The sequence below is a fragment of the Balaenoptera borealis genome (genome assembly GCF_965194805.1).
Source record: "Balaenoptera borealis genome assembly, chromosome: 8".
Classification (NCBI taxonomy): domain Eukaryota; kingdom Metazoa; phylum Chordata; class Mammalia; order Artiodactyla; family Balaenopteridae; genus Balaenoptera; species Balaenoptera borealis.
Genome location: NC_138865.1, coordinates 26524758 through 26813115, shown reverse-complemented (window position 1 = coordinate 26813115; position 288358 = coordinate 26524758). Strand labels below are relative to the sequence as shown.

Here is a 288358-nt window from a genome sequence, read left to right as displayed (position 1 = left end):
AGCACCATAAGTGTATGCTGAAGAAAACCAGAGCAAAAGATATCTTTCCTTCTCTCTTTGTCTCAGGAGAGATTCATCTTCTCTTTCTGTCTCATTTAATGTTTGAAGTTCATCCTACAATCTTACAAATAACTTTTTAACCTGAATCCCTCTTCCTAGTCACAATAACCCTTTGATTTAACATTCTTACTGGGAACTATAATAGAAAACGTTTTTGCATTGGGATAGGTATATTAGTTTTCGTGTACTACCTCTTTATTACATTTTGTTTCTATTATTCAGAAGTCAACATGAGTAGACTGAGAAAGAAAGTTCTTGTCTACTATCCAAAAGTAGCTTAGAACTGAATTGTGTTCCATGTCTAGTTAACATCTCAATAACTCAATAATCTTATTAAGCCAATCTTTTGTGTTTTTTTTTTGTTTTGTTTTGTTTTTAAACATCTTTATTGGAGTATAATTGTTTTCATTGTTGTGTTAGTTGCTGTTGTATAACAAAATGAATCAGCTATACTTATACATATATCCCCATATATCTTCCCTCTTGTGTCTCCTTCCCACCCTTCCTATCCCACCCCTCTATGTGGTCACAAAGCACGGAGCTGATCTCCCTGTGCTATGCGGCTGCTTCCCACTAGCTATCTATTTTACGTTTCGTAGTATATATAAGTCCATGCCACTCTCTCACTTCGTCCCAGCTTACCCTTCCCACTCCCCGTGTCCTCAAGTCCATTCTCTACATCTGCGTCTTTATTCCTGTCCTGCTCCTAGGTTGTTCAGAACCATTTTTTTTAAAAAATTAGATTCCATATATATGTGTTAGCATACGGTATTTGTTTTTCTCCTTCTGACTTACTTCACTCTGTATGACAGACTCTAGGTCCATACACCTCACTATAAATAACTCAATTTCATTTCTTTTTATGGCTGAGTAATATTCCATTGTATATATGTGCCACATCTTCTTTATCCATTCATCTGTCGATGGACACTTAGGATGCTTCCATGTCTTGGCTATTGTAAATAGAGCTGCAATGAACAGTTTGGTACATGACTCTTTTTGAATTATGGTTTTCTCAGGGTATATGCCCAGCAGTGGGATTGCTGAGTCGTATGGTAGTTCTATTTTTAGTTTTGTTTTTTTTTAACATCTTTATCGGCGTATAATTGCTTTACAATGGTGTGTTAGTTTCTGCTTTATAACAAAGTGAATCAGTTATACATAAACATATGTTCCCATATCTCTTCCCTCTTGTGTCTCCCTCCCTCCCACCCTCCCTATCCCACCCCTCTAGATGGTCACAAACCACCTAGCTGATCTCCCTGTGCTCTGCGGCTACTTCCCAATAGCTATCTGTTTTACGTTTGGTAGTGTATAAATGTCCATGCCACTCTCTCACTTTGTCACAGCTTACCCTTCCCCCTCCCCATATCCTCATGTCCATGCTCTAGTAGGTCTGTGTCTTTATTCAAGACTTACCCCTAGGTTCTTCATGACCTTTTTTTTTTTTTTCTTAGATTCCATATATATATGTTAGCATACGGTATTTGTTTTTCTCTTTCTGACTTACTTCACTCTGTATGACAGAGTCTAGGTCCAACCACCTCACCACAAATAACTCAATTTTGTTTCTTTTTATGGCTGAGTAATATTCCATTGTGTATATGTGCCACATCTTCTTTGTCCATTCATCTGTTGATGGACACTTAGGTTGCTTCCATGTCCTGGCTATTGTAAATAGAGCTGCAATGAACATTTTGGTACATGATCCTTTTTGAATTGTGGTTTTCTCAGGGTATATGCCCAGTAGTGGGATTGCTGGGTCGTATGGTAGTTCTATTTGTAGTTTTTTAAGGAACCTCCATACTGTTCTCCATAGTGGCTGTATCAATTTATATTCCCACCAACAGTGCAATCTGTATATCTTCTTTGGAGAAATGTCTATTTCGGTCTTCTGCCCATTTTTGGATTGGGTTGTTTGTTTTTTTGTTATTGAGCTGCATGAGCTGCTTGTAAATTTTGGAGATGAATCCTTTGTCAGTTGCTTCATTTGCAAATATTTTCTCCCATTCTGAGGGTTGTCTTTTGGTCTTGTTTATGGTTTCCTTTGCTGTGCAAAAGCTTTTTAACTTTCATTAGGTCCCATTTAGTTATTTGTGTTTTTATTTCCATTTCTCTAGGGGCTGGGTCAAAAAGGATCTTGTGATTTATGTCATAGAGTGTTCTGCCTATGTTTTCCTCTAAGAGTTTGATAGTGTCTGGCCTTACATTTAGGTCTTTAATCCATTTTGAGTTTATTTTTGTGTATGCTGTTAGTGAGTGTTGGAATTTCATACTTTTACATGTAGCTGTCCAGTTTTCCCAGCACCACTTATTGAAGAGGCTGTCTTTTCTCCACTGTATATGCTTGCCTCCTTTATCAAAGATAAGGTGACCATATGTGCATGGGTTTATCTCTGGGCTTTCTATCCTGTTCCATTGATCTATGTTTCTGTTTTTGTGCCAGTACCATACTGTCTTGATTACTGTAGCTTTGTAGTATAGTCTGAAGTCAGGGAGCCTGATTCCTCCAGCTCCGTTTTTCATTCTCAAGATTGCTTTGGCTATTTGGGGTCTTTTGTGTTTCCATACAAATTGTGAAATTTTTCGTTCTAGTTCTGTGAAAAATGCCAGTGGTAGTTTGATAGGGATTGCATTGAATCTGTAGATTGCTTTGGGTAGTAGAGTCATTTTCACAATGTTGATTCTTCCAATCCAAGAACATGGTATATCTCTCCATCTATTTGTATCATCTTTAATTTCTTTCAGCAGTGTCTTATAATTTTCTGCATACAGGTCTTTTGTCTCCTTAGGTAGGTTTATTCCTAGATACTTTATTCTTTTTGTTGCAATGGTAAATGGGAGTGTTTTCTTAATTTCACTTTCAGATTTTTCATCACTAGTGTATAAGAATGCCAGAGATTTCTGTGTATTAATTTTGTATCCTGCTACTTTACCAAATTCATTGATTAGCTCTAGTAGTTTTCTGGTAGCATCTTTAGGATTCTCTCTGTATATTATCATGTCATCTGCAAACAGTGACAGCTTTACTTCTTCTTTTCTGATTTGGATTTCTTTTTCTTCTCTGATTGCTGTGGCTAAAACTTCCAAAGCTATGTTGAATAATAGTGGTGAGAGTGGGCAAACTTGTCTTGTTCCTGATCTTAGTGGAAATGGTTTCAGTTTTTCACCATTGAGGACGATGTTGGCTGTGGGTTTGTCATATATGGCCTTTATTATGTTGAGAAAAGTTCCCTCTATGGCTACTTTCTGCAGGGTTTTTATCATAAATAGGTGTTGAATTTTGTCAAAAGCTTTCTCTGCATCTACTGAGATGATCATATGGTTTTTCTCCTTCAATTTGTTAGTATGGTGTATCACGTCGATTGATTTGCGTATATTGAGGAATCCTTGCATTCCTGAAATAAACCCCACTTGATCATGGTGTATGATCCTTTTTTTTTTTTTTTTTAAAGGAATTCCTTTTTAATTTTTATTATTTATTTATTTATTTATTTATTTTTGGCTGTGTTGGGTCTTTGTTTCTGTGCAAGGGCTTTCTCTAGTTGTGGCAAGCAGGGGCCACTCTTCACCGCGGTGCGCGGGCCTGTCACTATCGCGGCCTCTCTTGTTGCGGAGCACAGGCTCCAGACGCGCACGCTCAGTAGTTGTGGCTCACGGGCCCAGCCGCTCCGCGGCATGTGGGATCCTCCCAGACCAGGGCTCGAACCCGTCTCCCCTGCATTGGCAGGCAGATTCTCAGCCACTGTGCCACCAGGGAAGCCCATGTATGATCCTTTTAATGTGCTGTTGGATTCTGTTTGCTAGTATTTTGCTGAGGATTTGCATCTATGTTCATCACTGATATTGGCCTGTAGTTTTCTTTCTTTGTGACATCTTTGTCTGGTTTTGGTATTAGGGTGATGGTGGCCTCGTAGAATGAGTTTGGGAGTGTTCCTCCCTATGCTATATTTTGGAAGAATTTGAGAAGGATAGGTGTGAACTCTTCTCTAAATGTTTGATATAATTTGCCTGTGAAGCCATCTGGTCCTGGGCTTTTGTTTGTTGGAAGATTTTTAATCACAGTTTCAATTTCAGTGCCTGTGATTGGTCTGTTCATATTTTCTACTTCTTCCTGGTTCAGTCTCGGCAGGTTGTGCATTTCTAAGAATCTGTCCATTTCTTCCAGGTTGTCCATTTTATTGGCATAGAGTTCCTTGTAGTAATCTCTCATGATCCTTTGTATTTCTGCAGTGTCAGTTGTTACTTCTCCTTTTTCATTTCTAATTCTATTGATTTGAGTCTTCTCCCTTTTTCTCTTGATGCGTCTGGCTAATGGTTTATCAATTTTGTTTATCTTCTCAAAGAACCAGCTTTTTGTTTTATTGATCTTTGCTATCGTTTCCTTCATTTCTTTTTCATTTATTTCTGATCTGATCTTTATGATTTCTTTCCTTCTGCTAACTTGGGGGTTTTTTTTTGTTCTTCTTTCTCTACTTGCTTTAGGTGCAAGGTTAGGTTGTTCATTTGAGATGTTTCCTGTTTCTTAAGGTAGGATTGTATTGCTGTAAACTTCCCATTAGAACTGCTTTTGCTGCATCCCATAGGTTTTGGGTCGTCGTGTCTCCATTGTCATTTGTTTCTAGGTATTTTTTGATTTCCTCTTTGATTTCTTCAGTGATCACTTCGTTATTAAAGTAGTGTATTGTTTATCCTCCATTTGTTTGTATTTTTTTCCAGATCTTTTCCTGTAATTGATATCTAGTCTCATAGCGTTGTGGTCAGAAAAGATACTTGATACGATTTCAATTTTCTTAAATTTACCAAGGCTTGATTTGTGACCCAAGATATGATCCCTCCTGGAGAATGTTCCATGAGCACTTGTGAAAAATGTGTATTTTGTTGTTTTTGGATGGAATGTCCTATAAATATCAATTAAGTCCATCTTGTTTAATGTATGATTTAAAGCTTGTGTTTCCTTATTTATTTTCATTTTGGATGACCTTTCCATTGGTGAAAGTGAGGTGTTAAAGTCCCCTACTATGATTTTGTTACTGTCGATTTCCCCTTTTATGGCTGTTAGTATTTGCCTTATGTATTGAGGTGCTCCTATGTTGGGCGCATAAATATTTACAATTATTATATCTTCTTCTTGGATCAATCCCTTGATCATTATGTAGTGTCCTTCTTTGTCTCTAGTAATAATCTTTATTTTAAAGTCTATTTTGTTTGATATGAGAATTGCTACTCCAGCTTTCTTCTGATTTCCATCTGCATGGGATATCTTTTTCCATCCCCTCACTTTCCGTCTCTATGTGTCCCTAGGTCTGAAGTGGGTCTCTTGTAGACAGCATATATACGGGTTTTGTTTTTGTATCCATTCAGCCAGTCTGTGCCTTTTGGTGGGAGCATTTAATCCATTTACATTTAAGGTAATTATCGATACTTATGTTCCTATTCCCATTTTCTTAATTGTTTTGGGTTTGTTATTGTAGGTGTTTTCCTTCTCTTGTGTTTCTTGCCTAGAGAAGTTCCTTTAGCATTTGTTGGAAAGCTGGTTTGGTGGTGCTGAACTCTCTCAGCTTTTGCTTGTCTGTAAAGGTTTTAATTTCTCCATCAAATCTGAAGGAGATACTTGCTGGGTAATCTTGGTTGTAGGTTTTTCTCCTTCATCACTTTACATATGTCCTGCCACTCCCTTCCGACTTGCAGAGTTTCTGCTGAAAAATCAGCTGTTAACCTTATGGGGATTCCCTTGTGTGTTATTTGTTGTTTTTCCCTTGCTGCTTTTAATATGTTTTCTTTGTATTTAATTCTTGATAGTTTGATTAATATGTGTCTTGGCGTGTTTCTCCTTGGATTTATCCTGTTTGGGACTCTCTGTGCTTCATGGACGTGATTAACTATTTCCTTTCCCATATTAGGGAAGTTTTCAAATATAATCTCTTCAAATATTTTCTCAGTGCCTTTCTTTTTCTCTTCTTCTTCTGGGACCCCTATAATTCGAATGTTGGTGCGTTTAATGTTGTCCCAGAGGTCTCTGAGACTGTCCTCAGTTCTTTTCATTCTTTTTTCTTTATTCTGCTCTGCAGTAGTTATTTCCACTATTTTATCTTCCAGGTCACTTATTTGTTCTTCTGCCTCAGCTATTCTGCTATTGATCCCTTCTAGAGTATTTTTAATTTCATTTATTGTGTTGTTCATCATTGCTTGTTTCCTCTTTAGTCCTTCTAGGTCCTTGTTAAATGTTTCTTACATTTTCTGTATTCCATTTCCAAGATTTTGGATCATCTTTACTATCATTATTCTGAATTCTTTTTCAGGTAGCCTGCCTATGTCCTCTTCATTTGTTAGGTCTGGTGTGTTTTTACCTTGCTCCTTCATCTGCTGTGTGTTTTTCTGTCTTTTCATTTTGCTGATCTTACTGTGTTTGGGGTCTCCTTTTCACAGGTTGCAGGTTCGTAGTTCCTGTTGTTTTTGGTGTCTGTCCCCAGTGGCTAAGGTTGGTTCAGTGGGTTGTGTAGGTTTCCTGGTGGAGGGGAGTGCCTGTGTTCTGGTGGATGAGGCTGGATCTTGTCTTTCTGGTGGGCAGGTCCACATCTGGTGGTGTTTTGGGGTGTCTGTGGCCTTATTATGGTTTTAGACAGCCTCTCTGCTAATGGATGGGGCTGTGTTCCTGTCTTGCTAGTTGTTTGGCATAGGGTGTCCAGCACTGTAGCTTGCTGGTCGTTGAGTGAAGCTGAGTCTTGGTGTTGAGATGGAGATCTCTGGGAGATTTTCGTCGTTTGTTATTACATGGAGCTGGAAGGTCTCTTGTGGATCAGTGTCCTGAAGTTGGCTTTCCCACCTCAGTGGCACAGCCCTGACGCCTGGCTGGAGCACCAAGAGCCTGTCCTCCACACGGCTCAGAATAAAAGGGAGAAAAAATAGAAAGAAAGAAAGAAAGAGGGTAAAATAAAATAAAGTTATTAAAATAAAAAAATATTATTAAAAAAATTTTTAAAAGTAAAAAAAAAAAAAACCAAAAAAAAAAAAAAAACGGATGGACAGAACCCTAGGACAAATGGTTAAAGCAAAGCTATACAGACAAAATCTAACACGGAAGCATACAAATACACACTCACAAAAAGAGGAAAAGGGGAGAAAATAATCTATCTTGCTCCCAAAGTCCACCACCTCAATTTGGGATGATTCGTTGTCTATTCAGGTATTCCACAGATGCAGGGTACATCAAGTTGACTGTGGAGATTTCATCCGCTTCTCCTGAGGCTGCTGGGAGAAATTTCCCTTTCTCTTCTTTGTTCGCACAGCTCCTGGGATTCAGCTTTGGATTTGGACCCACCTCTGTGTGTAGGTCGCCTGAGGACGTCTGTTCTTCGCTCAGACCGGACAAGGTTAAAGGAGCAGCTGATTTGGTGGCTCTGGCTCACTCAGACCCGGGGGGAGGGAGGGGTACAGATGCGGGCGAACCTGCGGCGGCAGACGCCAGCGTGACGTTGCTCCAGCCTGAGGCACGCCGTGCGTTCTCCCGGGGAAGTTGTCGCTGGATCACGGGACCCTGGCAGTGGTGGGCTGCACAGGCTCCCAGGAGGGGAGGTGGGGATAGTGACCTGTGCTCACACACAGGCTTCTTGGTGGCAGCAGCAGCAGCCTTGGCGTCTCATGCCCGTCTCTGGGGTCCGCGCTGATAGCCCCGACTCGCGCCAATCTCTGGAGCTCCTTGAAGCAGCGCTCTTAATCCCCTCTCCTCGTGCACCAGGAAACAAAGGGGCAAGAAAAAGTCTCTTGTCTCTTTGGCAGCTCCAGACTTTTCCCGGACTCCCTCCCGGCTAGCTGTGGTGCGCTAACCCCTTCAGGCTGTGTTCACGCTGCCAACCCCAGTCCTCTCACTGGGATCCGACCGAAGCCCGAGCCTCAGCTCCCAGCCCCCGCCCGCCCCGGCGGGTGAGCAGACAAGCCTCTCCTCCAGGAGAGTGCTGGTCGGCACGGAATCTCTGTGCGGGAATCTCCCCGCTTTGCCCTCTGCACCCCTGTGGCTGCGCTCTCCTCCGTGGCTCTGAAGCTTCCCACTCCGCCACCCGCAGTCTCTGCCCGCGAAGGGGCTTCTAGTGTGTGGAAACCTTTCCTCCTTCACAGCTCCCTCCCACTGGTGCAGGTCCTGTCCCTATTCTTTTGTCTCTGTTTTTTCTTTTTTTCTTTTGCCCTACCCAGGTACGTAGGGAGTTTCTTGCCTTTGGGAAGGTCTGAGGTCTTCTGCCAGCGTTCAGTGGGTGTTCTATAGGAGCAGTTCCACGTGTAGATGTATTTCTGATATATCTGTGGGGAGGAAGGTGATCTCCGCATCTTACTCTTCCGCCATCTTCTCAAAAATCTCCAATCTTTTGTTGATGGGCACTTGAGTTGCTTCTATGTCTTGGTTATTGTAAATAGTGCTGCTATGAACATTGGGGTGCATGTGTCTTTTTGAATTAGAATTTTCATTTTTTCTGGATATATACCTAGGAGTTGAATTGCTGGATCGTTTGTAGTTCTATTTTTAGTTTTTAAGGAAACTCCATACTCTTTTCTATAGTGGCTGCACCAATTTACATTCCCATCTACAGTGTACAATTCCCTTTTCTCCCCACCCTCTCTAGCATTTATTATTTATAGACTTTTTGATGATATCCATTATCTTTGGCCACTTCTTAAAAAGGCATCAGGTAATATATCCTTATGCTTCTTGGAGTAATGAGATTTCTCAGCCAATTTCCTGCACATAGGTGGTTGGGGCACAAGGATTGTTTTATGTCTCAAAATAAATGCTTTTTTTAGCACAGGTTGATGACCTCTTTTAATAATATGACTCTGACAAAAATCTTACTCAATTTAACTTTCTTTCCAACTTGATTCCAGTCAGCTCCATGTGTCAACAGACATGCCCATGGTAACGAGAAATAAATTTCCTCCCATACACTTACCTTTCTCTCATCTTATGTCATTCAGAATATAATCAGGAGACAAAACCACACCATTAATTTAAACATATATATATATGTTGTTATGTAAGAAAAAGAGAGTTAAATACTGAAAGGGTAAAAGAGTGCTAGAGCAAGGAGTGTGGTGCACAAAAATAGGACTGTGCTGTAGTGATCAGATGGTGTCCTCCCCAGAGCATCTTACTTTCAATGAACTTATTCAGACAAATAATTGGTTATGGTTGCAGTGCTTTCTTTTTGTGTTGGCTGAGGTAAACTGGCCAGATCATGCCCACACAAGTTACATTTAAAGGATGGAAATTAATTGGAATTCCGTAGAGAAGACTAATTATTCCAGGAAGTAAAAAGCACTGTATTTGGGTATTTAAACATATTCACTCTTGATAGTTTTTTGTTCTGTTTATTGGAAAGAAATATTGGTGATATTTCTAGAATAATGGCATGAGGAGCTTATCAAATCCTCTTCCTGAAAAGCAATGATAAAACTGGACAAAATTATCAAAAGCAACAATTCCAGGACTCTAAAAACTGACTATGGTATCAGTTAATTGAGAAGTGCTTATTGAAGTAAAAACAAAAATAACAAAAAAAACCCCTACTAAACCTTGAGCAATAACAGTGGGAGTCTGTGGCATTATTGCCTGTGTCAGTTCTTACCACCACCCCCTTCCCTGGTTCCATGAGCAACAGTAGTTCTGCCAGGGTGGGGCAAGCTGTGAAAATCAGAAGTTTACTGCTGAAGAGGTCTGACTTGATTTGGAACAGAACTCTAGATACCCAATACCTTTGGTCATTGTCAGAAAGCAATTTTGGTGGAAACCAATGAGGAATGGCAACATTGCAGGTAGTATGAAGTCATGATGTTAGTTGAGGTTAACAGCAGACTGGCAGACTAACCAAAAATTTAACAGAAAAATCCCCAAAATGAGACCACTAGAGTGGGCCATAATAAACTCCCACATGTCCTTGGTGGTCTGGATGTGTGAACACATGTGTAAGGCTGCATACATGCTGGGAAAAAATTGGAGACAACCTTAGCTATCTACACATTCCTGGCTGAATGTAAGCTTATGTGCAGGCATGGGGGAGACAGGGTGGTGTCCAATAGAAAATAAAAGCTAGAAAGACTAGCAAAAGCTAGCAAACTTGAATTCTGAATACCTTCTCCAACCCACATACAGATACACTGGGAAAGGGTGGAAACCTTACTGATGGAAAGTGTTTTAGTGTAAACATTTTCAATTGACTACTAAGCTATGCTGACACAGGGTTAACCCCTAAAAAGATAAGGTTACATAAAAATAAGAATTTTAAAAACTAAAAATCTGAACAGAGACATCAGCAGGGAGACAGATATCATATAATTAATTTAGGTATATTTTTGAAAAGAAGAAACAGCCACAAATCTGAGAGGTAGGAGGGGGCATATCAGAATACAGAATTGCTGTAATATTTTTTCTAAAATGCTTAATTTTCAACAAAAAACATTAAGAGACAAGAAATTGAAACCCATAAAATAGAAACTGCATGGGCTCTAGATATTGGATTTAGTAGACTAAAACTTGAAAACATCTATTATAAATATGTCTAAAAAAAAAGAGAAGGGAACCATGTTTAAAGAATTTAAGAAAAGTATGATGGTAATGACCCACTGAATAGAAAATATTAATAAAAGGATAGCAATTATTTTAAAAAAGAACCAAGTAGAAAGTCTGTAGTTGAAGGTTTCAAAAATGAAAATTTTTAAATTCACTAATTTCAACAGAAGATTCAAGATGACAGAAGGAAGAATAAATGAACTTGAAGATAGATTAATAGGAATTATCCAATCTGAAAAATAGAAAGAGAAATAAATGAAGAAAAATGAACAGACTCTCAGAGAGTCATCAGACATATTAATATATGCATAATGGGAATCCCAGAAGGAAAGCAGAGGAAGAAATGGGTAAAAAAAATTTTAAGAAACAATAGCCAAAATTTTTTCAAATTTGATGAAAAATAATAATATAACAAAACCACAATGAGGCATCACCTCACACTGGTCAGAATGGCCATCATCAAAAAATCTACAAACAATAAATGCTGGAGAGGGTGTGGAGAAAAGGGAACCCTCTTGCACTGTTGGTGGGAATGTAAATTGATACAGCCACTATGGAGAACAGTATGGAGATTCCTTAAAAAACTAAAAATAGAAACTACCACATGACCCAGCAATCCCACTACTGGGCACATACCCTAAGAAAACTGTAATTCAAAAAGAGACATGTACCACAATGTTCATTGTAGCACTATTTACAATAGCCAGGACATGGAAGCAACCTAATTGTCCATCGACAGGTGAATGCATAAAGAAGATGTGGCACATATACACAATGGAATATTACTCAGCTATAAAAAAGAAATGAAATTGAGTTATTTCTGAGAGGTGAATGGACTTAGAGTCTGTCATACAGAGTGAAGTAAGTCAGAAAGAGAAAAACAAACATTGTATGCTAACACATATATATGGAATCCAAAAAAAAAAAATGGTTCTGATGAACTTACGAGCAGGACAGGAATAATGACACAGACATAGAGAATGGACTTGAGGACACGGGGTGGGAAGGGTACGCTGGGATGAAGTGAGAGAGTAGCACGGACATATATACACTACCAAATGTAAAATAGATAGCTAGTGGGAAGCAGCTGCATAGCACAGGGAGATCAGCTAGGTGCTTTGTGACCACCTAGAGGGGTGAGATAGGGAGAGTGAGAAGGAGGCACAAGAGGGAGGGGATATGGGGATATATGTATACATATAGCTGATTCAGTTTTTTATATAGCAGAAACTAACAAAACATTGTAAAGCAATTATACTCCAATAAAGATGTTAAAAAATTTAATCTAAAATTCAAGAGACCCAACATACACCAAGTAGGATCAAAGAAATCTGTATCTGGACATATCAAATCAAAGATAAAGACCAAGAGAGAATCTTGAAAGCAGCAGGAGAAAAAAGACTTATCTTACATAAAGGAACAACATTCCAATTAATAACTGGCTTCTCATTAGAAAAAAAAAAAATGGAGGACAGTGAGATAAAATACTCAAAGTGCTAAAAGGAAAAATCTGTCAACCAAGAATTCCATACCCAGTCAAACTATCCTTCAAAATGAAGTTGAAATAAGGGTATTTTCAGATTAACAAAGACTGAGATAATTCATTGCTGGCAATCTTGCCTTATAAGAAATACTAAAGAAAGTCTTTCCATATGAAATAAAAGGATATAAGATGTTAAATCAAATTTACAGGAGGAAATAAAGAGCAAGAAAATGGTAAATATAAGGGTAACTGTAAAAGACTGCATAAATATATTTCCCTATCCTCTACTAACTGAATTAAAAAGGTTAAAAAATGTATAAAGTTTAAATTAAAATATTGTATTGATGATATATCATAGAGATGTAATAAAAATGACAATAACAGCACAAAGGAGGGAAAGTTAATGGAACTATATTGGATGAGTTTCTCTATTACCAAACTTAATAATCTATAGTAGATTCGGGTAAATTAAGATGCACAGTGTAATGATTATAGCAACTATGATGGTTAATCTTTGTGTCAATTTTACTGCACTACAGGGTGCCCAGATTAAACATTATTTCTGGGTGTGTCTGTGAGGGTGTTTCTGGATGAAATCAGCATTTGAATCGGTGGACTCAGTAGACTGCCCTCCCTAGGGTGGGTGAGCATCATCCAACCTGTTGAGGGCCTGAATGGAACAAAAGGCAGAAGAAGGAAGAATTTGCCTTTTTTTCTTTCTTATTTGCCTGGTTGAGTTGGGACATTGGTCTTCTTCTGCCCCTAGACTGGGATATACACCATTGCCTCCCCTGGTTCTTAGACCTTCAGACTCAGGCTGAAATTATACCACCGGTTTTCCTGGGTCTCCAGCTTGCAGATGGCAGATCATGGGACTTCTCAGTCTCCATAATCATGTGAGTCAACCCCTCATAATAAAAATCAATCTCTCTCTCTCCCTCTTCTCTCCCTCTCTCCTGATTCCTATTGGTTCGGTTTCTCTGGAGAACCCCAAGTAATACAGCAACCACTATGTAAGTAACTAAAAATACAGCTACAAAATCAACAAAGGAATTAGTAGGGCACAATAAAAAAATGTATATAGTGGAAAAGAAAGAAGTAGAGAAGTGAAAGTGTTACTGACCAGGGTTCTTGCCCTCCTTAATCAATAGAAAATGATAAGAGGCCAGACAAGAAATTCAAGCAAGGCTTTATTGGAGCCCCTGCTGCAGCAAGGGGGGAGCCAGAACAAACAACAGTTTCCCTTGTTAACCTGCTCCCTGAGGGGGGGGCGAGCTGGTTCCTTATATGGGGGTGAGGGTAAGGTTGTGTCCAGGGGTTGGGCCAGAGGGGTGGCTTAGGTGGTTTGCCCACCCCTTTGTGATGTTGTGTGCAGGGGGCATGCACAGTACCCTGTTTTTGCTCCCAACCCCCTGTTTTTTCTCCTGGCTCTTCAGAAGTGGCATTTGGGCTTTTTGGTCTTTGTGTATTTTTTGTCCATAATTTGTCCCAACTGAGCATGCACGCAGTTATTTTTAGTCCCTTATAGTTTCTTTGTATTTTTTGGCTTGAGGAAATGTTTGTCCAGATGCAAGCATTGCAGCACTGCTGCAAAGGGTCCCAGGTCCCAGCCTGTCTCATTTCCCCCTGAGAGACTCTACACCCTTATTCTTAAGGGGTGAGGGGCCAAAGGTCTCTTCTTTTGAAACGTCTTCCTGCTGGACAGGGTCTGCAGACCCTAGCCTACCCTAGAGGTATAGAAATCCTTTGCTGACTGTTCCAACGACCTGTAGGGAGCTGGGCCACTCTCCACTGGAATGGGCTGAATTCCTTGAGCCCTCATGAGTCTTACTTCAAACTGTTAGAGCCTAGAAGACACAAACTTAACCAAAAAGTTAAACAAACAAGGGCTAGAAAGAACAACAATAGCCACTAAAGGGTCTGGAAAGGGCAGGAACCAGGTTAACTTTGGGAGGGCTTCTTTTCTTCTTCTTCTTCTTTTTTAACTGTTGACCAGACAGTGGAGGCAATATCGCCCCTGTTGAAATTGTGAAGCCACTCTGCCTGGGTGTATATTTCCTTAATATTAACTGTTACCTGTCCTGTCACATTGATCCATGTGTAGCAGGAAGTATTAGTTAACCAAGTGCAGCAGGAAGTATTAGTTATGGCACAAGCTGCATCTTGTTCTGCAAGACAAAAGCCAGACAATTGTCAAGAACCGCATCAGCCAAGGAAAAAAGAGAGGTTCCAAGTCTTGTTAAGGCTTCAAATAGGAGTCCAACCCACTACATCATTTTACTTACCTGTCGATGGTGCCTATCTTTTGAATAGGTATCTCAGATTTTCCACTGACTCAGAGGTGTATTGTTCTTCGGTTGTGACCTGTGGGGTTTCTGGAGGTAAAACTTTAGTCTGGACAAATATACGCAACTAGATATATATCCCTTGAAGTTTGACAGCAGTAGGGGTGGCTAAAATTACTTTATAAGGGCCCTTTCATCTTGGCAATTGTTGGTCTTTGGGGCACCCCCCTTTCCATGTTGTAAGAAGAACTTAGTCCCCAGGGTTTATTTGTGAAGGAACTGCTCCTTCCTCTGTATCTTTAGTGGGAGCTGACAGTGCCTTGTGAGCATAATCCTGGATTGCCTTCTGAACTTGTTCTAGATTAATAATATATCTCAGGGTCTGGTTCACTTCCTCATCTGATAGAACATCAGTAGTAAGAAAAGGCCTCCCATAGGTCATTTCAAATGGGCTAAGCCTCAGACCACTCCTGGGGGCTACACAGACCCTGAAGAGTACAATAGGAAGCAAGTTGGTCCAGGGTTCATGAGTTTCTTGGCAGACCTTTGCTAAGGTTTTCTTTATTTTTTAAAAAATATTTATTTATTTACTTATTTGTTTCTTTATTTATTTGGCTGTGCTGGGTCTTAGTTGCTGCCTATGGGATCTTTGCTGTGGCATGCAGGATCTTTAGTTTTGTGGCATGCGGGAATCTCTTAGATGTGGCATGCGGGATCTAGTTCCCCAACCAGGGATTGAACCCAGGCCTGCTGCATTGGGAGCAAGGAGTCTCAACCACTGGACCACCAGGGAAATGCCATTAAAGTTTTCTTTAAAGTATTGTTCGGGCTTCCCTGGTGGTGCAGTGGTTGAGAGTCTGCCTGCCAATGCAGGGGACACGGGTTCGAGCCCTGGTCTGGGAAGATCCCACATGCCACGGAGCAACTAGGCCCGTGAGCCACAATTACTGAGCCTGCGCGTCCGGAGCCTGTGCTCCACAACAAGAGAGGCCGCGATAGTGAGAGGCCCGCGCACCGCGATGAAGAGTGGCCCCCGTTGCCGCAACTAGAGAAAGCCCTCGCATGGAAACGAAGACCCAACACAGCCATAAATAAATAAAAATAAATAAAGTATTGTTCATTTTCTCTACCTTCCCTGAAGACTGAGGGTGCCAAGAAGTGGCTTGTAGTCTATCCCTAGGGCCGTTGTGAGCCCCTGTGTGATTTTGGCTATAAAAGAGGGCCCGTTATCACTCTGGAGGGACTTTGGAAATCCAAACTGAGGAATTATTTCTTCTAAAAGGGACTTACACACTTCCATGGCCTTTTCAGATCGGGTGGGGAGGGCTTCAACCCATCCTGTGAAAGTATCAACAGACACCAGAAGATATTTATATCCTGATCGTGAGGGCATTTGAGTGAAATCTAACTGCCAGTCTTCCCTCAGGCATGTCCCCCGGCATTGAATTGGCCTGAGTAACGAAGTGGGGAGTAGATAGGTCTGTGGGTTATTAGGGGCACATAAATTCCAGGCAAGCCTTACTTGTTTCATTGTTCTTTTAAGCTCCTTCCCTGAAAAAGCCTTTTGCATCAAGTCCCATAGTGCACCCCTCCCATAGTGGGTGGCGTCATGTAAGCTCTTAGTGAGTTTCCATTGTTGGGCCTCAGGGATTAGCACCCTATCCTCCTTTCTATACCAGCCTGTGCTTCCTTGCTCATAGCTCCATTTCTCAGAATTTTCTTGTTCCTGTGGGGAATAGTGGGGGAGCTAGGGAGTTCAGGGGGCCAATCACTAGGGCCATAACTTGTTCAGGATCCTGCAATCGAGCTGTCTGTTTTGCAATTTGATCAGCTTTGCTGTTCCCTTGGCTAACAAAAGGCCCCTCCCTGTGGTGGCCCCTACAGTGGACTACTGCTACCTAGGTCGGGAGCTGCGCTGTTTCTAAAAGAGTCAAAATCAAATCTTTATGTTTTAGGGGGGAACTTCTAGCGATTAACATTCCTCTTTCTTTCCAAATGGCGGCATAAGCATGGAACACATGGAACCCATACTTAAAGTCAGTAAAAATATTTAATTTCTTATCCTTCCCTAATTGCAAACTCTCGTTAAGGCAATTAGTTCAGCCTTTTGGGCTGATGTCTGGGGTGGCAGGGCCTTGGCTTCTATGACTTCGTCTAGGCTAACTATGGCATACACCACCTTTCAGTTTACCATTTCTACAAAACTGCTCCCATCAGTAAACCATTCGACCTCAGGGCTGTCTAGAGGCTCATCTAGAAGATCAGACCTACTGGAGTAAGTTTGTTCTATGGTCTCTATACACTGATGCAGTAAGTCTCCACTCTTGACCACTGGAAGCAGAGTTTATGGGTTTGGGGTTTGACACACCTTTAAGGTAATGTTGGGGGCGTCCATTAGGAGGGCCTGTTATTTTGTTAACCTTCCTCCAGTCAATCAATGTCCTTTGACTTCCAGCACAGATTGTACCTGATGAGAGGTTAACACATCTAAATGTTGTCCCAGGGTGAGCTTGGAAGACCCATTAACTAACAGGGCTGTGGCTGCTACTGCCCGCAGGCAGCTTGGCCATCCCAGGGCCACTGAGTCCAGTTGTTTTGAAAAGTAAGCCCCCTGTTCTCTGATCTGGTCCCAGCTTTTGGGTCAGAACTCCTAGTGCTATCCCTGACTTCTCGTGAATGTATAGGGTAAAGGGTTGGTCCAAATTTGGAAGCTCCAGTGCTGGTGCTCTACTTAATTCAGTCCTTAGAGTCTCAAAGGCCCACTAGTGGTCCTTATTCCATTGAAGGGGTTCTCTTTCTTCTCCCTTTAGAGCCTCATAGAGGGGTTTTGCTATAAGGCCATAATTTGGAATCCAGACACAACAGAACACGGCCATCCTGAGAAAGCCTCGAAGTTGCCTCTTTGCGGTTGGAGATGGTAATGCACTAATTGCTGTTTTTTGATCTACGGCCAGGGCTTGTGCCCCTGGGGTCAAAACAAATCCTAAATATTGAACCCACTGCTGTGAGATCTGAGCCTTTGTTGGAGAGACTTTATATCGCCTTTCTGCCAGAAAATTTAGGACCCTAATGGTATTTTGATCTGAATCTTGTTCGGTCTCACTACTTATCAATAAATCATCAACATATTGCAGCAGAGTTCCTTCTCAAGGCTCAGTTCCCTCAGTTCCCTTGCTAACGTGTTTCCAAAAGATGGGGCCTGTCCCAAATCGCTGAGGAAGCACTGTTCACGTATATTGGGTAGCCTCCAGGGTGTCAGGGTCCCTCCATTCAAAGGCAAAAAGGTATTGAGACTCAGGATGTAGAGGAATACAGAAAAGTGCATCTTTGAGGTCCAAAACAGAGAAATACTGGGTGCTCCCTGGCACTTGGGTGAGGAAGGTGTATGTGTTTGGCACCAATGGGTGAATAGGGATGAGTGCCTCATTCACTGCTTGTAAGTCTTGCACAAACCAAAACTCCCCATTAGGCTTCTGAATGGGGAGGATCGGGGTGTTGCAAGGGGATTGGCAGGGCCTAATGAGTCTGTGTTTTAGGAACTTGCTGAGCAGCAGTTGGATTCCCCTCAGGGCCTCAGGCTTTAAAAGATCTTTTCCAGGGGTATTTTTCCCCAGGCTTTAACTTTATGTTTATTGGGGGAACAGGTTTTGCCCTTCCTGGCACTGAGGTATCCCAAACTGCAGGATCTACTTGTTCCCTAATTTCTTGGGGAATGTCTTGGGGAATATTTTGATGACCAGCAGGTGGGTCATCTGGGGCTACTAACAGATGCATTCTCTGCTTGAATTCTCTACCTCCTAAGAATATACTAGCTCTTAACTTATTTAGCAAATCTCTTCTGAGGAGGAGGACAGGGCATTCTGGCATATACAAAAAGGAGTGAATAATAATAATGGGCCTGACTCTGTGGGCAAGGGGAGATGTAAATCACCTTACCTTTGGCTGTCTATCAACTCCTGTCACAGTACAGTCTCTGTTGGAGAGGGGGGCAGCTGGCCAAGTCAGAACAGAGCAGGTGGCTCCAGTGTCTACAAGAAATTCAGTTCTCCTACCTGCCACATCGAGGTTGACCCGAGACTCTGCTGGAGTGATGAGGATGGATCGAGTGGGATCTGGAGCTGGGAAGGCACTCAGGCTCCATCAGTTGGTGTGCAGGAATCTCTCATTGGAGAGAATTGTAAGGACCTGGGGCCAGTCAAGGTTGCCCCTTGGGTGTCTCACAGGAAAGTGCTCAGGACATTCCCCCTTCCAGTGCCCCGCCTTCCAACAAAAGGCATACTTGTTCGAGCCCAGGCAGCTTCTTGGCAGTCTGTCCAGGCTTCTTGGCCCTCCAGCGTCCCTTCGAGATGGTGGGTGGGTCAGAGCAGCCAAAAGTTGTGTTTTCTTTTTTAGCCTCTTATCCTTATTGGACTCCTCCATTAAGTCGCGGTTGTTATAGACCTTGAAAGCCTCCTCTACCAAGGTTGACAGTGGGGTTTGGGGCCCACACTCAAGCTTTTGTAATTTTCTCCTGATAATCAGGAGTAGCCTGGGTGATAAAATTCATGGCCAATAGTGTCCTCCCTTCTGCGGACTCACGGTCTGTACTGGTGTACTTCCTGAATGCCTCTGTCACTCGGCTCAGGAAGACTGTTGGGTTTTCATCTTTGTCCTTTGCAACTTCTCGGACCTTATCATAATTTACAGGCTTCACCATACACCTTTTCAGTCCTTCTGATAGACAAGTCATATAATGCCTCATCCTAGCCTGGCCTACCTGATCTTCATAGTCCCAGTGTGGGTCATGTTCTGGGACTGGATCCCCACCCACCTGAAAAATTTGGCGGTGTGGATTGGTGGCCAATAGGCCATCTGAGTGTTACCTGGCCTTTCTCAGTATACGCTCCCTTTCATCTGGGGTGCAACAGTAGGCCAGAATAACCATGATGTCCTGCCAGGTGAGAGAGAATGTCAACCCCAGCCTGATAAATTCGTCCCTAAACTTGTCAGGGTTCTCTGAGAACCTGTCAAAATTCTCCTTACAAATTCCTAAGTCTCTCATTGAGAAGGGGACATGCACTCCAGTAGTGCTTCAGTTTCCATCAGCTGATTCCTGAAGGGGTAAAGGCCTTGTGGGGCAGAGGTGGGGGCTAACTTTGAACCTGATCCTGGGCGACAGGAAGTTCCACTACGAGTTACCCTGGAGGGACTAGTCTCTCCCTCCTGGGGCGACGGAGGATATAAAGGGACATAAGGAGGCAGAGATTGGGATTGGTCAGAGGGACCCGGAGGAGTAGGTGGCTCTGGAGGAGTAGGTGGCTCCGGGGAAGCAGGTGAAGCTTGGTTTCCCCCCTGAGAGTCGGAGAAAGCTAGAAGGGGATCATTTAAAATGTCGGGAGTGTTTCTGATTCCCCAGGCTTTTGATTACAGGAGACCCATAGAGCGGGGTTTTGGTAAAGGACCATGAAGGTTTATTTTGGGGGGTGGGGGCAGCCCCATGTGGTTTGTGGGATTTTAGTTCCCCGACCAGGGATCGAACACATGCCCTCAGCAGTGACAGCTCAGAATTCTAACCACTGGACCGTCAGGGAATTCCCAGGACCATGAAGGCTTGAACATAGGGAGCCTCAGTCCATTTTCCTGTCCTGCAACAGCAGAGATCCAATTGCAACACGGTATTATAGAGACCCATTTTCAGACCATTTTTCTCCATTCCCCGACTTATACAAGGGCCAGGCAATGTTACAATAGAGTTTAAATGTTTCCCTTTTCAGCCCGTCTATTTTGAAAGTTTCCAATTTTTAAGGATACTCTCCAGAGGTGTTTCTTCTGGCTTAGAAGAGGATCATCCCATGTTGAATAACATGCAACCGAGAAAAAGTGCTCCTAGAAATGAAGTCCAGTGTCCCAGAGACATTTACCAGGAGGCTTTTGTCCTATAACGTTTCCCTATGCTGCGGGTATTCCTCGAGTTTGAGCATCTATAAAACCTAGGATGTGGGCTGCTTGGAAGTGGCCACCCAATAGGTGATCTGTAACAAGGTATGGGCTGCCAAGGCCTTGAGTGAAAGGGGTCCTAGAGGTGCAAAAAAGGAACTCCTGGAGGAATTGGAGTTGGGTGCAATGGAAAATGCCATTGGGGTCAGGACCTAAGGGCCTACGTTGGGAGTATTCCCACAGGGGATTTTTTTTTGGACATAGAATGAGGTGAGAGACTAGACAGCAGAAAAACCTAAAACCCTTTCCCCTCTCTGTTTGACAGCTATGATAAAACTGGGGAGAGCCTGATGATTCCATCTGACACAGGCAACAATGAGTTTAGACAATGTTTCCCATTGGTGTGTAATTTAACACACCAAATGAACCCAATTAGTTTAGGATCTCTCTTTGGGAGGCTCCAGGGGCCCCATGAAGCATCCCAAAGTTAACTGGAAGTCAAAAGAATTTCAATTAGAATTTGATATTTGGGAAATCTGTCAAAAATTTCCAAAAGTTTTAAAACATCCAGTCAAATAGAATCATAGGCTGCTGTGAAACAATTATTCCTTGAGCTAAGGTGAAAAAAAAAAGGATTCCAAAAGTAAATGCAGATCACTTAAAGGCACAGAAACTCACACAATCTGTTATCAAAAGGAGCATTCGAGGAAATCTTTGTTCTCTTATGAGAGAAAGAAACCAAATCCAGTCTTATATCAGCCTACTCTTGATAAAATCCGGTTACCTAATTAAATTTAATCCAACCTTAGAAAATTCTAACCACATAAAACATTGTCTTCTCAGTGCTCCTTTTCTGCAAATCTTCTGTAACTTTGTGTAGCCATATTTTGTCCCTTCTTTTTTCCATTCAGAAATAACCAGCTGTAGGACAAAATCACATTTTTCCATTTAACGAAATACATTTCCATTCCACATACCTTCTTTTCTGAAAGCACACATCTTACCTTCCTTACGTCACAATGAAATGTCTTTTACATTAGCATTCCCTGATTGGAATATCCCATAAACTCTTGGGAAGATCCCATGTATCTTCCCAAAGCACAATTTCTTTCCTTAATGTGATGTAAGATATGTGTCTAATAAACCCAAACATCCTTACTTTCCCTCTCACAAGAAAACAAAAGTAGGTAAATTTAGACCTGTTTAGCAATTGATGTTCCAATATTTCATCTTATTTGAAACGGCCTGGATACTCAATGGATTCCCATCATTTAACTTAATTTAGTTTCAAGTTACCAAAATTTGGAGGGACTGTTCTAGATGGACATTTTGAAAACATGATTATTCCCATTGAGTTTACTAAAAAGCTCTTATCCAGTTATATTTACTTAAAAGTTTAATCATATCAGGTTATTTTCCTTGCTAACAGATTTTATCACAGAAACAATATGCACTTATTGACTTCCAGTAACCCTAGGTAGGATAGAAGTATTATACTTAATGTTGATAATACAGACAGGTCTGTATTAATTAAACCCACAAGCTTAAGCCACACAAGTTAATTTTTACAAAATCAGAGATCTCTTAGTTTTCCTGCTTGAATATAAAAAGGTCTCTTTTTTTCCCTCACTCTGGGGGACTACAGATGGATCAGGGAGTCCCTGAGAGTCCAGGCAGAATAGTTACATTGCAAAGGCAGAGGAGAGAGGTGCAAGCCCCTCTCTTCTTTTTTTGTTCTTTAAAATCCCACTAAGTAACCCAAGGCTGGAGTCGAGTCTCAGACAATGTGGGATCCGTTTGTATTTCAGGGTTTAAGAGCTTCACCATGCCCACAATGTTAGCAGAGACTTGTAGGAGCAGTTGGACAGACAAAACTCATAAAACAAAGATACCAATGACAAAAACTTAGACACAAACAAGAAGTTTTCAGGATAAAGGGGATGGGAGTGCAGGTATAAGGACCAAGGGAGAGGTAAAGGGAGGAGGGACAGAAAAGACTGTAAAAGAGAAAGAGAAAGAGAGAGATTGCCATTTCAACCTGACCCTGCAGTTGTCTCTTCAGGCACCAACCTGCAAGCTTTCAGAAAGGGCCACTGAAGGAGGGTGCACCCTGTCCACTGCCCACCGGGGTGATCGAGCCTGGAAACCAGACAGTTGTATTTCATCTGTAGGAACCTAATCCACAGGTGGGACTCTCACCCATGCATACACCAGTTTATAGAAATCTGCTGTAGCACTGCAGCAAAGGGTCCCAGGTCCCAGCCTGTCTCAAAAGTGGGGGGAAAGATAAGAGACATACAGAAAACAAATACCAAAGTGGAAAATGTAATTCCAACCATATCAATAATCACATTGAATGTGAATAGATGAAACAAAGTTAAAGACAAAGATTGATAGACCATATTTGAAAAGCAAGGTCCTTAAAATATAGTCTCTAAGAAGTGGAGGAAAGAAAGGTGGGAAGGAAAGAAGGGAAAAAGAAAAAAAAGAAGGTAGGAGAGAAAGAAGAAATTAAAGGCACCCAACTTTAAATGGCAGAATTCGAACTTTTATTACAGAGGACATGATCCTATGTGTTAGAAAACACCAATGATCCCACCAAAACAAAATACAACAAAACAAAACAGACTAGAATGAATAAACAAGTTTAAGAAGGTCACAGGAAACATTTCTTATAAAAATAAATTTCATTTCTATATACTAAGTACAAAAATATGAAAAGGAAATTAACAAAATGATTTCATTCACAGTAGCATGGAAAAGAATAAAATACTTAGAAATAAATTTAAGAAAGAGCTGCAAGATCTGTACACTGAAAACTACAAAACATTGCTGAGAGAAATTAAGGATCTATATAAACAGAAACATTTCTTTTTCATAGATCAGGAGACTTCATATTATCAAGAAAGCAATTCTCGGACTTCCCTGGTGGTGCAGTGGTTAAGAATCCTCCTGCCAATGCAGGGGCCACAGGTTCGAGCTCTGGTCCAGGAAGATCCCACATGTCGCGGAGCAACTAAGCCCATGAGGCACAACTACAAGCCAGCGCTCTAAAGACGGTGAGCCACAGCTACGGAGCCGTGTGCCACAACTACTAAAGCCCACGTGCCTAGAGCCCATGCTCCACAACAAGAGAAGCCACCACAATGAGAAGCCTGCACGTTGCAACCAAGAGTAGCCCCCACTCACCACAACTAGAGAAAGCCCACACGCAGCAACGAAGACACAAAGCAACCAAAATTAGATAAATAAATAAATAAATAAATTTTTAAGTAAAAAAAAGAAAGCAATTCTCCTCAAATTGATCTATAAATTCAATGCAGTCCCTGTGAATATTCTAGCAGGCTCTTTTTGTGTAGAATTTGACAGCTGATCCTAAAATTCATATGGAAATGCAAAAGATGCAGAATAGCCTAAACAGTTTGGCAAAAGAATAAAGCTGGAGAACTTTCACCACCTGACGTCAAATTTTACTATAATACGTATTAATCTAGACAGTGGGTTTCAGGCACAAGGAAAGGAATACAGTTCAATGGCACAGAATTAAGAGTCCAGAAATAAAACAATTTTTATTATGAATTGATTTTCAACAGAGGTCCCAAGACAATTCAATACAAGAAAGACTAACCTTTCTTTTTTTAACCAAGGAAAGGTGCAGGGATAAATGGATATCCACAGGAAAAACCCAAAGCAAAGAAACAGAAACTTACATCACACTAGACAAAAATGAACTAAAACTTGATCACAGATCCACATGTAAGAAACAACCCCTAACATTTCTCAAAGAAAACATAGAAGAAACTCTTCATGATCTATTAGATATAACATCAAAAACATGATCCATACAAGAAAAGATTAGTAAATTAGACTTCATCAAAATTAAAAACTTTTGCTCTTTGAGCACCACTGTTGAAAGAATGAATAAACAAGCTACAGACTTGGAGAAAATCTTGCAAATCACATATCTGATAAAGAACGGGATCTTGCCGTTTGCAACAACATGGATGGACCATGAGGGTATTATGTTAAGTGAAGTACGTCAGACAAAGGCAAGTACTGTATGATTACACTTATATATGCAATCTAAAAAATAAAACAAATGAAGAAACCTAACAAAACAGAGACAGAGTTATAGATACAGAGAACAAACAGGTGCTTGCCAGACGGGAGAGTGTTGGGGGAAAGAAAGCAACAGGTGAGGGAGATGAAGAGGTACAAAATTTCAGTTGCAAAATAAATGAGCATGAAATGTACACTGTGGGGAATATAGTCAATAATTATGTGATATATTTGTATGGTGACATATCATAACTATACTTATCATTTTGAAATGTACAGAAATAACCAATCACTATGTTGTGTAACAGGAACTAACATAGCATTTCATTGTACATCAATTCTACTTCAAAAACAAACAAATTCATAGGAAAGGAGATCGGATTTGTGGTTACCAGAGGCCGGAGATTGGGGGAGGGAGAACTGGTTAGCTGCAGTCAAAGGTACAAACTCCCAGTTATGCGATAAATAAGTACTAGGGATGTAATGGACAACATGATAAATATAATTAACACTGCCGTATGTTATACATGACAGTTGATAGAGTAAATCCTAAGAGTTCTCATCACAAGGAAAAATTTTTTTTTCCATTTCTTTAATTTTGTATCTATGTGGGATGATGGATGTTCACTAAATTTATTCTGATGATCATTTCATGATGCATGGAAGTCAAATCATTATGCTATACACCTTAAGCTTAAAAAAATTTAAAAAAAGAAAGGATGGACCTCAGTTAATATTAATGTCTCAATATTGGCTCACTAGTTGTGACAAATGTGCCATAGTAATATAAGATCTTAATATTAGGGGAAAATGGGTGAGGGGGATCTTGGAACTCCTTGTACTGTCTTTGCAACTTTTTCATAAATCTAAAACAAAAAGTTTATTTAAATATAAATAAATTTTAAAAAATGTACAGAAAATCATTGAATTGTCCCTTGTATAATAATAAGTGAACTTCATGGTATATAAATTATATCTTAGTAGAGTTGTTTAAAAGGTTATGAAGAAGGTCAGGGTGGGCTGAGGGCTGGGCTGAGGCGGGGTCAGGGCAAGGTCAGGCAGGGCCAGGCTGGGGTCAGGCGGGAGTCAGCAACCCTGGCAATGGGCACGGAGGCGTGGATCGCCCAAGGCCGAGGCCAGCCTGTGGCCCTTCTCTGGCTGCTGCTGCTGCCCGTGGCCACCCGGGAGCTGCGAGGGTCCCCGGCCACGGCCACGGCCGCCCCCGGCTGGGCTCCAGGCGCGGGCGGAGCGGTGGAGGGCAGCGCTCCGACTCCGGAAGCGCAGCGGTTGGCCCCGGGAGCCACAGGTGCGTTGGGGCCTCTGTTGAGGGCTGAAACGGCCTAAACTGCAGGGCCTGAGGGGGCCGGCTGTGACCAGGGCCTGGGTGCCCTGAGTCACTGAATTTCATCTTTTCTCTGCCCTGGCCAACAACCAGGCAGCCCAGAGACCCCCTCAACACAGGTGGGTCACCGACTCCCCACTGTGGAGCCTCTGGGTGGGAAGTGCCTCTGTGGGACTGTGGGACCTCTGTGGGACTGTGGAAGTGGGGACACAGCAGGGTCTGACCCTGAGGCTGGGTGGCTGGGTGGAGGAAAGCACCAGGACTGATGAACGAGTGGCCCTGAGTCCAGGGCCGCGGGTCTCATTCCCCTCCGTGAGGCCCTGGGAGCGCAGGCCCTAGACCAAGATGCCCGCTCTCAGGGGGCCTGGGCACACCCCCTGCCCTCCCAGGTGTGAGTCCTAGAGCCAGGGCTGTCTTCATTAGCCCACTCCCTCTTCTTTTAGAAATGTAGAATCCTGAGTCAGAGAGGGGGAATGACTTTCCCCAGCTCACACAGCACCACAGACTGCAAATCTCCCTCCCTAAGACACCGGGGTGACATGGAGGAGGCACAGGCCCTTAGAAGCCATGATCTTGAGCAAGTAATGTGGGCAACTTCTGAGACCTTTAGCTCTTTGATCTACAAGAGTAGGCATTGAGGTGTGCTAGTTGAGGGAAATAAGGTCTGTGACGTGCCCAGCCCTTGGCAGCCTCACTCGGGGATGTCCTTCTCCCTGGAGATGCTGCTGTGAGCTGCTGTGGCTACCTTAGGTCCCCCCTTGCCCCATCCCACCAGACCTCTGGGTCCTCATCCCCACAGGGCTTGCTCTGTCCAATTCTCAGGGGCAGCCAGTGAAAGTAGAGTCCAGGTAGCGCTGTCATTTTGGCTAGGCCACTGGACGCTTGGCCTTGGTTTTCCCATCTATGAGGTGGACAGGGCCTTCCTGGTAGTGGCATTTGGGGTACTACTAGTGTCTCTATCGTAGGTGGCAGGGGAGTCTCCACAGTGTGCGGGAAGCCCAAGGTGATGGGGAAGATCTACGGTGGCCAGGACGTGGCGGCTGGCCAGTGGCCATGGCAGGCCAGCTTGCAGTACCAGGGCTCGCACGTCTGTGGAGCTGTCCTCATTAACTCTCACTGGGTCGTTTCCACTGCCCACTGCTTTCTGAAGTAAGTCCTCCTTCCAGGGTGCCAGCACAGGCACTGGCAGGCGGGGGGGACATGGGGGAAGAGGAGAAGAGGGGTGATGGACATCCCACGTCAGCTCCTCTGGGCTTTTCTCTGGGGCAGTCTGTGGCCTTCAGATGCATGTCATTCCTGCCTTTGGCCTGTGTACCCTCCACCTGGACTGGCCTCCTTGCTCACCTGCTCAGACCCGCCTCATGCTCTGCCATCAGCCCCTGTGCCTGTCCTTCAACACAGATGTGCCTCAGGAGAGTGGCAGTGTCCGTCCTGGCTGCCGTGTGGTGTGGACCCATCTCAGATCACAGCTTCCTCTGAACGTCCCCACATTTCCAGGTGTCAGATTCTAGGCGGGGACCTGGGACCGCGTGTCTGGCCAGCAGCTGGGCAATTCTTCTTATTCCTCCTGCACAGCTGTGTGCCCAGGAGGAGTCATGGCCGCCGGTGTGCGTTGTGGGGAGCCACGGTGCCAGGCTGCACAGGAGGGAATTGGGGCTCCCTGGGAGAGTGACATTGCTGCTCAAGGGTCTAATTCCCCTGGCCGTCCTGGGCCTGGCTCAGTGCCTGGGTCTGAACAGATGCGGAGGGGTCCCCAGGGAGTTGGGGCATCACAGCCCAGGTCTGGGAGCTGGAACTTTCGGAGCTTAGAGTCCTATTGGCGCCTACTCCATATGACGATCCATGCAAGCCCCTTTGTGACATCAGGGGTGGCAAGTCCCCACCTCACCCTGTCTCCATCCTGTCACAAGAGAAGGCCCAACATGGGTGAGAAGGGCAGATGCATGGGCTGGGGGTTCCGGACAAGGGCTATGCAGAGCGAGGGGCTTGCTGGAGGGGAAGGGTTTGGGCAAGGGGAGCATGAGGGGGTCTCCAGGTGGATGAGCCGTGCAAACAGTCAGGGAGGTGGGGAGTTTCAGCACCTGTGTTCAGGGAACAAGGCAAGGCTCTGTTTCCTGCACTCATTTGCTCATTTATTTAACAAATCTTTTGTGAGTCCTTATAACTAAGTGGAGAAGCAGCCCTTGGGCAGGAAGGTGTTTAAAGAAAGGAGAGGTCAGGAAGAGTGTGGGGCCAGAAGGTGGACTGTAGGGAGTCTTGGGAAGGGTAAAGTTAGAGCTGGGATTGAGCCAGAACTCCTCCGGTGTACAATCAAAGACCTTCATTTGATATGCCACCAAGGATCTTTCCAGCACAAGGATTCAATGCTCCTCTGATTCTAGTGTGTGATGGAGAAGCCGTGTGTCTGAGGTTGTAAGTAGAATAGCAATTAGCCCCAAGAAAGAAGGACTCCTGAACGCTAGAAATGGGGAGATAAAAGCTGTCTAGCATCATGTGGGGTAGAGGCCTGTGGGCAGTTAGATGAGGATGCAGGGAAAGAGCTAGCCCACACGCAGAGATGACGGTGACAATGTGCCCTCTTCCTCCAGAAAATCTCACGCCCCGGAGAACTACCGGGTTCTGTTAGGAAGCACCCAGCTGCACCAGCACACCCAGCACACCCGAGAGATGTCACTGAGCCAGATTATCATGCACCCAGACTTTGAGAAGTTACATCCCTTCGGGAGTGACATAGCCATGTTGCAGCTGCTCTTTCCTGTGAATTTCACCTCCTACATCATCCCCGCCTGCCTCCCAGTCCCTGGCATGCAGCTACCCAGTAACTCATCCTGCTGGATAACTGGCTGGGGGATGCTCAACAAGGAAAGTGAGAGCGTGTAGGAGAGTCGGGTTGGGGGCAGATGAGGGTGGGGAGGAGGAAGGGGAGAAGGACAAAGGAGGGAAGAAGGGAGGTGTGGCTCCTCCTGAGGGGCCCCCAAGCAAAGAGGCACTGGACCCTGGCCCACTAAGCGTCATTTCTAGAGGAGTGGACCATTCTAGTTCTAGTTCTGAAAGTGTGTGACTGTAAAGCTTCAGTGTTCCCTAAGTGCAAAGGTTTACACTGAAAGTCTGGGAATCTTTGACTTTTGGAATCAAGATTCTGGGTTCTTGAAGTCTTTCTGGTTCTGGATTCCAAGGTTTTAATCAACCATGGATCTGAGATGACTTGATTCAACTCAAAGGTCATGCTTGGGGCCTGGTCCATTGCAGGCCACTGACAAACAAACACCCTGATTTCCCATTGCCACAAGAGGAGCTTGGGAAAAGTGGAAGGAAAACACACGTACGACTTCTGACCTCTGAGCCTGCCTGATGAAGTTAGAATGATTATGACTTGAGAGTGTTTCACTCTCTGAACCTCACTTTGCTCTTCTCCCAACGCAGCTCAGCTATCTACTTCGGAAGCTTGTTAGGTGCACTGCATAACGCAGGAAAAAAATTATGTTTTTTAAGATTGAAAGAGGAGAAATGTAGGCAAAGACTAATGAGCCAGAGTCTTTATTAAAGAAAGGAGTATTTATGGTTGGGGGAAATGCTTATGGTGCAAAATTAAGGGGAAAAAGAATATATATTTTAATTATTTGTAGGGTCATAATTTGGTACCGTGTTTCTCAACAGAGGTGCTACAGGCATTTTGAACAGACCCTGTCTTCATTGCGTGGGATGTGCCAGCATCCCTGGCCCTTGCCTACTAGTATGTCATGAACACTCCCTAATCATAGGACAAACAACCAGGTTCCCAGCATTCTCACACCACATACACAACACATACACACCACACATACACCACATTTCTCACACACACACACACACACACACACACACACACACACAGACTGTTCCTCCTTGAGGACAGAAACCCTGTCTTTCTTGTTTTAATATCCCAGCCTGTGGCCCGGGCAGGGCCAGGCACCTTGTAGGTACCCCACTGCTGCCACCCTGGTCCTATAGACCATAATTGCTTGCCTGTACCTCCAGACTGGTCTCTGAGATCCCACCCTGTGTGCTATACTTTAGTCTCCACATAGCTGTCTGAGTGTTTTCTTTAAAGCAGGAGTCATGCCAGTTCCCTGCTCATTACCCTCAGTGCCTTCTCATTTATACCTAGAAAAAAGTCGTAACTCCCTGCCTTGGCTCTCAGGCCCTGTGTAATGTTGGCCCCAATTCCTCTCCGCTCATCTCCTACTACATCCCTCACCCACACCATCCCAGCCAGCAGGCCTCCTTCCTGCTTGAAAACGCCAAGGCCATCGCCACCTCAGGGCCTTCACCTTGGCTGCCTCCCTGGCCTCACTCGCTCTCCCTGCTAACCTTGGCATGACTCACTTCTTTACATGTACAACTCAGCTGCTCCTCTGAGGAGTTTTACTTGATCATATGAGCTAAAACAGGCAACCTCTAATAGCATATGTCCCTGTTTTATTTCCTTTACACCACTTATTAGATCTAAAACAATTCTACTTATTTACTTCATTTACCCTGTTGATACAAAAAGCTCAGCTTCCCTGTACACCAGTGCTAAATAGAATCTTGGAGACAGAGTTTTGGGTGAAGTAGAAAAGGATAGCTTTATTACTTTGCCAGGCAAACGGGGACACAGTGGGCTCCTGCCTCGAAAAACTGTGTCTCTACTTGGAGAAGATAGTGAGAAGTTTCATAGTAATGGTTCAAAGAGGGCATGATCAGCTCTTGGACGTTCTGCTGATGAGGTGGGGGTGAGGTAAGTAAGAGTCAGCATCATCAACCTTCAGGTTCCAACTGGTCTGGGGTCTACATGCTTGTGGGCAGCACACCATTGTTAATCATTAACTTCTCCCACCTGGAGGGGGTTTCAGTATCTGCAAAACAGCTCAAAGATATTGTTTTGTATATCCATTGTTGGGGAGCCAGGACCTTGCCCCAAGGCTGCACTGTGTTTCTCTTGACTGTTTCTCACTGGTCTCGCATCCCCTCCCTTCCCTGATTAACAACTGCTTGAATCTGCCCGTTGGAACTCAGAGAAGGTCATGGAGGCTGAATGAAGTCTATTTCCTGTAATCAAAGAAATGGGGGACACAGAAAGCCTTTGTGCCCAGGAGCCCCTCAGGGCCCTGCTCGGTATCCCTGTCTCCCCCAACTAAGAATGTTCCTGTGTATCATTAGTGTCTAAAAGATACTGAACACAAGGACAGAGGAATAAATGAGTGATTGGATGAGAGGGTGGATGGGTGAAGGGTAGGTGGGAGGATGAGTGGGTGGAAGGAAAGATGGATGGGTGGGTGAAAGGATGGTAGGCAGAGATAGTTGGAGTGAGTGGAGATGGATCAAAAGATGGGTAAATGGGCAAATGGATGGAAGCGTGAGTGGATGAATGGGACATGAGGAAAGAGGAAAGATAGGTAGATGGATAGAGGAATTGGTGGATGGATGGAAAGGTTAATGATAGACAAATGGAGAGCGGATGGGATGGTCTGTGAAAGGGTAGGTAGGTTGGTGAATGGTTGTTAAGCACCACTGAGTGGCATGTGTTGGTGGGATTTGCCTTTTTCCTTTGTAGAATAGGAGAGGTGTGGTCTATTGCTATGAGGGAGGTGGAGGGAATAGGATGAGTTTGGAAAAGTTTGAGAAAAGGGGGAGGGCTTACTAGGCATAGGTAGAAGACTGAAACAGTGCTGAAGGCTCAACTGTGCTGAGAAAAGTCCATGTTGAAGTGGTGAACAGTAAGGCAGAGTAGCCTGTAGCTAAGCCACAGCACCCTTCACTGATTTCCTCCTTATCCTCGCAGCGCCTCTGCTCGAACCCTTCCATCTCCAGGAGGGTAAGGTGGGCTTCACTGAGAACAAGTTTTGTAATATATTTTACGGACTTAGAAAAGGCAAGAACTTCTCCGTGCATGAGGACATGCTGTGTGCTGGGGCCTTCTCGACAGGAAAGGCCATCTGCCAAGTGAGTAAGGTCATTTCTGTTCTTCCCTTGCCTGTTCTCAGGGCCTCAGTTTCCCTAGGGGAGGGGCTGTGTTGCCTCTACTGTCTTTGTGGAGACCCCTGGGACTTCCCATTTCCTCCCTCCACATGTCTTCCTGGGCTCAATTCCTTGGCAGTGTCCCCCAGGATAGCCCCTTCCTAAGCCCCTTGCACATAAGGGCATCTACTGGCAGCACCCTCAAACAGCATCTTTTTGTGAGGCATACCTTAAAGTTTTTATTTAAGTATAACATACATACAAAAGAATCTATTCATGCTGTTTTCATAAGTTGGATGAACTTTCACATAGTTACGCAACAGATGACCAATACCCCAGAGGTCCCACTCACACCTCCTTCCTATCACCAACACCCAACAGAAACCGCCGTCTTCACTTTTGACAACTTAGATTAGATTCTGAATATTCCATAAATAGAATTTATTTCCAGTTGTCAATCTTTCGTGTCTTTATATTTGTGAGATTCATCCAAACTGTTAAATGTAGTTATAGTTTGTTGAGTCTTATTGCTCTACAGGACTCTATTGTGTGAATTGAATTCTATGATCAGTTCTACTCTTGATGGGTATTTTAGAGGTTTCCAAGTTTTTCATTTCATTTCACTTCCAAATATTTTATCTTCTATTTCACAGAAACCCTTGAGTAGAATTGTTGAATTAAAAGGTATGTGTATATTCAGCTTTGGCAGATATTTCCTAACAACATCTCCAAAGTGGTTGCACTTCATTCCAGCAGTGGATGCGAGTTTAATATTTATTTATTTTATTTATTTATTTTCCTTATTTTTTTTTTTGCTGTGTCGTGTCTTAGTTGCACCACAAGGGATCTTTGCTGAGGCATGCGAGATCTTTCGTTATGGTGCGCGGTCTCCTCCGGTTTCTCTCTGGTTGTGGTTCTCAGGCTTCTCTCTAGTTGTCGTGTGTGGGTTTTCTCTCTCTAGCTGTTGTGCGTGGGGCTCCGAAGTGCATGGGCTCTGTAGTTGTGGCATGCAGGTTCTCTTGAGGCGCATGAGCTCATTAGTTGCGGCACGCTGGCTTAGTTGCCCCCGCGGCATTTGGAATCTTAGTTCCTCAACCAGGGATTGAACCTGCGTCCCCTGCATTGGAAGACAGATTTTTTACCACTGGATCACTAGGGAAGTCCTGGATGAGAGTTTATATCCTCGCCAACACTTTGCACTTTCCATCTTTTCTCATTTTGATAGCTTATGGTGGTTTGCATGTCCCTGATGACAAGGTAAATGTACTTTCATATGTTTATTGTCATTGGATATCTTCTCTAAAGTTTCCCTTCAAGATTTTCCCCCCTCTCACTTTTCTGTTGGGTTGTCTTCTTTTCCTTTAGGGGCTCTTTGTGTACTTTTACATATTACAGGTATGAGTCCACTGTTGGATATTTGAATTGTAAACATTTCTTTCCTCTCTCTGTAATGCCCAATTTTAGAGGTGGGCAAACAGGTCCGGAGAGGGAAAGTAGCTACCCTAAAATAAGGCAGCACAACCTGGTCCCCCGTATTCTGACTCCAAGCCTAACCTGACCTCCACCATATCCGCCTCAGGGCCCAGCCTCCCAAGCTGGCATCATGTGCGGAGCTCTTGCATAGATGGCATTGTGGAGTGGAGGGGAGAGCATTAGGGTTCTGGAGTTAGAGACACTGCTCTGCCCTGAAGGTCTTTTCACTTTCTGAGCCCATGTCCTCATTTATACTGTAGGATTCTGAGGCCTCCTTCATGGGATTGTCGAAAGGATGGTGTAGTGGGTTGGATAGTGTCCCCTACATTTGTAACCATTTGGGATCTCAGAAAGTGACCTGATTTGGAAATAGGTCTTTGCAGGTGTGATTAGCTAAGAATCTCGAGATGAAACCATTTTGAATTTAGAGTGGGCTGAGGGATAGACAGAGAGGTACTTGATTTCAGACTTCTGGTTTCCAGAACTGTGAGAAGAGAAATTTCGGTTGTTTTTATAGTGACCCAGTTTGTGGTAATATGCTTTGGCACCCCAGGAAATGCACACAGGAGGGATGGGATGCGCCTGGTCCTTGAGAAGGCCTCATGGACAGCTGTTTTCACGGCAGCCCAGTGGAGCTGCTGAGCCAGAGGGAAGAAGCTCGGCCACCTGCCCTCCTGGTAGGAGGTAGACCCAGCTTTCTTGGTTCCCAGTGCACAACCCATGGCTGTCTGGCTTGGGCCGTTGTTCTCACAGAGTCAGCTGCACCTGCAGGTGAAATAAAGGGCTGAGTCCCCCGAGTCCCCATCTGGCTGTCACCGTAGACCTCCCTTCCAGCCTGCAGAGGTCATGGCCATGGAGTTCAGGGCCGGAGCCCTTTGTCTGCTTGCCTGCTGGACATCCATTCTGCCTCTTGACCCTACCCCCTCTCGTTTCTCCCCAGGCTGAGGACACCATTGAGCTGGACACCCAGGAGCCCCAGCACATGGCCCCTCCTGCCCCCCTTAGCCTTTCAGTCACCACAGCCTGTCTGAGAGGTTCCATCTAGATTCATCTTCTGTCACATGCCTGCTCTGGTCCCCAACCTCCAACCGGGGCTCTCTTCTCTCACTGAAGTGCCCTCCCCCAGCACAGGACACCCAGAAACAAGTCTGAGGAGAGACAGACCCCAGGAGCACTCAGTGCTCAGACTGTGGGGCAGGACAGACCTGGGTCCAGTCTTCAGTCTGTAATGTAGTGATTATGACCTTAGATAACCCATGAAATGGGGTTGCTAACGGCCTCCACTTAATAAGGTCCTTAGAGAAGATTCAGTACTGTGCCTGGCATTCAGTAGGTGCTTAACACCTGCTGGCTTTCAATCTCCTGGCCTGGTCTGCCTCCCGCTATCTGGATTGTACCTGTTCTTCTGGGCCTGTCTTAGACCTGTCCTCTCACCCAAGGTAGAATTCATTGCTCTGGCCCTGCCCAACACACACACACACACACACACACACACACACACACACACTGTTTGCTGCGTGTCTTCAGTAGTGCAAAGTGCAGCTCACTTTGCATGGGATACATTAGTGTTGGGCCTTCCTCTGCCTTCTGAGAACTCCCCAGGGGCTAGGAGGCTATTGGAGCCCTTCCCATCTCCCTCGGACTGGCCCAGAATCCATCATAATATAGACAACCACATGGCTCATCTGCACGAATCCCTGAGGCCTGGAGTGGACAGGGACCAGGCCTTCCCCTGGCCTTGAACAGCTTGGGGTGGGTACACTGTGGGGAAGGCCAAGGGCACCCCAGCTAGGGAGCACAGAGGGGAAGAGCCGAGGTGATGATGGCACATTCCCAATCTCCAAGAAGACCCCGTGTATGACTTTCTTGGGTCTGCGGTGACAAATCACCTCAAAGTGGGTGACTAAAACAACAGAACTTTATTCTCTTATATTTCTGGAGGTCAAAAGTCTAAAGTCAAGGTGTTGGCCGGGCTGGTTCCTTCTGGAGACTCTAGGGGAGAATGTTTTCTTGCTTTTGCTAGCTTTTTCGAGGCCGCCAGCATTCCTTGGCTCATGGCCCCTTCCTCTGACCCCAAAGCGCATTGCTCCTACCTCTGCTTCTGTCATCACATCTCCTCCTCTGACTCTGACCTCCTGCCTCCCTCTTTCCTCATGAGAATCTTTCTGATTACATTGGGTCCACCCAGATAATCCAGGATAGTCTTCCTATTTCAAGATGCTCAACTCCATCACAGCTGCAGAGTCCCTTTTGCCACGTAAGGTAACATAGCCAAAGGGTCCAGTGATGAGGATGGGCATCTTTGAGGGTTACTTTTGGCCAGCTACACCATGTACCCTTCTCTCTCCTTCAAGCCGCCACTTCCCCCACCCCCTCCTCAGCTGGAGATCTTCTCATTTCACTGAGAACGCCAAAGCAATCAATCAGCCTAGAGCCCATTCATCTTGCCAGCCCCACCCTAGCATCTTCCATCTCTCCTGAGCCTCATGGCCCATCCCAGCCAGTCTGTCCTGGAGCTCTGGGTGCCCAAAGGCTCTCCTGCTCCATGTCTTCTGTCTCCCTCTTTCCTGGCTCCTGTGTAAACGTGCAACAGCACTCTCCCGCCTGCAATTGCCCAGTTTCTCTGCCTTCCTTCCCCAAAAGACTCACAGCAGCACTGAATCTAACCCACTCCACCCAGGAGTGTCGCCAATGTGCCACCAGAGCCACATGACCAACATCCCCAAGAGCCTGTTCTTGCCAGAGCCACCTGTGGACCTGAGTCCTCCTCTCACTCAGCACTTCAGCAAGTCTCACTCCCATTTCCTGGGCACCAGGACTAGCCAGCTACTCTGCTGTGCACCTGGTCCCCTCCCCTCCCACCTCTAAATGCTGGAGACCCCAGGGCTCCGTGCTCAGCCTGCTGCTTCCCCTCTGCAGTTCCTCCCTGGTTGGTGAGAAAGGCTCAGATTTGAAAGGTCCTGTTGCCTCCTTCAACATATTGCCCCAAATCTGACTGTTTCTTACTGCCCTGGCCCCTCCCCATCAGTAATCTCTCACCTTCCCTCCTGTAGCTACCTCCCAACTGGTTCATTCTCCACACAGCACCAGAGTGATCCAGGTGCTAGACATAACCTAGACAGTTCTCCATGGGGGTCAATTCTAACACCCCACCATAAGGCCCTGTGACCCCATGTCCCATCTATCCCTCTTGCTCCACACACATCACTGCTCTTCCTCCCCCCCACCTGGCTCAACCCTCCTCTCCTCGTCTGCACTTACTGCTCCCCCTTCTCCTGCATCAGAAAGTTAGGTTGTTTCTTGCCTGGAGTCTCAGCACAGGAAAGCTTTGTGCCTCCACCCTATGAAGTGCCCTTCCCTTCCTGTCCTGTCCCTTCCATAGCTTGTTTCCACTTGTCACATCTGACAATGGCAGGCTAATTGGCTTATTTACAAAAGCACCGCAAAAGAGGAGGCTTGTCATTTCGCCGCTGTGCCCAAAGGCGGAGGCTGCCCTGGATGCTGGATGTGCGTGTTGGACCGGTGAGTGGAGGAGCAGCAGGCACGGCTACGGCCCCCGCTCCCCACCCCACCCCCACCCCCAAGGATGGGACCTTCGCTTTGGCTGATGAGTGAGGGGAATTCCAAGCAGATTGTCCTGCCCTGACAGCATTTTAGGACTCCAGCAGCTTTCTGGGGACCCCCATCTTCTCCCCGAGCAAAACAGGCTGCCTCCACCACGCCTGGGTATGGGCATTTTCTGAAAATGTTCAACCAAGAAGTTGAGAGAAAAATTAAAGGCCTAACTAAATGAATGAAAAAGGAGGAGGACCCACGTGGGCACATGCTGCTGCAGTTCAGGGTATTGCAAGAGCTGGGGACTGACGCAGCTTTAGCTGGCCAGGCTTTCCTCACAGAGCAGCTCTCTTGGGCCCTATGGTGCAGCTGCCCCTTCTCGGCCTTGGATAGTGCCCGTCCCGGACCACCAGGACCTCGCTGGGCACAGAGGCCCACATGTTGATAGGTTTAGATCAGTGATGGTCCCGAGGGTCAATCAGGAACGTCCTGTAGCGCGATTCCTCTGCCTGCCCGCATGGCCTAACAGGGCTGCTCGGCAGTGGGACGCTGGTGTTGGGACTTTCACAGAGGTGCACCTGAGTGAGCCTGGATGGCAGAGACTCATAAGCCCACCTTGCTACCTGGTCTTCTCAGACCTGGCTCAGTCACCCACATGAACTCCCATCTCTTTCCTAGGGCGATTCCGGGGGGCCCCTCGTCTGTGACTTCGCCAGTGCCTGGGTTCTGATGGGGCTGTCCAGCTGGGGCTTTGACTGCCGTCATCCCATTTACCCCAGCATCTTCACCAACGTCACCTACTTCACCGACTGGATCGTCGAGATCCAGAGACTCACACCTCTCCCTGAGCCCACGTCCGCTCCCCCTCAGGCCCTGTTTCCATACCAGACTCTGCAGGCTGCGGGCTCGCCTGGGCCTGGCACAGCCTTTGTGCCTCCACAGAGCTGGCCCCTGCTGTTGTTCATGCTTGGGGCCGTGTGGAAAGCCCTGCAGTGATCCCCCAAGCCCCTCTGCTCTTGCTCTCTGCCTCAGGGCCCAGTCTCCTCGCTGAAACCTTCTGCCTCTCCCCTCCCACAGCCCCATCACCTTTCAGTGGTCCCTTCTTCGCTTTCCTGTCCAACTGCTGCCACCCCACAAACCAAGCATGAAAAAAACAAATACAAACTAATGAAAGAGTCATCTTGCTCCTGTCTTGGGGCCCTATTGCCCGCCGTGATCCTCAGCACTCACCCTTTCCCTTGAGGTCTGTTGTCTGACTCCGTGGACAAGGAAACAGGACCGGGCAGGGAGACTATCCCAGGAGGAAAGCAGGAGTGAGGACACTGAAGGAGTCCAGCTGGGGAGAGAGAAAGGTGTCTTCACTTGCAGACACCACTCCTGCCATGGGGGTGCACAGGCCTTCAGAGGAAGGATATGTCAGCTCCAGCTGCCATAACAAATACCACAGGCAATGTGGCTTAAACAACAGGAATTTATCACCTCACAGTTCTGGAGCCCAGAAGTCTAAGGTCTCTCTCCTTGGCTGATAGATGGCCATCTTCTCCCTGTGTCCTCACATTGTCTTCCCTCTGTGTGTTTCTGTGTCCAAATTCTCCCTTCCTATAACGGCACCAATCATATTGGATTAGGGGCTACCCTAACGACCTCATGTTAACTCAATTATCTCTTTAAAAGCTCTACTCCAAATAAAGTCACATTCTGGGGACTTCTCTGGAGATCCGGGGTTTAAGACTCCACGTTTCTATTGCATTGGGCACGGGTTCCATCCCTGGTAGGGGAACTAAGATCCCACATGCTGCATGGTGCAACCAAAAAAAAAAAAATGTCACATTCTGAGGTACTGGGGTTAGGACTTCAACATATGTATTTGGGGGGGGGGCATAATTCAGCCTTTAATAGGAAGTAAGACATTTTGCCAGGTGTCTGTAGTACAAGGGAGTAAGGATCTTTCCCAAAGTAAAGAACCGTCACTCGTGGGATATGGAGGAACAAGGACCAGCTCCCCACGGAGGTAGAGGGAAGTTCCCAGAGTGCGGGACAATTGAGTTGGACTGGAGTACATGACCCAGGCCTTGAGGATGGGGCTTCCAGCCTGCAGCATAGAGGGCTGTTGAATGTGGCAGGTCTAGCAGAGTGAGTGGGAAAGAGAGAGAGGAGGCCCGAAGCCAGGCTGTGAGCTGAGGTGCAGGCTGGCAGTCCTCAGACCTCTGCTCCTAGAGTCGACTTCCAGCACCCTCCTCACCCACCCCCATGCTCCCACTCTCCACAGTCTGAAGGGGCCCAACTCACTGCCCCCCAAACCCACATGACACTGCTCTCTTCTGTGTAGGAGCCCAGGCCAGCCTGGCCCAAGATGTCCACAGACCTCCAGCAGTTGGAGCCTGGTGTCTCCTTTCTGCTTAGCTGACTCAGGACTTAGTGGCCTGGCAATAAGCCTTGAAGCAATGCTCTAGTCATCCTTCCTACCAATATGCCTGACACAGAGTCCTTGTGCAGCCATCGGGATCCCAGGAGGCCTCGCAATGCACCCGCCCCAGCCTTCCTAACCCATGGTAATGTGGTAAATTTCCCATTTAGCTCATATCCAATATGGACTAGATGGCATTCAAAGGGTTCAGTGCAAGTTCTTTCCAATCCTGGCATTGCCCAGATATCCTGAACCCTCACTGGCAGGTGAGCACAGATGGACTCGTATGCACATGAACACTGGGATGCCACTGGCTGGAGCCAGGACCCTGCACAGGAACTCCCTTCCCAAGATGATCTTGGGAGGCCTCAAGAAAGTGTCTTCCCAGCGTCCACACCTGTCTAGGCATTGCCGCACTCCCTGCCTCTGGCCATCCCTCTGGCTGGAGCTCTACCACTGAGATACCACCACACCTAGCAGGAGAGCCTTTGGGCACCCAGAGCTCCAGGACAGACTGGCTGGGATGGGCCATGAGGCTCAGGAGAGATGGAAGATGCTAGGGTGGGGCTGGCAAGATGAATGGGCTCTAGGCTGATTGATTGCTTTGGCGTTCTCAGTGAAATGAGAAGATCTCCAGCTGAGGAGGGGGTGGGGGAAGTGGCGGCTTGAAGGAGAGAGAAGGGTACATGGTGTAGCTGGCCAAAAGTAACCCTCAAAGATGCCCATCCTCATCACTGGACCCTTTGGCTATGTTACCTTACGTGGCAAAAGGGACTCTGCAGCTGTGATGGAGTTGAGCATCTTGAAATAGGAAGACTATCCTGGATTATCTGGGTGGACCCAATGTAATCAGAAAGATTCTCATGAGGAAAGAGGGAGGCAGGAGGTCAGAGTCAGAGGAGGAGATGTGATGACAGAAGCAGAGGTAGGAGCAATGCGCTTTGGGGTCAGAGGAAGGGGCCATGAGCCAAGGAATGCTGGCGGCCTCGAAAAAGCTAGCAAAAGCAAGAAAACATTCTCCCCTAGAGTCTCCAGAAGGAACCAGCCCGGCCAACACCTTGACTTTAGACTTTTGACCTCCAGAAATATAAGAGAATAAAGTTCTGTTGTTTTAGTCACCCACTTTGAGGTGATTTGTCACCGCAGACCCAAGAAAGTCATACACGGGGTCTTCTTGGAGATTGGGAATGTGCCATCATCACCTCGGCTCTTCCCCTCTGTGCTCCCTAGCTGGGGTGCCCTTGGCCTTCCCCACAGTGTACCCACCCCAAGCTGTTCAAGGCCAGGGGAAGGCCTGGTCCCTGTCCACTCCAGGCCTCAGGGATTCGTGCAGATGAGCCATGTGGTTGTCTATATTATGATGGATTCTGGGCCAGTCCGAGGGAGATGGGAAGGGCTCCAATAGCCTCCTAGCCCCTGGGGAGTTCTCAGAAGGCAGAGGAAGGCCCAACACTAATGTATCCCATGCAAAGTGAGCTGCACTTTGCACTACTGAAGACACGCAGCAAACAGTGTGTGTGTGTGTGTGTGTGTGTGTGTGTGTGTGTGTTGGGCAGGGCCAGAGCAATGAATTCTACCTTGGGTGAGAGGACAGGTCTAAGACAGGCCCAGAAGAACAGGTACAATCCAGATAGCGGGAGGCAGACCAGGCCAGGAGATTGAAAGCCAGCAGGTGTTAAGCACCTACTGAATGCCAGGCACAGTACTGAATCTTCTCTAAGGACCTTATTAAGTGGAGGCCGTTAGCAACCCCATTTCATGGGTTATCTAAGGTCATAATCACTACATTACAGACTGAAGACTGGACCCAGGTCTGTCCTGCCCCACAGTCTGAGCACTGAGTGCTCCTGGGGTCTGTCTCTCCTCAGACTTGTTTCTGGGTGTCCTGTGCTGGGGGAGGGCACTTCAGTGAGAGAAGAGAGCCCCGGTTGGAGGTTGGGGACCAGAGCAGGCATGTGACAGAAGATGAATCTAGATGGAACCTCTCAGACAGGCTGTGGTGACTGAAAGGCTAAGGGGGGCAGGAGGGGCCATGTGCTGGGGCTCCTGGGTGTCCAGCTCAATGGTGTCCTCAGCCTGGGGAGAAACGAGAGGGGGTAGGGTCAAGAGGCAGAATGGATGTCCAGCAGGCAAGCAGACAAAGGGCTCCGGCCCTGAACTCCATGGCCATGACCTCTGCAGGCTGGAAGGGAGGTCTACGGTGACAGCCAGATGGGGACTCGGGGGACTCAGCCCTTTATTTCACCTGCAGGTGCAGCTGACTCTGTGAGAACAACGGCCCAAGCCAGACAGCCATGGGTTGTGCACTGGGAACCAAGAAAGCTGGGTCTACCTCCTACCAGGAGGGCAGGTGGCCGAGCTTCTTCCCTCTGGCTCAGCAGCTCCACTGGGCTGCCGTGAAAACAGCTGTCCATGAGGCCTTCTCAAGGACCAGGCGCATCCCATCCCTCCTGTGTGCATTTCCTGGGGTGCCAAAGCATATTACCACAAACTGGGTCACTATAAAAACAACCGAAATTTCTCTTCTCACAGTTCTGGAAACCAGAAGTCTGAAATCAAGTACCTCTCTGTCTATCCCTCAGCCCACTCTAAATTCAAAATGGTTTCATCTCGAGATTCTTAGCTAATCACACCTGCAAAGACCTATTTCCAAATCAGGTCACTTTCTGAGATCCCAAATGGTTACAAATGTAGGGGACACTATCCAACCCACTACACCATCCTTTCGACAATCCCATGAAGGAGGCCTCAGAATCCTACAGTATAAATGAGGACATGGGCTCAGAAAGTGAAAAGACCTTCAGGGCAGAGCAGTGTCTCTAACTCCAGAACCCTAATGCTCTCCCCTCCACTCCACAATGCCATCTATGCAAGAGCTCCGCACATGATGCCAGCTTGGGAGGCTGGGCCCTGAGGCGGATATGGTGGAGGTCAGGTTAGGCTTGGAGTCAGAATACGGGGGACCAGGTTGTGCTGCCTTATTTTAGGGTAGCTACTTTCCCTCTCCGGACCTGTTTGCCCACCTCTAAAATTGGGCATTACAGAGAGAGGAAAGAAATGTTTACAATTCAAATATCCAACAGTGGACTCATACCTGTAATATGTAAAAGTACACAAAGAGCCCCTAAAGGAAAAGAAGACAACCCAACAGAAAAGTGAGAGGGGGGAAAATCTTGAAGGGAAACTTTAGAGAAGATATCCAATGACAATAAACATATGAAAGTACATTTACCTTGTCATCAGGGACATGCAAACCACCATAAGCTATCAAAATGAGAAAAGATGGAAAGTGCAAAGTGTTGGCGAGGATATAAACTCTCATCCAGGACTTCCCTAGTGATCCAGTGGTAAAAAATCTGTCTTCCAATGCAGGGGACGCAGGTTCAATCCCTGGTTGAGGAACTAAGATTCCAAATGCCGCGGGGGCAACTAAGCCAGCGTGCCGCAACTAATGAGCTCATGCGCCTCAAGAGAACCTGCATGCCACAACTACAGAGCCCATGCACTTCGGAGCCCCACGCACAACAGCTAGAGAGAGAAAACCCACACACGACAACTAGAGAGAAGCCTGAGAACCACAACCAGAGAGAAACCGGAGGAGACCGCGCACCATAACGAAAGATCTCGCATGCCTCAGCAAAGATCCCTTGTGGTGCAACTAAGACACGACACAGCAAAAAAAAAAATAAGGAAAATAAATAAATAAAATAAATAAATATTAAACTCGCATCCACTGCTGGAATGAAGTGCAACCACTTTGGAGATGTTGTTAGGAAATATCTGCCAAAGCTGAATATACACATACCTTTTAATTCAACAATTCTACTCAAGGGTTTCTGTGAAATAGAAGATAAAATATTTGGAAGTGAAATGAAATGAAAAACTTGGAAACCTCTAAAATACCCATCAAGAGTAGAACTGATCATAGAATTCAATTCACACAATAGAGTCCTGTAGAGCAATAAGACTCAACAAACTATAACTACATTTAACAGTTTGGATGAATCTCACAAATATAAAGACACGAAAGATTGACAACTGGAAATAAATTCTATTTATGGAATATTCAGAATCTAATCTAAGTTGTCAAAAGTGAAGACGGCGGTTTCTGTTGGGTGTTGGTGATAGGAAGGAGGTGTGAGTGGGACCTCTGGGGTATTGGTCATCTGTTGCGTAACTATGTGAAAGTTCATCCAACTTATGAAAACAGCATGAATAGATTCTTTTGTATGTATGTTATACTTAAATAAAAACTTTAAGGTATGCCTCACAAAAAGATGCTGTTTGAGGGTGCTGCCAGTAGATGCCCTTATGTGCAAGGGGCTTAGGAAGGGGCTATCCTGGGGGACACTGCCAAGGAATTGAGCCCAGGAAGACATGTGGAGGGAGGAAATGGGAAGTCCCAGGGGTCTCCACAAAGACAGTAGAGGCAACACAGCCCCTCCCCTAGGGAAACTGAGGCCCTGAGAACAGGCAAGGGAAGAACAGAAATGACCTTACTCACTTGGCAGATGGCCTTTCCTGTCGAGAAGGCCCCAGCACACAGCATGTCCTCATGCACGGAGAAGTTCTTGCCTTTTCTAAGTCCGTAAAATATATTACAAAACTTGTTCTCAGTGAAGCCCACCTTACCCTCCTGGAGATGGAAGGGTTCGAGCAGAGGCGCTGCGAGGATAAGGAGGAAATCAGTGAAGGGTGCTGTGGCTTAGCTACAGGCTACTCTGCCTTACTGTTCACCACTTCAACATGGACTTTTCTCAGCACAGTTGAGCCTTCAGCACTGTTTCAGTCTTCTACCTATGCCTAGTAAGCCCTCCCCCTTTTCTCAAACTTTTCCAAACTCATCCTATTCCCTCCACCTCCCTCATAGCAATAGACCACACCTCTCCTATTCTACAAAGGAAAAAGGCAAATCCCACCAACACATGCCACTCAGTGGTGCTTAACAACCATTCACCAACCTACCTACCCTTTCACAGACCATCCCATCCGCTCTCCATTTGTCTATCATTAACCTTTCCATCCATCCACCAATTCCTCTATCCATCTACCTATCTTTCCTCTTTCCTCATGTCCCATTCATCCACTCACGCTTCCATCCATTTGCCCATTTACCCATCTTTTGATCCATCTCCACTCACTCCAACTATCTCTGCCTACCATCCTTTCACCCACCCATCCATCTTTCCTTCCACCCACTCATCCTCCCACCTACCCTTCACCCATCCACCCTCTCATCCAATCACTCATTTATTCCTCTGTCCTTGTGTTCAGTATCTTTTAGACACTAATGATACACAGGAACATTCTTAGTTGGGGGAGACAGGGATACCGAGCAGGGCCCTGAGGGGCTCCTGGGCACAAAGGCTTTCTGTGTCCCCCATTTCTTTGATTACAGGAAATAGACTTCATTCAGCCTCCATGACCTTCTCTGAGTTCCAACGGGCAGATTCAAGCAGTTGTTAATCAGGGAAGGGAGGGGATGCGAGACCAGTGAGAAACAGTCAAGAGAAACACAGTGCAGCCTTGGGGCAAGGTCCTGGCTCCCCAACAATGGATATACAAAACAATATCTTTGAGCTGTTTTGCAGATACTGAAACCCCCTCCAGGTGGGAGAAGTTAATGATTAACAATGGTGTGCTGCCCACAAGCATGTAGACCCCAGACCAGTTGGAACCTGAAGGTTGATGATGCTGACTCTTACTTACCTCACCCCCACCTCATCAGCAGAACGTCCAAGAGCTGATCATGCCCTCTTTGAACCATTACTATGAAACTTCTCACTATCTTCTCCAAGTAGAGACACAGTTTTTCGAGGCAGGAGCCCACTGTGTCCCCGTTTGCCTGGCAAAGTAATAAAGCTATCCTTTTCTACTTCACCCAAAACTCTGTCTCCAAGATTCTATTTAGCACTGGTGTACAGGGAAGCTGAGCTTTTTGTATCAACAGGGTAAATGAAGTAAATAAGTAGAATTGTTTTAGATCTAATAAGTGGTGTAAAGGAAATAAAACAGGGACATATGCTATTAGAGGTTGCCTGTTTTAGCTCATATGATCAAGTAAAACTCCTCAGAGGAGCAGCTGAGTTGTACATGTAAAGAAGTGAGTCATGCCAAGGTTAGCAGGGAGAGCGAGTGAGGCCAGGGAGGCAGCCAAGGTGAAGGCCCTGAGGTGGCGATGGCCTTGGCGTTTTCAAGCAGGAAGGAGGCCTGCTGGCTGGGATGGTGTGGGTGAGGGATGTAGTAGGAGATGAGCGGAGAGGAATTGGGGCCAACATTACACAGGGCCTGAGAGCCAAGGCAGGGAGTTACGACTTTTTTCTAGGTATAAATGAGAAGGCACTGAGGGTAATGAGCAGGGAACTGGCATGACTCCTGCTTTAAAGAAAACACTCAGACAGCTATGTGGAGACTAAAGTATAGCACACAGGGTGGGATCTCAGAGACCAGTCTGGAGGTACAGGCAAGCAATTATGGTCTATAGGACCAGGGTGGCAGCAGTGGGGTACCTACAAGGTGCCTGGCCCTGCCCGGGCCACAGGCTGGGATATTAAAACAAGAAAGACAGGGTTTCTGTCCTCAAGGAGGAACAGTCTGTGTGTGTGTGTGTGTGTGTGTGTGTGTGTGTGTGTGTGTGTGTGTGTGTGTGTGTGTGTGTGTGTGTGAGAAGTGTGGTGTATGTGTGGTGTGTATGTGTTGTGTATGTGGTGTGAGAATGCTGGGAACCTGGTTGTTTGTCCTATGATTAGGGAGTGTTCATGACATACTAGTAGGCAAGGGCCAGGGATGCTGGCACATCCCACGCAATGAAGACAGGGTCTGTTCAAAATGCCTGTAGCACCTCTGTTGAGAAACACGGTACCAAATTATGACCCTACAAATAATTAAAATATATATTCTTTTTCCCCTTAATTTTGCACCATAAGCATTTCCCCCAACCATAAATACTCCTTTCTTTAATAAAGACTCTGGCTCATAAGTCTTTGCCTACATTTCTCCTCTTTCAATCTTAAAAAACATAATTTTTTTCCTGCGTTATGCAGTGCACCTAACAAGCTTCCGAAGTAGATAGCTGAGCTGCGTTGGGAGAAGAGCAAAGTGAGGTTCAGAGAGTGAAACACTCTCAAGTCATAATCATTCTAACTTCATCAGGCAGGCTCAGAGGTCAGAAGTCGTACGTGTGTTTTCCTTCCACTTTTCCCAAGCTCCTCTTGTGGCAATGGGAAATCAGGGTGTTTGTTTGTCAGTGGCCTGCAATGGACCAGGCCCCAAGCATGACCTTTGAGTTGAATCAAGTCATCTCAGATCCATGGTTGATTAAAACCTTGGAATCCAGAACCAGAAAGACTTCAAGAACCCAGAATCTTGATTCCAAAAGTCAAAGATTCCCAGACTTTCAGTGTAAACCTTTGCACTTAGGGAACACTGAAGCTTTACAGTCACACACTTTCAGAACTAGAACTAGAATGGTCCACTCCTCTAGAAATGACGCTTAGTGGGCCAGGGTCCAGTGCCTCTTTGCTTGGGGGCCCCTCAGGAGGAGCCACACCTCCCTTCTTCCCTCCTTTGTCCTTCTCCCCTTCCTCCTCCCCACCCTCATCTGCCCCCAACCCGACTCTCCTACACGCTCTCACTTTCCTTGTTGAGCATCCCCCAGCCAGTTATCCAGCAGGATGAGTTACTGGGTAGCTGCATGCCAGGGACTGGGAGGCAGGCGGGGATGATGTAGGAGGTGAAATTCACAGGAAAGAGCAGCTGCAACATGGCTATGTCACTCCCGAAGGGATGTAACTTCTCAAAGTCTGGGTGCATGATAATCTGGCTCAGTGACATCTCTCGGGTGTGCTGGGTGTGCTGGTGCAGCTGGGTGCTTCCTAACAGAACCCGGTAGTTCTCCGGGGCGTGAGATTTTCTGGAGGAAGAGGGCACATTGTCACCGTCATCTCTGCGTGTGGGCTAGCTCTTTCCCTGCATCCTCATCTAACTGCCCACAGGCCTCTACCCCACATGATGCTAGACAGCTTTTATCTCCCCATTTCTAGCGTTCAGGAGTCCTTCTTTCTTGGGGCTAATTGCTATTCTACTTACAACCTCAGACACACGGCTTCTCCATCACACACTAGAATCAGAGGAGCATTGAATCCTTGTGCTGGAAAGATCCTTGGTGGCATATCAAATGAAGGTCTTTGATTGTACACCGGAGGAGTTCTGGCTCAATCCCAGCTCTAACTTTACCCTTCCCAAGACTCCCTACAGTCCACCTTCTGGCCCCACACTCTTCCTGACCTCTCCTTTCTTTAAACACCTTCCTGCCCAAGGGCTGCTTCTCCACTTAGTTATAAGGACTCACAAAAGATTTGTTAAATAAATGAGCAAATGAGTGCAGGAAACAGAACCTTGCCTTGTTCCCTGAACACAGGTGCTGAAACTTCCCACCTCCCTGACTGTTTGCACGGCTCATCCACCTGGAGACCCCCTCATGCTCCCCTTGCCCAAACCCTTCCCCTCCAGCAAGCCCCTCGCTCTGCATAGCCCTTCTCCGGAACCCCCAGCCCATGCATCTGCCCTTCTCACCCATGTTGGGCCTTCTCTTGTGACAGGATGGAGACAGGGTGAGGTGGGGACTTGCCACCCCTGATGTCACAAAGGGGCTTGCATGGATCGTCGTATGGAGTAGGCGCCAATAGGACTCTAAGCTCCGAAAGTTCCAGCTCCCAGACCTGGGCTGTGATGCCCCAACTCCCTGGGGACCCCTCCGCATCTGTTCAGACCCAGGCACTGAGCCAGGCCCAGGACGGCCAGGGGAATTAGACCCTTGAGCAGCAATGTCACTCTCCCAGGGAGCCCCAATTCCCTCCTATGCAGCCTGGCACCGTGGCTCCCCACAACGCACACCGGCGGCCATGACTCCTCCTGGGCACACAGTTGTGCGGGAGGAATAAGAAGAATTGCCCAGCTGCTGGCCAGACACGCGGCCCCAGGTCCCCGCCTAGAATCTGACACCTGGAAATGTGGGGACGTTCAGAGGAAGCTGTGATCTGAGATGGGTCCACACCACACGGCAGCCAGGACGGACACTGCCACTCTCCTGAGGCACATCTGTGTTGAAGGACAGGCACAGGGGCTGATGGCAGAGCATGAGGCGGGTCTGAGCAGGTGAGCAAGGAGGCCAGTCCAGGTGGAGGGTACACAGGCCAAAGGCAGGAATGACATGCATCTGAAGGCCACAGACTGCCCCAGAGAAAAGCCCAGAGGAGCTGACGTGGGATGTCCATCACCCCTCTTCTCCTCTTCCCCCATGTCCCCCCCGCCTGCCAGTGCCTGTGCTGGCACCCTGGAAGGAGGACTTACTTCAGAAAGCAGTGGGCAGTGGAAACGACCCAGTGAGAGTTAATGAGGACAGCTCCACAGACGTGCGAGCCCTGGTACTGCAAGCTGGCCTGCCATGGCCACTGGCCAGCCGCCACGTCCTGGCCACCGTAGATCTTCCCCATCACCTTGGGCTTCCCGCACACTGTGGAGACTCCCCTGCCACCTACGATAGAGACACTAGTAGTACCCCAAATGCCACTACCAGGAAGGCCCTGTCCACTTCATAGATGGGAAAACCAAGGCCAAGCGTCCAGTGGCCTAGCCAAAATGACAGCGCTACCTGGACTCTACTTTCACTGGCTGCCCCTGAGAATTGGACAGAGCAAGCCCTGTGGGGATGAGGACCCAGAGGTCTGGTGGGATGGGGCAAGGGGGGACCTAAGGTAGCCACAGCAGCTCACAGCAGCATCTCCAGGGAGAAGGACATCCCCGAGTGAGGCTGCCAAGGGCTGGGCACGTCACAGACCTTATTTCCCTCAACTAGCACACCTCAATGCCTACTCTTGTAGATCAAAGAGCTAAAGGTCTCAGAAGTTGCCCACATTACTTGCTCAAGATCATGGCTTCTAAGGGCCTGTGCCTCCTCCATGTCACCCCGGTGTCTTAGGGAGGGAGATTTGCAGTCTGTGGTGCTGTGTGAGCTGGGGAAAGTCATTCCCCCTCTCTGACTCAGGATTCTACATTTCTAAAAGAAGAGGGAGTGGGCTAATGAAGACAGCCCTGGCTCTAGGACTCACACCTGGGAGGGCAGGGGGTGTGCCCAGGCCCCCTGAGAGCGGGCATCTTGGTCTAGGGCCTGCGCTCCCAGGGCCTCACGGAGGGGAATGAGACCCGCGGCCCTGGACTCAGGGCCACTCGTTCATCAGTCCTGGTGCTTTCCTCCACCCAGCCACCCAGCCTCAGGGTCAGACCCTGCTATGTCCCCACTTCCACAGTCCCACAGAGGTCCCACAGTCCCACAGAGGCACTTCCCACCCAGAGGCTCCACAGTGGGGAGTCGGTGACCCACCTGTGTTGAGGGGGTCTCTGGGCTGCCTGGTTGTTGGCCAGGGCAGAGAAAAGATGAAATTCAGTGACTCAGGGCACCCAGGCCCTGGTCACAGCCGGCCCCCTCAGGCCCTGCAGTTTAGGCCGTTTCAGCCCTCAACAGAGGCCCCAACGCACCTGTGGCTCCCGGGGCCAACCGCTGCGCTTCCGGAGTCGGAGCGCTGCCCTCCACCGCTCCGCCCGCGCCTGGAGCCCAGCCGGGGGCGGCCGTGGCCGTGGCCGGGGACCCTCGCAGCTCCCGGGTGGCCACGGGCAGCAGCAGCAGCCAGAGAAGGGCCACAGGCTGGCCTCGGCCTTGGGCGATCCACGCCTCCGTGCCCATTGCCAGGGTTGCTGACTCCCGCCTGACCCCAGCCTGGCCCTGCCTGACCTTGCCCTGACCCCGCCTCAGCCCAGCCCTCAGCCCACCCTGACCTTCTTCATAACCTTTTAAACAACTCTACTAAGATATAATTTATATACCATGAAGTTCACTTATTATTATACAAGGGACAATTCAATGATTTTCTGTACATTTTTTAAAATTTATTTATATTTAAATAAACTTTTTGTTTTAGATTTATGAAAAAGTTGCAAAGACAGTACAAGGAGTTCCAAGATCCCCCTCACCCATTTTCCCCTAATATTAAGATCTTATATTACTATGGCACATTTGTCACAACTAGTGAGCCAATATTGAGACATTAATATTAACTGAGGTCCATCCTTTCTTTTTTTAAATTTTTTTAAGCTTAAGGTGTATAGCATAATGATTTGACTTCCATGCATCATGAAATGATCATCAGAATAAATTTAGTGAACATCCATCATCCCACATAGATACAAAATTAAAGAAATGGAAAAAAAAATTTTTCCTTGTGATGAGAACTCTTAGGATTTACTCTATCAACTGTCATGTATAACATACGGCAGTGTTAATTATATTTATCATGTTGTCCATTACATCCCTAGTACTTATTTATCGCATAACTGGGAGTTTGTACCTTTGACTGCAGCTAACCAGTTCTCCCTCCCCCAATCTCCGGCCTCTGGTAACCACAAATCCGATCTCCTTTCCTATGAATTTGTTTGTTTTTGAAGTAGAATTGATGTACAATGAAATGCTATGTTAGTTCCTGTTACACAACATAGTGATTGGTTATTTCTGTACATTTCAAAATGATAAGTATAGTTATGATATGTCACCATACAAATATATCACATAATTATTGACTATATTCCCCACAGTGTACATTTCATGCTCATTTATTTTGCAACTGAAATTTTGTACCTCTTCATCTCCCTCACCTGTTGCTTTCTTTCCCCCAACACTCTCCCGTCTGGCAAGCACCTGTTTGTTCTCTGTATCTATAACTCTGTCTCTGTTTTGTTAGGTTTCTTCATTTGTTTTATTTTTTAGATTGCATATATAAGTGTAATCATACAGTACTTGCCTTTGTCTGACGTACTTCACTTAACATAATACCCTCATGGTCCATCCATGTTGTTGCAAACGGCAAGATCCCGTTCTTTATCAGATATGTGATTTGCAAGATTTTCTCCAAGTCTGTAGCTTGTTTATTCATTCTTTCAACAGTGGTGCTCAAAGAGCAAAAGTTTTTAATTTTGATGAAGTCTAATTTACTAATCTTTTCTTGTATGGATCATGTTTTTGATGTTATATCTAATAGATCATGAAGAGTTTCTTCTATGTTTTCTTTGAGAAATGTTAGGGGTTGTTTCTTACATGTGGATCTGTGATCAAGTTTTAGTTCATTTTTGTCTAGTGTGATGTAAGTTTCTGTTTCTTTGCTTTGGGTTTTTCCTGTGGATATCCATTTATCCCTGCACCTTTCCTTGGTTAAAAAAAGAAAGGTTAGTCTTTCTTGTATTGAATTGTCTTGGGACCTCTGTTGAAAATCAATTCATAATAAAAATTGTTTTATTTCTGGACTCTTAATTCTGTGCCATTGAACTGTATTCCTTTCCTTGTGCCTGAAACCCACTGTCTAGATTAATACGTATTATAGTAAAATTTGACGTCAGGTGGTGAAAGTTCTCCAGCTTTATTCTTTTGCCAAACTGTTTAGGCTATTCTGCATCTTTTGCATTTCCATATGAATTTTAGGATCAGCTGTCAAATTCTACACAAAAAGAGCCTGCTAGAATATTCACAGGGACTGCATTGAATTTATAGATCAATTTGAGGAGAATTGCTTTCTTTTTTTTACTTAAAAATTTATTTATTTATTTATTTATCTAATTTTGGTTGCTTTGTGTCTTCGTTGCTGCGTGTGGGCTTTCTCTAGTTGTGGTGAGTGGGGGCTACTCTTGGTTGCAACGTGCAGGCTTCTCATTGTGGTGGCTTCTCTTGTTGTGGAGCATGGGCTCTAGGCACGTGGGCTTTAGTAGTTGTGGCACACGGCTCCGTAGCTGTGGCTCACCGTCTTTAGAGCGCTGGCTTGTAGTTGTGCCTCATGGGCTTAGTTGCTCCGCGACATGTGGGATCTTCCTGGACCAGAGCTCGAACCTGTGGCCCCTGCATTGGCAGGAGGATTCTTAACCACTGCACCACCAGGGAAGTCCGAGAATTGCTTTCTTGATAATATGAAGTCTCCTGATCTATGAAAAAGAAATGTTTCTGTTTATATAGATCCTTAATTTCTCTCAGCAATGTTTTGTAGTTTTCAGTGTACAGATCTTGCAGCTCTTTCTTAAATTTATTTCTAAGTATTTTATTCTTTTCCATGCTACTGTGAATGAAATCATTTTGTTAATTTCCTTTTCATATTTTTGTACTTAGTATATAGAAATGAAATTTATTTTTATAAGAAATGTTTCCTGTGACCTTCTTAAACTTGTTTATTCATTCTAGTCTGTTTTGTTTTGTTGTATTTTGTTTTGGTGGGATCATTGGTGTTTTCTAACACATAGGATCATGTCCTCTGTAATAAAAGTTCGAATTCTGCCATTTAAAGTTGGGTGCCTTTAATTTCTTCTTTCTCTCCTACCTTCTTTTTTTTCTTTTTCCCTTCTTTCCTTCCCACCTTTCTTTCCTCCACTTCTTAGAGACTATATTTTAAGGACCTTGCTTTTCAAATATGGTCTATCAATCTTTGTCTTTAACTTTGTTTCATCTATTCACATTCAATGTGATTATTGATATGGTTGGAATTACATTTTCCACTTTGGTATTTGTTTTCTGTATGTCTCTTATCTTTCCCCCCACTTTTGAGACAGGCTGGGACCTGGGACCCTTTGCTGCAGTGCTACAGCAGATTTCTATAAACTGGTGTATGCATGGGTGAGAGTCCCACCTGTGGATTAGGTTCCTACAGATGAAATACAACTGTCTGGTTTCCAGGCTCGATCACCCCGGTGGGCAGTGGACAGGGTGCACCCTCCTTCAGTGGCCCTTTCTGAAAGCTTGCAGGTTGGTGCCTGAAGAGACAACTGCAGGGTCAGGTTGAAATGGCAATCTCTCTCTTTCTCTTTCTCTTTTACAGTCTTTTCTGTCCCTCCTCCCTTTACCTCTCCCTTGGTCCTTATACCTGCACTCCCATCCCCTTTATCCTGAAAACTTCTTGTTTGTGTCTAAGTTTTTGTCATTGGTATCTTTGTTTTATGAGTTTTGTCTGTCCAACTGCTCCTACAAGTCTCTGCTAACATTGTGGGCATGGTGAAGCTCTTAAACCCTGAAATACAAACGGATCCCACATTGTCTGAGACTCGACTCCAGCCTTGGGTTACTTAGTGGGATTTTAAAGAACAAAAAAAGAAGAGAGGGGCTTGCACCTCTCTCCTCTGCCTTTGCAATGTAACTATTCTGCCTGGACTCTCAGGGACTCCCTGATCCATCTGTAGTCCCCCAGAGTGAGGGAAAAAAAGAGACCTTTTTATATTCAAGCAGGAAAACTAAGAGATCTCTGATTTTGTAAAAATTAACTTGTGTGGCTTAAGCTTGTGGGTTTAATTAATACAGACCTGTCTGTATTATCAACATTAAGTATAATACTTCTATCCTACCTAGGGTTACTGGAAGTCAATAAGTGCATATTGTTTCTGTGATAAAATCTGTTAGCAAGGAAAATAACCTGATATGATTAAACTTTTAAGTAAATATAACTGGATAAGAGCTTTTTAGTAAACTCAATGGGAATAATCATGTTTTCAAAATGTCCATCTAGAACAGTCCCTCCAAATTTTGGTAACTTGAAACTAAATTAAGTTAAATGATGGGAATCCATTGAGTATCCAGGCCGTTTCAAATAAGATGAAATATTGGAACATCAATTGCTAAACAGGTCTAAATTTACCTACTTTTGTTTTCTTGTGAGAGGGAAAGTAAGGATGTTTGGGTTTATTAGACACATATCTTACATCACATTAAGGAAAGAAATTGTGCTTTGGGAAGATACATGGGATCTTCCCAAGAGTTTATGGGATATTCCAATCAGGGAATGCTAATGTAAAAGACATTTCATTGTGACGTAAGGAAGGTAAGATGTGTGCTTTCAGAAAAGAAGGTATGTGGAATGGAAATGTATTTCGTTAAATGGAAAAATGTGATTTTGTCCTACAGCTGGTTATTTCTGAATGGAAAAAAGAAGGGACAAAATATGGCTACACAAAGTTACAGAAGATTTGCAGAAAAGGAGCACTGAGAAGACAATGTTTTATGTGGTTAGAATTTTCTAAGGTTGGATTAAATTTAATTAGGTAACCGGATTTTATCAAGAGTAGGCTGATATAAGACTGGATTTGGTTTCTTTCTCTCATAAGAGAACAAAGATTTCCTCGAATGCTCCTTTTGATAACAGATTGTGTGAGTTTCTGTGCCTTTAAGTGATCTGCATTTACTTTTGGAATCCTTTTTTTTTTCACCTTAGCTCAAGGAATAATTGTTTCACAGCAGCCTATGATTCTATTTGACTGGATGTTTTAAAACTTTTGGAAATTTTTGACAGATTTCCCAAATATCAAATTCTAATTGAAATTCTTTTGACTTCCAGTTAACTTTGGGATGCTTCATGGGGCCCCTGGAGCCTCCCAAAGAGAGATCCTAAACTAATTGGGTTCATTTGGTGTGTTAAATTACACACCAATGGGAAACATTGTCTAAACTCATTGTTGCCTGTGTCAGATGGAATCATCAGGCTCTCCCCAGTTTTATCATAGCTGTCAAACAGAGAGGGGAAAGGGTTTTAGGTTTTTCTGCTGTCTAGTCTCTCACCTCATTCTATGTCCAAAAAAAAATCCCCTGTGGGAATACTCCCAACGTAGGCCCTTAGGTCCTGACCCCAATGGCATTTTCCATTGCACCCAACTCCAATTCCTCCAGGAGTTCCTTTTTTGCACCTCTAGGACCCCTTTCACTCAAGGCCTTGGCAGCCCATACCTTGTTACAGATCACCTATTGGGTGGCCACTTCCAAGCAGCCCACATCCTAGGTTTTATAGATGCTCAAACTCGAGGAATACCCGCAGCATAGGGAAACGTTATAGGACAAAAGCCTCCTGGTAAATGTCTCTGGGACACTGGACTTCATTTCTAGGAGCACTTTTTCTCGGTTGCATGTTATTCAACATGGGATGATCCTCTTCTAAGCCAGAAGAAACACCTCTGGAGAGTATCCTTAAAAATTGGAAACTTTCAAAATAGACGGGCTGAAAAGGGAAACATTTAAACTCTATTGTAACATTGCCTGGCCCTTGTATAAGTCGGGGAATGGAGAAAAATGGTCTGAAAATGGGTCTCTATAATACCGTGTTGCAATTGGATCTCTGCTGTTGCAGGACAGGAAAATGGACTGAGGCTCCCTATGTTCAAGCCTTCATGGTCCTGGGAATTCCCTGACGGTCCAGTGGTTAGAATTCTGAGCTGTCACTGCTGAGGGCATGTGTTCGATCCCTGGTCGGGGAACTAAAATCCCACAAACCACATGGGGCTGCCCCCACCCCCCAAAATAAACCTTCATGGTCCTTTACCAAAACCCCGCTCTATGGGTCTCCTGTAATCAAAAGCCTGGGGAATCAGAAACACTCCCGACATTTTAAATGATCCCCTTCTAGCTTTCTCCGACTCTCAGGGGGGAAACCAAGCTTCACCTGCTTCCCCGGAGCCACCTACTCCTCCAGAGCCACCTACTCCTCCGGGTCCCTCTGACCAATCCCAATCTCTGCCTCCTTATGTCCCTTTATATCCTCCGTCGCCCCAGGAGGGAGAGACTAGTCCCTCCAGGGTAACTCGTAGTGGAACTTCCTGTCGCCCAGGATCAGGTTCAAAGTTAGCCCCCACCTCTGCCCCACAAGGCCTTTACCCCTTCAGGAATCAGCTGATGGAAACTGAAGCACTACTGGAGTGCATGTCCCCTTCTCAATGAGAGACTTAGGAATTTGTAAGGAGAATTTTGACAGGTTCTCAGAGAACCCTGACAAGTTTAGGGACGAATTTATCAGGCTGGGGTTGACATTCTCTCTCACCTGGCAGGACATCATGGTTATTCTGGCCTACTGTTGCACCCCAGATGAAAGGGAGCGTATACTGAGAAAGGCCAGGTAACACTCAGATGGCCTATTGGCCACCAATCCACACCGCCAAATTTTTCAGGTGGGTGGGGATCCAGTCCCAGAACATGACCCACACTGGGACTATGAAGATCAGGTAGGCCAGGCTAGGATGAGGCATTATATGACTTGTCTATCAGAAGGACTGAAAAGGTGTATGGTGAAGCCTGTAAATTATGATAAGGTCCGAGAAGTTGCAAAGGACAAAGATGAAAACCCAACAGTCTTCCTGAGCCGAGTGACAGAGGCATTCAGGAAGTACACCAGTACAGACCATGAGTCCGCAGAAGGGAGGACACTATTGGCCATGAATTTTATCACCCAGGCTACTCCTGATTATCAGGAGAAAATTACAAAAGCTTGAGTGTGGGCCCCAAACCCCACTGTCAACCTTGGTAGAGGAGGCTTTCAAGGTCTATAACAACCGCGACTTAATGGAGGAGTCCAATAAGGATAAGAGGCTAAAAAAGAAAACACAACTTTTGGCTGCTCTGACCCACCCACCATCTCGAAGGGACGCTGGAGGGCCAAGAAGCCTGGACAGACTGCCAAGAAGCTGCCTGGGCTCGAACAAGTATGCCTTTTGTTGGAAGGCGGGGCACTGGAAGGGGGAATGTCCTGAGCACTTTCCTGTGAGACACCCAAGGGGCAACCTTGACTGGCCCCAGGTCCTTACAATTCTCTCCAATGAGAGATTCCTGCACACCAACTGATGGAGCCTGAGTGCCTTCCCAGCTCCAGATCCCACTCGATCCATCCTCATCACTCCAGCAGAGTCTCGGGTCAACCTCGATGTGGCAGGTAGGAGAACTGAATTTCTTGTAGACACTGGAGCCACCTGCTCTGTTCTGACTTGGCCAGCTGCCCCCCTCTCCAACAGAGACTGTACTGTGACAGGAGTTGATAGACAGCCAAAGGTAAGGTGATTTACATCTCCCCTTGCCCACAGAGTCAGGCCCATTATTATTATTCACTCCTTTTTGTATATGCCAGAATGCCCTGTCCTCCTCCTCAGAAGAGATTTGCTAAATAAGTTAAGAGCTAGTATATTCTTAGGAGGTAGAGAATTCAAGCAGAGAATGCATCTGTTAGTAGCCCCAGATGACCCACCTGCTGGTCATCAAAATATTCCCCAAGACATTCCCCAAGAAATTAGGGAACAAGTAGATCCTGCAGTTTGGGATACCTCAGTGCCAGGAAGGGCAAAACCTGTTCCCCCAATAAACATAAAGTTAAAGCCTGGGGAAAAATACCCCTGGAAAAGATCTTTTAAAGCCTGAGGCCCTGAGGGGAATCCAACTGCTGCTCAGCAAGTTCCTAAAACACAGACTCATTAGGCCCTGCCAATCCCCTTGCAACACCCCGATCCTCCCCATTCAGAAGCCTAATGGGGAGTTTTGGTTTGTGCAAGACTTACAAGCAGTGAATGAGGCACTCATCCCTATTCACCCATTGGTGCCAAACACATACACCTTCCTCACCCAAGTGCCAGGGAGCACCCAGTATTTCTCTGTTTTGGACCTCAAAGATGCACTTTTCTGTATTCCTCTACATCCTGAGTCTCAATACCTTTTTGCCTTTGAATGGAGGGACCCTGACACCCTGGAGGCTACCCAATATACGTGAACAGTGCTTCCTCAGCGATTTGGGACAGGCCCCATCTTTTGGAAACACGTTAGCAAGGGAACTGAGGGAACTGAGCCTTGAGAAGGAACTCTGCTGCAATATGTTGATGATTTATTGATAAGTAGTGAGACCGAACAAGATTCAGATCAAAATACCATTAGGGTCCTAAATTTTCTGGCAGAAAGGCGATATAAAGTCTCTCCAACAAAGGCTCAGATCTCACAGCAGTGGGTTCAATATTTAGGATTTGTTTTGACCCCAGGGGCACAAGCCCTGGCCGTAGATCAAAAAACAGCAATTAGTGCATTACCATCTCCAACCGCAAAGAGGCAACTTCGAGGCTTTCTCAGGATGGCCGTGTTCTGTTGTGTCTGGATTCCAAATTATGGCCTTATAGCAAAACCCCTCTATGAGGCTCTAAAGGGAGAAGAAAGAGAACCCCTTCAATGGAATAAGGACCACTAGTGGGCCTTTGAGACTCTAAGGACTGAATTAAGTAGAGCACCAGCACTGGAGCTTCCAAATTTGGACCAACCCTTTACCCTATACATTCACGAGAAGTCAGGGATAGCACTAGGAGTTCTGACCCAAAAGCTGGGACCAGATCAGAGAACAGGGGGCTTACTTTTCAAAACAACTGGACTCAGTGGCCCTGGGATGGCCAAGCTGCCTGCGGGCAGTAGCAGCCACAGCCCTGTTAGTTAATGGGTCTTCCAAGCTCACCCTGGGACAACATTTAGATGTGTTAACCTCTCATCAGGTACAATCTGTGCTGGAAGTCAAAGGACATTGATTGACTGGAGGAAGGTTAACAAAATAACAGGCCCTCCTAATGGACGCCCCCAACATTACCTTAAAGGTGTGTCAAACCCCAAACCCATAAACTCTGCTTCCAGTGGTCAAGAGTGGAGACTTACTGCATCAGTGTATAGAGACCATAGAACAAACTTACTCCAGTAGGTCTGATCTTCTAGATGAGCCTCTAGACAGCCCTGAGGTCGAATGGTTTACTGATGGGAGCAGTTTTGTAGAAATGGTAAACTGAAAGGTGGTGTATGCCATAGTTAGCCTAGACGAAGTCATAGAAGCCAAGGCCCTGCCACCCCAGACATCAGCCCAAAAGGCTGAACTAATTGCCTTAACGAGAGTTTGCAATTAGGGAAGGATAAGAAATTAAATATTTTTACTGACTTTAAGTATGGGTTCCATGTGTTCCATGCTTATGCCGCCATTTGGAAAGAAAGAGGAATGTTAATCGCTAGAAGTTCCCCCCTAAAACATAAAGATTTGATTTTGACTCTTTTAGAAACAGCGCAGCTCCCGACCTAGGTAGCAGTAGTCCACTGTAGGGGCCACCACAGGGAGGGGCCTTTTGTTAGCCAAGGGAACAGCAAAGCTGATCAAATTGCAAAACAGACAGCTCGATTGCAGGATCCTGAACAAGTTATGGCCCTAGTGATTGGCCCCCTGAACTCCCTAGCTCCCCCACTATTCCCCACAGGAACAAGAAAATTCTGAGAAATGGAGCTATGAGCAAGGAAGCACAGGCTGGTATAGAAAGGAGGATAGGGTGCTAATCCCTGAGGCCCAACAATGGAAACTCACTAAGAGCTTACATGACGCCACCCACTATGGGAGGGGTGCACTATGGGACTTGATGCAAAAGGCTTTTTCAGGGAAGGAGCTTAAAAGAACAATGAAACAAGTAAGGCTTGCCTGGAATTTATGTGCCCCTAATAACCCACAGACCTATCTACTCCCCACTTCGTTACTCAGGCCAATTCAATGCCGGGGGACATGCCTGAGGGAAGACTGGCAGTTAGATTTCACGCAAATGCCCTCACGATCAGGATATAAATATCTTCTGGTGTCTGTTGATACTTTCACAGGATGGGTTGAAGCCCTCCCCACCCGATCTGAAAAGGCCATGGAAGTGTGTAAGTCCCTTTTAGAAGAAATAATTCCTCAGTTTGGATTTCCAAAGTCCCTCCAGAGTGATAACGGGCCCTCTTTTATAGCCAAAATCACACAGGGGCTCACAACGGCCCTAGGGATAGACTACAAGCCACTTCTTGGCACCCTCAGTCTTCAGGGAAGGTAGAGAAAATGAACAATACTTTATTTATTTTTATTTATTTATGGCTGTGTTGGGTCTTCGTTTCCATGCGAGGGCTTTCTCTAGTTGCGGCAACGGGGGCCACTCTTCATCGCGGTGCGCGGGCCTCTCACTATCGCGGCCTCTCTTGTTGTGGAGCACAGGCTCCGGACACGCAGGCTCAGTAATTGTGGCTCACGGGCCTAGTTGCTCCGTGGCATGTGGGATCTTCCCAGACCAGGGCTCGAACCCGTGTCCCCTGCATTGGCAGGCAGACTCTCAACCACTGCACCACCAGGGAAGCCCGAACAATACTTTAAAGAAAACTTTAATGGCATTTCCCTGGTGGTCCAGTGGTTGAGACTCCTTGCTCCCAATGCAGCAGGCCTGGGTTCAATCCCTGGTTGGGGAACTAGATCCCGCATGCCACATCTAAGAGATTCCCGCATGCCACAAAACTAAAGATCCTGCATGCCACAGCAAAGATCCCATAGGCAGCAACTAAGACCCAGCACAGCCAAATAAATAAAGAAACAAATAAGTAAATAAATAAATATTTTTTAAAAAATAAAGAAAACCTTAGCAAAGGTCTGCCAAGAAACTCATGAACCCTGGACCAACTTGCTTCCTATTGTACTCTTCAGGGTCTGTGTAGCCCCCAGGAGTGGTCTGAGGCTTAGCCCATTTGAAATGACCTATGGGAGGCCTTTTCTTACTACTGATGTTCTATCAGATGAGGAAGTGAACCAGACCCTGAGATATATTATTAATCTAGAACAAGTTCAGAAGGCAATCCAGGATTATGCTCACAAGGCACTGTCAGCTCCCACTAAAGATACAGAGGAAGGAGCAGTTCCTTCACAAATAAACCCTGGGGACTAAGTTCTTCTTACAACATGGAAAGGGGGGTGCCCCAAAGACCAACAATTGCCAAGATGAAAGGGCCCTTATAAAGTAATTTTAGCCACCCCTACTGCTGTCAAACTTCAAGGGATATATATCTAGTTGCGTATATTTGTCCACACTAAAGTTTTACCTCCAGAAACCCCACAGGTCACAACCGAAGAACAATACACCTCTGAGTCAGTGGAAAATCTGAGATACCTATTCAAAAGATAGGCACCATCGACAGGTAAGTAAAATGATGTAGTGGGTTGGACTCCTATTTGAAGCCTTAACAAGACTTGGAACCTCTCTTTTTTCCTTGGCTGATGCGGTTCTTGACAATTGTCTGGCTTTTGTCTTGCAGAACAAGATGCAGCTTGTGCCATAACTAATACTTCCTGCTGCACTTGGTTAACTAATACTTCCTGCTACACATGGATCAATGTGACAGGACAGGTAACAGTTAATATTAAGGAAATATACACCCAGGCAGAGTGGCTTCACAATTTCAACAGGGGCGATATTGCCTCCACTGTCTGGTCAACAGTTAAAAAAGAAGAAGAAGAAGAAAAGAAGCCCTCCCAAAGTTAACCTGGTTCCTGCCCTTTCCAGACCCTTTAGTGGCTATTGTTGTTCTTTCTAGCCCTTGTTTGTTTAACTTTTTGGTTAAGTTTGTGTCTTCTAGGCTCTAACAGTTTGAAGTAAGACTCATGAGGGCTCAAGGAATTCAGCCCATTCCAGTGGAGAGTGGCCCAGCTCCCTACAGGTCGTTGGAACAGTCAGCAAAGGATTTCTATACCTCTAGGGTAGGCTAGGGTCTGCAGACCCTGTCCAGCAGGAAGACGTTTCAAAAGAAGAGACCTTTGGCCCCTCACCCCTTAAGAATAAGGGTGTAGAGTCTCTCAGGGGGAAATGAGACAGGCTGGGACCTGGGACCCTTTGCAGCAGTGCTGCAATGCTTGCATCTGGACAAACATTTCCTCAAGCCAAAAAATACAAAGAAACTATAAGGGACTAAAAATAACTGCGTGCATGCTCAGTTGGGACAAATTATGGACAAAAAATACACAAAGACCAAAAAGCCCAAATGCCACTTCTGAAGAGCCAGGAGAAAAAACAGGGGGTTGGGAGCAAAAACAGGGTACTGTGCATGCCCCCTGCACACAACATCACAAAGGGGTGGGCAAACCACCTAAGCCACCCCTCTGGCCCAACCCCTGGACACAACCTTACCCTCACCCCCATATAAGGAACCAGCTCGCCCCCCCCTCAGGGAGCAGGTTAACAAGGGAAACTGTTGTTTGTTCTGGCTCCCCCCTTGCTGCAGCAGGGGCTCCAATAAAGCCTTGCTTGAATTTCTTGTCTGGCCTCTTATCATTTTCTATTGATTAAGGAGGGCAAGAACCCTGGTCAGTAACACTTTCACTTCTCTACTTCTTTCTTTTCCACTATATACATTTTTTTATTGTGCCCTACTAATTCCTTTGTTGATTTTGTAGCTGTATTTTTAGTTACTTACATAGTGGTTGCTGTATTACTTGGGGTTCTCCAGAGAAACCGAACCAATAGGAATCAGGAGAGAGGGAGAGAAGAGGGAGAGAGAGAGATTGATTTTTATTATGAGGGGTTGACTCACATGATTATGGAGACTGAGAAGTCCCATGATCTGCCATCTGCAAGCTGGAGACCCAGGAAAACCGGTGGTATAATTTCAGCCTGAGTCTGAAGGTCTAAGAACCAGGGGAGGCAATGGTGTATATCCCAGTCTAGGGGCAGAAGAAGACCAATGTCCCAACTCAACCAGGCAAATAAGAAAGAAAAAAAGGCAAATTCTTCCTTCTTCTGCCTTTTGTTCCATTCAGGCCCTCAACAGGTTGGATGATGCTCACCCACCCTAGGGAGGGCAGTCTACTGAGTCCACCGATTCAAATGCTGATTTCATCCAGAAACACCCTCACAGACACACCCAGAAATAATGTTTAATCTGGGCACCCTGTAGTGCAGTAAAATTGACACAAAGATTAACCATCATAGTTGCTATAATCATTACACTGTGCATCTTAATTTACCCGAATCTACTATAGATTATTAAGTTTGGTAATAGAGAAACTCATCCAATATAGTTCCATTAACTTTCCCTCCTTTGTGCTGTTATTGTCATTTTTATTACATCTCTATGATATATCATCAATACAATATTTTAATTTAAACTTTATACATTTTTTAACCTTTTTAATTCAGTTAGTAGAGGATAGGGAAATATATTTATGCAGTCTTTTACAGTTACCCTTATATTTACCATTTTCTTGCTCTTTATTTCCTCCTGTAAATTTGATTTAACATCTTATATCCTTTTATTTCATATGGAAAGACTTTCTTTAGTATTTCTTATAAGGCAAGATTGCCAGCAATGAATTATCTCAGTCTTTGTTAATCTGAAAATACCCTTATTTCAACTTCATTTTGAAGGATAGTTTGACTGGGTATGGAATTCTTGGTTGACAGATTTTTCCTTTTAGCACTTTGAGTATTTTATCTCACTGTCCTCCATTTTTTTTTTTTCTAATGAGAAGCCAGTTATTAATTGGAATGTTGTTCCTTTATGTAAGATAAGTCTTTTTTCTCCTGCTGCTTTCAAGATTCTCTCTTGGTCTTTATCTTTGATTTGATATGTCCAGATACAGATTTCTTTGATCCTACTTGGTGTATGTTGGGTCTCTTGAATTTTAGATTAAATTTTTTAACATCTTTATTGGAGTATAATTGCTTTACAATGTTTTGTTAGTTTCTGCTATATAAAAAACTGAATCAGCTATATGTATACATATATCCCCATATCCCCTCCCTCTTGTGCCTCCTTCTCACTCTCCCTATCTCACCCCTCTAGGTGGTCACAAAGCACCTAGCTGATCTCCCTGTGCTATGCAGCTGCTTCCCACTAGCTATCTATTTTACATTTGGTAGTGTATATATGTCCGTGCTACTCTCTCACTTCATCCCAGCGTACCCTTCCCACCCCGTGTCCTCAAGTCCATTCTCTATGTCTGTGTCATTATTCCTGTCCTGCTCGTAAGTTCATCAGAACCATTTTTTTTTTTTGGATTCCATATATATGTGTTAGCATACAATGTTTGTTTTTCTCTTTCTGACTTACTTCACTCTGTATGACAGACTCTAAGTCCATTCACCTCTCAGAAATAACTCAATTTCATTTCTTTTTTATAGCTGAGTAATATTCCATTGTGTATATGTGCCACATCTTCTTTATGCATTCACCTGTCGATGGACAATTAGGTTGCTTCCATGTCCTGGCTATTGTAAATAGTGCTACAATGAACATTGTGGTACATGTCTCTTTTTGAATTACAGTTTTCTTAGGGTATGTGCCCAGTAGTGGGATTGCTGGGTCATGTGGTAGTTTCTATTTTTAGTTTTTTAAGGAATCTCCATACTGTTCTCCATAGTGGCTGTATCAATTTACATTCCCACCAACAGTGCAAGAGGGTTCCCTTTTCTCCACACCCTCTCCAGCATTTATTGTTTGTAGATTTTTTGATGATGGCCATTCTGACCAGTGTGAGGTGATGCCTCATTGTGGTTTTGTTATATTATTATTTTTCATCAAATTTGAAAAAATTTTGGCTATTGTTTCTTAAAATTTTTTTTACCCATTTCTTCCTCTGCTTTCCTTCTGGGATTCCCATTATGCATATATTAATATGTCTGATGACTCTCTGAGAGTCTGTTCATTTTTCTTCATTTATTTCTCTTTCTATTTTTCAGATTGGATAATTCCTATTAATCTATCTTCAAGTTCATTTATTCTTCCTTCTGTCATCTTGAATCTTCTGTTGAAATTAGTGAATTTAAAAATTTTCATTTTTGAAACCTTCAACTACAGACTTTCTACTTGGTTCTTTTTTAAAATAATTGCTATCCTTTTATTAATATTTTCTATTCAGTGGGTCATTACCATCATACTTTTCTTAAATTCTTTAAACATGGTTCCCTTCTCTTTTTTTTTAGACATATTTATAATAGATGTTTTCAAGTTTTAGTCTACTAAATCCAATATCTAGAGCCCATGCAGTTTCTATTTTATGGGTTTCAATTTCTTGTCTCTTAATGTTTTTTGTTGAAAATTAAGCATTTTAGAAAAAATATTACAGCAATTCTGTATTCTGATATGCCCCCTCCTACCTCTCAGATTTGTGGCTGTTTCTTCTTTTCAAAAATATACCTAAATTAATTATATGATATCTGTCTCCCTGCTGATGTCTCTGTTCAGATTTTTAGTTTTTAAAATTCTTATTTTTATGTAACCTTATCTTTTTAGGGGTTAACCCTGTGTCAGCATAGCTTAGTAGTCAATTGAAAATGTTTACACTAAAACACTTTCCATCAGTAAGGTTTCCACCCTTTCCCAGTGTATCTGTATGTGGGTTGGAGAAGGTATTCAGAATTCAAGTTTGCTAGCTTTTGCTAGTCTTTCTAGCTTTTATTTTCTATTGGACACCACCCTGTCTCCCCCATGCCTGCACATAAGCTTACATTCAGCCAGGAATGTGTAGATAGCTAAGGTTGTCTCCAATTTTTTCCCAGCATGTATGCAGCCTTACACATGTGTTCACACATCCAGACCACCAAGGACATGTGGGAGTTTATTATGGCCCACTCTAGTGGTCTCATTTTGGGGATTTTTCTGTTAAATTTTTGGTTAGTCTGCCAGTCTGCTGTTAACCTCAACTAACATCATGACTTCATACTACCTGCAATGTTGCCATTCCTCATTGGTTTCCACCAAAATTGCTTTCTGACAATGACCAAAGGTATTGGGTATCTAGAGTTCTGTTCCAAATCAAGTCAGACCTCTTCAGCAGTAAACTTCTGATTTTCACAGCTTGCCCCACCCTGGCAGAACTACTGTTGCTCATGGAACCAGGGAAGGGGGTGGTGGTAAGAACTGACACAGGCAATAATGCCACAGACTCCCACTGTTATTGCTCAAGGTTTAGTAGGGGTTTTTTTTGTTATTTTTGTTTTTACTTCAATAAGCACTTCTCAATTAACTGATACCATAGTCAGTTTTTAGAGTCCTGGAATTGTTGCTTTTGATAATTTTGTCCAGTTTTATCATTGCTTTTCAGGAAGAGGATTTGATAAGCTCCTCATGCCATTATTCTAGAAATATCACCAATATTTCTTTCCAATAAACAGAACAAAAAACTATCAAGAGTGAATATGTTTAAATACCCAAATACAGTGCTTTTTACTTCCTGGAATAATTAGTCTTCTCTACGGAATTCCAATTAATTTCCATCCTTTAAATGTAACTTGTGTGGGCATGATCTGGCCAGTTTACCTCAGCCAACACAAAAAGAAAGCACTGCAACCATAACCAATTATTTGTCTGAATAAGTTCATTGAAAGTAAGATGCTCTGGGGAGGACACCATCTGATCACTACAGCACAGTCCTATTTTTGTGCACCACACTCCTTGCTCTAGCACTCTTTTACCCTTTCAGTATTTAACTCTCTTTTTCTTACATAACAACATATATATATATGTTTAAATTAATGGTGTGGTTTTGTCTCCTGATTATATTCTGAATGACATAAGATGAGAGAAAGGTAAGTGTATGGGAGGAAATTTATTTCTCGTTACCATGGGCATGTCTGTTGACACATGGAGCTGACTGGAATCAAGTTGGAAAGAAAGTTAAATTGAGTAAGATTTTTGTCAGAGTCATATTATTAAAAGAGGTCATCAACCTGTGCTAAAAAAAGCATTTATTTTGAGACATAAAACAATCCTTGTGCCCCAACCACCTATGTGCAGGAAATTGGCTGAGAAATCTCATTACTCCAAGAAGCATAAGGATATATTACCTGATGCCTTTTTAAGAAGTGGCCAAAGATAATGGATATCATCAAAAAGTCTATAAATAATAAATGCTAGAGAGGGTGGGGAGAAAAGGGAATTGTACACTGTAGATGGGAATGTAAATTGGTGCAGCCACTATAGAAAAGAGTATGGAGTTTCCTTAAAAACTAAAAATAGAACTACAAACGATCCAGCAATTCAACTCCTAGGTATATATCCAGAAAAAATGAAAATTCTAATTCAAAAAGACACATGCACCCCAATGTTCATAGCAGCACTATTTACAATAACCAAGACATAGAAGCAACTCAAGTGCCCATCAACAAAAGATTGGAGATTTTTGAGAAGATGGCGGAAGAGTAAGATGCGGAGATCACCTTCCTCCCCACAGATATATCAGAAATACATCTACACGTGGAACTGCTCCTATAGAACACCCACTGAACGCTGGCAGAAGACCTCAGACCTTCCCAAAGGCAAGAAACTCCCTACGTACCTGGGTAGGGCAAAAGAAAAAAAGAAAAAACAGAGACAAAAGAATAGGGACAGGACCTGCACCAGTGGGAGGGAGCTGTGAAGGAGGAAAGGTTTCCACACACTAGAAGCCCCTTCGCGGGCAGAGACTGCGGGTGGCGGAGTGGGAAGCTTCAGAGCCACGGAGGAGAGCGCAGCCACAGGGGTGCAGAGGGCAAAGCGGGGAGATTCCCGCACAGAGATTCCGTGCCGACCAGCACTCTCCTGGAGGAGAGGCTTGTCTGCTCACCCGCCGGGGCGGGCGGGGGCTGGGAGCTGAGGCTCGGGCTTCGGTCGGATCCCAGTGAGAGGACTGGGGTTGGCAGCGTGAACACAGCCTGAAGGGGTTAGCGCACCACAGCTAGCCGGGAGGGAGTCCGGGAAAAGTCTGGAGCTGCCAAAGAGACAAGAGACTTTTTCTTGCCCCTTTGTTTCCTGGTGCACGAGGAGAGGGGATTAAGAGCGCTGCTTCAAGGAGCTCCAGAGATTGGCGCGAGTCGGGGCTATCAGCGCGGACCCCAGAGACGGGCATGAGACGCCAAGGCTGCTGCTGCCGCCACCAAGAAGCCTGTGTGTGAGCACAGGTCACTATCCCCACCTCCCCTCCTGGGAGCCTGTGCAGCCCACCACTGCCAGGGTCCCGTGATCCAGCGACAACTTCCCCGGGAGAACGCACGGCGTGCCTCAGGCTGGAGCAACGTCACGCTGGCGTCTGCCGCCGCAGGTTCGCCCGCATCTGTACCCCTCCCTCCCCCCGGGTCTGAGTGAGCCAGAGCCACCAAATCAGCTGCTCCTTTAACCTTGTCCGGTCTGAGCGAAGAACAGACGTCCTCAGGCGACCTACACACAGAGGTGGGTCCAAATCCAAAGCTGAATCCCAGGAGCTGTGCGAACAAAGAAGAGAAAGGGAAATTTCTCCCAGCAGCCTCAGGAGAAGCGGATGAAATCTCCACAGTCAACTTGATGTACCCTGCATCTGTGGAATACCTGAATAGACAACGAATCATCCCAAATTGAGGTGGTGGACTTTGGGAGCAAGATAGATTATTTTCTCCCCTTTTCCTCTTTTTGTGAGTGTGTATTTGTATGCTTCCGTGTTAGATTTTGTCTGTATAGCTTTGCTTTAACCATTTGTCCTAGGGTTCTGTCCATCCGTTTTTTTTTTTTTTTTGGTTTTTTTTTTTTTTACTTTTAAAAATTTTTTTAATAATATTTTTTTATTTTAATAACTTTATTTTATTTTACCCTCTTTCTTTCTTTCTTTCTATTTTTTCTCCCTTTTATTCTGAGCCGTGTGGAGGACAGGCTCTTGGTGCTCCAGCCAGGCGTCAGGGCTGTGCCACTGAGGTGGGAAAGCCAACTTCAGGACACTGATCCACAAGAGACCTTCCAGCTCCATGTAATAACAAACGACGAAAATCTCCCAGAGATCTCCATCTCAACACCAAGACTCAGCTTCACTCAACGACCAGCAAGCTACAGTGCTGGACACCCTATGCCAAACAACTAGCAAGACAGGAACACAGCCCCATCCATTAGCAGAGAGGCTGTCTAAAACCATAATAAGGCCACAGACACCCCAAAACACCACCAGATGTGGACCTGCCCACCAGAAAGACAAGATCCAGCCTCATCCACCAGAACACAGGCACTCCCCTCCACCAGGAAACCTACACAACCCACTGAACCAACCTTAGCCACTGGGGACAGACACCAAAAACAACAGGAACTACGAACCTGCAACCTGTGAAAAGGAGACCCCAAACACAGTAAGATCAGCAAAATGAAAAGACAGAAAAACACACAGCAGATGAAGGAGCAAGGTAAAAACACACCAGACCTAACAAATGAAGAGGACATAGGCAGGCTACCTGAAAAAGAATTCAGAATAATGATAGTAAAGATGATCCAAAATCTTGGAAATGGAATACAGAAAATGTAAGAAACATTTAACAAGGACCTAGAAGGACTAAAGAGGAAACAAGCAATGATGAACAACACAATAAATGAAATTAAAAATACTCTAGAAGGGATCAATAGCAGAATAGCTGAGGCAGAAGAACAAATAAGTGACCTGGAAGATAAAATAGTGGAAATAACTACTGCAGAGCAGAATAAAGAAAAAAGAATGAAAAGAACTGAGGACAGTCTCAGAGACCTCTGGGACAACATTAAACGCACCAACATTCGAATTATAGGGGTCCCAGAAGAAGAAGAGAAAAAGAAAGGCACTGAGAAAATATTTGAAGAGATTATATTTGAAAACTTCCCTAATATGGGAAAGGAAATAGTTAATCACGTCCATGAAGCACAGAGAGTCCCAAACAGGATAAATCCAAGGAGAAACACGCCAAGACACATATTAATCAAACTATCAAGAATTAAATACAAAGAAAACATATTAAAAGCAGCAAGGGAAAAACAACAAATAACACACAAGGGAATCCCCATAAGGTTAACAGCTGATTTTTCAGCAGAAACTCTGCAAGTCGGAAGGGAGTGGCAGGACATATGTAAAGTGATGAAGGAGAAAAACCTACAACCAAGATTACCCAGCAAGTATCTCCTTCAGATTTGATGGAGAAATTAAAACCTTTACAGACAAGCAAAAGCTGAGAGAGTTCAGCACCACCAAACCAGCTTTCCAACAAATGCTAAAGGAACTTCTCTAGGCAAGAAACACAAGAGAAGGAAAACACCTACAATAACAAACCCAAAACAATTAAGAAAATGGGAATAGGAACATAAGTATCGATAATTACCTTAAATGTAAATGGATTAAATGCTCCCACCAAAAGGCACAGACTGGCTGAATGGATACAAAAACAAAACCCGTATATATGCTGTCTACAAGAGACCCACTTCAGACCTAGGGACACATAGAGACGGAAAGTGAGGGGATGGAAAAAGATATCCCATGCAGATGGAAATCAGAAGAAAGCTGGAGTAGCAATTCTCATATCAAACAAAATAGACTTTAAAATAAAGATTATTACTAGAGACAAAGAAGGACACTACATAATGATCAAGGGATTGATCCAAGAAGAAGATATAATAATTGTAAATATTTATGCGCCCAACATAGGAGCACCTCAATACATAAGGCAAATACTAACAGCCATAAAAGGGGAAATCGACAGTAACAAAATCATAGTAGGGGACTTTAACACCTCACTTTCACCAATGGAAAGGTCATCCAAAATGAAAATAAATAAGGAAACACAAGCTTTAAATCATACATTAAACAAGATGGACTTAATTGATATTTATAGGACATTCCATCCAAAAACAACAAAATACACATTTTTCACAAGTGCTCATGGAACATTCTCCAGGAGGGATCATATCTTGGGTCACAAATCAAGCCTTGGTAAATTTAAGAAAATTGAAATCGTATCAAGTATCTTTTCTGACCACAACGCTATGAGACTAGATATCAATTACAGGAAAAGATCTGGAAAAAAATACAAACAAATGGAGGATAAACAATACACTACTTTAATAACGAAGTGATCACTGAAGAAATCAAAGAGGAAATCAAAAAATACCTAGAAACAAATGACAATGGAGACACGACGACCCAAAACCTATGGGATGCAGCAAAAGCAGTTCTAATGGGAAGTTTACAGCAATACAATCCTACCTTAAGAAACAGGAAACATCTCAAATGAACAACCTAACCTTGCACCTAAAGCAAGTAGAGAAAGAAGAACAAAAAAAAACCCCCAAGTTAGCAGAAGGAAAGAAATCATAAAGATCAGATCAGAAATAAATGAAAAAGAAATGAAGGAAACGATAGCAAAGATCAATAAAACAAAAAGCTGGTTCTTTGAGAAGATAAACAAAATTGATAAACCATTAGCCAGACGCATCAAGAGAAAAAGGGAGAAGACTCAAATCAATAGAATTAGAAATGAAAAAGGAGAAGTAACAACTGACACTGCAGAAATACAAAGGATCATGAGAGATTACTACAAGGAACTCTATGCCAATAAAATGGACAACCTGGAAGAAATGGACAGATTCTTAGAAATGCACAACCTGCCGAGACTGAACCAGGAAGAAGTAGAAAATATGAACAGACCAATCACAGGCACTGAAATTGAAACTGTGATTAAAAATCTTCCAACAAACAAAAGCCCAGGACCAGATGGCTTCACAGGCAAATTATATCAAACATTTAGAGAAGAGTTCACACCTATCCTTCTCAAATTCTTCCAAAATATAGCATAGGGAGGAACACTCCCAAACTCATTCTACGAGGCCACCATCACCCTAATACCAAAACCAGACAAAGATGTCACAAAGAAAGAAAACTACAGGCCAATATCAGTGATGAACATAGATGCAAATCCTCAGCAAAATACTAGCAAACAGAATCCAACAGCACATTAAAAGGATCATACATGGGCTTCCCTGGTGGCACAGTGGCTGAGAATCTGCCTGCCAATGCAGGGGAGACGGGTTCGAGCCCTGGTCTGGGAGGATCCCACATGCCGCGGAGCGGCTGGGCCCGTGAGCCACAACTACTGAGCGTGCGCGTCTGGAGCCTGTGCTCCGCAACAAGAGAGGCCGCGATAGTGACAGGCCCGCGCACCGCGGTGAAGAGTGGCCCCTGCTTGCCACAACTAGAGAAAGCCCTTGCACAGAAACAAAGACCCAACACAGCCAAAAATAAATAAATAAATAAATAAATAATAAAAATTAAAAAGGAATTCCTTTAAAAAAAAAAAAAAAAAGGATCATACACCATGATCAAGTGGGGTTTATTTCAGGAATGCAAGGATTCCTCAATATACGCAAATCAATCGACGTGATACACCATACTAACAAATTGAAGGAGAAAAACCATATGATCATCTCAGTAGATGCAGAGAAAGCTTTTGACAAAATTCAACACCTATTTATGATAAAAACCCTGCAGAAAGTAGCCATAGAGGGAACTTTTCTCAACATAATAAAGGCCATATATGACAAACCCACAGCCAACATCGTCCTCAATGGTGAAAAACTGAAACCATTTCCACTAAGATCAGGAACAAGACAAGTTTGCCCACTCTCACCACTATTATTCAACATAGCTTTGGAAGTTTTAGCCACAGCAATCAGAGAAGAAAAAGAAATCCAAATCAGAAAAGAAGAAGTAAAGCTGTCACTGTTTGCAGATGACATGATAATATACAGAGAGAATCCTAAAGATGCTACCAGAAAACTACTAGAGCTAATCAATGAATTTGGTAAAGTAGCAGGATACAAAATTAATACACAGAAATCTCTGGCATTCTTATACACTAGTGATGAAAAATCTGAAAGTGAAATTAAGAAAACACTCCCATTTACCATTGCAACAAAAAGAATAAAGTATCTAGGAATAAACCTACCTAAGGAGACAAAAGACCTGTATGCAGAAAATTATAAGACACTGCTGAAAGAAATTAAAGATGATACAAATAGATGGAGAGATATACCATGTTCTTGGATTGGAAGAATCAACATTGTGAAAATGACTCTACTACCCAAAGCAATCTACAGATTCAATGCAATCCCTATCAAACTACCACTGGCATTTTTCACAGAACTAGAACGAAAAATTTCACAATTTGTATGGAAACACAAAAGACCCCAAATAGCCAAAGCAATCTTGAGAATGAAAAACGGAGCTGGAGGAATCAGGCTCCCTGACTTCAGACTATACTACAAAGCTACAGTAATCAAGACAGTATGGTACTGGCACAAAAACAGAAACATAGATCAATGGAACAGGATAGAAAGCCCAGAGATAAACCCATGCACATATGGTCACCTTATCTTTGATAAAGGAGGCAAGCATATACAGTGGAGAAAAGACAGCCTCTTCAATAAGTGGTGCTGGGAAAACTGGACAGCTACATGTAAAAGTATGAAATTCCAACACTCACTAACAGCATACACAAAAATAAACTCAAAATGGATTAAAGACCTAAATGTAAGGCCAGACACTATCAAACTCTTAGAGGAAAACATAGGCAGAACACTCTATGACATAAATCACAAGATCCTTTTTGACCCAGCCCCTAGAGAAATGGAAATAAAAACACAAATAACTAAATGGGACCTAATGAAAGTTAAAAAGCTTTTGCACAGCAAAGGAAACCATAAACAAGACCAAAAGACAACCCTCAGAATGGGAGAAAATATTTGCAAATGAAGCAACTGACAAAGGATTCATCTCCAAAATTTACAAGCAGCTCATGCAGCTCAATAACAAAAAAACAAACAACCCAATCCAAAAATGGGCAGAAGACCGAAATAGACATTTCTCCAAAGAAGATATACAGATTGCACTGTTGGTGGGAATATAAATTGATACAGCCACTATGGAGAACAGTATGGAGGTTCCTTAAAAAACTACAAATAGAACTACCATACGACCCAGCAATCCCACTACTGGGCATATACCCTGAGAAAACCACAATTCAAAAAGGATCATGTACCAAAATGTTCATTGCAGCTCTATTTACAATAGCCAGGACATGGAAGCAACCTAAGTGTCCATCAACAGATGAATGGACAAAGAAGATGTGGCACATATACACAATGGAATATTACTCAGCCATAAAAAGAAACAAAATTGAGTTATTTGTGGTGAGGTGGTTGGACCTAGACTCTGTCATACAGAGTGAAGTAAGTCAGAAAGAGAAAAACAAATACCGTATGCTAACATATATATATGGAATCTAAGAAAAAAAAAAAAAAGGTCATGAAGAACCTAGGGGTAAGTCTTGAATAAAGACACAGACCTACTAGAGCATGGACATGAGGATATGGGGAGGGGGAAGGGTAAGCTGTGACAAAGTGAGAGAGTGGCATGGACATTTATACACTACCAAACGTAAAACAGATAGCTATTGGGAAGTAGCCGCAGAGCACAGGGAGATCAGCTAGGTGGTTTGTGACCATCTAGAGGGGTGGGATAGGGAGGGTGGGAGGGAGGGAGACACAAGAGGGAAGAGATATGGGAACATATGTTTATGTATAACTGATTCACTTTGTTATAAAGCAGAAACTAACACACCATTGTAAAGCAATTATACGCCGATAAAGATGTTAAAAAAAAACAAAACTAAAAATAGAACTACCATACGACTCAGCAATCCCACTGCTGGGCATATACCCTGAGAAAACCATAATTCAAAAAGAGTCATGTACCAAACTGTTCATTGCAGCTCTATTTACAATAGCCAAGACATGGAAGCATCCTAAGTGTCCATCGACAGATGAATGGATAAAGAAGATGTGGCACATATATACAATGGAATATTACTCAGCCATAAAAAGAAATGAAATTGAGTTATTTATAGTGAGGTGTATGGACCTAGAGTCTGTCATACAGAGTGAAGTAAGTCAGAAGGAGAAAAACAAATACCGTATGCTAACACATATATATGGAATCTAATTTTTTAAAAAAAATGGTTCTGAACAACCTAGGAGCAGGACAGGAATAAAGACGCAGATGTAGAGAATGGACTTGAGGACACGGGGAGTGGGAAGGGTAAGCTGGGACGAAGTGAGAGAGTGGCATGGACTTATATATACTACGAAACGTAAAATAGATAGCTAGTGGGAAGCAGCCGCATAGCACAGGGAGATCAGCTCCGTGCTTTGTGACCACATAGAGGGGTGGGATAGGAAGGGTGGGAAGGAGACACAAGAGGGAAGATATATGGGGATATATGTATAAGTATAGCTGATTCATTTTGTTATACAACAGCAACTAACACAACAATGAAAACAATTATACTCCAATAAAGATGTTTAAAAACAAAACAAAACAAAAAAAAAACACAAAAGATTGGCTTAATAAGATTATTGAGTTATTGAGATGTTAACTAGACATGGAACACAATTCAGTTCTAAGCTACTTTTGGATAGTAGACAAGAACTTTCTTTCTCAGTCTACTCATGTTGACTTCTGAATAATAGAAACAAAATGTAATAAAGAGGTAGTACACGAAAACTAATATACCTATCCCAATGCAAAAACGTTTTCTATTATAGTTCCCAGTAAGAATGTTAAATCAAAGGGTTATTGTGACTAGGAAGAGGGATTCAGGTTAAAAAGTTATTTGTAAGATTGTAGGATGAACTTCAAACATTAAATGAGACAGAAAGAGAAGATGAATCTCTCCTGAGACAAAGAGAGAAGGAAAGATATCTTTTGCTCTGGTTTTCTTCAGCATACACTTATGGTGCTTACTATGTGCTGGGCAAGGTTCTAAGTACTTTGCAAATATTACTTTGTTTAGTCTGCATTAACAATCTTTGTGGTCTAGGCATTATGTTACTCATGCTCACTTGAGGAAATAGATGCACACAGACATTAGGTATTTTTTTCTGAAGTCACAGAGCTGGCCCAGGGCAGTATCAGGCTTCCAACCCAGGCTCATAGTCACTATGCTGTCCAGCCTGTTTTCCTTTCTAGAACCACATGCAATTGGCCAATGTCAAATGCATTGAACATACTTTCCCTTCAAGAAGAAACATATCCATGAAATTCTCTCCCTGTACTTGCATGCAGCACTCAGTTCTCTGCAGCCCCTGAGCCCTTCTGCCTATCTGCATATCCAGGTAGACCAAAGAAAGCCTTAGAGATAGAATACATATATAGATATATATCATATATACGTATTGTACACTAAACACACCTAAATCTCCATTTCCCTAAATCACACGTATACACATACATTCTTGGTCTCTATGAAGGCTAAGCCATTGTGTAGTGGCTTTGGGTTGGCTACTGAACCTTCTAAGTCTGTTTCTGTACCTATAAACTAAGAATAAATGCACTATCTACCTCACTGGCTGAACAGAACTTATATTTTCCTCCTACACACTTACCTCTTGGTGCTTCTCATTCCTTAGAAAATTCAGCTGTCACTAACACATTCCCTATTCTTAACATGAAACACTTCTCCCTCTACTCCAGACACAGATGACTTGATCAGGGCACATGTATTCAGAGGAAGTGTGACCTTATTTAGGCTGAACACATTAGAGACACCAAAATCAAGAACCAGAGATACCAGGACCGAGATGGTCAGAACCAGAAGGTTAGGGAACTCCTGGAGTGAAGGCTGCATTTTAGGGACTGTCCTGCTGGGGTCATGAGCAAGTAAAGGGAACACGTGGAACCAGGAGGAAGTGACAGCTGCTCTGAGAAGTAGAGATGGTGCTTCAGGCAGCTCTGAAGGTACAGAGAGGGTACCTTTAGGTCTGAGACATCATTCTGCTACTCCAAGCATGGGGAGGCTAGCTCTGTCACTTTGTCTCCTAGGAAACCCCTCTGCTTTTGGCTTCAGATAGTGTGCATGAGATTGTGGTCACTTGCAATCAAGTGATTTCTAAACTTGTGGGCTTATTGTAAAGATTAAATGAAATTAGGCAAGGAAGCACCCCCCCAAGAGAGTTGTAGGCCAACCAAAAGCACCATCCTCTGACATCTGATGCAAATTAAAACAAAAGGAGCAGAGAGCAGGCCACCCTAGGTTCCTGGAGCATGGGCCCATGTGTGGTGTGGTGAGTCCAAAGGGACAGGGGGTGGGGCCAGACCTGATGGGCAGCACAAAAGGTCTGCAGACTTCTCTAGAGATGAGCAGAGGGAGTGAGTCTGTGTTTGGGGAATGGAGAGGAATTGAAGTCATATGCTAAATTCACCAAAATTGAAGTCATATGCTAAATTCACCAAAACTATTAAAAGATAGTTTGCTCCAGCAGAACCCAGCAGAGGTGGAACCCAGTGGAGGCAGAACCCAGCAGAAAATAATGACCTTTTAGGTTTGGAGTGTCCTTATTCACAAAAGAACCGCAAAGGTGGGATCTTTGTTCACGAGCCGGGGGTCAGGCCAAAGCTCCTGCAGTGGGAGCTCTGAGTCCAAACCACTGGACTAACAGAGAAGCTCAGACCCCGTGGAATATTCATCAGAGTGCGGTCTCACAGAGGTCCTCATCTCAGCACCAAGACCCAGCTCTACCCAACAGCTTACAAACTCCAGTGTTGGAAGCCTCAGGCCAAACAATCAATAACAGAGGAACAAAATCCCACTCATTAAAAAAAAAAAAAAAGTGACAGCAACAAAATATGTCACAGAAGGAGGAGCAAGGTAAAAGCTTACAAGACCAAATAAATGAAGAGGAAATAGGCAATCTACCTGAAAAAGAATTCAGAGTAATGATAGTAAAGATGATCCAGAATCGTGGAAATAGACTAGAGGTATGGATTGAGAAGATACAAGAAATGTTTAACAAAGATCTAGAAGAACTAAAGAACAAACAAACAGAGATGAACAACACAATAACTGAAATGAAAAATACACTAGAAGGAATCAGTAACAGAATAACTGAGGCAGAAGAACGAATAAGTGATCTGGAAGACAAAATGGTCGAAATAACTCCTGAGGAGCAGAATAAAGAAAAAAGGATGAACAGAATTGAAGACAATCTTAGAGACATCTGGGACAACATGAAACGTACCAACATTCTAATTAAACTGGTCCCAGAAGAAGAGAAAAGGAAAGGGTCTGAGAAAATATTGCAGAGATTATAGTTGAAAACTTCCCTAACATGGGAAAGGAAAAGGCCCTGGGTGTGGGGGGGGGGGCTGTGCTGGGCCTAGGCTCAGTGCGACCAGAAGGGGCCTTGTCGTGTGGAGCATCAGGCCTGGGATCTGCAGGCTCCCCGAGGCCCACTGGGTGGGGGGAAATGCAGGCCGCATTTCCTTCTGGTCCTCCAATCCCCTGAGGGTCTCTCCCTGTCCCTGTTGTTCCCCTCGTTGTGAATGGGCCCCTCTGTGCATGGGAATCCCTCCCCTCCTCCAGCTGCCCCTCAGGGGCACCAGTCCCATCTGGCCTCCACTTCTCCTTCCCCTTCCCTCCCCCCATGTCCTACTGGGTCACTCAGGGGTTCCTCCAGTCCTCTTAGGTGTCCGAGGTCCCCCACCAACACCTGGTAGGTGTCCTAGTTGTGAGGAGACGCCAACTCTGCATCCTCCTACTCTGCCACCTTGACTCCAGCCCCCCAGCTTTTTTTCTGATGGAGATTTCCTTGAAGTCTAGGAGCTGAAATAATAAATAAAAACATGTAAAAAGAGGGAACAGCCACCACCAATTACGGCAGATTGGCTCTGTGCTGGGGTCCTTGTTCACCACTTAGCTAGGCTTGCTCTGAGCCTAGGGATGAGCCTGAGGTGAGAGCTTGAGGTCTTCTCAGGACTTTTCTGAGCATGTCATGCCTGGCCCTGCGTGTGGCTTTCTGAATTCCCCTGCATATAGGCTGCTTTGAAAGTCCTAATTTCCCAAATAGTCTCACTTCCAGCTTCTACCTTGGGCTTTAAATGGTCTATTATATTTCTCCACCCAGAATCTCTTGACCCAGGCGTCTGTTCATTTAGAGTTGCCTTGTAGCTTTACAAGTAGCATCTGCCATTTTTCTGTGTTCTGTGTTATGCAAAACAGACAAGAGCATTTTGCTTCAGGCTTTCAGGCTTTCAGTTTTCCCCCTGACAGGTTGGAATAGTGGTACACAATAATTTGTAAATAAGGTCTGCTCTGCTCCAACCAGTTGGAATTGGAGAACTGGAAACCAGGCTGCTGCTGGCTCAAGACTAAGACCACTGTTATGTTGGGAGGAGTGGAACAAGAGTAGGTAAATGGCCACAAAACTTTCCTATCTCTTTGGCGATGATTTTCTCCAATTGGGCATTTGCTTGGTTGTGGAAACCTTTGATGATTTTCCAGAGCTCTTACAGAGTTGGTTTAGAAGCTTCTGATCGGTTTTTGTTTTGAATGTTTCTGTAGGGAAACGAGAGTTTGAAACTTCCTAGACCATCATTTTGCTGCCATCTTTCTTCCTTTAACTTTTGATATAAGTTTTAGAATAAGCTTGTCTATTGTGACAAAAAAAAACCTGTTGGGAGTTGATAGGAATTGCATTTAAACCTACAGATCAATTTGGGAAGAATTAATATTTTACCATATTGAGTCTTCCAATCCATGAAAATAATATGCCTCTGTACTTTTCTTTTTACCACTTGTTTAATTGTTTTCATCAAAGTTTTGTAGGTTTCATTATACAGATCTACATTTTTTAAACATTTATATTAAACATCTCATTTTGAAGGCAGTTATTGTATATATTTATTTATTTATATTTATTTGTAGCACTTTTTATTTTTCTTAAGCTGAGGTATAACTGACATACAACATTATATTAGTTTCAAGTGGACAACATAATGATTCAATATTTCTATATGTTGCAAAATTATGACCACAATAAATCTAGTTAACATCCACCATCATATATTGTTACAATTTTTTTCTTGTGATAAGAACTTTTAAGATCTATTCTCTTAGAAACTTTCAAATATGCAGTACAGTATTTTTAACTAGAGTTGCCGTGTTTTACATTACATCCACATGATTTATAGTATTTATTTTATAACTGGAAGTTTGTATGTTTTGACTACCTTCAGCCTTTTTGCCCACCTTCCTCACGCCCCACTTCCAGCAACCACCAAACTGTTCCCTGTATCTGTGAGTCTGTTTTGTTTGTTTTTCATTATTCCATATATGTGAGATCATACAGTATTTGTTTTTCTGTGTGTGACTTATTTTGCTTAGCATAACACCCTCAAGGTCTATCCATGCTGTCACAAGTGGCAAGATTTTATTCTTCTTTATGACTGAATAATATTCCATTATATATATATATATATATATACATACACACACACACATATATATATATATATCTCACATTTTCTTTATCCATTTATTCATCACTGGACATTTTGTTTGTTTCCATAGTTCGACTATTGTAAATAATGCTGCAGTGAACATAGGGTTGCATATATCTTTTCAAGTTAGCGTTTTTATTTTCTTTGGCTAAATATCCAGAAGTGGAATTGCTGAATTATATGGTAGTTCTATTTTTAATTTTTGAGGAAACTCCATGCTGTTTTCCATAATGGCTACACAAATTTACATTCCCACAAGCAGTGCACAAAGTTTCCCTTTTCTCCCTATCCTTGCTAACACTTATTATTTCTTCGCTTTTGATAATAGCCATTCTAACAGGTATAAGGTGATACCTCATTGTGGTTTTGATTTGCAATTTCTTGATGACTAATGATGTTGAGCATCTTTTTGTGTACCTGTTAGCCAATTGTATATCGTCTTTGGACAATGTCTTTTCAGATCCTCTGCTTATTTTTTAATTGGAATTTTTTTGTTTGTTTTTGAGTTGTATGAATTCTTTACATGCTTTGGATATTAACCCCTTATTGGGTAGATGATTTGCAAATATTTTCTCCTATTCACTAGGTTGCCTTTTCACTCTATTGATGGTTTCCTTTGCTGTGCAGAAGCTATTTAGTTTGATGTACTTCCACTTGTTTATTTTTGCTTTAGTTGCCCTTGCTTTTGGTGTCAAATCCCAAAAAGAAAAAACAAAAATCATTGACAAGATTGATGTTAAGGAGCTTACTGCCTATGTTTTATTCTAGGAGTTTTTATGGTTTCAGGTCTTACATTCAAGTCTTTAATCCATTTTGAGTTGAATTTGTGTATGGTGTAAGATACTGGTCCAGTTTCATTTTTTGTATGTGGCTGTCCAGTTTTCCTAACACCATTTATTGAAGAGACTGTCCTTTATCTATTGTATACTCTTGGCTCCTTTGTTGTAAATTCATTGACCATATATGAATGGGTTTATTTCTGGGCTCTCTATCTTTTTCATTGATATGTGTCTCCCTTTATACCAATACTATACTGTTTTGATTACTATAGCTTTGAAATATAGTTTGAAATCAGGGAGCATGCATTTTCCAGCTTTCTTCTTCTTTCTCAAGATTTTCAGGGCCTTTTGTGGTTCCATACAAATTTTAGAATTGTTTGTTCTGTTTCTGTGAAAAATGTCACTGGAATTTTGATTGAGTTTTATTGAATCTGTAGATTGTTTGAGGAGTATGGACATTTTAATAATATCAATTCTTCCAATACATGAGCATGGGGTATCTTTGTGTCTTCTTCAATTTATTTCATCAATGTCTTATAGTTTCAGTGTACAGGTCTTTCACTTCCTTGGTTAAATTTATTCTTATTTTATTCTTTATGATACAATTGTAAATGGGATTGTTTTCTTAACTTCTCTTTTGGTTAGTTTGTTATTAGTGTGTAGAAATGTGACATACTTCTGTATAATGATTTTATATCCTGCAAATTTACTCAATTCATTTATTAGTTCTGACAGTTTTTCGATGGAGTCTTTAGGGTTTTCTATATATTGTGTCATGTCATCTGCAAATAGTAGCAGTTTTACTTCTTTCTTCCCAGTTTGGATGCCTTTTATTTCTTTTCCTTGCATAATTGCCCTGGCTAGGACTTTAGTGGTCGTCTTTGTCTTGTTTCTGATCTTAGAGGAAAAGCTTTCAGCTTTTCACTGTTGAATATGATGTTATTTGTGGGCTTGTCATATATGGTCTTTATTATGTTGAGGTATGCTCCCTCTATACCCACTTCATTGAGAGTTTTTATAATAAATTGATGTTGAGTTTTCTCAAAAGTCTTTCTGCATCTATTGAGAGGAGCATATGATTTTCATTCTTCAAGCTGTTAATGTGGTATATCACATTGATTGATTTGCAGATATTGAACCATCCTTGCATCCTAGGAATAAATCTCACTGGATCATGTTAGATGACCATTTTACTGTATTGTGGAATTTGTTGTTTACTCTCCACGTGTTTGTGAATTTTCCAGTTTTCTTTTTGTAATCAATTTCTAGTTTCATACCATTGTAGTCAGAAAAGGAGCTTGATATAATTTAAATCTTCTTCAATTTGTTAAGATTAGGTTTTCGCTTTACATATGATCTATCCTGGAGAATGTTCCATGTGTACTTGAGAAGAATGTATATTCTGTTGCTTTTGGATGGAATGTTATATATATATGTTAAATCCATCTGATCTAACATGTCATTTAAAGCCAATCTTTCTTTATTGATTTTCTGTGTGGATGATATATCTGTTGATGTAAGTACGATACTCAAGTCCCGTACTATTATGGTATTGCTATTTTTCCTTTGAGGCCTATTAATATTTGCTTTATTTATTTAGGTGCTCCTATGTTGGATGCATAAATATTTACAAATGTTATATACTCTTATTGGATTGACCCTTTTATCCATATATAATGTCCTTCTTTGTCTCTTGTTTTAAAGTCTATTTTTTCTGATATAATTATAGATAGCTACCCCAGCTTTCTTTTGGTTTCCATTTGCATGGAATATCTTTTTCCATCCCTTCAATTTCAGTCTGTGTGTGTCTTTAGCTCTGAAGTGAGTTTCTTATAGGCCACATATAGATGGGTCTTCTTTTTTAATCCATTCAGCCACCCTATGTCTTTTGATTAAAGCCTTTAGTCCATTTACATTTAAAATAATTATTGATAAGTATGTATTTATTGCCATCTTGTTAATTGTTTCCTGGCTATTTTGTGATTTCTCTGTTCCTTTCTTCTCTTGCTCTCTTCCTTAGCGGCTTAATGACTTTCTTTAGTTGTATGTTTAGATTCCTTTCTTGTTATCTTTTGTGCATCTACTCTAGGTGTTTGCTTGGTGGTTACCATGAAGCTCACATTTAACAACTTATATTTTTAACAGTCTATTTTAAGTTGATAACAACTTAAGTTTGAATGCATTCTATAGGTCAAAGTTTTTACTCCTCCCTCCTCACATTTTATGTTTTTGATGACATATTTTACATGTTTTTATGTTGTATATCCCTTAACTAATTATTTTAATTATAAGTCTTTTTACGAGTTTTGTCTTTTAACCTTCATACAGCTTTATAATTCATTAATCCACTACCTTTACGACACACACTTACCTTTACTGGTGAGATTTACACTTTCATGTGTTTTCTTGTTACTAATTAGCGGCCTTTCTTTTCAGCTTAAAGAAGTTCTTTTAACAATTCTTGTAAGGCTGAGTTAGTGGTGATGAACTCCTTTAACGTTTAGTCATCTGGAAAACTCTTTTATCTCTCCTTCAGTTCTGAATATAACTGGGTGAAGTATTTGCTGGGTGAAGTATTCTTGGTTGGAAAGATTTTTCTTTCAGCACTTTGAATATATTGTGCCACTCCCTTCTGAGTTGTAACATATCTGCTAAAAAATCTGATGATAGTCTTATGGAAGTTCTTTTGTACGTAACAAGTTGTATTTCTCTTGGTGATTTTAAGATTCCCTTGTTATCTTTAACTTTGACATTTTAATTTTAATATTTCTTGGTATGGATCTCTTTAGGTTGATCTGCTTTGGAGCTCTCTGGGCTTCCTGTATCTGGATGTCTGTTTCTTTCCCCAGGTTAGGAAAAGTTTTCAGATATTATTTCTACAAATGTTTTCTGCCCCTTTTTCTCTTCTCCTTCTGGAGTTCCTATAAGGTGAATGTTATTCCATTTGATGTGCCATAAATCCCTTAAGCTATATTAATTATTTTCATTCTTTTTTCTTCCTTATTCTCTGATTGGATGAGTTCCTCTGACCTGTCTTTGAGTTCACCTATTCTTTCTTGTGCTTCATCTACTGTATTTCTAAGTTCAGTTATTGCATTCTCCAGTTCTGTGACTTCTATTTGGAACTTTCTTATATCTTCTATTTCTTTGTTGAAGTTCTCACTGTTTTCATCCATTTTCCTTCTGAGTTCAGTGAGCACTTTTATGACCATAACTTTGAACTCTTTATCAAGTAAATTACTTATGTTCATTTCATTAAGATTTTTTCCTGAGGTTTTATCTTGTTCTTTTTTTGGAGTATAGTCCTCTCTTTCTTCATTTTGCTTGACTCTCTGTGTTGGTTTCTACGCATTAAGTGCAATAGTCACATCTCCCAGTCTTGAAGAGCTGTATGACAGATGAACCTTGTCATTTAACGCTGTCTACTCTTGGTTGCCTCTCAAACCTTTGTGATTGTCTAAGCAGTTTATTGTTAATAGACTTGGCACACCCTCCCAGCAGTTGAGGGTGTGCCAAGACCAGTGAGCATCCCAAACTGGAGGATCTCAGTCAGCACCTAGATTCAGGTTGATAGGAAGCCAGACAATTTGGTAACAGCTTTTAAAGAATGCAAATATATTCAGTCCTGTGAGATTGCAAGTGTAAGCCTTGCTGGGCCCCAGAAGCAAGCAATCTGAAGATATTCCCTGGGGAGCAGTCACAAGAAAACAGGGCTTCAGATAAGTGTACAAGCTCCATTCTGGGAGATACCAGTGAACTGTAGTAAGGCAGAGTGAGGGTGGAAAGATGGTACCCCCAGCCTACCTTCCTTGAGAGCACATCCGTAACCTCTAGATGTGTGCTGAACCTGAAGCCTGCTCTTAAGTCTTGTCCCTACTAGCAAATAGGCCTTTTTCATGTAAAGGCTGGGACTGTGTCTCAGTCTGATGTGTAGTGGTACATCCTGGGGGTGGTATCCTGCCAAGAACTGTCTCTCCAATTGTTACAGTCCCATGGGATGCAGAAAAGAGATCCCTCCTGGCCTCCAGAGCCAGGTGATCAAGGAGCATCCCCTGAGTGGAGGCCACAAAAGTGGGATCTCCCGTCTTGGAGATTCTGGCTCTCTGGAGCACATCAGAAGGAAAGTGTGAAGATGATGCTTACTGGCTGGAGTGAGGCGGTGGGAAGAGTGCAAAGATGACACCATCTGAATAAAGGGGAAAAGGGGAAAGAAAAAAAGAAAAAGAAGAAGAAGAAGAAAAAAAAGAAAATATATATAGCAAGACAGAGGAAGAGCAGGGAAGAAGGAGCCAGCTGGCTGGAGCACAAAGTTGTCACCTGCAGGAAAGGAAAAAGGGGGAAAAAGATGGCACCTTTCAGCTTTATCAAGGCAGAGAGAGAGCAGGAAGATGGCACCCGCCAGCCTCTGTCCCTGGGGAGTATTCCAGCAGGCCCCTGTTCCTCAGATTAATGCTTTAAAATTGGGAAGTGAGTCTCTTTCACAAAAAGTCAGAGTGCTTTTCAAAGGGCTGCTTCTGCACTTGGCCCTGGGGCAGGTGAGTCTGTGCACAGGCCCTTTAAGAGCTGTTCCTCAGTCCACCACAGCCCTGTGGGTGTCATGGGATGTGCCTTGTTGGTCTTCAAAGTCAGATGTTTTGGGGGTCTATCTCTCAGGTGCCAGCCTTAAAAGTTGGAGTGCCCAGTGTGGGGTCCAAACCCTTCACCTCTCAGGGAGAAGCTCCAGGTTTTGAGCTCCTTCCTGATTGTGTGTCTCCACACCAGGGATGGGATTTATGGAAAAATTGTGTCTCAGCCTTTCCTACCTGTTTTGATGTGGTTTCCCTCTGGTTTTCCTGATGTGAAGGGGTTGCTCCACCATCTTTTAGTTCTTTTCAGAGGAAAGTTTTCCATATGTAGCTGTAGATTTGGTGCGTTTGTGGGAGGAGCTGGGTTCAGGATCTTCCTATGTTGCCACCTTGAACTGGAACCTATTTACTACGTTTTAAATTTTGGTTTTCAATCGTTCAGTTTGTTACTAGTATATGGAAATATGATCAATGTTGTGTATTAATGTTTACATATAGATCTTATATTCTGAGATCCTGCTACAGCAATTTATTATAATTTATTATGAGTTTTCTTATACATTCCTTGGAATTTTCTATGTAGACAATTATGTCATCTGTAAATAATGACAATTATATTTCTTCTTTTCTAATATGTATGCCTCTGTTTTCCTTTTCTTGCTGCACTACACTAACTAGAATCTAAAGTACTACATTGAAAACTAAGAGATGAGAGTGGACATTCTAACCTTGTTTTTGAACTCAGGGAAAAACATTCATTCTTTCACCATTTCATGTGATGTTAGAAGTAGGTTTTTTGTAGATGTTCTTTATTAGGTTGAGGTGGTGACCTTCTATTCCTAGTTTTCTGAGCATTTTTAATATGAATGGGTGTTGAATTTCGTTAAATGCCTTTTCTGTATTAATTGGTGTGACAGTATGTGTTCCTTTAGACTCAATATGGTAGATTACATTGATGATTTTTTACCATTGAACCAGGCTTGCATCCCTGGAATAAATTCCACTTGGTCATAGTCTGTTATTCATGTGGATTCTGATGGTAGGTATTCTTGTGGATTTCTTCTAGTAGGGTAAATTACGGTTCCCCAAAAAGGTCCGTGTTTAACCCCTCCTATGACAATATGTGAATGTCACCTTGTATGGAAAAAAGGACTTTGCAGCTGTGACCAAGTAAAAAATCTTGAGATGAAGAGATTATCATAAATTTTCTGGGTGGGCTATATATAAACACAAAGATTTGTATAGGAGGGACACAGGAAGAGTCAGAGTTGGAGAGACCATGTGATGAGGGAAGCAGAGATTAAAGTGATGCACTTTGAAGATGGAAGAATGGACTAATTCCAAGGAATGCAGGCAGCCTCTAGAAGACAGAAAGGGAAAGGAAACAGATTCTCCTGTAGGGCTTCAAAAGGAACAAGCCCTGAGACACCTTGACTAATAGACTACTGAGCTGCAAAAACTTTCTTTCACAAAGGGTCAAGGAGGGCTGGGAGCACATATGTGCTGCCCACCTGGACAGAGGAGGACCTGTGAGGCTGACCTACAGATTAGTGGAGGTGGAGAGACATGAGCCCCTTTCTTCTCCAAGCTCTTTGCAGGGTCCAGCAGAGAGCCATGCCACCTGCGGAAGCCTGCGGCCCCAGTTTTGCATGCTGATGGTGTAGGGGTCATGTTCAGGGAGTCCCTGTTGTCCTAACCCCTGCCTGGGTCCTGGGGAAGGAATCAGAACTCAGAACCTGGAGAAGAGCCTTTGGCCAGCAGGGAAGGGGGGTGAGGCCCAGGGCAGGTCTACAAAAGATCAGAGCATCTGAGTGCTTTAGGAGGAAGGGGCTTCAGAGGTGGGCCAGCACAGGCTGTGACGGAAGCTAAGCAGACTGGGAGGGGGGGCAGTTCAGGGAGACAGCAGGGGTCTGCTCCCTGCCCTCATTGTTTGCTCGTCTCACCCTTATGAGCGGGTCATTTCCCCTGCTCTGATGATTCGAAGTCTCTGCCGGCAACCGCAGGACGGTGACTGAGGCCTCCACACTCCTCAGCATGGATCCCAGCTCCCACCCAGATCTGGGGCCGCAGACACCTCTCCCCCACCCCTGCTGCCCCTGTGAGCAAGCTGTTCTTGTGAAACACGGTCATAGTTTGTCAGGAGGAACTGTTTTCTATGGGAATACAAATCAGTGTTGTTACCAATACACACACATGTCCAGCCATGGGTGGAAAGGGAAGGGACAGTAGTTCTGGGGTGTCTTTGCACACCCCTAGGCCCCTAAGGCCAGTCCCCACAGCCACAGCCAGATGGGTCCTCCTCCCTCAGTTGAAAGAGATGCTGCTGCACAGAAATCCCACAAGTTCCACAAAGGGGCCCAACTGTCGTTTCCCTTAGACACACCTGTAACAGGTGCCCCATGAATTTCCCCGCGCCCATTCCCCTCGTTGCATCCTCACTGGGATTAAGAGGTAGCTGCCTCAACCACTCTCCACATTGCAATAATCCCAGTGGGACTAGAGAACGCTCCCGCTATGACGAGGCAGACAGTCCTGTCCCCATGGCCAAGACTTTTCCTCTCTGGTCAGGCCACCCACACAGGAAACCCTGCATGAGCGGAGGGTCACCCCAGCGCCATCGCCTGGCCACTTCAGGGAAGCAGAGAGCAGCTCCATAAAGACAAGGGCCGTCTCCAGGCTCCGTCCTAGAAACTGGTTAGTGTCCAGAGGGCTGAGAGGCACAAAAGCAGCTCTCCCTCCCCAGACGGTTCAGGGATGCAGAAGATGGTACACATGCCCCAGAAGGCCCCTAGCCAAGCAGGCTTTAGAGAAGGGGATGGTGAGGGGGTCCCTGGGGAAAGTGAGAGCTGTGCGTTCCCAGGGGCAGCCTGAGGAGTCCTTGTCTATGTGGAGGAAAGGTTTGGCCACCTGTAGATCCATAGCTCCTGTGACCTCCCTCACCATTCTTTCCTCTCAGGTTCGCTCTCTATGGAGCAGCTCAACACGAAGAAGATGACAGTGGCCTGAGAGCATTTCCCACGAAAACTATCTTTATTCACAATTTACATACATCACTCCAAAGGTCCTGCCCACACCCACCTCCCCCACCTCCCTAACCCCCCACAATCGCACTTCCCCTCCCCGCCCTGCTGGTCCTGCCCTCCCTCCCTTCCCCCCACATCCTCCAGGATCAGCTCTGGGGTGAGGAGGAGCCCCTAGGCTCCCCTGGGGGCCGCCCTGGGGGGCTCGCCCTGGAGGGCCGGCCTGGCTGTTCCCTACTGGCTGCAGTGCTTCCTCTTCTTCTTCCTCCTCTTCCCTGTGACAAAAGGGTCACGCTTTCTCTTTCTCGGCTGTGAGGGGCGAGCCAGGCCCAGAGCCAAGGCTGGCCTCGCAGAGACCCTGTGGCCAGCCCCGGGGATGGGCAGCTTCTCAGCAGCGGCGGGGCGCCCACACAGAGCCCGCTTCCTCGACTTGGGAGCGGCTGGTGGAGCTGGGCTGGGGCCTCTTCTCTGAGGGGAGGGGGCCTGGGGAGCTCTCTGGGCCCCCCAACCTCCAGGGGAGGCCAGGCCTGAGGCAGGGGCAGGACTCTGGGACAGCCAGCAAGGCAGCAGGCTCTGCGGAGAGGCAAAGAGGAAGGCCAGGCTGGGGAGCTCCTCCTCGTCCTCACTGGACGCGTCCCTGGGCCCTCGGGCCTCCCGAACAGGAGACGCCTCTCTGAGAACAGACGCATCCCTGGGTCCCAGTAGAGGGCCAGTGCGCCTTTGACCCTGGGGAGGGGAGGGCCGTCCGGCCCGGAATGGAGAGACCTCCTGACGTCCTCGAGAGGGAACAAAGACTTTGGGCCCAAACGGGCCAGTGTCTGTTCGGATGGGCCTATGAAGAGCCTCAAAATCAATCTCTGGTGGGCAGGCTCCATCACTGACCCCTCGATGGCGGTCTTGGTCGTGCCTCTGGGCACCTTGGCCGGCGTGGGACTCAGAAGGACTTGAGCCCATTCCGGGTGCACTGTGGCTCGGGGCTGCCGGCCCACCCTCGTCCTCTTTCAAGGCCAGGAGTCGTTTCTGCACCAGCTGGTAGGAGGGAGGAGGACAGTGACGGCTCCACGCGCACGTGTGAGAGGAGGAGCACTGGGCAGTGGGACAATGTCCCTGGCGGGGAGGACGGGACGGGTGACCCCAGGACTAGACTCCAAATACAGACACGGTGGCATTCCTGCCATCCTCCTGCACCTTATTCCCAGCTTTGTGTCCTTCCCTCCACTCCCGGCTTCCCATCCTCTCCTTCCTATCACCCTTCACTGCACCCACCCCAGAAAGGGCCCTTCCCCATGCCAGGCCTCCGAGGCAAGGAAGGGACGGACAGAGCCATGTGGGCCTCCTGCTCTGGGGTCCTACCTCTCCCCTGCTCACTGGGGTCCCTCCGTGCCCTGGTCTTCCTGGGTGTCCCTTGTCTCCCCTGTTCTACCTGCGATCCCTCCCTCCTCTGGCTCCCCTGGGCCACCTGGTTTCGCCTGTCCCCTGGATCCCCTGGGGTCCCCCCTCCCCTGGGGTCCCCTGGCTCCCTGATTGTCCCTCTCCGTCCCCTGGCTCACTTCTTTAGGGTTGAGTCCTTCCTCCTGCTCCAGCTCCTCAGCAAGGGCCAAGAGATCCAGCTGTGGGTCTGGGGAAAGCAATTCTGCCAGGAATCGAGGGTGAATGACTGCCTCCACCTCAGACAGAAAGAAGAGGCTGTGAGCATCCTTGGCCAGGAGTGGCCTGTGACACAAGAAGACCAGGAGGGAACGTGAAAAGCAGAGACCCACCCCCACTCTCCTCCACAAGGCGGGGATGGTCAGCACACACACACACACACACACACACACACATGCACATACACAGTCACACACAAAAGAGCACATATACAGATGCACATACACAGACACACAAAGGCATACACACAGACACAAACATATACACACATACACCTGCGTAAACCTCCCCTAACACCAGGCTCAGGAACAAGGAGCTGAGCTTAAGTCCCATCGGCCTGAGCAGAACCCAGATCTTGGGTGCTGAGAGTTCCATGCCCTGGCATCTTGTAGACCCCAGGTTCCAGGCCCAGCCTACCATGGTGACAAAGTCTTCCTGAGAACACAGCTTGTCAATGTAGCTCAAGAGACCCGGGTCCAAGTAGGTGCCGTCCTCTTCCTGCTTCAGCTCATTTCCGTCCTTTCCACATTCTGTATCTGATTCGCCTGTGGCTGAGTGGACGGGCCCCACCAGCGCCTCCATGATGTCCACATACTCCCTCACAGCCTCAGGGGGAATCTCCTTGGGTGCCTTGGGCTCCGGGGTCCGCTGGGATCTGTGTGGCTTCGGGTGCGAGGGCTGGGCCCTGGGGCTGGACATCCTGGGAGCACAGGCTGAGGCAGAGCAGGAGGAAGGGAAGGAAGGTGAGGGACTCCTGGTCCACCTCCTGACCACCGACTGCACGTTGGTGAGGGCATTGTTTGGGGGACGTTGATGTGGGTGTGGGAGGGGTCAGGACCATCTGAAGCCTCATGCACAGTTGGAGAGGGGAGGTAAGGGGGTCATCTAAGGGAGTCACAAGTAAGGAAGTGGGGAACCTCCAATTTTCTAGGGGTCTCCCCTTCAAGCCCACTACTTAGGCAGACTTCGTGTGGGGTCCTTTGACAGGGAGGTGTGAGAGGAGTTACAAAACTGACCAAGTCAATACCCCGTAGTGACAAAGGGCAGCTGAGACCCCACCCCCCCCACCCCCCCGCCTCGGTGGCTGTTTTGGTTGAAAGACCAATGCCCCTGTCTTGAAAGAAAAGGATCCACATGGGGACGGTGGCCAACCCTAGGCCCCTGTTACCTGTGCCTTCAGCTCCAGTGGGAAGCTGGGTGCCTGGCTGAAGGCGCACTTTCGGGGCTGGGGGCCCCCGAGGATCCAGCTTCGGTGGGGCTGGAGGAGGCAGGTCCTGCGCGCACTGCATCCACTGCAAATGCTGAATGTGCGTCTCCTCCTCGGCCGCAAATTCCATGAACCTGGGGGGTGACGGAGACACAGGCCACCCTGAGAAAAAGGCCTGGGTTCTGGAGCCCAACAAAGGCAGCCAAGAATGAGGCACTGGGAGAGGATGTGCCTTGGGGCCGTCAAGGCCCTGTGAGGTGCTGTCCACAGCAGAGAGCTGCTCCTGGAAGTGATAACAAGATCTGGGACCCTTCCTTCCTCACCAGCACTGGAGGGCATTCAACAGCATAGACCCAGGTCGCTGAATTGAACCAGGTCAACGGGACACATGGCTGACCCAGGGGGCACCCTCCTCATGCCCCCGTCCCCATCCAGAACCACATGAAGGGCTGACAGCCAGAGGCTGGAACAGGCATGTGTTCCCCACAGGGGTCGTTGCCCGAATCCAGGACCCTGGGCTGGGAATGAGAGTCCTGGAAGATAAACCTGGAGACAGGGCCCAGGAGAGGCTGGATGATGTGGATGCTGAGCTTAGAGGAGAGGCCTTCCTTTCCTCTGAGAGGCACTCGTTTGTTTGGTTTTGTTTCTTAAACCAAGGGGATTACCATGGAGCAAACACTGGAAGGGCCGGAGACCCTTGGGCCGACGACAGCTGGCTTCCCCAGCTTCTTCAGGGATTCCAGGGTACCCACTTAGGCCACTTTTCATAAGGAGAGGGGGTCCCAAATCTATGTCAGTGGCCGCCAGCCACCCACCACTAAGGAAGCAGCAGGCTGGCGGGTGGAGCTCTTTCCCCGGCCCAGCCCATATGGCCGGAGTTGGACCCCTACTGGACTCACAGCTTCACCCTGCCCCGTCCTGAGACCTTCATGTCAAGGCAAGGGTAGGTCAAAATCAGGGGAGGGCAGAGCTCCTGGTGGAGGAAGGACAGAAGTCTCAAACTCTCAACGTGAGGGAGGGGTTTCTGGGGGACAGTAGGGCCCCTGGGCTGCGGGGACCCTGTGCTGGGTGACAGCCCTTCTCCTCTGTCCTCTCTGATGAGCACCCCCATGGCCAGACCCTGCCCTCACCCACTCGCCTCACCCTCCACGCAGCCCCTGGGCCCAGGACGCTGACTCACTTTTCCGCCATCTTGTAGTAGATCATCTGGTCAAGGTTGCTTATGCGCCGCCATTCCTGCACGGCCCTCCACAGTCCCTCCTCCTGCGTCATGCTGGGCTTCAGGCGGGCCAGGGATCGAAGCACTGGGCTGTAAGCCCTCGGGGTCAGTCTCTGGGCACAGCCCAGCCCCCACCTGCCTGACCCCACCCGACAATGTGGACCACACATCACTCAACCCAGAATGACTGAGCAACAGGAGGGTGAGAGGCGGGTGTCTGGGAGGGCAAAGACAAGCCTTCCCGGCCACTGCTGTCACCGCCTCACACTCACTCAAGGATGACCACCCACTCCCAGGCTAGAGCTGGGACATTGTGCCTTGGGGAGCTCTTTTCCTCTTCAAGGCTGCATTTTCATCATAAAAATCACTATCATCAATGAGGCGTGGCATGTGCCAAGCAATCTGCTAACATTTCATAGATTAGCCCAAGGCGTCTTCTGCACAGTCCTCTGAGTGAAGTGTAATTGTCCCCTTTTTACGAGGGACCGGAGGTTTAGGATGGAAATGCCTGCCAGGCTCACAAGTCTAGTGGGAGAGAGCCCACGCCCTTAGGAGAGCTCTACCATCACCCTGTTCCTCGTGGAATTCTCCACAACGAAGTGGAGGCATGCATAAAGCGCTCTCCTGGGCCCCGCGCTCCTCCCCCTCCTCTGAAGTGACCTCCCCTGGCCATGTACGCTCAAGTCCTGTATGAAAGGACACGGCACCACAGGAGAGTGCGGCATCCACTCCTTGGCTCCTCACCTTACACCATCACCCTCTCTGACTGCAGGTCTTCAGTCCATATTACCATGAGAATCATGGAAGAGCAAGCTGGCCAGACTCACAGGATGGTGGGGCCCATTGAGATAGGGCACATTTCAGTCCTGATGTCACGGACTGGTAGGCCCACCCATGTGACCGACAATGTGCCTTCTCATAGCATGGACATCGCCCTCACACCTTCCTTCCAGTATCCCTAGAAACCTAACGTGCGAGTCCATCCCCAGTTCCTCTTTATCTAAAAGCTCCCATAAGCTCAGGACCCCCTGAGCGTTCACTCACATGAGAAAGCAGGAAAAAGCTTCTGCATCAGGACTCTGGTGAAAGTGTCTCCGGGCCAGGGGCTTGAGGTGCTGCCAACGTCGGAAGTTACTGTACACGCTCTGGGTGTTAGAGGAGCCATCCTGCGAGGCGTTGGACTGGTTGGTGGCCAGGCGGCTCTCCCTGGAAGTGCCATGTGGCCATGGCCCAGAGTTCACTGGGCGAATGATAGGGGCCAGCTGGGCAGCTGGTGGTGGAGCTTGAGGAGGAAAGCCTGGGGTCCAGCCTCCCTTGCCAGCCTGACTAACTCCAACAGCTGGAGCAGTCACAACGGTCCCCATCACAGGGGTTGCTAAGAATACGGGTGCAGGACATGCAGCACTCCTGCTGAGGGCCCCTGGAGCGCTCCAGTTGAGGGGGGCCTGAGTAACGACAAAGGTCTGAGTCTGGGGGGCCTCCACTGGCCTCCCTTGTGACCTGACTTGGACAGTGAGGTTGCAAGCCCCATGGGCACTGGGGCCATGGCCACCATTAGCCACCAAAGGCGTCCTGGGGAAAGCTGGCAGCAGCAGGCTGCTGCCAGGAGGGAATGCTGGGGTGATGGGACGTGGCAGGTGCTGCTGCCAGGGTGGCCGGTGCTGGGCGCCAGGAATGGGTGGAGGGAAGGGCACTGCCGTGAAAGTAGACAAGGAGGCACCGGGGTTCATGGTCACATCCGTTCCCAGCACTGGACATGCTGTGGAGGCAAAGGAAAGGAGTGAATGGAGGAGGAGAATGGGCAAGTGGGACTGAGGCTTTCTGTGGCATCAGAGTGTAAATCTCCACAGGTCAGGGACACTTGGACAAGGGAAACTGTGCAGCGTGCAAATGTCTTCAAGTGATTTTCATGCCCTGACCTCCAGTTGAGAATTATTCCACTGGTGACCCCGTGCCCATCCACCAAGGTCCCTGACCCCTGTCTGCCGAGAAGAAATCGCCTCAGCAAGCACTGACTTGGAGAGCCTCCCTAAGGCACCCCCTGGCACCTAAGCCTCACAGGCTGTCTCCCAAGACCTGGAACTGGGTGGACATCCGCTCTGTGAGAAATGCCCCTCAGCCGGCGTACTAGCAGGTAGGGACCTTCTCCAAGGTAAGTTCTAGGCCCCCAAAGGCCCTTTGTGGACAGGCACTGTGTAAAATATTGGGGCCCCACCTCCTCCTCAGTCCTCCTTTTCCTGATGTTCAGTATAAATCCCCTCTTTCTTTCCTAGCCTCGCAAAACAAAACAAAATGCTGGAAAATATCTCTCTAATGGAATCTTGATACAAACCCTTAACACTGGCCCAGAATGCACCTGCATCTCAGAACAACCCACAGCAGACATGTAACATGGGCCAGGTCCTGCCACCCCCTCCCCAGTGCCCAGAGTCACTGTCATCACTCAGGAGTTCTGTTCCTAGGAGGCGGTGCGGGTTGGGGGGGGGGGTCTGAGAAGTAGGTGCGTGTCCCTTAGATTCTGTCATTTCACAGCCAGTGATGGCTGCAGAGGATTAAACAAGGGCCAGGGAATTGTCATGTTACATTGGTCGTGGGAGTACAGACCGCCTGTGGTCCTTCCCCTTCCAGCTCCCAATAATGGAAAGACAATCTAAGAAGCAGGCATAAGCCAGGTGCCATGGCGATCAAGTTGTCTGGAACACATCCTTGTTCAGGAGAACAAGGTACACACCACGGTGCACCTAATTAATTAGAACAGGTGTCATAGGACGTTTAATAATAACACAGAAGATCGTCTTCCTGCCCCTGGGCTACACTCCTTCCCCCTTTAAAAGAGGAAGCAGCCTTCACAGACAATCCACCCGAAACAACCCCACTCCACATCTGTTCCCTGTCCATGAAGGAGTGACATGAAATATGAACAAACTCTTCCTCTCAAGGCAGCCTGAGAGTCCACCATGAGATATGGGACGAGATGAAGTAGGTCTGAAGTACTGCGATTCCACAAAAGGAAGAACAATTCAGAGCAACTCAGGAATCTGCGCCCTCTCTTGGCTGAAGTTACACGGTTGCCCATCCCCTGTTGAATCCAAAGCAACAGTTGCCTGAACTGAGAAGTGAGCTCTGGGCTGGGAGGAGTGGACGAGGTGTGGGCTGCGGCAGTTAGAGTAACCTCCTGCCTAGCTCTCGGAGAGGACACTTCACTGCAGGTGTGGCCACACACAGCCCCACTGAATAGTTTTCTCACCAAGACCATCTCTCCCCACGGCCCCCTTAGATACAGTATGCTCCTGTTCAAATCCCTTAGAAAGATATGGTGAGGCAAGCTTCAGGTGCCTCAGGAACACAAGACACGTCTAGGCTTTCCTCATGACCCTCCCTGTGTCACCACCAGGACATCACACACATCCTTACACACACGTTTCAAAGTGGCTTGTCTCCCTTCTAGAAAGAATCAACCTGCCTGCTGCCATCCTTTCTCCATAGCCAGGCCAATTCCTCTTGATCCACCTCCAATGACCCCTCCTCCCCAGTGCAGTCTCGGGTTTCTTCAGGCTCCCCAGTCTCCCCAGGTGAAATGTCCTCGTGTGTCCAGGGCTCTCTTCTCCCTCTACTTCAGTCCAACTGTGTGCCCACCGTGAAGTGTCACGTGTGAACCCGAAGGATGTGAGGGATGGCAGGGTCTCTGAGAACACACCCTCAGCCTATAGGCTTACCTCCTTCTGAAGCCATCCTGCAGGCTTGGGCACGGACTACTGCTGCCTGGTAGCCTCAATGAGAAAAGTCAAGACCAGGACCCAGAGAGTGACCTGCTTCAACAGACGCTCAGGATCCAAGTGAAGGAGGGACAGGTTTGAATCTAAACATTCTGCAGTGGCGGAGGGGCAGAGGGCACGTGGGTCTGGGTAGGGTGGGGGTGGGGAGACATTCCACGAGGGCTCTGGCAGGTAGGCAAGAACCGGAAGTTCCTTCCACCTCACACAGTGGCAACACAATTGGCGTGTGCCTCTTTATGCAGTTTATAAACTGTTTTTTTCATTCACGGCACCGAGGTTGGACTTGATGTTCCCTTCCTTTCACTTCTTTTTCCATCAACCTAGTTTTGTGTCCCTCAACACACTCTGCTTCCTACCTGGCTCTTGACTTACTTCAACAGAGACTAGACTTTCTGATCAAAATTCAGGACTGTTAGTCTGATAAACACTTGGGTATTTATGGCCACATGGAACTGAGTATTTGAAATTAGGATTGTCTCAGCAGATCCAGTGTCTTTGACTGCTGTATGTACATCACTCCTAAGGGAGTGGTCCTTGTGCTCCAACCAACATCCAGCAGGACCAGCCTTACTAATGACCCTTTGTGCTGGAAAGCCCCCGTCCATCAAAAAACCGTCATGCAGCCCCCATGTCCAAGACCAGAATTCACTAAATGTCTTTCTCATAGTATTCCATGGTTGTAAAAGATTTAGTTTTTTACCTTTTAAATGATTTTAGTGTAATATTTTAAGCGAGTAACACCTTCTCATGGTTCAAAATTAAATTGTGCAAAATGGAATATGCAGTGGCAAGTCCTCCTCCCACCTCTTTCCCCTGTCAACCCAATCCTCTTTCCCGGAGGAAACCAGTGTTATCTCTTTCATTAAAATCTTCCCAGAGATACGTCATGCAACTAAAAACGAAGGCAATCTGTTTTCATTTTTTAAAATGCCTTCATTTTTTTTCTAGTTGAAAATTCATATACGTTCCTATATATCTGAGGATATTTCCAATGATTGCCTTTGTACGGGTATCGTGGCTCCTCTGTTTCTGCACTAGATTCCTAGAACAAGAATTTCTACAGTCTCTTACATTTCAAAGCACCTGAAAGAATAGGGTGGCTCGATCTAGTAAAGAAAAGTAACAAATGCCTAACTGAATTTGACTTTTGAATTTCACATAAACAATGAATTCATCTGTAGTACAACTTTGTCCCATGCAACATTTTGGACATAGTTTTACTGCAAATTCTTTCCCTGTTTATCTGAAATTTATGTTTAACTCGAAATCTGTATTTTATCTGGCAACACTACCAAAAAATTAGAACATACTAAGCTATTATCAGTTACTCATCCTTATGAGAAAGAGAACTTGGAGTGACGAGACTCAAGTGTGCATCTTGGCTCCAACAGAAAACACAATTGTAAACATACACAAAATCTGCAGGCTCTTTGGATGAAATGGATTTGGAAGAGCCATCATATAGCACTGAACATCTTGGCTTAGTAGGGGTAAGGACAGAAGTAAGGAACAAGAAGGCAGAAAATCTTCTTCTCTTTCCTTATGTTAAAGGGACTAAACATCCTAGAGCCCTGGTTTTTCTAGGTGTTAAAAGTCCACTACCCATGAGATGGATGTGCACCTTGACACAGTGCCAAGAGTTTATCCACCAGTGTCCAATCCCCATTCAGACAAGCCCACTTCCATCTAAATCCTAGCCTGCAAGCCCTGCTTACAAGTTTGTTAATTTCCTGTCTGCATTACATACACTTGCTCTTTAGAATCTAGGCTCATCATTGCATATGGCCCCATCTGCATGGGAATGATGGTAGCATTCCTTTTACAAAACTTGTCTGATTATTATTTTCATATTGAGAATCCATGTCAGTCAGTTTACCACTATCAAAATGATATGAAAGAGTATTCGTGGTTTGTGTTGTGAGAAGAGAGGACTGTTAGGAAACTTGTCAAGGGAGATGAAGGCTGAAAACCTCAGAGGATGGCAACCAAATCTCTTGGGAGATGAGATTCTCTCACTGCTGTAGCTGCAGTAGAACTCCAACTGATTGTGGGGTGTTGGGGAAGGAAACAGAGGTTTAGAAGGACTGTTCCACAGTGTGAAAAAGACTCCTGTTGGTGCTTAAGAAGTTCCTTGCCCCTTATCAGGAAAAATTGACTCAGAAGAAGATGAGAAGATAAGGTGAGAATATTTCAAGCAACAGCATGGTGAACTTTATATCTAAAGAAACTCCTGTCGGGGACTGAAAAAAAATAAACAGTTTGGGAATATCGCTCAGTACTGGAGCTTTTACAATGAAGGAAAACTCATATGATTTTCAACCAATAACTTCATACTAGAGGGATGGTGAGGCAAAATATTGTACCCAGGCACTCGAGAAAGGCAGGCTTCCTTGTTGCTTCCTCCCTTTGTTCAGTCATTCAACCAATTATTTACAAGATTCTCACTCATAATTCTGATACAGTATTTGAAGGACTCTTCTCAAGGCCGCTGATACAAAAATTGCACTGTGCAAAAATTAGCCAGTCCCAATTCTGCAATCACTTTTGTAATACTTTAAAATCCTACACCCCAGGGACAGAGATAATCAAATTAGCCCAAATGTAATTTGGGAAGAGCAGTCACAGAAGGGAGTATCTAAAAGTCCTTTGGATCATGATCTCTGACTATTCCTGCACAGAGGCTGCGGGCAGGCATTGACTACTGAGAAAAAACAACTCTGGACATGCATCACAAGCCTCAGAAGACAGTTCATCTTCCACTCAATCACGAAACATTAAAGAAACGAAGGGATACCGTGTTTGTGTCTTGTGGAGTTTTCAAGTCTGTGCACTTGGAGGCGCTTAGTGCTGTTAGACGTGAGGGGTCTTCAGAGGCATCCTGTTGAGTGAGAAATGCTCTAATCTTGTAATTGACCAGAAAGAGGATCTGATGATTGAAGTTTCTTTGGGAAGTATTACAAAGTCAGGTCAGTAAGTTGATCCTGCTACTATTTTTGTTGTTGTTGTTGTTTTTAATGCCAACTGAAAGTCTGCAAGATATTACAAAAAAGGAGGGAGGGAAAGGAAAATTTTTCCCATACTACCTGCTGTGTTGAAATTGGCCCAGATTGTCCACTCTCTCTCAAAGTTATTAAAAAAAAAAAAAAAACCGTACAAAGGAAACACCTGTGAATCAACATTTATTGAAAAACCTCCATGTATTAAATACACTGAGAAAAAATATTCTAGTAGAGTAAATGCGTTTGAAAAAACTCTAGGAACGGAGTCAGGAGACAGTATCTTAAGAGTGTTTCCCAGGTCTGAATTCTTGGCTAGAATTGTTCTTTAGCGGAAACTTCAGGCTTGCTAGGAAAAAGGACCTACTGTTTTTTGAAAGGCATAAAGAAGAACCAAGGAACTGCAGTCCAAAGGGCATGAAAGCACTTGCCCCAATTTGAGGCTACTGTGCTTAGAGCGGAGCTCTCCAGAACTCTTTGTAGCTAAGTGCATGGGTTTCAGGTGTGCAATAGAAAAATCACGAGTGCACATCTCACAAGAGCTGGTTTTAAGAAGACACCGTCACGAAGGTTCCCGGCGAGGAGCGTCGCCAGAGATGCTGCGTAGCGTGCCCGACCCTGCATTTCTCTCCTCTCCTGCAGAGACCTCCTGGAACAGATCCCCGCGCGCCCCGCGCCTGCACGCCTGCGCACGCCTGCGCACGCCCACTGGGGCGGGGCTCTCTGGCACGCGGACCGCTCCTGGCGTCTGTTGGGGCAGTTGGCTCTGCTCCGGAAGACAGGAGCGCATGCGCGAGCGCGGAGGTTGGGGCCCCAACAGCCGTCCGGTGGGGGCGGGGCCTGTCATGGCCGCCTCTGGAGTCAATTCTAGGAACCCTGAGGTAAGGGGTATGGGGACTTTTCACCCCTCAGGTGTCACCGCTCTGCGCTGGTGTTCACCCTGTGGGATATTTGTGCCCTTGTCCGTGTAAGGAGACTCCCCACAATGTGGATTCACGCCCCCATAGAGCTCGATTCCCTTGAGGGGTTTACCCCAGGGTTATTGGCACCACTGGGGAGCCGGCTGCATGAAGGGTTCAGTGATTGCGGGGCCTACGGTGGGGGGTAAGTAGTGTGTGTGAGCTATTAAACAGGTGCCGTTCTAGGCCGCGCGTTCTGAAGAGTCCAAAAGCTAGAGGGACGTTCTTGCGAGTTGAAAACCCTCATCTGGTTCCAAAGGTGTAGCTCAGGTGATTGGAAAATGAGTGAAGATCGAAGGAACACACTCATGGTTTCACTAGTGTCTTCCTTCTTATCATAAAAACATCAATCAACACTTATGTCCAAACTGCATTCTTTTGTCAGTGATGGGAGCAACTTTGCTGAATGTGGTAGTAAACATGTATTTGTAGTCTGATGTCAAATCATGATTGATTTGCAAGCATAGATGGGGTCTGTACATATTTAATTGGTTGGTGGGAATCTGATATGTAGTCAAATGTGTGGCTTGGTTTTGTCTGTGGATGTTTGTGTCTGAAGGGAGGTCATGCCTGTGTTTTTGTGAGAGTGTGTAAGAGTGAGTGTTGTACTTGGAGGGTGTTGAGATGTGACGCAGGCATACTCAAGGAGTTGGTGGTTAGGTGTTTGTAATTTGGTGTTTGGGGAATATGTTTACATGTGTTTTTATCACCCATGAATTTGGGGATTTATGTGTGTCTAATGGTGGATTTGGAAGGATTATCTGCATATGCATAAGGGCAATGTCAGGAAAAGTAGTGGTGTATATTACTTTGGGTGTCCAGTCTGTTTATTTTGTATATTTGGGGAATGTAGGATGATCATTTGTGTATTCAGGGCATGTTGTATGGTTATGGGGTGTTTGTGTGTGTGCATTTTCAGGAGCTGTCTATGTATATTTGGATGTGTAGAGGGCAAGTCTGTGACTATTTTCTGGGACTGGTGGATGTTGTATATGTAGGTATGTTGTGTTTGTATGATTCTGTATTCTGCAAGATGGCAGAGTTAATTCTGTGTGAGAGGTTGGGAATGTGGGGTTATGTATATGCCAGTAGTGTGGTACTGTATGTGTATTTGGAACAAAGGGCATATAGGGTGATATTATTGCATATTTGTAGTATTCTGGGTAATTGTGGTTCTATTTGGGACTTGTGGAGAGTTATGTGTTAAATGAGTTTGTGTGTGTATTCAAGGGGCATGGCCACTTGGAGGAATATTTGCTGAGGCTGTGCATTTGTAATTTTCAGTAGGAGCCTCTTAAGCGTATGTATTTTGGGAAGTGAGTATATGTGTATCTGATAAAGAGGTGGGGTTCTATGTTTCTACAGGGAAGTTGGACAATTGCATTTCTATATATTAGAAATATGTGATACGGGTATTTGTTAGTATTTGCATATGTGTGAGCTGGCTCCTAATAGCTAGGGATAATTTGATATACGGAAGTTGTTTCATAAATGGTTTGCTGGAGATACTTGCATGTATCTTACTTGTGCATTCTAATCTGTGTGTGTGTCCGTCATCAGGTTCATGCATTATCAAAGTTTGTTCATAAGGTATGGAGTTGTTAGGAGTATTCAAAGTGTATTTCTTTGGAGAATGCTAGGGTGTTTATACATGTGTTTGGTAGGAGTAAGAGGTGGTCTGTCTATATATTCGGGGTGAGGGTAGAAATATATATATATAAACACCCCCCCTCACATATACAGTTTATATGTTGGGGTGGTGGTGGGGAGCTTGTATTCTGGAGAGGTAGCATAACGTATAGTGTTTGGGAGGGGATCTGTATGTTCAGGGCTTGGGAATATTTGCATGTGTGTGTCCATAGGTGTGTGAGAATTGTGTATGTATATTAGTAAGACTGCAGAGGTTGTCGGTGTTTTTCTGTTTTGAGTGTGTCTGAGCATTTGGGGTGTATACTCATGAGTAGTTTGTGGGTGTGTGTATTTGTGATTTGTGAATATATCAGGAGGCTTAGAGTCCTCTATGTGTCTATTTCCAAATGTAATGCCTGAAGAATTTAGTGGTGTTGCTTGTATGTGTGTTCTCAGTATTAGTGAGGTGGACTTATATGTACAGTTGACCCTTGAACAACACACGTTTGAACCACACGGGTCCACTTCTAGTGGATTTTTTTTCCAGTAAATACTACAGGACTACTACACGATCCATGGATGCAGAACCACTGCATGGAGGGTTGGCGCCCTAACCCCCAAGCTGTTCAAGGGTCAGCTGTATTTGATAAGAATAGGTTATTTGTGGCTGTGTGTGTTTTTGAGTTCCTGGGGCTTCTGGGGTATGTATTCTGGGGGATGTGAGAGTTTAGTTTGTGTGTTTGGAAACCAGTAGACGGTGTAGGTTATGTGTGTATGCAGGAATCCTGGAGTATATGTATTTTAGGGCTGTGGGACTGCATATGGGTCTTTTTTGGGTTGCCCATGAGACAGTTGTGTACTTGGTGAGCCTGTGTGTTTAGGTACTCAGTGTGTACATCTGGATGGCATATTGGTTGCACATGTTTGTTTTCAGGCCCATGTTGTGTGTGTATATATAGTTGTGAGAGTGGAATGTGAATATTCAGGGTGAGTAAGGTTTCGTCTGTAAAAATTTAGGTAGTAAGAGGTAGTCTGTTTGTGTATAATTCAGGGTGAGGGTAGAAATGTACGTGTGTGTTCAGGATATATATATATATATATATGTATATGTACAAACACATATGTGTATGTGGTATCCTTTTGGTTATATATCTGTGATGGGAGTTGAGGGTTCTACTTGGGGTGTAAGTGGATTGTGTGCACAAATTCATAGGAAAAGGTATGGGATGTGCTGGAACTGGTTCATAGTATCCTGGGATAGTCAATGGTGCATATCTCTTCCCAGCTCTGTGTTCAGTGATGTCAGGTGGGTAGCTTGAAATTGGTCATGCTGGGAATATTTATACCACGTAGAGAGCATAGGTGAAGTCTTTCCCACCTTTCTTGGAGAGTTTTTTAGCACTTACCAGCACACCACTGATGTGCGTGTTTGGATGTATGTATGTATGAAGCAAGAATATTTGGGCATCGGTGGGTACGTATGGGACACCCATGTGAATTGTGAGTGGGGCATCTGGGGCTATGGGCCCCTGTATATGTGCATTGACCCTGGTAATCGGGAATCATTGCATTGCTCCTATCAGGTTGGTCTGTTCTTTAGGGCCAAAGAATCCCCATAAATGTTGTTGATTCCCAGTAGAAATCATGCAGATGGATACAGGGGTGTCTGTACCTTAGGCAGGTGGACACTCCTTCAGCATTTGTGTGGTCCTAGCATCTGGGTCCCTAGAAGGGGGGGCCTGGTGGACAGATGGCCATGCAGAGCAGAACCTTCACAGGTGTGTTGTTGGCGTGACAGGCAGCAGTCAGAAAGTCACGGGGCTTCCTGGATAGAAGGTCAGATGACCAAGGGCTCTCCCAGGAAAATACCCTGAGAATCAGTTGGACAGCTATAGGCGTTACTGGCTCTTCTGGGGCACAGCTGACGTGCAAGGACACCCTCCACATGGGGTCCAGAGCCACGTGTCCCTGAGCCCAACTGCCCCAGGGTGGTGGGAACTGTTGCGTATCAGGCTGGTCAACTGTATCACTAGGTCTCAACCAACCTGTCTCCGTGGAAATCTAAGTCCTCAGGGATAGGCAGGACCTCTAGGGATCAGTGAGCTGACAAGGACAGAGGTGAGGAGGCTTTGTCCCTGAGGGAGAGTTGGGGACTGAGACCTGGAGAGCCTGGGGAGTCCCACTCTGAGGAGATATGACTCTGATGTTCCCAAACCCTTTAGACATGTTCTCTGTTCTTTTCTGAAGGCTCATGATGCTTCCAGCAGTGGGAAGCTTATCTCAGTTTCATGTTTCTCTGATAGGATGAACTGACCCTTTTATTCACTATTCCACATCGAGCTGCAAACCCATCAGATGGAACCACGTGATCATTGTGGCCGCCAGCTGACCCCACAGCCACCTTGTGCCTCCCTTGGACCCACCCAGGAATTTCTGAGCCTTCTTTATGGTGAGTCTTGTGGCCTTTTCTCCCTCATTGTGAATCCTCCTGCCAATAAAACATGCTGTGAGTGTTAACAAAAGGAAACCTCAACTAGAATTGGAGTCTGGAAGGCCCATAGAGGGAGCTCTCATGCCGTGTCACTCATCATCAATTACCCCAACAGGAAGAGGTCATTCACTGACCCCAAACAGGAAGTGCAACCACTTTACTACCCCAGCTGGAGGAGGGAAGACTTCCTTCCTGGCCAGCAACAAGAAATAGAAAATAGAAAGAGCTAATAGAAAATTCCACAGTTCAGCCAATGAGAAGCCATTGTCACCTGAAGTTTCACTTTCCTCCAGTGAACTTTCATTTTTTCCCTTGATGATGACTTTCTTTCCTTGTCCCACCCTCTTTACTTTAAAAGCCTTCTGGGACTTCCCTGGTGGTCCAGGGGCTAAGACTCTGCTCCTCCAATGCACGGGGCATGGGTTCGATCCCTGGTCGGGGAACTAGGATTTCCACATGCCATGTGGCGTGGCCAAAAAACAAAAAGCCTTCCATGTTGTGTAACCAGTTGGAGTATCTCCCTTTCCATCAGATGTGATGCTGCCTGATTCATGAATCGTTTAATAAAGCCAATTTATTCAAACTTCAAAGTAAATCTTCAAATTTACTCAGTTAAATTTTGTTTTTTAATACATTGGTGGCATTCAGAGGTGGCCACTAACAGTTTAATATGTATCCCTCCGGAAATGTTCTGTATAAAAATATATATGTGCACTTTTCTAAAATCCACTCTTATGATTCCTCCTGCTAACAGGATGATTTTATGATTAATTGCTTATCTTTTTAAAAAGAAAAAGATAAATATATTGGTGGCAGTGATGGGATCTGAAGCAAATTTCTGATAACATTTGGGACAAGGAGAAACAGGTGTGGTGCCCACAACTGCTTTGAGTTCACTGTCTTTCTTGCCATTCCTGAAGGTTGTTGGTAAGCTCCTCTTGGTTTGAGCTCCATTCTCTTTGATTGAGTTTGTGCTCGCAATCTAACTGGCTTTCCTTTACAGGGCAGGTCAGTTTGGCTGGTAGAGGATTCTCCCTGAGGCCAAACCCCTAGCCTTTCAGATGGAAATTCCCAGGACACAGTAACATCTCTTGGTTATTGCCAGTATATTTTTGAGTGGTAAAGCCTAGCCCCTAATTTTGTTCCCTGGATTCCACATTGGGCACTGCTGGCAGTGTAGTCTGCACTTCCCCATCTGTTTGGCATCAGCCCTCAGTTTCCATGCTTGGAACTGTTGGTGGCGGCTATAGTTCTCCATTTTGTTTGGCATCAGTTTGCAGCCCCCATTCCTTGGGATTTGCTGGTTGGATCTTTTTCCTCAGTCCAGGGATCCCTGGGAATTGGTGGTGGTGCATACCAGGCCTTCTTTTGGCCAGGACATAGTAACATCTCTTTGTTACTGCTGATATATTAAGGCGCAGTTCTTTTGTGTGTTCTTTTGGGTTGACAAAGGCTAGCTAAGGAAATGAGATCCTTTATCACCAAAGAGTTGAGAATGCCAGCTTCTGGCACACCTGCTTATTTTATATTTGAGAACTATGGTCCTCGAGGCTGTAGATATTTAGAAAGATGGCAAAATTATACTAATATTGATCTAGAATTACAGTGGTCATTGTGGGGAATGTTCCAGTTAGACAAGATTGTTCATTTAAGGAAAACACTAGAGAGCAAGGGTTCCCAAATTGGACAGGGAGAATGAGATGCCTGCTTTAATTGGTATGTAAAAGTTTACAGAAGGTTTCAAGATTCCAAAATAGCTTCGTTTAGAGACTTAGAACAAAAAGCTAATGAAAAATTAAAGAGGCAAAAGGTACCTGAAACAAAAGACCATAGGACGGATGTGACTGCAGATTTAACTCCTACTGTCCCCCCCCTTTCCTTTTTCACCTGAGTACTCTTGTTTTACTCATTTTCTGTCTGAAATACTTTTCTATTCCCAAGAGAATATTTAACAATTGCCATTTAAAGTAAAACTACCTGAGGTTGCAGGTGAGCCCCCTCAGGTGTCCTTTACCTCTTGGTCAAAGACTGAACTGAGAGCTATAGTCAAAGAATTCTCTAAACCTAGGGAGGAACCCCCAACATTTTTTGAAGAATTTAGAGTCACTGTCACGGCCTATGTCCCCAAACTGCTAGATCTTTATCCGCTTGTACACATGTTGGTAGGACTGGGGGAAGCCCCAGAATGGACGCGGGAAGCAAAATGACATAATCCCTAGGATGATATTCAAGATCCTCAACCTAAAAAGGCTTGCAGAATAACAACTAACCTTTTATAAGCTATTCCTAAAATCTTCCCTGCTCACACTTGGTCTATTATTAATTGGCCTAATAATGATTGGCCTGTTATTCACTCATACAAACAAAAGAGGGGTGAATCTGTGGAAGACTTTCCAGCCAGTTTGTAGGCTCTCTTTTTACAGCATTTGGGGTTCCAAGCAATAAAAAGGCCACTCAGCCTACTTTAACTGCCCTCTTTGTAAATGGATTATCTTCTGAGATTAGTGGATTGATAAAAGGGCAGAAAATAGGCTGGGAGGCTGTAGGCCTGACTGAACTCCTGACTGTAGCTGAGCATTTTGAAAGGACCTTGGAGCAAGATCACAAACAGAAATCCACCAAGCTCATAGCCTTACAGTTACAACAGCTCTAAGGCAAGAGACACAAAATAACACCTAGGCCTCCCCCATTACAACCTCCTAGGGGTCCATGATCAATTCGATGACCCAAAGTTAATGTTTCATTTGTAATCAGTGAGGACACTGGAAAAAAAGGTGTCCTCAAAGGTCCTATGCAAACTCTTCACAAATGCTCTCATATCTGTCTTAAAGGGAGGGCCCCCCCATGACCCTCTCCCCTAGTTGGCAGAACTCCAGAGGTTCTCTGGTAAACTATTACCAGCAATTACCTTAAACAGCCCAGAGGAAAATAGAATGAAAATTGATGAAAAACTGCCAAATTTTAGTTGATACTGGAGCTATGCTTTCTACTTTAAACCCCACTCTCATATTTTACTTTGAAATCTACATTAAACCCTAACCCTAACTGTAAACATAATTACCTAACCCTTTAACACCCTATCCGTAGCCCGAACCAGAGCTGTGCTTTCTACTCTAAATCCCACCCTCAAAGAACAACAGGCCCCTCTGAGTCAAGAGGATGTTTCCATAGTGGGAGTACCTAATAAAGTTCAGAGAGAATTTTTATCTCAACCAAGATTCCTTTTTGCTATGCAATATAGCCCCAGTTAATCTATTCGGTAGAAATCTCTTTTCTAACTTAAAAGGGTCAGTACATTTTGCCTCCAGTGGAGATCTCACCTTAAAGTTTCCTGATCAACCTGAACCTGATTATTTATGTTCCTTACAATCTGTCCTGGACATAAAAGAGGAAGTTCAGCACAAGTTCTCTAATTTGATGGAGATGCCTGCAAATTTGGGGGCTACTTCTGACAGTGTTAACATCAGAAGAATAAAAAAATGCAAACCTATAAAGATTCAGATAGGTGTAGCTAAACCTCTCCCTAGGTTTCCTCAACAACTATTAAAGCCTGCGGTCATACAAGGTCTCACACCTATTGTAGAAGACTTAATTTCCCGGGAGGTAGTCATTCCTGTACTCGTCCCTGCAGCATGCCAATCTTGCCTGGTTGGAAACCTGGCAGGATGGCGATTTGTCTAGGACTTGGGAGCTGTTAATAAAAATAGTTATTCCCTGTTTTCCTGTTGTTCCAAACCTAGCCACCCTTCTGTCACAAGATTCAACTGACTTGGAATGGTGTACTGTTGGAGACCTTTGTTCACCTTTCTTCAGCATCCCGGAGACCCAACAGCCAATATCTATATGCCTTTACTTGGAACAATCAACAATATACCTGCACTTTTATGCCTCAAGGGTTCACTGGGACCCCTTCTTTTTTCTCCCAAGTACTTCACCAAGATTTAAGTACCCTCTAGTTCCCTGAGAAATCAACCTTTATACCATATGGAGATAACCTCCTGCTGTGCTCAGCTACTGTAAAGATTCCATAAGGCATGCATAAAAGATTCCATTTATTTCCTGCAACAGTTAGCTGAGAAAGAACACAAAGGAAAAATTACAATTATCTCTAGACACTGTTCATTACCTAGGACATAATCTAAGCACTGAAGGAATTCAGCTATCTCCAGAGAGAATTAGGCTGATACAGGAACTTCCTAGACTCACAACTAAGTGCTAGCATTGTGGATTTCTAGGTTTAGCTGGTTATTGCAAGCTCTGGGTTCCAAATTTTTCTCTGTTACCTCTTCCACTCTATGAACTTATTAAAGATTTAGTCCCTGAATCCTTTGCTTGGGAAGATAAACATAAGCAGGCTTTTATAAGGCTAAAACAAGCACTGCAAGAGCTGCCTGCCTTAGGGTTACGCAAATGATCAGGTTCAGGTTGATCCGGAAACTTTAAGGTGAGATCTCCACTGGAGGCAAAATATATTAGCCCTTTTAAGTTAGCAAAGAGATCTCTACCTAATAGATTAACTTTAGGTTATTCAGAACCTTTTACTTGATTTGTGCATGAATGGCATAATCAGGCCCCGCGGAACTATGTGAGCATGGTAGTAAACATAGGCCTTTTGCCTATTATAGCATGCAACTTGAGTCAGTTGCTTATGCCTATCTCAGTTGTCTTAAGGTTATAGCCACAACTGCAAATTTAGTGGAAGCCTTGGCAGATTTGACTTTAGAAAATGAAGTTTATTTGCAAATTCCACACATTGTCCACAGTCTTCTTAACTCTGAATTGACAACGTTTCACTGCAAGTGTCACTAGATTCACTTCCTGTGAAATCCTGCTTTCACCACCTAATCTTTATCTTAAACTTTACAACGTTCTCAATCCTGCTACGCTACTACCTCTGTCTCACAAAGGTGAGGACCATGACTGCAAGGTAACAGTGTCCCATGGGAATTCCCTGGTAGGCCATTGCTTAGGACTCCAAGCTTCCACTGCAGGGAGCGTGGGTTCGATCTCTGGTCGAGGAACTAAGATCCCACAAGCCACGTGGTCCAGCCCAAAACAAAAACAAACACAAAACACAAAAACAAAACAAAGAAACAGAAAACAATGTCCCATTTTGTGACACCGTGTCCTGAGTAAAGATGTTACCAAGTCCAAGCTTGCTGTGCTTGCCACACGACAGGCCAATAAGTCGGAGATGAGGTGTTGAGGCAAGGAATATGACTTTATTCGGAAAGCCAGCAGACCGAGAAGATGGTGGACTAAAGTCTCAAAATAACCATCTTATTGGGGTTTGGATGCCAGTTTCTTTTATAGCACAGAGATGGGGAGGAGATGAGGAGGTAAAGTAAAAGGGCCATAAGTTTTGCGAATATCTCCTGGAATGGCCAGCCTCAGGGAGGGGATGTGTTAATTTCTTCTTAATTGCAGCCATCCACAGGTGGACAGAGTCCGTATGTTTCCCTGAACAAAGGCACTTTGGTTTAACATTCAGGCAGAGGAACAGGGTTCCCCGAGGCAGGCCATTATGTACAGACAGTATCCTTTTAGTGAACAAAAGCAGCGGAAGGCAAAGGTTAAAGTCAAAGAAACAGATCCAACGTGTAGTCAGATTTGGCTCCTCCCTGTTACAATTCCCTACTGTCAATGTCCATTCCACAGTCTTGTGGAAAAAGGGGTGACGGCCCTTCTAATTGCTTCGTCAGATGGAACTTTCCGGGAGTGTCCACCATCGGTGCCAGTGTTCCAAACGTTGTTTTTTTTGTTGTTGTTCCTCTCTGGAAAGTGTCTCCTTTACACCAGTAGCCTTAAAAAAATATTCTCAGCCTAAAAGTTGAGAGTTATGATCTATTTGATGGGAATTTTGAGAGCTTCAAGCCTGGGAAGCAGCGTCTCAAGTTAAGGAATTTAGCAGTTTTCTATGTATGGGAAGATGCAAGAGTCTGGGCTCACTGAAATCATTCATTTGATATGTACCTCAGCTACCCGGGGCCTGTATCCTATATTCTCATATCCTGAGTTTCGTCAGGGCTCACCGGCTCACGTTGGAGGGCTGCAATCGCTAATGTGTCAGGCAATATTCCATTTCTCAGATCCTCTCCTCTTGGTCAGGATTTTGACCAATATTTGGGAGACATTTCAGGATCAAATTTTGTCCCACGGTGCTGGGAGGCTCATCCCAGGTCAGGGAAGAATGCTTGATATGCCACTCCAGGTGCTAGTTTTTGGATTAGGCTCTATTGATAATTAAAGATCCTCTGGATCCTCTATCTAATTATGATCCAGGAGACATTTTCCCTTGTTGCTTCCTCCCATACCTAGAATCACACTATTACAATTATTTTATGTTATAAATGTGATCTATTTCCTCAAGATGTTTAGCCATAGAAGTATTGTTGGAGGCCTGGTTACATACTGGGTACTGTAAGAGACACCAATCTTATAAAATAGACAGGATATAAGTAATGCAGCTAGTAACGTTAACAAAGACACAGTGCAGCAGGGAGACACAAAGAGCAAACAATCTGGAAACAAAGAACAATGATCAGTATAACTATTTGTAATCCAGTTGCAATGGTGAGCGACCAGAGGTACCATAACTGAGTTAGTGAGCCATCTGCTGTTTCAGTGTACCAGCAGTGCATACTTAGACATGTACGGCTTAATCTTTGAGACAAGCATACGCTACTGGCAGGATCAACCAGGTAGAGAGAAAAAGATAAATGTTTCAATTCTGCATACAAGGGTATAATTTAACAAATTACTGTAAGTCATAATTAGTTTAAGGGGAGACTTTTGCTTACACCTGGAAAACACAGATTTAAAGCAGTCATTTTTCAGATAGAAACCATAAAAATTATAACCATAGTCACCAGTTTACCCAGTCATGTGCAACTAATCGTTTTTGTTAACAGCTTTATGAAGCCATCAGGTTTCCCATTAGAATTCTTCAAGATCTTACCCAGTTCACCTTTATGGTCTGAAAACCAGAAACTTGTATTTATCCAAAGGTCCCTTCTATAAATCTTCTTGAAGAGGAAGCATTTTTGCAAAGGCATCAGAGTGATACCATAACTGTGTACAATGACGAAAGAATTAAGAAGGCACTTTTTTGGGGGGGGGGGTGTAATCCAGATTTTATTGCTTATTATGTCATTCCATACAACTTTAGGTAAACACGTTGAGAAAATATACTGGGACTATTAAACAGATGATGGCAATATTGATAAAAATGTTCAAGTGTTTTACATAAGGTAGTAAGAGGCACCGCTGCCACCATCACCACCACCCCCCAGAAATTTGTACATTTCGTATAAAAAGAGTAAAAATAGTTCATTGGCATTTAACTAGCATTATTCTTTGTAATCTATGAACCACGATATGCCTGAATAATTTCAGAATCTTCAGAGCAAAACAAAGCATTTTCTTCCACTAGCAGACATAGCAGTTTCCGTTTCTTTAAAAAACAAGCAAACAAATCAGCACAACAAAAACCATACACACAACCCCAAAACAAAAAAGTTGGCATATTCTAGTGGTCCGGAATTTTGACGTTTCTATCGCATTAATTCAAGAAATAAAATGTGATTCAGCATTTTAAAATGAGACAAGCTTCTTCACCATAGTTATACTTACTTTATACTTGAAACGATTTAACTGAAGCCAATGTTAACCCAGCAAAAACCATGGCTATAACTCAAACTGCTCTTTTGATAAAGAAACTTCTTTAAAAGTTAACTATTCTTTAAAAACTCAGACCCGAGCTGCACAGATGTAATTGAGGAACCAACAACTGACTCTTCCAGAAACCACAGCAGCAGTTCTAAGTGTTTTTGAAGCTGGGGAGTATATACAGAATCACTGTAAATGGCACATACACATCAGTAACTTCCTGCTAAAACAGCATTTGAAAGACTTCTATGTCTATTTTTACAAAGATGAGTGGGCTGAGACATACATTTGGCTACTTGAAAAGAAACAAAGAGAAGGCACGTTTAAATCTGATTACGATGCAATTGACAAAGTAACGTGGTTACTGCGGTGACATGCAGCACTTTCAGGTAATAAAGAGAATTCTGACTGGTAACATTTTATCAGGGCATACCAAATTTTAGGAACTCCATATAATCTGTAGAATACCTGTATCATTTGGCATACAATATAACCTAAGAAGATTTATTGCTTATTTGACAACACTTCCCGTGTAATTCAACATACCAAGTCAACCTAATTAGTTAATATCTCTCTTTGGGGGTGTTTCAGGGGCCCTTTGAAGCACCCCAAAGTTAGCTAGAGCTCAAAGGAACTTCATTATAATTTGATTCGGGAAGTTTTGTCCGAAAAATAAGAAAAGGGTTTAAAACTGTCAGATAGGATCACATGTCACTGTGAAACAATAGTTATTCAGTTAGCCAAAGTAACAATAAAAGATTTCAAAGGCAAGTACAGAACAGATCTCTTAAAAGGTAGAAAAACTTAAAATCTGTTATCAAAGGCAGTCCAAAATCTTAAGAAACCTTGTCTTCTTAACAGAGAGAAAAGCGAAATTCAAGTTTTGCACCAGCTTACTTTTAAAATTTATTTACTCAATTACACTTATTTTAAACTTAGTCAATCCTGACCACGTACAGAACTCTTTTTTTCAGGGTCCACTTTCCATAAAACTTCTGTCACTTATTTTAGCACAATTCTGACTTTCAAGTGGTCAAATATCTGGAGAGACTAATTTTAGATAGACCTTCCTAAAGGATAAGTATTTTAAAAAGTTCACCTAAAGCTCTTATTTCATTTGCATTTTCTTTCCTTAAAAGTTTCTTCACATCAGGTTATTTCCTTGCTGACAAATTTGCAATAGATATAACAAGATTTTATTTAGCTTATAGTAAACCTAGGCACAATAAAAGTATTATACTTAATGTTGATGACTCTAACAGCATGTCTATATTAATTAGATCAACAAACGAACGTTAATACCAGGTCTTAATTAATACTGAATATTTCCCAGTTCACATGAACCTGAAGCTCATTTAGCTCAATTTCTCTTGTATTTAGAATAGTTTGGTTTGTAAGTGCTCACTTTTCTTTAAGCCAATTAAATAGAGCTCATCCACAAATCCACCTCAGCAATGTTATCCAAAGACAAAGACACATACAAGGACACAGACATACAGAGACGTCATAGTTGTCATTTCCAAATTTCAGCACGGAGTCAGGTACAGCCATGTGAAACCCATCTGTTTACAAAAAGAGGTTGGATTCAAATTAGGTTTCTGACAGATGGAAAAAATCAAACTCACTTGTCTAGATGGCTGAATTATTACAGAAAAGACACTTAGGTTTTTTATTTATCCTTGATAAGTCAATTTCTAAATTACTTTACCCTCTTTTAAAAAGATGCATTTTAAAAAGATGGCAGAGATGAGGGTTCCTGAGAAGACCAGAAAGGACATTTGCATCTCAAAGATACAGGCAAGTTTTTCCTAGGATGACTTTGTTTCCCCTTTGTTTAATATTTACAAGCCTCTTAAGATAAACAGGGAGGGTTTGGGGAGTGGTATCTATTGGAGAGTCAATCAACTCGTTCCCCACTGTCAACGTTCCCTGGGGCTCCTGTGGGGAAATTAGAATAGACGCCTCAAGTCCAAGGGCGTCGCCTGGCCTCCTATAGGATGTCAGCACAAGGGAAATTGCCCTGCTGTGGAAGTGGCTCCTGGTCCAAATTGGGTGGTCTGTGGAGTCTTAGATGGTGATACTAAATCAGGCTCCTGTGCTCTGGGGGTTAACACAGAAACTTCTATTTGATCCCCGTGGGTAGGGGAAACAGGAGGTGGTGAATATGATGGCGGCATGGGGGGAGGGTGGGCAGTTGGAACAACTGCCGGTGCAGCTTGCTGTTTTGCAAAACACTTGTAACTGCGAGATCCTATAAAATTTGAGTGAGCCATTCAGGGGCTATCGCCCTTCTGATCCTATATTTTGGGTCTGCACCCTATTACAATAGTATATCATGTGTTTCTTAGTCATAGGCTCAGGGCTATGTTTCACCCATTTATCTAATATAGGCCCCAAAGGGCTCTCCTTCAGGGTAGATGGAGTGTTTCCCATTGTGTACACCAAAATGCAAAAGACGCAAGCAAATTCTGGCATCAGTGCACACCAAACCAAGACCAAAACCAACGAACCAGTTCCCAAATCGGTTCTGAGGGGGTGTAGTGGTGTAGAGAGCAGCCGTCTGGTCCAGAAGCCCACAGGCAGCTAGGAGGAGCTGTGTTAGTCCAAAGGCTCCGGGACACATAGTCCATTCTCAGCCCAGAAGGAGCAGCCAGGGGGAACCAGTGGGAGGGCTTGACTAATTGACCTTTGTGCCTGCTATAAAGCTTATTATTTAGCTCTTCACCAGTAAAATGTGAAGGGTTTGTACGTGGCTGCATAAATGGGTCTACGAATGATGGACAAGTGTGGTATTTGTTGCCTCCGAAGTGTGAAGAGACCTAAGTAAGACGAGTTGGGCTTGCTATAGTGTGTTGGGGAGCTGAATAGTTAACAGCTGAGGTTTAGCTGCAAGAGGAAATTCCTGGCTTTTAAAGGATCAGTTAATGCCCAGAAATTTAACAGTTGTGGACAGTCCTTGAATTTTCTGTGGGGCAGTAGCCCACCTGTATGTTATAGATGGGTCACCAACCATGTTAGGGCCTCGTGCACCAATCTCCTGAGGGGCTCTGGATTAGAACACCAGTATAGTGCCAGACGGTGCAAGGGGACACCAGGTCTTGCCAGCAAAGACTGTGGGCAATAGCTGGGCTGTTAAGATAGCCAGTAGGCAGACGGGTTAAAGCATACTGGGTGCCTTCTGCAGTAAAAGTAGACTGCAGCTGGGACTCCTCAATAACTGGTACTGAATAGAACATAATAGCTAGATTGTCACAGCAAAGTAATTCCCTGGAGCCCTTTGGATATCCTTAATTAACTGGACAGTGTTGGAAATGGGAGCCTTAATAGTGGGGATCAGCATTGATATTTCCGTAGTTGCTTATAAGGCGCCACTCATTAATAGCAGGCTTTAATAGCAGCCAAATGGGGGAATTGAAAAGGAGAAATGGTGTGTTTAATGACTTCTTCTTGTCCTAAATTTTGAATTTTGGGCTGCAATCCCACAGCCCCCTGTCATACATGTTATTGGGGGATATTTGCTGTCTTAGGTGGCAGTCTTATGGGCTCCCAATATTCAGCTTCCACCAGGAAGACCAGGGATTTGGGTTTGTTCCAAATGGCGTTGCGGTACATCAGGGCATCCGTAGCTGTACCGGGAAAGGGTAGGGCCAAAGGGGCTACCACCACTACAAGATTTTTAATAAAGATTGTTTCAGTAGTGACAGTCAATGGAAGCTGAATGCTTTCTACTCCCCTGACTATTATGCGTTGTAATCTAACGTGTGGCCCTTGCTTATAATTGGAGGGTTTCCCAGGAAGCACTGTAATTTGAGCTCCAGTTGTCAATGAGAGCCATGAGAAAAGTTGTTTATGTGTGTCCCAAGGATAATTAGAGAAGTAAATGGGCAGTTGTCCCAGAGGAGGGCCACGCTCCAGGGATCTGCCAGGTCCCTAAGGCAGAGGCCTTGGCAGAGGTCAGGGTACAGGATTCGGAGAGGTGACAGCTGCCCATCACTCCAGTCTGCTGAAGAGTCTGTAACGCCTGAGCAAAAATTTCTACCTTGTGCTTGGGCTGTCCCAGGGTTACGTCATTACGGACCCCGATCTCCAGAGCTGCCAATACAGGGAGGTCTGTTAGTCATCCCATGAAGGATGGAGCTGTGTGAAAGCACCACCCCTTGGTGGAGACCAATAAGGGTCCCAGAAGTCCCTATATCCCTTAAGGGTCCTCTGTTAGGTTCCTGGCCGATGGGGCAGTGGGGCCCATGTGCCTTTACTGGCAAGCGAGATTTGGGGCTTCAGAAAAATTATCTTTCTCATATCTAGCTACAACATGGATGCAGTCCAATGCCTGTTGTACTGTATCTGACGTTTCTATGAATTGTAACAGCATGGCTTTATAATTAGGGGGAACACAGTTCTCCCCCTTCCCTTGGAGAAATTTTTTCTAGAAAAATTTGCATTTGTATCATGGTATAGTTACACGTCTCTGTTTCTTGTTCATGCTGGTCATCCGATGTTTTGGTGCAGTGGATGGTGACAGGGAATACCTGGAAGGGAGTTTTCCTCTTCCCTGACTCATATGCTGCCACTTCCCGTTTAGGGTGTCCCAGTCAGCCTTGGTGGGGTCAAGGGATGATTTGCAACAGCAGCAAGAATTGCAGCAACATAGGAGGCACTTACCTCAGCGGCATTTGCCCGCTCGGGGTGCCATGATGCCCCTGGTAGAGCTGCCTCTGTCATGGGTTAGGGCTGTGTGGGGAACTCATGGATGTATGTTTGGGGTATAGGACGGTTTGGGGTAATAGTAAAGCTGTGTAGAGACTGTGTATGTGTGATCTGGGGAGAGATGAGGGGCCTGAGTGCCTTTATGAGTGTACGGTTGGTGTAGCATGGTGCGGCTGGGTGGTGGGGCTGGTTCTGGGTGTTTTGAGGCTGTGTGTGCAGGCATTTGAGAAGAGGTAAGGGTATGCATTTTAATGTTTTGTGTGTTGGATCTGTGTGTATTCAGAGTATAGGGGTTATACATATGCTCATCCTGTAGGGTAAGAGTTTAGGGAGTGTATTTTTGGTGTGGAGGAATTTGCAGAGATTGGGGTTTTCAGTGTAAATTGGGGTTGCTAACTGTGTGTGTATAATCAGGGGATGTGACAGAGGCTGTTTATAGTATCTCAAGAGGGAGATGGGTGTATGTTTGTATTGGGGGTGTGAGTTCATCATGTGTTGTGGGGGGAGTATTTAGGAGAAGGTTGGAAACATTGTGTCTCTCTGATGGTATTTTGTGTTTGTCTCAGCTTCTGAGGCATTGTACATACGTGGATGTTCACAGCTGTGGGGGGACTGTATGTGTTATATTTGGATTTGGGGGGTTGTGTCTTATATTAAGAAGTATGTGAGTTTGGTTTGGATGTATTTGGCTATTGTTGAAGGGTTTGTGTGTTTGCATTGGGGGGTTATATGGGGTTGGGTGGATTTTTGTGGGATATGAGGATTTAGGTGTTTGATTATCGGGGGCCGTTGGGGGTGTGTTTTTGTATTCAAGACTGTGGCTGTGATTTTATTGGGGTTTGTAGTGCATGTATATTGGTGCAGGAGAGTTCTGGGCACACAGGCATCTGCTTATAGGTAGGGAGTTTGTGTGTTTGAGGATGTTTGGAGCTCTGTGGGGCTGTGTGATGGTGGCACAGGTGACTGTGGGCAGGTGGAGTGTGTGTTGGGCTGGAAGGGAAACTCGAGGGCATGTTGGTGACTGTGAGGCGCCCATGTGAACTCCCACGTAGACTGACCTTTGTTCCTTCTGATCTTCTATGGCTTGGACCCATCCTGATCTTCTGTGGCAGCTACTCCCCTGCAATGGTCAGCAATACTCTGCTCATTCTTAGCCAGATGAGTCAGGAAATGTCACTTCCTCTGGCAGCTGGATGTGTCTCTTGCAAGTGAGTGGTCCTGGAGTCCAGGGTGCAGGACTGGTGGACAGATGCAGAGTGAGGCTGATTCCCCCATGAGCCCTCTCCTCAGTGAGGTGGCCAGGAGGTCAGGGCTGTATCTCCAGAGGGTCAGACATGGCCAGTCCTCTCTAGAATGTGCTGGAGGGGCCAACTCATTGAACGGACCCTGCCAAGAGATAAACAGACCCCGAGGACAATTCCTAAGGGAGAAGTTTATACCTACCCATCTTCCACTTTCTGCTTTGGATGGCCTCTACCACAAGGTAAAAGCTAAGCCCCCTCACATGGCCCTTCTTGGCCTGGTCTTACTGACCGGCCAGTCTCTCCCCACATCCTGGCTCACTCTGGGCCCTCTGGTGATACCAGCATGAGGCCCCCCTGCATGTCAGTTCTCACCTCCTTGCCTTGGCCCATGCTGCCCTTGCTGTTTGTCCTGCTCTTCCTCCCCCAAGGCCGTGAGTCACCTTCTCCAGGTGGGAAGGATCCACTGAAAATGCAAATTTGGGTAATTACTGCATCACCTGAGTCTCTAGCACGTGCCAGGCACTATGACGCTTGCCAAATCCATAAAAACCCCACAAAGCGGATGTGCTATTAGTTGCACTTTGCAGGTGATGAAGCTGAGGTTCAGAGGTGAGCAACCATGACCAAGTACCCTGTACGTACCAGAATATCAATCAGACTGGTCAGCGTATCCAATAAAGCCAAACATTAGTCTGATCAGGACGCCTAGATGCCAGGCTGTAAAGGCGCAAAATATGTCCCAGCAAGAGAAGGAGCAGTGCCAAGTACCCCAGCAAAGAAGCAGAGTTCATATCCTGCTTTCTTAATCAAAATAGCTGCAGATCAACCCACAGTTTCCTAGTCTGTTAATAGGAGGAAAATACCAATGTGCGTTGTCCTATAAAACTACCTTAAAATAATATGTATGATCCCGAGTGCTTTGGTAATGACCCCAAATCATCATCATGAAGTTGGGATACTTCTTAAAACACTGCAAGTCTTACACACTGGCATATAGAATCTGTAAAGTCAGTTCTTTGGGTAATGATGGTAGATAGAAGTGGCCCAGAAGGACAGAAGACAGAAAATAGAGCAGAAACTATTTGTCCAGAGGTGACAATGGGTCATAGCAAAGGTTCAAGCATTACTAGGGAGGTGGTGAAAATAGTAATGGGCATGGAGTGTAATAAGTCAAGGATATCTAATGTAGTTTCCAATGAAAGTTTGTGAAAGACATATAACTAAAAAGATAATAGGCTGGGAGGTGAAATAGTACAAAACATTTGATATATTTTTTACAAGGATAAAAGAAGATAGAAATGAACATTAAAGAAGTAGGTCAAATAGAAAAACTGTAAGATGGTAATAACCTCACAATATGATGAGGCAACTTAGATTTATTTTGTTTAAATAAATTGGTAGACTATATTTAGAGTAGTTTTAAGTTTAAAGAGAATTTGAGCAGAGTATAGAGTTCTCATACACCCCCTCACATCTATTCCCCAAACCAAAGTTTCCCCTATTATTCACGTCTTGCATTAATGTGGGGCATTTTTTTACAATTGATGAGCCAAAGTCCATACATTCCTATTAACTAATATCCATAGTTTACATTACAATTTACTCTGTTGTGTATCCTAGGGGTTTTGACGAACGTATGACAGGCATTGACCATTACAGTATCATACAGAATAGTTTAAGTGCCCTACCTTTTCCAGCATGTCATATAGCTGAAATCATACAGTATGTATCTATTTCTGTTTGGCCTCTTTCATTTAGCAATATGTGTTTAGGGTTCCTCCATGTCTCTTCCATTTAGTACTCTTATAGCTCAAGCTGCCATAACATAATACTATAGGCTTGGTGACTTTAACAACTCACAGTTCTAGAGGCTTGGAAGTCTAAGATCACGGTGCTGGCCAATTCAGTGCCTGGTGAGGGCTCTCTTCCTGGCTTGCAGACAACTGTCTTTTCACTGTGTCCTCACGTGGTGGAGAGAGACAGAAAAAACTCTCTGGTTTCCTCTTATAGGGGCACTAATAGAGCCTAATCCTCATGACATCATTTAATCTGATTACCTGCCAAAGGCCTCATCTCCAAATACCATCACTTTGTTAGAGCTTGAATATATGAATTTTGGGGGGACAGAATTCAGTTGCTAGCCTCATTCTTCTAACAGTATAAAATATGATGAATAAAGAAAGCTCATCATTAAATTATCTCTTTTCTAGAGTTTCTGTCCCCATGTAGTTATCAACTCCTGGGTAAGATAGCCTAGGCAAGCAAATTTTAAAAAACACATGAACAAGTTTTTTTGAATCTCAAAATGATTTGAAGGCAAGAAACAGTGTTTGAGAGAAAATTGGGGAACCTTACTTGCATAAGAAAAGGTGATATTCCTGTTCAGAGTTGAATGCCATTTTGGAGCCAGTCAAGCCAGGCTGAGGAAGCACATTCTAAGCAGAAGCAATAAAAATTGTGTGCAAAGAGTCAGGCTTGTTCTAGAAATTAAACAAGCCCCACTGTGAATGTGGAAGAGTGAATGAAGGGATGAGAAGCAGGATAGGTGAATGGAAACTAGGTTACAGAGGCCTATGAGTACAGATGGGCATATGCATGTAAGAACACTACTCATGGCAGGGAAAGAACCACCTGGATGTATCAGAAGGAACAAGTTCTTAACACTCACAAAGGGAAAAAAAAAAAAAGAAAGCCTGGTCTTCCCAGCTAGAATGGAAAACTGTTTAATACATGAGTATTCAGAATAGTTTTCAATCCTGAAATGTGGGGAAAAACTTAACATGGTCTAAACATTACTTGGGTTCCACCTAAAAAGCTTAAAAGCAAGACTCAGAAGGATAAAATTATTTTTAAGTAATTTAACTGCATCCCAGAACAAAGTTCAAGAATATGTACAGAAACACTAAAATATTTAGCACCAGAAAAGGAAAATCTACAGTGACTGTCATCCAATAAAAAAATTACCAGGTATATCAAGAAGCAGGAATATAGAACCACAATGAAGGGGAAAAAAAGCCTAATTAAAACTGACCCAGAAATAGAAAAATTAAAGCATTAGTAGACAACAAAACTGAAGTAGATATTATAATTATATTTCATATTTTCAAGAAGCTACAGGAGGGATTGGACATGTAAAGGAAGGTATTTTTAAAAAAGCAAATCAAAGTTTTAGAGATTAAAACTAAAATAGCTGAGATTAAAAGTACATTGGATAGAATTAACAGTAGATTAGACATTGCAGAAAAGAATTAGTTAACTGAACAAAAAGCAATATACATTATTCAAAATAAACACACAAAGAAAAGAAAAAAAACTTTAAAAAGATATGAATATCAAGAGAATGGGAAGTCAAGTCATAGATGGGGAGAAAAAATTTGTAAAAGACAAATCAGATAAAGGATTGGTATGAAGATATACAAAGAACACTTACTGCTTACCACTAAAAAAAGAGGACAACCTGATTAAAAGTGGACAAAAAATCTAAACTGACACCACAGTAAAGAAGATATAAAATATCAAATAGGCATATGAAAAGATGCTCAACACCTTATGTGTTTGGAGAACTGCAAATTAAAACAACAATGAGAAACCACTATGCAGCTATGAAGAGGACAAAAATTCAGAACACTGACAACACCAGATGCTGGTGAGGATGCAGAGCAATAGGAACTCTCATGATCGCTGTAGGGAATGCAAAATGGTACAGACTCTTTGGAAGACAGTTTGGCAGTTTAATAAAAGAGTAAATATACATTTACCATAAAATGCAGCAATCAAGCTCTTTGGTATATACCCCAAAGAGCTGAAAATTTACGTCCATACAAAAGCCTGCACATGAATGATTGTGGCAGCTTTGTTCATAATTGCCAAAAATTAGAGGCAACCAAGGTGCCCTTCCATAGATGGATGGATTAAAAACAAACAAACAAACAAACAAAAACCTGTTCCACATTCATACAATGGAATATTATTCAGCAATAAAAGGAAATAAACTACCCATGAAAAGACATGGAGGAACTTAAATGCATATTACTAGGTGAAATAAACCAATCTGAAAGGGCTACGTACTGTATAATTCTTAACTATATGATATTTTAGAAGGCAAAGCTATGGAGACCGTAAAAAGATCAGTGGTTGTTGGGGGTTTGGGAGGAGGAAGGGAAGAGTAGGTTGAATAGGTGGAACCCAGGGGATTCTTAGGTCAGTAAAAGTATTCTGTGTGATATTACAGTGGTGGATACATGTTGTATTAGTCAGAATTCTCCAAAGAAGCAGAACCTATAGAATACATGCATGTGTTTGTAACAGGGAATTAGCTCTTATGATAATGGAAGCTGAGAAATCCCACAGTCTGCCATCTGTAAGCTGGAGACCCCAGAAAGCTAGTGATATAATTCAATCCTAGTCCAATGGCCTGAGAACCAGGGGAGGTGGTGATATAAATTCCAGTCTGAGGTCAGGAGAAGATGAAATATCTCACCTCACACCATGAGGCAGGAAAAAGGGGCAAATTCTTCCTTCCCCCAGCTCTTGTTCTATTCAAGCCCTCAACAGACTGGATGATGTCCACCCACATTGGGGGGGGGCAATCAACTTTACTGAGCCCACCAGTTTCAATGCTAATTTCACCTGGAAATTCCCTCACAAAATATACCCAGAAATAATTGTTAATCTGGGTCCCCCATAGCCAGTTAAGTTGACACATGAAACTAATCATCACAAGTCGACCCTGTGTCAACATGACACCCATATGCATCTCCTCAAATCTTACTTAATCCCCAAATAAGACAATAACAAGGTCTTAATTCCACTTAATATGATACAACAATTCTGAGTCCAATCAAAATACACTAACCCTATCCCCAGAAGAGGAGGTAAATCCTTGTGATATAACTTAAAGTACTATAATGTAAAATTAAGAGTACTTACATATTATGATATAAAATCAATACAACTCATGTTACATAATAAGGGAATATGAGAGAGAAAAAACAAATACACACTTAACACAAATATATTCATAGCAAAAAAAAATGGTGTACTCATGACAATTACAGTCCTGGTTTCTGTAAGTGGTCAGTTATAGCTGGTCTTTGTAACTACTTTCTTCTACCCATTCTGTATTCTTTCTATCTTCAGCAAGCACCTCAGCAGATCGTGGTTCTTCCCTGGTGGGTGACCAAATCCTTCCTTCTTGAATAGTCTGGGTCATTAGTAGCCCTGCCTAGACTGGGTTGTTGTAGTTTTCCACTGAGCTTAATCAAAGAACATGGTGATACTAAGGGATGCCTTAAGCGATCTACTATATCCAGTTACACTTTTCCTTACTTCCGTGTGGAAGAGTAGTCCGCAAGTAGTATCCTTGTATCAACAAACACTTTCCTTTCCTTCTTTGTCCGTTGATTCAGAGGCATGAGGAGCCCAAGGTAGCTGGGTGTTAGTCTTAACTCCCAGTTCTTTGGAATCATTGCTGTGTCTCCTGGTAGAAGCATTTTCCCCTTTGGAACTCAGACCAGCAGAGCATAAGGTCACAGGAACAAAAAGCAAAAATTTGATAGTGGGTCACTAGGGATAATACTGAAGAGTTGAAAATAACTCTTCTCATTTTTGTCCCTTAAAATTCCTGGACCCGAGAATCCTGGCTATGGAAGAAAGAGGACCATATATTGGACTCCAATTCAGAGCATATACAACCCTCTGGAGAACCTTGCCCTGGGACAAGCAGAGGTATTGTCACATAGGCAGCCCTGTAACTGAGTCTTCAGAAGGCCATTCCACCATTCTATCCAGCCTGCTGCTTCAGGTAAGACTAGTGAATTCCAAGGGCCCATTGCCTCACTTCATCTGCTGTGAAATGTATTCCTTGATCTTGAGCAATGCTTGCAGAATCCCATGACAATGATAAGTCATTCTGTAAGATCATGGATGGTAGTTACGCAGAAGTGATGTATGCAGGAAAGGCAAATCTGTACCCAGAGCAAATGTCTATTCCAATAAGAACAAAATACTGCCCCTTGCACAATGAAAGCTGTCCAGTGTCATCAGTCTGCCACTGACTAGCTGGCTGATCACCCGGGGAATAACACCATATTGAGGGCCCACTGTTGGTCTCTGCTGCTGGTTGATTCTTTTTGATTGGGAATTCAGTAGTGGCTGTAGCCAGGTCAGCCTTGATGAGTGGAAGTCGATATTGCTGAGCCCATGCGTAACCTGCGTCCCTGTCACCATGGCCACTTTGTTGATGAGCCCATTGGGCAATGACAGGGGTGGCTGGGGAAAGAGGCTGACTGGTCTCCACAGAACAGGTCATCCTATCTACTTGAGAATTAAAATCCTCCTCTGCTGAGATCACCCTTTGATGATGAGCATTCACATGAGACACAAATATCTTCATGTTTTTCAACTATTCAGAGAAATCTGTTCACATACCTCTTCCCCAATTTTCTTTATGACCAACTTTCCAGTCATGCTTTTTTCAATTCCTGACCACCCAGCGTGTCTGACCATTTCTCCTTCCAAGTGTTTCTCCCTCAGCCAGGTGCATGGCCTCAAGTTCTGCCCACTGGGAGGATTTCTTTTCACCACTGTCCTTCAGAGATGTCTCAGAGAGGGGCTGAGGGCAGTAGCTATCCACTTTTGGGTAGTGCCTGCATATTGTGCAGAACCATTTGTAAACCAGGCCTGCCTGAGTCTCCCTCCGTCAATTAATAGTAGGGAAGTCCCCTTGACGTCATAGGTGCAGGCTGGGAGAGAAAAGGTAGTGTAGCCGAAGTGAGGACTGTGGGCCTTTGAGCTACTTCTTCATGAAACTTACTTGTGCCTTCAAGACCTGCTCTGGCCTGATCACATATATGCCACATCCATTTGACGATGGAGTGCTGCTGTGCATGGCCTCTGTTATGGCTTGGTGGTTAAGATTCCACTTAGTTCATGCTGGGAAGCTCAGGTCACATGGTAACTTGATGGCCCAAGGTTAAGTGTTCAGTCTCTACAAAGTTCAGTAGCAGACCTCTTGTTTCTCAAAAGGAGACTAGTTACCAAAATGATGGAAGGGCCTTGCTCCACAGTTCTTAAGGCCTGTGCTTTGATTCACCTATGCGGGCCTTCAAGAGGCTCCAGACAGCATCCTTATTTGCCACAGACACGTCAACACCGTTGTGTCTTCTGGATCTTATGGCCCAAGTGGCAAAGCAGCTTGCACTGCAGCCTGGACCTGTTACACAGCCTTCTCTTGTTCTGGGTTCCAGCCTAAACTAGCAGCTTTTGGAGTCACTTCATTAAAAAGTCTGGAGTAACACATCCAGATGAGGAATATGTTGCCTCCAAAACCCAAAGAAATCACTAAGAGCTGTGCCTGTGCTTTGGTTGTAGGAGGTGTCAGAGACGACAACTTATCCTTCACCTTAGAAGGGATATCTTGACATGGCTCATACCACTGGGCCCCTAGAAATCTCACTGATGTAGGAGGCCATGGCATTTTGTCTTATCTATTTTCTGTCCTCTGACACATAAATACCTTACCAACAAACCTAGAGTAGTTGCTACTGCTCGTTCACTAGATCCAACAAGCATAGTGTCAGCAGTGTAATAGACCAGTGTGATATCTTATGGAAGGGAGAGTCAGGTGTATTTTCTAGCAAACTAAATAATGGCATCAGGCTGGAAAGTTGATATACTCATGAGGTAGGACAGTGAAGGTGTATTACTGGCCTTGCCAGCTGAAAGCAATCTGCTTCTGGTGGGCCTAATGGACAGGGATGGATAAAAAGGCATTTTCCAGACCAAATCCATATACTTACATACCATTTACCAGGGTGAGTGTTAACTTTCTCAAGCAATGAAACCACATCTGCAACAACAGCTACAATTGGAGTCACCACCTGGTTAAGATTATGATAATCTACTGTCATTCTCAAGATCCATCTCTCTTCTGCACAGGCCAGATAGGATGTTGTAGGAATCACCACCCCTGCCTCCTTCAAGTCCTTGATGCTGGCCGTAATCTCTGCAGTCCCTCCATGAATGTGGTATTAAATTTTATGTATTGTTTTCCTAGGTAGAGGCAGTTCTCCTGGCTTTTACTTCGTCTTTCCCATCATAATAACCCTCCCTCCACAGGTCAGGGAACAAATGTGGAGAATCTGCCAGCTGCTAAATATGTCTATACCAAGTATACATTCCAGAACTGGAGAAATAACCACATGATTGGTTTGGAGAACCATTGGGCCCATGGTGAGACAGAACTGAGCTAAAACTCCATTAGTCGCTTGACTTCCATAACCTCTACTCTGACTTTTGGGCCCCTGCAATGTTTTAGGTCTCTTGGAATTTGTATCATTTCAAAGCCAGAGTCAGTTGTTCCCCAAAAGGTCTAATAATTTCCTTTTCCCCAATGCACAGTTACTCTGGTAAAATGCCAAACATCATTCTGGGGAAGGCTGGGGCAAGAATTGACAGTATAAACTTTCAGAGTGCACTGGGGTCCTTCCTCAATGGGGCCCAGCCTCTCCTTCATTCCAGGGGTTCGGGATCCATAAACTGGCTCATGTCTAGGAATGTACTGAAGGGATGTGACTCTCTGTTTTTATGATTTAGGTTCGACTTTTATTCACTTGACCTAGAACTTTTCTGCTTATACAGAGAAGTACAAATTTAGTAGGCTTCCTATCTATTTCACTTCTAGGAACACCATGATCAATTAATCAACACCGTAAGTCAGCATGAGTCAGACTATTCTGATTGCTGCTTTGACTCTGCTGTACATTAAGGTAACCATGTCCACTTTGCCTTCAGTGGTTGAATATTGTCACTTGGCCCCTACCACCTCAGGATTCAATTACCCTCTTTGCATTTAGGTTTCCCAATGCAGTGACTGCATTTCCCACTGTGAGGTCTGATCTACAGAGAAAGCAACCATAGAGTATTCAAGGTGTCAACTGAAAAAAAATGCGCAACTTAAGAGTTGAAAATTATGTTGCATTTGGAACCTAACTGAGGACTTAAGCCTGGGATACAGCCTCTCAGATAGCTCTGGGGACAGTTCCAAAGAGAAACAGAATATATAGGAGTTTTGCCAAAAAAACCCAAGTAATCAAACATCAAAACTTTCCTGCTAATTAAAGGAAAACCAGACATCTCAAGTTAACGATTTTAACACTTTCTATGTATGGGAAGATGTAAGAATCTGGGCTTAATACAATTATTCCTTTGATATGCACCTAAACTATCTAGGGCCAGTATCCTGTTTTTCTACATCTTAAATCCCCTCAGGGTGCACTATCAGGGGTGGCTGCAGTGGCTGGTGGCTTGGTGGCTGCAAGATCCTTTGTTTACTGGTATGGCAGGTGACATTCTTTGTCCACAAAGGATATTGGGGATCCCCTCATAGATTTATTCCTCACACTATTGATGGAAGGTAAAACTTCTGGAACCCCCCAGTCAGGTGAGCAGGTTTTAAGTGACAAATCTACTCTAACATTCCTCTATCCCTAAGCCTCTGAAGTTCTTCTCTAGCTTAAACTGAGGCAAGTCCAGCATTTCCAGGGTACTCATGGGGGGCCACCTTTTGGCCTATGTTTCAGCCAACCAACCAACAAAACTGCTAGAGCCCTTTCTAATTCCTCAAGCTGCAACAGTAAATGCAGAAGCCCTATTTAGTGAGCCCATACATTCAGCCTCCTTCAACCTTATAAGGAATTCCTTCTTCCATTTTCCCACACCTTTAGTACTTATTCCCACACATTTCCCAAGATTTTGTCTGTGTAACTTAGAAAATGGAAGTCATTATTTTGGAATGTAATGCACTTCCTCATGAGTCACAGATTGTATCCCACCTTTAGGGACCTGCTGAGCTTGAGTCTAGTTAAAGGTCCAGAAGTAAGGTGGGGTGGTAGGGGTGGGTCCTGAGGAGACTAATAATTATGTTACATGACAATTGCGTCAGGGGAGGCTATGACCCTTTCCTCAGGCAATGCAGGGTTAATCCTCTCAGAAGGAGATGGAAAGGCTGATACCCTGTATGTAGAGAGGCCGCTTCCACTAGGGTTGAGGAAGCCATCTCTGCTGGGGCTGGGGAGGCCAATACCACTGGTGATAAAAGATTCATCACAGTTTAGGGGCTCAATATCCCCAGCTTCATCAGGATCTTCCCACAGGTCCCCATCCCAACTTATAAGATCCAGTTCTTTCCCAATCAATGCCCTCACATTGATTCAACAGTAGATGCCCTTCAAAACTGGGAGTTCAACTTGCATTGTAATTCAACCAGTTGCACGATGAGGTTCTGTGCTTGATTTGCAGCCCTGTAGCTACAGGAGACAGTGGTCTCCTTCAGGGCACATGGTCATTTATGTGGCACTTGAGCTGGGAGTTCAAATCACCAAGTTCATCCTTTTCTTTCAGTGACATAAGAAGCAACAGAACAACATAATTATATACACTGGTTTTCCAAAAATGTTCAAAAGTATCATATACGTTCATCCCAGAGAAATTAAATTTTATGTCCATGCAAATATCTCTACATGATTGTTTCTAGCAGCTTTGTTTGTAATAGTCCCAAACTAGAAACAATAAAAATGTTCTAGAATAAGTGAATGGTTAAACAAACCGTGGTACATTAATACTATGAAACACTACTTAACAGTAAAAAGGATTAACTACTGATACATGCAAGTACTTGGATGGATCTCAAAAAACATGCTGGGTGAAAAAAAGCCAACATTTGAGGTTGGTGTTTGAAGGTCACATATTATATGAATACATTTATATAGCATTCTCAAGATGACAAAGAAGGAGACAGATAAGTGGTTGCCAAGTTTTAGGGATGGTGCATGGGGGCCAGGGTGGGAGGAAGGTAAGTGTGACTATATATCGGGGTAACAGGAGGGAGATCTTTGTGGTGATGGAACAGTTATGTATCTTGATCTTGGTGGTGGCAACACATGTGATAATGTGGCACACATATACCTTGTAGCAATGTCAATTTCCCAGCTTTGATAGTACCCTATTGTTACATAAAATGTAACCAATTAGGAAAACCGGATGAAGATTACTTGGGGCTTTACTGTCCTATTTTTGCAACTTCCTGTCAGTTTATACTTATTTCAGAAGAAATCATTAAAAAAAGTAATGTGTTCAAATAAGAAAAAGTCTATATAGAAGTGTTTTTTTGAGGGTGCTAAACTCTTCAAGACAACTTCAACTTTCAGGCAGTCATTTTATCATTTGTAACATAATAAGAGAAGCAAAAATTGTATTAGGGACTATATCGTGGGGAAAATTTCATGTAATTTTTGACACACTGTATTAGAAACATTCGTTTCTGCTGAATAATACTTGCTAACTTTTGAGATAGGTTAACCACAGGTAGATAAGTCTAGTAGCCAATGAATAACATTAACAGAAAGGCAGTCTCTTAAGATACGTGATATCATGCTCTATGGAATTTTTCATTAATTTAGACAATTTTGTAGAGCTCCGATGTCAAGGTAAGTGACAAGTCCAAAGCTGCTGAAACCTAATGAGAATTACAAGAGGTTACATGGTAAATTGTGGCAAACCGATTCCAGCGGTCCCCAACTTTTTTGGCACCAGGGACCAGTTTCGTGGAAGACAGTTTTTTCCACGGAAGCAGGGGGGATGGTTTAGGCAGTAATGTGAGCTACAGTGGCGGGCGTGATTCAGGTGGTAATGCAAGCAGTGTGGAGCAACGGATGAAGCTTCTCTCTCTCTCTCTCTCACCCACTGTTCACCTCCTGCTGTGCCCCCTGGTTCCTAACAGGCCTCGCACAGTGGGTTGGGGACCCCTGGATTAAGCGATGAAAATAGAGTTACAGAGCTGGTATAGAATTTAAAGACTTCACAGTGACATATTGTTTGAGAGACTCTGAAGTGATTTCGTGGTGTTTCCAAGTTTGCTGGGGACTGGGGACCAGGCCCAACCCAGACTATTTGGCCCCTGTACCGTGATCTTCCCTGAGAGCCAGGCTCTGTTGCTTTCCTGCACACTCCCCGCTCTTTCCTCACAAGTTGTCTTCGTAGCACTGTGCAGCTTTAGCCAGATTTCAGGGCACAGAGAGCCTGCCTTGAACTGAGAGCATCTCTCCCACACATGCGCTTGAGGGCAGCCTGGGCTCTGCTCAGCTCTGAAGAGTCAGTCTTCAATGAACCCTATTACAGTTAAGGAGCTTCTCTGTAGCTTAAAATACTTGAGAAAGAGGAAAGAAAACTATTTTAGAAAGTATCTAATTGGAGCTATCCCAATCATATTTTTCATCAATGACTTTTGGGATTCCAGGCTTTTATAAGCGCAATGATTCTGACACATTTTTAGGGAGAAAAGAGAGTGTTCTTTCCTACTTTAGTTATACTCTTTCAGTCACTGTAGTTTCATATTATTGAATGTACAAGACCAAAAACATCCACATATTCATATTCGCATTTGGAAAGATGTGCTTTAAAAATGTTCCTTAAATGCATTCTCACTATCAAAGTCACAAGAATACCTTCTGCAATAGGGAGGAAAAGGTGACTGTTATTTCTCTGTAAAATCAAATATGATACAGACCAAGTGGTAGGCATTCAATGAACGTGGTCCCCGAGACCATGTGTGGTGGTGATAAAGCCCTGGGATAGGAGTGCTGGCCAGGTCCTTGGTCTCTGGGTGAGTTCTCTTCATCTGTTCCATTAGAGGACTGGTCCAGAGTCCTTTCAGCTTACGCATTCCATGATTCTGTCCCACTAGTTCTTAGGCAAAATAAAACAGAACAAAACAAAACAAAATCAATAAAAACCACTTAAAAAGTAAATGAGAAAACTCTGCCTGACCTAATGTGAAGGAGTCACTTACTGTTCCCTATTTTGAATGGTATCCTCGTAATACCTATAAGTGGTTATCTATCTGGGTATTAAAATGTTTTCATAAGGACCTGCTGTACAGCACAGGGAAAACACTCAATATTTTGTAATAACCTATATGGGAAAAAATCTGCAAAAGAACATATATATGTATATGTGCATATATATATATATGTATGTATAACTGAATCACTTTGCTGTACACCTAAAACTAACACAACATTGTAAATCAACTATACTTCAATAAAATAAATACATTTTAAAAATTGTGTTTTCATGAGTAGATGCTCCATGAGCGAGCTGCTGGCAGGGGAAAATGCAGTGTGCTGCCTCCGTGTGCTTTTTCTGTGCCAAGTATTATTTGAGGAAGGAAAAAAACCTGCAACAATTCTGCTTTTGCAACATGACTTGAATCACCAGAATGTCTAGAATTCCTGTGTTCTCAAGGTGCTATCTTTCAGTTAGCATGGAATTAAGGAGATGAGGGGAATGGAAGTCTAAAATTCAATCCTTAACTGTGAAATGCTTATTAATGGAGGTACATAAAGCTTAATATATTGGAAAGTGTGTGGACTCGGTCAGTTAGTACAAAATATTTAGGGCTTACTATGTGACAGGCACCGTGTGACTTGCGGTGGATGTGTAAGGCTTGGATGGTGTTCCCAGGAAGCTCAATATTTAGTGTGGCATCTTCAGTCTAGTTCTGCCAATAATTAACCATGTGAGCACTTTGGAGTCTGTTTCATCGGCACTAAAAAGGAAAATGAGAGCACAGGGCCTGAGTCTCTCAGGGGTCCCTGTTTGCTTCTATGAACCTGCTGAGAGTAAGGAATGTATTCATGTGTCAGTTGGAGGATAAACTGTTACGTTCTCTTCTTCTTTTGATGTATGTACATATGTATGTATGTGTTTATTATTTATTTATTTAACTGAAGCTTAGGATTCTTTTTTTAATTTGGTTCTTCAATTATACTCTAAATAGAATTTGTTTACAATAGGCTGTTCCTTGACAGCTTTCTTCTGGGAAGACATGAAAATACAACGATTAGGTGTATCAACTCATTCAGAATGACAATGAATGAAGGGAGCAGATTCCCCTTCTTGGTGCCCCTGGCAGCCAGTGTGAGGGCCTGAACCTTGGGCTCAGCCACTGGGATCCTGCAACCCAAGACTGAGAGTCGTGAAACAGTGGGGAAAAGATTAAGAAGCAGTCGGATTTTATTGTTGTGATTGCAGTTGTGGAGTTCTTGGGGGAGGGGGGCACCACAGCAGGCAGGAGCAATGGCCTGTCCAGCTATATGGATGGGTCCAGGGCAGCTGAGCTAGAGCTCTTCAGTGGCAGAAGCAGTACCCTGGGTCACATCTTTCTTTTTTCTTTTTTTTTTTTTTTTTGATTGGTATCATTTATTTTTGTTAATTAATTTTTATTGGAGTATAATTGATTTACAACGTTGTGTTACTTTCTGCTGTACAGCAAAGTGAATCAGTCATACATATACATGTATTCACTCTTTTTTAGATTCTATTTCCATATAGGTCATTACAGAGTATTGAGTAGAGTTCCCTGTGCTATACTGTAAGTTCTTATTGGTTATCTATTTTATATATTGTAGTGTGTATATATACATCTTGACGATTTCTATGACACGTTGTTTTATAGGACCTGACTATTCTTCTGAACTAGTGAACACTTCCACTTTCACTTGTGAACCATTTAATGACCTGCTTACAAACCCTTTTCTTCCTGTCACTAAGTGACGACTCTGATTACTTAGAGATGGTCTGACCCATAGGAGGGATGCGTCCACCAGCTGGCACAACAGTGGCTCCCTGAATTAAAGCTGATGCTGCCCCTGGCATCCTGGGCTCTGCTGATCACTAGGCAAGCTGGGAAAAAAGTGTTATGAGATGGGTGGGAGAAATCCTTTCTGATGATCAAAGGGATCTTGTGTCCTGCCTCCCTACATCTATATCTTATGAAAATTCAAGAGGCAACAACACCACATTGGCTGGGCTGTGAAGGTCTCAGTTCCTTCAGAAATGAAGGTCTGGATCATGTCACCAGGTGAAGACACCAATGAGCCTGGTGCTGGCTGAGAACAAGGTGACCATGGAGCAGAGAGTGGCTGAGGGACGTCACAGTATCACGAATGATGCAGAAGCACATGCCTACACGTTTCCTTCCATGCTCCATAACTCATTTTCCTCCCCCATTCCTTTCCCTTGTCAGACCATTTTATACAGACCACTATAGTGATGGTTACATTCACCATTACTCTGTGGGTTTCTGATGATGTAGATGTGCCTGTGACCATCTTAGAGGAGGATTAGACAACATCCAGAGACCCTAGGATTGGGGCTGGATGCAGAGACTTGAGGTTTTCTGCCTTTGGTGAGTGGGTGGTACCCTTCCTTATCTGAAAGAGAATTGTGTTCAGCAAGACTTACAATTTCTGGAATTTGAAGTGTGTATGTTACTGACCAGGGTTCTTGGCCTCCTTAATCAATAGAAATTGATCAGAGACCAGACAAGAAATTCAGGCAAAGCTTTATTGGGACCCCTGCTGCAGCAGGGGGAGCGAGAACAAGCAACAGGTTCCCTTGCTCGCTTCCTGGGGGTGGGGGTGGGGGCAGCTGGTTCCTTATATGGGGGGGAGGTAGTGGTGTGTCCCGGGGTTGGGCCGGAGGGATGGCTTAGGTGGTCTGCCCACCCCTTTGGTGGTGCTGAGTGCAGGGGGCATGCGCAGAACCCAGCCTTTGCTCCCGACCCCCGTTTTTGCTTCTAGCTCTTTAGAAGTGGCAGTTGGGCTTTTTTGATCTTTCTGTATCTTTTGTCCAGAATTTGCCCCAACTGTGCATGCACGCAGTTATTTTTAGTCCCTTATAGTTTCTTTGCATTTTGTTGCTCTAAGAGACATTTGTCCAGGTGCAAGCACTGCAGCAAAGGCTCCCAGGTCCCAGCCTGTTTCATGTACATGAATAGATGTAAATCTGGGAAACTGTGCTTGTTATTTTTCGACTGTCCAGCACCCACCCGCCCCTGACTCTGCGGAATTAACCCAGATGTGATTTCCTATTGAGAGGCAGCGTGTTTCCTGCTACTGTGGAAACCACTTCACCTGCAGCTGAGAGTGGGGCTGTGACCTGCACTCTGTGTTAAGCAGGTTGTTGTTCTTTTCTTCCACCCTTTTTCTTCTCCTTCTTCTTCTTCTTCTTATTATTATTATCTTGGGATAAGAACACAACGTAAGATCTATCCCCTTAGCAAATTTTTAAGAGCACGTACAGTGTTACTAACCAGAGGCACTATTCTGTACAGAAGATCTCTAGGACTTATTCATCTTGCATAACTGGAACTTTGTTCCCTTTAACTAACACCTTCTCTTTTCCCCCTCCCCTCAGCCCCTGCCAACCACCATTCTACTCTGTGCTTCTGTGATTTGACGATTTTAGATCCCTCACGTAAGTGGTATCATGTAGTATTTGTCCTTCTGTGTCTGACTTATTTCACTTAGCATAATTTTTCCACATTCATTCATGTTGTCACAAATGGCAGGATTTCCTTCTTTTTTAACACTGAATAATAGTCCATTATATATATCTCACATATCTTTTAACCATTCGTCTGTTGATGGACATTTAGGTTGCTTCCACATCTTGGCTATTGTGAATAATTTTGTTGCAGTGAATGTAGGAGTGCAGAAATCTTAATGAGATCCTGATTTCAATTCCATTAACTATATACCCAGAAGTAGGGGAGGTTCCTCAAAAAAAACTAAAAATAAGAGGATTGTTAGCTCTTGGTTGGTCCTGAACAGGCAAAAATAAAGGGGGCAGCAGGGTCCAACCAAAAGGCAAATATGGTCCTGCCCCCTCACCCACTCCCACCCTTGATCCAGGGGTATTTGGTTTCTACTTATTTCCCAAGCCCAGTCCTTCAGCCTCTTATTGATTCTGTGAGCCCATAAGATGCTTTAATAAATTCTCCGTTTCTTAAGAAAAATTGTCCAATAATGTTGCTCCCAACAAAGAATTATGCTACTCCTTACTGTCAAAAGGAATTTTAGCATTTATAATTCAGAGTTTACTGAATTGCAGTATAGTGCAGGCCTTGTAGTTTCATTACGAAGGAAATCCTGGTTTACTCCATTAAAAATCTGAGACCTAAAATAGAAGTTGAGTCAGATTTTTATTGACTCAAGCAACAAAGAAGAGTTCTGTTCTTGTGGAGTTTTGATAAATGCCTTAAGAAACTTAAGGATATCAAAGTGATTTAGAGAATTTCAATAACCTTCCCAAAACATGTTCATACATGCTATCCTTATTCTAAATTGAGAAATGTGTAATGCAGTTGTATTATTTTGTGTGTTGATATTAATAATACATAGAGGTTTTTCTTTACTTTCTGATCATGAAACTCCACCCCTAGGGAATTCTGGCCTTTCCATGAAAACAAAATTCTCCATAAAATGCTGTGGGGTGGGACCCTGGGATCCCACTCCAGCAGATGCCTTTATTTGATTGGATTACTTGTGTTGTTCTTCATCCCATTAGTTCCTTGCAATAAAAATTTCAAATGTTGCTTGTGAGACTGAAATGCCAATTAGTTGAATCAGATGAGAATCTGGGTCGATGATGAGTCCTTATACCCTTCCCACCTCCTAGGGTGTGAAATAGGCAGTTATGCCACATGGTATTTCCATATAAACTCTATCAAAACATAAGCTTATAAGTAATGACAAAAACTGAGACAATGACTTACCTCTATAAAATATATTTTGAGATAGAAAGATATATGTGTAAGTCCAGCTGTAAATTCAGGCTCAATTCTGAAAGATGATTATTATTCAGACCCTGAAAGAGTTTTTTGTTTTAATTTATTTTCTTGAAGTATAGTTGACTTTACAGTGTTGTGTTAATTTCTGCTATACAGCACAGTAATCCAGTTTTATATATATATATGTATATGTATATATATATACACATATACATATATATATATGCATTCTTTCTCATATTCTTTTCCATTACAGTTTATCACAGGATACTGAATATAGTTCCCTGTGCTATATGGTAGCACTTTGTTGTTTATCCATCCTATATATACTAGTTTGCATCTGCTAATCCCAAACTCCCAGTACTTCCCCCCACCCCCCCACATGGCAACCACAAGTCTGTTCTCTACAGACCTTGAAAGTGTTTTGAATATTTTGGATTAGATAAACAGGAAAACAAACATTCCATATTCTATCAAGAAGGATGAGAAAAAGGAATCAGGTAGATGTGTTCCAAATTTTGAAATTTTAAATTCAACTAAATATGAATGCATATCCTGTGCTTCCCCTCAAACAGATTTACATTTAATTGAGAGTAGGAGGAAAAATTCTGTTCTGAAAGAGACAGAGACTCTTTATGGGAATCGAGACGATTACTTCTGAGGGTGGGAACAGTAATAATAATAGTTGAATCTATAAAGATCCTGCTATGGCCAGGCATTGTACCAAGTCTTTCACATGCGTTAATTCATTTAATCCTCACAGCACCTCTGTGAATCTGACATATTATTATCCCCATTTTACAGATGAGGAAGCTGAAGCACAGACAGGTAAATGACTTGCCCAAGTTCCACAGCTTCTGTGAAAAGCTAATTTTCAAAGTAAACATTTTAGTGCTATTTGACTTTTTAAACTATGTGCCTCTATTAATTTTGTGACTAAAATTTAAAAATTCCAATTGAATAGAGATTTTTTGCTTCCATTATATCTTTTTCTGGAAAAAATATTATTAAGTTTGCCCCCAAATACCACTGAATTATAAAGTTGCTTTTTACAGTTATACATCCAAAACTTAATGCAAAATTGAGATCTAAAGATAATAGGCAATATTTTATATTGGTGTTTGTAATATCAGGGCACAAACTTTTAGAAGTGACTTTGTTAGCCAGCCCTCCTGTAACTAAATCTATTTGGAAATCTCAGCCTATTATCTTAAGGTGTCTTTAAAATGAATTATCAGAGTGGCTGGGTACATCTGTACTGAAAACACTATTTGTCTAATTGCTTCTACTTAAGTAAACATTACATATTACTAGAGATTTCAAGTTGATTTTAAATTAAATAAGATCTAGTAAAACAAAGAGCAACATAAACTGTTTTAACTTGCCCCTTGCTTTTTTTTTTTTTGCCAAATTTCTTATTCCTTTTTTAATTGAGATATAATTGACATATAACATTAGTTTCAGGTGTACAATATAATGATTTGATATTTGTATGTATTGCGAAATGATCATCACAATAAGTCTAGTAAATATCCATCATTTCTTTCTTGTGATGAGAACTTTTAAGATCGACTCTCTTAGCAACTTTCAAGTATACAGTAGAGTATTATTAACTGTAGTCACCATGCTGCGCACAACACCCCCCGGACTTATTTGCTTCATAAATCAGAGTTTGTACTTCTCGACCCCCTTCACCCATTTTGCCCACTCCCACACCCTGCCTCTGCCACACCAATCTCTTCTCTGTATCTATGAGTTCGGTTGTTTGGGGGCTTTTTTTGGTTTTCTTTTATAAAATGTCAAAAATGTCCAAAATTTGACCAAAATTTTGGTCAAAATTTCGGTCCATTTTATAAAAGACAAAGAAAGGCTGTGGAAATGTTCCAGATTAAAGAAGCCTAAGCAGATGTGACAATTAAATGCAAAACCTGATTCTAGCCTGGATCCCATACTGGAAGGGAAAAAACAAATGCTATAACGTCCTTGATGTTAATAGATACAACAAAATCCCTGTAGTCTCAGTTCTAAGTTGCCTCAAAACCCAGAAGAAAATGACCAGTGATCTTAGGTTCTGTCCTGCTGATTGGTTTCTGTATCAATTAATTCATAGATTCAATTAAGTCTTCATGCAGTGCAATGCATGAATATATATACAAGGCAACGGACTAGATGGAGAGAGGGCAACAGAAAGTCCTCTTTTTCTCCAAAAGGTGCTCAAAGTCTCGAGTTTCACCAACACGACCTGCCAACGCATTTAGTCACTCTTCCTTAACGGTATTCACTGCCATGTAAACATTGAGAACTTTGGTGGCTTTCACGAATTACTCGTGATTTTTCCAAAAAGCTGTCTGAGACTATTTCTCTAGTCCCGAGGAAAGTCACTCATTTTACAACCCCGCCCAGTGTCCAGATTTACGGGCATTTTCCGAAGCCAGCTCACTGCAGGGGGATCCTTTCCCCAAACTGGCAAACTTCATCCCACAACCTGCGTCAGGGCGTGACAAGTGACAGCCAGTGCCAGGCTGGTGGCTCACGGAGCGGAGGGGAGGCACCGGCTGCGGCAGCACGTCTTCGCCCCGGACCATCCTGGCGCCGCCCGTCCCCACCGGGCGGGGGCCCCCAGGCCGCCTCCCTCCCCTGGCCAGCGTCCCCCCACTCGGGCCTGTTTCCTCAGTCCCGCTCAAAGAAAGAGCTACCGGCCACGAAAGGCAGTGTCAGCACAGGTCCCCAACCCGCCCGTCCACCCGGAGCGGGGCTGGGCGCCGGGACTACTCACCGTCCAGGAGGAGGGCCGGCGTCCAGGCTGCCAGGCGGGACAGCGCTCCCGCTCTGCGGTCACCCCCTCGCCTCAGGAACAGCTGCGCCTCGTCCCCTCGGCCTCCTGCAGCCGCAGGGCACAGCCACGCGCCCGTTCCGAGGCTAAGGGCCTCTGGGGGAACTGAGGGGGGCTGAGGGGACAGCTGAGGGCACAGGAGGACAGGAGATAGGACAGGTGAGGGACAGGAGAGGGAACAGGAGATGGGACAGCTAAGGGGACAGGTGAGGGGACAGGAGACTAGGGCGGCCGCCTGAGCGCGCGCGGTCCCACAACGCCCGACCCTCCCAGGAGGGGCCGGGCCCCCCACTGCCCTGGTGGCGCGCCGGGCCCCGCCCACGGGCCCGCCCCTCCACGCCCCGCCCCATCGCGGGCCGGCCCGGGGGCATGGCGGAGCGCGCGGGGAGCCACCTCCCGAGGCGGAAGCGAAAGCGCCGCCGGGCCGCGGCCTTGGAGATGCGGGGGCGGGGCCGGCAGAGAAGCGCGACCTTTGACCGCGGCGGGGCTCCGTGGGAGGCGGCGGGCGGAAGTGCGGGCAGCGGGTGGCCATGGAGGTAACGCGTGATTCCGGGGGCCGAGGGACCACCGCCCCTCCCCGCCTGCCCTCCCCGCCCGCCGGGGTCCGCACAGCCGCATGTGACCGGCTGGCTTTCGTTGTGTTTTGCAGGAGCCTGTTCACGACGGGGTGGCCTCGCCGGCCGCTCCTGGGACCGGGAAATCCAAGGTAAAGAGACGCCGGAGCGGCGGGGTCCTGCCGGGAGGGGAGGGGGCTCCCTGTGGGACAGCTTTCCTCCGGGCTCTCGGCCTGAGCTGTCGCGGTCGCGCGTTTAGTCTCTCCTCTCGGAGCTCCCTGGTGTGAAGCCTGAGTTCGTCTCCTTGCCGCCCCGCTCAGCGCTGCTGAGAGATTCCGCAGTTTCCCAACGTTAGACGAAGCCGTCTGGTTTGTGAGGTCCGAGCGGTGGGCTGGCGTCCCGGGCTCGGCTCTGCTGGCGCCTCCGCTGATGTGAGCACAGGTCACCGCTGGGGCCCTGAACGGGCGCCCAGGAGTTGGGGACTTGCCGCCGAGGTTTATTGTTTCAAGCTGACTTTGAGCGCCCCTTGCTTTTGTTGTTTTGTTTTGTTTTTTTCTTCTTTTCAAAGAGTTTCTTACTGATTTCTTCAAAGGAAATCAGGAAACTCTACATGTTTAGATAAAGTTCTATCTATATCATAAGACCCAGGACTTAAGATGAAAAAGGTTGTATAGATAATCCTTCTCCTCTTGAAATATTTATAATAATCCAGGACATACCTTCTGGTCAATCATATCATCTAGATAAATACTATTTTTAGTTTTTATTACTTATTCAGTACCTATGGAGTATTACATAATGCAGTGTAGTCCAATTTATATATGAAATACAAATTTAAATAACAGAATTTGGTGTATAGTGCACCTTTATTTCTTTTAAACATAGACGTATTTTAAGAGGTGAACTTTATCAACTTTACATGGACATATCTTTTTGGAAGTGGAGTATTAAGTTTGAATAGAATAAAGGTTTACAAATGGATATTGGCTAATATATGCATTTATATATATATATATATACATATGTTATAAAAATAATTTTGTTTTATTTTCTAAAACATCACATACATGTTTTCACCCCGGGAATCATTCCTATGTAAGTCAGTGCCTTAAAATATATATGCTAATAAACAATATTCAATCTGCTACAAAAATAATTTAGTTAAATTTTTAAATGAACTTACCTTCTAGTTACATCATTTCAATATTTATAGATTATAGGAATGAAGTACAGGAAACTGAATTTTACCTTATAGGGAACTTGCATTCAGGAGCACCATCAATTGGAGCCTGCAATGATTGTGCAAATATGTCTAAGAAAAGAAGCATGCACTTAGATGCAGAAATTCTTCCATCTTACAGCTTACAGTGTTTAAGAAGTTGATCTATATGCATATATAATAAGAAAGCTTTTAAAAATATGCCTTTGAAATTCAGTTGTTTATACAAATATTTTTAGGACAGTAAGTTTGAAGAATATGACAAGAATTTAGAGCACCAAAGTGTTTTGTTTTGTTTTTTAATTGCCAGGTGGTTAAACATCTTTGTCATAAAGCTACAGTAAAGGCACTCATGTGAAATGTACATGTGTGAGGTGTAAGAAGGGATCTCCTCTCTTGGTTACACTATTGCCAATAGCTATTTCAGTCTCGTGAATTCAAACATAATTGGTGGATGCTCCAAGCTTAGAGTCCAAAATCATCCACATGTTTTTGATTTAAATCTCCCAAGATCTTAGATAATACTAAAACAAGGGTGGGAAGATGTTATATGGAGAACAAATGGAGCACAAGTACAATGAAATGTGATTTTTCACTTGATGAAACAGAGGTGAATTAGAAACTATAGAAGAGAGTGTACAAAATACCCCAAATAACAGCGATCTAAAGTCCCTATTAAAAGCTAGCTTTTCATAGGATATTTTAAAAGAATCAAAAGAAATCATTTTTTTTGGTTTTAGTTCTTCAGCCTTTTTTTTTTTTTTTGTTCCTCTGTATGTGTTGTGTCTTTTATTTTCTGGATATTTTAAAGATTTTCTCCTTATCTTTACTCATCAGTAATCTGAGTATGATGTGCCCAGGCTTGGTTTTCTTTGTATTGATATTTATCATGTTTGGGGTTTTCTTTTTTTTTTTTTTTTAAATTAATTAATTAATTTATTTATTTTTGGCTGTGTTGGTTCTTCGTTTCTGTGCGAGGGCTTACTCTAGTTGCGGCGAGCCGGGGCCCCTCTTCATCGCGGTGCGCGGGCCTCTCACTATCGCGGCCTCTCTTGTTGCGGAGCACAGGCTCCAGAGGCGCAGGCTCCGTAATTGTGGCTCAGGGGCCTAGTTGCTCCGCGGCATGTGGGATCTTCCCAGACCAGGGCTCGAACCCGTGTCCCCTGCATTAGCAGGCAGAGTGTCAACCACTGTGCCACCAGGGAAGCCCCCGAGTTCTTCAGCTTTTTTATAAGATAGCCTCAATTTAAAATAATTACACTCATTAGTTTCACTCAGTAAGAGAATGCAATTCTATGCAATCGGTTTGTCAGACATATATCACAAAATAAAACAACCGAATAAAAGAATTGAGCATCCCTTCTCCAAACCGTCTTCCTCTCTGTTGCTCTCATGTTCCCTCTTTCTAACACCTAATTTCTATCCGGGGCAAGCCGTCCACCTCTGGTGACGCTTTCTGTGTGAGTCCCCATAAACCAGACGTCCATCTGTTCTTTCTTTCTTTCGATTACTTCCGATGATAAAGCCACTCCTCTGTTACTGAGGTGGTGGCAACAATGGATATTTGTAGTGCGCTCCATCTTTTGTATGCCCTTCATTGAAGGCTGCTGAGTTGGTAGCTTCACGAAGGAGGATGCACTCTTCGGCATTTGTACGTGTGTGTTTGGGGAAGAGGGTTTGGTCATCGTTTTCATTCAAAAATAAATGCTGACAGCTTCACTCCAAATGAATAGTGTATACTTTTCCATGTCATCAATATTGACATTTGGAAATCGTATTCATTAGTCCGTGATCTGGAAGGAAACTATTTTAATGGCTCTTGGCCCTTGCATCTGTGATTCTCTTGTCATTGAATTCTGTAAAAAATTGATATTAACTCTGAAATTTTATACTTTTAAACATTATTGACTTCCTGGGAAGAAGTCATATGTTAGAACCTTACAGCATACACTTCAGCTATAGAAAAACTATTAAGTGCTGTTTATTTAATTTAATAACACAGATCTAGGCCATTTAATTTTTTAGCCAGATTTATTAAGATATAATTCACATATGATTATAACTCATCCATTTAGAGTGTAAAATTCAGTCGTTTTTAGTATATTCAGAGATATGTGCAGTGATCACGACGGTTAATTTTAAAACATTTTTGTCACCTCAAGAAGAAATCCCATACCTATCACCCTACTATCCCCACAAGCCTCCTAGCCCTAAGCAATCACTTACTGCATTTTTGTTAAATCTCTAAAACCTTCATGAATCAGCACCTTGCTACAAATCTACAACTCTCTCTGCCACTATTTCTTTAATTAGAAACTTTTTTTTGAGCAGTGTTTGGTTTACAGAAATATTAAGCAGATATAGAGATTCCATTTATTTGATTCTCCTGCCAACGCCCCATTCCCTTTTCCCCAATTATTAACATCTTGCATTAGTGGTACATTTTTACAATTGATGAACCAATACTGATATATTGTTGTTAATTAAGTTTTACATTAGAGTTCACTATTTGTGTTGTACGTTCTATAGGTTTGGATAAATGTATAATGACATGTATTGACCATTACAATCTCATACATAATAGTTTCACTGCCCTAAAAATTCTTGTAATCTACCTGTTCATCATTCCTCTCTTGTCCCTAATTCCTGGCAACCCCTAATCTTTTTAGTGTCTCCATAGTTTTGCCTCTTCCAGAGTGTTGTAGAGTTGGAAGATTTTCTTCCATGTTATCTTCCAGAAGTTTTAGAGCTTTGTGTTTTATATTTAGGTCTGTGCTCTATTTTCACTTAATGTTCGTGAAAGGTGTAAGGTTTGTTTCTAAATTCACTTGTTTTTTTTTTTTTTGCATGTGGATGTCTAGTTATTCCAACATTGTTTGTTGAAAAGACTATCTTTGTTCATCATATTGCCTCTGTTCCTTTGTCAAAATCAGTTGACTGTATATGTCTTGGTCTGTTTCTGGGCTTTCTATTCAGTTCCATTGATCTATTTGTCTATTCTTTTGCCCATACCACACTGTCTTGATTACTGTTAACTTTATAGTAAGTCTTGATTTTGGGTAATGTTAATCCTCCAACTTTGTTCTCTCCCTTCAGTACTGTGTCAGCCATTCTGGGTTTTGACAAACTTTAGAATCCGTTTGTCAATATCCACAAGATCACTTGGGATTTTGATTGGGATTAATTAAATCTGTAGATCAAGTTGGGAAGAACTGACATCTTAACAATTTTGATCATCCTATACATGACCATGTAGTATCTCTCCATTTATTTAAATTATTTGATTTCTTTCATCACAGGTTTGTAGTTTTTCCTCATATAGATATTACACATATTTTCTTCGACTTATACCTAAGTATTTCATTTTTGGGTGTTAATGTAAATGATATTGTGTTTTTAATTTCAAAACCCAGTTGTACGTTGCTGGTGTACAGGGAAGCAATTAATTTGTATATGTGAAAAATGTATCCTGCAACCTTGCTATAATTGCTTATTAGTTCTCAAAGTTTTTGTTGATTCTGTGAGATTTCCTACATAGATGATCATGTCATCTACAAAAACAGTTTTATTTCTTCCTTTCCAATTTATATACTTTTAATTTCCTTTTTTTGTCTAATTATATCAGCTGTGAATTCTAGGACAAGGTTGAAAAAATGTGTTAAGAGGCGATATCCTTCCCTTGTTCTTTTTTATTTATTTATTTATTTATTTATTTTTGGCTGTGTTGGGTCTTCGTTTCTGTGCGAGGGCTTTCTCCAGTTGCGGCAAGCGGGGGCCACTCTTCATCGCGGTGCATGGGCCCCTCGCTATCGTTGCCTCTCTTGTTGCGGAGCACAGGCTCCAGGCGCGCAGGCTCAGTAGTTGTGGCTCACGGGCCTGGCTGCTCCGCGGCATGTGGGATCTTCCCAGACCAGGGCTCGAGCCCGTGTCCCCTGCATTAGCAGGCAGATTCTCAACCACTGCGCCACCAGGGAAGCCCCCTTGCCTTGTTCTTAACCTTACTGAGAAAGCATCTAGTTTCTCACTAGTAAATATTATATTAGCTGTAGGTGTTTTGTAAATTCTCATTATTAAGTTGCAATAGTTCCCTTCTATTTCTAGTTTACTGAACGTTTTTGTCATGAATGAATGCTGGATTTGTCAAATGCTTTTTCTGTATCTATTAATAGGACCATATAGTTTTTCTTCTTTAACCTGTTTATATGATGAATTACACTAGTTGGTTTTCTTATGTTGAACCAGCCTTGTATACCTGGAATAAATCCCACTTGCCCATGGTGTATAATTCTGTTCATACATAGTTGGATTTGATTGACTAATATTTTGTTCAGGATTTTTGCAACTATATTCATTTGTCTGAATTTTTCCTTTTTTTGGTAATGCTTTGTATGCTTTTGGTGTTAGGATAATGCTGGTTTCATAGAATGAGTTAGAAAGTATTCATTCTAGTTCTATTTTTAGAGAATAAGCATACATTTTCCCTAAAATATTTGTTAAAATTCACCAGTGAACCAATCTGGCCCTAGTGCTTTCTTTTTGGCAGGTTATTAATTATAGTTTCAAATCCTTTAATAGATACAGGCCTATTGAGATTGTCTGTTTCTCCGTGTGTAATTTTGGTGCTGGAACAACTGGACAGCTACATGCAAAAAAAAAAAAAAAGAATCTAGACAAAGACCTTAGACTTTTCATATACATTAAATGGATCATAGAACTCAATATAAAATGCAACAGGACTTCATTAAAATAAAATAATCATAAAATAAAATGTAATGCCCCCGGTAAGCCTTTTGAGATTCTTAAATCATGTGTTTCTCCCTAATTATGCCTTAATTTCACCTGGTTTATACCTCTGCAATATTTATAAAAGAAATCTTGCATGTTATATGTACATGCCTATCAACTCCATTGGACTGTGACCTCGTTGAGGGCTGGTAGGATGTGTCATTCATCTTTGGTGCCAGTTCAACATTTGTTCTGGTACAAAATAGTAAGTAGAACATATCCTTTGAATTGAACAATGCAGAGTTTTTGTTAATTTAAAATTCAGTTTCACAGGCCTACAATTACTAAACGGTATAGGGACACAAAACTCTTTATAACTAAAACATTCACGAGTCCATTTATGAAATCAGTGTCCTCTCAGCTCTCCTTTGCTCATCATAGTGGAATTGATCCCCACCCACCAGGTCAGGTGTTTGATTAGTTCTTTTTGATAGGGGAATGGTGCCAATAACCACTAATCAAAACAATTGCAATGAAGTTGATTGCAAGGGAAATAGTCCCATCAAAGGAGTATGATTAGACTTGGTAAAAGAGGGGCAAAGGGAAGGGAGAAGGAAAAGCAGAAGTGTACAAGCAATCTCCCCAAGTAAGGGGGAAGACCAAAAAGAAGGAAGAGTGGGGCAGTGGTGGAGGTTCTCCCCAGGTTCTCTCCAGGCAGACAGCGGGAACAAGCAGGGCAGGGAGGTGGTGGTGAGTAAGGACACCTCAGTGTTGTAGGTGTAAGGACACCTACAGTATGGAGCTGCAGGCTTAAACTTTCCAGAATAAATCTCAGCTTTGGATAGGAGCCTGTTATCAGACCCACCCTCAAATCACTAGGCACTAACTATCCTATGGAAAAGGGCAGAGTCCAAAATTTTGATTAAAAATAATATATGAGCTTAAAACAAATATAAGCCTATATATTTTTAACAGAGAAACTTAACATATCTACTAGATATTGGGAAATCTGAGCTCTTATGAACCCAAATAAAAGCAGGGAAAAGATAGCAGAGATACTGTTTGAAAGTGACCGGTGTTTTGGTGTGTATGTCCATGCAGGTAGCCCTTACTTTGTGTGCCCATGGTTTGTTGACTGGTGCACATTGTGCTACTCACAATTGCTTCTTGTCCAAGTATCATTTTCATAAATTAAACTCATGACTCTCATGCAAATGTAAAATGAGTATATGTCACAGATTTAATGAACCCATTAATAAGAGAACTGGCATGATGGTAGTGCTGATTCAAAAGAACTAAATGGGGTAGAAGCTTTTCTAGTAGCTGGAAGAATTCTTAAATAGGATTACTGATTTTAGATAAAAAATAGCTAATGTTCTGTAGGGAAAATCAGCTAACATTCTGAATTTTGGAAATTGTATTTTCCATCAGAAAGGAATCATTTGCATCCCTACTGAACAGACATTATTTGTATTGCTATCTGACAGAAATCAAGGTACAAATTAACATCAACTCCTTCAGAATTACAGCATACCTTTATCAATAGTAAATAACAAGTTAAACAAAGATGCAAAGGTACATGCCTAGAGATTCAGATAATCCGCAGGCAGGCCTGATAATCAAATCCTAGCATAACTAAGAAAGAACAGGCAAAAGTCCCTTTAGTTTTTTTCAGGCTTTTGGATAATTTTCCTTAACACCATTTTACAAAGGTTTTTCTCTTCCGTATCTTACTGATGTCAAGGAGACTAGAATTACTGGGAAGGGTATTCTCAGATATAGTATCAAGTTATCCCATTGTAAAAAATACCAAAAACCAAAAAACTAATCTTGAAGCTATCCACATGATTAAAGAAAAACTATACAATTTTGAGTGAGAGCAGAAATTGCTCTTAGAAAGCATAGTATTAGTGAGTTCTTACAGGCTCCCAGGTAGCTACATCATCAGAGAGAAGGAAGCACCAGAAGAGGTATTTTACCCATGTTTGGTCAATACGAGGGAGTGCAGAATTGCTTTTGACACAGTCTAGAGGCTGACATTGATACCATGCCAGAGACCCGTAAGCATGTTGTGCTTTCTCAAAGGTCTTCTCTGTGAGCTGAGCTGCCTTCGAACTTAGAACATGAATTGTATGGTTTTACCTTGAACAAGATTCTGGAAATAGTTTATAAAATAATATCTGCATATAGGCCTCACCTTGGAGAGAGCTCATGACATTGCTGGGCACTGCAGTGCTGCTACCAGATACCATGAGAAATAGAGGCAGGACAAGAATACCAAGGGAGGGTTGCTCAGCATAGATGACTGATGTGACCATTGTGATGATCTGACCAACTCCAAAGTTCATTCCCATGTCACCACTAAAACATTTTTTCCCCTTCATTGCTGATGTCTGAGAGGAAATTTCTTTCCTCTACCCTCTTAGGTTTATTCGTAGGGGCCTGCAAAGTAAACTGACAAACGACAGAATAATGGAAGAAAAAACATAAATTATTTTAATTAATATTTTCTGTATGAAAGAGTCCAACAGGAAGGAAGTGAAACTCAAAGAAGTAGTTAGACTTGGGGGCTTATATTCCATTTTTAAGAAAGGAAAGGGGGTTTGGAGGAAAGTGAGTAGGAAATATATGGGGAACCTGATGGGAGATAAGCGCTATTTTCATAAGGTTTGTTTATGTAGACTCACCTCAGTGCCCATTCTCCACCTTTGGTGACAAGAGTCACTCTCTTTTTCCTGGTTCGGGAGAGGGGGGCCCCGGTCTCAGGGAAAATTCATGCCCTGCTTTTAGGGAGAAAAGGGGAGGGAAGATTTCTTCCTGCATCTGCTGATTTTCAGTTGCTTTCAGCTCAAAACCATATTTATGCCAAAGTGGCATATTTTGAGGTGGCTTTTTTTTTTTTAATTTATTTATTTGTGGCTGTGTTGGGTCTTCGTTTCTGTGCGAGGGCTTTCTCCAGTTGCGGCAAGTGGGGGCCACTCTTCATCGCGGTGCGCGGGCCTCTTATTATCGTGGCCTCTCTTGTTGCGGAGCACAGGCTCCAGACGCGCAGGCTCAGTAGTTGTGGCTCACGGGCCCAGTTGCTCCGCAGCATGTGGGATCTTCCCAGACCAGGGCTCGAACCCATGTTCCCTGCATTGGCAGGCAGATTCTCAACCACTGCACCACCAGGGAAGCCCTCCCCAAAGATTTTTATTGTTCCTTTATAAACTTGCCCTCCCACCCCTCTTTGCTCTTCCCATCAACTGACCATTAGACATGATGCCATTAGACATCAGGTTAATTTGCATAGAGAATTTTATATAAATAGAGTCGTACAGTATATATTGTTTTTTGCCTGGTTTCTTCCACTGCATAATTATCATGTAATTAATCCACATTCTTGCACTTATCTATAATGTATTTATTTTTATTATCGACTATTCTACTATATGGATTTACCACAATTTGTTTATCCTTTCCCTTACTGATAAATATTTGTGTTGTTTCCAGGTTAGGCATTATAAATAAAACATTTGCTGTCATTAATCTTTTTAATTTTAGCCATCTAACAGGTGTGTAGAAGAATACCATTGTGACTTTTGTTTGCATTTCCCTAATGACTATCATATAGAATAGCTTTTTATGTGCTAAATTGTGTTACATATATCTTTGGTAAAGTGTCTATTCAAAATTTTTGGCCACTTTTTCAAAAGGTGGGTTTTTAAATTTGCATTATTATTTTAAAAAATTAAAGTATAATGACACACAACATTATATTAGTCTCAGGTGTACACATAATGATTCAAAATTTGTATATATTGCAAAATGATCATTGCAATAATTCTAGTTAACATCCGTCACCATGCATAGTTACAAAATTGTTTTTTCTTGTATTGACAACTTTTAAGATTTACACTCTTAGCAACTTTCAAATATGCTATACAGTATTATTAACTATAGTCTCAGTGCTGTAGTTGACATTCTAATGACTTATTTATTTTATAACTGCAAGTTTGTACCTTTTGATCCCCTTTACCTATTTCATGCATACCACCATCCCCCACCTCTGGCAACCACTAATTTGTTCTCTAAATCTATAACCTTGTTTTGTGTATTTGTTTGTTTCTGTTTTCCTTAGATTCCACATATAGGTAAGATCATACGGTATTTGTCTTTCTCTATCTGACATATTTTTCTTAACATAATGCCCTCAAGGTCCATCCATGTTATCTCAAATGTCAAGATTTCTTTCTTTTTTTATGACTGAATAATATTTCATTGTGTATATATACATTTTTTTATACATTCATTCATCAGTGGACACTTTGTTTCCATATCTTGGCTATAGTAAATAATGCTGCAATGAACATGGGGGTGCATATATCTTTTCGAGTTATTGTTTTTATTTTCTTTGTCTAAAAACCCAGAAGTGGAATTGCTGGATCCCATGGGAGTTCCAGTTTTAATTTTTTGAGTAACCTCATACTGCTTTTCACAATGGCTATACCAATTTACTTTCCCACCAAGAGTGCAGAGGGGTTCCCTTTATTCCACATTCTTGCCAATGCTTATCTCTTATGTTTTTGGTGATAGCCATACTAACAGGTGTAAAGTGATATCTCCTTGTGGTTTTGATTCCCATTTCCCAGTAATTAGTGATATTGAGCATCTTTTATGTGCTACCTGTTGGCCATTTGAATACCTTCTTTGGAAAAATGTCTTTTCAGATTCTTTGTTCATTTTTTAATTGAATTATTTGACTTTTCTGCTATTCAGTTGCATGAGTTCCTTACATATTTTGGATATTAACTCCTAATCAAATGTGTGGTTCGCAAATATTTTTTCCCATTCCATAGGTTGCCTTTTCATTTTGTTTATTATTTCCTTTGGTGCTCAGAAGCTTTTTAATTTGATATAGACTCACTTGTTTGTTTTTTATTTTGTTGCTTGTGCTTTAGGTGTCATATCCAAAAAAATCATTGCCAAGATCCTTGTGAAGAAGGATTTTTTTTATGTTTTCATCTGGGAGTTTTATGGAAGCCTGGTTTCAGGGCTTACATTCAAGTCTTTAATCTATTTTGTGTTAATTTCTGTGTATGGCGGAAGACACTGGTCTTGTTTTATTCTTTTCCGTGTGGTTGTCCAGTTTCCCCAGCACCATTTCTTAAAAAGACTGTCCTTTCCCCATTGTATATTCTTGGCTCCTTTGTTACAAATTAATTTACCATATACATGTGGGTTTATTCCTGGTCTCTCTATTTTGTTCCATTAATCAATGTATCTTTTTTTTATACCAATGTATATCATAGTTTTGATTACTATAGCTTTGTAATATAATTTGAAATCAGGGAGCATGATGCCTCCAGCTTTGTTCTTCTATCTCAAGACTGGTTTGGCTATTTGGGGTCTTTTGTGATTCCATACAAATTTTAGAATTTTTGGTTCTATGTATGTGAAAAATACCATTGAAATTTTGATGAGGATTGCACTGAACCTGTAGATTGCTTTGAGTAGTATGGACATTTTAACAATATTAATTTTCCCAACCCATGAGCACAAAATATCTTTTTCTTTGTTTCCTCTTCAACTTCTTTCATTAATGTCATAGTTTTCAGTGTACAGGTCTTTCACCTCCTTGGTTAATAAAAGTGTGGGCATCCTTGTCTTGATCCTGATCTCAAAGGAAAATCTTTCAGCTTTCCACCATGGTGTATGATGTTAGCTGTGGACTTGTTATATAAGCCCTTTATTATGTTGAGGTATGGTCCCTCTATGCCCATTTTGTTGAGAGTTTTTCTTAAATGAATGTTGAATTGTGTCAAGTGCTTTTTTTCTGCGTCTATTGAGATGGTCATATGATTTTTATCCTTCAATTTGTTAATGCAGTGTGTCACATTGATTGATTTGTGGATATTGAACAATCCTTGCATCCCTAGAATAAATCCCAGTTGCTCTCAGGTATGTGATTCTATTAATTACTGTAGAATCTTGTTTGCTAATGTCTTGTTGAGGATTTTTGCATCTATATTTACTGTTCATCAGGGATTAAATCTTTGGGAAAGAAATAGGTGATCCAAAATGATTAGGTTATAAAACATGTTCTTATTAGATTCTTGTATTTATTTTTATTAGTAATTATATGAGCCATTTATTGATTTTATTTTTTTGGCATCCTTTTCTGGTTTTGGTATCAGGGTAATGCTGGCCTCCTAAACTGAGTTTCAAAGTGTTTCCACTTCATTTTTTGGAAAATTTTGAAAAGGATTGGTATTAATTCTTCTTTGAATGTTTGGTAGAAGTTACCAGTGAAGTCATCTGGTTCTGGACTTTTTTGTTGGGATATTTTTGATCACTAATTCAATCTCTTCTTGGTTTGTTCAAATCTTATTATTGGGTTTTAAGAGTTCTTTATTATGTTCTTTATAGATACAAGTTCTTTATCAAATATGTTACTTACAAGTATTTTCTCCAGTCCATGGCTCCTATTTCGATTTTCTTCACTGTGAATGCTTTTTTCAAAGAGCAGACATTTTTATCATGATGAAGTCCAGTTGATTGATTTTTTTGTTTTATGTATTGTGATTTTAGTGTCATATCAAAAAAATATTTGCCTAACCCAAGGTCACAAAGATTTTCTCCTATGTTTTCTTGTAAAAGTTGTATAATTTTAGGTTTTACAATTAGGTCTACAATCCATTTTGAGCTAACTTTGGTATAAAGTGTGAGATATGAATGAAAATTTATTTTTTGTTTACACAAGGATCAAATTGCTCCAGGACTATTTGTTGAACAGACGATCTTTTCTCTACTGAGTTGCCTTTGTAGCACAAAATCAAAACTATTATGTCATGAGTTTTGCCCAAACCCAGTCAGATTCCCATCTTGAAAATCCACCTTAAACCATTAGAGTTCAGACCCCTAATCTTGTAAATATGTTCCCACAACTCCTGCTTCTGATAACTGCTAAGATTCTGCCAAGGTGGTGTTCTCACTCGCTGATGGAGGTTTAAAAAACTTAGCGGTGCTTCATGGAGAGATAACCAACTGACAAATTCCAACCCAATCTGATAATTTCTTTATTTTAAATTGAAATAATTATTTAAGAATGTGTTTAGATAGGAGATATTATACTTTATTAGGGTTCATTTTGTCAGGTGTGATTTCACAGGGAATATTTTTATCATAACTTAAGACTTACTGTTGTGAAAAATATTTGACAGTAGCTTTTGAAAAGCACAATTAGTCAAATTTGCACTTAAAATTATAATTCTTTTATTTTTAAATTAGGACTGTTTATCCTTTAATATTTAATAAGGGCTTCATAGGAGTGCTTCTCACTTTTATTTGTTTATTCATACAAAAATTACTTTTGGGAAACATTAGTTTGTAACACTGCAACAAGAAACTACAGGAACTATAGGACTAAAAACAGTAACATTTGGTCACAGCAACTCGCGGCAAACATAATATAAACTACAGCTTAGAGACCACGGTGGTATAGATTAAATCTTTGGGATAGAAATGAGTGATCCAAAATGCATTAGGTTATAAAACATATTCTTATTAGATTCTTGTATTTATTTCTGTTAGTAATTATAAATATAAGCCATTTATTGAAGTCTCATGATATTTCTAGCCGTGACCATTTTCCAGGAAGTGTTTTTATAAAATACACGTGATTTTATTCTCATATTAAAAATGTGGATACTGAGGGCTTCCCTGGTGGCGCAGTGGTTAAGAATCCGCTTGCCAATGCAGGGGACACGGGTTCGAGCCCTGGTCTGGGAAGATCTCACACGCTGCGGAGCAGCTAAGCCTGCAAGCTACAACTACTGAAGCCCGCGCCTAGATCCCGTGCTGTGCAACAAGAGAAGCCACCGCAATGAGAAGCCTGCGCACCGCAAGAAAGAGTAGCTCCCGCTTGCCGCAGCTAGAGAAAGCCCACGAGCCCAAGGCAACCAAAAATAAAATAAATAAACATAAATAAATTTTTTAAAAAATGTGGATACTGAGATTTAGAGAGCTCTGGTGAGGAGCAGAGCTCCAACGCCTTCCTTGTCTCCTATCCTGTTGGGCTCTGTACCGTCTCCTTCCCTACGTCCACAGAGCCTCAAGTCTATTGAAACTGATTTGGTCCTCTCTCCTCAATGTCAACCTGCCTGTTTTCTTTGTTACTTCTTTGCTCTAATACACTACCCAGATCGTGGCTTGGAGGATTTGTATGCAGGGTTATTTACCATCCACAATTAGGAAACCCCTCCCCGTGTGTTCTTCGGTCTCTGGCCGTGGCGTTGGCAGTAGTCTGGGCTCACTCTCACTTATCACTGAGCCTCTGATTGGAGTCCTGGCGGCCGAGGCACTGTCACTCATGACAGCACAGCCTTTCTCCTTCGATACTTTCATAATCTGAAAATGAAATGCACATCTTTCACTGGTAGATTAGAAATAGAATTTTCTTCTCTACTTTTCGTTTGCAGACTAGGTTTTAAAGCCTCAAGTGACTGTGTGAACTTTATCTTGTCTCTGCCAGCCGTCTGCATCAGCAGCATGGGGTGACTTTGGTTGCCAGACCTTTCTCATGCTATCCACCCATCAAATGGCTTCAACCCAGGGTCCCAGGAGTGTGCTGGTTTCCTGAGGAACAAAATCCTATCTTCCAATAGAACGCTTACTTCCAGCTACTCACTGGCACATACAGAGTCATACAGAGTTTGTAAACCTAGCTTTTCTTCTTACTACTTGGAGATTAATCCTATAATGCCCTCATTCTTCCAGAACAATAGTTCTCCACATGAGAATTAAACAATTGCTTCTTTAAGCCACATTGAGCCACATCTGGCAGGAAATGTTGTACTGAAAATTGGAAGATCTAACTGGTGGCTGGATTTGACATCGCTGAGTCTTTTGTAATATCCTCTGCTTCATTTTGCTGAGAAATGAAAGTTTGCATTAGGTGGTCTGGAGTTGTGAAACACAAATGTGGACATATGGAAAAAATTCTCAAAGCTCTTTTTATTTTTCTTGAAGTGACAATATTGCCTTATGTTTAAATCCATTGAGTAGAATAATATTACTTATTTAAAAGCCTACATATTTTCAGCTTTATAATATCAGGCATGCCTATGGAAAGAAGCCTTTCATCAGAGAGGGGAAATAGTATTTAGAATGACAATTGTAATTTTAGCAGTTTAACTGGGACTTTTTATTTTTTATTATTTGGTTAAAGGGCCAGATAGTAAATATTTAGGCTCTGTGGGCCTGCAACTACTGAACGCTGCCACTGCAGAGTGAAAGCAGCCTTGGACTGTACTTAATGAATGGGTGTGGCAGTGTTTCAATGAAACATTGTTTAGACAGGAACAAAGCAGATTTGGACCTCATGCCAGTTTGTTGACCCTTACCCTAGAAAAAACTCTGAGTTTCACATTCTTTTTTTATATCCCCATGACCCTCCTTTCTAAAATCATCTGCCATCTGTACGGTGCAGTGCAATGTTAAGTTGCCAGATTTATATTTGTTGATTGTAAGTATGTCTCCCAAACTATATATTTATATGAAATTCAAATTTATCTGGGCATGGTGTATTTTACCTGGCAACCCTATCCCAGTGACCCTTTTCCCACATATTCCACCTTAATTTGGAGCTTGATGTCCTTCCCTAGATCAAAATCTTCTTTGGAAAATGTCTGAAGTTCTTAAAGATCAGCTGAGGGGGAATTTAGGGCCACACTGCCTTTCCTACAATTGCCTTTGTTGCATGTTAGGAACAATAATGAAGGAAAAGGAACAAAGTTTTTGTCTCAGGCTAAATACAAACACATCTGTACTTGTGCAAGAGAGGTTTGGTGGAGCCGTAATTTCCTTTCCATTCCCTGAACATCTGCCCTGGTCACAGGTTACCTATTGTTTCTAGGTAAGTGAATCCTGATGGAGTCAACATGGAGGACGATATTCAGAGAGGAGGGGTCTTAAAGGGACACCTATAAATTGTTTTAAATTTTAATGTTTGGTGGCATTATGATATGATACAGAAGAGAACCTACCTAGTACAGAGTAAATGCTTCAGTGCATACATGTTCATTATCATTCCCTAGTCCTTTAACATCCCAATTATTTCAATTCATTCAATATAAAATATTCAAAGAAAAATTCTGCCCATATACTCTGTACTTGCTTAATAAATAAGCATCATTAAAGTTAAAATTTAGAAGAATGAGACTATACAAGTCACAAGATCAAGGTATTATTTCAGTCATTCTAAATGATGTTGGTATTTGAGTTCAACTTACATTGCACGCTGGCTCTGAAAGGGGCAGAATTATTTTCCAGAAAATGTTGGCAAAGATCTGCCAGGCTGTGAGAAGTTGGTTCTCATGTACTCTGGGCTGTGAGACAACACTGTGTCTTTTCCCATAAACACGAGGGAAGGTGAACGGACTCTGGGGACTTATGATGGGGAAGATAATGAAAGGTGCCTTCATACCTCAGCTGTTCAGCACCATTAACCTTCCCAGTAATTGAAACACACAAAAGGGGGTGGTAAGTGAGAGGCGTCCCTCTCGTCTATTACCTGGCAGGTACAATTACTTAAGCCTTCAAATAAAGGAACGACTTTAGGTTCCTTTTCAACCATTCTTTACCAAAAAATCAACCAAAGCTTTTTGTTTTTTAACTCTAATGTTATAATCATTTCTTTCTTTTGATTTGTGCCTGTGGATTAAAGCATACCCAGCTCAATAAGGTGGGCATTTGTTATTTAATTAATGTAACTAATAAAGTCCACCATGTAGAAAAGGTTACAGCAACAAAAAAAAGAGGTCTTAAAGGTTTACCATAGGAGACCAATTTATGATTCAAAGTGGTTTTAGACTGACAGGCAAAAATAAGATTTCATTTTCCACATGGAAATGAAAAATACAAATGCAAAATTTTAATCTAGTTCAAGCTGAGGAATAACATCATATTGTAATTACAATACAAGGAAAATGAACCTAATCCTATAAGTGTGTGTATGGACATGAAGGAAACTAGTTTTCATCAGTTATGTCAATGACATAACAATAGAGCAATGGAAGTGTGTGTGTGTGTGTGTGTGTGTGTGTAGGGAGTTGTTATTAACACTTCTCTATGCGAATTATACATGTACATATAAGAATGTATTTCTGTGGTAAGACAAGAACATCTAGAAAAGCATTTTAAAAAGTAGTTATCTTTGCAAAAGCTAAAAGTTCCTATAATTAAAAAGCAAGTCATCCAGCTCATGTCACATACTCACAGTATCATCCAGTGGCATTTATATCAAAACTTGCTATTATAAGTTAGATTCTATTTGCTTTTGAATCTACTTGAATTATGCAGCCATTATTTGAGCTAAATTACAAAAATGTTAAATGTTTCTATTATCTAAATCAAGATGAAACAAAGATATTTCAAAGTTTCTGATACAATTTTTTTTCTTTTTTAAAGGGGAAGAGGAGGAAATGAGGAGTCTTTTTTTTTTTAATTGATTGATTGATTGATTGCTATGTTGGGTCTTCGTTTCTGTGCACGGGCTTTCTCTAGTTGCGGCAAGCGGGGGCCACTCTTCATCGCGGTGCGCGGGCCTCTCACTATCGTGGCCTCTCTCGTTGCGGAGCACAGGCTCCAGACGCGCAGGCTCAGTAGTTGTGGCTCACGGGCCTAGTTGCTCGGCAGCATGTGGGATCTTCCCAGACCAGGGCTCGAACCCGTGTCCCCTGCATTAGCAGGCAGATTCTCAACCACTGCGCCACCAGGGAAGCCCTCTGATACAATTTTAAGTGAAAATGGGGAGAAAGTGAAGCTGCCAGATGGCAAATATTTAATTTCTGCTGAGTTTTCTTCCATCACGAATACCCTGTGCTGGGCAGAGACTGAGGTCTAAATGGTCCTCATTCTTCACGCTCCTGGATTCACCCTCTTTGACACATGGCTTTTCAGCTCCTTTTACTGAAGAGGCAGAATCTGTTCTCCCGACCCCTTGATCCCGAGTTAGGTTATGAGATTTACTTCGGTCAATGGAATGCCAGCTGATGTGACACACGAAGATCAGAACAGACTTGTATTTTTCTGCTTCTTCTCTTAGTTCTGTGCCACCGCGGTGAGAGGTGCCTGGCTTTGTTTGCTGCGCAATGATACACAAGTCCAGTCATCTCAGATGGGGCCATTCTCCATCAGCGGACAACAGCCTCCCCAAGGCAGGTGCGCAGGAGACCAGAACACCTGCTGAGCCAAGAGTGTGGTCTTGAGACCCCTGAGCTCAGTAAAGTGGTGTCTGCCACTGAGGTTTCTGGTTGATTCACAGCATGATTATGGCAGTAAATAACGGATATTGCTGCTTATGTTTTTTAACTCCCATTTTTCAGTTACATTTCTATTTGGAATAGTGTGGTAAAGTAGATGTCAATGGATTCAATGTTTTTCTAGAGTTTCTGTATTCCTTTTTAAAAACAGCTTTGAGATATAATTCACCTACTGTACAATTCACCTACTTAAAGTGTCCAATTCAATTGTTTTTTTGTATATTCACAGAGTTGTGCATTCATCTCCACAATCTATTTTATCAATTTTATTGATAAAAAAAATTTTGGAAATTTTATCAATTTCCAAAAAAAGAAATCTTTCTTTTTCTAGCCTACAAGTGTCCCATGTCCCACAGCCCCAAGCAAACACTCATCTACTTTCTGTCTCTATAGGTTTGTCCTTTTTGACATTTCATATCAATGGGCTCATATAATATATGGTTCCTTATGACTAACTAATTTCACTCAGAGTATTTTCAAGATTCCTCTACATTGGAGTACTTCATTCATCAGTACTTCAGCCTAAAAAAATATCACTGGAATTATGGAATAAACTTAATCCTTAAGGGTGTATTTTTTTAATTAACCAGCACTATTACGAGTTCTCAGTCTTGTTTTCAATTTAAAAAGACTTTTAATGATAATCATGAAAATGCTTATGGTTGAATTTAGATTCAATTCTGTGCAATAAACTCAAATTGGTTATAACACAATAAAGGCCGTATATGAGAAGCCCATAGCTGATGTCATACTCTGTGCTTTTCCTCTAAGATCAAGAATAAGAGAAAGATGCCCACTCTCGCCACTTTTATTCAACATAGTATTAGAAGTCCTAGTCAGAGTAATTAGGCAAAAAAAAAAAGGAAATCAGCAGCACCCAGCTGGAAAGGAAGAAGTAAAATTGTCAATATTTGCAGATGACATGATATTATATATAGAAAACCCTAAAGACTCCACCAAAAAAACACTGTTAGAACTAAGAAACAACTTTAGTAATGTTGCAGAATACAAAATCAATATACAAAAATTGGTTGCATTTCTATATGCTAGTAATAAGACAATACCACTTACAATTGCATCAAAAGAATAAAATACCTATGAATAAATTTAACCATGGAGGTGAAAGACCTGTACATTGAAAACTATAAGACACTGATGAAAGTAACTGAAGAAGACACAAATAAATGGAAAGATATTCTGTGGCTCAAAGATTAGAAGAATTAATATTGTTAAACTGTCCATACTACCAGAAGCAATCTACAGATTCAATTCAATCCCTATCAAAATTCCAATGGCATTTTACACAGAAACAGAGCAAAAAAATCCTAAAATGTGTAAGGAACCACAAAACACCCTGAATAAGCAAAGCAATCTTAAGAGAGAACAAAGCTGGAAGCATCATGCTTCCTGATTTTAAGTTATATTACAAAACTATGGTATGGTATTGGTATAAAAACAGGCACATTGATGAATGGAGCAGAATAGAGAGCTCAGAAATAAACGCACACATATATGGTCACTTAATTTATCACAAAGGAGCCAAGAATATACAATGGGGAAAGGACAGTCTGTTCAACAAATGGTGTTGGCAAAACTGGACAGCCACATGCAAAAGAATAAAACTAGACTACTACCTTACACCATACAAAAAGTAACTCAAAATGGAATAAAGACTTGAATTTAAGACCTGAAATCATAAAACTCCTAGAAGAAAACATATACGGTAAGCTCCTGGACATTGGTCATGGCCATGATTTTTTGGATATGACACCAAAAGCAAAGGCAATAAAAGTAAAACAAGTGAGACTACATCAAACTAAAAAGCTTTTGTACAGTAAAGGAAACCAACAACAAAATGAAAAGGCAACCAATTGAATGGGAGAAATATTTGCAAATCATGTATCTGATAATGGGCTAATATCTAATATATATAAAGATCTCGCACAACTCAATAGCAAACAAACAATCTAATTAAAAATGGGCAAAGGATCTGAATAGACATTTTTCCAAAGAACACACACAGTTGACCAACAGGTATAGGAAAAGATGCTCAACGTCACTAATCATCAGGGAAATGCAAATCGAAACCACAATGAGATATCACTTCACACCTGTTTGTATGATTATCAAAAGATAAGAAATAACAAGTGTTGGCAAGGATGTGGAGAGAAGGAGACACTTGTGCACTCTTGGTGGGAATGTAAATTGGTACAGACAGTATGGAAAATAGCATGGAGTTTCCTCAAAAGATCAAAACTGGGACTACCATATGATCCAGCAATTTCACTTCTGTGTATTTGTACAAAGAAAATGAAAACACTAACTCCAAAAGATATATGCACACGCATGTTTATTACAGAATTATTTACAATAGTTGAGACATGGGAACAACTTCAGTGTTCATTGATGGGTGAATGGCTAAAAAAATGTGATACACACACTGGAATACTATTGAGCCATTAAGAAAAAGGAAATTTTGCCATTTGTGACAACATGGAGGGACTTCGAGAGCATTATGCTAAGTGAAATAAGTTAGAGAAAGATAACCTATGGTCTCACTTATATGAGTAATCTTAAAAAGAAGCTCATAAATACAGAGAAGAGATAGTTGGTTGCCAGACTGGGGGGGTGGGGATGGGGGTGGGAAGTAGGTGACATGAGTGAAGGGGGTTCAAAAGGTACAAATTTCCAGTTATAAAATAAATAAGCCACAGGGATGTAATGTATAGCATGGTGAATATAGTTATTAATACTGTATTGCATATTTACAAGTTGCTGCAAGTAAATCTTAAAAGTTCTCATCACAAGAAGAAAGAAAAAAATCTGTGACTGTGTATGGTGATTGATGGTAACCAGACTTACTGTGATGTTCATTTTGCAATACACACAAATGTCCAATCATTGAATTGTACACCTGAAACTAATATAGTGTTCTATGTCAATTATACCTCAATAGAAAAATTCTTAGGTCAAGATCAGATGTTGATTTTAATTTTAAATTAGAAAAGGACTTTTAAGGATCCACTCAACTCTGCCTCCCTCTTCCTACCCCAAAGAAGTAAAGAAAAATTGTGACCTTTTATGCCTTTCATAAAATTAGAAATTTTGTTTAAAGGGTATAATATATCTCAATTTAAAAAGTTTAAAAAAAAAAAAGAATTTTTTTTCCTGGACACTCATGTAGTTGATTCTGTGAATTTATCCTTCTTTGTGATATGATAGAAGGAAGTTCTAGAATCTCCCTTTTCTCTATATGTATGCACCTCAGCTGCTGCCATCAGTGGACATGTGTGCAAGATGATATTGGAGACTGTGGTGCTTGAATTGGGTAGAATGCTGGACAGCTGACTCTGCACTTCATTTTAACGTTAAGCCTCTCTGATTCTACTTGTGCCAGAATGTCAGGAAAAGTGTGTTGTTTATGCGCAATCCTGTGAAATGTTTATTAAGCACTTTTGGAAATACCATGCAGTATTGCTTTTATACTTCAAGTTCTTAGTTGTGGTTTGTTCTATCTTAGATACCAGTGTTTGTTAGTCCCCAAAAGTCCTCCTGGGTTGAAATGGGCTGAATTGGAAAGAAATATTATAAGCAGATAAGGTAGGGGGTCTATGGAGAAAGAAAACCAGGCATGGCTTTCTGGACATAAGAGAACACCTATTAATTTAGTACAAGCCATTTTGTGATCTAAGCCTGGCCAGAGTGCTTGCCCTTGAACAGGTCTCAGTAATTAAGGATCTTAAGGGAAAACAAGAATGCTGACTGTTATCAGGCAAGAGAAGTAGCACTAGTAATAATGTATCAGTTGTAAAGACTTCCAGTTCTGTTTCCATGGTAAAGATGAGCCTGAAGCACTCAACCACCAGGTCAGAGGGAACCTAAGGGATGATGGCGTTGACCTTTTCTGATCCTCCGGATTTCAATCAACTAAAGCCTGGGCTCTGCCTACCTCCCAAGCCCTTTCATGAATATACATGTACCCTTAGCTTAAAACTTCCCCAGTTTTGCTGTTTGGGGAGACACTGCTTTGGGAAAGATCCCTGGTGTTCTACTTACTTGCTGCAAGTAACAAATCCTTCCTTCTCTCACTCTTTGTCTTGGTTGTGTCTTTTGGCTCGACACCCACCAAGAGGCGAACCTAGTTTTTCGGGTAACAATATGAGGCTGACTATTCTCTAGCTGAGATTTATGTAATTAGGTGCATAATCCTTTGGTTGTTAAAACCGGGGCTTCCAAGGGCTAGTTATAAGGAACATAGCTCATCAGAGATAACCTGCAAAGACACCGTGCAGTGTGTTTTTTATCACACATGTGACAATTCTTCTCCCTGCAGTCTGTCTCTCCATAATTGTTCTTCAGGATTTGTTGCCTGGGGGCTTATGGGAAAAATGACTCCTAATAGAAATACTATTATATTTTATTCACAGTGTTCTTTCAGAGGATTTAATGATAAATCTGTTCCCATTACAAGAGTAAAGTTAAATGTATTCCCAGATTTAGATAAAACACGCAGAAATAATTTACAGGGAGAAAACTGCTGAATAAAGAAGAAAAATGAATGGAGTCATGTTTTGATCTATGGAGAGCATTGAGAAAGGATTTCATTCGGGTGGGGTGAGTTGATCCTTCCTCTTGGTAGGGAATCCTGAGTGCACAGACTGCTCCCAGGTGAGCAGGAAAACAGACGACTTTGGTCAGGAAATGCCAAGGGTGTAGTTTCACTTAGAATATACTTTCCTAGGCAGCCTGTCTGCACTTACACATATGAGGGTCCACACACTTCTGAACATCGGAAGTTGATTTCTTGTCTTTTACTTGTGACGTGTGCTGATTTCAAGTTCTCTTTTGTGTTTGGTGTGAACTCTGCAGACACATACATATATGCGCGTGCGTGATTTGTGGGGTTTGAATCATCACTTACAGAAATGTGCAAGATCTTCACCTTTCCTTTGTTTTGATTTTTTAAAATTTAATTTAATTTTATATTGGAGTATAGCTGATTTACAATATTGTGTTAGTTTCAGTTGTACAGCAAAGTGATTCAGTTATACATATACATGTATCCATTCTTTTACAGATTCTTTTCCCATATAGATTATGACAGAATGTTGAGTAGAGTTCCCTGTGCTATTCAGTAGGTCCTTGCTGATTATCTGTCATCTTTCTTACATAAAAGAGCAAAGGGCTGTGGAAACAGGTCACAGAATGCAGCGGACTGCCCCTGGCCTGCAGGGATTTAGCTTGGCGGCCTTGGCGGTCCCGTTAGGCATCCTTTCTCCTCTGAGCCTGGAGCTCTAGCATCAGCCTACCTGATCCAGTGCCCTGTGGATGAGCATGGTGTTAAGTACTTGACATTCATTCTCTCCTGTAACCCTTGGATCAGTTCTCTGCTGGTAAGACTTCTATTATCTTATGAAACAGACAACGAAGCTGAGGATCACAGATGCTGAGCAGCTGCCGGGGGTCTCACGGGTGGGTACCAACTCCCAGGGCAGCTCTGGGGCTGGTACGTGGAATGCTCAGCAGTTTCCATCCCTTTGTGGGGGTTTCAGGCCTGTAATTTCATAATGGCTCTATGACTGGCTATCATCACCATTCTACAAACAAGAAAAGTGGCACAAAGCCACGAAGTCTCCAGCGAAAGAAGGCAGCTGGAAAGGGGTAAAACCAGGAGTCGCATCAGCTGTCTGCTAGCAAGTCCCTGCTTTGGGCCCTGCTTTGCCTGGTCTCTTCAAGCCTCCTCACCTGGGGCTGCCCTTGTCTTGGAAGATCATGTAATAGCCCCAGTGCTGTCCAGTGGTCAATGCTGTGCACTGCACAAGGACATCTGCCTGCAAATCTCAATCCCTCGTGGGCTGTTTCATCTCTGACTTGGAAAATCCATCCTGAATGTCTGCTCAAGTAATTTACCAGCATTGTCCTTTTTGGTTTTAATTGACATCAATTATTGAGGCGCCTTCTAACCCATTTTAAATGGATTTCCCATGAACAACTGAATAGAGTTTTCACAGGTGACAACTTTTCTGTTTCAGAGACCTGAGGGCCAGTGAGAAGGGGTTTCAGAGCTCAGCTGACCTGGTCCAAGTCTGGCTTGCTTTGTGACACATCCATTAAACTCTCTGAGGTTAGTCTGTCTATCCATTAAATGGGCAGAGTAACATTTACTTCAAAGGAATGCTGTGACCATTTATTTAGATTACACACACACACACACACACACACACACACACACACACACACACACAGACTGTCTGTTGTATAGGCTTTAAAAAATATTAGACACTTGATGTAAATCATTAATTTATATTTGCTTTAAAAATTAGAAATACCATATTCAGGTTCTGGGACATGTATTAGGCACTAGGAAAATGTCTGACTAATAAATGAAGGTCACTCTACCGCTTGTGGCTTTTTTCAAGGTTCTAAATGCACCCTCCGAGCAAGCTTTGCTCAGTGTTTCCCGGGACTGCTGATTGATGGGGTGGGTGGGAAGAGTTCCTGATTCCCAGGGGCCCTGAGTAGGAGTGGAGAAAGCTGGAAAGTTGGGATCAGGATCTACATATTTGGGTCAAATTCTACTTGTAAATTCTGTGGCCTTGCCAAGCTATTTATGTTTTCTATTCCTGTTTTTGTTTTTTACCCAGGTTGCAGAATAGAAATAATAAAAACAGCTTTTCTGCTTTGTTCTCAGGCATATAATGCCCTACTCAAGGTTAAAGTTACTTTCATATTCTGATCACTTTGGATGGTGCAAGAATGCCTGGACACTGTTCCTAAGTCTCAGCACATTTGTCATGAGTCTGGTCACAGTGTTAGGAGAGTATTGATCCTAGTGATGCCATGCTCATACCTCCTTCATTTACATGTGCTGGCAGCCTCTTTAGGAAGTAGAGGAGGCCATGTGACTTACCTCAAGGTCATGGATCTTGAAATCCTTCTTCCTTCATGGGCCATCAGGCCTCTATCTGTATACTCTGAAACAATTTATCTATTTATCTGCCTATCTGTCTATCCATTTATTTATCTATCCATTTATTTATTTATTTAAGATGCCTTTTATATTCCATCATTTTTCAATATGAACTTTTGGGTAGTTGTATTAAAGAATTTGAATGGAAAGGAATACACATACAGTATATAGAAGTTGATTCAAAACTCTTCATTCTTCAATTAAGTGTATTCAATTTACCTACTTAACATAAGGTCACTTCCCTGATGCTATTTGGAGTAAGATTCCTTCTCCCAGGATGCCAGTTTTTAGTTTTATATATCTGCTGACCACAATTCTCAAATCTCCAAGTAGGAATATACATAATAAAATGCTGACATTATAGTAGAAGTCGGGTCGGTGTTTTAATTAATTATTTTTTAATTTTTTCCAGCTTTATTGAGATGTATTTTGACACATAACACTGTATATATAACCGTATATATTTCGAAATGATTACCATAATAAGGTTCTTTAGGTTTTTTTTTTTTTTTTAAGATTTATGTTTTTTTATTGATTAATTGATTGATTGATTGATTGTTATGTTGGGTCTTCGTTTCTGTGCTAGGGCTTTCTCTAGTTGTGGCAAGCGGGGGCCACTCTTCATCACGGTGCGCGGGCCTCTCACTATCGCGGCCTCTCTTGTTGCGGAGCACAGGCTCCAGACGCGCAGTCTCAGTAATTGTGGCTCACGGGCCCAGCCGCCCCGCGGCATGTGGGATCTTCCCAGACCAGGGCTCGAACCCGTGTCCCCTGCATTAGCAGGCAGACTCTCAACCACTGCGCCACCAGGGAAGCCCGGTTCTTTAGGTTTTTATTTTTAAATATGAATCATTAAATGAGTTGAGAAAACAAAAGCAGTCTTTTTTACAACAGTTCTCAGTACATGTAAATATTTTCTTCAAACCGGGTTAGTTACTTGTCCTAACTTCTTTTCAACCAAAAAAAAAGAAACTCACATTTTTCCTAGCATCGGTGTTAATGCTCAAGCATCATCAGCGTGGTGAAGCTCGGTCTCAGACTGAAGTCCACTGAACTGCTCAGCTGTTCAGAGTGGGAAACCTGCCCGTGAAGGATCTAGGACCACGGATTCGGATTCGGAGCGAGCGCAGGTTGAAGACCTTCACCGACTTGACTCGCACTTCCTCCCGCCACCGCCAGGCGCGCCCGGGACGCGTGGAGCTCGCAGCGCGGCGGGAGCGGGTGGGGGTGGGGGTGGGGGTGTGGCTGCAGGTTGGGGCTCCCGCCCCGCCAGCTGCGCGGGTTCGCCGAGCCCGGAGGAGGGAGCGCTAGCTACTCCGAGCGGGAGGGAGCTTGCAGACTCCGGCTCAGAGCAGCTGTCTGGACACCTTGGGTTTTGGGGTGGGGAGCCCCGGCGACTGTGAACATGGACTCCGCCGCGGGAGCCTGTCTCAGGATGCTCTTTCTTTTGTCTGCCCAGCCCTAGAGTACATTAGCAGCAGGGAATACATGTGAGTACAGCAAATCTTTTAAAACTTATACTGTCAACTGAGAATTCGTGTTTTTTAAAAAAAATAATTGAATTTTACAAATGGAATCACTGGTCTGCTTCTGAAAATGAGGCATTTAAAAAACATCGCGAAGTCCCAACGCTTGGATAGAATGGTTTACAATGGTTTTTCCACTTGTCAAGTCTGTAATACACAAAGCCTGTTTTGACTTGTCTGTGAGCTGAATTTTGTCTGTGTGCTGTTGTTTTGAAGATTCATTGAGAAAGCTCAAGTTCTAGTAAAACCTAAAATTAGCATGAGAATATTGAGGCGGAGAGAGACCAGAGAGAGAGAATAGCAGGAGATGAGGAGAGAAGAGCATGCCAATATGTCATTTATTTCTTTTTACTATGAATACATTTTGGAGGATTTATGTCAGAAAGGAAATCGTTGGCCGACCTGGCCGGGTCCTGCATTAGCGTAGATGTTTGCAGTCGGCGCCCTGCGGAATCGGGTAGCAAGAAGTCGGGCGCTGCAGCGGCGGGCAGGCTCCGCAGCAGAGCCCAGGCGGCAAACCTGGTGAGTCCGCAGAATTACGAGAAGGATCGACCCCTCAGAATTAGAAGGCTTTTGCTTACAGGAAAAACATACCCTGCCATTCAGGTTCATTTGCAAGTGCACATGCTTGTGTATCGTGATGTGCTGTGTTTCTCATTTTGTTGGTTCAGTGAAGATGTATTAACCTCTCAGTTCTGGACTGGCAATGTGAGTCTGATCTAAAGTTGCTAGCCAAATTGATTCAGCCGACCTCAAGGCATTTTAATCTGGAAATCGGAAAAAGTTTTCGAAGTGTTATTCAGATTGAAATCTCCATCATAGGGCTTTTCTTTCCTTGAGGGATTGGAAGAAAGCCCCCTTAGTCCTACATCCACACCCCATCCCCCTCAAGAATTTTTTAAAAATCAGGTTGTAGGGAGTAAGGCAAGCTATTATGCATTTCAAGAAAGTGCTAGTAGGCATGTTAGAAACCGACCTTGCTGCTGGGGGTGGGGTGGGCTGGGGAACTCTGCCCTTACCAGGAAGTTTGTGCTAAAGTGAAAAGCATATTGTACAAATAGTTACCCTTCCAGCATTCATCCATATATGCCCCGAGGCTGTGATAAGTTTGTGTTGTCATCATTTAGTATCAGCTCATTTAATGCCATATTATACGAGTCACTCCTGAAAATGAGCCTTAGTCTCCTTTAAGAAAATACTGCCCCGTGTTTCAGACAGAATTTTAATTTAGCTTTGGGCACAATTTCCATGAATTAATTAAAATGGAGGCATTTACATGAAATCCTTAGGTCCTGCAGTAAAGCATTTATCACTTTGCTAAGAAACTAAAAATGTAGTACTAAATGATTTGCTAGTATAAAAGAATTGTAGAATAATTTAACATAGTACACTGAGGTGCAATTAAAAAGTCACCAGAGGTCACTCTTACTTAAAGGAAACATGGCTTCAAAAATCCTTCCCGTATAAGAGAAGCAGAGTGCTGTGCTGCCTTTCTTGTCTCCTTAGTTGTGATTACAGGATATTGCAAGATCGGTTATTTTGATATTTCTTTATTTTCTGTTTGTATTTTATTCCCTGAAATCCACAGAGGTATCATGTTCTTCATACTGAGCATCTTTTTTAAGAGTCACATGCTCTGAGGTGCTCCATGTCTGAATCTCCAGGCAGATATCCTTTTCTGAATTGAATATATCTCTAAGCTCAGTTCGTCTGGGTCTCTGGCTGACTCTTCAAATGTCAATGCTAGTTTTCACTTTTCAGCCTCTGTTTTATTTAGATGTGTTTAGTACTCTGATGAAAAGTTCAGTAAGTTAAAAGTACCTATGTAAATTTGCATGGCTAAGAACATTTTAGATACTATAGAGTCCTTGATCACCGCAAAGCTGGCTACTATAGTTGTTCAAGTGTCAAGTATATATTTAAATGTCTTTGCAGACTTAAAGATTCATAGAGGGTACACAAACTGTGTTTGATAATTGCTTGCTAATCTCATTTGACAGTATCCTTTGTAGCAGTAGAAGTAATGGTGAATGAATCTTATTATAGTCTAGATTAGCTAATTTGACCAATTGGATTTTTCCTTAACTCTCGAATATTTGGGAGGTGTTTGTTTGTATGTGTAGATGTATATACAAGCAAGGTATTTCAAACCCATATTTGAAATTTGTTACTACATAAATCAAGGTAGAGGGTTCTTTTAGTCCTGTCCCATCATTTGAGAAATTCTAAAGAGGAGTTTGCCAGCAGGATGGGATTTAGGCTACCAACAAGAAATCACGAACACCAGCATTTGCTCAAGTCTTTTGATCGCTAACCTTTTATTCCTAAGAAGTGTTTTAAGAACTCAAGTAATCTTTTCAGACAAGACTTTAAAACTAAGAAAAATGAAATATTCTTAAGCCCTGATAAAATAATGAGAACTGTATGTAAATTTTTAAAAAGGTAAAGATCTTCTCCCCAAAAGGATACAGTGACATTTTTCCTCTATTTACAACTGGTTCTCAGTAGTAAATTAGTCAGACGGGGGGCGGGGGGAGGTCAACCTGGGTGAGGTTCTGGCATAAGACATACTCTCATACAGGACTTGGTTGAAACATTTGACATCTCAGAAATTATCCATGTTTTGACATGAATCTTTATATTTATAATTAATGGGAAATTTTAAGTCAGGAGAAGTCTACACAGGGCGAGAGTAATGTTTCTAAATAGCCAAAAACATGGGCTTTTTTTTTTTTCTCTTATTCTCTGTCTTTTTGAAGATAAAACAAGTTGAATGGACAGCATCCTCTAGGACCTGATATTTAAAAATTGTGCATCTCTACTTGGTCTGCCTTCTAGAACTCTTTGTATTTAGTCAAGATGAAAGTGTTATTCTAATGGAGTTATCCTCTTAAATGGAATGCAAGAGGAAAGTTAGAATATAGATTCCAAGTTAGAGCCCTGTTTTCCAGAAGTTGTTGTGCAGACAGTGGTTGGTTTGCTCACTTCCTACCATGAGCCACAAGTGGAAGAGGGCAGTAGCTCTCTGTTTTAGGATTATCCCTGTGAATCTACTATTTGTTTATGAACTTTCAGATCTTTTGGGGGGGGGAGGAAGAAGAGATATAATCTGAATAAGAAAATGTCAGTATTTTGATTGCATATTTACTATTGTAAATCTGTCTCCTGGATCGCATGTCACTTTGAGGAGTAATGTTCACTCTTTCCCGATTAAGGAACAACACAATTGGAAGTTAATTTACAGCTGAATTATTTTCCCCATATAAGTAAAGTACCAGCTATAGCTAGTAGCTGCTGTCCTCCCTAACTCTACTCCCCAGTGAAAAGAAAAAGGACTGAAGTCTCTGAAAAGGACTGAAGCCAGTGTTAGACATTTCAGCCGCTGTTGATGGTGATTATTTGACGTAAATGATGATATTTGTAGACCCAGGGGTTCAATTTAGTGAGTGTTACACACTCATCCGCACCTTGTTAAATCTCAGTACTTGTAATTTTCTCTAGAAGTCTTCTTTTGTTTCCTTCCCCTGTCAAAAGTGCCCTTCTTGTTGTGAGAATAAAAGATGTATTTCTGGCCCACTGCAGGTGGGGCACACAACTTGAATCACTGTTCTAGGAGTGGTAATCAGGATTTGTTTTTATCCAACAATGTCTCCTCCCTGTTATGTCCTGCATATGTATGAGAGGTCTCTGCCCTTGGTTGGGGGAGCAGATCAAGCCCATTTTGTTGGCCAGCATGGGAGACAAACATGTGCTCTTCATGTAATACCTAGTGCTTGATCTAGGCAAATATATTAGCACCTCAATTTGAAGATTTGTATCAGATTTGAATCCTTTCTTCACTGGAGCAATGGCTCCTAATGTGCTAAAGTGTTACTGTATCATCTTTAATGAAAGTTTATTAATATGATCCTCTAATAGATATTATCACACAATATTATTCTTTGAAAAGAAAAATAACATACACAGTATAATAGTGAGACACTTGTTGTATAAATTATCCTAACCCAATAACATGATTAACCTTAAGAATTTGGTATAAAAATACATGAATTGCAGAATGGAGGAACTGAACATAATGCTACAACTGCTAAGAAGTATAAAATCGTGAGAATTGATTTAAGTGAATGTCTAATAGTGTGTTTATCCAATGTCTCTTCTCAAGGGTATTGTTTTTCAGAACTCCTGTCATTTCAATGGGCACAGATTCTTTGTAATTAGTTGCTAAGTGTCATCAACATATTCTTTTGCTATGTGAGCACAGTCAATCTCAAGTAATGCCATGTGTGCTAAGACAATACAGTCCATAAAGAAGTTTTCACCTTGGGTAATATGGACTAAAATCCTGCTACTGTTTTAATTGGTGCAGGCTTCTTTTTGTCTCAATAGTGTGCTTAGTGGTTTTCTAGAGTGAGTCGAATCCTCTAAGTTAATCAGGATTATCCCTGTGAATCTACTGTTTCTTTATGAATTTTCAGATCTTTGGGGAGGAAGAAGAGATATAATCTGAATAAGAAAATGTCAGTATTTTGGTTGATATTTAGATTGAATTACTTATGTCTACCTATTTCTGAAAGGCATTAGACCATATGTAATATGTTCCTTGGTTTAGGGAGGGAGCCTATCAGAAGATGTGCCCCTGGATCAGGTGAATGGGGAATCCATTCGTGATTCAGTGAAACATGTTAGGGAAAATGAGCATAGAATACGGAGAGAGGTATTTAGTAAGCACTGGAGCTTGGACTTGTTGGAAAGAGTCTTCAACAAACTGGTAAACGGACCGTTTTTTTAAAAAAATCATATTTGAATAAACTTCCCGAAATACTGAGGTCAGAATATTTTTGAAAACTTCGGGAAAACAACATTTTTTTCTCCAAAAAAACTTACAAAGTCCATGTGACTATCAACACAGAGTGACAGGCAAGGCTAGAGCTGTGAGGGTCCTGAAGCTTATGCAACTGGGGGAGACTCTTTAAGCAAACAAACAAACAAAATGACCCTAAAGCCACATTATCAGTGACCCTCCCACGCCTGAAAGCCTGTTCTGGGGAGAAGACTGGAGCTCAAGAATGTCTGCTCCTTTGATTTGATTTGGAAAATAAACCCCAAATCATTCAAGAGTACTAAATAAAGGACATATTCACTGACAAAAATCTCAATTAACTGAGCAAATTTGAATTTGAATTTTTCCCTTTAAATCAAAATCAGAATTTGAATATAAAAGTATACTTATAAAAGTATAAAAGAGGGGCTTCCCTGGTGGCGCGGCGGTTGAGAGTCTGCCTGCCAGTGCAGGGGACACGGGTTCGAGCCCTGGTCTGGGAGGATCCCACATGCTGTGGAGCAACTGGGCCCGTGAGCCACAATTGCTGAGCCTGCGCGTCTGGAGCCTGTGCTCCGCAACAAGAGAGGCCGAGATAGTGAGAGGCCTGCGCACCGCGATGAAGAGTGGCCCCCGCTTGCCGCAACTGGAGAAAGCCCTCACACAGAAACGATGACCCAACACAGCCAAAAATAAATAAATAAATAAATAAATAAATAAATAAAGATATATGAAATTGTTAAAAAAAAAAAAAAGTATAAAAGAGTTCAAACAATTTGGAATGAATAGATCCAGGGTGTACCTGCAATTCTAATTCTAATCCTGAAAAACAAATATGAAATTAACCTCTGGATCTTCTCCCCACTTAACTTTTCAGAGCCTTTAAAGGCTTGGCTTCAACATACAAAGTTCTTCAGAGTAACTTCCAAAGTGTCCCCACTCAATCTGCCTACCTGGGGCCCGTTGCGGTGCTGATTGCTATAGGCTCTGTTGCATCATATTGAATAACTTTTAAAAACTGAATTATTTATGTCTACCTATTTCTTTTTTTTTTAGAAGTTTATTTATTTATTTATTTATATTTGGCTGTGTTGGGTCTTCGTTTCTGTGCGAGGGCTTTCTCCAGTTGCGGCGAGAGGGGGCCACTCTTCATCGCGGTGCACGGGCCTCACTGCCGCGGCCTCTCTTGTTGCAGAGCACAGGCTCCAGACGCGCAGGCTCAGCAGTCGTGGCTCACGGGCCCAGTTGCTCCGCGGCATGTGGGATCTTCCCAGACCAGGGCTCGAACCCGTGTCCCCTGCATTGGCAGGCAGACTCTCAACCACTGCGCCACCAGGGAAGCCCTGTCTACCTATTTCTGAGAGGCAGGGAACCATATGTAATACGTTCCTTCAAAATATCATACTTGTTTCTTCCAGTTTGAGTTCTATGGCATAAGGTTAAAATCTGTGTGCTAATTAAAGTTATACACAACTTGTAAATACTGTAAAAACTAACACAACATTGTAAATCAACTAGACTCCAATGTAAAATAAAAAGTTAAAAAAAGAGAGGGTATGATAGAGTGACCTTTTGACATTATGCAGGAACATTGTTTAATAGGCCCACGTGATTGTTTAATTACCTAGAAGAATGCACCCATGTCTGACTTGGTCATTTACCATTTGATTGGAGTTTAGACGCTGAAATTGATGATTTCTTTTTTTTTTTTTTCAGGTACATATGGTAACTACAAAGGTTTTATTGCCCTGTAGGACATTGATCAGTTTTTTTGTAACCTAGCAATCTCATTCTAATGTTCTTCTATAAATGCCTGTAAATTCCTAGTTTCTCAAAATGCTCTTTTACTGGATTAGTCATTAATGAGTTTATGATTCTTTGGCATGCATTTGTTCTATATTTGTACGTGTTGTGTTTTTAACTTTTTGAAAATAATGCTTTGACATAGAGATTGCACATGTCTGGTAGGTGTACACATAACCTTGTGTGATAATACATGTGCTTAGTTTGAGTGTTGCTTTACAATAAATTTCCTTTCCGGTTCATTAGAAACTTTACTTTTCAATAATAATATAGGGAGTCTGGCTCGCCATAAAAAATAAAAATATTCTCCTTAGTTTCCAGGTAATGGGTATTTTCAGTGTACTGATTTGAAATAGAATTGAAACATAAAGTACTTGAAATTTTGAGTAGTTTAAAGTTAGAAACTATATAATTTTTATTTAAATATATGCCCGTTTAATGGACCAGTTTAAAAAAAAACCTCCCTCCAAGGCTGTTAATCACAAATGAAAAAATGATATATTTTATCTAGGCTATGGCTTTTATTAAGTTTTTACTCGGTAGTACATCAGGAAAAGATACTCATGGAGGATGTGCTAGTTATAGCTAACTCATGGAGAGAAACTTGAAAAAAGTTTGTTTTTTAAACTGGCAAATATGATCCTTTCGGATGAGTCATTTTAGGGATATGGTAAATGGTGTATCAGATATTTAAATTTATGTGTTCCTAAGTTGTATCACCTGTGGTTCCATCTCTGGCCTTAGTGGCTGTCACCTGTGGAGAAGGAATTTTTATGCCACGTGTTCACTGGACCACTGTGGGAGGAAGGGGCTGGTGAACCTTGTTTGGCATCAGTGGCAGTTTCGATAACCTCAGAAGCCACTTAACGCTGTGGCATAGACCTAGGGTCCCCACATGCTCGTTTCAGTAGCATCTCATTACTTGGGGTGTTCGAGACCCAACAGAGGGTTTCTCTGGAGCTTAGGAGCAAGCAGTGACATTGCTGCTTGGATGATGCAGGAGCGACCTGCTGCCTTGAGACATAAGACCAGGTGCCACCTGCAGTTCTCAAGGTTGTAATTAGTTTTTATTTTAACATTTCTAAATCCTCAGGCAGCCAAAGAGCTTGCTAAAGTTTAGCTAAATACACTCTTCCTCGGAGTGGTGAATTGGTGGGAGAAGTGGCAGAATGAACCATGTGTGTGTACGTATGTTTGTGTGTCTTAAGGGAGGCAGGTTGGGTAGAGAGAGCTGCTGAAGGAATTAAAAACCACTGTCAATAGTTGTAAGAGAGGCACAGATTGGATTAGGTGACGATCCAGTTACGTGGGACTGAGCTATTTCTTACTTGTTACCATGCAGAACGGATATTCTCCACTTTGGATTTCTGAGCATGTGAGCAATCAGGAAATACAAAGCCATCTGCCCTGACCCAGTTGAAGCCCAGTTGAAACTATTGGCTTCACGTGTCGGAGGGGTTTTGTGTTCTAGGGTATTGCTGTGCCGCCACCGTTAGAACCAGCAGCACTTAAGCTGCCTCTGAGGCCTTGCCAGGTCCTGGTTCCTGTTACTACAGTTCTAAGGAATGGCTGGTAGGATTTTGATTTAAAGGCGGGTAGATATAATAAAGGGAATCTGATTAGCATGCGAAAATAATTCAGTAATTTGATTCAGGTCAAAGAAAGTAATTTTAATATAAACTTCTATTATGGAAGAAAATATTTTAAGAACTGTTAACTATTTTAATGTCTCAGATTTGGCTGATGTAAGAAAAATAATATGTTTCTATAGACATCTGTTCAAATGTTTGGAGATTATCAAAATTAAGGATTTGTCATATAGCTTTACGTTTGCTGTGTCTTTGATGATCAGAAACTTGAGAATAAGGACATTGCTATACACTAAAAGTATAATAATACAACATAAAAAGAAAAATATAGCTGTGTAAAGTCATCAAGCTGGCTAGCTGCTGTGTGTCTGTGATTCTTAGGCTTCTCTGCAACGTTGTGTTAATTCATGGAAGTTTTCTTTTTTTAATTAATTCATTCATTCATTCATTAATTTTTGGCTGTGTTGGGTCTTCATTGCGGCACTGAGGCTACGGGCTTTCTCTAGTTGCGACCAGAGTGGGTTACTCTTTGTTGTGGCGCGCGGACTTCTCATTGAGGTGCCTTCTCTTGTTTCGGAGCATGGGCTCTAGGCGCAAGGGCTTCAGTAGTTGTGGTGCGTGGGCTTAGTTGCTCCGCGGCATGTGGGATCTTCCTGGACTAGGGATCGAACCCGTGTTCCCTGTATTGGCAGGCGGACTCTTAACCACTACTCCACCAGGGAAGTCTCGATTCACAGAAGTTCTGATAGGAAAACCTGTGAGCCTTGACATTTCAGAGCACATCCTTTTCTATGGTGTGAACCATGCCGTCATCGCGAGGGGTTAAAAAAATTGGGGGACTGAAAGAGGATATGTTGACTAGAGTTTAGTTAAGGTACGTATAAGAGTTTAAGGGAGCAAACGCCAAATTACTCTTTGCTTTCTTAAAGTGACAAGGAACATTTCTGAAAAATATTTTTTCTGGCATAGAACACAGTAGAATTGACAGATCTCAGAGTCAATTACCTATTAGAGGTAAGTCAAATGATCAATTTTGAACTATGGTACAAGGTTAACAAACATAATATTGATTTTCCAGTTTAGAAGAACAAATTTTGGATCATAATTATTTACTATTCTTTTGTCATGATGAACTACTGATCTATTTTAAGAAACCTGAAAACCTGATCTTTGGGAGATTTGCATCGCTATGGACTGATTTCACTTGTTCTTCTTCTAAGTGATAGGATTCATTTGTTGGAAGATAGGCTGCATGTTTGCCTAGGAAAAGTTCCTTTTCCTCATGGATATTGCTGCAAGGTGAAGCAGGAGTGGGAAGATACATTCTGCAGGCTATTGCGCATTTGAGCATGAAAAGGACATATGTTGTATCTTAATCACCATCCCAATTCCCTAGGGATGAGACTGGCTTACCCACCCTCCCAAGGCCTCCTTGCCAACCCCCAGCATCAACATGCCCAGAGCCTTCATGAGCATCTTCTTCCATTTTCTTAGATGGAGGTGATGCCGAATGACTTCCTGGGTTGACTTGCGTGGATTTGGCCAGCCAAAGAGGTGTCCTTCCTCCTTCACTACTTCCTGTGGGATCCATCCCCCTGAGGTCTTCCACTGTTATTCCATTTCCCAGGTGTAAGAGGGACTGAAGTGGGAGGATGGCAGTGAGAATGAAAAAGTGACACTGCACACAAAGAACACTTTCAGGACTTAATGGTTGTTTGATTCTATGTGGAGTAATAAGAAATGGGAGTGTGAAGGACTGGGGTATTGGCAAGTGACTTCAACAAAACGGGGAATTGTTGGTTCACATCATTGCATTTCAGGCAAGGTTAGATCCAGATGAGGCTGTGCCATCAGGATCAGCCTCTCTTCATGTTTCCGCTCTGTCTTCCCAGTGTCAGCTTGATGCTCAGGCAGGAATCTGCTTGGTAGCTTCATGTCCAAGGTCGACCTTCCTAATCACAGTGGTAGAGAGAATGCTTTCCTCTATTTGGACTTTGGTCCTTATTACCCTGACGCACTAAGCATGTATTTATTTGTTTATTCCCTCAACTCAAGCTCCAAGAAAGCAGAGACTTCCTCTTTCTTTTCTGTTGTTATTCCTACTTCCTAATCCCCAGAGCACAGGGATGGTCCTGGAAGACAGTGGGTTCTCAATACATATTTGTTGGATAAGTAAAAGGGTGACTGATTCTCTTTCCCCAAACATCCAGCAAGATCCCCAGATCTGACTTCCACTGTTTTGTCTGTGTTGTGACTGCTCTTATCCAGCTACTGTGACAGGAAAGGTTGGCCCTCATGACCAGTGGTGGAGCCAGGAAGTGATTGCAACTTGATCCTTGACCAGGTGCTTTGACTGCATCACTTTGACAAGAAAGCAAAATGCACAATCCATTTAGGTAATGAGTTTAACATCTATTATGAAAAGCACTAGCTTTCAGGCTCTTACTGGCTTCATAGAACAGATGCTTGGTTACATGTCTCCCTCCTTAATCAGATTTTAAACTTCCTGAAAACAGAATCGCGCTTCTTTGTTCCTGCAGTGCTTTGCTGATGGTACTCAGTAAGTACCAAATAAATGGAGAAAGTAATATATTTTAAATATGCTACCTTGAAGGTATATAGAATATCTGCAGAATCCCCCTGTGTATTTTATAATCATTTTTTAGGTGGCCTAATAAAAATGAATTTTTATGTGACTATCCCTGAGCTCTCTACTAGCCAACTGATTTGTTCATGGAAAGATCCATTGGCTGATTTTGAGTGTTTTGTTTTCTTCCAGTAGGAAAATGCCTGACATAACTTCTGACCCAAGGCTTTGATAAAAAGCATGGTGCCTGTTCTAAAAGTTGCTGGGAAGCCCTGAGGGAGAGCTTGAAAAGGCCAGGCGTCAGGGGAACTACCAAAGACCAACAAGCAGCAAAGAGGAGGCCTTCTGGCAGGTATTATTAGGCAAGATGACTGTTATCTAGGGAGATCTTGATCAAGTCTGATCTCAGCAAGGCTCCATATTCAGGAGGAGCCTGAAACAGAGGTGCCTGGGGGCAGTGTGTAATTGGCATTCTCCACAAGCCTGGTTCACAGTGTCTACCTGATACTGGAAGCAGCATCTAATCCAGGTGGGAAAGGCTCACTGCACATCAGGGCAGAGGGCCTGCAGGTGCACAGGTGGCCATTGCACTTCAGTGTAGGTGTCCAGTTGTCTCCTTGACACCCATGAGGCTAAATTCATTTGGGTCACAGCTGCCTCTGGGAGTGAGAACCATGGACTCTGTGTCCAGTAACCTGCAATATCAAGTGGAAGCTCCCATTGTGCTTGCAGACTTGACCCCCTGGTCTAGGGTGAGGCATTTCTGAGTCTGTTTATGGCTGGCCATTATTGTCAACAAAACCTGTTACTATCTTTGAGAAGTTTTATGACTAGCTAGCTCAAAGGCATGACAAAATGCACATGCTATCACTTAAAGACTACCTCTATTTTCAAACAAAGATCGTTCGTATTTTCAGAATTACATAGAAGGGCCCAGTGGAGGTGTATAAATGAAGATGATTCCAGCAGCACTCCTTCAAACAGCATAAAACTATAAAATTCAACAAGATGTACTAACATAATGAGTCACACTTTCAGATAGGCAGTGGAGTGGAGTGGTTATGAAAGGAATGTTTGGATTAGGTTTCTGCTTCCACTGATTAATGCCAGCTGTGTGACCCTGGGTAATTTGCTTATCCTTTCTGTGTCTCAGTTTCCTTGTCTCCAAAAATATAAGTAATAATTATAACCCATCTCATAGACTTGTTATGAAGATTAAATTAATTAATATATATAAATAATGCCTGGAACATAGTAAGTCCTCAGTGAATTTTAGCCATTACTATTGCTCCTGTTGATCTCAAGTGTAAAATCAGAAATGTGACTTTGGTCCATGACTTTGGGTAGAATAATCAGATAAGGAATTTTAGGGAAAGGCATTTATACTGGGTATTTCCATTATTCAAAGTATTATCACTAATACTGCAAGATTAAGACAATATTACAAAAGAACAATATTTAAAAATAAGTTTATGTCATAGAATTAGAAACTCTAACAGTACATTGATATGTTTCAGCTTTCTGTAATATTATATCTCTCTAAGCAATAAAGCTTTTCAGATTAAGCTATTTGGATTAAATTGTCACTAGCAACTTTGACTTCTTTCGGTTTTATATATTTTTCCATTAGCTGAAAAGGACTCCCCAGATCAAGACAATATGCTCCTGAAACATATACTGCTTGTTATCTGGCTGTTTTTTATGAAGTCTTCTAAGACATATAGTATCTGACCATCACTATGGGTTGTTTGACATTTATGATAGTGAAATGAGTGTTAGTGTCCAAGTCAAACATATTTTGTATGCTTTGGAATGTCATCTCACTTAGAATGGGTATGAAAACTTTGGTGTGGATCCTTGGAAAGAGAGCATTACTGTTTGATTGTGAAAGGTTAGGTTTAGCCCCATCTCTTGAATTTTCTCATGTCCCCTTTTCTTCAGTCATCCCATCACTGACTTATTCAAACCCTCTAAATCTCTGGCATTTACTATTGTTGTCTTCATGATTTTCCTGTCTCTACCTCACCTCCTTCTGATCCATTTGCTATTCTGCTCCCAGAATAATCTTTCTAAAGACCACTTACCTGATGATATTGCTTTTCTGGGTAAAGATTTTCGAATCTTCCCTCACATCACACACACACACACACACACACACACACACACACACACACACACACACACATTTATTCCTTGAAAGGTCCCTTCCCTTCACTTACTGTTCCTAGTCCCTCCTTTAACTGACCCTAAACTACAACCACCACCTAGCTACACTGGCATTCTTCCATCAGGACTTTCAGTTACCCCTCCCTCTACTTCTGGCACTTTCTCTCCATGTCTTGTCTTCCTGTTGAATATAGTCATCTAGGCTCTTACAGATCCATTTCCAGGAAACATATGCTCACAATAAAAATAAAAACATAAAATGCAAGAGGAAGAATCATCAGAAATAATAAACTACAGAATTAGACCAAAATAAATGTATATATTGAAATAGATTTAGGATATAAAATTTGTTTTATATGTATAAAGAAATAAAAGATTAGAAGAATGGAAAGAATAAGAGACTATCAAAATGATCAAGTAGAATTGAAAAAGAGTAGTATTGAGAAATGAAAAATGTAATCACTGAAATAAAGAATTTAGTGAATGCTGAAACAGCAGATTAGACACAGATGAAGAGAGACTCAACAAATTAGAAGACACATTTGAAATAAATAAGCAGCATGCACCACAGAGAGATGAAGAGATGGAAAATATGAAAGCCAGGTTAGGGGACAGGGTAAAGTGACTGATTTTTGTATCTGATATGAGTTCTAGAAGGAAGAGCATGTGGGAAAAAGAAATACTTAAGAGATAATCTATGGGAATTGCCCAGAATTGAAGACAATCACCAATGTTTAGATTCAGGAAACCTCTCAAATCCCTAGTGATACAAAGGAAAATAAATTCCCACCCAAAACAACACTTTATATTGGAACTGTAGAACACCAGAATCAAGCGGTGTTAAAAGCAGATAAAAGATAAGTATAACAAATAAACAAACAAAATCAGAGACAAGAACTGTTCAAGTTCTGAGAGGGAATAATTACCAATCAAGAATTGTAGACTCATTGACTTTCTCTTTCTTTCTCTTTGAAGAATGAAGGTACGATAAAGCCATTCACAGAAATATAAAATCAAAGAGCATTTAAGGCCAATTAACCTTCACTAAAGAAGTGTTACTGGATATACTTAGCAAGAAAGAAAATTATTACAGAGGGCAGTTATGAGTACTTATAATCTAGTAGCTAGAAACAAATGGCAGGTCCTCAGGTAGAATCACATATTTGAACAGTAATAAAGCTGTTTGTACAACAACATCTTTATGAAGTTGATGGAATTCAAAGGAAGAAGACAAGATAAATCTAAGTGAACAATTGAAAATATAGTTGGAAAAGGCTTACCAGACTTAAAGCATTCTAAGGTCCCTGCATTATTTTGTTTAATTTTAGGCTTTGTTAAATTGTTCAGCAGAATGCAGTGTAAAATTTTAAGGATGACCACTTAAAGAAGAGTAATAAGACATATACATTTCAAACCAGTAGGAAAAATGGAATGGGATGGGGGTAGATTTCAGTCTGTTCAACAGAAAGGAAGAAGAGAGGGGAGGAGAAAATAACTGAGAAAAAGAGACAAATAAGCATAAAATAAAATAAAATGAAGTGATAAGGATATAGAGATTTGAATAAATTATTTCCAACTTTGATTTTAAGGATATATATATAACAGTTAGAAAATATTATGCAGGCTTTTCAATTACATGTGGAATATTTACATTTTTACTTAACCATAAAACCAGTTTCAATAAATTTAAAAGAATTAGTAACATAAAAATAAAATTTCTTAAAACTGAAAAGCAATAATGTATCTCACTTATAAAAGCTCATATTGTGCTGAGTTAGATGAATGGAAAACAATAATTAAAAAAAAAATACCTAGAAACATGGTCACATTTTAAACCACCAAAAATAATGATATAAACTTATTTGCTATAATGGAATGAGAGCTAGTTTAACTTCAGCAGAGCTGTAATACAAGAAGCAAAAAGAAATATAGAAACAAGTATAAGTTCTGAAGGAAAATAACTTTTGTACTAGAAACTATTATTTAAACCATCGTAAAACATGAGTGGAGAGGATGAAGAGGGAGACTAAAATCTTGCTAATGTTCTTTGAGACATAAGTAGAATTTAACCATGGACATTGTTTAAAAATTGAGATAAAGTACTGCGTTATAAATAGAAGGATGATCAGTAGAAAATAAATTAAATGTGATATTTTGTGTGCTTTTCAAAATCATGAAACTGATTTTCCTCCTCAGAAAAAGTCCTGTTTTCTGTTTCATGTTTTAATATGATTGCATGTTTTTTCATTCATTGTTCTTTCATCTGATAGTGAGAATATTCTTGGTTAAACAGTGAAAGTTTGTTTGTACTTTAGGTGTATGAGGCTGTTTAAGCATGTGGATTTTTTTACCCAATCTATTTTTTTTATAGACTACTGTTGGCTTGCGGAAGCAGACCTGTGAAAACTGTTAAGGATGATGAGTAGCACCACTGGGTGGATTTGGGTGACACAATAAAATTCATGACCGTAACATCTTACTATTATTATACATAGAAACTTCCACCAATTATTGTTGCTGATAAATAACTGAAACATTTTCCTGTAAGTGATTAAAATATTTGTCGATTTCTCAGATTTTTAAATAGAATGAAATTGGATCTTATCATGAATTTTCTATAAAAATCTGGAGTTCCTTTTAGGTTAACAGATTTGTATCTTTTATAAACTAATTTTAAGTTCTATAATCTTACATAATGCTTATATGTAGTCTTATGTATAATATACATATAGTCAGGTTTACGAAAGAGAAGGCCATTTCCATACCTGGTATAATTCAACAAATTCTGTGAATTTTTAATTCCCACTTGCTGCGGAATTAAAATGTTTCACCTTCTATTTGACATGAGTGCTGTACACCAGCACAGTTTGGAAGTTTTGTACAGAAAGAGAAAAAAACACCCTCTTCAGAAAAATTTTTAAAGAAATGTTTAGTTGTACCTTGTGAAAATAATACCAAATAGCTATTTTATCTTTTTTTTTTGCAAATATGGACATTTTTTTATCATCTTTTTTGGAGTAAAATTGCTTTACAATGGTGTGTTAGCTTCTGCTTTATAACAAAGTGAATCAGCTATACGTATACATATATCCCCATATCCCCCATATCTCCTCCCTCTTGCGTCTCCCTCCCTCCCACCCTCCCTATCCTACTCCTCTAGGTGGTCACAAAGCACTGAGCTGATCTCCCTGTGCTATGCGGCTGCTTCCCACCAGCTATCGGTTTTACATTTGGTAGTGTATATATGTCCACGCCACTCTCTTACATTGTCCCAGCTTACCCTTCCCCCTCCCCGTATCCTCAAGTCCATTCTCTAGTAGGTCTGCGTCTTTTTTCCCGTCTTGCCCCTAGGTTCTTCATGACCATTCTTTTTTTTTTTAGATCCCATATAAATGTGTTAGCATACGGTATTTGTTTTTCTTTTTCTGACTTACTTCACTCTGTATGACAGACTCTAGGTCCATCCACCTCACTACAAATACGTCAATTTCATTTCTTTTTTAGGCTGAATAATATTCCATTGTATATATGTGCCACATCTTCTTTATCCATTCATCTGTCGATGGACACTTTGGTTGCTTCCATGTCCTGGCTACTGTAAATAGAGCTGCAATGAACATTGTGGTACATGACTCTTTTTGAATTACGGTTTTCTCAGGGTATATGTCCAGTAGTGGGATTGCTGCGTCATATGGTAGATCTGTTTTTAGTTTTTTAAGGAACCTCCATACTGTTCTCCATAGTGGCTGTATCAATTTACATTGCAAGAGTGTTCCCTTTTCTCCACACCCTCTCCAGAATTTATTGTTTGTAGATTTTTTTATGATGGCCATTCTGACTGGTGTGAGATGATATCTCATTGTAGTTTTGATTTGCATTTCTCTAATGATTAATGATGTTGAGCATTCTTTCATGTGTTTGTTGGCCATCTGTATATCTTCTTTGGAGAAATGTCTGTTTAGGTCTTCTGCCGATTTTTGGATTGGGTTGTTTCTTTTTTTGATATTGAGCTGCATGAGCTGCTTGTAAATTGTGGAGATTAATCCTTTGTCAGTTGCTTCATTTGCAAATACTTTCTCCGATTCTGAGGGTTGTCTTTTCGTCTTGCTTATGGTTTCCTTTGCTGTGCAAAAGCTTTTATGTTTCATTAGGTCCCACTTGTTTATTTTTGTTTTATTTCAATTTCTCTAGGAGGTGGGTCAAAAAGGATCTTGCTGTGATTTATGCCATAGAGTGTTCTGCCTATGTTTTCCTCTAAGAGTTTGACAGTGTCTGGCCTTACATTTAGGTCTTTAATCCATTTTGAGTTTATTTTTGTGTATGGTGTTAGGGAGTGTTCTAATTTCATTCTTTTCTATTTAAAAATCTGAGAAATCGACAAATATTTTAATCACTTACAGGAAAATGTTTCAGTTATTTATCAGCACCACTTATTGAAGAGGCTGTCTTTTCTCCATTGTATATTCTTGCCACCTTTATCAAAAATAAGGTGACCGTATGTGCTTGGGTTTATCTCTAGGCTTTCTATCCTGTTCCATTGATCTATATTTCTGTTTTTGTGCCAGTACCATACTGTCTTGATTACTGTAGCTTTGTAGTATAGTCTGAAGTCAGGGAGCCTGATTCCTCCACCTCCATTTTTCTTTCTCAAGATTGCTTTGGCTATTTGGGGTCTTTTGTGTTTCCATACAAATTGTGAAATTTCTTGTTCTACATCTGTGAAAAATGCCAGTGGTAGTTTGATAGGGATTGCATTGAATCTGTAGACTGCTTTGGGTAGTATAGTCATTTTCACAATGTTGATGCTTCCAATCCAAGAACATAGTATATCTCTCCATCTATTTGTATCATCTTTAATTTCTTTCAACAGTGTCTTATAGTTTTCTGCATATAGGTCTTTTGTCTCCCTAGGTAGGTTTATTGCTAGGTATTTTATTCTTTTTGTTGCAATGGTAAATGGGAGTGTTTCCTTAATTTCTCTTTCAGATTTTTCCTCATTAGTGTATAGGAATGCAAGAGATTTCTGTGCATTAATTTTGTATTGTGCTACTTGACCAAATTCATTGAATAGCTCTAGTAGTTTTCTGGGAGCATCTTTAGGATTCTCTATGTATAGTATCATGTTACCTGCAAACAGGGACAGCTTTACTTATTCTTTTCCAATTCGGATTCGTTTTATTTCTTTTTCTTCTCTGATTGCTGTGGCTGTAACTTCCAAAGCTATGTTGAATAATAGTGGTGAGAGTGGGCATCCTTGTCTTGTTCCTGATCTTAGAGGGAATGGTTTCAGTTTTTCATCATTGAGAAAGATGTTGGCTGTGGGTTTGTCATATATGACCTTTATTATGTTGAGATAGGTTCCCTCTATGCCTACTTTCTGGAGGGTTTTTATCATAAATGAGTGTTGAATTTTGTTGAAAGCTTTTTCTGCATCTATTGAGATGATTATATGGTTTTTATCTTTTAGTTTGTTAGTATGGTGTATCACATTGTTTGATTTGCATATATTGAAGAATCCTTTCATTCCTGGGATTAACCCCACTTGATCGTGGTTTATAATCCTGCTGTTGGATTCTGTTTGCTAGTATTTTGTTGAGGATTTTTGCATCTATGTTCATCAGTGATATTGGCCTGTAGTTTTCTTTCTTTGTGACATCTGTGTCTGGTTTTGGTATCAGGATGATGGTGGCCTCGTAGAATGAGTTTGGGGGTGTTCCTCCCTCTGCTATATTTTGGAAGAGTTTTAGAAGGATAGGTGTTAGCGCTTCTCTAAATGTTTGATGGAATTCCCCTGTGAAGCTATCTGGTCCTGCCTGGGCTTTTGTTTGTTGGAAGATTTTTAATCACAGTGTCAATTTCAATGCTTGTGTTTGGTTTGTTTATACTTTCTATTTCTTCCTGGTTCATCCTTGGAAGGTTGTGCTTTAATAAGAGTTTGTCCATTTCTTCCAGGTTGTCCATTTTATTGGCATAGAGTTGCTTGCAGTAATCTCTCATGATCCTTTGTATTTCTGCATTGTCAGTTGTTACTTCTCCTTTTTCATTTCTAATTCTATTGATTTGAGTCTTCTCCCTTTTTTTCTTGATGAGTCTGGCTAATGGTTTATCAATTTTGTTTATCTTCTCAAAGAGCCAGCTTTTAGTTTTATTGATCTTTGCTATTGTTTCCTTCCTTTCTTTTTCATTTATTTCTGATCTGATCTTTGTGATTTCTTTCCTTCTGCTAACGTTGGGGTTTTTTTTTGTTTTTCTTTCTGTAATTGCTTTAGGTGTAAGGTTAGGTTTTTTATTTGAGGTGTTTCTTGTTTCTTGAGGTAGCATTGTATTGCTATAAACTTCCCTCTAGGACTGCTTTTGCTGCATCCCATAGGTTTTTGGTGATCGTGTTTTCATTGTCATTTGTTTCTAGGTATTTTTTAATTTCTTCCTTGATTTCTTCAGTGATCTCTTGGTTATTAAGTAGTGTATTGTTTAGCTTCCATGTGTTTGTATTTCTTACAGATTTTTTCCTGTAATTGATATCTAGTCTCATAGCGTTGTGGTTGGAAAAGATACTTGATATGATTTCAATTTTCTCTAAATTTACCGAGGCTTGATTTGTGACCCAAGATATGATCTATCCTGGAGAATGTTCCATGAGCACTTGAGAAGAAAGTGTATTCTGTTGTTTTTGGATGGAATGTCCTATAAATATCAATTAAGTCCATCTTGTTTAGTGTATCATTTAAAGCTTGTGTTTCCTTATTTATTTTCATTTTGGATGGTCTGTCCGTTGGTGAAAGAGGGGTGTTAAAGTCCCCTACTATGATTGTGTTACTGTTGATTTCCCCTTTTATGGCTGTTAGCATTTGCCTTATGTATTGAGGTGCTCCTATGTTGGGTGCATAAATATTTATAATTTTTATATCTTCTTCTTGGATTGATTCCTTGATCATTATGTAGTGTGCTTCTTTGTCTCTTGTAATAGTCTTTGTTTTCACGTCCAAATAGTTATTTTATCTTTATATATGTATCTAATGAGATACCTGAGAATGCCCTGCTTTATTCAAGAGTAATCTAATTTTTTATTTACTTGTTCAATATGTGCGTGCACGCATGCGTGTGCATGCGCACACACACACACACTTCCTAAAATGATTGGGTTTTCTACTCTTGTAACAGCAGTGGCCTGTATTTTTGAATAAACATGAACAATTAAACATAATGATTGTTTTATGGAAACTTTTTGGTCAGAGACCCAAGTTTTCAGTGAACTGTTGCTATTAATAATTAAATAATTTTTAGGTAAACATTACATTAAACAGCAATGCTGTGTTATAATAGTGTACCTCAGTAGATTAAACCTGAAAATATTTACCAGGAATTAATTGTTTTAAAACTTTAGGTGTCATTTGGATCCAAATTCTAAAATATAAAATTTTCCTTTTTCCCCTATATATTTTGTGTATATTCTTGGAACTCTACCAAGAAGTTACTGTCTTGTTTTTTTTCCCCTCTGGCAAAATGAGAGAAGCGGTATTTTATGGAGGGATCATTAACAGGTACTTGTGCTTTGAATGGATTGATTGTACTTGCTGCCTTTAGCTATGAACATCTTTTTGACAACTGTCCCCTGTTGAATATCTTGGAGAAAAGAAGGAAGAGAGGAAAGGAGGAAGACAAGGAAGAAGGAGAGGGTGGGAGGAGGAGAGATGGATGGACAAAAGGAAAGTATTTCCAGATTGCAAGACAGCGTATGAATGGAGTTTTATCCTAGTTAGACAAGCTTTCTGAAACTCCCAGTTGATTATTTAAAGCACCAAATACACATTTCTTTGCAATGATGTGTATTCTCTTTTCTCATTCTACCACAAAGCAGTGAATCTTTAGCTTTGGAATATGTTGGTTATTTTATTTTAAATTTTTTCCAATGAAAATGCCCAAATTACCAAACATAGTGTAAAAATTTCTTGTGTAACTTAAATCTTGTCCTAAAATTTTAACAATTGTTATAGTATTTATGGATGAAATATTATAGTATAGGTGTTATTTTTTTGTTAAATTTTGTAAGTTTTTAAAGTTACATGGACTTTTAGAAGAAGCACTCCTGTAAATATAAAGGAACATCTAACCCTTTCATGTTCATCACAGGTTTTTAAAAAATTTGTGCAGCAGTTTTTAACTCTTCTACAATCATATAATACAGAAAGAAATACATAATTTTGTCTCCAATTTTTAGTGGAGAAAATTGAAGGATAAAAAAATCTCTAAAGTTTCAAAATAAATTATTCACTCAAAAAATATTTATTAGGGGGCTTCCCTGGTGGCGCAGTGGTTGAGAATCTGCCTGCCAATGCAGGGGACACAGGTTCGAGCCCTGCTCTGGGAGGATCCCACATGCCGCAGAGCAACAAAGCCTGTGAGCCACAACTACTGAGCCTGCGCGTCTGGAGCCTGTGCTCCGCAACAAGAGAGGCCACGATAGTGAGAGGCCTGTGCACCGCGATGAAGAGTGGCCCCCGCTTGCCGCTTGCCGCAACTAGAGAAAGCCCTCACATGGAAACGAAGACCCAACACAGCCAAAAATGAATTAAAAAAAAAAAAATTTATTAGGTCCTTGCTCCATGAAGCAACTTATATAGCAGCAACATTTGTAGAAGAAAATTATGTGATTTTGGCAATTACAGTAATTTGGTAATTCACGTGAACAATGTATGAACAGAAAAATATAAAATTGCACACTTTTTTATTGAGTAAATTTGACTTGTAACATTGCATATGTTTAAGGTATACAGTATGTTACTTTGATACATTTATATATTGTTAATGTGATTGCTGAAGTAATATCACATTATATAATTATAATACACATGATCACGTTATATAATTATAGTACAGTATTACTGTCTATTTATTATACTGTTCATTAGATCTTCATGGCTCATTTACCAATTCTTACAAGTTTGTACCCTTAAAGACCATCCCTCTTGTCCCTGTCCCTGGTAACCACCGTTTTATTCTGTTTTTCACAGGTTTAACTTTTAGATTTCACATGTAAGTGACATCATACAGTACTTGTCTTTCTCTATCTGACTTACTCTCTTAGCATAATGTTGTAGCAAATGGGAGGATCTCTTCCTTTCTCATGGCTGAATAACATTCCACGGTGTATGTATACCACATATTTTTTTTACCCATTCATCCACTGATGGTCTTTTGGGTTGTTTCCGTATCTTGGCTATTGTGAGTAATGCTGTGATAAACATGGGGGTGCGTATATCTCCTCAAAATCCTATTTTCATTTTCTTTGGTTGTATACCCAGAAGTGGAATACCTGGAGTATACGATAGATCTACTTTTAATTTTTTGAGGAGCTTCCATCTTGCTTTCTATAGTTGTTAGACTAATTTACATTCCCACATCCTCACCAGCATCTGTTGGTCCTTGTCTTCTTGATGATAGCCATTCTCGCAGGTGTGAGGTAATGTTTCCCTGTGATTTTGATTTGCAGTCCACTTAGGATTAGTGATGTTGAGCATCTTTTCATGTGTCTCTTGGCCATTTTGATGTCCTTTTCGGAGAAATGACTATTTACTTCTTCTTCCCATCTTTTAACCAGATTGTTTGTTTTTTGTTATTGAGGTGACTGAGTTCCTTATATATTTTGGATATTAATCACTTATTCGATAAACGGTTTGCAAAATTTTTCTCCCATTCTGTAGGGTGTCTTTTCATTTTGTTAATTAATTTATTCTTTTGATGTGCAGAAGCTCTTGAGTTTGATGTAGTCCCATGTTTTGATTATTTTCTTTTATTGTTTGTTCTTTTGGCATCATGCCCACCAAATGATTGCCAAGACCAATATCAATAAACTTCTCCCCTAACATTTTCTTTTAGGATTCTTATGGCATCAGGTCTTACGTTTAAGTCTTTGACCCATTTTGAGTTAATTATTGTGAGTGGTGTGAGATAGGGGTCTACTTTCAGTGTTCTGCATATGTTTCTCCAATTTTTCCAGCACCATTTGTTGAAGAGGCTATCCTTTCTCCACCGGGTATTCTTGGCTTCCTTGTTGAACACTAGTTGACCGTATATGCCAGGGTTTAATTCTGGGCTCTCTATTCTGTTCCATTGGTCAATTTGTCTTTTTTCTCCCCAAGTACAATACTGTTTTTCTACTATGGTTTTGTGGTATAGCTTGAAATCCAGAAGTGTGGTATCTCTGGCTTTGCTCTTTTCTCTCCAGATTGCTTTGGCTGTTTGAGGTCTTTTGTGGTTCCACACACATTTTAGGATTGTTTCTTCTATTTCTGTGAAGAATGCCTTTGGTATTTTGGTGAGGACTATGTTCAATTTGTTGATGGCTTTAGAACTATTGATATTTTAACAATATTAACTCTTTGGATCCATGAACATTTGTTTGTGTCTTCAATTTCTTTGATTTTGTTTGTGTCTTTCCATTTGTTGGTGTCCTTGATTTCTTTCAGCAGTTTTGCAGTTCTAATTGTACAGATCTTCCACTTCCTTGGTTAAATTTATTCCTAAGTATTTTATTGTTTTTGATGCTATTGTGAAAGGGATGGTTTTCTTTATTTCTTTCTCAGATGCTTTATCATTAGTGTAGAAGAATGAAATTGACTTCTGTACGTTGACTTTGTATCCTGCCAATTTACTGAAATTGTTGATTAATTTCAATAGTTTTTTGGCTGATTCTTTGGGATTTTCTATATATTCCATCATATCATCAGCAAATACTGACAGTTTTACTCTTTCATTTCTGATTTGGATCTATTTTCTTTCTTTGTCTTGCATAATTGCTCTAGCTAGGACTTCCAGTACTATATTGAATAAGAACAGTGAGACTGGGCATCCTTGCCTTGTTCCTGGTCTCAGAGGAAACACTTTCCATTTCTCTCCATCAGGTATAATGTTACCCTTGTGTTTGTTATACATGGCCTTTATGTTGAAGTATGTTCCTTCTATACCCAGTCTGTTAAGGGTTTTTATTATGAAAGGATGTTGTTTTATGTCAAATGCTTTTTCTTTCTCTATTGAAAAGATCATGTGATTTTTATTTTTTCTTTTATTGATGTGATGTGTTGGATTTATTGATTTGCATAAGTTGACCCATCCTTTCATCCTAGGCATAAATTCCGCTTGGTCATCGTATATAATTCTATTAATGTGTTCTTGAATTTGGTTTGCTAATATTTTGTTGAGAATTTTTGCACCTATGTTCATCAGGGATATTGGTCTATAGTTTGCTTTTCTTGTGGTATCCTTATCTGGCTTTGGTATCAAGGTAATGCTGGCCTCATAGAACAAGTTTGGAAGTGTTTTCTCCCCCTCAATATTTTGAAAGAGTTTGAGGAGGATTGGTATTACTTCTTTAAATGTTTGATAGAATTATCCAGGGGAGTTTTCTGGTCCTGGAGTTTTCTGTGTTGGGAATTTTTAAATGACTGATACAGTGTCTTTACTCATTATTGGTCTGTTCCTACTTTCTATTTCTTCCTGATTCAGTCATGGTAGGTTGTGTGTTTCTAGAAATGTATCCATTTCTTTTAGGTTGCATAATCCATTGGCATATAATTGTTCATAGTAGTCTCTTATGATTCTATGTATTTCTGTAGTATCAGTTGTAATGTCTTCTCTTTTCATCTCTAATTTTATTTATTTGACTCTTCTTTTTTTTCCTGAGTCTAACTAAAGGTTTGTCAATGTTGTTTATCTTTTTGAAGAAACATTTTGTAGTTTCCTTGATCCTTTCTATTGTTTTTCTGGTTTCTATTTCATTTATTTGCATTCTGATACTTACTATTTCCTTAGTTCTGCTAACTTTGGGTTTAATTTTTTCTTCTTTTTCTAGTTCCTTGAGGTATAAAGTTAGGTTGTTTACTTGAGATTTTTCTAACATCTTAATGTATTTATTGCTATAAACTTTCCACCTAGATCTGCTTTTGCTGCATGCCACGATATTTGATATGTTGTGTTTTCATTTTCATTTGTTTTGAGATATTTTTTATTTCATTTTTGATTTCTTCTTTGACACAATGGTTGTTTCGACGTGTGTTTACTTTCCACATGTTTGTAGATCTTTTCATCTTCCTCTTGTTGTGGACTTCTAGTTTCATACCAATTGTGGTCACAGAAGATAGCTGATATGATTTCAGTCTTCTTAAGTTTGCTAAGATTTGTTTTGTGACCTATCATATGATCCAGCCTGAATGTTCTGTGTGCACTTGAGAAGAATGTGTGTTCTGCTACTGTTGGATGGAATATTCTATATGTGTCTATTAAATCCATTTGTTCTAAGGTGTGGTTCAAGTCCAACTTTTCTTTGTTGATTTTCTGTCAAGACAATCTATCCATTGCTGATAGTGGGGTATTGAAATTCCTGCAATGACTGCATTGTTGTCTATTTGTTCCTTAATATCTATTATTGCATACTTGTATATTTCAGTGATCAGGTTTTGGGAACGTACATATTTATTATTGTTATATCTTCTTGATGTAGTGACCCCTTTACTGACCTTCTTTGTCTCTTCTCTACCTTTTTTGGCTTGAAGTGTGTTTTGTCTGATACAAGGATGGCTATACCCACCTTCTTTTCATTTCTATTTGCTTGGAATATCATCTTCCATCCTTTCCCTTTGAGCCTATGTGCCTTTAGAGCTGAAATGAGTCTTCTGTAGAGAGCATAGAGTTGGACCTTGTTTTTTCAGCCATCCACCCACTATGTGCCTTTTGATCGGTGAGTTCAATCTGCTTACATTTAGGGGTGATTATTGATATGTAAGAATTTACTATTGCCATTTTATCTTTTGCCTTCTGCTTATTTTGTGTCTCTGTTGTTCCTTTTTTCTTCTCTTTCTGTCTGCCCTTATAAGTTGGTGGTTTTCCATGGTGATTTGCTCACTCTCCCCTTTTTTATGTTTATGTTTCTGCTCTAGATTTTTGCTTGTGGTTACCATGAAGTTTACATGAAACATCCTACAGGTAAAATAGCCCCTTTCCTGCTGATGCCAGTTTATCTTCATTCACCTATAAAGGTTTCATCTGCTTACTCTTCCCCTTTTATATTTTTAATGTTAGAAATGATCTCTATGCTGTGATTTCATTACCAAGTTGTACTATCTATAGCTATTTTTAATGCTCTTTTCCTTTAACCATTATATTATAGTTAAGAATTTAATATACTGTTCTAGAAAAGATTTACAGTATTCTAATTATGAGTATTTATCATCTTAATCAGAGTTTTGTGTACTTTTGTCTTTTTGTTTCAGCTTGAAGAGCTCCTTTCAACATTTCTCATAAGGCAGGTCTAGTGGTGGTAAACTCCCTCAGCTTTAGTTTGTCTGGGAAAGGCTTTAATTCTCCTTTATATCTGAAGGATAACTGCCACATATTCTTAGATGGAAATTTTTATCTTTCAATATTTTGAATATGTCATTCCACTATCTTATCTCCTGACCTTCAAAGTTTCTGCTGAGAAATCTACTGTAGCCTAATGGGGGTACCTCTGTAGGTTGCTGTCTTTCCCCCCCCCCCCCCCCCCCCGGCTGCCTTTAAAATTGCTTCTTTATAATTGAATTTTGACAGCTTCATTAAAATGTGTTTTGGAGGTCTGTTTGTGATGAGATAACAAGATATTCTGTTAGCTTCGTGGATCTGTATATTCATCCCTTCCCCAGATTTGGGAATTTCTCAGCTATTATTTCTTTAAATAAACTCTGTCCCCTTCCCACTCTCTTCTCCTTCTGGGATGCCCATTATTCTTACGTTTCCCTTTCCAGTAGAATCAGATATTTCTCATAGGCTTCACTTTTTAAAAATCTTAGCTCTCTCTTTTCTTCCACCTGAATTATTTCTATATTTCTATCCTTGAGCTTGCTAATTCCTCTTCTACCTGATTTGCTCTATTTCCAGTGCATTGTAATGCATTCTTTATCTCATTTATTGAGTTCTTCAGCTCCAGAAATCTGTCTGATTCTTTTTTAGAATTTTAATCTCTTTGGTAAAGTATTCCTTCTGCTTGTTATTTTCATTCCTAATATCATTGCATTGCCTTTATGAGTTTTCTATTGAATTTCTTCATAACAGCTATTTAAAACTCTTTATCAGTTAGATCACAATATTCCATACCTTTGGGTTTGGCTACTGGAAAATTGTCTTGCTTTTTTTTGCGATACCGTATTACCATGATTCCCTAAATAAAAAATGGAACACCATTTTTATTTAGGTAAGACTTTGTTTACTTTGATCCTAAGAATGCAACAGGTTGGTAGTTAGGAGCCTTCCTTTCCAGAAGGTGGCGCTATGGCACAAGTTTTTGGTTTCTCTTACCAGCGTTAACTAGCGGCTTCTAAGATTGGGAACCCACACAGTTAAAACAAAACAAAACAACAACAACAAAAACAACGCGTGGTGGCAGAATGTGGGCGCAGGGGGGAGGTGTGTGTACTTAGCACTTGGGGCTTTGTGGGTGTCCATGGCCTGGTAGAGGTATCCTCAAGTTGGGATGGGGGCGGTGTCCCAGGGGTCCTTGGGTGGTCGGTCCCCTTGCTTCCAGGGGCAGACAGCAGGAAGACATTTTACTTCAGTTCTCTTTGTCTGTCTACTTACCTTTCCTTTCCCTCTGCCCATTCACTGCAGTCTCTCCTCAGAGAGAGCAACTGGTCCCGCCAGCTGTAACACACGTGGCTGGGCAGACTTCCAGTCACTGCCTTCATCCTCCAGCTCCTCTGCCAGAAAGGTGGTGCTGGCTCGCTGCCAGAACAGCAGCCACCTTCTGTGCTGTCACAGCCTCCTGCCACCAGCTCTGCAGCCACTTACCTCAATCCCTGCTACCTACTCCATGGTCCAATCCACCCACTTTGGATGCACAGGTGGATGGATCTCTTGGATGTCGTTGTATGCTGTGGATAGGTGCTTTTTTTTTTTCTTCTGGTTATGGACGTCCTAATAGTTGTAAATCAAAGGAGAGAGAGAAAAAAGGAACGATTCGCACTATCATGATACTGACGTCACCCCAAAACTGCATATTTCATTGCTCTGTGACTATTTCAACAATTTGAGTAAGTTGTGTGGAATATTAGACTTTGCCCCTTAAATGGATATTTCAGATTTATATACAAGCAAGGAAGTTTTTCAGTTAATGAGCTATAGATAGTGAAAGTCTTTTTAAACTAAATATCTAAAGTAATATCAATACTAATATGAGTCAACAGGTGAGTTTCCCAAGTGCATCTTTCTGGGCACTAGCGTGATAGGGCTTCAGATTTTTGAAAGTATGTCTTTTACACTGCCCAACTCTCCAATTCTGGTTTAATAACCACAGAACATAATACAGATACCAGGGCTACTCATATGAAAACTGCAATTTAGTGCACACTCCTGGTGGCCACGTTGAGGGTCTCTCCTGGCACAGTTGAGGTTTTCATCCACTGCAGAGATCTCTCAGCTCCTGTCCCGAGTGTTGTACATTTCCTTCTCTGAAGAACAGAATGTGTCTGCCTTAAGTACACAAATAAATCCTCTCACTAAATCAGAATTTCAGGGGCAGGGATGGGGGAATTGCCCCTTGGGTATCAGTGTCTGAAAAACTGCTGTGTCTATTTCTCCCCTGAATTTCATTGCACAAAATTATACAATCTTGATAAATCTAGAGATGTTACTTCTAACACAGACATGTTCTCATCTTTCCATTTGTGAATTATTTTTGAAAAATATCTGAGTGTGTTGGATTGCTGAATTTTACTGACATGCCCTGTTTAAGCAGGAATGAGAACGCCTTCTGAAATGAATACTTCATTGGCAGTCCCTTCCTATTAGTGAGAACCCCTCTTCTCTATCTATATTTTCCTGGGTCCCACTATCACATACCTACCCCACACCCAGCCTGGAAATTAAGACCGCATGATTTTTCTGTTAGGATGAACTTGGCTGTTTCAATGTTTTACGCTCAATATATGTCAGGGTTGAAATATAACTTAGATATGGAGATTTAAGAAAGTTGCTCTCAAACTTGTGATCAACTTAATTCAGCAAACATTTATCAAATGCTTACCATGTGCCAGGCACTGTGATAGAAGCTGAAGAAATAACGATAAATAGTGGTTCTTTAAAAAAAAAAAAAGTGCTGTTCCTGTATGAGAAGCAGTATGATTCATTAAACTGGCACAAGTTATAATTTTAGAAACACTCCCACCACTGGGAATCTGTTCCTTTTGTCGAATATAATTTTTCAGCAGTCACGAGTGAATAATAATTGGGATAATTAAAATTGACCTTTAAAACAGATCTAAATCCTTGTCTGCTTAGGGTGCTGAAGCAGGACAATCCATGAAAAACTACAGCCATTCTCCCTCCAGATATTTGATTCCTCTGAAGGCTGGTAGAGTCACACACCCTTGCACAATTTTAAAAGCATGAAGGGATAGAACTAAGTTTTATAAATGGGCTCCAGGATGTATAACTGGGGAAAAAAAACCCTGAAAGTTTCTCTTCTTTCTCAGTAAGTTATTTAAATCATAGCACTTATTTTTAAGTGAATACTCAGGGTAGTTGATAAAGAGAAAGCCCCCCTGCCCTTTTTTAAAAATAAACTTTATTTTTTGAGCAGTTTTAGGTTTATGTAAAATTGAGCAGAAAGTACAGAGATTTCCCATATACCCCCTTCCCTCACACATGCTTAGCCTCTGCCATTACCAGCATCCTTCTCCAGAGTGGTGTTGATACTTTTTTTAGTTTACAATTGGTGAACCTGTGCTGACACATGATAGTCAGCCCAAGTCCATAGTTGATGTTTCCCTCTCGGTGTTGTACATTCTGTGGGTTTGGACAAATGTATAATGACATGTATCCAGCATTATATTATTGTACAGAATAGTTTCACTGCTTTTAAAATCCCTTGTGTTCCTCTTATTCATTCCTCTCTCCCATCTAAACACTGGCAACCACTGATCATTTTACTGGCTTCACACTTCTGTTTTTTCCAGAATATCATATAGCTAGAATCGTATGGTATGTAGCCTTTAAAGACTGGCTTCTTTCACTTAGTAATATGCATTTGGGTTTCTTCTGTGTCTTTTCATGGCTTGATGGATCATTTCTTTTTATTACTAATGTTCCACTATATGGATGTACCACAGTTTGTTTATCCATTCCCTACTAAAGGTGTCTTGGTTGCTTCCAAGTGTTGGCGTTTAATGACTAAAGCTGCTATAAACATTTTTGTGCCTGTTTTTGTGTAGACATAAGTTTTCATCCCCTTTGGGTAAATACCAAGGAACAGATTTTGGATTGCATGTAGGAATATGTTTAGTTTTGTAAGAACCGGCCAAACAGTCTTCCAAAAAGGCTGCACCATTTTGCATTCCCACAACCAATGAGAGTTCCTGTTGCTCTACATCCTTGCCAGCATTTGGTGTCATTAGTGTTCCAGATTTTGACCATTTTCATAGGAGTGTAGTGGTATCTCATTGTTGTTTTAATGTGCATTTCTCTGAAGACATATGATGTGGAGCATCTTTTCATATGCTTCTTTCTCATCTGTGTATCTTCTTCGGTGAAGTGTCTGTTAAAGTCAGCTTAGGACCATTTTTTAATTGGAGTTGTTTGTTTTCTTATTGGTAAGTTTGAGTTCTTTGCATATTTTGGATAAAAGTCATTTGTTCGATGTGTATTTTGCAAATATTTTCTCCCATCCTGTGGCTTGTTTTTTCATTCTCTTGACTGTGTTTTGCAGGGCAGAAATTTTTAATTTTAATAAAGTCCATCTTATCAGTTCTTTTCTTCATGGATCGTGGCTTTGTATCTACAAAGTCTTTGCAGAACACAAGTTCATCTAGATTTTCTCCTATGTTATCTTCGAGGAGTTTTATAGTTTTGTGCTTTACAGTTAGATCTGTGAACCATTTTGACTTAATTTTTGTGAAGGGTAAAAAGTCTGTGTCTAGATTCATGTTTTTGCTTCTGGAAGTCCATTTGTTCCATTACCACTTACTGAAAAGACTATCTTTGGTCTATTGTATTGCCTTCGCTACTTTGTCAAAGGTCAATTGATTATATTTGTGTAGGTCTACTTCAGGGCTCTCTGTTCTGTTTCACTGATCTATTTGTCAGCTCTTTTGCCAATACACTGTCTTAATTACTGTACCTTTATGGTAAGTCTTGAAATCAGGTAGTGTCATTCCTACCACTCTGTTCTTCTTCATTATTGTTTTGGCTATTCTGGGTCTTTTGCTTCACCGCATAAACTTTAGAATCAGTTTGTTGATATCCACAAAATAACTTGCTTGAATTTTGATTGAGATTGCCTTGAATCTATAGATCAAATTGGGAAAAACTGAAATCTTGACAATATTGAGTATTGTCCATGAACATGGAGTATCTCTCCATTTATTTAGTTCTTCCTCGATTAATTCCTCAGAGTTTTGTAGTTTTCCTCATATAGATCTCATGCATATTTTGTTAGATTTATACCTAAGTATTTTATATTTTTTAGGTGCTAATGTAAATAGCATAGTGTTTCAGATTCCTAATTCCACTTGATCATTGCTGGTATATAGAAAAACAATTGACTTTTGTATTTTAACCTTGTATCCTGTGACCTTGCTATAACCACTTATTAGTTCCAGGAGTTTTTGCATAGATGATCTTGTCATCCATAACAAAGACATTTCTTTCCTAATCTGTATCCCTTCTATTTCCTTTTCTTGTCTAATTGCATTAACTAAGACTTCTAGTAGGATGTGGAAAAGGAGTGGTGAGAGGGAAAATCTTTGCCTAGTCTTGATCTTAGTGGGGAAAGTTCCAAGTTTCTCACCATTAAGTGTGGTGTTAGCTGTAAGTTTTCAGTAGATATTCTTTATCAATTTGTGAAAGTTCAACTCTATCCCTAGTTTACCAAGAGTTTTTACCATGGATGGGTGTTGGATTTTGTCAGATGCTTTTCTTCATCTATTGATAGTACCATGTGATTTTTCTTTGTTAGCTTGTGGATGTGATGGATTACATAAACTGATTTTTGAATGTTGAACCAGCCCTGAATACCTGGGACAAATTCCACTTGTTTCAGTATGTAATTGTTCTTCTATTTTTTAAAAATCTGTTAAAATTTTTATTTTATTTTACTTTATTATTTTGTTTTTGGCCACACCGTGTGGCTTGTGAGATCCTAGTTCCCTCACCAGGGATTGAACCCGGGCCCCCTGCAGTGGAAGCATGGAGTCCTAACCACTGGACCGCCAGGGAATTCCCTGTAATTCTTCTTATACATTGTTGGATTTGATGGCTAATATTTTGTTGAGGATTTTGCATCTGTGTTCGTGAGAAATATTGGTCTGTAGGTTTCTTTTCTTGTAATATCTGTGATTGGTTTTGGTATTATGGTACTATTAGCCTCATAGAATAAGTTAAAAAGTATTCCTCTGTTTCTATCTTCTAAAAGGGATTATGGAGACATGGCATGATTTCTTCCTTAAATGTTTGGCAGAATTCACCAGGGAAGCCCTCTGGACTTTGTGCTTTCTGTTTTGGAAGGTTATTATTATATTATTAAAATAATTATTTGCATTATTGTTTCAAATTTTTTAATAGATATTTGTCTTTCTCTGCCTGACTTATTTCACTTAGTATGATAATCTCCAGGTCCATCCATGTTGCTGCAAATGGCATTATGTCATTCTTTTTAATGGCTGAGTAATATCCCATTGTATATATGTAGCACATCTTCTTTATCCATTCATCTGTCCTCAACAAAATACTAGCAATCCAAATCCAACAATACATTAAAAGGATTATACACTATGATCAAGTGGGATTTATCCTAGGGATGCAAGGATTTTTCAGTATCTGCAAATCAATGGCTGTGATACACCACCACAAGTTAAAGAATAAAAACCATATGATCATCTCAATAGATGCAGAAAAAGCTTTTGACAAAATTCAACACCTATTTATGATTAAAGACTCTCCAGAAAGGGTCCTAGAGGGAACATATTTCAAAATAATATAGACCATATACAACTAACCTACAGTTAACATCATACTCAACAGTGAAAATCTAAAAGCATGTCCTCTAAGATCAGGAGCAAGACAAGGATGTCCACTCTCACCACTTTTATTCAACATAGTTTTGGAAGTCCTAGCTGTGGCAAACAGAGAAGAAAAAGAAAAGGAATCTAAATTGGAAAAGAAAGAAGTAAAACTGTCACTGTTTGCAGATGATATGATATTAGACATAGAAAATCCTAAAGGTGCTACCAGATAACTACTAGAGCTCATCAATGAATTCAGTAAAGTGACATTTTCTTTGCTGAGGAATTTTTAGTCTACTTTAGAACATAATGCATATTGAAAAGATGCCATTTATATACAGTTGTGTATAAACTGGATTTGAAAGTTCTGAAGAAACTAAGAGCATGCATCACCAAGGAGCTGTAGTAATCCAAAGAGGTTTGTCTGGGACTGTTTTTTATTTATGGAGGGGGTAGATTTAAGTAGTTTTAGGAGGAGGTCAAGGGTCTGGAAAACACTCAGAGAGTGTCACTTAGATTGAGAGGATTAAGGCAACTATGTTTTCTCAAGCTATGGGAAGTTCCAAATTTCTAAGATTTTACCTGGAGAAAAGAATATATATATAATTTTTAAAAACAGAAGGTGAAATATTGTTTAATAATTTCAGTATAAAGCTGTTCTGTTGGCAGGACAAACAATAGGCCATTGATTAAAATGATGTTACAATAGGTACAACTACTGAGACAATGTTTGCTCATTTAATACATAAGAACGTATTATAGAAGCATGCACACAGGGATGTGCCGAGCACTCTGATCTGCATCATACATAAATCATGAACAATTACGGTGTGTCTGTATTTTCTATAAGACACGTTACAACGGATCCTCAGTTTCCCTTTAGAGTTCCTAAGCTTTTCTGAGAACATTTGAGCTTCTGAGTACATTTGCACTTTTGAAGGAATAAGTGCATTTCAAAACTGAGATTATTTCATAGAATAATTTCTTATTAATATGAGTGTTATTATGAAGAGAAATAAACTTACTTTAGCCTATTTAACTGTAATATTATCTGTCTATTTTCATTTGTTAATTCTTACAAGATTATTACTTGTACTCACCTCATTTTCCCCCTAAGTGGTAAATAGTTGTACTTTTCAGTTGTTTTGCCATCTCGTTTGTTAAAAACAATTATTTATGAATAATTGTTGTAGCTTTGAAGCATTTCAGGATTCATCTTTTTTTTTTGGATAGAAATAGTATGTATCAGACTATTGATAAGAATAATATTCAGTGGAAATCAAATATTTTTTAATGATTCCAGAAAAAGAAAATGAAGTTGTGTCTTAACAATTTTGGCTCCAGGAATCGTAGTATAAAATATAGACATTTCAGATGGAAAACAATGGTTAAGGAGATTTTTGGATGGCATCTGAGACTTCACCTAACTTGAATGTAATTTAGTTAAAACCACAGTGAATGTACTGAAAACACTGTCCAAACACAGAGCTGCTCTTTTCCAAGTACCTTATTGGACATGGTCACGTTTTTTGATCACGTGCATTCTCAAATTTGACTGTGTGGAAGTGAATTGGAACAACCAATTAGGGTTGTAAAGAAAATGATCACTTTTAAAATTGTTTCTCAAAGGCAAAGATGACTTCATAAGAGCGAGTACATCTTACTCTTTTTTTTTTTTTTTAAAGACTAAGATTCATATGCCTTCTTTTGAGGAAAGAATAAAAAATGAGAATATGGCTTGGAACGTTGAATGCTGCCTTCTATATCTCTCTATAGGGAAAACGTCCTTATAGAATATTTTGAAGAAGCTTATGTGATGACTTGTCTTACCATACTGAAAATAATAAAAGCAAACACTATTAATCCTCATAGAAACCCTATGAATTGTGTGATTCCCCTTTGTCCAGTTGTGTGATTCAGTTGTGTGACATCCTCATTGTACAGATGAGGTAACTGAGGCTTAGGGAGGGCCAGTGACTTCCCAAGAGTAGGCAGCTTGGTAAATGTCATGCCCACACCCTGTCTGGCTCCAGAATCTACACTTGGTCCTCACTGTTTCCAACCCAGAAAGGAGAGACCCCAATACGGTGAGATGAGAAAGATGTGAGCAGAGGGGACTGAGTGGGGAGCGTCTGGGGAGACTCAGAAAGGAAGGCGTGCTGGGGGTGGTGGGGGAGGCTGGGAAAGGAGCAGGCTTCCCAAGCTAAACAGTTGATGGAGATAATCTTCACTTACCCTCCACCAGCTCTGTGACTTTGAGCAGGTTACTTAGATCCCTGGGACCCCTTTACCTAAAGGGGGAATGATGCAGGCCTGGTCTGCTCAACAGGCAGAGAAATTGTCCCCTGAGAAATTGTCACGTTAACATTCGAGTTAGCACAGCTGACTGTGGATTGTGGATAATCCCAATCTTCTGGAATTTTCTGAATGGCTAATAATGCCCCAGTAATGTCTCAACAGCTTTGTACTTGCAGTGCACACACTCACAACGGGTGTTTCTTTGCTCTTCCTTGTGCCAAGGACCCTTCGGGCACTTTGCTGAAGCCTGACCCCTTCTCACAGCAATGCTTGTAAATGCATAAAATGTATACATAGGGTTACAAAGTAAATAGTTATATTGAAATGCTGATATCAATGTACTAGAAATTGTAACATAGTGGTTTCTTAGTTATTAGCGCATTAAAAAACAAGATCTAGTGGTGACTTTAATAAATACTGTTATTTTGAAGTAAAGGGGACCATAAACAATATTTCTAGATGTCTTGGACAACGATTGCTATTAAAATATCTGTAACTTATGTTGGTAACATATGCACGGGCACTGGTGAATATAGTCTAGTTTGTCTACATTTGTGACTGAAGAATATGCTAAATTTTAGCTAGAGGTTAGTGAAAATAAAGATGTAATTTTTTTCTATTCATCTCAACAGACCCCCTATATCATATTTGTACCACACGTTAAGAACCCCTGAGCTGTGTGGTTCACTGCTTCAAGTTCTGTGAAAAACCCTCCTGAGCTTTGATTGAACTTCTAATGAATCTTTAGATCAAGCTAGGGAAAACCAGTACCTTAAAAGTAGTCTTCCTATTTGCAATCATTGTAGTCTGAATTTATGTAGTTTTTCTTTAATGTCTTTCAATACAATTTTTATAATAATCTCCATAAATGTCCTGCAAATTCTGTAAGATTCATTCTTAGATACTTTATATGTTTTGTTAGTATTTGCTATCCTATTTAATTTAATTTCTAACTATGGATAAGTTTAGAAATACTATCAGCTTTTGTATAATGAATTGTTAAGCTAGCCAATGACTTTCAGAATTTCTACCTCCATAATCATATCATCTGGAAACGATAACGGTTGCTCTTTTTTATCCAATTTTGTGCTTTTAATTTTTAAATTTTCTCTTACGTACTGATAGGACTTTCAGTGCAATGTTCAATAGAAACAGTGGTGTCTGTGAAAGTGTTCTTTCTGATTTTCAAGGAAATACTTTTAATATTTTCCCATTTAGGAGTGATGTGCTGGAACCAATTTTTAGCAGCTAGCAAGAGCCAATCATTAACTTTTCATGAATTTTGCATGAAAATACAATCATTATTAAAAATTAAATTATATAAACATAATTAATTAAATCATATTAAAACAAAAGTAATACATTCTGAAAACTCACCACTTCCTACTTTATTTTATGTCATCTTGCTGTTATCAGTGCTCTTGAGGTTATTTACATACCTTGTGTCTGCGTGGTGAAAATACTATATAATGATTCTTTTTCCAACTTCCTGGTCAGTGACATCACGTTGATAGCTTTGAATTGGCCATGGTACGAGTACCATGTTTGGAACAGGCTCTAGCATTTTCCTAGCCTGTTAACTAAAAAGAAAGGAAATTAAGGAAGAAGAGAAGGGAGGGTGGCAGGGAAATAGGAAGGAAAGGAAAGTAAAAGGGAAGGAAGAAGAGAGGAAGAGAGGACAGGAAAGCTTTAATCAGTGTATTAACCCGCACGTGGTGTTTCCCCCCAGATAGCTGTGACGCTCTTCTGGCGTCTGCCCTGCCCCGGGCTTCCTTCAGCAGCTCCTCAGAGCGGTCCAGCAGCCACGGCCCTGGCTTCGCAAGCCTTAATCGCAGAGACGGTGAGTCTGCAGCTGTCTTCTTGTCAATCCACACTGATTCTTTCCCAGAGAGAATTATTTTCATTTTTAGTTCATATTCCTTCTTATAGGTCAAAACTTAATTATATTGGGTTTAATGAAACTGAAGAAAGCAGCAGGTTCATCATATCTGCTAGTATTCCTCTGCTAGCTTTCTTCTTGCTTATGATCCATTTTTTGGTTTGTTTTGATATCTTCCTTCCCTATTGATTGCCAGCAAATGATCATCAATAAGATTTATGAGAAGGGAATTATTGGAGTCTAGATTTTTTCCAGGGTTATCATCCCTTTTTAGTTTTAGGACCGGCGACAGAAGGGTGACTAGTCAAGTGCGCTGGTCATGAATAACTACAACAACACAAGAAGGAGCCAGTGCTGCAGCCACTGGGGAAGCCTGATGTTTGCAAGATGTGAAGCTGCCAAAGGATGTCATGGGAAAATGACTCCATTCCCAGGACTTGGCCTGGGAGGAGACCAGGTGAAGGCTGCTACTGAAAATAAAGATTCCCTTCCTATTAGTGGGAAGGGAGTTAATGACTTACTTTTTGGAATGGTCCATTGTTGCTACTTGAATGTTGTCGAGTGAATTACCTCTTCTATTGCACAAATACTAATTCAGTGGATTAAATAAGTGAATACATACACTTCAAATTCAAATGCTTTGCTACTTTTTTTGATTAACTTTTATTGGAGTATGGTTGCTTGACAATGTTGTGTTAGCCTCCACTGCACAACAAAATGAATCAGCCGTACCCATACAGATATCCCCTCCCTTTTGGACTTCCCTCCCACTTAGGTCACCACAGTGCATTAGGTAGAGCTCCCTGTGCTATACAGTATGTTCCCATCAGTTGTCTATTTTATACATAGTATCAATAATGTATATATGTCAATCCCAGTCTCCTAATTCCTCCCACCCCACCCCTTTCCCCCTAGGTATCCATACATTTGTTCTCTACGTCTGTGTCTCTATTTCTGCTTTTGTTTTACTCCTGTTTTAAGGGATAGATTTTTTAAATGAAAGATGAATTCAGAAAGTAAAAGTTAAAATTAACTGTGTCCCATGTAAACGCACTGCTGTAAATCCTGGAGATACTACTAAGGAATTGAGTGTTTTCCTCCCTTTCTTTGACATTTCTAAGATCAGAGTTAAAGTCTAGCTTGAACTTTACTGTGTCCTTAAGGATCAAATTTGGGAACCTAGTAAGTGATCAAATAGATTGGCAGGGAAGAGTAAGAACACAGGTGAAGAAATTCAATGAGCTCAGGATGGGAAGGCATGTCCATTAATTGTCCACCTTCATGGTCTTTTCCCAGGAAAAAGCATTTTGTGGCCAGATATTTACTCCTCAAAGCATCATTCATAATCATTTTTAGCACCCCAGTAAAAATATATTCTCATTGAAACCAGATTTCAATGAGATCAGTTATCAAATTACCCATTTTTGGTCTGGTGGTTATTCTAATATCAGCTTAACATCTAAACTTTCCAGTGGTTTCCCTAAAATTGTAAAAACTAAATAAGCCATATTTAATTAGTTTAAAGAGGCCCGAGGGGCTTGTGTGTTGTGTTTCTAATTTGCATGTGTAGAGTATCTTTATGATTCAGGCCTCCAGTGCTATCAATATGGTGGCGCTGGGAAGTTCATAAACATTAGAAGGGAAAATCCTGAAGCTTAAGATGAACTTATTTCCATTATATTTAATTAAAAAACTAATAACTCAGAATATTATAAGCCATCATTATAAAATGGTAAGTACAAAGCTTATCTTTTATATTTAAACTACTCTCTTTGCAAATTTAAATTAATTATTTTAAGAGTGGCAATCAACTGATGAGGGTTTTTTTTTCATGGTTGTTGCTACTCTGATTGCATATAGTGTACATTTCACTAAATATCCTAGATATTACCACCTGATTTCAGACCCATTTCTTTTTAATTTTATTTATTTATTTATTTATTTATTTATGGCTGTGTTGGGTCTTCGTTTCTGTGTGAGGGCTTTCTCTAGTTGTGGCGAGCGGGGGCCACTCTTCATCGCGGTGCGCGGGCCTCTCACTATCGCGGCCTCTCTTGTTGCGGAGCACAGGCTCCAGATGCGCAGGCTCAGTAGTTGTGGCTCACGGGCCCAATTGCTCCTTGGCATGTGGGATCTTCCCAGACTAGGGCTCGAACCCGTGTCCCCTGCATTGGCAGGCAGACTCTCAACCACTGCGCCACCAGGGAAGCCCTGGACCCATTTCTAAAGCATGCTTTAGACAGCACAATTTATCAATATTCCTTCTGAAGGATTATCTATATGTGTTTTCTGTTAAAAGCCAGCATCCCAGAGTCTTTATTGACATTTCCTTTGCCTTGGTAAATGCTGGAGAACATATTAGTTCACTTTAGATGATTATGATGTAAAATGTGGATAGTATGAAATGTGGATGAATATAATGAGGGCGATGATTCTTCATATATAGTAGTTTTAGCGTTTTGGAATATTTTGTGTATGATCTAGTGAGGAAAATCATGTTCGACTCCCTGATTGTATGGTTAAAATTTCCTTGGTCTGTGTTGTGGTATTTGGAAGTTTTAAAGAAGGTGGTCTGTCTTACACCCCTAGTTTCTTATTTTGCCCATAAGGCATTGCGCTTCTAGAATGTTCATTAAGAATTAGAAATGTCTCAAATACCACAGCTTCCACCAAGAACTTTATACATAGCAGCTGATCAATTCATCTACCTGATACATAAAGGTAGTAAGAGAATAGTCTATACATAATTTTTGATTGTATGTGTGTGCATATATATAAATTTGACCCACTGTCTAACCCCCCAAAGCCAAATAATTCAAACTTTAAGGCATTTTATGATTTTAAAGTACTTCACTGATTCAACACATAACAAATGTTAATTAATTGACTAGAACTTATTGCACATTTCATGTTTTCTCTTTTACATATTTTTTACTTATGCAGTTTATGTATTTATTTTGTTTTCTATTAATTTATGAAAAGTAGTAAAATATTTCTTAGGAAAGACTTTGCAATAAATAGAAGAAAGAAGTCTATGAAGGATATTAAGAGGAATGAGCAGAGAAGTTAGGAGGGATCCAGGCGTTTCTAGGGACAGGTGGGCCAAAGCAGAGAGATGCAGACCTTGCATCTTTGAAAACCATGATTCCTGAGCATGTTACCACCTGTTTGCCAGTGTTTTCTGTGAGCTCCCTAATGGAAGTGTTGGTTATTGTAGAGATAGGAATGGGCTAGTATCATCACTCAACATTGGACTAAGTGCTCCTGGAGTTTACTTTTGAAATTTCTAGTCTGGTTCCTCTAGCATTCCCATTTTGAAGTCTGGGATTGGGTTCCAGATAATACATTTAACAAAGTATCCCCTCTGAGGTCATACACCTTACCTTTTTATACAGAGAAACACAAATTACTGGAAATGCCTGAATGTATAATTTTTCAGAACTGATGGATTTTTTTTAAGGGGTAAACCACAGACACGTACATGTATTCATATACCTATTCAAGAAAATTGATGCCATTAGATAAAAATGTAAAGTTCTTGAGGCTTTACATCTTTACAGTCAAATTGGGTTTGACTATTCATATTAGCTGAATTTGTTTCCATCAATATTAAATTGATATTTCCTAGAATTACAAGTGACCTAATATTTCTCATATAAAATCAAGATTGCTGAAATCTGTGTGTTCTAAATAAGAACATGCTATAATATTGACTTCATTTTTTTCTTCTCAAAAATCTCCTAAATGAACTTTATGCAGTTTATCCAAGTTTATTCAAAACAAAAGTTAAAAAACCAAAACCAAAAGTAAACAAACTACCTTAGAGTAAACCACGCTGGACTTTCATTCTAGATCTTGCATGTGAAAATAACCTTTTGTTTTTACAATTATTGTTACTGTAGGTGACCCTTCATGAAACTGGCTTTAGCATTTCAGATGCTGCTTTCCAACTCCGGATAACATGTTCTTTTTAGCCACGTGACGTGTCCTCTTTAGTCACCGCAGGCATGGTGGTGAGATGAGTGGTCTGGCCAGAGCTGATTGAGATTGATTAGGAGGAAGCGTACACACATTTTGTTCTCCTTTTTTGTTCCCCCAAAGTGCTTGCATAAACAATCATCCCCAGAAAGAGGGACAACTCCGTTCATGGCCCAGATGCTGAAAATCACGCCCTCTAATGCGGCAAGCCACTCATCACTGACAGTGCAAATGAGACTGCTTTAAATTTAACTTGATCAAAAATGGCATATCAGATTACTATAGTGTGTATTGCAAACAGAAAGTAGATGGAGACAAGCTGAACTGACTGGATGTTTTCTTTTCTCTTTGTAATTCTTCACCTTTCCCGTACCGAGACATTGATCATATTTCCTCACAACAGACTTATGTGTTGGTGGAGCCAGGAAAGATTTTGTCTAATGCTCCCAATACAATTGATGGCTGAGCATATTAGCAACAATTCTCAGCGTTAAGATATTTATTTCTCACTTTAGGAAGTACATTTACTAGTACAAGTTAATACTCCAGGTTTTAGCAGGAAATAAATACACATGATTCGATTAGCAGAAAATGCTTAAGCCTGGGCATCAGACACTAAATATTTTCTTATAACCTGGAACGTCTGATTATTTGGACTCTGCAATATCCCAAATAAGCTGTGATGTAAAATTCACTGTGTTTTACAAAGAAATGTTAGAAAATGGAAAGAGTGAATAATAATTTAAAATATCTAGACGTATATCAACTCCTGATATAAATCAGAATATTACTGAATACATCAAAAATGTTTGATGCAAATCTTATAATAATAAACTTGTCCCTCATATTTTTTCATAAAATCGTAGTTCTCCAGTCTTTCTATCTTTTATTCACAGGCTAGGTGCCTGGTAGAACTGGTCAGTATTCCCAAATACTAGTCTGAGCAATTCAGATGGCAATAAAAGGGCTTGCAAACCAGATTTTTATAAAGGCATATGAATGTACTGGGGACTTTTTGCCTCTGGATGTCAGATTTTTCATTCTGTTTATCTGTGCTTCCTAAAAGTTTTTAGACCTATTAGGGCCAAGACACATTCTTTTTCCGATTTTTCTTAACAAATGATCCTGCAGATGCAACTGTGGGTATTGAGTGCAGTGGACAGGCCAAATGTAATAGCATCCATGTAAAATACACCCATGTACTAAAGCACAGAGCACTGTCTTGGTGACCATGCAACTTTATTAAATCACGGCATGATGGTAGCATGTGAGAGGAGAAGCCCCCAAATCCCAGGGTTCGTGCAGACCCTGCCGTACAGGTGTCACACAGAACTCATCTGCTCAGGTTTTCCCATGGTCCTTTTCAAGGTCTGGAGTCTCCGGTTTACCTCCATAGAACCTAAGATGCTAGATGAGACAAACCAGAACAAACCAAACGTGTTTTTCAGCGTTGTCAACAACCTTCAGGGAGGCAATGTTGTCATTTCTCTCTACCAAGTAGCCCAAATTATAGCACTACCCCCAGAATAAGGCAATCCTCAGTCTCTTTTGGATTCAGTGGACTCTTTTGAATGGGTGAGCATCTTCCAGGGATGTTCAGATTTCTTTGTTCCTGCTTCTTTCCAAGACAGTGTTTGGGTTTACAGAAGGGCTGGTGCCCTCATGGAGCTGGATGGTGGGGCTTCTCACGTTGGGGCTCAGCTCCTTGCTATCTGCTGAAGGGAGTTTGTCTGCTTTTAACGCTGAGGGTTACTTGGCACCTGCTCCTGAAGCCTGTGGCGGATTTACCTCTTGGTAAGACCGTGTTCCCAGGGAACAGGTCATTGTCCCTACCGGGATCTTTGCGATGTCACTTCTTGCCTCCCTGAAGCCTGACCATGAGTCTCATTTGGTTTCCAGCCTGAGCAGCCTTGGTTACAGGTTTAATTTGCCTTTGCCAAGTTGACCTTCTGTTCAGATCCAGTCAGACTCTCATCTCACTTCTGTGCCCCCTTTTGATGGCCTGTGGGCAGTCTGGTTCACCATGCCAAGGGGAAAAAGTTCGTCAAATGGTTTTGTCCTGGCAGTTTAGTCCAGAAGTAACCTGTCACTTCCACTCAGAGCTTGTTGGCCAGAGCTGGTCACATAGCCCCACCCAACCACCAGGGGGCGTGGAAATCGCAATCCTCCAAGTGCCTGGAAGGTAGAAGAAGGGAAATAGTTGGCAACCATTAGTAATGACTACACAGCCCCCTACAAGGTGATCTCCCAAAATTCCAAATGGAAGCCAAGACAAAGCCTTTCCACAGCTTGCTTATTCCTCTCACTTTTCTGATCCCCCTGGGACTTCGTTCCTGAGCAAGGTGTCTGAATCACCCTCCCACCACCTTTTACCCTTCCTCCATTTCCTCTCTTTCCCACGATCCTCTGGGTTCCCATCTCTTCTTCCTGCCAAAGAGGGAGACATCACACGTCCTGTTTCCTATTTTCTCAGTTGGTCTTTGCCCTCCCTGGCTTCTCTAGGGCTTCATGGGATAATGATCACCGGCTAACAGGATTTACCAGAGAGGAATGAAAAAATTTTGCAATCCTTGCAAAATTATGTCTGTGTTTATAATCTGCCCAGTAAGTATCTTATGGTGGCCACAATTTTGCCATAGTATTTTTCCAAGAGTCAGTACTGCCTATGACGTACTTGGCAACTTCCCAAAAGGTATGTGGAAGCCCTTCTAAGCACTATCCAAATTCAAAAATAGTTGTCTAGCAAATTCCACTCTGTTCTTTTCCAAAGTAATCACTTTTACATCATGTATAATATACAGAAATGTTCATGAACGTTATTTATTTAACAGTATGTATCCTTGACATACACCGTGATGTCTTTGTGTACTCCACTTTTAATAAATATTATTGGCATCCCTATGGAGATATATTTTATCCCATTACGTACTGCTTTACTCATCCAATGCAATTACATTGCCTCTTGTAGGGATATTCCCTTTTTCTTGTTTGGAGTCACTGATGAAAGACGTACCAAATGAGGTGACCTTCAATCCTGCCAAAGGGGTGAGGTTCAATTAGCAACCTTTCATGAGGCATCTGGGATCACTAATGATCAAAGCACACAGGAGTCTTGAACTTCTGGTTTAACTTGTGGCACAGAGACTGGTCCAGGAAGACCACAGCCAGTGACAAAGGCTAATGGAATATCTCAGTGGACCCTGTGGTCAGCTACTCCCACCTTTGCTCTGAACATTAATGAGGAGCTTCTGGACTAGGGGCTGACTGGAAGATGGTATTTCAGGGGTTCCCTGTTCTCTCTGTCCTGTGATCCTTGCAGTAGACTCTTCCCTTGTTGCCATGTTTCCTCCAAGGAAATCCAGTGGAGCAGGCTTTTCTCCGACACAAAATAATGCCATACTTTGCTGGGGATGAATGCCTACCCTCCAAAAAATGCACCTTTGTCAGTAGTATTTACATTTTGTGATGCTCAGACCTCATCCTTTTTGCATTCTCATTTTACCACTCTATTTTGTATAGCAGCTCCTCTGTACATATCTCTTTTTATCCAAGGCTTCCACAGTGTGCTTACAAATTGTAATGAATTCAGCTACATAACATCACTAAAGAAAATGTAAGTTTTACCATCAATGGACTTTTTTTCCAAAGGCTTCTGGCTAACTGAGCAGTCAAGTATGGATAGATAATTTAGTACTCATGGTTTTATTTCTAAGCATGTCACCCTTGCATTTCCTGACATGATCCTACACTGAATTTAATTAAAAAGAAAAAGGAGCTCTTGCCTTAAGAAGAGTAACGGTGTGTCCCTGGGAAGTGGTGGGGGCCTTGGAGCAGAGCGCCTGGCCTCCTGCCCTTCTGGGCATCCTGGATTCCCCACTGCTCTCTACATGTCAGAGGGAGATGCAGCTATTCTGAGTGGCCTCAACAATGATCTGGAATCATATCTGTTCTGAATAACTCAGGGGGCCTCTGAAAGATGCACAATGATGCTTTTATAGAATTAGACCAGATCTCAGAGCTGCATCTCTCATAAACATGAAGATTTCACGGGAGATGCACAAATAAACTTGGTCATACATTTTATTCAGTCATGCATGAGGTATTTAGTACATGTTCGGATGGTTTATAGGCTTGCTGGGCAATTCGTATTTTATTTCTAAGGTGAGAAATTAGCAAAATCATCTTATAGTCTTGTCAATACAGAACTTCAAACACATAAGAACTGCAAAGCCTGAGATCAGTTCAGATCTGAATGCCTCTCTACTGTGTGTTTCTTTAAAACTTGGTCAGGAGTGTCTATGAGAGAAGCAAAACAAAACACACAGTAGCAATGGATTTTTGTTTATTTTATGCAGAAAGAGCTGCAATGATGAATGTTAATTGCCAAGGGCATTGAAAGTTGTCCCTCGGGACACTGCACACAGAACTTAAGGGAGTCACGTGTGAACAGTCACACTGTACCTTTTTTCTTTAATATCACTGGCATTTAATTTGAATCACAAATTAACAAGTATACACTTATTTTTTATTTAATTTTAAATTGTCTGTTTACAAAACCATTATAGGGTATGTCTGCATTTAGTACAGGAATCTGTTTTACAATTAGGCAGCTCTGTGTGATTTTTTCATTATGGATGCACTTTTTGGAAAGCTACCTGTTGTCTCCTGCTCAGGCTGCTAGCAGACTGCAGGAAGCACAGCAGAAAGGGAATCAGAGGTTACCTAGACAGGTCCAGAGGGAGGATTTCTGCATTTTTTACATCCTGATAGCCAGAAATGGTATATGTAGATAGTTGGAATTGCTCCTTAAGAAATCAGAGCTGGAGCAAATGCTTAAATTTCCCTCAGCAATGTAGGCAGGGTTGTGACAAAAACACCAATATATAAATCCCAGAGATCTCTGAGTGGGATGGTCAGGGAGCATCCCCAGGGCCTGCTGCCCTATGGCCCCTTTTTCCTGGGAACATCTGTTACTCCTGCTTATCTCACCCTCTCCCCACTCACCCAGCCCCGCCTGGAATCTGGAATGAGTTTTCTGTGAATTAAGATGCATTTAAGTGAGGAAAGAAATACACAGAGCTTGTTGAGCTCCCATTTGAGACAATGTAATGAAGATCTTGGAGGGAAACTTCCCTTGGTTACAATTTCAATTTAGCCATTTACTTGCTTGACATTTAGATGCCCTGGAGATAGGTTAGTCTGTTCACTTCAGATTATCCCACTTGACTTTGCTCACTTCGGTATCTTTCTGCTCTGGACCTTGTTCCAACTTGAAGAAGGCATGAGCTATTCTCCTTTTCACCTCTGGGTAATTTCCACCTCTGGGTAATTTCCCCCTCTACACAAAGCTGACACTCATTATGACAGTGCATGCCCCGTGGCCACCAGGGGCAGGGGTCATTTTCATCTTGATCAGTGACCAGAATAATTAAGGCCCTAGCTGAGAGTTTCCTGTTCAGCCTTTGCTCTCCCCAAAGACACAAGTCACTGCCTGTGTCTGAGCCAACGAAAGGTGGGGGAAACAATCACACAGGGATAACTAGAGACAGAAACCTTCCAATATATCTGCCAGTATATCAATATAAAAGACAGTCTGGTATTGATAAGCAAACAATACTGAATAACTGACAAATCACAGGGATATGTTCTTAGAAGGGGTAGAGAATGAAAAGGGAGCTAAGCTTTTATAAAATACCCTCACCCGAACCTAAAATGATTGTTTTTTGCTTGCCTGCAAAGCAGAGACTGTAACACCCGTCCCACTTGCCGGGTGCATGGAGGAGTTGTGAGGTAGCACTTAGAGCATCTGGGAGGGTCCTGAACACATCACATGCTTGTGACAAGTTTTGGCTTTCCTCATTTTCTCTCCTTTATCTAGTATAAAGTGGCAGGTAACGGGCCATTCAGTAATGAAAAGACTGCAATGCCCCACACTCTGGATGTCACCCCTCTTTCACCATGACTGTCTCCCGTCTTGCGATCGTGTATGGGAGAGAAAGTATTGTGCTAGATGCTCTAACACAGCTTCTTGTTGAATTCTCATTGCAGCCCTAAAGCATACCTATCACACTTTGCTGGGAGGGATGTTTTGTGTTCAGTGTCCTAAGCTGTGGAACCTTGTTCTGTGCAAGTCAGACCCTCTGGACATGTTTTCCTTTGTATGAATTGTGACACTTTATTCAACTAAGGGGCTGAGGCAGGAGACAGGACGGTGACAATGGAAAAAGACAGTCTGTGGTGTGGTCAGGGGAAGAGCTGGGTGGGAGGGCAAGTGCCTTTCTTGTGGGTTCAGCACTGGTGACTCCAAAACAGTAATTGCAAATCCCTGGGCTCTGTTTCAGGGGGTGTTGGTTCCCAGGGGGAATTTACTGAAGATTTGCAACATTGAATAATGCAGGCTGATCAGTTTCAGAACCACTGCTCTGCAGCTAAGAGCTGGTGGGGCGGCTGTGCTCAAGCGTACCCACTTTAATGTTGTTTCAGTGTATTTTGTTTTGTTTTCCATTACAGAACAGTGATCTCCCTTACCCGTCAGTAAAACTGTTCGGGGCTCCCTAACAGTCCTCAGGTTACATTTGTGCATTTCCCACTTTTTCCAGTCATTAGAAAAAAGGGCATCTACCCCGGTGGACTGCGTGCATGGGCAAATGCACAGTAATTCAACATCATCACCCTACAGGGGTCTGGGGATTACGCCGTGGCTGTGTTACCCAGCTGAAATGAATTGCTTTGCAGCACAGGGAATTCTGCAGTTTCATTACTTTATCAGAGTACCTACTTAATCAGATAGCTTAATTTGCATACCAGTAGCACCTTCTCACCACAGGTAAGGAATATGAAATGTTCAAGGTTGATTACCTGCAGATGGTGAAGAGTGGTTGACAGAGACGTGGCTGCATCTGTGGGAGAGGCTGGTCCCAGGGCAGATGCTGGAAGCATGCCGATGCTTTTTACTCTGTTGCATTTCTGTACATGTGGTACCCGTGTTGATGATACTTCCCGCTTCAAGAGAGATTGAAGATGACAGAGAAAGATTGTGAAATGCAAAAAGAAGAAGTATCTTCAGTACATTCTTTACAACCTTGATACTAAGAATACAGGACATTTAGCAGTTTCGCAGAGATTGAAACTGATTCATATAAAACTTCAAATGTAGAACCTTTAAGTTAAAATGATCAGCTAAAAGCCAACACCTAATTTCTGACTTCTTTTGGCAATTATTATAAAATTACAGGCAGTTGCAGAGTAATGTTACTTGGGACTGTTAGTTAACCCTCAGCTAGAACCCAGAAGGACTTATCATTCATCAAACATTAGAAGGGACCTTTGCACAAATCAGTAGAAGTAGCAGGGAGGTGTTGGGTGGTGATCAATCTTGTTATTAAAGACAAAGAAAGACTGAAAACTATCACAGGTTGGAAGACACTAAGGAGACAAGGTGACTAAATGCAATGTGGGATCCTGGAACAGAAACAGGGAGTTAGAGGAAAAACTGGAGACATCAAAATAAAGTTTGTCGTTTTGTTACCATTGTACCAGTGTTAATAGCTTAGTTTTGATCAAAATACCATGGTGATGTCAGATATTAACATTAGGACACACTGAGTAAAAAGTAGACAGGAACTCCCTATCCCATCTTTGCAACTCGTTTGTAAATCTGAAATTATTTCAAAATAAAAAGTTTCATAATGCATTACAGAACAGCCAGAGTTGTGGCATGTTTGCGATGTGAATCAAAGGAAAAGACATTGTGCTTGTGGTTGAGAGGAAATTTTGGAATTTTGGAATAAAGATTGCAGGAAATGAGGAAATCTTAGAAAGAATTTGAGTTTTAAAGAATTTGTAAGCTTTAAATTTTGTTAAGGGTTATACACGTAGTGCCGTTAGCAGAGGACATAGTGAAGCAACAGATGTGCCCACTTGCTAGTTTCACCTCCACACCCTGATGTAAGCGCTCCACTTCCATTTTCCTTTGAGCTGTCTTGTAACCATGTCACACACCTCCTGACATGTACTTGGTCGTAACAGCTTTTGTAAACAGGACATGGATGTTAATAATAGCCCCTAATAAAAAAGATAATAAATGTTGTCTAAAGTGTCAGACTTTATTATGAGAGCCTCAAATTAGATGTCAGGACAATGGGGAAAATTTTTTTTAAAGCTAGTTTTTTTGTGTTAGGGACTGTTTACATGACACTGTGTTTTCTAGACATGGATATGTAGCAAAATATCAGTTCCAGAATGCATTTCAAACCTGTTTCCCGATTTTTATATTGCATAATAATTTAAATTCAGAAAATTTAATATGACATCTAAATCCAAATTCAAAACTCATGTTTCTGTTAAACTAGAAGAACAAAATATATCAATAATACATTCACAGGTATCCCTAATTCTTCGGTGTCTCACAAGCACTGGAGAAAACAAAGCACAGTAATTTCCACTCTGCGCCTATTGTCTTGAATACCTGAGAAACTCCTCCCCATTCACTTCCTCTGGGTTCTCTCTCACCCTCCTTGCTGCCTTTTTAGAACTCTCCCTCCCTGCACAGAAATCACTTTCACCTCCACCCCTCCCATATTGCATTTCAAATTGTTCTTTGAAATGTCTGCTTCTCCTATGAGTCTGTAAGCACCTTGAGTGTAGGGCTATGCCATAGCCATCTTTGTTATCCCAACATTCAACATTGTACTTCCTCATGCCGGGAATCCAGAATTAAGGTTTTCTAGCTTTATTTTCCAACAAGGAAAGTTTGCCCTTTGTTTATGTCCAACAAAGGGCAAGTCATGCATTGAAGCCAATAAAGACACTAGTTCCAAGCACTGATGTAATGGCATGGTGTTTAGTTGTCCACCTATTACATTAATCAATTTCACTTAGCGGGACACCCCAATACCGGAGAGTAAGGGGTTATGAACTAAGAAACAAAACAATTAATATAGGCTTCATCCATTTACATTTAACCTGTGTTTTTATTTTGTGTTTGTGTGTGTGTATGTGAGTGTGTTTGTATAATTCTGGGGCATTATATAATGCAGAATTTGAAACTATGATTTTCATAAATCTTATTTATGACCCCATTCTTACAGGTTAATATAGATTTCAAAGATTTCTCTGTCTTTACCGGTTTTCTTCTTTTTATTCCCACAAAAAGGAGCTGGTGGCTGGTCTCCCCTTGTGTCAAATAAATACCAGTGGCTGCAGATTGACCTTGGAGAAAGAATGGAGGTCACAGCTGTGGCCACCCAGGGAGGACACGGGAGCTCCGACTGGGTGACCAGCTACCTCCTGATGTTCAGCGATGGCGGGAGGAACTGGAAGCAATATCGACGAGAGGAAAGCATCTGGGTATGTGCTTTACTGAAAAGCAGTCTGTCGGAGTATGAATTATGCCAGTTACTGCATGTTGCTGCCCATCTGTCAGATCAAGTATAGAACCAGAGCCTCCTAAGTTACTTGAAAATGTTTCCACTGAATGTAAGCCACATGTGACGTTCCAGAAGACACCGTCCATGGCTAATTTATGAAATAAGTAAAACAATTTTATAATGTAGCGAAATATTGAAAATGTCTTCCCATTATTCCTTTAAATAGTGTGAAGTCTAAGGAATAAATAAGTCACATACAACTGATTTTATTTTTGTTTGATAACAAACACAATAGTTCATATTGCCTCAGCATTTTTAAATAAAGCAAATTCATTTTCTCTGTGCCCTCTGATAAACTGAAATTTCTGAAAGACCCTGAACATGTAAAAATAGATGTAATGGAGAGTCTCTCTGTGGAGGACTTGGTTGAGGGATATGTTGAGTTCCTGCTCCAACAGGAACTTGGGCACCATGTGGCCCCTTGTAATTTATGGACAATAGATCCCTAGGATTCTTTGGAATCATAACTATTTTACATCAGTGACATAGTTTCTACTTCTGATTACATATCCATGCTTCTTTTAGAAGAATTAAATTTTGTTTGCTTAACTTTTTGAATATTAAAATTTATGTAATTTATTCTTTATTTAGCATTTCATATCTTTAAATCACAGTCTGCTCTGAATGAGAAGCTCTAAAAGTAGAGTGTTGTAAAGGTCTGCAGCAGGTTTGCAATTGGCTGATGGGGTGTGGCCTGAAGAAGATTCATCAGGTGGAGAAGAAATTACTTTTTTCTTCTTCTTAAAAATATAATTTAGATGGTTGCCAAGAGCCAGGGGAAGGGAGTAATGGACTGTAAGTGTTTTAATGGAGACAAAGTTTCAGTTTGAGAAGATGAAAAAGTTCTTGAGATGGAAGGTGGTGGTGTTTGCACAACAATGTGAATGTTAATGTCCAGAACTGTACACTTAAAAGTGGCTAAAATGCTAAACTTTTTGTTATGTATATCTTACCACAATAAAAAATACACAGTGTATCTTCCATTTAATTTAGGCTAAGAATGTTGTATAACTTAAAAAAATTTTTTTCTCAATTGTCAGGGTAAGAAGAAAATTGTCAGCTAAAAAGCCGTTATGTCTTAGCACATAGCTTATCTATAAAAGAAACAGGCAACAAAATGATAATATTCGTTGTGTAACAAACTGCCCTCATTTAAATTTCCTTAGAACTCTGTAACTTATTATAACTTAATAGATTGTGGTCTACTTAATTTCTTATCCCTGGAGCTTTTATTAGTTAGTCAATAAATGTTGATGCAAATTGAATCAAGAAAAACTAGTTAGTTGTCTAATACTAGATAAAAGAACAAAGTGGGAAGGGCTATGTGAGTGTTTTTAGGGCTGGCTGACCTAAGGTTTCCAAACAAGTAATTGCCATGTGTATGATCCGAAGCAGGTATTAATGTTGTGCTTATTCTAAGAACACCAAGTCCAAAGCAGGGTTAAGGTCAATATTGCTTAAGTAAGTTAAAGCTTAATGAAACATCTACTTACATAGAGAACTTTTGTTCAAACTTAAATATTATTTTTCAAAATTAGTTAACTAATAGTTAATGCCTACTTATTCTTCATTGTATTAATTAAGGTTCATATTTTCGCCCCGCTCCAATCCCATTTGATTGAGCAACTCTAACAATTCTTGTTTTTAGTTAAGCAGGTTGGAGAGGAATCATATGTAAGCATCACCCTCTGCTGATTTCTTTAAAGGTCAGGCACCCTTGGGGAAGTAGGGTCAAGAATATAGTGGCATTATTAACCCTAGATCATGCAGGTGAGGACAGAAGTGGACCCCTCAGTCCTATCCATCCTATCACACAATAAACATGGGTAAAGTGGCCTGCCTTACACTCCTGCTGAGCTTGCATCCCTCCCTGTGTCCCCAGCACTTCATGGTGCCTGGGGCCGAGCACGTTGGTAAATGTTTGCTGAATTAAAACGAATGAGTGGAATCTACGTTCTGGCAGGATGCCTTCCTTAGCTCCCTCCCTGCTCTGTGCTTCTCTGTAGCCCTTGGTCTCAACTTAGTGATCCTTGAAGCTCCAATGGAAGTGTTTCTCCTCTCTTACATTTTGAGCTCCTTTAGGAAAAGGGCTCATCCTCACATCTTCTGCGTGCACCACCGTGGGTTAAGTGAATTCATCTCCTAATCTGGGCCCGACTATACACAACTGGCATTGATAGCAGTAAATCACACTAGTTGATGATTCTGACATTATACTCACAGTTTCTTTAAAAATTGGGCTGGTTTGGCTGCTTTCCAGACCTCTCACAAAATGTCAGCTGCTCTTAAAAATCAACCATACACTTTACCAGAGGTTCTACCCCTTCTTCACGTGGTTGTTTTAGATATGAATTGCTGATGTTAACTTGAGAATGAATTTAAGATTTTAAAAAATGTCCTTGAGATATTATACTCTTTATTAGTGAAAGTGTTTATTCATGGTGCCATTTACTTAATTTCCTATCACTGCTTTAACACATTTTCATGGATTTAGTGACCTAATACAAGACAGTTATTATGTCATAGTTCTGTAGGTCTAAAGTACAGTAGACCTGGCTGGGTTCTCTGCTTAAGGCATTTTTCCTGGAGGCTCTGGGGAAGACTTGTCCTTCAAGGTGTCTGGAGATTCCCAGAACCTTCCCCAGGTTCCATGATTTGCTGGGAGGATTCACAGGACCAGTGTGTAGTCATACAGCTATGATTTAGCACAGTGAAAGGACACAGAGCAAAATGAGCAAAGGAAGAGGGTGCTTGGGGTGAAGCGCAGAGGAAATCAGGCCCAGGTTTCTACAGTCCTCTCCCAGGGAAGTCATACGGGACTAGCTTAATCCCCCAGCAGTGAGTTATAGAAACCCACATGGAATATTACCAACCAGCTGAGCTCATGTACTGGGGGCTGGTCATGTAGGCACCCTCTGCCTTGCATGTAACAAAATCCCAGACTCCCAGAAGGAAGGCAGGTATTGAGTATGAACCACAGTGTTTGAACAAACATTAGGCACAGTAAGCCACCTTTCTCATTAGAGTCTTGGGAATGGGCCAGCCTTGCAAGCAGGCCTTTCAGAGGGCAGCAGTCAGGACTGCCCTCCTGATGCTTCTGCATACACACTCACTCACTTCCTTGTGGGTGTAGGACTGAGACACTGATCTCCTGTAGGTTGCCAGCTGGGGGCTGGTCTTTGCTCCTAGAGGTTTCCCACATCCCTTATGCTTTCTGTGTGGCCTGTTCTTGCAGCAGCGGGTCAAGTCCCTTTCATCTTTAAATCACTCTTTGTTCTTGTTCTCCTTCTGCTGCACCTCTCTGATTTCCTCTTCTTCTAGCTGGAGAAAGTCCTCTACTTTAAGGGCTCATGTGGTTAGACTGGATCGACTTGGGTAATCCAGGACAGTCTTCCTAACCATAATCCCATCTGCAGAGTCCCTTTTGCCATGCAAAGTAACATATTCACAGTTCCTTTCTTTAGGGCCTGGACATCTTTGAGGCCTTTCTGCGCACCCCACTGTATTTATACATCTCTGATTTTTTTTTTTTCTTTCTGCATTTGGTATCCTTTCCTAGCAAACACATTTCTCATTGGATCTGAAGATGTTTTCCAGAGTCATATGAAGTCATGTTGCAGGGGTATCTGAGCACCTGCTCGCAGTTGGTGTGTCACAGGTGTCCCCCCCTGAGAGGCTGCTGCCCCGCCATCACTAGTGTAGCTCTCACCCACAGCAGTGTCCCCAGCTTGTGGCCTCGCTGATGTAACCTTGACCCCCAGCAAGAAAGACTGTGTAGTGGCTTTCTTCTCAGGAAGCCTCCTTCTACTTTTATAAGAAAGTCCAAATCAAGCACTCCTTCTCTGGCCTTAAAAGTTTTGTGGATGTTCTCCCTGTCATAATTATTTTAAGTGACTTTTCTTGTTCTTCTGGGTCTATCTGCTGTCTGTGCTAACTTTGTCCACTAATACATGTTAACTCTTTCCAAATTCCAAAAACTCTGAGAAAAAGGTCTATCCTAACTGCTTACTGAAAATGGACATGAGATGATAATAAGACAAAAGGTCTTTACTTATGTTACTTTGGGCAAGTTGTCCACATGCTTTGCCACATGTCTGCCATGGAATATTAATTAATATGTGACATGCAAGGTATACCTCTCTAAATTCTCAAAATTATAAAATTGAGACATGGCTGGCCACAAAGTCTTTGACTAAAGGATTTGAGGACTGCAGGTCCAGTTACTGAAGGCTAGTTATCCAAATTGACTTTCTTAAAAAAAGAAATTATGTTCTTCACTGGTGATATGTTCCACTTTAATATTTTTTCTTAATGAGTGACTGCTTCCATGGCTGAACTGGATTTCTATGTGAAAATAACCAAAAAAATTAAACAAATACTCAGATCTGTGAAATACATTCCAAAAGGGTTTTATTTAAATGGAAATATAGGCATGTGTCTTACATGACAGAAAAGGCATCACCATCTCTCACCAAGGGATGCACTACATCTCAGGACATACAAACTCTTTTGATGTGCAGAGTAAATGTCCTCACTTGAAATGTAGTGGAAGAAGTATCACTGAACAAGTTTAGAAGGGGTGCATTTCCTATACGATGTGAACAATCATGGTTTATATCGGTCATTTAGTAAACCAGGTGGCTTGACCAAGCTTGGTGCTAAACGTCCATAGGACTTAGAAGATGAGTTTGCAGCTTCAGCCCAACTAAATGAGGAAGTGGCCAGAGTCTTAGGACGCTGAGGATCATAGACCAGCAGTGCAGTGAGCAGTGCAGCAGATCGGTGGTCACTGACAGAGCTCACTAATGTTGATTTTCTACTGTTTCCCTGAGAATATGTCAGCCAACACTTACATCAATCTACTGTGACTCTGAGATTCATTACAAGAATTTTGTGGGGCAGCCCTTGCGAACCAGGATTCTTACCTGCAAGCTAATGTGAGCTCTGAGCTCCCTGGGGGCCTCTGGACCGGGCTGGGGAGAGGTGTGGGCGCCAACCACTGTCCTGCTCTGAGTCTGGGTCTGTGAGCATCCCTGGTGGGCAGGAGAGGTCTGTGAGTGGGCAGCCTAGAGCGCGGGCAGTATTCTAGAGGGGTGTTGGGGCAGCTCCATCACCACCCTCCTGGGCACCTATTTGGTCTTCTTGGGACCCTCTAGCAAGCCTTGTCCTTCCCAGACCACCTACCTGCCCTGACTCTGTCTCTTCTCCCTCCCCGTTCCAGTTGTTTGGGAACAGTGGGCTGACTCAATGAGAGCCAGGCCAATACCCACCTCTCCTCTCGGGAGACCGTGCCTAATGGTGTCCACTGCAATGGTGTCCTCTGTTGAGGCTTATCTGGCCCAGGGACCACTGGGTCCCTATTGGCCATGGGGACCTTTCCTCCTGCAATTCCTGGGTGTTTTTTCTTCCATTTTATCAATACTTTGTCTTCATTCTCATCTCCTTACTATTTCTCCCTCTTCTCCTCTATCCTTCTATTCTTTCCTTATCTATTTTTTAACCTTTCATTAAATACTTTTCTCCTTATTTCTCTCTTCTCTCTCCATTTTCCCCTATATCCCTCTTCTATCTGTATTGTTACAAATTCTAGAAAATCCACTTGAATCAGTCTAGGTAGTTTGGGAATCCGAGCACACGGAGAAGGGGAGGATTTAGCTGGGTCTCTGGAATGGCTGTAACTAAGAGGCAGCCCTGCCCTGTGCCTTCTGTGGATTAGCTTCTGGCATTCATTTTCCTATATTGGTTCAAAAATCTGAGGAAATGCTCGGACTTACTTGGCTCTGGCTGAGGGGAGTCTCAGATCTCACCACCTGTGAAGAGGTGATCTGATCAGGACGGCTCCCAGGCCACCCTACACTTAGCACCGAAGCCCCTGGATTGGGGGGTGGGGCCATGTAAAGACTTGATGTCCACCCTAATGGGGGCACTTAGAAGGGAGGGATGCTGGGAGGGCCATATTATCAAATTTCCTGTTCTTTGTCTCTCTCTCTCTCTCTCTCTCTCTTTCACTCTCTCTCCATGACCTTTTGCTTTCTTTTCTATTTCTCTGCTTTCCTCTTCTTATACATCTTACCTTTCTACTCCTCGCCTTCCCTTTTTTCTCTATGAATTAAAGGACCTAGATTGCTATGAGTCCTGCTACTCAACATGTAACCTACGGACCAGCAGCATCACCCGGGATCTTGATACAAATATGGAATCTCAGCCCCCACCCCAACCTATTGAATAGAATCTGCATTTTAACAAGATGAGCAGGGGATTCCAGTACAAGCTAGATTGTGAGAAGCACTGACTGGGATGAACCAAGTCCCATCTGTGGGAAATTGTTTTGCCCCTTAACCATCCTCCAGCTGCCTGGATCAGAGGAGACTGTGCCGCCTGCTCTAGGATGCAGCTTATCCCACGCACGTGTTAGCCTGAACAGGTGATGCTCTCTGTAACAGGGCCTCAGGAAGCTTGCTCCAGTGCCCTCTGACTGCAAGACACCCTCTTTCTCCCTGATAGTCACCAACCTAGGGGGGCGGAGCCCAGGTACTTTCTCATTGTTATCAGTGAATAACAGTCAAGTGGTTAAAGTTAGTCCTATCTTTGAGAACTATAATATTTCCTGAATCGCTATACTCTGCATTCATTAGGAGTTTATTCTTCATATTAAAAACTCATCAGAACTCTAATTCAGAAGTTATATCCTTTATGAATTTAAGATGGAAATTGTTATTCAAAATGCATTGAATTAAACTTAGAATTTAAGTGCATTTTTCTCCCTATGCAGGCCCTTTGTGTGAAAAAGGCATTCTTCTAGGAAAGGACTGGCAAAATATATTTGAGAAAAATAAGAAAAGAAATTACTTGAAATAAACATAAGTTCTAGTATAAATAATTCTATTTAATAAATTTCTTTCGCCTTGAAAAAATAGGTAGCAGTAGGTCCTTAAATGAATATAAAATAGACATAGCAAATCGTTTGAACCTTTGTTCTTCTCTAGATCATTTCCAACCTAGAACACCAAGTAGACTAATTAATAAGGCTAATTAATATTGTATTGAAAGATTCACAACAATCTCACAGTGCTCTAAGAGAGCAACAAGGGTGACCCCAAATTTGCAGGGCAGAAAAAAGACACGGAAATAATGGAAGCATGGGGGTTGGGAAGGGGACTGTTTGTTATACCTGCACCACTTCATTTATTTAAGAGAAAGAGCTGATGCACATATGGCAAAATATTTACCTTGTTAAAATAAATCTAGATTATCAGTACATGCATATCTGTTTTGGGGGGATGTTTGAAATATTGCATAATCAAATTAATAAAGAATATTGGATTCAGGTTTAAAAGAATTACGTTTACTTGGTATAAATAGAAAGATCATATGACTGTGTAGTTTCAGAATAAAGAGGGATAAGAACAGTGTCAAATCATAATAAGAAAAACTGGACTCAGAGATAAGGAGGGTTTGTACATAAGGAAGCAGACAGTCTGCTAAGTGTGAAGCTCTATTGGTAGAAGGAGCAGAAATTCTCTTGACAGAGATTCCTGCTAATTCAGTCATTTAAATATATGTTGGTTTATTTCAGGTCTAGGTTAATACATTTATTGCTAATGAGTTGATGACTCAACAGAGCCAAGCCCCACATCAGGTAGGAGGTTGCAAAGAAGGGTCCATCCTACCGCATCAGGTAAGAGGTTGCAAAGAAGGGTCTGCAGAGTGTGCCTTGGCTGTCTGAGGCTTGTGCCAGCTCCAGGCTTGCCGATTTCAAGTTTGGCTCTGAGACTGGGTGGTTTTGGGCAGAATAGGAGCAGCATTTCAATGATTCTGTATCGATCTCTTCCATGTACTTGGCCTTGTCAGGGACACGGCCCTCTCCTTCCTAACCATTCACCTCATTACGTCAAGCGCATTGATCCCCGAGGCAGTGACTTTGTACCATGGACAGTCTTGTTGATTGCACTTACCATTGTGGACCACAGTTGAATTTTCTGTACATGTCTCCCCCTCCTGGGCTCTGAGAGCCATTAGGTCAGGGATTAATCTCCCCAGAGGGCCAGGCCTATTACAGATTCTCAATAAGGAGTTGTTAGATTGAGTTAAGGAAAAGTTGCTGTTCTCAAACAGACCTCAACCCAGATGGTTAGTTAAGTTAAAACTTAGCCAACTGTGTGATGCTGCTTGTGTGATGGGAGGCTTTCGGTGCCAAGCCTAAGTGTAACAAGAGGCTTAACACTTTTTCCCCACAAAGTTGTACAAGGACGATGCCCTACTGAACCTGAGAGAGAGGTGGTTCCATTTGCCCTTCATTGCAGGTCTCAGTGACAATAGAGATAAAAGCTGGATTTGGTCTGTCGAAAACTCTCAGAGCAGCTGAAAAGGTTGAGGCAGAGAAGTGAATGAGACACCTGAGCTGCTACCACAAAGTAGCCGATGGGTCCTGGAAACCCAGGATCCAGTAACAACTGCCTCTTGCCAGGGCCAGCTGCATTCGGTGGGTGTGGAGCGTCCTTCCTTCCATTTGTCGATTACAATCCTTCCCAACTTGAAAACCTTCACTCAAATCCCTTTTACTCTGTACTAAAATTGTGTAGACACGCCCTTCTTTTTCTACTCCTAGGATTTTTCATTTTTATTTCTCAAGTATTACTTTTCTTTTGCCATATTTATTCACCTCGTGCTTATTTCACATCAATTCTGGCATCAGGGACTACAGCTTGTTTATCCCGATATCCTTTGTACCTACTTTATTGCTTTGCAAAAGTAACGATTTTGCTCATTTGAATTGCCAGGTGTTATCAGGTTAGGAGGGAGGGGTGTGGTGGTGAGTAGAATTTTAAATATGCAGCAGGATAAATAGCAACTCTTGAGACATCTTACAAATTACAGTTTTACTTTTCCTGGAATGAAGTAGTTCCAGAAGTGGTGTTATTAGAGATATATGGAAATTAGGATATATTTTATGAAAAAGGTAAATCTTAAACAGTAATATGAACAGAGTATGGCAGAGTTGTGGGGGAAATAGCTTTAGAAGTAGACTTTTTTATTCATTTGGGAGATGGCAAAAGTATTGTTTTTGATCAAGAAAAGTAAATGATGGAAAAAGTGAATTTTTACCAAAAAAGGTGCTCCGGCAGCAGACTCATTGAAAGGAAGTGCTGCAGAGCCAAGTTTTGGGAAGGTGGAAGGCAGGAGAGCCCAGGGAGCATCTCACCAGGGTTTCATGGAAATTCTTCCTCGTGACTGCAGTTCTGGCAGCTTAGCTTCATAGGATGTTGTACTAATAGTGGGTCTCATAGGGAACGACAGTCAAAGTCTACAAATTCTACAATTTGCACACATAATGTAAATGTACAGAAGGCACAGATATGGTATGTACTTCAGGCTATTCATGGGTGATTTCCTGGGTCTGTTGTTTTGACATAAAAGACTCAAGTGGTTTGGTACCAAACTAATTGGGATCTTGTGAAAATGGCCCCCAGCAGAGGTGGAGTGTTTGGAGCACTGCTGTGTTCACAGCCCTTGATAACTCCTGTGGTTTCTGCACTCTGCAGTCCTATGCCACTTAACACTTAGAACAATTTTCTGCCTTTGATGCAGACCACATTTTATATATTTGTATAGACAAAAGCAATGATGAAATTTTAAAATTTTGCAAAACAGGAAGACAGGCTTTGAGTACTTTTTTTAATATTAATATCACAGTCTCAAAACTCTGAGATGTTGAGAATTTCTGATCAGCAAACCTCAAACTTTCAGAGTGGCTAAGACTAGGGCAGCAGTTGAGAAGCTGGATGCTGTTCAAGCATGTTTAAGGGTCTCAGACAGAGAGAAATATTGGTTTAGACCAGGGGCCAGCCAACTTTCTCTATAAAGGGACAGATAATAAATATTTTTGGTTTTGTAGACCATGCAGTCTCTGTTGTGACTGCTCAACTCTGCTGTTGTGTGAAAGTAGCCAGAAGCAATATGTAAATGAACGAGTGTGGCAGTGTTCCAATAAAACTTTATTTAAAAAGCCACACAGCCAGCTGGTTCTGGGTTTAGGTTGCTTACCCCTGGTCTAGTCCACTTTGTATCTATTTAAGGTGTGATGTATGGATTCAGTATGAAGAAATGAAAATTACAACATCAGTGTGACACAATGTAACCTCTCCCACTTGAACTCCACAAAACCTTTGCTAATACTCTTGCTTAGGACAGTCCTTTTCAAACTGTGTCCTAGAAAAACTTTCTTTTCATTTTAAATGTATGCATGTAATTTGATGTCTTTCAGAATAAGATATAGATAGTATACATCTGATCTATGATATTATTACATAGCATTTAGCATAAAACTAAGGTTAAAAAGAGAATCAATTTAAAGAAAACTATTAAACCAATAAGAAGTGTTATACTGAGTACTTAGTGAGTGCCTGACACTGCTTCACGTGCTTTATACATATTTATTAAACACATCCTCACAACAGCCCTCTTATGCCCAGTTTACAGAAAAGGACACTGAGGCATGAAAAGTTCAAGTTCACTATCCTCAAATCACAGAACTAGTTAGTGATGTAACAAGGATTTGAACCCTAGCTGTCTGGCTGCAGGGCCCACACTCAAACCACCTTAGCACAGTACAGAGGATTCATGTTGGAGGTGAATAAAGTGATGATACAGGATGGGGATCCTCTTCCTCAGGGCGTGGGAAGCAAGCACTCTCAGACAGTGCTGGTAGGAGCATAAAATGGCATAAGATGGGGATATGCCCAAAGCATATACCCAAAGCGGGATCTTGAAGAGATGTGTGTACACCCATGTTCATCACAGCATTATGCACGTCCTTGGAGGACAATTTCTATAAACTTAAGTGTTCAAAAGCACCCGCTATTTAGAGCGCTGAAGATGACAGCCCAAAAGGAGTAATGCTCCTTTATATCGTCAATATATCGTCTACACCAAGTAACAATTCCACTTCTAGGAGTTAGTCCCACAGGAACACTCAGAGGTGCACAGAAAGTGCCTGTAAGAAAACTAAGTGCATTGTTTACAGTCAAGATCCAGTTTTCTGTCAATAGGTGAACACAAAGAAATTACGATACTCCATTTTATGGAATAATATAGTATTATATGGAATTCATTCCTTTGAAAACAATGAGGTTATTTAATTAATTGATCTGTTTATTTATTTGAGGTAACGTTGGTTTAAAACATTATATAAGTTTCATGTGTACAAGATTATCAAATGCATTTATTCATAATGAGATTTAAGAAACATTTTTTTTTTACAGCTAGGAAAAGGAATGTATTTATTGTGCTTCCATTAGAAATTTCCAAGATGAACATATACGTATATGTGCATGTAAATATATATAGACTATTTCTGGAAGCATACAAGATAAATTATTAATAGCATTTCTCATTCTGGGTAAACATATGCCATGAGTACGCGATGAATGGTATTTTTAAACTACATGCGTATACTGCTGTTCAATTCAATACCAGGTTTTGAAAGGATTAGAGGAAAAAAAGCAAAGGAAATACAAAATAGTTTTTTAATTGTGGTAAAAAAACATAACATTAAATTTACCATCCTTACCATTTTTAAGTGTATGGTTCAGTGGTGTTTAGTATATTCACATTGTTGTGGAATAGATCTCTAGATCTTTCTCATCTTGTAAAGCAAACTTAAACCCACTAAACACAAATTTCCCTCCCCATCCCCTCAGCCCTTGGCAACCATCTCTCTACTATCTGTTTCAATGATTTTGACTACCTTAGATACTTCATATTAGTGAAATCATACAGTATTTGTCCTTTCGTGATGGTTTATTTCAAGTAGCATAATGTCCTTGAGTATCCATATTATATAGCACATGACAGAATTTCCTTCTTTTTAGGGCTGCATAATATTCTATTGTATGTATATCCCAGATTTTGTTTATCAGTTGCTATGGTCTGAATGTTTGTATCCCACCAGAATTCATACGTTGAAATCCTAACCCCTTAAGGTGATAGTATTAGTAGGTAGGGGGTTTGGGGAAGTGACTAAGTCTTCCACTAAGAAAGGGCTTAGTGACTCATAAAGAGGCTCCAGAGAGATCCCTACCTGATTCCACCATGAGAGAATGCAACAAAAGTCTGAGACCCAGGGCTTCCCTGGTGGCGCAGTGGATGAGAGTCTGCCTGCCAATGCAGGAGACACGGGTTCGAGCCCTGGTCTGGGAAGATCCCACATGCCGCGGAGCGACTAGGACCGTGAGCCACACTTGCTGAGCCTGCGCGTCTGGAGCCTGTGCTCCACAACAAGAGAGGCCGCGATAGTGAGAGGCCCGCGCACCGTGATGAAGAGTGGCCCCAATTGCCGCAACTAGAGAAAGCCCTCGCACAGAAACGAAGACCCGACACAGCCATAAATAAATAAATAAATAAAATAAAGTTAAAAAAAAAAAAAAGTCTGAGACCCAGAAGAGGGCCCTCACCCAAACTTACTGGCACCCTGACCTCAGACTGTCAGCCTCTAGAACTGTGAGCAATAAATTTCTATTGTTTGTAAACCACCCAGTCTGTGGTATTTTGTTATATCAACTTGAATGGACTAAGAGATCTATTCATCCATCTACGGGCAATTGGGTTGTTTGCACCTGTTGGCTATTGCGAATAATGCTGTGATAAACATGGGTATACAAATATCCCTTCAAGATCCAGATTTCAGTTGTTTTGGACATGTACCCGGCAGAGGAATTGCTGGAGCTTATTATGCTAATTCTATTTTTACTTTTTTTGAGGAACCTTCATATTGTTTTTTATAGTGGCTGCACCATTTTGCATTTCCACAAGGGTTCCAATTTCTCTGCATCCTCCCCTAAATAGTGTTTTTATTTGGTTCCCTTACGCACTGAAATAGCCTCAAGATATGTGGGGAGATGCAATCCACATGGACCCTGAGTGCTTGTGTGCTCTTTCTAGATAGGCTAAGAGTGAAGGCTCTAGCTGCATTTTATCCAGGCCATTCTCAGGGTGTGCTAGAGAAACAGCAGTCCTGAGAGATGAGAGGCCAGCCTCCCCCAGGCAAGGAGCAGGTCTGCATCTTCTCATTACAAGAGCAGTGAATCCCCCGAGCGTGGTGCTCGATCCTCCAAGGCAGCCCACTGCCTGCAGCATCATCCGTCCTGGACCCTTTGCATTACCTGTAGCACATAGGGAGGTTCATGGGAAACCGAGGCAGTATTCACTAAGCCGTGCCTCTGCCACGTGAACAGCTTCCAAAATGGTGCCATTTCTCAGATGCCTTTCTGGATGACCATGAACTATACGACGCTCAGTCTCTCTGTGCTGGTGTTTGAAATGCTTTCAGTTATCGTCTTTTCTCTTTCATGGTGCTTTTGTGCCGATCTTGTTTCCCAGATTATACGCTCGACCTAAATTATGTCAAATATAAGATCTGTGTACTAACTGTTAGAAGTCAAACCATTTATATGGCCTTTTTATTAAACATAAAAAATATAAAAATATGCTCATTACTTACTTGAGATTTTCAGCTCAAATTGGGATTTAGACTTAAGTTTCCTTCATGTAAGTAGATTCTAAGTCATTTCCACAGTGAATATATTCCTAATACAGGCTTTTAGATGATATAGATAAGAGTAAGTACTATTTCAACTTAAGAAAAACCTTTTTGGGTGACTTTCTTCTTTTTAAAAAATTAATTTTATTGAAATATAGTTGATTTACAACGTTGTGTTCATTTCTGCCATGCAGCAAAGTGATTCAGTTATGTATATATACACATTCATTTTCATATTCTTTTCTATTATGTTTTATCACAGGATATTGAATATAGTTCCCTGTGCTATACAGGAGGACCTTGTTGTCTATCCATTCTATATATAACAGTTTGCATCTGCTAATCCCAAACTCCCAATCCATCTCTCCCCCAGCCCTCCTCACTCTTGGCAACTTCAAGTCTGTTCTCTATGTCTGTGAGTCTGTTTCTGTTTTCTAGATAAATTCATTTGTGTTGTATTTTAGATTCCACATAGAAGTGATAGCATCTGATATTTCTTTTTCTCTGTCTGACTTACTTCACTTAATATGATAATCTCTAGGTCCATCTGTGTTGCTGCAAATGGCATTATTTCATGCTTTTTATGGCTGAGTAGTATTCCATTGCATATGTGTACCACGTCTTCTTTATCCATTCATCTGTCGATAGAGATTTAGGTTGTTTCCATGTCTTGACTATTGTAAATAGTGCTGTAATGAACATTGGGGTGCATGTATCTTTTCTAATTATAGTTTTCTCTTGATATATGCCCAGGAGGGGGATTGCAGGATCATATGGCAACTCTATTTTTAGCTTTTTGAGGAACCTCCATACTGTTTTCCAGAGTGGCTGCACCAGTTTACATTCCCAGCAACAGTGTAGGAGGGTTCCCTTTTCTCCATACCCTCTCCAGAATTTGTTATTTGTAGACTTTTTAATGATGGCCATTCTGACTGGTGTGAGGTGGTACCTCATTGTAGTTTTGATTTGCATTTCTCTAACAATTAGCAGTGTTGAACATCTTTTCATGTGCATGTTGGCCATTTGTTTGTCTTCTTTGGAGAAATGTCTATTTAGGTTTTCTGCCCATTTTTCAATTGGGTTTTGTTGTTGTTGTTGTTATTGAGTTGTATGAGCTGTTTGTATATTTTGGAAATCAAGCCCTTGTTGGTTGCATCATTTGCAAATATTTTGTCCCAGTCCGTATGTTGTCTTTTCATTTTGTTTATAGTTTCCTTTACTGTACAAAAGCTTGTGTGTTTGATTAGGTCCCATTTGTTTATTTTTGCTTTTATTTCTATTGCCTTGGGACACTGACCTAAGAAAACATTGGTACTATTTACGTCAGAGAATGTTTTGCCTATGTTCTCTTCTAAGAGTTTTATGGTGAGGTGGCTTTCTTCTGGCATATATAAGGGTAAGCTAGGGCTTCCCTGGTGGCGCAGTGGTTGAGAATCTGCCTGCCAATGCAGGGGACACGGGTTCGAGCCCTGGTCTGGGAGGATCCCACATGCTGCGGAGCAACTGGGCCCGTGAGCCACAACTACTGAGCCTGTGCGTCTGGAGCCTGTGCTCCGCGATGGTGAGAGGCCCACACACCGCGATGAAGAATGGCCCCAGCTCACCGCAACTGGAGAGAGCCCTCGCACAGAAACGAAGACCCAACACAGCCAAAAATAAATAAATTAATTTATTTAAAAAAAAGGATAAAATCAATCAGTTCAATTTAAAAAAAATAAAATAAAAGGATAAGCTGTCTCTGAGATTATATTACATTGGTTTGGATGCATGGACAGGAGTGCATCTGCCTGCCATGCACCCTAAATACCTATAGGGTGAGCTCTGGACCTGAAGCACATGACTCATCTTCCAGTCATTTTCCCAATTACCCTGTGGTATGCTTGAAAACCTCTGCTTATTTTATTGGCATACTCTACCTTTCACTTTGTCTTTGAGGAGGGATCAGTTAAGAGCTAAGGAAGAGCAGTTTTGAAGAAGAGTCGAAGGTCAGGGCATTTTTCTAGAAGGAGCTGTGCATAAGAAAGAAGAAGGGCAGGTGGTGGAAATACCAGAACTTAGCCTCACACTACAGCTATGGCCAAGGGAGAGAAGTTCAAAATAAATAATGTTTGATGTGCATTAGACAAATGAAGTTTATTTGGATTTGAACTCCTGTCTTCTCTTTTGTGGTTTTTAATGTTCTTAATCATTCAACCTGAATGGCTTATCTTCCTCTCAGAGCTTTGAACATTTTAATGATTCAGTATCCTTCTTTTTTAGAAGAGAGAGGAGAGAAAAATCACTTGAGCAGTGGAAAGAGATCCCTGGGGAGCTCTTGTGTATGCTGCAGCAAATGCTTTATTAGCTAAAGTTCCCACTGATGGAAAATTCAGACATAGGAAAAGCTCCTACATATTGGAAGAAAATTTGAGAGTTACCAAAAAATATCGTCAGAATGGAATGCAAAATTACTGTGGCAACACTTTTTCATCCATATATACCCAAGTACTAATAAGTGAAATGGTCAGTGAATTACATCGCCAATAAGTTTTCTATCCTTAGATTAAATAAATAATAAATACATGAGTCACTTATTAAAGGAACCTGACTGTGATATCTAGGGTCTTTTGAAAACCCTCCCCTGTCAAACAGTACAGGGCACCTTTAAACTGAAAGGAATTAAATCTCTCCCTGTATGAGTTCCTAGGGCTGCTGTAACAAAGTACTGGAAATTGAGGGGCTTAAAACAACAGAAATTTATTCTCTCATAATTCTGGAGGCTGGAAGTCCAAAATCAGTGTCTTGGCAGGGCATGGGCAGGGCAAGGGTCTCGGGAGAATCTCTTCCAGGTCATTCTCTTAGTTTATGATGTTGTCAGTAATTCTTGGAGTTCTTTGGCTTGTAGATCATCACTCCAATCTCTGCCTCCACTGTCATGGGGTGTTCTCCCTCTGTCTTTATTTCATCTTCCCTCTGTGCATGTCTCTTCTCTTCTTGTAAGGACCCAGGTCATATTGGATTAGGGTCCACTGTCATGACCTCATCTTACCTTGATGACTTCTGCAAAGACCAGATTTCCAAATAAGTTCACATTCACAGGTTCCGGAGTAAGAACTCCAATATATCTCAACGTGAACATGACAGTGGCCTGGAAGGACAGAGGTGGCTATAGTCAAACGATGCTTATCGTAAAGGAAAAGAGGCACTTTCTCATTTTGTTTGTTGTGCCCACTTTTTGTAAGGGAAGAAGAAGATTAATCTGGAATTGATGAGAAATTGATAAGAAATGCTCTGGACACCATGGCAAATGGAATGTGAGAAAATGAGCAAACAACACCCCTGAGTACTACAAGGAGTGGCATCTAGAAAGGGAGGCTGGAGTTTGTGTCAAGGTGAAGAACCATGGTTGGTGTCTGACGTTTACTGAGTGTTTATTGTGAGCCAGGCATGGTTTTAAGCATTTCAGGTGCATCATATCATTTAATCTTTCTCCATGAGTGTCTTCATTTTACAGACGAAGAAACTGAGGCTCAGAGTTACACAATGGTCAATTTCTGTGTTACTCTGGAATATTCTAAGGTATGATTGAAGTAGCCCTTTATTTTCCTGTTTATTATTATTATTATTAATTACGTGCAGTGAGATAGATTCCCAGAGCACACAGAAGAAAGAGAGGATGAGAGGGAGGAAGACTTTACAACGCAATCGTGTTCTTGGTGGGGCAGAGGCAAGTCTGGGTCACCTTAGGGCTGGGTTTAGGAGGTGAGGGTGCACCCAAGGGCAGTGGTCAGAAAAGACCTGGAGAACTGCTGACCTCAGGATCCTGAATGGACACCTGTGTGCTGTGGTTTTGCTGTTGTCCCAGCCCAGGCTGTGGCTCTGTTCTTAGGGATCTGCCATCTTTGCCCAAGGTTCCACATAGAAACAAAGATGCTGGATTGTTTGGTGCCTTTGTGAATTCTGTCTCCCTACTGGGAGTGAGATGTAGAATAGACACAGATGTTCCTGCCAGGTTTGGAAGCCAGCGATGAGGAGTTCAGTGTTGGACAAAACGCATTCCCTGCTTCATAAAGGGGTGTGGACTTGCTCAGCTCAGGACCTGGGGCGTCTTGGTTCAGGGAAATGAGAGACAGAGCAGTTCCAGGCCAGGCTTTGCTTTTCTGCCCTCTTATCTGGACACAACCTCTCTGAGCATCAGTTTTTCCTGAGTCTTTGTCCTTTACTGGTCCTTTCCTCAGTCATAGGAAGCCCTCAAGATGCATCAAGATGTATATTATTCCCTAAATCGATCTGAACCCAATGCCTGGTCCTCAAGAACTACCTTAGGCCAAGAATCAACCAGGGAAGGGGAGAAAGGATGAAAGGAGGATGCAGGGGAGAGGTGCACAGGTAAGGGTCCTAGCTCAGCTGTCACCTGCAGAACAGAAGCAAGTGGCCTTGATTGTTCACACCTCACTTTACTTGCCTCCAGGTTGGAGCCTGAAGAGCTTGACTGGATTCAGTTCTCTCTATTAGAAAGTTGTTAGTTCATTTTCAAATTTCATTTTAATTTATTTTCTCATTTACACTTACTTTGGTTTTGCTTTCTGCTTTTTTCTCCTGATTTTGGCTTTATTACTTTCAAGTAACACTTTTCTTTCAATCACCATTTTCTTCTTCTTAATGCCAGTTTACGTTGTTAGCTAAGGGCTGATTTTGTTACCTTCACTCCTGTTTTGTCTATTTGACAGCCCCCTGAGATGATCTGTTTACTGCACTGTGTTCCCCAAGAAACAGTGGGGAAGCTGCCTAACAGACAATCTCCTGGGAGACTTTCCGCTACCCGTTTTCAGTGGGAAGCAGTTTCAGTCAGAACTGGCTCGCTCATCATAGCTGGGTAATATAAGCATCCAAATCACAGGGGGTGGGAGCACGTGGCCTCTCGGCGTTTATCTTGATTGAATCATGGGTGTGTAACTTTCCGTCGTTCAGCTCTTGATTTGTATTAATGATTCAGAGTTCATTACCTTAAGATAAAAAAGGTGTTCCTGCTGGCAAGAGCTAGATAAGATTGTGGGCAATTTGAGACTCTCACTGTGTGAAGTTGATGATGACTATATTCCCTGGTAAGAACTGAGAAATTCTGTCCTGTCCTGCCACCGCGTGACACCAAACAAGGTACAGTCGCAATGGGCTTTGTGTCACTGACATGAAATTGAGGGTGGGCGTGGTGGCACCCACCCAGAGTGCCCAGGAAATCTGCAGCAGTGGCTGGGACGAGTAGAGTTTCCCATTACCACAGGGAGTTCATAGGCAGGAAACTTTCTGTTTCTCATTGTATCAGTCTGGGTCTCATTGCTAACATTTCACCTAAATGAAAATGCACTTTTACTTTGTTTAAATTTTTCTTGTGGTAAAATATACATAACATATAATTTACCCTTGTAAGTATTTTAAGTGGCATTAAGTACACTCACATTGTTGTGTCACTATCACCCCACTATTCATCTTCAGAATTTTTTTGAGAGGTAAAACAACTAATATTTATTGTGTATATTTTGTATACAATTGTTAAAGGTTACACTCCATTGTCAGTGATTACAAAATATTGGCTCTATTCTTCGTGTCGTACAATGCGTCCTTGCAGCCTCTCTTACACCCAATAGCTTATACCTCCCACTCCCCACCCTTTTTTTGCCCCCCTCCCCCTGGTAACCACTAGTTTGTTCTCTATATCTGTGAGTCTGCTTCTTTTTTGTTATATTCACTAGTTTGTTATAGGTTTTAGATTCCACGTGTAAGTAATATCATACAGTGTTTGTCTTTCTCTGTCTGACTTCTTTCATTCAGCACAATGCCCTCCAAGTGCATCCATCAGAACTTTCATCGTCCCAAACTGAAACTTGCTACCCATTAAAAACTAACTCCCCATTTCCTTTCTTTCTCCAGGCGCTGGCAATCACCATTTTAATGGCTTTATAAATTTGAATAGATACCTCATATAAGTGGAATCATATAATTTTTGTTCTTTTGTAACTAGCTTATTTCACTTAATGTTTTCAAGGGTCATCCATTCTGTGGCATGTGTCAGAATTTCCTTCATTTTAAGGCTGAATAATATTCCACTGTATGTATATCCCAGATTTTTTTAATCCATTCATCTGTTGGTAGATATTTGGATTGTTTCCACCTTTTGGCTATGGTGGATAATGTTGCTGTGAACATGAGTGTACAGATATCTCCTTGAGACCCTTCTTTCAACTTTTTTGGATATATACCCAGAAGTGAAATTGCTGGATCATATGGTAATTCTATTTTTAATTTTTTGAAGAACTGCCATAACGGTCTTGCAAGTGGCTGCACTGTTTTACATTCCTACCAGCAGTGCACGAAGTTTCCTATATATCCTTGCCGACACATCTTATTTTCCATTAAAAAAAAAAATAGCCAATCTAAAGGGAGTGAAGTAGTATCTTACTATGGTTTTGATTTGTATTTCCCTAACAAACATCTTTTTCTATGCTTATTGGGCATTTGTGTATCTTCTTTAGATAAATGTTTATTGCAGTACTTTGTGCATTTTAAAATCAGATTGATTTTTTTGTTGTTGAGATGTACAAAGTTCTTTATATATTCTGGATATGAACCCCTTATCATATATATGATTTGCAAATATTTTCTCTTGTTCCATTGGTTGCCTTTTTCACTCTGTTGATAATGTTCTTTGATGTATCCAAGTTTTAAATTCTGTTGTTATGTTTTGATATTTCTTCTTTTTCCATGTAAGCATTTATAGCTATATGTTATATTGTTATCTATTTTGGCTTATGTTGTCTGTACTTTTGGTTTCATATCCAAGAAATCATTGCCAAATCCAATGTGATGAAATTTTTATACTATGTTTTCTTCTAAGTGTTTTATAGTTTTAGGTCTTATGTTTAGGACTTTGGTCCATTTTGAGTTAATTTTTGTATATGGTGTAAGGTAAGGGTCCAATTTTATTCCTTTACATGTGAATATCCAATTTTCCCAGCACCAATTGTTGAAAAGACTGTCCTTTCTGAATACATGGTACCCTTGTTGAAAATGATTTGTAGATCACTTTGTGAAACATTGACATCTTAAAAATATTAAGTTTTCTAATCCATGAACACAGAATGGTTTTCCATTTATTTGTGTCCTTAATTTCTTTTAGCAATGTTTTGTAGTTTTCAGAGTACAAGTCTTTTGCCTCCTTGACTAAGCTTATTCCAAAGTATTTTATTCTTTTTGATAATGTTGTAAATGGAATTGCTTTCTTAATTTTATTTTTGGATTGTTCCTTACTAGTGTATTGAATTGCTACTGATTTTTGTGTATTGATTTTGTATCCCGAAACATTGTTCCCTGATTAGTTCTAACAATTTTGGGGGAGGGGGGTGGATCTTTAGGGTTTTCTACATATAAAATCATGTTGTCTGCAGAGATAATTTTACTTCTTACTTTATAATTTGGATGTCTTTCATGCCTAATTTCTCTGGCTAGGACTTCCAGTATTATGTTGAACAGAAGTGACAAAACCTAGCATCCTTGTCCTGTTCCTGATCTTACAGGAAAAGCTTTCAACCTTCACCAAAAATTATCATGTTCAGTGTGGGTTTTTCATATATGGCTTTTTATTATGTGGAGGTAGTTTCTTCTGTTCTTAGTCTCTTGAGTGCTTTTATCATGTAAGTGTGCTGACTTTTGTCAAGTGCTCTTTCTGTATCAGTTGAGATGATCCTGTGCTTTTCCCCTTCATTTCATTAATACTGTATATGACATTGCTGGTTTTCTATATATTGAACCACCCTTGCATACCAGAAATAAATCCCACTTGGTCATGGTGCATAATGCTTTTAATATGCTGCTAAATTTGATTTACCAGTATTTTGTTGAGGATTTTTGCATCATTGTTTATAAGGGATGTTGGTTACAGTTGTCTTTTCTTGTAGTGTCTATGTGGCTTTGGTATCAGAGAAATGCTGGCCTCAGAATGAGTTAGAGAGTGTTCCTTCTCCTTTAAGTTTTGTAAGAGTTTGAGAGGATTGGTGTTGGTTCTTCTTAGTTCTTCTAAATATTTGGTAGAATTCATCCATGAAGTCATCTGGTCCAAGGCTTTTCTTTGCCAGGAAACTTTTGGTTACCAATTAAATCTCCTTACTAGGTCTATTCAAATTTTCTGTTTCTTTTTGATTTAGTTTTGGTAAGTTATGTGTTTCTAGGAATGCATCCATTTCACCTGGATTATCCAGTTTTTTAGTGTACCGTTCATAGTAATCTCTTATAATCCTTTTATTTCTGTTAAATATGTAGCCATGTCTTTGTCTTTATTTCTGATTTCAATTATTTGAGTCGTCTTTTTTTTATTTTCCTTAGTCAATCTAGCTAAAGATTTGTCAATTTTGTTGATTTTCAGAGAACCGACTCTTGGTTTCATGGATTTTTTCTATTGTTTTTCTAGTCTCTCTTTGTTTATCTCTGCTCTAATCTTTATTATTTCCTTCCTTCTTTGAGCTTTCAATTTAATTTGTTCTTCTTTTTCTAGTCCCTTAAGGTGTAAGGTTAGGTGGCTGATTGTGATATGTTTCTTCTGTTTCAATGTAAGCTTTTACATTATATTTTCCTCTAAGTACTGCTTTCCCTGCATCCCATGAGTTTTGGTAAGTTGTGCTTTCATTTTCATTTTCATTTCATTGTTTTCTTGATTTCCTTTAGTTCTTTATTGGTGTATTCCTTTAACGTTTTGAGCATACATAAGATAGTTGTTCTAAAATCTTTTTCCAGTAAGTCCAAAACCTGTTTCTTGAGGTATGGTGTCTGGATATTTATTTTGTTCCTTTGAATGAGCCTAGTTTTACTGTTTCTTTGTCTGCCTGGTGATCTTTTGTTGAAAACTGGGCATTTTAAAAAACAGCCACCTCTCCCAGTCTTCTTATACTTGCTCTACACAGGGGAAGACCTTTGTAATCAGCCTAATGTGATGTCTTAGGGTCTTTTCAGACCTGTTGTCGTCTCTGGACCAGTGCGTGTGTTTTTTTTCCCCCAGTTCTCCTATTTATACATCTGCTTTTAAATGTCTTTTCTAAGAGTCTCACTCTTGCTTACTCTTGGGGCCTTAGCTGTCCTATTGTACTCCTCAATCAGTAACCTCTTGTCCTTGGTGTCTGTGGGTCTATAGTTACCTTTTTAACCGTTTTTACAAATCATACCCGCTGCTTCCCATGGCTCCCTTATTCTGAGATCTGAGCCATTTTTGTTTGTCTGAACTCTGAGTTAGGTGTCAAAAGACCAGTCCTTAGGCAGCCCACAGACAGGTTAGAACATTGCAGATCAGTCTGCTCTCTCTCAGGTTTGCAAAAGGGGGCTGGGGATCTGGCTGCCACTTTCCTCAAGCTGCACTAAAAAGTGACTAAAAAATGCCACAGGTTTCCTACCCTTTTAAATGTGACATTTTTTGATGGTGCGTTCACTTGGTTGTTGTAGATCTTTGACTCATTTCTATAGTTTCTATAATGCCTTTTTAGTCTGTTTCTGGTTATGTACTTAAATCAAAACAGGAACATATTCTCATCACTGCTGGAAGAAAAGAGTCTTTACTCTGCCAACCTGTCACGTGTGATGGATCAAAGGGCCCTTAGGACTGCACGTGGACACTGTCACTTTTTACAGAGAACCAATTGACCTTGTATAACTGGAGATGCTTCCCCTCAAACACAGCTCTGCTCCCTCTGCTGAGGGTGGTGTCAGTCTCTCCCGATGCTGCTGGAAATGGAACACTGCATGCCTGGACACCCCACAAAAATAAAGGGTACTGACGTGCTCCCAGGCCAATACTTGTTCAGGAAGTGAGAGAAGTACTGTAGATATAAAAACATGCCAGTTTCTAAGGCAGCCTTCACTCCACATAGGAAGTACATGGCCAGGATTTGATTTGATAAAAAATTAGCATCACAGTTAGAAACCAGACCTGACCCTGAGCTCCCTTAATGACTTCATCTAATGTCTCCCTTTTGACCCACCCAGGCCTTATCTTATCCTGTGTCTGGCTATCATTGGCTCTGCCGGTCCCCTAAGCCCTTCCCTGCCCCAGGATCTCCTCTCTCTAGGTGCATTTCAGGTGACCTACACTTACCAATTTCTATCAGATGTTTCCTGAGGGCCATCTGGATGTGATCCTAACAACCCGGGCTGAGTGATGCCACTTTGTGGATTCACTAAATGACACATTTCTGTGGGTCACGTCCTCCCAGCCCAGCAGCCCTAACAAGCACCAGCACAGAAGCTGCTGGCAAACGCTGGGAGGAGCCCTTAGTACTGCAGGGAGCTGCCGGGGGCAGCCTCTCAGGGCCCCACACCCAGAGCTCATCCCAGGAGACACTCCTGAGGAGGGGAAGGCAGGGCTGTGCCCTTGAGGAAGGAGGGACCGCTCACCTCTCTGACCTCGGGCTGGAGAAGGACGAGGGCTCGGGACCGCGGAAGACGGCAGGGAGCTCGCCCTCCTCCCTGAGAGCTCGGTGAGCTGCATCCAGGCGAGGAGGTGAGACCCTGCTCACTGCCCCTCCCTCCGGAATGCAGTCACTGCTACTGAGAACTCTACCCCAGCCCTGATTTCATTGTGGCTGGTTAGAAAAAAGGGAAAACAAACAAAACTAAAACCAAAACCTGACTCTGCACCAGAAGATAAATGAACTTCCATGTGTATGTAGCACCTTTTAAGGATTTGTCTAATTCCAAATGAAATGATCTCTATTTTAACTCATTACTGATTACTAATTTTCTTCATTTCAGATACAGTCTATAACAATAGATTCCCGTCTGTGTTCTGAAGCAAATCCCCCAGCCTCGCCTCCCACCCCTGTGTGGCCTGGGGAGAGGGGAGGCATCTTCCCCCAGAGAAGGTGGGCATATTTCCCCCTCTCCCCCGTGCCTCCCTGGGCACCCCCTTGCCTGGGGACTGCGGTCTCCCTTCCTTACTCTCACACTCAGGGCCCCTCACAGAGTGGCCCTGACCTGACTCCCCAGACTCTTGTCACCATCCTGTTTCCTAAACTTCAGCCAAGTTCCGCCCAGCATCCTGCTTGTCCAGAGAGTGTACCGCCTTCTTCCAAGTCCAGGCCTCTGAATGGAGGTTTGCTCTACCAGAAATGCCCCTCCTCTTGTGGCAACAGTTTAAATTCCTCGTTATTAAATTACAAATCTGCAGCCTCCTCCTCCTTGAGCGTTGCCTGATTTCCCAGCAAACGTATCTGCTGCAATTCCCTGCAGAATCACGTCAGGTCAGGGGCCACTTGGTGCTAGTTTCGGTTCCTGCATCCCAGCCCGTGCATCCCTGAGCGCACAGCTCCGTCTCATTTGTCTCTGCCGTGGGTGTTTCCTCATCAATTAGTCTCCGTAAACGTTGTGAGTGAAGTATTTTCTACATTTCCAGGTATAAGCAGCTGCCATCTCATAAGATAACTTTCTTAAAAGAAGTGATTCACGGTGTATAGAGCATATTGTAGTTTAACCAGTGGTGGGGGGCAGGGTTGATACAAGTTTCTTCTCATTATTCCTAATACCAGCTCACCAGAGTGATGCTTAAAGGCAAGGACAGTTATGCTAATTTTTGCAGAATAATTTTTAATTCACAAAAACCATTAATTCTAAGACTGAAAAGTTGTATGTGAGATAAGCGTATGGTTACTACATCCACAAGCAAATTTTTACAGCCCTGGGACATTATGATGCCCTTAAATCCTCTTGGAACAGGTTGAAAGTTAAACTGCATTGAGGATTTCTGAATTGCTGATACTATGATATACCATAGTTCTTTTTTTTTTTTTTTTAATTTTACTTATTTATTTATTTATTATTTATTTATTTATTTATGGCTGTGTTGGGTCTTCATTTCTGTGCAAGGGCTTTCTCTAGTTGCGGCAAGCGGGGGCCACTCTTCATCACGGTGCGTGGGCCTCTCACTATCACGGCCTCTCTTGTTGCGGAGCACAGGCTCCAGACGCGCAGTCTCAGTAGTTTTGGCTCACGGGCCCAGTTGCTCCACGGCATGTGGGATCTTCCCGGACCAGGGCTCGAACCCGTGTCCCCTGCATTGGCAGGCAGATTCTCAACCACTGCGCCACCAGGGAAGCCCCCATAGTTCTATAGTTCATCTAAATTAATAAAATGAGATTTAAAAATCACATTCAAAATTGAGCAAAAGCCAAACTAACTCTTTTCGTATTAATTAAATGATAATAATGAGAAGTATGATTGTCCCTTTCGTAAAACATACCAAAATTATATGTTAGATTACATTCACTTAGCACAAAATGTCTTTCAAAAATAAATTGTAAGCACTAAACAATCTGAGGGATACACCTGTACAGTTTTAGTTGTATATCTGTGTGTACATGACTGACATGCCTGACAGCTTGTAATTCATGTTTTAAAAAATGATTCAGTATTTTAAAAGAATATAGCAGAAAGATAGCTTCTTATGCCTAAATCACGTGTTGTGCAAGGTCCTCACTCTAGTGCATTTTACACAATAGGGTTTTATTAGTCATAAACCATGGCTGACAGTCATAAGCGCCAGTGTAAATGGGGAGAATGAAAATAAAGATGGGGCCTGAGAAACTGAGCTATTGTGAGCCAAGGTCCAGGAAGCAGACTCTCTAATAGCTTATTGGGTGTCTAGGAGCCAACAGAACCTTCTAGATAGTCTGTATAGGAAATCATCTAGCTTTCCCAAAGTACATACATTTGGAATTAAAATTCCATTTGCTGCCAGTATCATTGTAAATGGGGGAGTAAGTCCCCCTTGTAGGGTCTTTAAGGGCCACTGCAATATTTCTGCAGAAGAAATTACAGGGCTTATTATACTCACAGGTCCTAGAGGAGAAGACAGGGCGCACCTCACCATTCAGCAGCCACCTAGCATGTGGGGAGTCGAGAGAGAGTGAGGACCCTGGGCAAGTCTGGGTGGAGCAGAAACAAGGCTTGAGGAGATTTCATTGTTTCTTGGAATGTCTAAGTCACAGTCGGGGAGGGCAAAAAGGGAATCTTGCGGCAGGAACCAGCCTGGGCACACCCACGCACCTGGTCCCCTGGGTGTTGAGGCAGCAGGAAAATAGGAAATTTAAAAAAAAATTTACAATCCAATCATCTTCACTCTTTATTCTCATTTTCAACCTTATTTTCCAAAATATACAATCCTTAGTTCTCCGAAAGTTAGGGAGAGGAAACTGGCTTCCTATTAGTTAACGGTGATGCAACATTGAAACACTGGACATCCTGCTGAGGTTTCCATGGTGTCCGCTGGGCTCTGCAGCAACCAGCTCCTGGAACTTTTCAGACTCCTCAGTGAATTCATTATTGTTTAAAAGAAAAGAACACCCCGTCTTTCTGTTTTTGTTCCTTCTGTCACTGTTTTTATTCTACCTTGCCTCATTCTACAAACCATCGGCCATGGAACTCCTGTATAGTTTTTCATTGTACGTAAAACACCAATACATCTTCCATCGTGGAGGTAGTCAGGGCAATCACTGTTACCTCTCTTTTGCACAGAAAAATGGAGGTTCATGGAGATTAAGAGATGTATACAAAGTTGGAATCACACCAGGTCAGGAACTCTAATTTAGTTCTTTGGACTTAAAAAAGTATTGTTTTCTCCACAAATTCATCACTGCCTCACTAAGTTTATATGTGCAGCAAACATGGACAGAAGGCTCTTAGGTCTGGGCATTCATCACTACCTCCAGGGAGGGAGCCCAGGGGCAGCGGTGCTGAGAGCTCTCACTGCCCTCAATCTCCCCCTTTGCCCCCCTGAGCTCAGGTAGGACCCTGCGAGCAACTCCTATGGTCCCCCAGGGCTCTCCTAATGGGTCCAACATTGAAGCCAGGATACAGACCCCATGGGGCCTGTAAACTGCCTGCCCATCTGCACGAGGATGACAGGCAGACTCAGTGATGGGACAGGCAGAGCCCACACAGAAACAGTAAGGAAGTCACCTGCTCCTCTGTGCTTCATTGAACCTTTGAGAGACAGGCACGGAACCGAAAATGCCATCCTTGTATCAGGACACCTACCACACTTATGTCACTTTCAAACACAAAGTCAAAGAGACTTTATGTCACTCAAAAACACAAAGTAAAAGCTTCTTCAAGACAGGAGGTGAACAGAATAATTCTATCTTTGAGTATTCCTACAATATTTGTAGTGAGTATTTAACATGAAAAAAGTAGTCAAAGTATTTTTCTTAAAATCACCTCCTATGCAGCTATAAAAATCTTTAAGAAAAATAGTCCAGGATAGAAATATAATAGAGACTGCACACATTCATGAATTTATCTGCCTCCTAACAAGTCCAACTTGTGAAGTGTAGAGCATTTTATATGTTAGAGGCACAATTATAAATCGCTAAAATACCCGCTTGACCACAGTGCAGTACATTTTCATTGCTTTACTTGAATGCTCACCTAAGATTTTTCTCTGAAATGTACTCAGAGCAGAGACAGTTATACAATGAAAGTGAGAAATTGTAAGAGCATAACACTGTCTTAGAAATAGTCCATGTAGAAACCACTTACCCCAGCACAATCTTGCCACATGTTTTATGTTCTGTCCACAGAGCCAGCCCATGGCAGCTCATAGTAAGGCGGTCAAAGAGAGTGTTCTGTCCTTTCCCTCTTACCTACTCAGACATCAACATTTTCTCCTGCTCTTTCTGTGTCAGCTGCTCTCAGGTGAGAATAAAGGAGGTGAAAATGTGAGCTTTCCTAGGAAAGCTCTGCCTCTGTCTCCCATCCTCTTCAGAGCCTTACACGGCGCCAGCTGGCAATTGTGGTTCAAGTAATATTGTTGGATGAATAAACGGATGAGAGACCCTGACTTAAAAGAGTCACTTTGTTGTACAACAGAAACTAACACAGTATTGTGAAGCAATTATACTCCAATAAAGATCTATTTTAAAAAATAATTAATTAATTAATTTTTTTAAAAAAAGAATGCCACAAAGGGTAGTTCCATTTCAGAAAGACACTTCTTAAGATTGAAAAGTCTTTGAGATTCACAGTAAATCAATATTTCAATGCCATGGTGGCCCCTTCGACACTATGGGGAAGACTAGAAGGGATATTTTGAAAGACACTGACCATTTCTAGTATATTTCAAATCGTACCTCATGGTTTGCCCAGTGATTATAAATTTGATGCTGTTCATCATATAGTCCTTCTTTATAGTGAGGCGAGCGGGGGCTACTCTTCGTTGCAGTGCGCGGGCTTCTCATTGCGGTGGCTTTATGTTGCAGAGCTTGCGGGCTCTAGAGCACAGGCTCAGTAGTTGTGGCGCACGGGCTTAGTTGCTCTGCAGCACATGGGATCTTCGTGGATCAGGACTCAAACCCGTGTCCCCTGCATTGGCAGGCGGACTCCTAACCACTGCGCCACCAGGGGAGTCCCTGTACTTTGTCTTCTGTAGACGTTTATTCATCTGTAGTAGCCTGTAGTAGTCAGGTGTTAAGTTTAAAGCATTAATTCTGCTATCTTGCTTTTTTAGCATTTTTGTGAATGAGATAAATCTTTGCTTTTACTGATTTGTAAAGAGTATATTATATTACATTATATATTTGCATTTCTGAAATTTTTATAGCTAAGACATGATAAAAACATGGGAAGATCTGCTAAACTAAAATGGGGAATTTTCTTCTAAAACTTCGATGTAATGTCTGTGAAATAATCCAGAAGAGAAGTAATAACAAGCAGTTTTCTTTATAAACCAGGGAACATCAGTGAACTCTTCCTTGCATTTCAACCAGTCAGACTGATTGAATTCATATTTAGATGAGAGTGATTACGCTGTCGAGACAATTAAGTGAGGTGATCTAAGCCAAGTGCTTGGCTCAGGGCGTCATTTATGGGAAGCTCTCCACAAACACACAACATCATTATCATTATTATTTCATGAATAATTTGATAATATATTTGCTCCTGGCTTGGATTCTTCTCTCTTGGATACTTTTGCTAGCACAAAATTTTTTTTCAATTATTGTAAATTTCACTAAATTTTGGAAACTGATGATCTTTTGTTGCCTAATGGTAAAATACCATCGGATTCTGATTTGAAATGGTACATAGAAAAACTCCTCTCTCATGCAGTTAAGAAGTGATTAGTTAGCAGTGTGCAAAACATTCAGGTAGAAATAGTGCCTCCAGGAGTCTCTATTTCAGAATTCCCCAGATAAGGGTAAACTCCCTACTCCCTCATGTAAACCGACATGTTCATGTTATTGTAGCATGGTTTGTCATCCCGTTGGTTTGGAAGGAAACTAGGATGGTAGAAAGAAATATGCAGAAAGATGCAGTCCAACTTAAGTAGAACCTGTTTTTAAAAAGTGACCCTGTGATACTAGCCCATTAAAAGCTCCCTTAGAAACCTCTGACATCCCCAGGGTCAAACGTGCCTCATTCAGTGGCTGTTTCATTATCTCAGTCCAGTGGGTGTCATCCTAGGCACAAGCTCCACCATCACCTTTATTTTTGTTCTTCACTCTGCCCAGATCAGAAGCTGCAAGTTGTTAGGGAACCAAAAGTGCAGCCCCACTAGAAATGGGTAAAAAAAAACCCCAAATGTTTGTTTAGGTGATATTATCTATCAGAGCTGGAGAGACACGAAGCCGATCATGAGAGAAGAGTCTCTGCTGTATATTAATGGGAACTTTTCTGGAACAACATGCTCTCTTTAGCTTTTCCACATGTCTAATCACTAAGAGCTTGTCTAGCTACATGAGAAAAACAAAACCAAAAGCCCCACAACTGCCTAGAAGCTTATCAGTATCAGAAGGGTACATCATTTTAAGTCCATTCAGTATAACACCATGCAGCTGTTAAAAAAGAATGAGCAACACTGAGATGTTCTGACATGGAAAGATCTATAAGACTTGAGTGGTTTAAATGGAAACAGGAGGTTGGAGAATAATTTGCAAAATATGATTCCATTTCTGTTAAAATGCATGAAGACAGCTCATGAGTGCACAGATTAAAAATATGTATGACTATGATGGTAAAGGACTAGAAACACATCCACTGATGGTGACCCCTGGGAAGAGGGTGGGCAGGTGGGTAAGAGATGATTTACATGTTTTACTCTGTACACTTAGTCTTGGAATATTTTATAAGAATGTGTTGATGTCTATAAAGTAAATAATAATAAGAGCAGATACTTAGCACTTACTACGTGCCTGGCACTGTTCCTCAAAGCATGCTTCTGAAGTGAATACTGTAATCATTTTACAGATGGAAAAACCGGGACACAAATGGGCTGAGAAAATTGTCCAAGACCCCCCATTTAGTGATTGGCAGTGAGGTAAACAAATTTATTCAATAGCATAAAGAGGGTTGGATCACATGAACTCTAAGATCTCTCTTATTTTTTTTAAACGTTTGTTGTTGTTGTTCTATTTGATTTTTGGCTATGTTGGGTCTTTGTTGCCACTCATGGGCTTTCTTTAGTTGCACCCAGCGGGGACTACTCGTTGCAATGCACGGGCTTCTCATTGCAGTGGCTTCTCTTGTTGCGGAGCACGGGCTCTAGGCATGTGGGCTTCAGTAGTTGTGGCCCACAGGCTCAGTAGCTGTGGCCCACGGGCTTAGTTGCTCTGCGGCATGTGGGATCTTCCCGGACCAGGGCTCGAACCCGTGTCCCCTGCCTTGACAGGTGGATTCTTAACCACTGCACCACCAGGGAAGCCCTCTAAGATCTCTTGAGTGATCATGTCTCAAAGGGCTAAGAGGCTGGGCTATGGATTCAGATGTCCCTTGTAATAATCCAGCTCTGAAACTGGCTAGTTGTTCACCGGGGGCAGGTAACTGAGTCCTTCTGAGCCAGTTTCCTTATGTGTACAAGGTAGAGTAGGCACTGCCTCACAGCATTACAAGTGAGGACATATAGGGAGGAATGCCTAGAGACCCAGTTGGACCCTCAGAGTTGGTATGGAGATTATTTTAAGCTCAAAACATTTGGGAATCAACAGATGCAGAAAGAGCTTTCCTTATTTGACTAAAAGCAGACATTTCTGAGAAATGAGGCTTCTATGATTCCCTCTTCAAGACAGGTCTACTCCCAGGAGAGAAATCAAGAGTAAACCTACCACAAATCCCCTCTCTGGGGAGATTCGCATAGAAGAAGGAAAGACCCCTTGAACGTGCAGACACAAAATAATCACAAAATTACTTATCGTTCATTTATTCTTCTAAAAGAATAGAAGTCCTTTCTTCCACTTTCCTTTTCTCTGCTAAGTTAGATATATAAACCTCTAACTTTAAACATTTAGTGAGATAGTTACTTCTCTTGTTAGCTCCCATATATATGAATAAACTTCTTCTCCTGTTAAACTATCTTTTGTCATTTTAATTTGCAGGCCCCTAATTACTAAACCTAATAGGGCAGAAGAAAAGTCTGCTTCCTGACACTAGCAATTGCTTGGTGAATGATACCATCATTGCCTGTGACTCTGAAATCACAAGATCATAGATTAATCTGCATATCTAAAGAGTCCAACCTGTACTCTGAGGTTAAAAATAAGATCATCAAAGCACACTGAAGTATGGATATAAACATTTTGAAATGATAAAGATCTGGCTGTACACATAACATGTTTCTTCAATTCTGTAAGATTTTATGTAGGTGGAAATTTTACTGCAGAAACAAACTCAAAGACTGAAATTACATGAATAGAATATGGTGTAGCAAAATTTAGAGCTGAGCAAATGTGACATATAGTTAACGAGATGCATGCTTTTTATTATGTCACATTTTAATTAAAAATGAATGGTAATCAGTTCACAGTAGTGACTTCAGTTGATCCTGCTTCTAAATGGTTAAAGCAAAAATAAGCTCCTGATCTGCTCTTCAGAAGATTAACTATGGCCATGGTAGGTCTTTTTCTCTTTCCCTTTTGGAAGAGAAAAGGGGAGGGTGTCCCCAGGTGACAGGGACTGGAGTCTTGTGGGCCCAGCACACTTCCCTGTTGGGAAGAGGAAGGAGGAAGTATTTGCTTACATTTCCCCCAGTGCCTGGAACCTAAGCTGCAGCTTCCCTAGAACATTGTTAATGATGAGAAGGATCTCATGGCAGAGGGATGGTGGCCGCCGTGCCTAAACCAGGAACCTGATGCCTTCCCTGTCTTCGATTGTGGAGTTTCCTACCAGAAAATCTGAAAAGAAAGGATTTATGGGAAGCAGTAAATGCAGAAGTAAAAGACAATTTTTTTAAGCAGATATTCATTTTTATTTATTTATTTATTTATTTATTTATTTATTTTTGGCTGTGTTGGGTCTTCGTTTCTGTGCGAGGGCTTTCTCCAGTTGCGGCGAGCGGGGGCCACTCTTCATCGCGGTGCGCGGGCCTCTCACTATCGCGGCCTCTCTTGTTGCGGAGCACAGGCTCCAGACACACAGGCTCAGTAGTTGTGGCTCACGGGCCTAGTTGCTCCGCGGCATGTGGGATCTTCCCAGACCAGGGCTGGAACCCGTGTCCCCTGCATCAGCAGGCAGACTCTCAACCACTGCGCCACCAGGGAAGCCCAGACAATTTTAATAAACCATAAAAATGGTTAAGTTGGTGCTGGGTTGGAAAGAGTGGCTTCTGTGTTCTTTAAGCTTTTCTGTACTATTTGAATTTTCTAGCCAAGTGTGCCTATGTCTATTATTTATTTTTTATGTCACCAGGGATTTTCTGACTAGTGAGACCACAGACTACATATTTTTTCATTGTTATTTTCTATCAAAAAACAATGCAATACATACCATTTTTAAAAAGGAAACAAAGAAGAATTTCTAATCATGCATCAATAAAAAACAAAAGAGCACAAACATACATATATATTTTAACATATTGAGCAGATCAATCTGTTAAAATATATAAATGTTTGCATAGTGACCTGAAATAGATTATTTAGTCATAGACCTTTTCATATGCATTCTATAGTAAGTCTTCTGAGAGATGAACTTTAATCTTTCCGTCCAGAACTTTGGAGTATCTGAGATTTTGCCCTATTTGCAACAAGTTAAGCTGCCGTTTTCCATGGATGCAGGTAGAAGACAGAAGCTTATGGGTCAGAAACAAAGGACTCTATTACTTACTTGGTTACTCATAAACCACTGCAGCCAGCATGGGCATCCGAATATTTGCCTTGGTTCTCCTTGACCCTGAGTCACACAGGGGCTGTGTGGATAGGCCCGGATGGATGCCTGCACACACAGTGGGTTATAATACAAGAGTTCAGGGAATCAGAATCTTTTGGGAGGTAAGCATGCTTGCCCTTACCTCTGGAAGAAGACGTTATCTTACAAGCCTGTTTTCTATCTAAACATCCTTGGAAAGATAGCTGAGAATAAAGGGCTGTCGGTGCTTCTGTTTGTAAGATGTGCAGAAATGTGAGAAACCCATGGAGAATTGTCTTACCTCTGCTCTGACTAACACACAGCCTTTTACTTTTCTTCTGAAATGGCAATTATATGTTGCAAAGGACTTATTTCACATTTACTCAAACTTAGTTTTCAAATATATATTTCTTTGTCCTATTCTAAGATTAACTTCTCTTGTGTGAGAGTTAATTTTGAAATTACAGTGTGAACCGTATGACCCTAATCATTTTGGTTTAACAGTATTGCTAACTCAAATTTAAAATGCTGAGAAAAAAGCATCTCTATTTTGTCACTAAAACTACCAAAACAGCTTTAAATACACAATTAGTTTCAAAACAGCTGTTTGATCTTGACATATTTTTTTTAAAGAGCTTTTTGATGTGGACCATTTTTAAAGTCTTTATTGAACTTGTTACAATATTGCTTCTGTTTTCTGTTTTGCTTTTCTGGCCCTGAGGCATGTGGGATCTTAGCTCCCTGCCCAGGGATTGAACCTGCACCCCCTTCATTGGAAGGCAAAGTCTTAATCACTGGACCACCGGGGAAGTCCCGATCTTGACCTATTTTTAAACATATTTGGCTAAATGCTATTTAAGTTAACACTTCCTCTGAAATCGGAATTGTGACAAACACTGTAAGAGAGCTACTATTTTTTGCATAAAGGAGAGCAAGATCTTGTGGTAGTAAGTATGTTTCCCTTACAAACATAGTGTAGGATAAATCTAAATATTCTGATTTGAGAAGAAAATTTTGAATGGAGGAATTTTTCATTCCACTGTTGCAGGATTGTCTACTTTTCCCTAATATTAAAATGGACAGTTAGCCTCTTGAAAGAGGTTAAAAATCCATACGGAATGTCTCAGAAGGGTTTAGTTGTTCAGTGGCTTTCACTCTTCCTCACAAATTATTTAAAAATGGAATTTTTGTTCAAGATGTCTACCATTAGCGTGAAATTTATTTTCCAGTTTTATTGAGACGTAATTGACACATGACATTGTGTAAGTTTAAAGTGTACAACATAATGATCTGATGTATGTATATATTGTGAAATGATTACCACAATAAGTTTAGTTAACAAACATCACTTCACATTGTTACACATTCTTTTTCTTGTGATGACAAGTGTGAAGTTTGATGCTTACCTGGTTCTCTTCTTTTGGACTTTGGCAAATCTAAGAATTAATCCTACCACACATAGCCTATACTAGTCTATCCAAATCTAACAGTTAGTAAAGACATTAACACATTTATCTGTTTGTATGTTTTATTGAGCACAAGATAATAATCTCATTCTCAGAAGCAATGAAATCACCGAAAGAGCCAAATCTTGAGAAAGCCTCGTAGAGTTGCCCTGTTACTAGATAAAGCGCTTGGAATATATAAGTATGTTGTGTCACGCGTCTTCCTGTGACCTGTGATTGTTACTTGAAAGTGTGGAAATGCAGAACAGATCTCCTGTTATTATGAAAGGCCCATCTGTGACAGGTGGAAAGGAGGACGCTATCTTAAGAGCTTGTTCTGTGCAGTTCTCATGGAGGTGACTTGTGTCCTATAGGGAATGTCTCCAGGCTGCATTCCACTCTGGGTTCTTTGCCTCTGGCAGTTCTCCGTGATCACTCCTGTATTGGGGTCCCCCACGCCACTTCCAGGCTCCATGATTCACTGGAAGGACTCATAGGAATCAGCCTAGCGTTATATTCACAGCTGTGATTTATTACAGCAGCAGGACACAAAGTACAGTCAACAAAGGAAAAGGCAAGTGGACCAAAGTCTGGAGGAAACCAGAGGCAAGCTCCCTCGAGTCCTCTGCCAGTGGAACCACACAGGACACGCTTAAGTCCTCCAGCCATGAGGACAACATGTGTGAAATGTTGCCAACCAGGGGAGCTTAGCCTCAGCCTAGGAGCCCAGGCTTTTATGGGGGATGGTCATGTAGGCACCCCCTCCCTGGTACATATCAAAATCCCAGATTCCAGAAGGAAAGCAAGTGTTCAGCACCAACCACATTGTTTGCATAAACATCTTAGGCAGCAGTGAGCCACTCTTATCAATTCTGGGAGTGGTGAAAGCCCTCCCAAAATTCAGGTGCCTAGACACCAGCAAGCCTTTCTCAGGATGGTGACTCAGGCCTGCGGATGTTATCACTGTTATCTCTTTTGGTTCTGATTTTTTTTCTTCCTTTCCTTCAGTCTTTCTTACCTTCAATCTTATATTCTATTATTTTAATAAGATGATCTGATTTAACACCCTTAGTTTCTTACATGAAAATACCAGCATGGTCCTGCGCTAAGGTGGACAGAACACACCAAGTCCTTCTGAAGCTCTGGAGGCTCTGCTCCCGAGGAGGGCACGACCAAGGCCCTTCATTCATTACCTAAGAAATGGTCATTCCCTAGTAAGGCGCTTAATCTGTCCCATTTCAAAAATAAGTGATGCCACATTTCAAAAATAAGGACTCAGGGTAATTTCCCTGAGTCCTTAAGAGCGATGACTCATAGAGGACACCTCTGAACTGGCCCTCTCTATAGGAGAAAACAAGGAGCCTGCGCTAGAAAGAATGGAAAGGCCTAGAAATGACCAATTGGCCCTGAAAATTGAGTCAGTGAACAAGTGTCTGTTAGGCACGGACGGTGTGGAATGTGGTTAAGGATGGTCTGAGTTAGCTAGGAGGTACCATCGTGGTCCTTCTCAGACACATACTCTTCCAGGAATTCAACTGGCAGACACAATTAAACTTGAAAACTTCCTGAATTTCAACAATGCCACCGAGTGCCTTCTGCTTGCCAGAACTAGACTGGTCAGTGATGGTCTGAGGAGAAACTTAAACTACTTTGGAAATAAGGCAGACTTAGAGAGTGGTAGCGAACATGGCACCCACCTAGCATCCAAACCTTGTGAGACCCTGAGGGTCATGAGTATAATGGATTGTGGCTGAGCCGTAAGGGACTCACCGATCCAAGTCATTCAGCAAGGCCACCACAGGCCAATCCAGAAGCTAAGAGTATTATTTTCCTCGGGCTGCAGTAACAAAATGCCACATTCAGACGGTTAAACAACAGAAATTTATTTTCTCACAGTTCTGGTAGCTAGAAGTCCCAGATCGAGGTGTTGGCAGGGTTGGTTTCTTCTGAGGCCTCTCTCCCTGGCTGACAAATGACTGTCTTCTTGCTGTGTCCTCACATGGTCTTTCCTCCGTGTGCACACTTCCCTGGTGCTTCTCTGTGTCCAGATTTCCTCTTCTAGTAAGGACACCAGTCAGATTGGATTAGGACCCACCCTAATGGCCTCCTTTTACCTTAATCACCTCTTTAAAGACCCTTTCTCCAAATACAGTCACATTCTGAGGTACTGGGGGTTAGGGCTTCAACATAACAGTAGGTTAAAGGAATTCCCTACCATTTGAAGTAGTTTAATGTTGAACTAAACACATATTGGTATCACTTTAAGTCAATGGAACTTCTTAATGAGAAATCTTCCTAAATTTTGTACAAATGACCCAATTTGCATATTACTATTTTCAACATATACAGGAGGCCACTGGGTTAGTGCTATTCTCCCAGTAGTCCTGAAACAGTCTAGACTCACAGTTAAATACTTTAATTCCTTTAATTTCATTAATTTATTTAATTCCTTGAAGCTGCTAATAGAATATGCCCACTACCCAGCACTCCTTTGAGGCATTCCTTAATAACACTAACCATACTTCATTTTCTTCTTTTGTGTTACTCTTGAAGTTTAGAAGCCAATTCATTTGTCAGAACTAAATTTGTGCCATGTATCAAATAACATACTTTTATTTGCAGTGTTCTAGTATTGTTTTCAACAGCCATATATTGATTTTGAGACAGGCTGGGACCTGGGACCCTTTGCTGGGACCTGGGGCCCTTTGCTGCAGTGTTGCAGTGCTTGCACCTCGACACACCGCTCCTCGAGCAACAAAATAACAAAGAAACTGTATGGGACTAAAAATAACGACGTGCATGCCCAGTTGGGGCAAATTCTGGACAAAAGATACAAAGAGACCAAAAAACCCAACTGCCACTTTTGAAGATCCCAGAGCAAAAGCAGGGTACTGCACGTGCCCCCTGCACACAACACCACCTAAGCGGTGGGCAAACCACCTAAGCCACCCTTCTGGCCCGACCCCTGGACACACCCCTGCCCTCACGCCATATAACAGGAGTCCCCAACCCCCAGGCCGCAGCCTGGTAGGAATCAGGCTGCACAGCAGGAGGTGAGTGGCAGGGGAGCGAGTAAAGCTTCATCTCCTGCTCCCCATCGCTCACATTACTGCCTGAAACATCCCCCCACCCCACCCCCTGCCGGTCCGTGGAAAAATGGTCTTCCATGAAACCGGTCCCTGGTGCCAAAAAGGTTTGGGGACCACTGCCATATAAGCAGCAAGCTCGCCCCCGCTTAGGGAGCACGCAAGCAAAGGAACCTGTTGTTTGTTCTTGCTCCCCCCTGCTGCAGCAGGGGCCCCAATAAAGCCTTGCCTGAATTTCTTGTCTGGCCTTTGATCAATTTTTATTGTTTAAGGACGCCAAGAACCCTGGTCGGTAACAATTTCAAAATACGGTCTTGATGTCATTGGAAGTAATTTTTTTCTGACTTTTTCTCTGTTTTCAACATCTTTGCCAGCAAAAGATATGTTCCCAGATGTCTTCTAAAATGTTTTCTTCCTGATCATTTAGAAAGATTGGGAAAGAAAGAGTATTGAGAAACTTGAGCTGTACTTTTGCTGCACAGGAAGGGTGAGCTGTGTTCCATCCTAGATTAATAATATTTCAAGCAGGAGGGGAAAAAAAAAGTAAAAGCCTATAACTTTAGCAATGTGTTTGAAAAAGACTTGATTTCAACAATGTTTCTATCATGCTTACGTTGCAGCTGTCTAAACAATACAGATAACAAAAGCATGTCAATTAAAAGCAGCATTTAGGACCCAGTTTCACAGATCTGCATTGGCCCTGGGTTTCGGATGATTTCAGGGCCAGGCGCTGTGAGTTCCTGTGTGGTGTAGTTGTGCTCAGCCATGGGGCAGGTGGGTTCCCTCTTGCTGTAGGAGAAGGTGGTGGGACACACGGAGATGGTTATCTCTTTCTGCTTTGACTCTCCTGACTTGCTTCCACCAAGAGGCCATAAACCCAAACTGGAAATACTGATTAAGTGCATACTTTTTCCAACACATGACCACAACTTGAGATTTTCATGGCGGAATATATTACATAAATGTCTGGAAAGCAAATATTTTAAGTGCACTTTAGGTAGATGTTTGCTTACTTTAATCAAGCAGAAGGAGAGATTATTCTTTTACCTTCTGGAACGTGTTGAGGTAACCTTATCTACAGAAGGGAAAACTTTAGAGTTCACCTGGTACAAAGCACCCGCATCCGGATAAACGAAGGTTGTTCCCGAGTCCAAGCTTGCTGTGCTTGCCGCACGACAGGCCAGTAAATCAGACATGACGCATTGAGGGAAAGAATACGACTTTATTCGGAAAGCCAGCAGACCGAGAAGACAGGCGGACTAAAGTCTCAAAATAACCATCTTATCGGGGTTTGGATGCCAGTTTCTTTTATAGCACAGAGATGGGGAGGAGCTGAGGAGGTAAAGTAAAAGGGCCATCAGTTTTGCGAATATCCCCTGGAATGGCCAGCCTCAGGGAGGGGATGTGTTAATTTCTTTTTAATTGCAGCCATCCGCAGGTGGACAGAGTCCGTATGTTTCCCTGAACAAAGGCACTTTGGTTTAACATTCAGGCAGAGGAACAGGGTTCCCGGAGGCAGGCCATTATGTACAGACAGTATCCTTTTAGTGAACAAAAGCAGCGGAAGGCAAAGGTTAAAGTCAAAGAAACAGATCCACCGTGTAGTCAGATTTGGTTCTTCCCTGTAACAAGGTCTCAAAGAGTGAGTGGCTCCCTCCAGGTCACATATAATAATAATATATATAATAATAAAAATTATTCTGGTAGAGAAAAGAATACAGAACTCTAGCCACTCTAACTCCTTAGTTAAAAAATGAGATTTATTTGCAGGATAAGAATGATGCTGCTATTACAAATAATAATAGCAATAGCAAGTTTGAAAACTTTCACGTGGACCTATTCAGGTGCTTAATTGGCATTTAAGGCCTTCTTAGTATCTGTACTAGCCTCCTTCAGGTCAGCCTGTGTTGCTGGGAAACTGCTTTTCTCACTACTCTCTGGACAAAACTCTGGGTCTAGTTGCCATTATTCCGTGAAGTGTTTCAAGATGCCACCCGTTGTTAAACACACACACTTTTGTTATTAATACAAGAACAGATTTTTCAGAGTTTTTTCTTTGTCTTTTATTGTTAAAATTTTTTTAATTGAGGTATAATTGACGTAACATTACATTGGTTGCAGGTGTACAATGTCATGATTTGATGCTTGTATATGTTGCAGAGTGATCACAATAAGTCCACTTAACATCCACCACCTCACATAGTTACAACACTTTTTTTCTTGTGATGAGAATTTTGAAGAGCCACTCGTCTAGCTACCTTTAAATATGCAATACAGTATTATTAACGTACATAGTCACCATGCTGTGAAAGTTCCATCCCCATGACTTACTCATTTGATAACTGGAAGTTTGTACCTTTTAACCTCCCTCACCCATTTGGCTCACTCATCCCCTGCCTCAGGCAGCCACCAGTCTGTTCTCTATCTGTGAGCTTGACATTTTTTTGTTTGTTTTTTAAGGTCCCATATATGTGAGATGATATGGTATTTATCTTTTTCTGTCTGGCTTATTTCACTTAGCATAGTGCCCTAAAGGTCCATCCGTGATGTTGCAAACAGCAAGATTTCATTCTTTTTTATGACTGAATAATCAAAAACAGATTTTTTATTGGTTCTTTAGTAGATGCCAGCTTCTGATATCAGCTTTTAGGTGAAATTATTGTTAATCTTTTTATGTGTGATTTTATGAGTCAGAGTTCAGAAGACCATTTGGATTTGATGTTGTAGGCAGCTGTTGAAAATTCAGTTTTTTAATAGAATCTTGTACTGTTTTGTAGATTTTACTTTTTGGATTTGATTCTCAAAAAGAAATCTTAACCTGTAAAATGTTTCTTACTTCCTTTTCTTACCAGGAAGAGATATTAGGAATCATCTAGGAAACAAATGTAGCAGTTTTATGCAATTTAAGCAATAAAAATGAGTTTCAAAATCCTCCTTTACTACCAGTAAAGCTTGAATTTTGTACTTAAATATAATATTTTCCCCCTTCCCCTTTTACCCAAGATTTACCCGCCTATTAATGTGCTGCCCTCGTTGTCTCGGTGAATGAAGTCTGCTACTGGAGAAGGTATGACCAGGAAGGATCACGCCGATGCATCTAACCAGCTGGTACGTATGTTTTCTCCAGGATTGTGTTTAAAGAAATGAATACTTTCTCAGTTCATGCTGCTGTCTTATACCTCTTGTCTTTCTTCCATATCACTTTTCTTCTCCCCCCATCAAAGTAGAATTTTAATATAGAATATAGAATACTGGAATACAGAAACATTCATTAGAGCCAAACAGTCTTTTTCATAAGGATAACTGCTCATGACAAAGATTAAAGATCACATGCTTGAAACCCACCTCTAATGCTGTATGAGGTAGTTTTTAAATAAAAAAGGCATAAGACGATTAAGTTTTTATTAGTAACCTTTATTATAGAGTATTTCTGAAAGACTATTCCAACTAATTTTTTGTTTAACATATTAGGCAATCACCAGAACGCTAAGGGATACAGCTGTGTATATTCTATGAAATCCTTGGTTTCTATAGTCCTGAGATTGTATACCAAGCATAATTAAAGAAAAATACATTTGACCTTAAAGTAGAAATGATAAATAAACCTACTGATAACCCAGATATTTTTTTTGAATAGAATTTAGAGATGGATTTCTCCTATTGCGTAAGTTGTGATTTTTAAATGCTCTACAAAATGGAAGCTCATTGATATATTGAGGGAGTGTATTTTTTGTAGTGTTAGTAATGTCTATGTATTGCATGCCTGAAGACTCCTTCCTTAGTGAGACTGCCGTATAATAAAGTCTTTCCAATACTTGCATATGTGAATTATGTTTGGAAATAATGTGAAATACTGTGAAGATAGCTACAGCAATACACTTATAATGCCCAGAGTACCGTTACCATTTATAAAGGTTCATGTAAACCTTGTTTTCTCTTTAGTATGCATGCTATGCTATTGGTAAGGATGTGCAGGCCATGAAAGCCGTAGTTGGAGAAGAAGCCCTTACCTCAGATGATGTGCTTTACTTGGAATTTCTGCAGAAGTTTGAGAGGAACTTCATTGCTCAGGGTAAGATTACTATTTTCCTATGAATAGAAACAGCATCATATGTAGTTTTGAGGACTTCTTTCCTAGTCTGAGAGAATTTACATTGGTCTCCATACAATTTTCCTTCTGATTAGAGAAGAGGTTCTTCCAGCCGCCTGCCATGTCTTTGTTCTTAGCCCTCTGGTTCCTTCCCCTCTACCTTCAATTTCTTTATCCATTTATTTAGCTCCTGTCTTATTTTATATCTTCCTTACAACCGGCCTTCTGCTCTCCTACCTCCATTGCCACTTCTCCTCGCTCTTAACCTCTCTGCAATGCTCTCCTCTGGCTTTGGGGGTTTTGGACTTTCCCAGTCCCTCTGTTTTCATCCTCCTGATTTCTTATCTTCCTGCTTCTTAATTGTTAATGTTCCCAAAGGCTTCATTACCTGTTCTTTCTGTGCTTTTTTCCCCTATGCTGATGACTAACTTGCTATGTATGAGCCTTTACCCTCTTTCTGAAGCTCTAATCCCACATCTCCAGCTAGGAAGCCTGTGTTTATGCCACCATCCTCTCTGGCTCAGCGTGGTGAGAACCAAAGTCTTTTCCCAACTGACCACCTGCCTAGCAATTCCCTTTTCAATTTCTGTCTACCTCTGGCATGACCATTACCCTAGTTAGCCCAAGCTCAGGAATTGGGCATTCTTAAGCCTCTTCATTTATTCTCCAGTCATCAAATATTTGCTAATTTGCATTGTTCTCCTTTGAAACATCTTATCCTGTTCTCTTTTCATTCCTATTAAAAAAACTTCGGCCAGTGTTTCTCAAAGTTGAATATGCTTTTGAATCTACCAGGGATCTTGTTGAAGTGCAGATTCTGATTCGGTAGGTGTGGGTGGGGCCAGAGAGCCTGTATTTTGACAAGTTCCTGGGCGATGCTGAAGCTGCTGACCTCTGACCACTCTTTGTGTCCCAAGACCTAGTCCAGGCCTTTGTCCCATCATCCTTGGCCGTTAGTGCCAGCATCTTCACCAGTCTCCCTGACTCTCTATGTGCCATTGCCGGGGTAAATTTAGTATTAATTTTATTGATTGTCCTTCTGTTAAAAAGTCTATAATGGTTTTTATTACATAGCATGTGTAGGGCTTTCAAGCTGTTTTGTTTGGTCTCTTCCCTGCCACCCCTGCTAATGCTGGTAAACTCTATTTTTGACCTCAGTGATACTTACAAATGATGTGTTTATTTTGGAATAATGCATCAGCTGCACACTTAGGATTTGTGCACTTTTCTATTTGTGTGATACATTTTTTAAGTAACATTAAAATCCCCAGAACATATGATTGTTGGGTTTTCTAAAAAAAAAAAAAAAAAAAAAATTTATGCTGAACCTTAATATCTTAAAAAGATAAAAATTATTCTGGTAGAGAAAAGAATGCAGAACTCTAGCCACTCTAACTTCTTAGTTAGAAAATGAGATTTATTTGCAGGATAAGAATGATTCTGCTATTAAAAATAATAATAGCAATAGCAAGTTTGAAAACTTTCACGTGGACCTATTCAGGTGCTTAATCGGCATTTAAGGCCTTCTAAGTATCTGTACTAGCCTCCTTCAGGTCAGCCTGTGTTGCTGGGAAACTGCTTTTCTCACTACTCTCTGGACAAAACTCTGTGTCTAGTTTCCATTATTCCGTGGAGTGTTTTTAGATCCCGCCCGTTGTTAAACACACACACACACTCACGCACGCACGAGCCCAACGTCTCGCCTGCGGGCTTTCTCCCTTTTCTCTGATTCCCAGGGGTACTTACTGTCTAGACCCTCATTTCCACATTTGGTCACATCCAGTCCTGGGAGACCTGACTGCTTTGTGTCTCTTTTTTATACTTCATGCTCACAGTGCTAGACCCATAACAATAAATTTTGAATAACGCTGATAAGTTGGAAGTAGTTGGCCTTTATTCATCTAATCTCAATTTTTTGTAAGGTCCTTAGGAAAACCGCACTGTCTATGAGACTTTGGACATTGGCTGGCAACTGCTCCGAATCTTCCCCAAAGAAATGCTGAAGAGAATCCCTCAGAGCACCTTGAGCGAATTCTACCCTCGAGACTCTGCCAAGCATTAGCTGCTACTTCATCGCTGGCTCGATGCTCTTGTGAAATACTGGTTCTGTTTTCTTTATTCCTTTTGCACTCCTCCATCCCCACCTTTGTGTTGGAGTTTACTGTGTTACCCTGTAATTAAAAACAAAGAATAGGTAACATATTGTGCCAGTGTTGCAATGTTTTAAACTGCTAACAGACTTTAAAATATCCCCTGTTCCGAAAACCTGGAACTGCAGTGCTTTGTTTAAAGTAGCTGAGGGTTGGAGGTGAAGTTTTCTTACTGATGTGTGTATTTGTACGTAGTGGTGTAGTTAGCTGCCTAGTGTCCTCATTATTTGGGTCTCTCAGACCTTCCCTGTCCACCCCCTCCAGAGTATCACTATCTGAAGTTACAATGCTTTGATCTCCAAACTAGGGACAAGATAGGGTCTGAAAGACGCTTCCTCTCCGAGCCGAGACGCTTTCCTGAGTGCTTGTTTTTAGATTTTGGTCTGCCTCTGGGTCTGCTCTAAGCAGATGGCTTTTCCTGTCCACCTGCTGTTTCCTATTTAATGAATAGGTTAGAAAAGGAGTTTCCTTTTCCTCTTTGGTGCGGATAAGTTTCAACTCCTGTGTCTTACTGTTCTCCCTCCCTCTGAGTAACACAGAATCATGCAGCTTTTGCCCAACTGGCATTGATCTGATAGTAGTGAGATGCCCTGTCTTGATGATCCCTTACTGGGTTTCCATGCAGAGGAATCATAATGAAAATAATTAATAGAATTGTTGGTTGGAAAGAGTTGGGATACAATTTTTTAAGAAAGAAAAAACCTATATCGGTTCTACATTCGGACATGCTAACAGTGGTTTTAAGTTTCTAAAGTGTTGACCGGATGCTAAAGGCAAGGTGGGGAAGAGAAAGCTCTTCTGTGTATGGAATCTTTTATATATATATATAATCTATGGATATTTTAAACTCTGTTAGATAGCAGCCTTTGGAAAATCCCCTATTTGGTCCTGCTTTCTGACCTATCTGCCTTTTCAGGGTAATCTTGTGGCACAAGTGATAGCATTTAAAAGCTTTAGTCTTTTGATTCCTCCTCCTTCCTGCTGCGAGCCCTGAGCTGTCTTCTGTGCACTTCTGACATGTCTACTGCTTGGTCTCTCTGTGTTCTTTGTTACTTGGGTGCAGTAGCAACTTCTCTGTGCATTCCATCTTTCTTTCAAGTTGTGTAAAGTTCTTCACTTTTTTTCTCTGAGGGTATAGGGGGTGGGGGGAGTCAGCATGATTATATTTTAATGTAGAAAATGTGACCTGGATATAAAATGAAAGTAAATATTAAATTAAATGGAAGTTACCTAAAGTGACTCTGTATCTTCTAATCAGAAAAGCAATAGCAACAAGCAAATATATAATAATGCACCTCTCTTTGATTGACAGTTTTGAACATCATAACCAGTATTGTGAACCAGCCCCTTGATTCACAATATTATGAACCATGTCCCCTTTACAGGGACATGGCCCATGTTCTGTACCCTCTGCCTTTTAGGCTGCCCTTTCAAGCTCTTTTCAGTAATACCTCTTCCAACATATTGTAGTTTGATCCAAGGTTGAGAGTTGCTAGGGTGTGGGGTTGTTTGTTTGTTTATTTGTTTGTTTTGCAGATCGTTAGTGGCTGTAAGTTCTCTGAAACTTGAAATTTTGATTCAGGGTCCACTTAGCATTTTCGAGAGTTACTAAGGTGTTTTATAGCATTCTTTGTTTCAGACATTCTCAGGACCTCTAGAGCCTGTCTGCCATGAATGAAAGAGGGTGATAAATAGAAAATGAAATACATACTGAAGCAAGCCAAAACTTGCTTCAAATAAAATCTGAACTAGATGGTCCAGTATATAAAGGAAACATACTGGTTAAAGCACAGGGATGTGGCATCACGGTGGTCTCCCATTTCTTTCCCCTCTTCAACTCAGAGTGACATTTAGGAGATGTAGAGGAAGAGGCTCAGTCATAGCAAGAGTAGGTAGACCTGTGTTCTGATTCTGGTGCTGCCACTAACTGTATGGTCTTGCTTAATCATTTAACAGATTTGTGTTCCTTTTAGGGTTATTATAAGGACTAGAGATTTTGCTTTTTATATCGCTTTTTAACTTATGTAAAAAAAACCCAGTTTGTTGTATTGGCATGTGTCTATTTCTGTATTCTCTATCCTATTCATTGAACTATGTATCTATCCTTCCACCAATACCACACTGTCTTACTTATAGCTTTACAGTAGGTCTTAATATCCTCTAACTATATTCTGCTTTCTCAAAATTGTTTTACTTATTCTGGTTCCTTTGCCTTTACCTTTTGTTCATACATTTTAGAATAAGCTTGTCCATGTTGACAAAAAAATTCTGTTGGAAGTTAACCTTTTATTATGTTGAGTCTTCCAATCCATGAATGCGATATGTCTCTCCATTGATTTAGGTCTTGTTTGGTTGTATCATATAGATCCTCTATTAAAATATTTATAATCAAATATTTCATGTTTTGGAAGCATTGTGTATGGCATTGTGTTGTTGTTGTTTTTTTTAATTTTTCTTTTTTTCTTTTTGTCTGTGTTGGGTCTTCGTTTCTGTGCGAGGGCTTTCTCTAGTTGTGGCGAGTGGGGACCACTCTTCATCGCGGTGCGCGGGCCTCTCACTGTCGCGGCCTCTCTTGTTGCAGAGCACAGGCTCCAGACGCACAGGCTCAGTAGTTGTGGCTCACGGGCCTAGTCGCTCCGCGGCATGTGGGATCTTCCCAGACCAGGGCTCAAACCCGTGTCCCCTGCATTGGCAGGCAGACTCTCAACCACTGCGCCACCAGGGAAGCCCCGGCATTGTGTTTTTAGTTTTGGTTTCCAGTTGTTCATTGTTAATATTTGGAAATATGACTAATGTTTTTGTGTTGATCTTGTATCCTGAGACTTTGTTAAAGTAATTGCCACTTATTAATTGCTTCTTAGAGATTTCTTGGGATTTTCTATGCAGACAGTCATGCTATCCATGAGTATGGACAGTAATATTTCTTCCTTTCTAATCTGTGTGTCTTTCTTTCTTTTTCTTGCCATGCTGCACTGGCTAGTACCTACAGTACTAAGTTGAAAAGGAGAGATGAAAGAGGACATTCTGGCCTTCTTTTGAATTTAGGAGGAAAACATTCATTCTCTCACCATTAAGTATGATGTTCACTGTCGGTTTTTTGTAGATATTCTTTACTGGGTTGAAGTAGAGCCCTTCTATTCCTGAGAGTTTCTGACATGAATGTGTGTTGAAGTTCATCAAATGCTTTTTCTTCATTAATTGATGTGGCCATGTAGAGTTTCTTCTTCAATCTATTAATATGGCAAATTACGCTGATGATTTTTGAATAGTAAACCAAGCTTGTGTTCCGAGAATAGACTCCAGTTGATCAGAGTGTATTGTTATTTGCTTCCTTCTTCATGTGTTGATTTTATTGTGCAATTTTTTTCCCGTTTCCGTGTGTGAAAGCTTAGATTATTGATCTGAGACCTTCCCTCTTTTCTATTATAAGCATTTAGTGCCATTCGTTTCCCTCTTAATAATGTTTTATCTGGATCCTTCCACATTTTATGTGTTGTATTTTCATTTTCACTCAGTTCTATTTATCTTAAAATTTTTCCTTGAAATTCCTCTTTAACCATGGATTATTTAGAAGTGTGCATCTTAATTTCCAAATGTTTGGAGGCATTCTACTTCTCGTTCTCATTTTTATACAATTTAAAGCTTAGACTGTGGACACAGTGGAATAAAATGCGATTATGTTTGTTTAGTTATTTTATAGAGGCTCTTCAAATATCACTGGAGTGAAGTTTTCAAATATTAGTTTTACATAGTAGTTCTCAGTCTTTTGCACTTGTAACCATAAGAGAGTTCCCTAAAAATATGTAACCCTGGCTGCTGGAGCCATGTTTATCAGGGGCAGTTCATAGTCACAGGAATAGTGGGGAGTTTGTGGGTCCCCACTGCACACTTTGTTCTGGGCCAGCACACAGGGATCCAGTAGGGATCCAGGGTCCAGGAGAGGGACCCAAACTTTGGGCTCTGGTGTTTATATTGCAGAATCAGGGAAGCCCAGGTCTCGTGTGGGCAGGAACTAGGACCAGCACTGGGACACACAGGACCCAGGTCCAGTCCCTCTCCATGGAACGAGCAGTCAGGCTGAGGGAGGCCCAGCCTCTCTCCTGCTGGTCAGGGCTGAGCCAAGCTGCGGTTGCAGCTGTATTGCTCAGTAGGCCCATGGCTGAGTCACCAGCTAAGACAGCCGTAAGCCCTGGCTATGGGTAGTGTCCATGAAGTCTTGAGGAAGGCCGGCCTTCCTCCTGCAGGGAGGCAGTCTTGAACAAGTTAGCCCTGCCCTGTCACTACTTCAACAACCAAAATTTTCATTACTCCCTCTTGCTCCCCAACCCCACTCAGATAAAAGCATAGTTTCTCATGGGGTGGCCAACCTTTTATTTTTCAAACATTATCAACATCATTTCATACAAGAAAGGACATTCGAACCCCAATTAACTAAGAAGCACATATTGCAGAATAAGCTCGTTTGCCCTAAAACAAGACCCTTAGCTATTTCCATGGACCATCCTTGATTTCTCCATTATGCTGCTGAGTAGTGCAAAGTTGGTGCTCAAGAACGCCTTGGATGATGGTGTGCTATCAACAGCTGCTGTGAAAGCAAGCAGCTGGCACCCTCGGTGGCTATATGGGCAGAGGAGTTGAGGAGACAGTAGGTGATGGCTCTGTGCTGTCAGTGAGGGCTGTCCTCTGCCCGCACCCCTTTTAATCCCTTTGTATCCCTACCACCTGAGGAATGAAGGCAGTGATGAGTTATTGGCAGAATTGCCCTGTCTGATAAGAGGGTCACCTGCAAGCCAGAGGGCCCAAATCCTCCCTGGAACACATCACTCCCTACCCACCACTTAACAATTCCCTTCAAACAAAGGTGCAACTTTGTAATAGCTGTACCGTTAAGATATGCCGTCTGTGATTCGGACAACTGTGACTCCTTGCCCTGTTCTTGGAGGAACATGACATTTTGTAGGGAGAACCCAGGCCAGGTGGCCAAAATCTCTGTCAAGTCTGTTTCTTCAGCCAATACTTTGATTCAAGTCGAGGGTGGTGGAGATGAGTGGGCCTTCACCATGATAACCTTTCCCTGGTATCACTGGCCAAGGTTCCCTTTGGTGAACATTACATACAAAAGCTTACCCAGCACATGCCTCGCTCTCAGCCGAGCCGTGGCCATGCTGCTCCTGGGATTAGGCACCTCCTTTGCACACCCTGTGGATGGTGCTCATTTCCTTGATTCTGTGAATGGGGCATTTGTTAAACTACTATTTCTTGAGGCCTGTAAACTATTATTTCTTGATGTCTGTGCAAGTTTCAATTCTGCAATTTCTATTTCCTTCTTCTTACGGATTGAAAAACACTAGTGAAATTCCTCATCTTACAGTCTCTGCTCCTTAACATTAACCGTAGTCTTCTTAAAGTCCTCGGTCTTGCTCTCTGAAAGGCTCCCTGGGGCTTGATTCCAGTGGGCTGGTGAGGTGGACACCACTGAGCTTGACAACATGCCATACTCCACCCAAGCCTGGAGGTCTCGGTGTCTGGGGGAAAAGGCAGGGGCCGTGAGACAGGAGACAAGAATGGAAGTAAATTCAGGGGTAAAGCCCAGGGAAGAGTCCATATGTCAGTTACAGGTCAGCTATGGGCCCTGTGTCCGAGAAGACGCCCCTCAGTGTGGGATGACCAGCTGCTCTCCGAGAGAGCGAGGCTCCTGGCCCCGGCTTCTCATGTGATACTGGGGCAGATCCTATGCACAGAGGCTGTGGCCTGCAGGGGGCGTGTATCAGCACCTCTGCAGGGTCGAGGGGCCAAAGGGGGCCATGGGCAACCTCTCCCAGGAGAAGTCACCTGCCCTGGGGCTGGGGCATCAGTCCCTCAGACCCACACCATCTACCTTTCTACCTGGGTTCCAAGCCCAGCAAGGCACAATCCTGACTTCCCCAGTGTAGGATTTCCCCAGTGTGTGACAAGCCAGGCTGTGGCCACCTACCCCGAGGGTATAGTTCAGCGGGGCAAAGCCCGTCACTGCCCCCTGGTGAGGCAACTACAACAGAAAGGTGAGCTTTTGAGAGCAAGGGTCAGGAGTCAGGGAGGAGAGGCAGAAACCCAAGAAAGGACCCATTGCCTGAGCCCACATCCTTGTCCACCTCTGTGGGGTCAGTCAGCCTCCAGTGTCTGCTCTGAGATCACAAGACCCCACAGTACTGGCCATCACAACCACCTGCCTCAGAACAAAACAAGAGGGCACAAGAGCAGGAGGCCCATATGATAAGTGGGGTCTGTTGAGGAGGTGCTCCCTGGGCCAAGTCACAAGACATGGCTTCTCAGGGCACAGCTGCCCCCAGACTCAGCATAAATGTCTGGGCTGTGAGCCCATTGATTCTGGGAAGGGCACCCGCACAAGGTGAACAGATACTCCATCCTTTGCGTCAGGCAAGCCAGGAGCCAAGCACTGACAAGCAGCCTGCGTTACACCCTCATGTTTCACAGGGCAGGAGCCTCGGGGCGGGGGGGAGATGGGGCCTGCCCTGAGGTCACAGCAGAGAAGGTTTGCTGCTGGAGGGCCACACACAGGACAGCTGTATAGAATGTGATCAAAGGCTCTCTGGTGCTTCATGCCATTCAAAACCAGGGGCTCTTAAACAGCCCGAGGGTAAGATACCGCCAAATCCTTGCTGAAATTTCTGAGCCCATCCTCAGATCCCAAATTTTGCCCAGATTGCCAAAAGTTTCATGGACTTCTGGTCCAGGACCCGATTCATCTGGACTGCTCAGTGCACAGCAAGATTGCCAGGACGGGGCCTAGGGATCTTGCCCACACAACCGTCCCTGACATTTGCTCCTGGAGAACCACCTGCCCAGCTACCGACATTCCTCTTTCCCTCTCATCAGGCTAAACGCAACTGGGAGAAAGGCAACACAAAAGGAGGCAAATGTGGAAACATAAACCCGACAGTGCTGTCTCCCCCAGCCAAGACTAAGAGTCCATGAGTCTACCCACTGCACTCACCTGAAAGCCCCCACATATCACCAGAAGCACAGAGAGCACACAGGCCATCAGATATACCTGACCTCAGTTTCCTCCTGAGAGAGCACTCAGGGGCCTCCCTGGGATTTGGAGGTGTCAACAATTCACTGCATTGTGGCTTATGCCACAGAGCAATTTTGAACAAGGATTATAGTACCGGTAAACTTTAAGCACTGCTTTAAGTCCAATCACTTTATGTTTAAAGAGAGAGGAATTGGGACTTCCCTGGTGGCGCAGTGGTTGGGAATCCGCCTGCCAATGCAGGGGACATGGGTTTGATCCCTGGTCTGGGAAGATCCCACATGCCGCCAAGCAACTAAGCCCGTGCTCCACAATTACTGAGCCTGCGCTCTAGAGCCCACGAACTACGACTACTGAGCCCGTGTGCCACGACTACTGACGCCCGCGCGCCTAGAGCCCGTGCTCCGCAACAAGAGAAGCCACCGCAATGAGAAGCCTGCTCACCGCGACTAGAGAAAGCCTGCGCACAGCAACGAAGACCCAACGCAGCTAAAAACAAATAAGTCAATTAATGAATTTGAAAACAGAGAGAGAGGAATGGAATATTTTAAACAGAGACATATGAGCCCTTTAAAGGGCAAAAACATGTTGCTTACAGCTTTTCACATGGAAAAGGAAACAAAAAGTGACTGGGTTTGCCGTTTTCCTTGAATTTGTCTAGTACCAGCACTAGATAATATTGACGATCTTCACGCTTGATCACAAACAACATGATGCTGTAATATTCAAACTGTTGGTGAAACTTTTTTAATCTCATGATTTACTCTGGAACAATTGTGTTGACATAGGTACTGATGGTGCAAAAGCAAAGGTGGCAGAAGTGCTGGCACCTTAACCCAAATCAAGGAGTAGCACCAAACTGTACTAGTTGGACTTGTATTCACTATCATACACTTGTATTAACAGTGCCAGTTCCAGTTAAGAATGTTCTGTCTTCAACAGTAAAAATGATTTATGTTAGTAAATCTTGACCATTGAAATTGAATATTTTATAGTGGATGATGAAATTCAACATACAAACATCACACATCTGTATATCAAAGGGAGTGGGAAAAAGTTAGATCAGATACTGATAAAGAGGAAGTGGATGACACGGATGATAGATGTGAAAAATTAGCTAAAATGTAGCACAGAAAAGAAACGGTCAGAAATTATGAATGAGAAATCTATGGACCTAGAGTCTGCTGGTGGCTTGATTTTGGACTTTGCAGCCTCCAGAACTGTGAGAAATATACGTCTTTTGTTTAAGCCACCCAGTCTGTGGTGGTTTGTTATAGCCCTTTGAGCTAAGACATATTTTAGTACCAAGAAGTAGCAAATACCTAAATATGTGGAAGTGGCCTTGGAATTGGATAGTAGGTAAAGGCTGAAAGAGATTTGAAGTGCATGCTAAAAAAGAGCTGAAATCGCCATAAAGTCCTTTCAGCCTATACCTATTAAAAGTGATTCTGGTGATGGCTCAGAAAGCAAAGAGGCACACTGGAGAGAAAGTCTCCATCTTTGTAGAGAATACAGAAATAATCATGAACAGATAGAAATATGGACGTTAGATGCTATTCTGGTGAGGTCTCCAACAGAAATGAGGAACACATTATTAGAAATTGGAGGAGAGGCAATTCTTATTATAAAGTGGCAAAGAACTTGACTGAACTGTGTTCTAGCGTTTTGGGGGAGGTAGACCTTGTAAGTGATGAAATTGAATATTCATCTGAGGACATCTCTGAACAAAGTTTGGAAGAAGTAGCTTGGTTCCTCATCACCGCTCCTAGTAAAACACATCAGGAGAAAGATAAATTGAAGACCAAATTGTTAAGCAAAAAGAAATCAGAACTTAGAGATTTGGAAACTTCTCAGCCTATCCATATTTGAAAGTGAGAAAGCTTGTTCTGAAGAAACTCTAAGGGTGCAGCTGAGCAACCCTTTGAAGAAGAGATCATAGGTGTGATATTAATTTAATTAGTCATCTCAGCAGAGGCCAGGAGTAGAGAAGGGACACTGCCAGTTTGAACTAAAGGGGACAGAGAAAGCCAGGCAGAATGAGGAAGGCTGTCAGAATTCTTGGATTCTACAGAATGGGAGACTCGAGCCATTTGGCTGTGAATGTGTACTCCTCTTGACGAAAAGGGAAGAAGGACCCCAAAGGTGATTCCGAGGTCATCGGGTCTGTCAATCCCACCACAGGCCCAGGGGGCCTCAGTTTCAAAGTGTGAGATTGTCGCCCTCACAGAGAGTCATGGTGTAGGTGGGGGCCCTACAGAGAGCTGCAGTGTGGGTGGCACCCCACCAAGCTGAAGGAGTGGGGCTGCCCCACCGAGCTGTGGGGATGATGTTGCCACCCCAGCGGGCCTGGAGGGCAAAGCATCAAACTAAAGAGGGTTATTCTCGTTCCTTAAGATCTAATGGGATTGGCCTTGCTAGGCTTTGGACTAGCTTGGAAACTGTCACCCCTTCCTTCTTTCCTATTTCTGCCTTTTGGAGTAGGGCTGTCTATTCTATGCCAGTCCCAGCATCGTATTTGGAAACACTTAACTTGTTTGGGTCACAGATTTACAGCTACAGAGGAATTTTGCCTCAGGATGAATAGGACCTCCAGTTTCACCCATATGTGATTTAGATGGTGTTTAGATCAGACTTTGGACTTTAAATTTTGCAGTTGATGTTGGAATGAGTTAAGGCTTTTGAGGCTGTTGGGATAGAATGAATGTATTTTGCATACAATAAGGACACGAATTTGGGGTCCCAGGGGCAGAATGCTATGGACGTATATCCCCCCCACCAATTCTTATGTTGAAGCCCTACCCTTCAATGTATTTGGGGATAGGGCCTTTGGGAGGTAATTAGGGCATGGGAATGGAGCTTTCATAATGGGTTTAGTGCCCTTAAAAGAAAAGACACACGAGAGATCCCTCTTTCTCTCTGCCACGTGAGGACGCGGTAAGAAGACAACCATCTGAAAAGTAGGAAGAGAGCTCTCACCAGGAACTGAATATGGCACCTTGATCTTGGACTTCCAACCTTCAGAACTGTTAAGAAATTACCGTCTGTTTTTCAGGCCACCAGGTCTATGGCATTTTGTTATAGCCGTCCAAGCTGATGAAGACACAGAGAATATATAAGATGGTCTAATATACATATATCCAGGGTTCTAGAAGTAGAGACAGGAGAGAATGAGTAGAAGTAACATATGAAAAAGATAATATTATGTTCTAGATGAGATGAAGAATGTGTATTATCAGTGAATGAAGCAAAATAGATCACATGGAGGATACATTTTTTTAACCTGAAACTAATCACACGTCAAGAAACTGGAGAACACAAAAGACAACAGACAGTCTTCCAAAAAACAATTAGCAAGGAAACTGATCACCCACCATGAAAGGGTGTATTGATGGCATAATTTGAAAAAAACAGTAACAAAAGCCATATTCGATGGAATAAATACTCAAAGTTCTGAAAGGAAAAACTTTTCCTCTGGAACTGATTACCCTGTCACATTATAATTTATAAAAGTTCACCAACAAGGGAACTGATAAATTATTTTTAATGTATGCATACAATGCAAAATTATAAATAATTAAAAAATTAAAGAACATCTAATATATCCATTTTTCTTAAAGTGAGAATGTTGAAAGAAGAAGCCAAAAGCAATATGATTTACATGACACCATATATAACCAAAAATATTGTTATTATACATAATTTTGATTATCTACAGCTCTGCAAAAAGCATAAACATTTTTATAAGATGGATATATACCAAGTTTTTGATGGTGGCTATCTTTCTCATTGTTGGTGAGAGGTGTAAAATGGGACAACCCTTACGGAAAACAATATGAAGTTTCCTCAAAAAATTAAAAATATAACTACCATGTGATCCAGCAGTCCCACTTCTGGGTATGTATCCAAAAGAATTCAAAGCAGGATCTCAAAGAGATATTTGCACACCCACATTCGTCGTAGCATTATCCAAAATACCCAAGACGTGAAGAAACCCAAATGTCCATCAACAGATGAAGGGATAATGCGGGTCTAAAAACACAAGGAAATATTTCCTTCCTTGAAATAAAAGGAAACCATGTCTCATGCTACAACATGGATAAACCTCTAAGACATTATGCTAAGTGAAATAAGCCACTCATCAAAGGACATATCATAGCCACTCACATGAAGTATCTACAGTAGTTAAAATCATAGAAACATACAAAGGTGATTGTCAAGATCTCAGGGAGGAGGAGGGAGAATTAGGGAGTCTCTGCTGTCCCAACCCCCGCCTGGGTCCTGGGGAAGGAATCAGAACTCAGAACCGGGAGAAGAGGCTTTGGCCATCAGGGAAGGGGGGGTGAGGCCCAGGGCGGGTCCACAAAGGATCAGAGCATCTGAGTGCATTAGGAGGAAGGGGCTTCAGAGGTGGGCCAGCACAGGCCATGACGGGGGCTAAGCAGGCTGCGAGGGGGGGCAGTTCAGGGAGACAGCAGGGGTCTGCTCCCTGCCCCTCATTGTTTGCTCGTCTCACCCTTATGAGCGGGTCATTTCCCCTGCTCTGATGATTCGAAGTCTCTGCCGGCAACCGCAGGACGGTGACTGAGGCCTCCACACTCCTCAGCATGGATCCCAGCTCCCACCCAGATCTGGGGCCACAGACACCTCTCCCCCACCCCTGCTGCCCCTGTGAGCAAGCTGTTCTTGTGAAACACGGTCATAGTTTGTCAGGAGGAACTGTTTTCTATGGGAATACAAGTCAGTGTTGATACCAATACACACACATGTCCAGCCATGGGTGGAAAGGGAAGGGACAGTAGTTCTGGGGTATCTTTGCACACCCCTAGGTCCCTAAGGCCAGTCCCCACAGCCACAGCCAGATGGGTCCTCCTCCCTCAGTTGAAAGAGATGCTGCTGCACAGAAATCCCACAAGTTCCACAAAGGGGCCCAACTGTCGTTTCCCTTAGACACACCTGTAACAGGTGCCCCATGAATTTCCCCGCGCCCATTCCCCTCGTTGCATCCTCACTGGGATTAAGAGGTAGCTGCCTCAACCACTCTCCACATTGCAATAATCCCAGTGGGACTAGAGAACGCTCCCGCTATGACGAGGCAGACAGTCCTGTCCCCATGGCCAAGACTTTTCCTGTCTGGTCAGGCCACCCACACAGGAAACCCTGGATGAGCGGAGGGTCACCCCAGCGCCATCGCCTGGCCACTTCGGGGAAGCAGAGAGCAGCTCCATAAAGACAAGGGCCGTCTCCAGGCTCCGTCCTAGAAACTGGTTAGTGTCCAGAGGGCTGAGAGGCACAAAAGCAGCTCTCCCTCCCCAGACGGTTCAGGGATGCAGAAGATGCTACAGATGCCCCAGAAGGCCCCTAGCCAAGCAGGCTTTAGAAAAGGGGATGGTGAGGGGGTCCCTGGGGAAAGTGAGAGCTATGTGTTCCCAGGGGCAGCCTGAGGAGTCCTTGTCTATGTGGAGGAAAGGTTTGGCCACCTGTAGATCCATAGCTCCTGTGACCTCCCTCACCCTTCCTTCCTCTCAGGATCGCTCTCTATGGAGCAGCTCAACACGAAGAAGATGACAGTGGCCTGAGAGCATTTCCCACCAAAACTATCTTTATTCACAATTTTCATACATCACTCCAAAGGTCCTGCCCACACCCACCTCCCCCACCTCCCTAACCCCCCACAATCCCAGGATCAGCTCTGGGGTGAGGAGGAGCCCCTAGGCTCCCCTGGGGGCCGCCCTGGGGGGCTCGCCCTGGAGGGCCGGCCTGGCTGTTCCCTACTGGCTGCAGTGCTTCCTCTTCTTCCTCCTCTTCCCTGTGACAAATGGGTCACGCTTTCTCTTTCTCAGCTGTAAGGGGCGAGCCAGCCCCAGAGCCAAGGCTGGCCTCTTAGAGACCCCGTGGCCAGCCCCGGGGATGGACAGCTTCTCAGCAGCGGCTGGACGCCCACACAGAGCCCGCTTGTTCGACTTGGGAGCGGCTGGTGGAGCTGGGCTGGGGCCTCTTCTCTGAGGGGAGGGGGCCTGGGGAGCACTCTTGGCCCCGCAACCTCCAGGGGAGGCCAGGCCTGAGGCAGGGGCAGGACTCTGGGACAGCCCGCAAGGCGGCAGGCTCTGCGGAGAGGCAAAGAGGAAGGCCAGGCTGGGGAGCGCCTCCTCGTCCTCACTGGATGCGTCCCTGGGCCCTCGGGCCTCCGGAATAGGAGACGCCTCTCTGAGAACAGACGCATCCCTGGGTCCCAGTAGAGGGCCAGTGCGCCTTTGACCCTGGGGAGGGGAGGGCCGTCCGGCCCGGAATGGAGAGACCTCCTGACGTCCTCGAGAGGGAACAAAGACTTTGGGCCCGAACGGGCCAGTGTCTGTTCGGATGGGCCTATGAAGAGCCTCAACATCAATCTCTGGTGGGCAGGCTTCATCACTGACCCCTCGATGGCGGTCTTGGTCGTGCCTCTGGGCACCTTGGCCGGCGTGGGACTCAGATGGACTTGAGCCCATTCCGGGTGCACTGTGGCTCGGGGCTGCCGGCCCACCCTCGTCCTCTTTCAAGGCCACGAGTCGTTTCTGCACCAGCTGGTAGGAGGGAGGAGGACAGTGACGGCTCCATGCGCACGTGTGAGAGGAGGAGCACTGGGCAGTGGGACAATGGCCCTGGGGGGGAGGAGGGGACGGGTGACCCCAGGACTAGACTCCAAATACAGACACGGTGGCATTCCTGCCATCCTCCTGCAACTTATTCCCAGCTTTGTGTCCTTCCCTCCGCTCCCGGCTCCCCATCCTCTCCTTCCTATCACCCTGCGCTGCACCCACCCCAGAGAGGGCCCTTCCCCATGCCAGGCCTCCGAGGCAGGGAAGGGACGGACAGAGCCATGTGGGCCTCCTGTTCTGGGGCCCTAGCTCTCCCCTGCTCACTGGGGTCCCTCCGTGCCCTGGTCTTCCTGGGTGTCCCTTGTCTCCCCTGTTCTACCTGCGATCCCTCCCTCCTCTGGCTCCCCTGGGCCACCTGGTTTCCCCTGTCCCCTGGATCACCTGGGGTCCCCCCTCCCCTGGAGTCCCCTGGCTCCCTAAGTGTCCCTCTCCCTCCCCTGGCTCACTTCTTCAGGGGTGAGTCCTTCCTCCTGCTTCAGCTCCTCAGCAAGGGCCAAGACATCCAGCTGTGGGTCCGGGGAAAACAATTCTGCCGGGAATCGAGGGTGAATGACTGCCTCCACCTCGGACAGAAAGAAGAGGCTGTGAGCATCCTTGGCCAGGAGTGGCCTGTGACACAAGAAGACCAGGAGGGAAAGTGAAAAGCAGAGACCCACCCCCACTCTCCTCCACAAGGCGGAGATGGTCAGCACACACACACACACACACACACATGCACATACACAGTCACACACAAAAGAGCACATATACAGATGCACATACACAGACACACAAAGGCATACACACAGACACAAACATATACACACATACATCTACGTAAACCTCCCCGAACACCAGGCTCAGGAACAAGGAGCTGAGCTTAAGTCCCATCGGCCTGAGCAGAACCCAGATCTTGGGTGCCGAGAGTTCCATGCCCTGGCATCTTGTAGACCCCAGGCTCCAGGCCCAGCCTACCTTGGTGACAGAGTGTTCCCGGGAACGCAGCTCGTCAGTGTAGCTCAAGAGACACGGGTCCAAGTAGGTGTCGTCCTCTTCCTGCTTCAGCTCATTTCCATCCTTTCCACATTCTGCATGTGACTTGCCTGGGGCTGAGTGGACGGGCCCCACCAGCGCCTCCATCCTGTCCACATCCTCCCTCACAGCCTCAGGGGGAATCTCCTTGGGCGCCTTGGGCTCCGGGTTCCGCTGGGATCTGTGTGGCTTCGGGTGCGAGGGCTGGGCCCTGGGGCCGGACATCCTGGGAGCACAGGCTGAGGCAGAGCAGGAGGAAGGGAAGGAAGGTGAGGGACTCCCGGTCCACCTCCTGACCACCGAGCGCACGCTGGTGAGGGCATTGTTTGGGGGACGTTGATGTGGGTGTGGGAGGGGTCAGGACCATCTGAAGCCTCATGCACAGTTGGAGAGGGGAGGTTAGGGGGTCATCTAAGAGAGTCAAAAGTAAGGGAGTGGGGAACCTCCAATTTTCTAGGGGTCTCCCCATCAAGCCCTCTTCTTAGGCAGACTTCGTGTGGGGTCCTTTGACAGGGAGGTGTGAGAGGAGTTACAAAACTGACCAAGTCAATACCCCGTAGTGACAAAGGGCAGCTGAGACCCCACCCCCCACCCCCCGCCTCGGTGGCTGTTTTGGTTGAAAGACCAATGCCCCTGTCTTGAAGGAAAAGGATCCACATGGGGACGGTGGCCAAGCCTAGGCCCCTGTTACCTGTGCCTTCAGCTCCAGTGGGAACCTGGGTGCCTGGCTGAAGGCCCACTTTCGGGGCTGGGGGCCCCCGCGGATCCAGCTTCGGTGGGGCTGGAGGAGGCAGGTCCTGCGCGCACTGCATCCACTGCAAATGCTGAATGTGCGTCTCCTCCTCGGCCGCAAATTCCATGAACCTGGGGGGTGACGGAGGCACAGGCCACCCTGAGAAAAAGGCCTGGGTTCTGGAGCCCAACAAAGGCAGCCAAGAATGAGGCACTGGGAGAGGATGTGCCTTGGGGCCGTCAAGGCCCTGTGAGGTGCTGTCCACAGCAGAGAGCTGCTCCTGGAAGTGATAACAAGATCTGGGACCCTTCCTGCCTCACCAGCACTGGAGGGCATTCAACAGCATAGACCCAGGTCGCTGAATTGAACCAAGTCAACGGGACACATGGCTGACCCAGGGGGCACCCTCCTCATGCCCCCGTCCCCATCCAGAACCACATGAAGGGCTGACAGCCAGAGGCTGGAACAGGCATGTGTTCCCCACAGGGGTCCTTGCCCGAATCCAGGACCCTGGGCTAGGACTGAGCCTCCTGGAACATAGACCTGGAGACAGGGCCCAGGAGAGGCTGGACGATGTGGATGCTGAGCTTAGAGGAGAGGCCTTCCCTTCCTCTGAGAGGCGCTCGTTTGTTTGCTTTTGTTTCATAAACCAAGGGGATTACCATGGAGCAAACACTGGAAGGGCCGGAGACCCTTGGGCCGACGACAGCTGGCTTCCCCAGCCTCTTCAGGGATGCCAGGGTACCCACTCAGGGCACTTTTCATGAGGAGAGGTGGTCCCAAATCTATGTTAGCGGCCGCCAGCCACCCACCACTAAGGAAGCAGCAGGCTGGCGGGTGGAGCTCTTTCCCCGGCCCAGCCCATATGGCCGGAGTTGGACCCCTACTGGACTCACAGCTTCACCCTGCCCCGTCCTGAGACCTTCATGTCAAGGCAAGGGTAGGTCAAAATCAGAGGAGGGCAGAGCTCCTGGTGGAGGAAGGACAGAAGTCTCAAACTCTCAAGGTGAGGGAGAGGTTTCTGGAGGACAGTAGGGCCCCTGGGCTGCGGGGACCCTGTGCTGGGTGACAGCCCTTCTCCTCTGTCCTCTCTGATGAGCACCCCCACGGCCGGACCCTGCCTTCACCCACTCGCCTCACCCTCCACGCAGCCCCTGGGCCCAGGACGCTGACTCACTTTTCCGCCCTCTCGTAGTAGATCATCCGGTCAAGGTTGCTCAAGCGCCGCCATTCCTGCTCGGCCCTCCGCAGTCCCTCCTCCAGCAGCATGGTGGGATTCAGGCGGGCCACGGATCGAAGCACTGGGCTGTAAGCCCTCGGGGTCAGTCTCCGGGCCCAGCCCAGCCCCCACCTGCCTGACCCCACCCGCCCATGTGGACCACACATCACTCAACCCAGAATGACTGAGCAACAGGAGGGTGAGAGGTGGGCGTCTGGGAGGGCAAAGACAAGCCTTCCCGGCCACTGCTGTCACCGCCTCACACTCACTCAAGGATGACCATCCACTCCCAGGCTAGAGCTGGGACACTGTGCCTTGCGGAGCTCTTTTCATCCTCAAGGCTGCATTTTCATAATAAAAATCATCATCATCAATGAGGCATGGCATGTGCCAAGCAATCTGCTAACACTTCATAGATTAGCCCAAGGCGTCTTCTGCACAGTCCTCTGAGTGAAGTGTAATTGTCCCCTTTTTACGAGGGACCGGAGGTTTAGGATGGAAATGCCTGCCAGGCTCACAACTCTAGTGGGAGAGAGCCCACGCCCTTAGGAGAGCTCTACCATCACCCTGTTCCTCGTGGAATTCTCCACAGCGAAGTGGAGGCATGCATAAAGCGCCCTCCTGGGCCCCGCGCTCCTCCCCCTTCTCTGAAGTGACCTCCCCTGGCCATGTACGCTCAAGTCCTGTATGAAGGACACGGCACCACAGGAGAGTGCGGCATCCACTCCTTGGCTCCTCACCTTACACCACGACCCTCTCTGACTGCAAGTCTTCAGTCCAGATTACCATGAGAATCATGGAAGAGCAAGCTGGCCAGACTCACAGGGTGGTGGGGCCAGTTGAGATAGGGCACATTTCAGTCCTGATGTCACGGACTGGCAGGCCCACCCATGTGACCGACAATGTGCCCTCTCATAGCATGGACATCGCCCTCACACCTTCCTTCCAGTATCCCTAGAAACCTAACGTGCGAGTCCATCCCCAGTTCCTCTTTATCTAAAAGCTCCCATAAGCTCAGGACCCCCTGAGCGTTCACTCACATGAGAAAGCAGGAAAAAGCTTCTGCATCAGGACTCAGGTGAAAGTGTCTCCGGGCCAGGGGCTTGATGTGCTGCCAACGTAGGAAGTTACTGTACTCTATCTGGGGGTTAGAGGAGCCATCCTGCGAGGCATTGGACTGGTTGGTGGCCAGGCGGCCCTCCCTGGAAGTGCCATGTGGCCATGGCCCAGAGTTCACTGGGCGAATGATAGGGGCCAGCTGGGCAGCTGGTGGTGGAGCTCGAGGAGGAAAGCCTGGGGTCCAGCCTCCCTTGCCAGCCTGACGTCCTCGAGAGGGAACAAAGACTCTGAGCACGAACGGGCCAGTGTCTGTTCGGATGGGCCTATGAAGAGCCTCAACATCAATCTCTGCTGGGCAGGCTTCATCACTGACCCCTCGATGGCGGTCTTGGTCGTGCCTCTGGGCACCTTGGCCGGCGTGGGACTCAGATGGACTTGAGCCCATTCCGGGTGCACTGTGGCTCGGGGCTGCCGGCCCACCCTCGTCCTCTTTCAAGGCCACGAGTCGTTTCTGCACCAGCTGGTAGGAGGGAGGAGGACAGTGACGGCTCCATGCGCACGTGTGAGAGGAGGAGCACTGGGCAGTGGGACAATGGCCCTGGGGGGGAGGAGGGGACGGGTGACCCCAGGACTAGACTCCAAATACAGACACGGTGGCATTCCTGCCATCCTCCTGCAACTTATTCCCAGCTTTGTGTCCTTCCCTCCGCTCCCGGCTCCCCATCCTCTCCTTCCTATCACCCTGCGCTGCACCCACCCCAGAGAGGGCCCTTCCCCATGCCAGGCCTCCGAGGCAGGGAAGGGACGGACAGAGCCATGTGGGCCTCCTGTTCTGGGGCCCTAGCTCTCCCCTGCTCACTGGGGTCCCTCCGTGCCCTGGTCTTCCTGGGTGTCCCTTGTCTCCCCTGTTCTACCTGCGATCCCTCCCTCCTCTGGCTCCCCTGGGCCACCTGGTTTCCCCTGTCCCCTGGATCACCTGGGGTCCCCCCTCCCCTGGAGTCCCCTGGCTCCCTAAGTGTCCCTCTCCCTCCCCTGGCTCACTTCTTCAGGGGTGAGTCCTTCCTCCTGCTTCAGCTCCTCAGCAAGGGCCAAGACATCCAGCTGTGGGTCCGGGGAAAACAATTCTGCCGGGAATCGAGGGTGAATGACTGCCTCCACCTCGGACAGAAAGAAGAGGCTGTGAGCATCCTTGGCCAGGAGTGGCCTGTGACAAAAGAAGACCAGGAGGGAAAGTGAAAAGCAGAGACCCACCCCCACTCTCCTCCACAAGGCGGAGATGGTCAGCACACACACACACACACACACACATGCACATACACAGTCACACACAAAAGAGCACATATACAGATGCACATACACAGACACACAAAGGCATACACACAGACACAAACATATACACACATACATCTACGTAAACCTCCCCGAACACCAGGCTCAGGAACAAGGAGCTGAGCTTAAGTCCCATCGGCCTGAGCAGAACCCAGATCTTGGGTGCTGAGAGTTCCATGCCCTGGCATCTTGTAGACCCCAGGCTCCAGGCCCAGCCTACCTTGGTGACAGAGTGTTCCCAGGAACGCAGCTCGTCAGTGTAGCTCAAGAGACACGGGTCCAAGTAGGTGTCGTCCTCTTCCTGCTTCAGCTCATTTCTGTCCTTTCCACATTCTGCATGTGACTTGCCTGGGGCTGAGTGGACGGGCCCCACCAGCGCCTCCATCCTGTCCACATCCTCCCTCACAGCCTCAGGGGGAATCTCCTTGGGCGCCTTGGGCTCCGGGTTCCGCTGGGATCTGTGTGGCTTCGGGTGCGAGGGCTGGGCCCTGGGGCCGGACATCCTGGGAGCACAGGCTGAGGCAGAGCAGGAGGAAGGGAAGGAAGGTGAGGGACTCCCGGTCCACCTCCTGACCACCGAGCGCACGCTGGTGAGGGCATTGTTTGGGGGACGTTGATGTGGGTGTGGGAGGGGTCAGGACCATCTGAAGCCTCATGCACAGTTGGAGAGGGGAGGTTAGGGGGTCATCTAAGAGAGTCACAAGTAAGGGAGTGGGGAACCTCCAATTTTCTAGGGGTCTCCCCATCAAGCCCTCTTCTTAGGCAGACTTAATGTGGGGTCCTTTGACAGGGAGGTGTGAGAGGAGTTACAAAACTGACCAAGTCAATACCCCGTAGTGACAAAGGGCAGCTGAGACCCCACCCCCCCACCCCCCGCCTCGGTGGCTGTTTTGGTTGAAAGACCAATGCCCCTGTCTTGAAAGAAAAGGATCCACATGGGGACGGTGGCCAACCCTAGGCCCCTGTTACCTGTGCCTTCAGCTCCAGTGGGAAGCTGGGTGCCTGGCTGAAGGCGCACTTTCGGGGCTGGGGGCCCCCGAGGATCCAGCTTCGGTGGGGCTGGAGGAGGCAGGTCCTGCGCGCACTGCATCCACTGCAAATGCTGAATGTGCGTCTCCTCCTCGGCCGCAAATTCCATGAACCTGGGGGGTGACGGAGGCACAGGCCACCCTGAGAAAAAGGCCTGGGTTCTGGAGCCCAACAAAGGCAGCCAAGAATGAGGCACTGGGAGAGGATGTGCCTTGGGGCCGTCAAGGCCCTGTGAGGTGCTGTCCACAGCAGAGAGCTGCTCCTGGAAGTGATAACAAGATCTGGGACCCTTCCTGCCTCACCAGCACTGGAGGGCATGCAACAGCATAGACCCAGGTCGCTGAATTGAACCAGGTCAACGGGACACATGGCTGACCCAGGGGGCACCCTCCTCATGCCCCCGTCCCCATCCAGAACCACATGAAGGGCTGACAGCCAGAGGCTGGAACAGGCATGTGTTCCCCACAGGGGTCCTTGCCCGAATCCAGGACCCTGGGCTAGGACTGAGCCTCCTGGAACATAGACCTGGAGACAGGGCCCAGGAGAGGCTGGACGATGTGGATGCTGAGCTTAGAGGAGAGGCCTTCCCTTCCTCTGAGAGGCGCTCGTTTGTTTGCTTTTGTTTCATAAACCAAGGGGATTACCATGGAGCAAACACTGGAAGGGCCGGAGACCCTTGGGCCGACGACAGCTGGCTTCCCCAGCCTCTTCAGGGATGCCAGGGTACCCACTCAGGGCACTTTTCATGAGGAGAGGTGGTCCCAAATCTATGTTAGCGGCCGCCAGCCACCCACCACTAAGGAAGCAGCAGGCTGGCGGGTGGAGCTCTTTCCCCGGCCCAGCCCATATGGCCGGAGTTGGACCCCTACTGGACACACAGCTTCATCCTGCCCCGTCCTGAGACCTTCATGTCAAGGCAAGGGTAGGTCAAAATCAGGGGAGGGCAGAGCTCCTGGTGGAGGAAGGACAGAAGTCTCAAACTCTCAAGGTGAGGGAGGGGTTTCTGGAGGACAGTAGGGCCCCTGGGCTGCGGGGACCCTGTGCTGGGTGACAGCCCTTCTCCTCTGTCCTCTCTGATGAGCACCCCCACGGCCAGACCCTGCCTTCACCCACTCGCCTCACCCTCCACGCAGCCCCTGGGCCCAGGACGCTGACTCACTTTTCCGCCCTCTCGTAGTAGATCATCCGGTCAAGGTTGCTCAAGCGCCGCCATTCCTGCACGGCCCTCCGCAGTCCCTCCTCCAGCAGCATGGTGGGATTCAGGCGGGCCACGGATCGAAGCACTGGGCTGTAAGCCCTCGGGGTCAGTCTCCGGGCCCAGCCCAGCCCCCACCTGCCTGACCCCACCCGCCCATGTGGACCACACATCACTCAACCCAGAATGACTGAGCAACAGGAGGGTGAGAGGCGGGCGTCTGGGAGGGCAAAGACAAGCCTTCCCGGCCACTGCTGTCACCGCCTCACACTCACTCAAGGATGACCACCCACTCCCAGGCTAGAGCTGGGACATTGTGCCTTGGGGAGCTCTTTTCCTCCTTAAGGCTGCATTTTCATAATAAAAATCACCATCATCAATGAGGCACGGCATGTACCAAGCAATCTGCTAACACTTCATAGATTAGCCCAAGGCGTCTTCTGCACAGTCCTCTGAGTGAAGTGTAATTGTCCCCTTTTTACGAGGGACCGGAGGTTTAGGATGGAAATGCCTGCCAGGCTCACAACTCTAGTGGGAGAGAGCCCACGCCCTTAGGAGAGCTCTACCATCACCCTGTTCCTCGTGGAATTCTCCACAGCGAAGTGGAGGCATGCATAAAGCGCTCTCCTGGGCCCCGCGCTCCTCCCCCTCCTCTGAAGTGACCTCTCCTGGCCATGTACGCTCAAGTCCTGTATGAAAGGACACGGCACCACAGGAGAGTGCGGCATCCACTCCTTGGCTCCTCACCTTACACCATGACCCTCTCTGACTGCAAGTCTTCAGTCCAGATTACCATGAGAATCATGGAAGAGCAAGCTGGCCAGACTCACAGGGTGGTGGGGCCAGTTGAGATAGGGCACATTTCAGTCCTGATGTCACGGACTGGCAGGCCCACCCATGTGACCGACAATGTGCCCTCTCATAGCATGGACATCGCCCTCACACCTTCCTTCCAGTATCCCTAGAAACCTAACGTGCGAGTCCATCCCCAGTTCCTCTTTATCTAAAAGCTCCCATAAGCTCAGGACCCCCTGAGCGTTCACTCACATGAGAAAGCAGGAAAAAGCTTCTGCATCAGGACTCAGGTGAAAGTGTCTCTGGGCCAGGGGCTTGATGTGCTGCCAACGTAGGAAGTTACTGTACTCTCTCTGGGGGTTAGAGGAGCCATCCTGCGAGGCGTTGGACTGGTTGGTGGCCAGGCGGCCCTCCCTGGAAGTGCCATGTGGCCATGGCCCAGAGTTCACTGGGCGAATGATAGGGGCCAGCTGGGCAGCTGGTGGTGGAGCTTGAGGAGGAAAGCCTGGGGTCCAGCCTCCCTTGCCAGCCTGACTAACTCCAACAGCTGAAGCAGTCACAACGGTCCCCATCACAGGGGTTGCTATGAATTCGGGTGCAGGACATGCAGCACTCCTGCTGAGGGCCCCTGGAGCGCTCCAGTTGAGGGGGGCCTGAGTAACGACAAAGGTCTGAGTCTGGGGGGACTCCACTGTCCTCCCTTGTGACCTGACTTGGACAGTGAGGTTGCAAGCCCCAGGGGCACTGGGGCCACGGCCACCATTAGCCACCAAAGGCGTCCTGGGGAAAGCTGGCAGCAGCAGGCTGCTGCCAGGAGGGAATGCTGGGGTGATGGGACGTGGCAGGTGCTGCTGCCAGGGTGGCCGGTGCTGGGCGCCAGGAATGGGTGGAGGGAAGGGCACTGCCGTGAAAGTAGACAAGGAGGCACCGGGGTTCATGGTCACATCCGTTCCCAGCACTGGACATGCTGTGGAGGCAAAGGAAAGGAGTGAATGGAGGAGGAGAATGGGCAAGTGGGACTGAGGCTTTCTGTGGCATCAGAGTGTAAATCTCCACAGGTCAGGGACACTTGGACAAGGGAAACTGTGCAGCGTGCAAATGTCTTCAAGTGATTTTCATGCCCTGACCTCCAGTTGAGAATTATTCCACTGGTGACCCCGCGCCCATCCACCAAGGTCCCTGACCCCTGTCTGCCGAGAAGAAATCGCCTCAGCAAGCACTGACTTGGAGAGCCTCCCTAAGGCACCCCCTGGCACCTAAGCCTCACAGGCTGTCTCCCAAGATCTGGAACTGTGTGGACATCCGCTCTGTGAGAAATGCCCCTCAGCCGGCGTACTAGCAGGTAGGGACCTTCTCCAAGGTAAGTTCTAGGCACCCAAAGGCCCTTTGTGGACAGGTATTGTGTAAAATATTAGGGCCCCACCTCCTCCTCAGTCCTCCTTTTCCTGATGCTCAGTAGAAATCCCCTCTTTCTTTCCTAGCCTCACAAAACAAAACAAAATGCTGGAAAATATCACTCTAATGGAATCCTGATGCAAACCCATAACACTGGCCCAGAATGCACCTGCATCTCAGAACAACCCACAGCAGACACGTAACATGGGCCAGGTCCTGTCACCCCCTCCCCAGTGCCCAGAGTCACTGTCATCACTCAGGAGTTCTGTTCCTAGGAGGCGGGGGTGGGGGGAGTGGTGTGTGAGAAGTAGGCACATGTCCCTTAGATTCTGTCATTTCACAGCCAGTGATGGCTGCAGAGGATTAAACAAGGGCCAGGGAATTGTCATGTTACATTGGTCATGGGACTACAGACCGCCTGTGGTCCTTCCCCCTCCAGCTCCCAATAATGGAAAGACAATCTGAGAAGCAGGCAGAAGCCAGTTGCCATGGCGATCAAGTTGTCTGGATCACATCCCTGTTCAGGAGAACAAGGTACACACCACGGTGCACCTAATTAACCAGAACAGGTGTCATAGGACGTTTAATAATAACACAGAAGATCGTCTTCCTGCCCCTGGGCTACACTCCTTCCCCCTTTAAAAGAGGAAGCAGCCTTCACAGACATTCCACCCGAAACAACCCCACTCCACATCTGTCCCCTGTCCATGAAGGAGTGACAGGAAATATGAACAAACTCTTCCTCTCAAGGCAGCCTGAGGGTCCACCATGAGATACTGGACGAGATGAAGTAGGTCTGAAGTACTGCGATTCCACAAAAGGAAGAACAATTCAGAGCAACTCAGGAACCTGAGCCCTATCTTGGCTGAAGTTACACGGTTGCCCATCCCCTGTTGAATCCCAAGCAACAGTTGCCTGAACTGAGAAGTGAGCTCTGGGCTGGGAGGAGTGGACGAGGTGTGGGCTGCGGCAGTTAGAGTAACCTCCTGCCTAGCTCTCGGAGAGGACACTTCACTGCAGGTGTGGCCACACACAGCCCCACTGAACAGTTTTCTCACCAAGACCATCTCTCCCCACGGCCCCCTTAGATACAGTATGCTCCTGTTCAAATCCCTTAGAAAGATATGGTGAGGCAAGCTTCAGGTGCCTCAGGAACACAAGACACGTCTAGGCTTTCCTCATGACCCTCCCTGTGTCACCACCAGGACATCACACACATCCTTACACACACGTTTCAAAGTGGCTTGTCTCCCTTCTAGAAAGAATCAACCTGCCTGCTGCCATCCTTTCTCCATAGCCAGGGCAATTCCTCTTGATCCACCTCCAATGACCCCTCCTCCCCAGTGCAGTCTCGGGTTTCTTCAGGCTCCCCAGTCTCCCCAGGTGAAATGTCCTCGTGTGTCCAGGGCTCTCTTCTCCCTCTACTTCAGCCAACTGTGTGCCCACCGTGAAGTGTCACGTGTGAACCCGAAGGATGTGAGGGATGGCAGGGTCTGTGAGAACACACCCCCAGCCTATAGGCTTACCTCCTTCTGAAGCCATCCTGCAGGCTTGGGCACGGACTACTGCTGCCTGGTAGCCTCAATGAGAAAAGTCAAGACCAGGACCCAGAGAGTGACCTGCTTCAACAGACGCTCAGGATCCAACTGAAGGAGGGGCAGGTTTGAGTCATAACAGTAGAATGTGGCTGAAACATTCTGCAGTGGGGGAGGGGCAGAGGGCACGTGGGTCTGGGTAGGGTGGGGGTGGGGAGACATTCCACGAGGGCTCTGGCAGGTAGGCAAGAACCGGAAGTTCCTTCCACCTCACACAGTGGCAACACAATTGGCGTGTGCCTCTTTACGCAGTTTATAGACTGTTTTTTTGATTCACGGCACCGAGGTTGGACTTGACGGTCCCTTCCTTTCACTTCTTTTTCCATCAACCTAGTTTTGTGTCCCTCAACACACTCTGCTTCCTACCTGGCTCTTGACTTACTTCAACAGAGACTAGACTTTCTGAACAAAATTCAGAACTGTTAGTCTGATAAACACTTGGGTATTTATGGCCACATGGAACTGAGTATTTGAAATTAGGATTGTCTCAGCAGATCCAGTGTCTTTGACTGCTGTATGTACATCACTCCTAAGGGAGTGGTCCTTGTGCTCCAACCAACATCCAGCAGGACCAGCCTTACTAATGATCCTTTGTGCTGGAAAGCCCCCGTCCATCAAAAAACCGTCATGCAGCCTCCATGTCCAAGACCAGAATTCACTAAATGTCTTTCTCATAGTATTCCATGGTTGTAAAAGATTTAGTTTTTTACCTTTTAAATGATTTTAGTATAATATTTTAAGCGAGCAACACCGTCTCATGGTTCAAAATTAAATTGTGCAAAATGGAATATGCAGTGGCGAGTCCTCCTCCCACCTCTTTCCCGGAGGAAACCAGTGTTACCTGTTTCATTAAAATCTTTCCAGGCATACGCCATGCAACTAAAAACGAAGGCAATCTGTTTTCATTTTTAAAAATGCCTTCATTTTTTTTTCTAGTTGAAATTTCATATATGTTCTAATATATCTGAGGATATTTCCAATGATTGTATGGGTATCGTGGCTCCTCTGTTTCTGCACTAGATTCCTAGAACAAGAATTTCTACAGTCTCTTACATTTCAAAGTACCTGAAAGAATAGGGTGGCTCGATCTAGCAAAGAAAAATAACAAATGCCTAACTGATTTTGATTTTTGAATTTCACATAAACAATGAATTCGTTTTTAGTATAACGGTGTCCCATGCAAATTTTGGACATACTTTTACTGCAAATTCTTTCCCTGTTTATCTGAAATTTACATTTAACTTGTAATCTGTATTTTATCTGGCAACACTACCAAGAAAGTATAAACATACCAAGCTATTATTAGTTACTCATCTTTATGAGAAAGAGAACTTGGAGTAAAGAGACTCAAGTGTGCACATTGGCTCCAGCAGAAAACACAACTGTAAACATACATAAAATCTGCAGGCTCTTTGGATGAAATGGATTTGGAAGAGCCATCATATAAGCACTGAATATCTTGGCTTAGTGGGGGTAAGGACAGAAGTAAGGAACAAGAAGGCAGAAAATCTTTTTCTCTTTCCTTATGGTAAAGGGACTAAACATCCTAGAGCCCTGGTTTTTCTAGGTGTTAAAAATCCTCTACCCATGAAATGGATGTGCACTTTGACACAATGCCAAGAGTTTATCTACCAGTTACCAATCCCCATTCAGACAAACCCACTTCCATCTAAATCCTAGCCTGCAAGCCCTGCTTACAAGTTTGTTAATTTCCTGTCTGCATTTCTTACCCTTGCTCTTTAGAATCTAGGCCTCATCATTGCATATGGTCCCATCTGCACGGGAATCATGGTAGCATTCCTTTTACAAAACTTGTTTGATTATTTTTTTCATATTGAGAATCCATGTCAGTCAGTTTAACACTATCAAAATGATATGAAAGAGTATTTGTGTTTTGTGTTGTGAGAGGAGAGGACTGTTAGGAAACTTGTCAAGGGAGATGAAGGCTGAAAACCTCAGAGGATGGCAACCAAATCTCTTGGGAGACGAGATTCACTCACTGCTGTAGCAGCAGTACAACTCCTACTGATTGTGGGGTGTTGGAAGGAAACAGAGGTTTAGAAGGACTGTTCCACAGTGTGAAAGAGACTCCTGTTGGTGCTTAAGAAGTTCCTTGCCCCTTGTCAGGAAAAATTGACTCAAAAGAAGATGAGAAGATAAGGTGAGAATATTTCAAGCAACATCATGGTGAACTTTATATCTAAAGAAACTCCTCTTGGGGACTGAAAAAAATAAACAATTTGGGAATATCGGTCAGTACTGGAGCTTTTATAATGAAGGAAAACTTAAATGATTGTCAACCAATAACTTCACACTAGAGGGATGGTGAGGCAAAATATTGTACCCAGGCACTCGAGAAAGGCAGGCTTCCTTGTTGCTTCCTCCCTTTGTTCAGTCATTCAACCAATTATTTACAAAATTCTCACTCATAATTCTGATACAGTATTTGAAGGACTCTTCTCAAGGCCACTGATACAAAAATTGCGCTGTGCAAAAATTAGCCAGTCCCAATTCTGCAATCACTTTTGTAATACTTCAAAATCCTACACCCCAGGGACAGAGATAATCAAATTAGCCCAAATGTAATTTGGGAAGAGCAGTCACAGAAGGGAGTATCTAAAAGTCCTCTGGATCATGATCTCTGACTATTCCTGCACAGAGGCTGCGGGCAGGCATTGACTACTGAGAAAAAACAACTCTGGACATGCATCACAAGCCTCAGAAGACAGTTCATCTTCCACTCAATCACGAAACATTAAAGAAACGAAGAGATACCATGTTTGTGTCTTGTGGAGTTTTCAAGTCTGTGCACTTGGAG

At 42.7% G+C, this 288358-nt stretch overlaps 5 protein-coding genes and 2 long non-coding RNA genes across 29 annotated transcripts; 3 read left to right on the top strand and 4 right to left on the bottom strand.

The window, feature by feature from the left end:
* The first annotated feature begins 26632 nt into the window (after positions 1-26632).
* LOC309632960 (putative serine protease 47) lies at positions 26633-28589 on the top strand. The gene is made up of 2 exons (XM_082401079.1): positions 26633-26849; positions 28289-28589. The coding sequence occupies exons 1-2, from the start codon at positions 26707-26709 to the stop codon at positions 28578-28580; spliced, it is 435 nt and encodes a 144-aa protein (XP_082257205.1). The 5' UTR covers positions 26633-26706; the 3' UTR covers positions 28581-28589.
* Positions 28590-31728: 3139 nt separating this feature from the next.
* On the bottom strand, positions 31729-62431 carry LOC309632972. The gene is made up of 3 exons (XR_014247235.1): positions 62321-62431; positions 37938-38306; positions 31729-33917 (listed from the first exon to the last, which is right to left on the bottom strand). It is a non-coding gene; the product is annotated as an uncharacterized lncRNA (long non-coding RNA).
* A 26017-nt stretch (positions 62432-88448) lies between these two features.
* Positions 88449-96019, bottom strand: LOC309633805 (NUT family member 2G-like; the record flags this gene model as incomplete). Its single annotated transcript, XM_082403051.1, has 7 exons — positions 88449-89270; positions 89765-89881; positions 90279-90545; positions 90944-91202; positions 92249-92377; positions 93332-94046; positions 96004-96019. 7 exons carry the CDS (start codon positions 96017-96019, stop codon positions 88449-88451), a joined length of 2325 nt encoding a protein of 774 aa, XP_082259177.1.
* A 24009-nt stretch (positions 96020-120028) lies between these two features.
* Positions 120029-261197, top strand: LOC309632963 (uncharacterized protein). 22 transcript variants are annotated; one of them, XR_014247202.1, is made up of 6 exons: positions 120029-123560; positions 138872-138928; positions 156806-156917; positions 163055-163146; positions 164405-164488; positions 164821-164974. XR_014247202.1 is itself a non-coding variant. In XM_082401081.1 (5 exons), exons 1-4 carry the CDS (start codon positions 123402-123404, stop codon positions 163122-163124), a joined length of 402 nt encoding a protein of 133 aa, XP_082257207.1. In that variant the 5' UTR covers positions 120029-123401; the 3' UTR covers positions 163125-163146; positions 164981-165445. The 22 variants fall into 22 exon arrangements, 4 of the variants coding, with proteins under 4 accessions (XP_082257207.1, XP_082257209.1, XP_082257208.1 ...); XR_014247203.1 differs by having other exon boundaries at positions 156806-156921; XR_014247199.1 differs by lacking the exons at positions 164405-164488; positions 164821-164974 and adding an exon at positions 164981-165445.
* LOC309632970 lies at positions 130262-138652 on the bottom strand. 2 transcript variants are annotated; one of them, XR_014247232.1, is made up of 3 exons: positions 138166-138652; positions 135375-135466; positions 130262-130501 (listed from the first exon to the last, which is right to left on the bottom strand). It is a non-coding gene; the product is annotated as an uncharacterized lncRNA (long non-coding RNA). The 2 variants fall into 2 exon arrangements; XR_014247233.1 differs by lacking the exon at positions 135375-135466.
* On the top strand, positions 176654-254506 carry LOC309632959 (contactin-associated protein-like 3). Its single transcript, XM_082401078.1, has 5 exons — positions 176654-176668; positions 191415-191460; positions 202531-202641; positions 215813-216006; positions 251726-254506. Exons 2-5 carry the CDS (start codon positions 191445-191447, stop codon positions 251840-251842), a joined length of 438 nt encoding a protein of 145 aa, XP_082257204.1. The 5' UTR covers positions 176654-176668; positions 191415-191444; the 3' UTR covers positions 251843-254506.
* An 8547-nt stretch (positions 261198-269744) lies between the features above and the next one.
* Positions 269745-276279, bottom strand: LOC309633804 (NUT family member 2G-like; the record flags this gene model as incomplete). Its single annotated transcript, XM_082403050.1, has 3 exons — positions 275883-276279; positions 275135-275430; positions 269745-269891 (listed from the first exon to the last, which is right to left on the bottom strand). Exons 1-3 carry the CDS (start codon positions 276049-276051, stop codon positions 269745-269747), a joined length of 612 nt encoding a protein of 203 aa, XP_082259176.1. The 5' UTR covers positions 276052-276279.
* Between the last annotated feature and the right edge of the window lie 12079 nt (positions 276280-288358).

What these genes read in the sequence shown, in the direction of transcription:
- LOC309632959 (XM_082401078.1), top strand. An exon ending in AAGCCTTAATCGCAGAGACG is followed by an intron (nt 202,642 to 215,812) that starts GTGAGTCTGCAG and finishes TCCCACAAAAAG; the next exon opens with GAGCTGGTGGCTGGTCTCCC. An exon ending in GACGAGAGGAAAGCATCTGG is followed by an intron (nt 216,007 to 251,725) that starts GTATGTGCTTTA and finishes GATTTATTACAG; the next exon opens with CAGCAGGACACAAAGTACAG.
- LOC309632963 (XM_082401081.1), top strand. Translation starts at nt 123,402, where the DNA reads ATGGAAGAAAGAGGACCATATATTGGACTCCAATTCAGAGCATATACA. An exon ending in TATCCAGCCTGCTGCTTCAG is followed by an intron (nt 123,561 to 138,871) that starts GTAAGACTAGTG and finishes TGTGTTTTGCAG; the next exon opens with GAGCCTGTTCACGACGGGGT. An exon ending in CAACAGCCTCCCCAAGGCAG is followed by an intron (nt 156,922 to 163,054) that starts GTGCGCAGGAGA and finishes TTTCTGTTTCAG; the next exon opens with AGACCTGAGGGCCAGTGAGA.
- LOC309632960 (XM_082401079.1), top strand. Translation starts at nt 26,707, where the DNA reads ATGGGGAAGATCTACGGTGGCCAGGACGTGGCGGCTGGCCAGTGGCCA. An exon ending in ACTGCCCACTGCTTTCTGAA is followed by an intron (nt 26,850 to 28,288) that starts GTAAGTCCTCCT and finishes CTCTTCCTCCAG; the next exon opens with AAAATCTCACGCCCCGGAGA.